This window comes from Eulemur rufifrons, chromosome 24 (genome assembly GCF_041146395.1).
Source record: "Eulemur rufifrons isolate Redbay chromosome 24, OSU_ERuf_1, whole genome shotgun sequence".
NCBI classification, from domain to species: domain Eukaryota; kingdom Metazoa; phylum Chordata; class Mammalia; order Primates; family Lemuridae; genus Eulemur; species Eulemur rufifrons.
This window is the reverse complement of record NC_091006.1, coordinates 3,255,470-3,537,123: the sequence shown is the minus strand read 5'-3', so window position 1 is coordinate 3,537,123 and position 281,654 is coordinate 3,255,470. Positions and strand designations below refer to the sequence as shown.

The following is a 281,654-nucleotide window of genomic DNA, read 5'->3' as shown; positions in this document are numbered from 1 at the left end:
ATCAGCAACATTTGAAATGTCATGAAAAGATAGCAGTTTTTTAAAAATGTATGGGATACGTCACTACCTAACTAGAAATTATTAATAACAAAAGAAAAAATGAAAAGCTTTAAAGTACCCTCCTGAATACTTCTCTTGTATCAAAGAGGAAATAAAAATAGCAATTTTAGACGATGAAAAGTTATGATAATGACCATTTATGCATACCAAAACGTATGGAATGTGGCCAGAACTGTACTCAGAGGGAACTTTATTAGTTTTAGTGTTTTATTCTTAAAGAGAAAAGATAATAAATGACCTGGACATTCAACTTTAAAAAATTGGAAGAATAGCAAGATTATAAACCTTAACAAGGTATTAAAGACACAGAAGGAAACACTGATTTTTAAAAGAGTTCAACAGTAGGATGAATAAATAAATTCAACAGTTGTTTCTTAGAAAAGGCCAAGAAAATAGACAAATCTCTGGTAAAGTCTCAGCAAGAAAAGAGAGAAAAACAACATTAACGAGAAAGAGATATAAGCAGAGATGCAAAAAAATTATTAAAACATAAGTACAGGCCGGGCGCGGTGGCTCACGCCTGTAATCCTAGCGCTCTGGGAAGCCGAGGCGGGAGGATTGCTCGAGGTCAGGAGTTCGAGACCAGCCTGAGCAAGAGCGAGACCCCGTCTCTACTAAAAATAGAAAGAAATTATATGGACAACTAAAAATATATATATATACAAAAAATTAGCCGGGCATAGTGGCGCATGCCTGTAGTCCCAGCTACTCGGGAGGCTGAGGCAGTAGGATCGCTTAAGCCGAGGAGTCTGAGGTTGCTGTGAGCTAAGCTGATGCCACGGCACTCACTCTAGCCTGGGCAACAAAGTGAGACTCTGTCTCAACAAAAAAAAAAAAAAAAAAAAAAAAAACAAAACCATAAGTATAGTGCATAGAACTCTATGCTAATAAATTTTAAAATTTTGATTAAATGTATAATAGTCTAGGGAAGCAAAAGTGATACAAACTGATTTACGAAGTTGAAAAGCTGAATAGAAAATAAGTGTGGAAAACAATCATCCCCACCCCCAAAGGCAGTATCTGCAGTTTCAAACCTCCAAGGAACGGAAATTTTCTCTGCTATTTAAAAATGTTCCAGAGGATAAGGAAAGGGAAAAAAAAAAACCTTCCTAATTAATTTTATGAATAACACATAACCCTGGTACCAAAACCTGCTAAAGACGAAACGAAAACAAAATCACAGACCAAATCTTGCTTGTCGCTATAGATGCAAAAATCCTAAATGAAAGATCATGGCAGACACGCCCAGCCCCCACCATCACCATGCCCAGCTCCAAACATACAGAAATGCTGGATAGAATATGGTATAAAAGAATTAAACGTATAGTTAAGCTTGAAGGAAAGAAAAGGAAATTCTCAGGTGCAAAAAATGAAGAGATGCAAGAACTGGCAGCCGGTGCCTGGAAGCCCTGAACAGCAGACAGCGGCCCCGCAGGCCAGGACCTGGGGCCTTGGTGCCACAGGGGAGTCAGCCTGTGCCCTCGGAAGATGAGGAATTGGAGCTGCGCTCTTGTGCAAAGCCAGGGCTCTATGAGGCTCTACCTCAGTGAAACAGAAGCCTAGAAAACTCAGCCCCTGTCTGTGGGAAAATACAAAAGCTCCCAGGGAAGGGGAAAGACCTCCAGAGAGAAGGGAAATCCCAAGCCTGCACCACAGCTGTGGAGCCCAAATTTACGCCACCTACTCAGTGCAGCTAGAAAACCCACGTATAGAAGTAATGGGAAAAATAGGTCCCAAACTGATGCATTCACAGGAGCCCCCAGCAGAAACAATTTTTGAAATGCTCTGAAGCAACACTTTTCCAATCAGGAAACACAGGACTACCATTAAAAAAAAAAAATCACCAATCTTATATTAGTTTGGATGATTTCTGCTTCCCCAGAATATTATATAGAAATTATAATCCACCAAAGGAAATGATTGACCATGAGGAAAAACCAGTGGATAAACAAGCAGAAAGACTAGAGCCTGAGATGATGGGAAAACCTGATGTATATTCATTTATTTATTATCTGTTAAGATTTGTGTTTTAAATTAAGTGAGCAAAAGAAAGAATAAAAGCAATAATGAAAGAACAGGAAACTACACAAATAAGCATGCAGACTTGAAAGATCTCCATAAAATTTCTAGAAATGCAAAATATAGTGGTTGAAATTAAAAACACATTACTGGTATAAGAGCAGATTAATGAACTAGGAGATGTTGTGCTCCAGATGAGTGTGACATGATCACCCGGAATGCACACAGGGAAAACACGAGCCTGAGGTTACAAGGAAGAGAATAGAATGAGAAGATGCAAAATCACACGAATAATGGAGCCTCTGGCAGAAATGCATCCCCAGGGACAGAAATGCAGTGAGGCACCTTCCATAACTTCCAGTAATGACCTTTAGGCAAACATGTTGGTGTCAGTGCAGGGTCTCTGAAGCATTCCAGGGAATACTAATTATGAGGTTATAGAGCTGACCATGTGCCAAGAGTTCTTTTAAGCACTTTACACATATTAGCTCATTTAATTCTCAGACTAACCTAAGAGTTTGGTAATATTATTATCCCCCATACAGATGAGTAAACTGAGGAACAGAGTGTAAGTAATTTTCCCCAGCTATTAAGTGTTGGAGTAGAAGTCAAATCCAAGCAGCCATCTCCTGAGTCCATGTTCTTAACCACCATGCTATACTGTCCTTCATACATGTGACTGGCATTTCAAAGGCTCATGCTGAGAACCGGGGAAAGGAATTATTTCAAGAGACCATGACTGAAAAAATTTTCAGAATTTAAGAAACCTATGAGTCCTAAGATTGAATAAGTGATTCAACTTCCAAGTAGGAAAAATAAAACTATATACCTAGATACATCTCAGTGAAGCTGGAGGAATATCCAAACTAAGAAAAAATCACAAAAACAGCCAGAGAGAAAGACATTATCCACAAAGGACTGACAGACTAACTCCTGTCTTCTCTGAGGAGCAGTGGGGACCAGAAAACAATGGAACAGGTCTTCAAAGGGCTAAAAGAGAAGACTCATCCTCCCAGAATTCTATACCCAGCTCAACTCTCAAGAGCAAAATCATAAATGAACAAGGGCCAAGAGAGTTGACACGGACCTTCCCTAAAGTAACTACTAAAGGGTATGTGAGGCAGTTGGAAATGAAATTCAGAAAGAAAGAGGAAGATACAACAACCAAGGATGAACAGAGAAACTGCGAAACGGCTGTAAATTGAAATAATCAACGGTAATAATGATTTTTTAAAATTGGGGAGTGTATCAACAACATGGCACTGAAATTAGACAACGAAAGATATGAGATGGGAATATGGTCAGAATAAAGTGTTCTAAGATCACTGCCCCCACTCCACACTTCAATCCCTCTTACCTCACCTGGCCTTTCAAAGCAGCTACCGTGTTCTAACACTACATGGTTTAATTGGAGCATATCCAGCATAGAAGTGCTCACTGTCTTGCTAGACTGTTGGCTCCAAAGAGGCCGGGATCTTCTTCTACTGTTTCCTGACGTGTCCCCCAATGCCTACAACAGTACCTGACACACGCTTCGTTCTCAATAAATATTTTTTGAGTAAATGATTCAGGTCAGAAGACTCCATATGGTAACATATAATAAATACAGTAAAGAAGTCAATTTATTTGTCAATTTATCCTAAATTTATCTCTAAATGAAAATCTATCCCAACACAAATCGCTATTGGATATCAGCTGAACCCGACTCTACTTCCCAAGGGCACCTAAAAGAATAACAATGTGATATCACACAAGGACGGTAACGAGAGGGCACTTGCCCACGAAGATATTAAAAACGTGTGGGTTCTGGTCCTAGAATAGACAGACTAGGACAGAAGAGTCCAGAGTAAATACAAGAATTAAGCAAATGATAAAGTTGGCATTGAAACACCAGCAAGCAAAGAGTGAAGTTTCGATAAACGATGCTGGTGCAACCGGCTGGCGGTTTCCTCCACAGTGCACGCTGTTGTGTAGACACACAAGAGGTGGTGCTGTAATGCTCGCTGGAGAAACAGCTTGAAGAGTCACAGGTAGCTGTCTCCGGGAAGCAGGCCCAAGAGAGGAGGGGAGGGAGGGAGCAGAGGCCGGCTGCCTTTGTCATAAGCCTTTTATTATTTATGCCTTTTGCAATTACCTATATATTACTTTGATACAAAATAAAATTTATGTTAAGAAAAGCAATAATCATGCCTCTCTCTAACCTATCAAATGGACAAGGATTTTTAAAAAACTGAAGATTCCCAGTGCTGGTGTGATTATGAGAAAAAATAGACACGTTCATGCACCAATAGGTCTTTCTGGAAGGTGATTTGTCGGGAAGTATTAAAAGTCTCAAAACCGTGCATACCCTCTGAGGCAACAATTCCACTTCTAGGAATTTATCCTGAAATGACACAAAGGTATACAGCAAGAACGTTCACTTCAACGTTCTTTAAAATTGGAAAAACAAAAACGAATACCACCAAAGTGTCCAACAGGGAACTGGTTCCATAAATTATGATAAATTCACGCGAAGGAATGCCGCACAGGTGTCAAAAGTGGGGTGGAAACAGATACATCACCACAGAAAGGCGTTCATGATATATAAAGTGATTAAACAGGTTGTGTGCAGGAGGCATAAAGATTATTGCATTTTTATAAAATGAATATGACTTACAAGGTTATGCAGATAAAGTGATATAAACATCAGATGCCCTGTCTCGGGGACAGTGTATGGGAACGCGGGTTCTGGAGGGATGCACTGGGTGGTAAGACTTGCATTTTCTTCTTTTTCCTCATGGGAAGGCATTTCTGCAGGGCACCTTTAGGGCTTGTGAAGGTAGAAGCCGGAGTGCTGGGGTGAGGTCCTTCAGAAGCGGAGTGGGGGTCTTTGGTAGGGCCCTCTGCCACCCACTCACACACAGAGCCCTGGGGGGAGTAGTGTAGCCAGCAGTGTCCAGCCACTAGTCCACAAGCCCACAGTCCCAGGGGCAAGGACTTTGATCCCCTTCCTGGAGTGGGGGACATCCTAGGACAGAGGTCATAGTCGGTCAGTGCCGAGCCCAACAGCTCTGCAGCCGTGGCCTGTGGTCTTGGAGGTTACTGTCCTTTTCTGGGGCTCTGGCCAGACACTAGGCACCAGGCCCCCTCCAGGCAGAGAATTATTCACCTTGACAATGAAGTTCTGGGCTCCAAATTCGTCAAGCCCAGAAACCAAATGCAATCCGCAGATATATTATTTTGTCGGTGTAGGACTTTGATTTTAAATTCTGAATTAGTCTCCAGACTTTAGAGGGGAAGAGACTTCATAGAAAAATCTACCTGTTCTTGAATATTTGAATACCCGGCCACCCTGGAGCCCCATTCTTTCCTGCAGTGACAGCTGGTGTCCTGCCGTCCTCTTCCAGAGGAGCAGGTGTCCCCTGGCAACCCAGGCCACACCACTCCCTTGCCCTGAAGCCTGGCCCCACCCTGAGCCATGCCAGCCCCCCAGTTTCTGGGCCCCCTGATGCGCCTTCTCCCCACTACACCAGGCCCCCTCTTCCCTTCCACCCTCAGCTGTGGGAACCAGTGCCAACACCCCGCCGCCCCCCAGCCCCTGCTCTGCCTTGGCCCTTTGAGACATGGAGGTTTTCTTTGCAGAAAATCCCTCTGAGTCCGCCCCTGACCTGGAGCCAGGGAGCCTGGCCCACTGCAGGGCGAGGTGTGGCAGCCCAGATCTGGGGGGCGTCCTTTGGCCCTGCTACTGCTCGAACCCTGCCCAGGGGTACCTGGGCTGAGGCTAAGCACGTGTGTCACCCAGCCCTGGGCTCAAGAAGGGGACCCAAAGCAGAAAGAATCCCGGTCCTTGGGCACTCCAATCCCAGCAGGAGAGGACGCCCCTGGCAGACCGTAAGGGCCAGGATCTTGGGGTGACAGTCCCTGGAGGCTCTGAGGTAGAGGTTGCAGCCAGGTTTATTGGGGAGAGGTCTCAGGACAGCCCCCTCTGAGGGACTGCAGCAGAGGGCAGGAGAGGGCCAAGGGAGACGCTGACCACAATGCCACGGGCACTCTGGGGCTGAGAGGGACCTTCAGAGCTGTCCCAGATGGGGGCGAGGGAGCCAGGCCTTTGTGCCTGACATCAGCCTGCCAGTGGACGAGGGCTGGGATGTGACCGCAGGCAAGGAGCGCCCAGCGGCCCAGGGCAGTTCTTGCTGGGGGAAGCTCCGGGAGCATCCAGCCGTGGATATTCCCAAAGCCCCCTCGGGGCCTCGGCCACAGAGGGTCCGGGCAGAGCAGCCCTGCGTCCGCCACCTGGGGTCAGCAGGGAAGCGTCCTAGAGGTGTGGTGCGGGCTGGAGTGCCACAGGGCCACCAGGGGGCCACCAGAAGGAGGAGGGACAGCCCCTTTTTAAGCAAGGCCACATGGGAAGGGCTGGAAAGGCGAGAAGAGAATGTGCCGAAAACTCAGTCACATCCCCGGCATTTATTTGAAACAGAACATTAATTCTGACTGTCATTAGAGTCCATTTCAATTTCGTAATAACATAAAAAGTTAAGAGTCTAATTTATTCATACAAATCTTGTTAGCATCCAATTTCCACATAATGTAACATATTCCTTAAAAAGCTGACAAAGCAGGAGAAATTAAAAACATTTTAAAAAGACATCCTCGGGCTCTCATTGCCACAGAGCCAAAGGTGAGGGGGTGGGGGGAGACCTGGGCAGCTCCGGAAAGGGCTGGAAGTTTAGAGCGACGGCGGCAGAGCTGGGGAGGCAGAATGGACCTGGCTCCCCCAGGAGCAGAGGAGCGTGGCTCCCGCTGCATCCCAGACAGCTCCTGCTCACCACCCCACGGTCCCAGGGCCCCAGCGGCTTGTCCCTGCCCCTGGGCTCCAGACAGCTCCTGGCACTCCCCTCGGCAAATTCACCCTGGAGAGCCTTAACTCCTCTTAATTACACGTCTGCAGTGTTTGCATTAGATAACTGTCACCCTGTAATTTACCCGTACATGGGTTTTAATTGTACATTAATCTTTCCTACATGCCACTCCCCTGCTAGAATCTGTAACGGCAGCAGTTTGGACCATTTTGTTTATTCCTCAACCAAAAATAGCTGATGAATGTAATTGCACGTCCTTCCTCCCCCTCCTTTTCCAGGATTACCTGCTGGGTGCTGGGGCTGGAGAGGGAGGCTCCTGTCACCTGCTTTAAATACAATATTTGACTATTTCCTGGCTGACAGCAATTTTAGAGGAAAGGTCAGCAGCAACAAGCAATCTTCCCATCACCTGCCACGTGCTCTGGGGCGCACCTGCTCACATCCTTGCTCTCCAGCTCCCGCCTGGTGGGTCTGGGAGCGCTCACCTGGGGAGCGATCGCACCAGAGGACTGAGGGCAGCTTGGAACCTAAGAAATCCGCCAGCGTGGAGGTTCCAAGGTCACTTGGAGAACCAGGAAGGAGAGTTATAAATTACAAAGCCCTGGCTGGCTGCCAGGGCCCCAGGAAGCTACATTTAGCATATCATTCTCCCAGCAGAAGGATAAAGCCTTAACTCCCTTTCCAATGGAATTTGAATGGAATTTGTTACAAGAACATTGTGATTGAAATATCACCAATTGGCTTTTCATGACAACTCAGCAATAGACTGCAATTGCTAAGGGGGTGGGTGGGGGCGGCGGGGGTGGCTGCTGTGTTCCCAGGCCGGCCAAGGTGGCAGCGAGGAAGCCCCATACAATATTTATGAAATCCAGATGAAGCCGTACACTGGCAATGAGCAGATATCATAACACAGATTTCAAAAACGCCTTGACATTTGCCCGAGATCAAATTTCCCCTCGCGAAAACCCACGGGGCTTCGTCTGCGCGCTTCGCCCCCACCCGCAGCCTCCTTCGTTTAAGCCCCGGTAATTAACACCGGGCTGGGAGGGGGCCGGAGGCTGGAGTCGTGGAGGGAGGGGAAGAACACCAGGCAAGTCCACTTCTCCTTGGAGGAAAACATCAGCAGTGGTTTCCGGTGGTGAAAGACAGGAGTTTTGATAATTTTTATTGTTAAACACTTTCCGACATGCAAAACAGAGCTCCGGTGATCTCCTTAAATGGATGAGGCTCTGACAGCGTATTTGGATGGGGAAAGGTATGCAGTGACAATCCATCACACAGTAGCCCAGGAAACACAAATGAAAACAAGAAATGCAGTTCCTCAGGGCCAAAGACCTCACTGAGGTGCAGCCTTTGATTTCTTTCAGGACAGCCTTGGAGACGGAGAAGGGGATGGGATGGGGATGGGAAGGGGATGGGATGGGGATGGGAAGGGGATGGGATGGGGATGGGAAGGGGATGGGAAGGGGATGGGACGGGGATGGGACGGGGATGGGACGGGGATGGGACGGGGATGGGAAGGGGATGGGAAGGGGATGGGAAGGGGATGGGATGGGGATGGGAAGGGGATGGGATGGGGATGGGGAGGGGATGGGGAGGGGATGGGGAGGGGAGGGGAAGGGGATGGGGAGGGGAGGGGGAGGGGAGGGGGAGGGGAGGGGAAGGGGATGGGGAGGGGATGGGAAGGGGATGGGAAGGGGATGGGAAGGGGATGGGGATGGGGATGGGAAGGGGATGGGGAGGGGATGGGGAGGGGATGGGGATGGGAAGGGGATGGGAAGGGGATAGGATGTGGATGGGAAGGGGATGGGATGGGGATGGGATGGGGAATGGAAGGGGATGGGAAGGGGATATTCAGACCCTCCTGGATGAGGGGCCGTGCTGCAGGTCCTGGCTTCTCCATGCCTGGGCTACAGGTGATTCAGCAGACGAAGGACAGCAACCTTTCCAAAGTGGACCTCTGCAGCACCTCACACCCACAGGGCTCCTTCTACCTCCAACTGTGGCTTTTGGAGACAAGGACTCCCTTCGCAGGCACCAGTTCCCGGAGTGGCGAGACGTGAAATATTGCATGGGGTCCAGGCCTGAAGTCCCTGGATTGTTTACGAGTCAAAGGCAAGGGCGATTTAGGTGGTTTTTGATAAACACTTCATATTCCACATCCTAAGAGAAGCAGAATACTTGTCAAGCATGCATCTTTATGAGCTGTCTGCCTATAAACCTTGCACGGAAGGTCCGCGCTTAATGTTGGCTTGGCAGTAAATTGGCGCGATGTGCGGGTCTGCAGCATCAAATTAGCATCGACCCGTAAAACGTTACTGAATGATTCCTCAAATCTGCCAAGTCTTCAAATCAATTCCGAAGAAAGCGTCAAGGGTTTTTTTTAAACTTTGATAAACCTTTCATATTAGTTATCACAGAAGAGCATAAACCTCTCTAATCTGTCTTCCCACAAAAAAAAAAAAAAGGTGTTGTTTTTCCCAAACTGCTTTTAGCTCTTCCATCTTTATGCACCCGCCTCCGAATCGCATAAACAAAGTGTGTATCGTGGATTCATTTGCTGCCCTATTTTAAAGTGACTGCTATTTCGCTCACACTGTCCATGCCTCGTGGTCCCAAAGCGTGGAGAGAATTCCTATCGCACCAGTATAAAGTTCTCACCCCTGGCCTTTGCGACATGCAGTCTCAAGCTTGCCTCCTCCAGGAAGCCTTCCATAGCTCTCCAATGGGCAGCCCTCCACCCTTGCAGGCCTTCGTTGTGTGGGTGCTTATGGGGCCCCACTTTGTGCAGGACTGTTTTGGGCACCGGGACACAGCAGTGAACTCAAGCCTCAGTGCTCACGGAATTTGCAAAGGGGAAGAAAGACGAGCCCAGGAGACAAATGCATCAAGAGTTCTCTGACGATTCCAAGGCCGGGCCCAGCATCTGCCTCTCTGACCAGCAACCCAGGTGTTTCCGGGGCAGGTGGCCAGTTCCCCAAACCCACCCAGAGAAACACCTGTCTACTGCATCCCTCAGCAGGGCAGATTCAAACGCACCCACCCAGCAGAAGAAATCACAAGCACCCCTACACATTTAAGAACTCTACAATTTGGGGATAGAAGTGAATTTTCAAATTTGTTAAATAGCGTTTTCAGGTTCAGAATATCCTTGGCAAAAAAAATAAACCGTATTAGTCATCTGAGAAATAAAATTAAAACCACAGTGCGATACCTCTATGTACTCACAAAATGGCTAAAATGAGAAAGACCAACAACGCAAAGCTCTGAACAGGACGTGGAGCAACTGCGACTCTCACATGTGACCGGTGGGGCGGGGGAATCAGCACAGGCACGTCAGGACACCGGCAGCACCTGCAAAAGAGCCACGTACTGGGACCCAGCGATTCTCCTCTAAGCACACACTCATCAAAAGTGTGCACACACGCCCAACAGACAGACGCAAGAACGTCCACAGCGGTACCGTGCCTAGCAGCCAAAAACTCCAAACAACCCAAACGTCGATCAACAAGGGAACGGAGAAATGAGGTAGATCCATGCAATGGGATCCTACGGAGTAACAGGAACGAACACACTACAGTGACTCACAATGTGAATGAATCTCACAAACGTGACACTGACGCGACCCCAGAGCACCAGGCCATGTGATTCTATTTCTATTAAGTTTAAAACAAGGAAAACCAGCCACACCGTTAAAGGTAAGGAGAGCACATACCGGTGGTGGAGGGAAGTGACTGCAAGAGGTCTGGGGGTGCTGGGGCGCCAGTCACGTTCTGGTCCCTGCGCTGGAGCCGGGGACACAGGCGTGCTGGGCTTGTGGATATTCACTGCACTGGACACCTGTGATCTATTCACTTCTCTGTATGCACGCCATGCTCGGAATGGCAGGTCTAAAAATGTGCTGTGGTGAATCCAGAACAGGGAAAAGGCGTCTTTGGGAACCTGCTTAGAAAAAGCAGGATTTGGGGAACACTGGCCAGTGGGGCCACACGCCCCCTAGGCCTCGGTCACACTACCAGGCAAGGCCCTTGACCAACACGATTCCTGGCACGCAAGCAGAAAAGGGCCGTGTGCACCTGGGGTGATGATAATGACAGGAGCAGCTGCCATGAATTGTGGGCTGGCCATCGGTCAGGCACAACGGCTCTAAGAGGCGGGTTCTACTGTCATCCCATTTTATAGATGAGGAAACCGAGTCTCTGGTCCACACAGTAAACACGTGGTACAGCTGGGATTTGAACCCAGGCGGTGTGACTCCAGGCGCTGGCTTCAGTCACAACCCAGGGGCGGCTGCGTGAGCGGAGGGCTGTAGGTGGTTGCCATGGCTGTCCATTGACACGTTAATCCACGGAAGAGGGAATTGAGAAGAGTTAAATAATAGGCGTAGATTGTGCTTTCACAGGGATGAATGGTCATGAAATTAAATTTGCAGATGAGGCCAAATCTCATGAGGTCCCAAATCTAAGCGGGAAACGGCAAGATGGACCCAACCAGGAGAGAAGCAATTTACCACGCACACCGAGGCGGTAATCCTCACTAAATGACTTGTGAGAAGAAGGCCCACGTGTGGCTGCCGTGGGGGATGGCAAGGCGGTGATAACCACCGATGGCAGGTGGCCCCTGCACGGGCAGCGGGCTCAGCCCCAAGCACAACAATGGGAGAGGCGACGGCCAGGCGAGATCACTCCCAGCCCTGAGCCAGCCTCTGCCAAAGGGATTAGAATACACACGGGAAAGCTCCTGGGAAGTAGGAATCAAACTGGACGGAGACATGCATGGGGAAGGGGTAGGAAAGAGTGTTCCCGGAACACAGAACCACATACAAAAAGGGGACGGTGTCAGAAGGAACCCAGAACACTGGCCTCAGCGAGCCAGACGCTGGCTGCATCACCCTCTGGCTCAACTCGTGCAGGTGGACTGCCTGAATCACAAGATAAGCCCCGCCAGTGTAGACAGAGTGCCTGTTTGAGCACTAGCTCAACCGGTTTAGACAGAATGGCTTGCATAATGCACTGGCTTGACCAGTGTAGACAGACTGTGTAGACAGGTGCTGAGCTCAACCAATGTTAACAGATGGCCTGCATCATGAACTGGGGCTCAACCAGTGTTGGACAGACTGCCTGCACCACACACGGGCTCGGCCAGTGTAGACAGACCGCGTGCACCACTGACTGGCTCCACCAGCGTAAACAGACCACCTGCGCCATGCACTGGCTCTACCAGTGTAGACGGACTGCACAGTTTAGCTCACCCAGCAAGCAGTCACTGGGTGCCTTCTCCATGCCGAGCTCCTCGTGGCCAACACAGCTGGAGAGAGCGGCATGTGCGCCAGCACGGTAGCCTGTGTGTTCCCCCGGCTTCTCAGAGCAGGTAAGAGGCTGCCCAGGAAGGACCGGGTCAGCTGGGGGCCTGGGTGCTCCCCTCAGGCACGGCCTTCCTATGGCACAGGAAACAGAGCCCCTCATCCCAAGGCTGGAGGAGGGTCCCCGTGCTCACAAGGCTGGGAAGATGAGACTTGTCCAGAGAGATGACTCAGCCCCCAAAAGAGGCAGCCCTGAAGGTGGGGACGACTCGTCTGCCAAGTGTGAGTCAATCTGTGCCCGGCCTAGGGGCGGCTGGCAGAGGGGCTCGCCTGCGTCACCTTCCCACTGATGAGCATCTGGGCACTTCGGGGGTCCGTGGTGGTGAAGGCAGCAGTCAGAAGAGGCGAGTGGCCAGGCCAGCCCAGGAGGGCCAGTCTGGAGCTGCCACCCTCTGGGCAAGAGTCCGGGGGGGCTGAGGAGAGGCCTAGGGGACCGGGGAGGGGATCTGTCACTCCTGCACCCTCGCTTGGCTCCCATCTCTCCCGTCCCTGAGTCTGGCCCAGCGAGGGAGGAGCTGGCTCAGGCCCACACAGCGAGGACAAGGTGACAGCGACCTGGGCTGTTGCCTGCAGCTCGGCAGCCACTTGGCTCAGGGCCTGCAGCCAGCAACGTGGGCACAACGGGAAACGGGGTGACTCACAGCCCTGCTCCCCCACCCCCAGCTCCAGAGCACAGAGCCTGGTGGACCCAGCAGTGTTTGCAGGGAAGCCGGGGCCTGGGCTGAGCTGCAGACATCAGAGCGGGTGGGCAGAGCCCCTCCCAGAGGGTGGGAGCAGACACAGACCGGCTCCCTCGGGGAGGAGGAGAAGGAGGGTCGAGAGTGAGGGAAAGCTGCAAGAGAGGGCTTCTTTCTGGGGCAGGCGCCGGCCGGCTGCCGGCTTACATCAAGCGGGCAGCTGAAGGACCTACTGGGGGAGCAGGATGTTAAGTGGACGAAACACAGGCCCAGGCCGCTGCTGGCCAGCAGGCCCACAGCCAGTCAACTCCAGAGGAAGGTGGGCGTCCATCAGCGCACGGGAGCGCCCAGCCCAGAGCAGCCGGCAACAGCTTCGCTCCCTTCCCCAGGGACCCAGCCCTGAACGAGCATGGCCCAGCTGGGACCAGAAGCTAAAGGTGAAGCAGGACCATGGTCTGGGCCTCAGGCAGCTTGTCCTCACCATGGAGCCCTGCACACTGGGCTGTCACTTACTGAGCATGCTGAGTGGTGAGCACACGGGTGCAGTGGGAGGCCCACGGGCTTGGAGGACAGCCGGAAGGAGGTGGGCGGGGGCGGGGCACAAAGGCAGGGCCACACAACCAGCTGCCCGGCCATTCCGTCCTGGGAGGCTCTACCAGCAAGAGTGGATGGGCACTTAGGACCCCAGGGGCGGCCCTGCCTCAGGGGACGCACAGCTCCTGACAGCGCCACGAGTCCCGGCCCCGACCACCCTTACACCTCCGCTCCCACACCTGACCCTGCCCCGGTTCCTGTAGGATTCACGCCCACCCACGGGTCAGGACCACAGTCATCTTTCTCTAGGGTTACTGCTGCCCCCTCCTCGCCGGTCTCCTACCCTGCAGCAGTTCCTGGGACGAAGTTCCAAATCCCTCCCGGGACTTGAAGGCCCTGCACAGGCAGGCCTCCAGCCCCTTCCTCGCTCTGCTGGCCACACGGGCTTCCCACAGCCCCTGCACGGGGCCCCATGTCCCCGTCACACGCTCCCTCCACAGGGGACCTCTGTGCACGCTGTCGCCTGCCCGGGTGCCCTCTCTCCGTCCTTTCCTCCCACCCCACCCTGCTTAGTCCCGGCTCCTCCTTCACACCTCGGCTGAAGGGCCACCTCGGAGGAGGAGTCCCTCAACCCCACCGCCTAGGTCGTCGGATTGCGCTCCCGCAGGTCTCACAACGACGCGGTGTGCCCTTGATATCGTTACCACAGATTCGAATCACACACGTGTTATTATTTTTATTAATGTCTTTGTCTGACAGAGAATGAATGAGTGAGGAATGAATGATGGGGCGTCTCTGTCCCACCAACCACAAACCCCACAAGGGCAGGGACCACCCTTAGTTTTGTCCAGTTTGTGTCCCCAGGGCCTGGCACAGCAACAGACACCTGACACGTCCTCAATAAACGTTCGTGGAGGGCGGAGTGAAGGACAGTGACGGCGGGCCTGGCACCAAGAGTGTGGGACCAGGAGTCATTGGCTCCAGGTTTCAAAGTTGACAGTTCCAATTTAGTTCAAATAAATGTCACTCACCGGGGCCAGCTCTGACCATGGCTTGGCAGGGAAAGGGCACCTTGCCCTCAGTCGCCAGCACCCAGAAGCACTGATCTCCCAGAAATTCATGGCCTTCCAGGTGGGGAATGGGAATGGGAGACAAGGGCCACCAGCCTGGGAGGACGGCTGTGTCTGCTGCCCCCAGCCCAGGCCTGACGCAGACACTCCCACTGCCCGAAAGGTGGCTTTGCACCCAGGGCCAGGGCTGCGTCTCGGGGTCAGCCCATATGGCTGCAGGTGTCCCCCGCCTCTCAGTGGCCCAGGCCGCATTTCTGAGTGTCTAACTGCCAGGAAGAAGGCCAGCAGGTGCAGGCCAGAGCACCACATCACAAACGACAGGCAGTTTTGTGCAGGATGAAAGTCACAACTTTTTTCCACGACCAATCTGTAAGTCTCATCTTCTGCCCATAGCGATGTACTGGCCACAGGGTCACACGTCCTTCGGCTGATGAGAAATGAGATGGCATTGCCTGCGTCCTCTACCACCTGAGCTAATGCAGCTCGGTCCCCGGGCTGAGCCTGTGGGTGTCCACTGCCTTTGGTCAGTCTTTTCCCAGGAGGGAGGGAACACAGCTGCTCTGGAGTCAGACCAGTCCTGGCTGTGATTCCAAAGACACCACCAAGGACCTACTGTCACCACGCTGTCACCATGGAGGCTGCCCACCCCCAGCAAAGTTCCTGAGGCCCCAGGACACTGACGCCACGTAGACATCCAGATGTCATCCTTGATTATTTAATTTTTTTGCTGTCCCATGGCAGGGCCACAATGATACCCTTGGGCCAGCATGATATAAATCTGTATATAACTCACTACCTTCTGATTAGCGGAAAGGCTGGCCACTTGGTTCACACAGTGTTGACCGACTCTAATTGCTCATTAAGAAGCTGCTGTAATCTTCTGTCCACTTTCCTGCCCATGGTTACCCCCTTGCCCACATTTCTCCAGTGTGACTGCCATGCACAGGTAAACTGGGGAGGTGACATCTTCCAAGCTGGGTGCAGCGGGGGCAGCTAAGACAAGGGTCTCAGACTCCAGGCCAGGCAGCGGGCAGGAGACGGGGAAGTCAGCAGTCAGCAGGGACCTCGGCTTGGGCCACACCTCCCCCGCCAGCCCCCACACACACTGCTGTGCCCACCACAGGTTCCTCCAACCAGATGCATCAGCAACCCACGAGCAAAGCTCTCAGCGCCCATCGTTTCTTCCATCAGCAAAACCACAAAAAGCCTACCAGGCTGCCGCCGGCATGAACTCAGAGCTCAGAGCGGGGCGGCAGCCTGCACGACGTCTCCAATCAGGAAAATCTGACTCTCTTTTCTTTTATGTGAATTGAAGGCAAATTCTGAGATGAGCCCGCCAGGCACACTTTCCCAACAACCATACGGCAAAAAAGTAGTTACTGAACTTTCCCAGACTTATTAGCTTACATAAACAGAGATTTGAATAAATGTTTAAAAAATGAAATTCCCTTGATACTCTGTAATCAGTAAATGTTCATTACGGAAACACAGCAAATATGCATGAAATTTCCCAAGTGATATTCTGGCTACAAGATTAAAAAGGCATCTCAAACAGCAGGCTGAGTTACAAAGCCTCCTCCGCCGGTCACAGTCCGGGAATGCTTTGCCAAGCCCAGGTCAGACGGGCCTGCTCTCCTGTCCCAGCCAGAGCCAAGGAAAGTCAGAAGATGTTCATTTTGCCCACTCAGGCAATTTAGCAATCAGCCCCCTCACTGCCTGATTGATGTCCATAAATAATTAATCCTTGACCTTGCTTTTAAGAAAGCCTTGACTTTTTAATTTGGGGTCTTTTAAAAAAATCAATACCTGGGGAACGTAATTCACTCTTGTGGAATCTGATTCCAGGTAAATAAATAACTACGTTGTGCCATTTGTGTGTCCCAGGGGGAACTGCGCCAGGTGATGGGATGGAGTCAGGCTTTGAGGTTTTGTGTGTTCAAATGCTACTGGATTATTGAGCGCCCACCCTATTGAGGCCCGGTCTCTTACAGGTCTAAATCTTATCCCTCCTGTGGGTCACTTCCCAGAGGAAGGTCTGCTGAAGGCTCACGAATATGCTTCCACGGCCCCCAAGAGGTCCCCAGACCCTGTCCTGCCTTATGTGCTGGGATGTCTTCATTAAAAGAGCATCTCCTCCTGGCGCCAGCGTCACTCCTTCCTGGGCCTGTCTGCCTTGCCTTCGGGCCAGGGACAGCAGGTGGGCAGCAGAGCCCAAGGCAGTGGGGACATTTTAAAGAGGGCTCTGGCACTCCTGCTGCTTAGGCTGCTCTGCCTTCCTTCCCCACCCACGGGCAAGGGTCAAGGGCAGAAGCGAGAAGTCACCCCCAAAAAGTGAGCTTGGTAGTGTCGCTCGTGAGCATGGCGGCGGGGTATGAGAAAGGAACTAATCTGCCCCTTACTCTTCCGTCCCCGCACCCGCACCCCTGCGCTCCAGAGCCACCGCTGTCCCTGCACTGGGCCGTCTCTCCCACGTGCTCTGCAGCCGGCCAGATCCTCGCTGAGGAGCTGCAGAGGGCCCGGGACGCGTGTTCTCCCAACAGAGCCAACCACTGCTCAGGGTCCAGCTGGGGGGGCGGCCCGGGGACGCGGGGTCCACTAGGATACCGGAGACGGCTGCGGGGCAGAGAGCCCCAGGATCGGCCTCTACTTCTCGGTTAGAACCAAGCGCCGAGCGGTGAGCTCCCACAGCCCAGGGCGCAGCGGCCGCGCCAGCTCTGGGTCGGGGTCGCAGGGCCTGGAGGCAGGATGTGCCGGGAAAGTTAGGGCCGCGGGAGTCCCGTGCCAGGCAAGTCAGGGGGTCACCTCTGACCCACGCGCCGGCGCTGGCTCTGCCAGGCCCGCGAACGCGCCTCCGGGAGGCCAGAGCTGGCGAGCAGAAGCAGCAGCCCGCAGCCGGAGGGCTCGGCTGGGTCCCGCGGCGAATTGGTCCTTTCCCCGCCCACCGGAGCCGCCGGGGCTCGGACTCCCGCACTCCCGGACACACGCACGCACACACCTTCACACGGTGGCTGACGCACACGCACTCGCCTCCGGCACAGAACAGGCCGGTGCCCTGGAGAGTCGCGAGGTGGGGATGCGCGCAAGTGGAGGGCGGGGGCACCTTCCGCCGCTCGGTGGGAAGCCGAGGCCACCGCTAAGTTCCCCCCTCGTCCCTGCCTGCCACCGCCCGCCCTAGTCCCGGCTCCGAGCGCGCGGGAAAGCCCCGGCGCCCTGGGAGCTCCGGCCCGGCCCTCTCGGCGCCCGACGCTGCCTCCCCACGCCCAGCGCCCAGGGCCGGGAGGAGGAGCGGGGTCTGGAGGGACCGAGTGAGCCCGAGGGGCGGCAGTTGACAGACGCGCGGCGGCGATGAGATCCAAGGAGAGAAAGTCTAATTAAAGTTCCCGCTACTAGGGCCGGTCCCCAAAGTACGGCCAGATCGGAGCCCCGCGCGCTCCACCTTCGCCCGCGGCTGCGGACTCCTGTCCGCGTCAGGTCTCGGGGTTGGCGCGCAGCGCTGTCCAGGGCCCGCGCCGGACCCCTCGGGGCGTCCCCGCAGGCCCGGAGGCTGCGCGGGGCAGCAGCAGGGGTGGGGCAGGACGTGGCCACTTACCTGGTGCGGCCGACGCTCTCGAGGCCGCAGGCGCCTCCGGTCGGGCGCGGCCCCCCGCCGCAAGCCCTCCGCTCGGGGCGCCAAGGCGGCAGGGAGGACCTCCGCCCCAGCCAGGGCCCGGTGCCTCCTCCCGCTCCGAGCGGAACCGAGCGGAACCCGGAGCGGTCGGTGGCGAGCGGCGGGGGCCGGCGGCCGCAGCGCGCGGGAGAGGGAGAGGGTGTGGTGGCGCGCTCCTCCTCGTCCCTGGCCCGGTCGGTCCCCCACCTCCGGCCGCCGCCGCCACCGCCGCCGCCTCGTCCTCTCTCCTCCCCGCAACGCTGCCGGATACGGCTCGCACGCCGGGAAGTCTCCCAGCGAAGTGCTAGCGAAGCCTCCGGCGAGGCTGGAAATAGCGCCGCGCCCGCCCGGCGCCCCGCCCCCGGCCCGTGCCCCGCCCCGCGGTGGTGGCGGCGACGGCGGTGGCCGGGCTGGGAGGGGATCACTCTTGCTATCCGCTTGGCTCTTCTGGGGGCCACGGGCGCCGCGCCCACGCGCGCTCTGCGATTCCCGGGCCCCGCTGGCCGCGCGCTCCGCAAGAGCCGATGCTGGGCGCGGTCCGGCGGCCGCGGGGGTTGGGGTGGCTGTGGCGGGGGCGGCCCGGGTCTCCTGGGTCCCTGACAGCCGGACTCCTGTCTGACGCTTGGCTCCGGACAGCGACCAGAATGCTGCCACTGCCCCAGTGGGTCGCACCCGGCGTTACTGGGGCGGGCCTTGACCACAGCTGGGCAGGGGCACTTACGCTGCGGAGGCTCGGGGCCCACGAAAGACAGAGGGTTGATCCCGAAGAAGATTCTGGGAAGTCCCAGGGCTACACCCTCGCGTGGAATTCGGTCAGGGCCTTGGGCGGCCCCAGACCCCAGTGTCTGCACCGATCCTCAAATTCCTGGAGCTCTGGATTCTGCCGAAAGTGCCCTATGACACAGGCTCTCCCTAAGGGCTTCATCCCTGTCTGGTCACCTGCATGAGGCCTGGGCCAACAGTCGCCTCCCTATACACACCCAGAATAACGGAGTGGCGATGTGACCCGTCCACAGCCACGCAGCACCTGGGCGGAGCATGGACATGAACACAGGCTCTCGGTCCCGCCTTGTTCTTCCTGAGAAGGGGCAGCGCGACCTGCAGGGGGCACACAGGCCTGGGGAGGAAGGGCAGTCACCTGGTAGTCTTGGAGGAAATCAGTCACCTCGTAGTCTTGGAGGCACACCAGTACTTTCCCAACCCTGCAGAGATGCCTTTAGTAAGCTAAAGTGAAGGAGGCTCACCCTTTCCCCCTGCTGGTATCTGCTGGTTGGATGGCCTGACTCCACCTGGCTGACCCAGTGTGAGTGACAGAATTGAGGAATAGGATGTACCAGTGGCCCTTGACTGACCAGAGTTGGGGGCAGGCCTGGCAGGGAGCAGAGCCACTCCTGCGGACAGCCAGGGAGCCCCCAGCACTAGGGCCCTGAGGCCTCCGTAGTGCCCCAGGTAAGCTCAGGGCATCCAAATATAGACCAGGACAGGTGAGAAGATAAACTGAAACATACCAACACCATCATGATCTCCTTTTAATTCTTGCAACAACAAAGCAGGCATTATTATGCCCATTTTACAGATGAGGAAACTGAGGTGCAAGAATGCCACCAAATTGCTGGAGTCCACATATCTGGAGGATGGCCCAGGTATGCTGATTTAAAAGGAGAATAGGTTCGGTTCTGGGGTTCCCTTTCCAGGACACTAAGCTCAGACTGTCCCCGCCCAGGGCAGTGCCGTGACCCAGCCCCAGTCCACTGGCTGTGCATGTTACTTGTGGGGGGGCGAGGGGTGGGGATAGAGTGTATCTATGTGGCTGACATCGCCCTACTCTACCTCAGTCAGGTGCAGATTGGAGAGGCCGAATGCAAGGAGCGAGTGCGTCAGGAAGAACAGGGCGTGGAATCCTTGTCCATCCCGCACCTAAGCACTGTCAGAGCTGAGCAGGAGGAGACAGTGCGGGAACAAAGGGGAGGGCGGCATGAGCAGGAAGCTACTTGCTGGACTAGCCCAGAGGACACTGACCCTGTCCCTGTCCCTGTGTCCCCCTTTTCCCTACACTTCCAACCCCCCTCACCACCCGGGGGCCTGGTTACAGCTCGTCTAGGCAGCTGCCAGGGAGCCCTGTCTGCAGCTGGGCCTGGAGCAGAGCACACAGCTTTGGCCAGAGAGGCCCGGTGGTCAAGGGAACCTCTTCAGTACCACGCACACTCCGCAAGGCAAACGCACCCACACTCACACTCGCACACGCACAGGTGGAGAGAGAGTGGGCGTTCGCATTCCACAGCCCGGCCTCGAAGCTGGGAGGAGGCTCTGCACAGTGAGTACTTCCATGGAACGAGTCTACGCAGGCTGTATCTCCACAGGACAAGTCTACACAGGCTTTACTGTGACCAGTGAGCCGGGCTAGCAGGTCAGCCCGGCTGCCCTGTGCATCTGTGTGCAGCCGTCCTCCTGGGAAGGGTGGTTTTTCCAGGAGCTTTTCCAACTGTACTTATTAGCACTTATTTGCATGGAATATTCAGGCAGGCACCACTAGGAATCAACAATGTTGCATTCCTTTGCCACATTTTCCATTTTTCACGCAGACTTCCTTCTTGTGTTGAGAAGCCCTCGGGGAAATTTGCAAAGGGGGCCTGAGGCCCCTGGCACCAACACGCAATGAGTTTTCCCCCCCGAGATTGGCCAAGGACTGCATGCCCTTTTTTGAAAGTCAGGCTGAGCCTCTGCAGCGAGGGAGGAGCGGGTAGGCTGCAATTCCCCGGCTTGGAGCCCTGTGTGCGCGCTTGCAGCTTTTGATATGTGTGTCTACACCGAAAGATTAGTGGCAAACTTGTCTCTTTGCATCCCAACTAAGGTAAAAAGATTCTTTTTAGTGGATGGCCTCATGAGTCCACAGCCTAGGCCCCAGAAGGGCTAAAGAGAAATTCAGAAGTCACTGTTTGCTGCAGCGGGGGCACGGGAAGGAGGAGGGGGCTGTGCAAATCCCCCTCCACTGGCTCTGCCCACCGCCCCCCACCGCCACTCCTGGGAGTGAAGACTCCTTGGCTGAAGCCAGCACGGCAGGAAAGCTGACACTGTCTCACATTGTGTTTGAAAAGGACACGTAAACCTATTGGCGAGGCTGAGTCTGGAGTCCCAGCCTGGCGTTCTGTTGCCATGAGAAGAGCAGAGCACTGTTCAGGGACATCTCTTCCGTGCCCCTGCTATCTCACAGGACAGAGAAGAGCATAAAGGGCTGGGCCAGGAGATCTCTTCCAGCTCTCCCAGGTGCCAGCCGGGAGTCCTAAGCTTATCTCCAAGCCCCTGGGAGCGTTTCCTGTTTGCAGGACAGCAGGCTGACCTGCAGAGGTAAGGGGAGGGGAGTGAAAGCAGCGGGGAAGTGGGGTCCTGTGGCCAGCCTGCCCTGAGCCACCCCCGGACCAGCCACCTCGGGGTATGGCCTGGCCTCCGTGTCAAGCATCTGGCCCTGTGATGGCCTCTGCAATACTGTGACCTCAGGATTTCCTGAAACCAGTTCAACATGCGAATGGCTCGGAGACAGAGCAGAGCGTTGTCCAGGTGGGAGACTCTTCCCGGGAACACAGGTGCTGCCCCAGCTGCCTCTGCGGGGGCCCCGTGTGGGCTCCTGGCCACGGCCTTCGCTTCCCTGGCCTCAGTCTTCCCACTTAACAGTGGGGGGCAGGGGAGGGCAGGCTCTTGAGTCCCCTTCCAGGCCTGAGCTGTGATTCCATGATTCCCAAAACTTCCTCACCTGGAAAGAAGGCTCAGAACCATTTCTGGCCACGGTGTCCCTTGGCCACCTCATTGGATGAATGTTCCTTCCTGGTCCTTTTCCTCCACTCCCCGTGATCTATGTCCTTTTCTGCCCCACGCCGGGTTTCTGAGGAGCTGGAGGGTCGCTTGGTTTCCTGACATTTCCTGGTGTCAGCATGCCTCCGGGAGAGTCCCCTGCATCAGCAATGCCACTGGGGGTTCCAGGCACCCCCACACCCCATACACCTGTTACAATTTCTGACATTCTGCCATCGTTCCTCGGGGCATGAGGATGGCTCCTCTTTAAAGGGCAGGTGTCCGGGGCAGGCTACGTCAGTCCTTAGCATAGACAAGAGTTCCTAAACAGATATGGTTTTCTTGGTCATGCACAATAGACACTGACCGTGACTAACCTGAGCAAAAAGCGGGGACCGTCTTGAAAAGACAGTGGGGATCTGGCAGAGCAGCGGGGACAGCCATCCAGGGAGGAGGGAGGCAGGAACCAGGGCAGAGGACTCAAGTACCCTGGGGACAATCCTTTGGGTCTCATGGAACGGTCGCCCTCCTAGAGCTGGCAGACCACCGCCATGTTGGCCTTGACACCCTCGCCCCAATCTAAGGTGGGCAGGCCTGCAGGGGGCCTTTGTTGACCCCGGAGCGCAGGAAAGAGCCATGCCCAAGCCAAGTCCTGCCCCTCCGTGCACGGGGCTCAGAGCCCGCCGGGCTCCTCTGTTGAGATCTTGCCAAGCTCAGGTTCATTTTGATGCTGCTTAATTGTAAGACACATCAGCACTGGACTGTCTGCTTCTGGTCACTCTTTCAGCACCCAAGGATCCTCGAGGCCAACCACCCTCTGGTGGCCTGGCAGGGATTCCTTCCCTAGGTGTGCCCATGGTAGGGAGAGAGGACCTGTCTATGGCGGCCATTAACTGCAGAAGGGGATCCAATAGACCCTGAACACGAATGCTGGAGATTTTTCATTTTACTTTGGAGTAAACAGCTTAAAATTCTAGAATATCTATACACCACTATTCAGTAAATGCTATTGAATTTGAACAAACTAATTCAGCATTCGTGTCACACAGGGCCAGGCTGAAGTTTACTTCTTCACTGTCAGTCAAAGACAGTGGGGACAGGCTTGCAGGGGGAGTGTCCTCCGTACTTGGTATAGTAAACGGATTTTGGCTTCTGTTAACCCTGGAGTGTGTGTGTGCATTTATCTACACCCAGATACGAACGATCTCACCATAAACAGTTCTACCAATCCAATCAAGTTGGCTTAGCTGCCCCTCTTTCTTGGCTTATATGTTGTTAGTCATTAACTGGGGTGACTATTAAAATGAGGAAATTACTGCATGACATAAATAAACAGCACTTCTTTTTAAATGCTCCGGAATTTGGAGAGCGCGCTAATTCTCTAGGACTCCTTCCAGCTTAGCCCAAACTGGCCAGACTCAGCCTCCTTGGGTGCACCCGCTGGGGACTCCCCAGAGCAGGGCAGCTTCATTCAGCTCCTGTGGGGACAGAGAGGGGCAGGGGGGCCTCTGAGGCCAGGACTGCCTCTCCAGAACCATCGGCCCAGCCTGCATTGTCAAAACTTCTCTGTCCTTATCTTTGGAGTCCCTGAGATAGCTAAACATGTTTTTTCAATGCAAATTTGAATGCTATTTTAAATTTAATGCTTAGTATTAAGAATCGGGTTTGCAGATTTTGAGAAGAAAGCATTGCTTTGAAATGAACAGAAATATATCCACAGGAACACTCCAGAAATGTTTGTCAGACCCCTGGAGGCATGCCAGGGGGTAAGGAGGTACACTCTGAGACGTCCCTGCCCAGGGAGGTTTATGATCAGATGGGTTTAGAAATGTGACATAAAGGTAGAGGACGCACGTGTGGCGGTGTCGTAGCCAGCCTGGAAGGACCTCATCCTGGAGGAGCCTCAGGTAGACACCCTCGGAGCTGGAAAGCAAAGGGGTCACCAAGCTCTGTGGTGATCATTGCCTGACCAAGGACAGACACTCTGAAAATCTCCCAAACACAGTCCCTGAGTCTCCAGGTCTTCTCAGACCCATTTAGCAACGGCAAGTTGTGCCATAAACCACGTGGGCGGCCACGGCAGAGATGGAGAAGCATTGGCAGGTACTGCCCGTCTTCTCCAGGTGGTCCTGAGCAAGTGGTATTTTCATAGCGCGCTGGAGCCCACACAACGCCTGGCGCTATGAATCTCTCCGCCGGGACTGAAAACAAAAGCCTCGTGATGACGCATCCGAGGAGACAGGATGAGGAGGGCTCATGCGTCGGGCAGAATGCCCCCAGAGGGGCGTCTGAGGCGGCACATCGGGAATGCCGCCCCTCATCCCGTACCCCCGCTGGGCCCCTCACTTGCAGCCTCTGCCGTCCACTCTCCTGTGGCAAGATGCCTCAGTAGAAAATGCCCAAGCTAGCCTTGGAGGAATGTACCCAAGCCCTATCCTGCAGGGCCACGGGGGTGAAGGACAAGCTGGAAAAGCCTGAGTGTGTTTGGTTCCTTAGGTGCTCAAAATGTTTTCCAACCTGGAAGTGGGTGATGCTACAACTTACTGCCAACCCCTCCTTGCTCCATGCCCAACACATGGCTGAGAGCCAGCCAGCCTCTGGGTGAACGCCCGCCCCCAGCTGTGCGGAGCCATCCCTAGCACAGAGAAGGTGCCGCGGTTGGCAGCCTTTGCTAGCCGATGGCATGACCTGGAGACGGTTTACCGGGGAGGGACATCTCCAGCTTCCCCAGATACCTGGGTGCCGGAGTGTTCTGAAGGGACACGCTTGGACACCTGGAAAAAATGAAACCCTCTCCCCAAAAATGGGAGGCAGTTGGGGCAGAAACTGAGACAAGCAGCTACACTTTGTCACTGAGGTCTCCCAGAGCTGGGAAACTCCATCCTGCAGGCAGAGTCCAGGATGCCCTGGAGTTGAGAGAACTGCCCAGTGGCGTCTTGTCTGTAGCTATGGAAACGGGGAGATAGTCGCCTTCCTGTTGGCTTTCGTGCCAGAGACATCTTGCTGTCGGTAGTGTTTAAAGTTAGCTTTAAAAAAAAAAAAAAAAAAAGACAACACAAATCTCCTCTTTTGACATCGTGCAAAGGGCCCTGTGGCACGCAGGCAGCCATGAGGATTCCAGCGTGGCAACTGTCACACTCTGTCCCTGATCCTTGTCCTCACACAGAGCTTCCTGTCCACTGCTTTTAGCAGTGATGTCTTGGGCTCAAATGAGTCCATCCTTCGTGCCTATTCCTGTATTGGCACTTTGTCCCAGGATCAGGGGACAGGACTGGGCCTGACTCAGCCCTGGTTACAGGTAAGCCTGGGGACCAGCTGGAGGCAAGTCCAAGGGCAAAGCTCAGCCCCTGTCTGGGTCACCTGCTTTCAGGCACAGACTGCCAGGCTAGCCCTTGTTGAGAAACTGCAAGGGTCAGGACGGGGGTGCAAAGGAACGAGCAGCCCACCATCAAGGAGCAAGGCAGGCAGGCAGGCAGACAGACAGAAAGACAGACAGGCTTCCAGCTAGAATGCAAGGCAGACTGTGTTAGAGCCATGAGGCGGGTAGCTGAGTTGTCTGCCCCGGGCACCAGGGCTCAGAGGGGACATTTGACCTGACCTAGTCTCACCTGGCCTGGCCTCCCTCATAAGAAGACTCACAGTCACAAAGAACCAGGGAAGCAATCATTCAATCTGTGTTTTGTTAAACACAAGGGATACCCTGGCACCTACAGATAAACGACTCTCACTTCCATACTTAGAAAAAGAATTGAACCCACAATTAGAAGGTAAGATTGCTGAATTCTGGAAAACAAACCTAGCATTTGGGAAAGACAATGTCTGGGGAAAGCCACTAATCAACCAGGGCCTTTTGGGGGAATAAAGAGGGTGCAGACAAGGAAAGATAAGCATCTCATTTGTGTAGACTAAACAGATTTCTCACTGGAGGCCATTAAAAATATGAAGCTAACGTTTTTCCATTTTTGAAAATCATAAACAAGTCACACTACATGAGAGATGCTTGAAACAGACAAAGCTACTGGAACACGGCTTGGTGTCTGTCTTGTGCTCCCCAACAAGGAGACCAGAGATGAGCGCTTGAGTTCAGGTAGCTTATTTGAGCGTGATCTCAGGAAGCACGAGGCAGCCTAGTAAGCTTTGGTAGTACCAAGGAAAGTCTTCGGGAGAGAAGAGAGCTGCAGGTGCGTGAGATTAGAATTGCCTTCTAGGGGTCAGCTGGGTGGGGGCACTGAGGGGACATGCATCCATAGCGTCTGCTACGGTGCAGTGACCAGCACAAGACCCTCTACACAAACTGCTCTTTACTTACTTTTTCTCCTCTAGTTTTGTTGTTATGAAGCATTCTTTAGGGATGTTAAAGTGTCAATATTCAAAGTTCTCCCTGGGGTGTTTTTGAGAAGATGTCAACAGAGCTAGGAGCATAATTTTTGAATATGCTGCTAATAAAAACAGGCAGACCAGCTAGACAGCACAACCAAAAACCCACAGGAAACTCTCACAATAAAACTAGTGGGCAATGCATCCCCTAAAACAACAAAATCTCAGCAGGTAGGGACGGCCAATTTTGTAACTAGGAGTTATAAAACCGGCACGGTATCAGTATCTGTGCAGAGGAAGCAAAGGGAAGAAACAAGGTGTTTGCCACACCTGAGGACAGGAGCACTATGGTCCGAATGTGCTTTGTCTCCACCAAAACTCACGTTCAAATTTGATCCACGTGGCAGTGTCGGTACTAAGGCCCAGTGGGAGGGGTATGGGGTGTGGGGGCGGATCGCACATAGTAGAGGGGTGAGTTCTCGCTCTTGAAGGAATGGGTTAGCTACCGTGAGAGCAGGTTGTTAAAAAGAGTACAGCTTCCTCGGTTTTCCTCACTCTTGCTCTTCTCTGGCCATGTGATTTCTTGGCACACACCCACCCCTCTTCCACGTTCTGCCAAGAGTTGAAGCAGTGTGAGGCCCTCGCAGATGCAGCTGCCCAATCTTGAATTTTTCAGCCACAAGCACTGTGAACCAAATAAACCTCCTTTCTTTATAAAGTATCTGGCCTCAAGGATTCTGTTATAGCAACACTAAGTGGACTAAGACAAGGAGTAACTGAAAAGAGACCACGTGTACCCACCGGAAAGCACAGAGAGCCCATTTGCGTACAGTAGCTGAAACAGGAGGGGTTTTGCTCACTCCAACAGTGTATGAGTGCAAAGGGCCTCAGGTAAAAAGATCTAAAGAGAATGGAGCAGTCCAGTCCCTGTGAATTCTGGAAGCTGACCAGCAGGTCTTCCTTCTGGGACAGGGCCCCACATGGAGGAGAAGCTGCTGAAAGAGAAATCAAAACTGAACAGAGCAGGAACAATAGAGGGGAAGGCAACAGAAGACCCCAATAAAAATGGAGAAATTCTTAGAAGAGCCAGGAATCTCAAAAAACAAGCTGCCATATTTTTTAGTACTGCATGAAAACAACAAAAGAGGGAGCTTTATGAAGGTAGAGAAGCTATCTGGAACTCTGCCCCATTTTTAAGTTCAGAAAAATTAATGTCACCTTTACAAAAATGAGCAACTGGGAAGGATCAAGCTCATACCCCAAACAAAGTCATTTAAGAAAGAAGAGAATACGGAGTAGAATAACACCTCCACAGACAACGAAAAACACACCGGCAGGACACGCCTATAAAACAAAGAACGCTCACCTACTATTTTGAAGCAAACTAAGAGAAATTAAGAAAACAAGATAAGCTAGGAACAAACAACATAAACCAGAAACAGAAAAACTCATAAATGAAATGACAAACTCAGGGAAGAATAGGTTTAAAAGAAAAAGAAAACATTTCAGAAATGAAGACCAAAAGAGAAAGAATATAAGAGTGAATGAACACACCAGATAAGCCATTAGAAGAAATAGAAGATGAAACAAATGGAAATTCTTAAAAAATCAAAGAAATGGGCATGATACAAAGGTCTCAAGAGAAAGTGACAAATCTCGGAGCTAGACAAAGAGGGTCCAACATACAGAGGATAGGATTCCCCGAGGAAAAAGACCAAAACAGGGGACAGAATAAATACTAAAAGCTATAGTTAAAAAAAAAAAAAAAACTTTCAAAAATAAAAGAGTTTTCAAGCGACATATTGAAAGCCACACCATGTTCCCAAGAATATTGATCTAGAAGGACCAACACCGAGGCATAATTTTAGTAAAACGATAGAACTTTAAAGAGAAAGAAAAATCTTTTGAGTATCTAAGCAAAAATAGCACATGATTTGTAAAGGGGTTGAAAATTGGATTATCATCAACTTTGTGACGCTAACACTTATACCAGAATGAGATACAGCAACATATTTAAGGAACTCGGGAAAATAAAATGTGAGCCAAGGATCTTATATCCAGGGAAACTGACTTTCAAGTATAAAGGGTACAGACTAACTGTTATCAATATGCAAGAATTCAGGAAATATTGTTCCTTCCCAAGGAGTTTACTAGGAAATGAACTTCAGAGAACCAAAGTGACCAGAGAGACGTCAACATAAGGTGGTGAACATTAAATATATAGTTATGTATACAATCAACAATAAATAAAAATTAGAAAGGAAAGAGTATAATGTCTATATGTTCTGACAATATAGATATAGTACAGCTATTTATGAATTGAGGGTAAGAGAATGAGGAAAGCACATGGAAAAATTTTAACTGTCTTCACTAATGACTTGGATGGAGGCAGCATTAGCGTTTTACGCTGAGACTTGTGTGTGTGACATGTGTGTGTGACATGGAGTAAAGGAAATGAATAATTATTCAATATTCTAATTCTGACATCTCCTGTGGCCTTGAGATTCTTGGGTAAGAAAAAGAAATTCAGGTGTGAGTGAAGAATTTAAGTAAATACCCAATAATTCTAAATTTGAATTAGAAAAATCAGTATATACTCATGAGGCATTATATCTTTATTAATTAATAGAATTTATTTCTTAAGAGCAGTTTTAGAGTCACAATAAAACTGAGCAGAAAGAACAGAGACTTGCACATGCCCCCTTCCCAAAGCGCACACAGCTCCCCAGCACCGGCACCCACGTCGGTGTGGTACGTCTGCCGCGACTGACGCACCAACATTGGCCAGCATCAAGCAAAGTGCAGGGTTCACATTAGGGTTCACTCTTTGGGGTGTGTATATCGTATGGATTTTGACAAATATGCAATGACACGTATCGACAATCACAGTATCTTACGGAATAGTTTCACCGCCCTAAATATCCTCCGTGCTCCGCCTGTCCGACCCTCCCTCCCCGCGAACCCCTGGCAACCACTGGTTTTTCTTATGGCCTCTGCAGTTTCGCTTTCTCCAGAATGTCATTTGGTTGGAATCACACAGTACGCAGCCTTTTCAGATTGGCTCCTTACACTTCGCAATACGCATTTAAGTTTCTTTTACGTCTTTTAGTGGCTTGATAGCTCATTTCTTTGTGTATTTTGGTTAACAGTCCTTAATCAGATACATCTTTTACAATATTGTCTCCCGGTCTGTGGCTTGTCTTCTCATTCTTTTGACATTTTATCTTTTGTAAAAATACAGATAGGTAGATAGATTCTCCACTAATAGAAACCAGGACTTCTTGGAGAAATGGCTGATTCCAGGTCTGGAACGGGAACTGTATAAGGTGAGTCGGAACATCTTGCCATACCTGATAGCAAGGGGGCCACCAGAGACTAAAACATCATGTCAAAAGGACACAGGAACCATCTGCAAGAGGCGCCCACTGGCCAAATGTAGAACCATTTGAACATCAATGAAGATTATAATTATGATGGGTTAAAACCCATCAAATATGTTTAAACCTTTAATTTGTAAAACTACTTAAAACATTGTCTCCTTCAGAGGACGAGGAACAAATTCATTCTCTCAAGAAATGACAAATAAAGGACAAGACTGAAGCATTTCTCCTGCCTTTGTTTAGCATGTGAACTGTGCCCCTGGGTAGCCAAATGGCAGAGGAGTGGGATATCTCTTCATAGAGGCACTCAAGTTAATATGCGAAAAAGAAACGATGGCATTAGAATAGCGGGGTTTCTAATCCCCCCATGAATTAACAGAGCTGGGCGTTGTGCAGCACCAGCTGTTAACGTCCCAGAAAGAGAGGCCACCAGACACTACGTGCCTCCTCGTGACCTCGCCAAAAGGACTGAACCTGAGTCTGATCCGACCTCTGGATCCAGCTGCCGATTTGCAGGAGACGCAGAGGATCGTCTCAAACTGCACGAGAGATATCCATCAGCGGAATCCAGGCAGGCGGAACTCAGAAGCCTCAGGTTCTTCAACAGAGACGTAAAGAAAAGAAAGGAGAGGGAAGCTGTAGATTAAAAGAGACTCAAAAGATAGATCGAGTTTTTTTAAACGGCAAGATCCCATCATATGTCTAGGAAGGCAGGCTTGTGTGATAGAATCACACAGCTAGGACATAGATTACTATAAAAGTCATGTCAGGGTCACTTTTGCAGGGAGGGAGGCAGTTGAGATTAGGAGGAAGAACGAGAGAGGCTTCTGGGCACGATGGCAAAGTGCTAGTCCTTGATCTGCGTGGTGGCTCTTATAATAACTCCAAAACTATACATTTGTCTGGCTTATTTTTTTCTGTTTTATTTCACAACAAAAATATTTCTTAAATAAAATGTCCCAATCTACAGTTTAATCCTCATTCTCTACGCGCCCAGAGGCAATGGTGGGGACTGTGTCTCTGGTTTCCCAACGTGAAGCCTCAGGACTCCAGCTCCAGAGCAAGGACATGGAGGGTCTCATTAGGAAAAGCCATGACCCACCCTAACGTAAGGGCAGAAACCACGCCTGCCACGTGCACGCCGTACTCCCAGCTGCAACTAGCAGGTAGGAGGTGCTCAGTAAGTATTTGTTGAATGAATATATGACAGGGCTTGACTCAGAGGACTCACTCTGTTGGGGGAAATGCACAGTGCCAGTCACACAACAGACCCCCTGACCCCACCACGAAGGCCTGACTCCCCCTATTTCTGGGCCAGTCATATCTGCATCTCCAAGGGCAACTCTCCACCGTCTGGACTAGGTGACTGAGGAGCTGTGGGAACCTCCTTGGTGACCACCGCCCATCTGCAAAGGATGCCTTGGTGCTTCCGAAGGAGGAAGAGAGAGAGACTGGCCAGGCTAGGAGAAGGACCGGGCTGTCATTTCACCTTTATTTTGAGCAGAAGTTTGGCAATGCTTCCAAGAAGCAGAGGCAATGCCCAGTCCCTGGTTCCCGCTGCCTGGGGAAAGCGTTTGCTGTGGCGTCTGCTCAGGGGGAGCAGTGACATGTGTGGGCTCTTGGGCTCCAGATGGTTTCGTCCTGCAAGCATCAGGCAGAGCCGAGCACAGGCTGGCGTGGGCAGGCCCTCTGCCACTTCCGCTTCTCATCCAGGCTCCCAGTTCCAGCCCCCAGGGGCCCTCAGTAACATGGGATTCCAGATGCACCTTCATACAAACACAAGGTGCCACCTTCACCCTCAGAGATGCAAATTCAGGGCATGTTTAGAAGGTAGCATCATATAAGGTGATTCAGATGAAATTCAGGTCTACACAAAATTGCCGAGAATTAACTGCTTCCGTAGCCTCCTCCATCCTGGTTTATGCCCATTTAACAGATAGGATAGCAGAGGCCAAGAGGGGTAGTCATTACCCCAGCTGGAGAAGAGTAAGGGCTCTTGAGGATGCTGCTCTGTTCTCCATTTAACAAATGTTTCCTGCGCCCTCCCTGGGCAGGGACGGTCCCACTCCCGACCCAGACCTCCTGGCTGGCCTTCGGGAGGGAGGGGCAGGTGGTGCATGGGGCAGGAAGCAGTCCTCCCTCACCTTGAATTTGTCTGCCAGTTCTCCTCCAAGGCCACAGGTGCTGCCCACCCCTCCACGCACACACCCACCTCCTTCCCAAAGGACAAGGCACAGAAACCCAAAGGACTCCAGTTCCCTACACCCCGAGCTCTGGGCCACCCCTTCCAGAGAGCCACTCACTGTGGTCTGTCCAGTGGCAGGGAGGTTGGCGTCCCAGTGAGCGTGGCGCAGAGGGAACAGGGCTTTCCGCCTGGCCAGCGGACTCTGCACCTCGTGATTTCCAGGAGGGGACAGGGCCTCCCTTGTTTACAAAAAAAAAAAAAAAAAGGAAGAAGAAAAGGATAAACGACATTTCTCTCAGGTGACCCTCTTCACCACCAGTTTAAGTACAGTAAACCCATTTTAAGAGCATCTCCCAGGAAGCATAAACTTCATTTCATTGCGCCGTATAATCCCCTGTAATGGAAAACCAGTAATGAGGATGCCAGCAGCAGGTGCAAAAGGCAGTTTTACATCAATAGAAAATTCAATTCTAATTAATCTCTTCACAGCCAACATAATTGAGTCTTCATGGGGACCACCGGACCCCCCCAGCCCCCACCCCACCGTTCCCTTAGACGGGCCGTCTTCCCACTGCCCGCTGGAATCCGCCAGGAAACAAAGAGGAGGCAGGGCCCGCACCATCGAGGGTGATGAGGGTGTGCGGGAGTCTCTTTATTTCCATCACCAAGTTATTACCAAGGCGCTGAGCACGGTCTCAAAGGCCTTCCCTTGGTATGTAAATAGCATCCTGCTCTGTTATTTATTTCCTTGCTCTCCTCTCTCCTCTCCTGCCCCCAGGGTGTTTTTTTTTTTTTTTTCTGAAACTATCACAAGGGCCGCATCTCTCTTTGCTATCGCAGCATAAGGAAGAATTATGAGACCGGCGAGCGCCAGTGCCCTGTGCGCGGGCGTCTGTCTGCTTGGCCTCCCCGTCCTCCCGGGTTGAGGCCATCATTCGTGCACGGGTGACAGCCAGTCTAGGAGCGATCACTGCGAAGCCGCAAGAAAACGCACAGACTTCATAAACTCCCAGTATTGCTCCCTCTGATCTATTTCCTTCATTGCTTTCTTCTTCCCACCTTAACCGGTGACCGTCCTCCGCGTTGAGCAAAGTCGCACCAGACCAGCTCCATTAATGACAACATCCCCTCTGTGCGGATTTGCAATAGGCGCTCCTCCCAGCAATGCGAGCACGCAGACACGGAGCCGAAACCGGACCCGGATTGGTCCTTCGTGCCAACCGTGAACCACAAGCCAAACAGAGGTCAGGGGAGGGGGGAGCCAGGGTCTGTCAGGGAAAGGGGCGGCTGCAACTTCAGAGCTCTCCCTGGAAGCAGGGCTCATAGACCCGGAATCAGAGCGAGTGGCTGGCCGGGGTGAGCAGCCTCCTACCTTACTCGAGGTCTGGGCTCTGCCTTGGCTGCCTGGGAAGACTTTGCTGCTTCTATTGCCAGAGGCAGATCTGGGTGTCCGCCCTGCCCAGGTGAGGCTTGAAAGCACGGCCAGGTGTGGGTAGAGCAGCCCGTCCACCCAGCAGCCTGTCACCCGCATCTCCACCAGACACCCCTGCGCCAGCTGCCACATCAAAGTCCCCAGCCAGGATCCCAGGGCTGGGCGTGGCAGAAAATCAGGCTCTATCTGCTGCCCACTGTCATTCTTGGACCTTGGTGTCCCAGAAGCCAGGCACACTCGCGGTGCTTTGAGGCTTCTGAGAATAAAAACCCAGCAGGACCAGAGTGATGCTTGGGAACAGGATCAAGATAGGTCCACCCCAGTGGGGCCCAGGGTCCTTGGTGGGGTCTGGGGTCACTCCCCTGGGTGTTGACTTCCCTGGAGCACTTCGAGGTGTCCCTGTTTACCTATCAAACTCCCATTTTTAAACACACCCCCCACTGCCCAAACCCCTTGCAGTACCCCTGCGGGCCCCGCCGGCCTGCTCCCCCTGCCCCGCGAGGGCTGCCCTTCTCTTCATGCCTGGGGGGAGCACAGGTGTCCCCTGATGCCTCAGGCCTGGAGCTGCCTTCTCCTCTCATCTTCCGGGTGGAGGGTCTTGCTCTCCTGCTGTGTTGGCTGGATCTGGAGGGCAGGGCAGACGTCTCACTGCTGCCAGGGGGGTGGGGGCTGCTCCCCATCCTATCGCCACACCCCTGAGGTCCAGCAACATCCACTGACCCGCTGAAGACCACTGAGGTCCCAGACCCACGTGGGGCTGCGGCAAGGAAGGCCAGGTGGTGGCGGGAGGGGAACCCTGACCACAGGAGAAAGTGGAGTCACCACCCGCGATCTGTGAGATGAGTTACTCTGAAGCCGGGGCCATCGCCCGTTGAGGGCTGAGAACATGCGTATTTACGGATCACTATTTATGTTACATCCAACAATCAACAGCAAAAACAAAATCCACAAAGCCCAGCTTGGAAGTATAACGGGCTCCTGGGTAAGACAGGAAAGGAGCACAGAGGCTGCCTAGGGCCAGCCGTCAGCACAGCCGGACATGACGTCGGAAAACAGCGTGGTCCCCACCTCGCCTGAACCGCTGCAGGAGGAAGCTTGAACCTCCGTTCCTGGACTTGCTGTCCACTCGCACCGGGCGGCAGGGGTTTAGGACCTAACTCTCGTCTCAACAGGAGACCTGGCGTCCTTCATCACACCCCCACGCAGCTCCTGTCCTCACCACCCCCCACTTGATGACTCGTAAGGATTTCGCTAGTCACCCTCTCTGAGTCCCACCTCCCTGGGGTCTGTCCTCCACCTCTGCCTGAGCAGTGCTTCTAAAATACGACCCGACCATGCCAGTCTGATGCTCAGACGCCACCAGCAACTGCCCACCCCTTGCCAACTCGAATGCACGGTCCTCACTCTGGGTTCAAAGACCAGCCTCTCCTTCCTCTGGACCATTCCCTAGGCGTGACCACCTTATACCATTCACACTGGTCCAGGGGGCACATACCCTGCCACCTACCAATACCCCTCCAATCCCCTCTTAGACTTGCCATTGCCTGGTATTCAATATTATCCTGAGAATCTTAGCCTGTGCAATAAGTCAAGAAAAAATATAGATAAAATGATGGAAAAAGAGAAAAGAAAGTAATTATTTGAAGAAGATATGATTTCACAAAAACAAATAAAAAATCAGAACATCAACAATAAAAAAAGGACTAAGATCCATAGTTTCTCTGTGTACAAATAATAACTAGTTAAAAATGATGGGGAAAAGAGCCTCGTTCACCATAGCAATGAAAACAAAATATCCAGGGATAAACCAAAAGAAACTTGCAACATCTGTATGAAAACAATCTATAAAACCATGCTGTGGGATATAAAATAAGAACTTAATAAATGAAGAGATGTGTTACGGCACAGGAAGACTCAGCCATAGAAAGACTTCAGTCCTTCCTAAATTCATCTATAAATGTAACTCCAATAAAAATCCCAGCAGGATTTAGGGAGAAGAATCTGATAAAATTCAATTGGAAGAATTCCAAATGACCAAAATGAGCTAAGAATTTAAAAAAAAAAAAAAAGAACAATGGAAGTAGACTTAGGATGCTCATTAAAAATAGAAATAGACAAAACAGCAGAACAGAAAAGAGCCCCAAATAACCCCCTGCGTATGTCGAAATCTCGGATTACTGGCAGTAATGGCAGACACTCCCTGGGCACTTCCCAGGTGTCAGGCCCTGTTCTAAGCATGTTACATACATCGATTAACTCATTTAATCCTGACAACAACCCTGTGAGGTAGGTTACTGTTACTGTCCCAAATTTATAGATGAGGAGACTGAGGCACAGAGAGGTTAAATAATTTGCCCGAGGACACAAACCGTTACACAAGGGTAGAAGGGAAAGTTAGTGTGAGAAGGAGGGCTTTTTTGTTAATGCAGTGCTAAAAAACAAAAGACAGAAATACGACAAATATGACTACATAAAAAAATTTCAAAACTTCTGTAAGGCAAAAACCACAAATAAAACGCTAACGGCCAGTGGTCCTCCTCCTGGGGTATAACAAAACTGCCTGGGGAGCTTTTTAATGGGAGCATCCCAGCCTCATCCCAAGGGACATTTTAGCCTCCCCCGGGTTTAGAATAAATACGTGTGGCGTTAGGTCACGGTCAGAACAAGGAGTCTGTAGCCAGTCAATGAGCTTGAATCCCAACTACTGCTGCGTGCCCTTGAGCAAGTTATGTAACCTCTCTGTGCCCAGGTCAGGGTTGTTGTCATAAGGATTAGAGGAATAGACAAACTAATACTGTGAAACAGTTAGAGCAGTACTTGGTATATAGTAAATATTTAATAAATCTAGCTAGCATGTCTATGTTGAAAAATTTTCAGGTGATTTCCATATACTGCCCATAAAGCCAAAAACAAACTTTGCCCCTGAGTATATATGTGGAGAGCGATTTGCAACACTCATTTTTTGTGTGTGTCTGCTCATTTTATGCCTGTATGTTTGCTCATATTATGATGAGCGAAAGGTTATTGATCTCAACGTATAAAGAGCTCTTAATAAACAACAAGAAAAAGATAAAAAGAATACAATGCAATTGATTCCAAAAGACATGCCATGGTCAATAACACATTAAAAGACATTCAACTTCAGTAATCATTAGAAATGTATATTAAAGCAATATGGGCCGGGTCCTGTGGCTCATGCCTGTAATCCTAGCGCTCTGGGAGGCCCAGGCGGGCGGATCCTTTGAGCTGAGGAGTTTGAGACCAGCCTGAGCAAGAGCGAGACCCCGTCTCTACTAAAAATAGAAAGAAATTAGCTGGACAACTAAAAATATATAGAAAAAATTAGCCGGGCATGGTGGCGCATGCCTGTAATCCCAGCTACTTGGGAGGCTGAGGCAGTAGAATTGCTTGAGCCCAGGAGTTTGAGGTTGCTGTGAGCTAGGCTGACACCACGGCCCTCTAGGGAACAGAGTGAGACTCTGTCTCAAAAAATAAATAAATAAATAAATAAAGCAATATGTTTCATATTTGATGTTTCAAGTATGATGTTTCCAATCATATTTACAAAGAGGGAAAAAGGATGATCACAAATGCTCACGAGCTGGTGGGAAAACAGGAACTTTCCTATCCTGTCGGGCAGACTCTGAATTGTTACCATTCTTCTGGGACCAGTGTGGCAATATGTGTGCACGATGATTGTAATGCGAGCCAATTCTTGGAATTTATCATAAGGAAATCAGCAAATGGGTGAAAAACAATACATGAATAAAAATGTTCCTTATAGCACTTTTTAGGATAGTCCCAAGTCATAACAACCAAGATGCCCATTAATGGAGAGTCATAAAGCGAAGTGTATTGATAAGGGAGAATACGTTGTGATCCATTTTTGCAGATAAACATGCAGGGGACTGTCACTAACCACTGTCCCGCTGGCGAGGAGGGGGCTGGCGGCGGAGTGTAATATTAGGAAGCTCAACAGGGCGGCAGGGGCTGCAGATCCTCCCCGCCTCATCAGCTCTGCCAATTTCATCTCCATCTGTCTGATTACTGTATTTTATTTTTCAATCAGGTTCAAAACTTGGTGGGGGAAGAAGGGTATTGTTTACTGCACACCTCAGATGCCAACAAACCCCTCGTCTTCTCTTGTTCTCTCACAATAGGCCTGATTTGATGAGCCCTTAGGCCCATCATTTAGTAACCAAAAACCTGGTTACCCCTTTGTCCTCAAGGGCAGGAAGGGCTTAGTATGCAACCTGGCTCCCAGGAGGTGAGACGAGATATTTGCATTTTGTCTTACTAAAGCAACAAAAAAGGAGAGGAAAGATCAAATCGTTTGGAGTCTCTAATAAAACAGGCTGAGCATTCACATTCTGCTACCACGTATATGTAAAATTTATTATAAAAACAGGAAAAACAAAGAGTGGAAGGATGGGTACCCAAGGACCAAGTGGAGGAGGGGTGGGGAGTTGAATTAAGGTGTTAATAGTAATTGTCTGAGCAGGTGGGATCAGGGGTGTTGCCTGTTATCTTGAAATTTATGATTTTTCTGTAATTTATATATATTTCTCTTGAAATAGGAAGAAGTCTTTACAGGCATGCCTTAGAGATATTACAGGTTCTGTTCCAGACCACTGCAAAAAGAGGAATATTACAACAAAACAAAAATCACAATAAAGTGAGTCACACAAGCTTTCTGGTTTCCCAGTGCATATTAACGTTATGTTTACGCTATATTGCAGTCTCTTAAGTGTGCAATAGCATTATATCTAAAAAAATTACATACACCTTAATTTAAAAACACTCTATTGCTAAAAAACGCTCATGATCGTCTGAGCTTTCAGTGAGTCATGATCTTTTTGCCGGTGGAGGCTCTTCCTTCAACGTGGACGGCTGCTGACTGATCAGGGTGGCGGTGGCTGAAGGTTGGGGTGGCCGTGACAATTTCTTAAAACATGACCACAATGAGGTTGGCCGCATTGAAGGACTCTTCCTTTCATGAAAGATTTTTCTGTAGCATGCAATGCAGTACGATAGCATTTTACCCACCGTAGAACTTCCTTAGAAATTGGAGTCAATTCTCTCAAACCCTACTGCTGCTTTATCAACTAAGTTTATGGAATATTCTAAATCCTTGGCCGGGCGCGGTGGCTCACGCCTGTAATCCTAGCACTCTGGGAGGCCGAGGTGGGCGGATCGTTTGAGCTCAGGAGTTCGAGACCAGCCTGAGCAAGAGCGAGACCCCATCTCTACTAAAAATAGAAAGAAATTATATGGACAGCTAAAAATATATATAGAAAAAAAATTAGCCGGGCATGGTGGTGCATGCCTGTAGTCCCAGCTACTCGGGAGGCTGAGACAGGAGGATCGCTTGAGCTTAGGAGTTTGAGGTTGCTGTGAGCTAGGCTGACGCCACGGCACTCACTCTAGCCTGGGCAACAGAGTGAGACTCTGTCTCAAAAAAAAAAAAAATAAAAAAAAAAAAATAAATCCTTTGGTGTCGTTTCAACAATGTTCACAGCATCTTCACCAGAAGTAGATTCAAGAAACCACTTTCTTCTCAAGTCACAAGAAACCACTTTCTTTGTTCATCCATAAGAAGTAAATCTGTTAAAAGTTTTATCATGAGATTACAGCAATTCAGTGATATCTTCAGGCTCCACTTCTATGAATAATTCTAGTTATCTTGCTATTAACATTTCTACCCCATCTGCAGTTACTTGTGCCACTGCAGTCTTGAGCCCGTCAAAGTCATCCATGAGGGTTGGTATCAATTTTTTTCAAACTCTCGTTAATGGTGAAAATTGCAGGCCGGGTGCGGTGGCTCACGCCTGTAATCCCAGCACTCTGGGAGGCCGAGGCGGGAGGATCACCTGAGCTCAGGAGTTTGAGACTAGCCTGAGCAAGAGTGAGACCGCCGTCTCTATTAAAAATAGAAAAAATTAGCCAGGCATGGTGGTGCATGCCTGTAGTCCCAGCTACTCGGGAGGCTGAGGCAATAGGATTGCTTGAGCTCAGGAGTTTGAGACCAGCCTCAGCAAGAGCGAGACCCACCCCCCCAGTCTCTACTAAAAATAGAAAGAATTAGCTGGACAACTAAAAATATATAGAAAAAATTAGCCAGGCATGGTGGCGCATGCCTGTAGTCCCAGCTACTCGGGAGGCTGAGACAGGAGGATCCCTTGAGCTCAGGAGTTTGAGGTTGCTGTGAGCTAGGCTGATGCCATGGCACTCTAGCCTGGGCAACAGAGTGAGACTCTGTCTCAAAAAAAAAAAAAAGAAAAGAAAAGAAAATTGCCATCTTACATAAGCGCTGTTTACAGCACTCCAAAACAATTATAACAGTAGCATCAAAGATCACAGATCATCATCAGATATAATAATGATGAAAATGTTTCATATACAGCAAGAATTACCAAAATGTGACACAGAGACACAAAGTGAGCCCATACTGTTGAAAAATGATGCCAATATACTTGCTCAACATAGGGTTGCCACAAATCTTCAATTCGTAAAAAAAAAAAAAAAAAGAAAAGAAAAGAAAACATCTGCAAAGCTCAATAAATTGAAGTGCAATAAAATGAGGTCTGTCTGTATAGCAGTAGGTTTTTGTTTACCTTTCGGAGGTGTCTCCTCAATGCAAAATAATCTCTAATCCCAGCCCCTTATTTGACAGTATTGTCGGATGCCTAGCAGCCATCGTGTACCATGTGATCCCACCAGCTCCCCAACCCCGCTCTGACCTCTTGTCTTGGCCTGAGGTGTTTGAACCAGGAGTGGGCATTAACCCATATGGGGCCAATTGAGATTCCCTGGCCAGGACTTTGCAATCAGGCTGGGAAAGTCAGTCCGTCCTGTGTTTAAACCTCACAGCCAGGAAGGGTGGGCAGCCGTGTTTTCAACCACGTGGCGATGGGAGTCCGTTGCCGTGGGTCACGGACCTCCCGGAGGCCTGGCCGTGTTCCTGTTCACAGGTTGTGCACACTTGGAAAAACCACGTTTTTGTCTGAGCCTGTTTGAGATGGATGATCGACTCAGAAGAATATTAACAAAGATCAACTTTGGTACCAGAAGTGGGGTTACAGGTAAGCGGTCCCTCCCCAAAAGACAGACGGAGACAGGACGGGAGTGAGGAAGGAAGTCGGTATTGATGGTTTCCCAGCCAACGCGGAGAAACCTCCCCACTGGGTCACATATCAGAGACATAGTTGATGAGGCTTGTTGGCTCTTGGCTCTAGGAGCAGGGCCACCAGGGAGTGAGGCTTCAGGAAAGCCCTGCCGTCAGAAGGCTCGCGTTTTCACAGGAGACGTACTGCCAGAAAAAGGTCTGGCCAAAAGAAGTTTGTGAATCTCAGACCCTCAGGAAATCCCCAGTTCTGAGCTAAGGCTGTAGCTGAGAATGAATCATCAAGGCTGTCAGCTCTGTCACGGGGATCCTCCCTGGCGCTCCTCTCTGGGCGTCCCCCACAGGACACTAGGTGGGGAATTCCCCGCCCCCACGACAAGCAGGGCTGGGGGTGGCTGCCGGCCAGGGAAGCCAGCCACCCAGGAGCTGTGGAAGGTGACAATCCATTGGTCCTATCACTGCCTTATGCTCTCCGGGCGAGAAGAAACGGTATCAGCTCTGGACTGGCAAGCAAGTGGGGTGTGGTTTTTTCTAGAAGGTTCTTAACATGTCCTGTCTTCTGAAAGAGATTTGTTACTGTCGACGATGGGATGTGTTGGGGAAGATTGCATTATCATTCAGGCTACAGGCGGCCCCCAGGAGCCAGGCACAGATGGAGTCGAGTGGCTTGTCTCCTTTAAAAAGGAAATGGCGCTCTGAGAAGAGGAGGCTCATCGCTGCCTGCTGGGGGTGGCCAAGACGGGTGGGTTTTAGGCACTTGCTGCCGGGAGAGAAGTCCCTGATGCAGCATGGGAACCACTGGATAGGCAAGAAGGGCTGTCCTGCAGGCATCCCCGGTCCTGGCTGCCCTCCTGGCTTCAGGCCCCGGGGTGAGCGCTGCAGCCTTCAAAATACGTGTCTCCTTATGCTTGAATTGGCTTCGGCTGTGCTTTGTGACTTACAACTTGGAGTCTTGAATTTTTAAAATTAACTTATTTGTTACTAAAAGATAATGACTGAACATGATAAAAAATTCAAATAGCTCAAAAATACCCAATGAAGAATAGGTCTCCCTTCCACCCCAGGCCCCTGTCCCTCTACCTAGAGACGACAACTGCTAACGGTCTCTATAAACCCTTTCGGAAACTGTGCATATAGGAGCCCTCGTACGTATTTTTTAGACAAATAAGAGCTAATTATATGCACTGCTCTGCACTTTGTTTTTCTTTTAGCTTAATAATATCTTGGAGATCATTTCATGTACTAATTCATTTTTAATTTAAAAACTACATAAATAAATAAATGGTGCCGTGATCATTAGTTAACTGTTTATGAAAAATATTAAATTGGTTTCCTTCCCTGCACCATGCACCAAAATAAATCCCAAGTAGTGAATTAAAGATTTAATCATAACAAATGAAGCTCTCAAAAATAATGAAAGAAAATGGGAGTGAGTGATTCTCACGTGGCAGATCCCCGGGTGCGACCTGACGGAGCCTCGGTAACTACAAAATCTGAGCCCCCTAGGCCTGACTGTGAGCTGCCGGTGCTGTCTGGAACCCGTCTTTGCTCTTGTTGGGAGAAGCGTCTTAGGGGGGCTTCTCCGGGGGAAGAGCCGGGGTGAGCACCCACAGGAAAGTGAGTCCCAAAGGAAGGGCTCCCAGGGAACGGCAGGGAGGGAGGGGGACTGGAGGTGGGGCGGGGAAGAAGCCAAGCCAGGTTGGGCTCTCAGCCAAAGTCCTGGCTGCCCCCCCCTTGAGGCGAAGGAGCCGGGCTTTCCTACCACCGCACCTGTCAGCCATCGATGGAGGGCTGGCCGGGGCACCAGATCCCAGCTCCCAGCACCCCGACTCTCCGTGCCTGCGGGCGGCGCAGCTCCCTGACCCAGGTGGGCCTTGCAGGAGTTGCAGGCGCAGCTCGTAGAATCCGGGGCACAGGCACCCGATGTGCTAAAGGTTGGTGCACCAGGGAAGGCCCACGAGAAGATCAGACCCGTGAGAAGTTACAACTCTGAGTTTGCAGGGAAAACTCCAAGAGGATGTGCCCCAGGCTCCTCACACCCACAGCCACCTGGCCCAGAACCCAGGCGCATCTGAGTGCTCCGGAAGCAGACGGAGGTGCAGTTTGGGGCAGGAGGTTTGTGCTGACGGCTGTGAGGAGAGACCCCATAAGGAGGCCAAGAGGCAGAGAGAGAAGCTGAGCCACAAGGGCAGTCACAGCCGGGGCGCCGGTCAGTCAACCCAGGGAAGTCGGAGCTGAGCACTTCTTCAGGAGTGACAGAGGCGTCCCCAGAGTGAGGTGAGGAGTGGATCATCCCGGACGGGGCATGACCTTGGGAGGGGAGCTTCCTGGCTGCCAGGGCAACTCCCAGCAGCTGGGGGTGGCGGCCGTGATGGTAGATTTCAGATGTCAGCTTGACCGGATTGCGGGAGACCTAAATAGCCGGCAAAGCGTCATTTTGGGGTACGTCTGTGGGGTGTCTGGGGAGGAGACTGGTGCAGGTGGACTGAGTGGGGAAGAGTCGCCCAGTGCCGGTGGGCACCGTCCGGTCGGCTGGGGGTCTGGGGGAAACCGAGAGGCAGAGGAAATTTGCTCTCTGTCCTGGAGCCGGGACGCCCGTCTTCTCCTGCCCTCGGACATCAGAGCTCCGGGCTCTCCCGCCTCTGGACTCTGGGACTTGCGCCAGCGGCCCTGCCCCAGGCCCTCAGCCTTCGGCCTTGAGCTGAGAGTGACACCATCGGCTTCCGTGGTTCTGAGTGAGGCCTTCAGACTGGGGCTGAACTGGCCTCCCTGGTGCTCCAGTTTGCAGACGGCTCATCTGGGACTGCTCAGCTTCCGTGATCACATGAGCGATTGCTCCAACACACTCCCTCTCGTCCCTCCTGCGACAGTCCTGACTAGCACAGCCACGCCAGCCCTGGAGAGGGACTCTGGGGGCGGGGAGGGGGCACTAGAAACCTGGCGAGGGGGAGCATGAAAGGTTGAAGGTGAAGCTGGTGGGGAGGGGCACTCCAGCCGGGGCCTGTCCCTGCACAGCTTTGCTGCAGGCAGGGAGGTGGTCTGACGGGTGGTCAGCAGGCCTGAGGGAGGGGCTGCAGTGGACGACCCTCACCGCTCTGGGCCGAGCGGGCGGTGGCAGCGTGCCGCTAGGGCCTGTCCAGCCCCCGCACCGGAGCAGAGAGAGGAGCCCAGGAATGACTGGGCCCGGCTGGGCTTGGAGAGAAGGGGCCTCGAGGGCAGGAGGTCTGCAGTTCCCCACGGCCCCCATCCCTCACCCCAGCTGCTGTGGCTTTTAAACAAATTGTCCAGAGAGGGAGAAGTGGCAGAGCTGTGTGGGCAGCTAGGAGGCCATGGGTCTGTGGGAGACAGCCGGAGGTACCGCATCACCCCCACCCATTTTACAGATGAGCAAACTGAGGCTGCAGGCGAGGAGTGCCCTGGGAGCCCACAGAGGCAGTGGTGGGAAACAGCACCTCTGCTCGCCCTGCAGGCCATGGTAGGGTGGGGAGGGCTGCGCAAGGGGGCGTGGACTCCGGCACAGTGCATAGTCCAGCGCGGACCTGTAGGGTTGGCGGAGGGGTGGGCTGTGCATGGGGGCAGCCGGACTGGCCATCCCGCTCTGCCCTGTCCTCATGGGAGGACATGGCTTTGGCTCTGGTTGCCAGGATACAGCACGGCCATGCCTAAGCATCCCTGGAAAGCCCGTCTCCCTGCAACACCCCCAGCCACAGCCGGAGCAGCAGGGCCACGCGTCATTATGGGCTGAGCAGACTGTTCTTAACAAATTGTCCTCGGCAAGCTCTGCAGACAGGGCTGTGTGGGCAGCTCAGCCGCCCAGGAGACCTGGGAGGGTCCAGGCACTGGAGCCGGGGTCAGGGGGCATGTGTGCCCCCACGCCTGCCCAGCTCCTGGCCGGGGGCCCTCACTGTTCTCCCAGCACTGCCCCCGAGGACGCCGTGCCTTCACCCTGACCAGACGCTGCTCTCCTCAGCACCCTCTGAGCCCCTGGGGAGCCAGGTGCCGGGAGCCGACGTTATGGATGACGCCCCAAACCAGGAAGGACAGCTCACAACTCAGGGTGAAGCTCTGTGTACACTGGTATCGATTCTGGGCCTGCAGTGACTCACAGGCCTCAGAGAGCCAGACGCGCTTGTGGAAGGTGAGAGAGTTAGTGACTGGCAGACACTAATGGCTTCAGGGGACGCAGAACGTTTCCTTATGGCGGCTTGTGTCCCCCCTGCCCTGCTGGTCGAGAGCGGCTGCTCAGCAGTCACAGCTGGTGCCTCTGGGTCCACGCTCGGGTCTCCGGCATGAGGGTTTGCATGGAGAGCTTGGGTCAAGGGAGGGGGTTCTCTGGGAAGTGGGAGAAGACAGCTCAGGGGGGCGTAGAGAGCCAGCCCAGGTGTGCCCCAGGCCGTCTGCCTCCTGCGGGAGGACAGGAGGGCGCGATACTGGCTGTGTGCCCCTGGTCTCTGACGACGGCTGCAGGGAGAGTATTTGAGATGTGGGTGCGATGGGGCTTTGGCATTCTGTCCCCTTCTTGTGGCCCGTGGCAGCTGAGTTTTCTAGAAGGGGGAATTGGTGAGGTGGAGAAGGTTGTTTCTGCCCAGGTGGGAGGTGGGCAGGTTCTGAGGAAGGCAGGAGCCCTGAGATGGGGCCTCCAGGTGACGAAGGCCGTGGAGCAGGGCCAGGAGCTGGGGGACAGGCCCACCAGGCCCAGAGAAAGAGTCCTGGCCGTCTGGGACCCGTGGCTTTGCCCCTCTGGATTGACCTGGACACTGTCTTCCGGAGCACTAAGGGAAGGGCCCTGTGTCCACACGCGACTGGGGGGCTGAGGTCGGGGCAATGCTCCACCCTGAATGCCACCCTCATTGCCAGGGCTGGACGTTTGTCCTTATCCCGGAGGCTGAGTGATCTGTTGCGCCCTCCAGGGCCTCCTCTTTGCAGCCCCCCAGGGCGGAGCCGAGAGCATCAGTTAAATGTCCTCCGCCTGACTACGCAGCCCAAAGCGGAGGGCCCGGCAGGGAGCACGGAGCCCTTTCCCCGCAGGCTGCCCTGTCCGTGGGGAGCCCTGCCAGCACCACACGGGACAAGTGAGTCCTGAGGCTTCAGCCTGTGCAGACAGTGCCACCCCAGCAGGAGGGAGTAGGCACCAGATCCCCCCCAGGTGTGATAAGTGTGGCAGGGGAGGGGAGGGGAGGGAGCAGAGGTGCTGCTCTCCGTGAGCTCGGGGTATCACCGCAGAGACAGCACAAGCTGTTTCAGACTGGGGTCCTCGGCTGGCCAGTACCGGAAAGGGACCCTCCTCAGGGGCCGCAAAGGGACCCAATGTTCTCCCTTCGCTATCTGGGCGAAGGAGGCACAACTCCTCGCCCCTAAAGACATTTGACCACAGGAGCCCACGCGGTGCGATCTTTGGGGTGGCTAGAACACAGGGCGGCACACCAGAGCCTCCTGCATCCATCTGAGGTTCCGCTGACGCCCATGGCGCCCAGCCCTGCTGCACGTGCAGACCACGGGGAGGCCGTCACCAGGAAGGAGCCTTGTTGTCACCACATCCCCGGACTGGCGTGTGGCATCACAGTGCACGGTCGCCAGGATTCCTGTGCTTGTCAACGTGTGGGGGAACACTGTGATGGGTGGAATTGCTACCTAAAACCACCACCCACCTGGGAGGATGGAGCCCGGTGGAGGCCAGACTGTCACTCCCGGGTATCTGCCACTTTTCTCAGAGGCTCTGCTTGTTGTTCTGCCCCCACTGTCTCTTGTGTGTGGCGGAGGAGGTAGGCTTGGAGCCAACTGGGGGGGTAAAGTCTGGATACTCCTGGGGCATCCATCTCTGGGAGAGGGGCAGGAGTGAGAGGACCCAGCCAGACCTGAGAGCCGAGATCTAATGTGGAGAGAACAGGTGCCTAACGAGCAGTCCCTCTGCAGCGGCCCCCGGACCCTCAGGCCTCAGCCAGGGGGTCTCAGCTGCTTCAGAGAGGCTGGGGCAGGAGGACCGTGACCAGTGAATCACACAGGCATGACACAGCACAGAGAACAGGACTTCAGCAGAGGCAGCAGCCGGGCCCGACGCGCTGTGAGAACATAATTCATCCCCCCACGCTCAGGCTCAGGTTTGCAGAAACCTCGAGAGAGCTACGAGACTTTCTGTTGCATGTGAAATGCTATTGTAAGGGGCAGTGGGGTTATGTTTGTTAGGTTTCAACATTGTTTGGTTTAATTTTTAAATGTGGTTATCAAAGTAACACATGCACATAGTTCAAAAAGTCAAATATTACCAAAGGACTTAGAATTAAGAGCGATCGTTCTACTTCCCTACACCCCAGTCTGGCTCCAGATTTTGCCTCTCACAGCTGCCGCCGCCGTATTTCCCTCTGCATTCCCCAGTCTCGTATTTACACTGCCCCTTCTTCATCCTTTGTTTCTGTCATTCTACCCTGCGACCCCACAGTGCGAGTGAGTCCCTAGCTGTCTTAGGGCGTCCCCTCCCTCCTTTTCCCACCAGCCCCCAGCCCACTTTTGCCTAAGTCTATGTTAGTGTTTATGTTATTGTGAGTCAGCTTTGGCAGGATAGATTCTGTGCCTCTAGGAATTGGTCCATTTCATCTAGGGTTTCCAATCTGCTAGTGTACAACTGTTGTCTTAGTCAGTTTGGGCTGCTGTAACCAAAATGGCATAGACTGGGTGGCTTAAACAACAAGCATTTGCTTCTCATGGTTCTGGAGACTGGGAAGTCCAAGATCAAGGTAGCAAAAGATTTGCTATCTAGTCAGGGTCCACTTCCTGGTTCCTAGAGGGCTGTCTTCTCACTGTGCCCTCGCATGGCAGAAGGGGTGAGAGAGCTCTCTGGGGTCTCTTTCTTAAGGGCACTAATCCCATTCACTAGGGCACCCCCCCTCATGACCTAATCACCTTCCAAAGGCCCCACTTCTTAATACCATCGTATTGAGGATAAAGATCTCGGCATATGAATTTGGGGGTGGGACACAAATATTCAGGCCATAACAGCTGTTTATAGTATTCTCCCGTAATCCTTTTTATTTCTGTAAAAAACCTGTGTCTGCTTTCAGTTTTGATTTTAGTAACTCAAGTCTTCTCTCTTTCTCTTAGTCAATTTGAGTTTCTTCTCTTTTGCTGCCTTCAGAATTCTCTCTTTGCCTTTGGATTTCAACAATTTGAGCATAATGTGTTTCAGTGTGGATCTCTGCATTTATCCTGCTGGGAGTTTGTTGAGATTCTTGTATGCTTATGTCTTTCATCGGATTTGGGAAGTTTTCAGCCATTATTTCAAATATTTTTTTCCTGCCTCTTTCTCTCTCTCCCCTTCTGTAATTCCTACGATGCGTATATTACTATAATTGATGATGCCCCATAGCTTCTCCAGTCTCTGTTTATTTTCCCTCATTCTTTTTTCTTTCTGTTCCTCGACTGAAAAATTTCAATTGTCTTATTTTTAATTATCTTATTTTCAAGTTCGTATTTTCTTCTGCCTACTCAAACCTAATGTTGAATGCATCCAGTGAGTTTTCATTTTGGTTATTATAACTTCCAGTCCAAAATTTCAGTTCGGTTCATTTTTATAATTTCCATTTATTAATATTCTCATTTTTACACATCATTTTACCAATGTTCTTTGGCTCTTTGTGCATGGCTTCTTTTAGCTCATTGAATGTAGTTAAGATAGTTAATGTCTTTGACTAATAATTTCTATGTCTTGTCTTCCTCAGGAATAGTTCTGTCAACATTTTTTTTTCCTGTGAATAGGCCGGACTTTTCTATTTCTTAGTATGTTTTATAATTTTTCTGTTGAGGACTGAACATTCTGGGTACTATGTGGTGGTAACTCTGGAAATGTGATTCTCCCACTTCTCAGGAATTGCTGATTTTTGCTTATGGAAGGCTGGGGCCATCCATTGGTAACTTTTCCAGACCATTTCTGCAAAGTGTGTATTCCTTATTGTGTGTGGTCATTGAAGTTCCTGTTCCATTGTCTCTGTGGTCAGTCAGTGACCTGACAAAGGTTCCCTGAAGTGTTTGGCTCCCAACGTGGTGCGTGTGGGGAGAGGCAGGAAGTGCTGGCTCTTTCAGTCCTGTCACAGTGGGGAAGCTGCTTTGGCCCTGGCAATGGGAAGCAGTGGCCACCTCCGTGCCAGACCCTCAGCAGTCAACTCTGATTTTGGGAGGACAAGGTCCTTATTGCCCACCGTGGCACCAGCAAGGCATACCAGGAACACAGGCCACTGTCCCTGCAGCTGCCTGCCAAGGGGCTGGTGGGTGAGGGATGGTAGCCATGATGCAAACATGGAAATTTATCTAAATTTACCAGCCTTTTCATCAGGCTTTCCTTTGAACACTAGAGGTGTTCACTAGACTGCAGAGTTACAAAATATTTGTTCCAGACAGCTCCTGCTAGCTCAGTTGTTGTTTGGGTGGAGGGACAGATTCCTTTAGCTACCAACTCTGCCATCAATTTCCCTGTTTTTTAATTTTTTTTTATTTTTATTTTTTGAGACAGAGTCTCACTCTGTTGCCCAGGCTAGAGTGAGTGCCGTGGCGTCAGCCTAGCTCACAGCAACCTCAAACTCCTGAGCTCAAGGGATCCTGCTGTCTCAGCCTCCCGAGTAGCTGGGACTACAGGCATGCACCACCATGCCCAGCTAATTTTTTCTATATATATTTTTAGCTGTCCATATAATTTCTTTCTATTTTTAGTAGGGATGGGGTCTCACTCTTACTCAGGCTGGTCTCGAACTCCTGAGCTCAAACGATCTGCCCACCTCGGCCTCTCAGAGTGCTAGGATTACAGGCGTGAGCCACCGCGCCCGGCCCAATTTCCCTGTTTTTAATCCCCCTAACCACCCACTCTCAGCCCCAGCTCCAGGACCCAGCCCCTAACTACGGACTGGGGGTCCGTGTTAATGGGCTCTTGCTCTCCTGTCCCCGCTGAAGCTCTCCAGATGTCACTTTCTCTGCTCTGCTCAGCCGGATTGTACTTCTCCCTCTGGGCTCTGCCTTCCAGGATTTGCTGAAATCTCTCACTGCCATTACCTCCTCCTCTGTCTTTGTCCTTGTTGGTTTATGCCTTTTAAATTGCTTCACATTGGCCAGGCACAGTGGCTCATGCCTGTAATCCTAGCACTATGGGAGGCTGAGGCAGGAGGATCGCTCGAGGTCAGGAATTCGAGACCAGCCTGAGCAAGAGCGAGACCCCGTCTCTACTAAAATAAAAATAAATTATCTGGACAACTAAAAATATATAGAAAAAATTAGCCGGGCATGATGGCACATGCCTGTAGTCCCAGCTACTTGGGAGGCTGAGGTAGGAGGATTGCTTGAGCCCAGGAGTTTGAGGTTGCTGTGAGCTAAGCTGACACCATGGCACTCTAGCCAGGGCAACAGAGTGAGACTCTGTCTCCAGAAAAATAAATAAATAAATAAATTGCTTCACTTTCATAGTAGCAGGATTGGGGTGGGGGACAAAATGCCTGGGGCCAAGCCACTGGCTTTTCATGGGAACTCCAGGTTTTACTACTGTCGAACACTTCGTTTCAGTGCAACTCAGCAGTTACCACAGACGGTCATTTTGTTCCTCTACGTATTGGCTGTCGCAGTCAGTAGAAACAGTCGGGCAGGACATTTGTAAGGGTTTTGCCTACCAGTGTGGCCAGGTAATGGCAAGAGGGTCAGCCAGCCCTAGGTGTGTTCAGGGCAGGATGCGTCAGAGTAGGATGTCTGGGGTTCCTGGGCATATCACAGGAGGGGACACTGGGTCCCCAGCAGGCCAGCGCCCAGTCCTGCTGAATTCCAAGGCAGCTTGCTACTGCAGCTTTGTTCTGCGTCCAGTGCAACGTGCCTTGAACCGAATGCACGAATAATGGCGTCTCTGATGCTGACAGTGTGCTCCAGCCACCTGCAGCCAGGGGTGGGTTAGCCTCTCCTCTGAGCAAGGCTCAGGCCGCCACGCACTTCCTGGTGTCTAATTGCAAATGGGTGTCAATAACTCTCCCAGGCTGAAGGCAGGCATCTCTTTTTTCTGTTCTTTGGTGTTTAATATTGAGTTTCAGCCCAGCTCAGGATCGCAGCTGTTGTCAAAGGACCTACAGGAAAATCCGTTTTTATTGAAACTGAAAAGGTCAGTTTTCTTGGACGTCTCCATGGTGAAAATAATAAATGCAGCACATTCATACCCTTCTGATATTTAGGCTCTCCAGCTGGAACGACCCTTGGGAAAAGGCGCCTGAGGTTTTAATTAGGTTTCTCAACCTTCCCACCACAACTGCTGCAGGAGAGACCGGCTGACAGGCCACCTCCCTCCCTGGGTCGCCAAGTAGATAGACGGTCAGGGGTTGGCAACCCCACCAGATGGCATCTGGCATAGCCTGGGTGAGCTCCCAGAGGGCCCACTAGGTCAGAAGAGCAGGTCCCCCACTTGGTCTAAAATGTGACCCATCAGTTATGTGGCTTCTGTTGTTCAGTGCTTGTTCCATCATTGACCTGAATTTGCAGAAAGGTGAGTCTCTCCCCTCTGCCTGTCCAAATCCCACCTGCGGACGGGGACACCCCTTGAGTAAAGCCTGAGCACCGAGCTTAGCTGGTGGCCACTGCCGGCCTCTGGTCCCTGCGGACCAGCCCACTTCCTGGGGCAGCTGAGCAGCTCTGGGTGGGGCCACTTGATGTACAAGCACATCCGACCTGGGGTTCCCTGATGATGCACTGGGGCGCAGGGAGGGGTGACCAGGAAGGCAGAGAAAGATGCTGCGAGGGCAGGTGAAGCCCGTTCCGAGGAGGACAGGGTGGTGGGGTTTGGGGAGAGAACGGGGACAGCCTGGTGTTGATGTCTTGGCAGGGACCCACTCTTCCTTAATCCAAGAGAGTAGGCTGTGCCACCAGGTGTCTTTTGATGTTTGTTAGTTGGCCTGGTACACGGCAAACGCTTTCAACCTGCAGATTAAGATGGGTCTTCGGTTCAGCAAAGTTTCCCTCTCTTTTATTTTTGCATGTTTTTTCTTTTCTGTTAATTATTTCTGTTCTTCATGAACAGCCCTTATCCTGTTTGCATTTCCAGCATCTTTTCTTCAAAGACATTGCCCTTTCTCTACTTCTAACTTCTCTTGTCCTCTTCCGAGGCATTCTGAAGAACCTCTCAGAACCACATTCCGTGTCACCTGCTCTGCTGTCCCCAGGCTGCTCCTGACCCTTGGCGCTGCTCGTGTCCCCAGGTGGTTTGCCGGGCTGCCTGCCCCGCTGTGACCACAGCTTGTCCTCATTTCTCTTCAACTCTCCGTTTACAGACTCAATATTTTCGTTTTTTGGGGAAAAAAGAAAAAACCTTACATCTGTTTCCCAGAGTAAATATTTTTAGAATTCTGTTTTTTCTCCTTCCTTGATATCATGACAATATGGTTTTGTGGTCCATCTGCCTTTCCCTCGGCAGCTGCCTGGCTGAGTTTGCTCTCACGCCCGGGTTTGTGCCTGTCACACCGGGGTGTGCCCGTCTGGCTGTGTGCGTGCCGGGCATCCCTCTGATTCAGGCCCCCGAGGGCAGGCGGAGCCCACCGCAGAGATGAAGGACGGTCGGACAAGCGCCGTGGCTGCGGAAGTCAGTCGCCTGCTGGGAGCACGGGGTCTTCCCAGGCCAACGTGGCTTCCTCGTGGCTGCTGGCCCCTGGGGGCAAAAGGTGCCCATGCATGGCCTGCTCTTGTGTTTAGCTCACCTCTGAGCATTCCAGGGGTTCAAGAAGGAGCTCTCCACCCCTGGAAATGCCCGGGTCAGAGAGACCTTCCAGCACCCTAAGGCTGCGTCTTGGTGCAGCCAGGAGTGTGCTCACGGCCCTGGGGCAGGGGCATCTGCAGGTGCTTGCGATGTGGTGTGCACTGGCCCCTCCCCAGGGGTGCCCCCGTGTGTGCCTCGCCTGGAGTGGAGGTGACCTGGGTGCCGTCCCGCTGGCACCGCACTGCCTCCCCGGGAAGGAGGGCCTCGAGCTACAACTTCATCCTGGTCTCGGCTGCCCAGGCCCTGGCAGAAGCCCCTGGAAGGCTGCAGAACACAGCTGGTGCTTCCTTTGAATTTCAGTAGGACTTCTTTGATTTCTCTTTTCTTTTTTTCCCCATTCTTCTCACTTCAGAGAGAGAGATCTGAGCGTTTTCCCTCCGCCGCCGTCTGCGCTCACGCGCGTCTGCCTGTTGGCTGTCACACTGTGTCGGCCGTGACCGGCCCCCGAGTACTCTTCACACACACGTCTACGGCTGAAGGACTTGGCGAGTGATTTTTCCCAGTGAAACTTTAATACGGGACAGAAATATTTGGCGTGTGTGACAAGGTCGGTGGCATGTCTCTAGGGAGTCTGGAGAAAGTGAAAGCTCAGTTTCTTCACCCGAAGATGGAGAAATAACAGCACCTATGTCCGGTTCTACAGCTGAAATTAATGGAGACCCCCAGCGCCTGCGAAGCCCTTAGAGCAGCGTCCGCACACGGGGAGGTGAGTAGGTGACGCTTAGGCGTTGCTTACTGGACTCGAAATTATTACTCTCATTCCTGGCTACGTTCCTGTGCTGGGATTAATTCACATCCTGTATTTACACCAACACAGCAAGTCTCTAAAATACAAAAGGCCTAAGATTGGGGCTATCCTCTTACCTCATAGTCACAGCCCTAAGAACTTTTACTTAAGAACGTCGGTGGGTAGGCGAACCACTTCCGAGGTGCGACAGAGACCACTGTGCTCTTGGGTTTACCCTGTGGAGTTAACCTGGCCCAGCCCCTCTAGGAATAACACGTGATGTGCACGTGTGTGCACCCAGGGGCAGGCTCCTCCCGGCAGGGCCCCTGCGTCCCAAATCGCAGCCTGACACCCCAGAGCCCACCTGCTCACCTCCTCAGGTGCCTTTTCCTAAAATTTAAAAAAGATTTTTTTTTTTTTTCTCGGAACACAATTGGCAAACAGAGATGACTCTGCAAACGGGGCTCTGTGGCCTGGGGCTGTGACCAAAGGGAACTTGTGCTTTTTCTGGCTGCCCAGCGTCTGTGCCAAGGATGGCCCCCATCTCTGGACCCCTGAGGTCCCTGCAGGTCCCTACTGTCTGGCTGAGCGGCCACAGGCAGCCACACAACCCATCTGGGCTGTGGTTTCCTGGCCTGTGAGACGGGCTCCCAGCGCGCTCCTGGGTAAGAGGGCGCCCGCGGCCGATGCCACGCAGATGGACCAACTCTGTCTGTCCCCCCCTGAGTCACCCCCGCCCCTCTGGCCCAGCGGCGGGACAGGCTGTCAGAGCTTACTCCCTCCCACACTGCTCAGGCCACCCAGGCAGGCTTCTGTGCCACAAACCAACTGCAGCCATCGGCAGAGTCCACCCACTCAGTCACCAAATGCCCCCGTGCCCCCCCTGGCCCCAGGTCCCTCCGCCCGTTTCAGCCTACAGAAGGGAAGAGGAAGCAGAGCTCAGCCGATTCTTTCTGCGGCCCAGGGAAGACTCTTTAACCCAATGGTGACCCCGTGACTGCAGGCCCTGCCACTGGCGAGCCCTCAGGCAAGGCGTGAGGAAGGGAACAGGCCCCTGGTGCTGACAGCAAATTCCAGTCCCACTGCGGCAGGAGGCACAGGGTGCCCCGGGCTACGTCCTGTGCTCACCGGCACCTCTCAAGCCGTTAGCACGGCCTCCACACTGGCCGGTCGGGGGCCATCTGCCCTGCCCCCCTGCCCCTGCCCCTCTGGGAAATTGTGGTCAAGAAATAGTTGTTCCCAGGTCGGGAAACATAGGTTTCCCTCCCTGCCCCCACACATGCAGGCAACAACATACCTATCTGCACACAAGCACACAGACACGCTTACACATGCCCACACGGATATGCATGCCTGCACATACGCAAAGCCACAGGCGAGTGGCCGCCATTCCCCTCATCAAGGCTCCCGAGGCTGCCCCAGGCCTGGCTGGTGCTCCCTTCCTCCTGCCTCTGTGTGGGCAGGAGGCAGGACCGGGCTGGCTGTCACTGGATGCCCTCTTGTCCCCACTGTCTGCTGTCTGGAGCTGGCCTGGGCTGTGCCAGGAGGCAGCCGCTGTTAGTTAGGTTTCCATTTTCTTCCCCTGACCAAGGAGACCTCAGAAACCTGAGCCACTCAAGCACATGAGCTGTGTTCTAGCTGTACGAGGTTCATTTTAGAATCTGCAGCGGTGATGTCAGACTGTGTCCATTCCAGAGAGTCAGACTTTGTTTTAAAAAAACTCAGTGTCTGGTCCAGGCATGGATCCTCCCGCGAGCACATGCACTCGCACATACATGTAAATGTAAGTCCGTAAATGCACACATGAGCACGCAGTCACACAAGCACACACCCTTGTGCTTAAGATACACACAGAGACACATGTACACGTGCTCACACAGACATGAGCACCCTACACACATTTTCACACACACAAGCACATACAGACACATGTATGCACAGCATACATACAGGTGTGTACAGGCATGCACACACAAAAGCACACACAAGGCACACACATATACAAACATACAGAGACATGCAGATTCCCTCATACAGAGACATGCACACATGTAAACGCATACACAGAAGGAAGCACACGTGTGCACACATGCTGAAGTGGCGTGCGATGCAGAGAGAGCCCTGCAGCGGGGTTGGACATCCTGTCATGTCTTCTGCACGCTTGTTCCAGGTGGGTTCTTTGTGGAATGTCGCGCATGGCTGACTCCGGAAGCAGGGAAGCAGGAAACACTGATTCCACCTTCTGTTTCTCACATCCCTGCGTGCCGGCCAGTCGCTCTTCAGCCTCCCTCCCTGCCCCCAGCATCCATCAGAGATCCAAGTCGCCTCCAGAGCGTTCTGAACCTCAGGAGGGAGTCCAGGCACCTTGGCCTGACGCCCCACCTCACCCCAGCTCCCCACCAACAGACCCTGCCCTGGGCTCCGGGCACACGAAGCACCTCCGCCTCCTGCGGAACTGCCCTGCCAAGCACGTGCCGGCTCCAAACGCCTGTGCACCCTTCAGGGCTGGCGTGGGCGGACCGTTCTGCCCTCCCCACCCCCAGGCACAGCCAGGGCCCCTACTCTGCTGTCCCCATGACCATCCTCGTCACACTGGTGTTCAGTGAGGCCCAGTTGTCTTGGCCTTGCCTGTTCAGTCACTCTTGGAGGGCGCAGACTTCATCCTCCTCATCTGACTGTGGCAGGAGCCCGGCTCCCAGTGAGCCCTGGATAAGCACCCGCTGGCAGGGGCTGAGTGCAAGTCGGCTCTGCTCTGTCTGGGGACGAGGACCAAGGCCAGCTGGAGAAGCCTCGCTCTCGCTCTCGGCTGTGTCCCCAGAGGGAGGGATCTGCAGAGAGCACTTGCCGAGGGGTACGCCACCTCGCCCCATTAATCAGGAAATGTCTGCTTTCTTCTGTGTACGAGGGGAAATGGAGTCAGGTGCTCTGTGTTCAAATCTGTGTGGACTTTAGATACCGGAATCTAAAGTTTGCATGATCGTCCAGCTGTGGCCCAGATGAGGTTTCTAGTTGCACAAAGCACAGATACATCACACCGAGGGAAACCCTCAGCCGCAGCAGGAGGAGAAATGTCCCTGTCATGGCGGCTTCAACGGGAGGATGTCACGTCCCCGTGTTCGTTTCCATGAGCTGAACCTGTGCCCAGCGGGCACGGCGGATGGCTGACCTCCACCAGGGCTGATGTTCGTCGTTTGTTCTCATCCCTTGAGCCTGGGTGATCGCGAACTCCCTTTTCTCCCCTCCCCACTAGGGTAACACATCCCAGTGTTGGCTTTTGCCTTTCAGAGACACTTCAGATATTTGGGTTCTAAGTTTCCACATTTGCCATTAAAGCAATTATCAGCTAAAAATGCTCTGCTCCCTGAAACAATGCAATCAGAGGGCAGGAGCAAATTTAAAGTTATAAATAATTTCCTTTCTCCCGCTACTTGTTTGCGGTGCTGTATAAATCTTTAGGTGTGCGAATTTCATCATGACCAACGTTCTTTAAAATGTAATAAAACTTTTCTCATTAAAATTAAGCCAGCCAATCAAAATAAGCACCCCACAGACCCTCCGACGTAAACCCGCAGTATTTGCATTGCAGAACAACTGTAATTTTATTCATGGGCTGGCATAGCCTCAGCCCATCAGTAATTAAACACGGAACAGCTGTCACTCTGCGGCATCTTGGGCTGACAGGATGGAATAATGAGCCCCTATCGGTGGGCGACGGGCTCGGCGGTAGGGGGCTGACGCAGAGGGGGACTGGCGCGGGCAGGAGCTGGTGTGGGTGTGGGATCGCTGGCCGGGCTCAGCGCTGTACCTGGCTCTCCCACGCCAGACGTTCCTCCTTGGTTCTGTGGGAAGAGGTCAAGGCGCTGCACAGAGAGATGGTGGAGGGATGAGGGGGGTGTTTGCTAGAATAAGTACCCACTTTCCAGAGGCCACATGGGACCCAGCGGAGGTGCACTTAGGAGGGTGGGGGTCACTTTGAGTTTCCACTTTGTACCCTTCTGTGCTGTTTGGAATATGTTAACAAGCCGGTGGATATTGCTTTTGTAATTCACAGAACTAATTTTAAGAAGAGGCTGGGCGCTGAGCAGTGGGGATAGAGGAAGGGAGGGGACTCTGGACCTGCCAGAGCTCCTGCTGGACTCCCAGGGACTTGGAGAGAGGGGTCCTAAATCTCTGGATAGTCCGGCCGGGAGGGGCAGTGACAATCTTCTGGCCCAAAGCCCCGCTTTGCGGATGAGAACGTTGAGGGCTGCAGAGGTGCCGTGGTTCGGGGCAGTCACTGGCTGGCATCTGGCACTGCCCAGAGGTCTGGGTTCTGGACTCCCATGGCCCAGACACATCTGCCTCTGAGCCTTGGTTTCCTCCTCCAAACAAGGTGTGGGGATGAGAGGTGTGTATGGGGTGGGGGGCTTAAGGCTGTCAGCACAGAGGCCTGGGAGCAGAGTCCATACCTTACACTGGCGACAGGCGTCCAGTGCTCCACAACGCCCCTAACGACAGCCGTGGCTGCCATTTACTGAGTGGTTCCTCTGAAGCAAGTGCGGTGCTGGGTGCTACCCACAGATAATCTCCCTGCACCGTCAGAACACGCCCTGGGGAGCTACGACTCCTTCCCTTTGCGGGGAGATGGGGGCTTGCAGACGTTATATTTAATATCCGTAGACTCTTTGGTCACAGGACAGAAGCCCAGTTCAAGCAGGCTCAAGCCAAAAAGGGATGTATTGGCTCAGATATCCAAAAACGCCAGGAGTAGCCGGAGCTCCAGGTTCACGTGTGCAAATGATTCCACCAAGGCCTTGTCTCGCCCACCTCTCTGCCGGGCTCCTCTGCACGGGTGGGCACGGTGGCGGCGGTGGCGGCACCAGGCTCCCATCCACGCAGGACTCATCCCGTGGGAAGAGCAGGCGCCCTGCCCTTCCTCCTACCCCTGAGCCAGTCACCATGGCTGGGGAGGCTCTGATTGGCCCACCCCGGAGCTTGTGGGAGCAAAAGGGCGAGGGGGCCAGGGGTCCCCAGAGAAGAAGGGGTTGAACAGAAGAATGACTTTGCTGGATGGCAAAGCACAGACGCCAACACGAAGGCCAGAGCTGAGCCAGGGTCTGGGCAGGCTCCGGAGCCCTCACCTCTTCCCCACCGTGCTCTGGGGTCACGGGGCTGGCACACCTGCCGCAGAATCTTTACGGCACGTGCCCTGGAATGCCCCTGACTGTGCCTCAGGCCTTGGGGACCTGTCTCTGTCAACGTCACCTCTGCTCGAGACTTTGAGGGGGCTGCTCCCCCGCAGGCCCTTCAAGTGGGGCCCCTGGGGAGCCCGATCGGATTGCCACTGCAGTTGTATAACTTAAATATATGGGACGTAATTATTTTTAAAACTATACCAATAAAATTGTCTCTGATTATTTTAGTCACAATACAAATAGCCTCAATTACAGCAGAAATAGGGCGCGGGTTTATGGCTCCCATGAATCTGAGAGTAACCTCAGCTCGGAGGCGGAGAAGCCTGCAGCTCCCTCCCCCCACCCCCCGCCACGAATCCTGGGGCAACGTGGCCCCGAGTCCAGTGAGGAGGCCGCATGCAGGGAGGAGCCAGCAGCGAAGGTCCCTGGGTCGCTTGTGCCGGGCGGTCTCCAGGCCCTAGGGAAGGCCCGAGGCAGGGCTGAGACCCTGACCCACTCCCAGGTCCGTGCCCCTCCCCGCAGCCCATTGTCTGTCTCTCCCTCTGAGGTGCAATGAGTGACCCGAGACCGCCAGGGCCCGGAAGAGCCACACTCAGGATGGGACCCCTTTCAGGCTCTCCGGAGTCTTCAGCTCTGGTCCAGCCCGCCCAGCCAGCTGGACATCCAGGTTCCTCTCTAAGAAACAACAGTCTCCACTTGCCAAGAAAGACAGCTCCCATTGAAGAGCCCTGAAATCCAGCCAACTCCCTGGGGAAACTGAGGCATCAAGGAGACACATGGTCCAGATCACACAACAAAGTAGTGGCAGAGCAGAGGGGACCCAAGGCTTTGCCTCTCAGCCCCAGGAAGCTGTAGGAGGGGGTCCGGAGAGAGGTCCAGCAGCCCCTCTGTGGCCGAGGGCCAGGTCCCCACAGCCCTCCCAGCCCTGCCCTGCCGTCTCCTGCTCCCCGAGCATCTGCCCAGTGCCGAGCCCCCCGAGAGTCCCACTGAGCCCCCTCTGCCCGGCCAGTGCCAAGGCGATCTCAGCAGACAGCCGCCTGTCCGTGAGTCGGACTCAGCCATTAGGTCCCGCTACGGTCTGAATGTTTGTGTCCCTTTCCAGATTCCCACGTCGGAACCTAATCATCGAGGCGACGGTGTTAGGAATTGGAGCCTTCGGGTGGTGAGTGGGATGGGTACCCTTAGAGAGGAGGCTCAAGAGCTGCCCTTGCTCCTTCTGTCACGTGAGGACACGGTTGAGGAGGCGCCACCCGTGAACTAGAAAGCAGGTCCTCGCCGGACACTGAATCTGCCAGTGCCTTGATCGTGGACGTCCCAGCCTCCAGGACTGTGGAAACTGAACTTCTGTTGTTTACACGCCACCCAGCGTGGGGTGTTTTGTTATAGCAGCCGGCAGGGACTGAGACAGGCCCTGGGCCTCTGCTTGCCGACGCTGCCCAGCCTGGGGTGTCGTGTTCCTGCGGGGAAACTCTCACCTTCCCACGTGACAGTTTCAGAACACACTGCAGACGACCCCGTCCCTCCCAGGCCACCACCCAGGGGGACAGCGCCAAACCCTGAGCTTCTCAGAGCCGGCACAGCAGGTGCCACACACTTCCCAGCCCGCGGTGACAGTGACGCTGAGGCTGTGCGCGGAGAGCTGGCCATGATGCTCCTCCAGGGCCAGGCGGGCAGGAGCTGGTGTGGGGCCACGCCCACCCCGTCCACAACTCACGGGCACACCGGTGGCCCGCAGCTCAGCCACACCTACTCTTTTTTGAGGATTGCATCAGCATTTTTCTGTCAAACACCAGTGAAAATGTTTTGGGGATTTTTTTTTTCCATTGGAATTGCAATAAAAACACAGATAAAATTCGGAGAGAACTTGAATCCTTAAGACAGCGAGTCTTCCCCTCTGGGAAAGGACCGTTCCTCTCTAACGAGGCGTATCTTTTTGTCCTTTTTAAGATTTTATAGTTTTCTTCGTATGGGTCCTGCCTGTTTCGTGTTAAGTTTGTATGGTTTACAGCTCTATCGACGTTAAGGATCAGGCCTTTCTGTTTCATTCTCTGATCGGCTGCTCGCCGGCACGTGGGCAGCTCCGCGCCTTTCCCCAGAGTCTCTTATGTCACCACTTTTCCAGGCTTTCTCGGTGGCTCTGATTGTTTTGCAATGAATTCTCTTGGACTTTCTAGGTAAATGGAAACATATCATCTGCCAAGAATGATAATATTGTCTCTTCTAATCTTGGTACTGCTTGCGTTTGTCTTTATTTCTAGTCTTACTGTGTTGGCCACTTACTTGTGGGTGGAGGGGTCACCTCCGGCTTCCCAGTGAGGCCCCAGCAATGGCCCCAGGAGCCCTGTGCACGGCTGCCAGCACCTGCGCTGCGTTCCCCAGCAGGCCAGGTGCTCCCGTCTTCAGCACACCTGTGATTCCAGGTGCGCTACACTTCCCAGGTCTCCCTCCCGTTCCGGCGGCCTCCAGGACCAGGCTATAGTCCAGGCTGGGAGGGATGAGGCAGCCAACTCTGTACGCTCTAAATCAGTGGTCCCCAACCTTTTTGGCACCAGAGACTGTTTTCATGGAAGACAATTTTTCCATGGACTGGGGAAGTGGGCCATGGTTTCCGGATGATTCAAGCGTTTTACATTCATTGTGCACTTTATTTCTATTATTACATTGCAATATGTAATGAAATAATTATGCAACTCACCATAGGTTGGGGACCTCTGCTCTCAATGGTCCCTCATGCTGAAGGCTCCAAGGGAGAGTTTCCTGGCCTTGTTTTCAAATTCCTCATGTCTCCCTTCTTGAGGGCCTCCAAACCCCGGGTGCTGCAGTGAGGACCACAGCGATGAACCCACTTCCTGACTTAAGGTGCTAACAAGGGCTGGCAGGACCCATGGTCCCACCTCCCAGTGGTGTCGTCTGACCCTCCGTTCAGTATGAGCTTCCTGAGCACCCACTGTCTGCCACACCCACCCGGGGCTCAAGGAAGACCAGACCATGGGGGCGATGACCCACCACAGTGCAGCAGGATCTGCAGGTGCATGGTGGAGGGACTGGGGGATGGGGGGCTGCGGGGCCCAGAGTTGAGAGTGGCTCCTCCTCCTCGTCTCCACGGTGGGGGACGCAATGTGATCCCCAGGAAGGGATCTCTGCTAGATAAGACAGGGAGAGCAGGGCAGGTGAACAGTGGCCCCGAAGTGTGGAGGAACACTGCCCAGGGCTTGGGGTCCGGGGAGGAGAGAACACAAGGCTGGCGGCAGGTGGGGGCTGCAGAGGGAGGACAGAGACAAAGGGCTCGCACTGGCGATCCTGGAGGGTCTCAGGCTGAGGGTGAGGGTCTTAGGCACGTGTGTAGGAAGCATCACTGCCACAACTGGGGGGTCCGGTGGGGACTGGAGCTGAGGACTCCCTGGGAGATTACCCACCACCCCTAAACTAACGATGTTTGTTCCTCCCGACCCCAGGGAAAGGAGAAAATGAACAATCCACTCCCCACACGCCCCATCCCCGCCGTGGCGCTGGCTATGCGCAGACTCCAGACCGGGGAGGACGCTGCAATTCAAGGGCAACTTTCTACGTGGACAAACCCTGGAATTGCGTCACATATGAGTGACATCAAAGGGAAAATTGCGCAATTTTTAATTTGGGGAAAAAAAGGTGGCCTGGGTTGCAATGTTAGCAACAGTCAAATTTTATTTATTTTTTGGAGACTGGGGCAGTGGTGTGATCACAGCTCACTGTACCTGGAACTCCTGGCCTCAAGCGATCCTCCCTCCTCAGCCTCCTGAGTAGTTGGGACTATAGGCAGGTGCCACCATGCCCGGCTAATTTTTCTAATTTTTATAGAAGCAGGATTCTTTGTTTTTTGGGATTTTTGTTTTGTTTTTCTAAAGAGCAGATGGCTATGTTACCTACGCTGGTCTCAAACTCCTGGCCTCAAGCCATCTTCCTGCCTCAGCCTCCCGAGGTCGGATTACAGACACAAGCATCGCACCCGGCTAACACTCACTCGCCAGCAGCTGGCAAGAGATCTCGCTCTGCTCTCTGCGCTCTTTCCCTCCTCTGGGAATGCCCAGCACCTGCCAGGCCCTGGCAGCCTTGCTGGTGACTCAGACCTGGCCGAGTAGATTTTCTCCCCAGGAACCAGAGGTGGTGAAGCTGGGTGCCCTATTCATGGCCAGCCCAGGCAAAGGAAAACCCCGGAACTTCAGCCTCCAGCCCTCCGAGCCACCCTGACTTTGTTCAGCTATCTCTTTGGGCAGCAGCATGGGGGCCCGGGGACTACGGCCATCAGAGCATTGCTCTCCTGTGGCCACAGTGCTTAGCCCTGGGTTGGGCATGTGACCCTGGGTGTAGTCCGGCCCCGTTAGAACTAACCCCTGGGCTTCTGCCTGAGCAACTTGGAAGAATTACCTGCCAGGTCCTAATGCACCTGCACCAGACAGGTGTGAGCAAATACTCTGCCACCACGAAGGGCCCGGAATGTCACTCTCAGAGTCAGCCACAGCCCAGAGACTGTGGTTGAGTCCAGCCTGCCTGGACGAGGTCTGCTCAGCCCAGCTTGGTTTGGGTATTCTGCCCTTTGCCACCCCCAGAGACCTCCCTACAAACAGCATCCTCCCAGTAAAGCCGCCCTCATTCTATTGGCGGAACTACCCAAAGCAGCTGCTGTTGCCCAGCAGAGGAGCCAGTCCCAGGGGCCAACGGGTGAGAACAGGGAGACCCAGCTCTAGGGGGGCCCTGGAGCTGGCTGCAGACCTGGGGTTCTGATCAGTGCGGTGACAGATAAACCCAGCGTTGGCCTTTTGCAGTAGGGACAAGGGGCGGGATCTCCTGAGGCAGATCCAGGGATAGGAGGTGCTGGGGCAAGGTGGCCCGAGCTGGGCCTTGGTGGCATTTACATGGAGGAGGGGATATGGTGGAGGTGTGGGAAACCAAGGCAGAACTAAGTGGAGTCCTGCGTCCTGAGGCCTGGACTGGGCAGAGGTGGGCATGGTCCCGCAAGCAGCCTGGGGCATTGGGGCGTGACGTCCAGGAAATAGGATGTCCTGCGACATGATTTACTCTGGACGGGTGATCGTTGATTTAGGGCCTCTGACAGTGAGCCGTTCTGAAACCTGACGGAGGGAAACATCAAGTGCAGGAGTCCCCATTTCGCATCCGGCAATCGCATTTCTCTCCGCCTGGGCAATTCCACAGCGAAGCACTTCTGTCCCCTGGAGGGTGTTAGGATGGATTTGAATTAACCAGGAAGTTCTTTGATTGCTATTTTAAAACTTCTCTCTGCTACCTGGCCTGACATAATGATTACCTGCCTGTGATTTATCTCTGGCAGATTATGAGTGATGATAGGGTTTGGGGTGATAATTGAGTGTGTCCAACACCTCACCTCCTCCCCAGTCGCTCAAGCTCAAGCTGAAGCAGCCCGTTCTCCCTCCGGGCCTCTCGTGCCGCCGCCGAGGAGAGGTGGTTATGGAATGAGATGGGCATTTTGCAACAAGCCCCTGCTGCGGCCAGCCCAGGGGGGATGTCTAGCTGGGCCTTGGCCCGGGCACCTGTGAGCCTTCCCTTAGGCAGACTCACAACCCAAGCGCTGGGCCTGACCTCTGCCTGTTCCCACCACGTGGTTACTGGGCTTCAAGCGTGTTGGAGAGGGCCCTGCCCTTGGTAGCCGCGGAGGGAGAGTGGAAGGGCAGGGTGTCCACAGCAAACACAGAGACAAGGTCCCTTCAGAGAGAGAGAGAGAGGCAGAGACAGACTACAAAGCAACTGCAACAGGGCAAGGGATGGGCATGGGGACTTCCTCAGTGGGGAGCTCAGGAGGCCCCTCTGAAAGGTGTCATTGGCAGTGAGAGCCCAGGGAGCCGGTGTGGAAAAGACTGGAAAGCCTTCCAAGCAAAGGGCACAGCAGCTGTGAGGCCCTCCCAGGTGCTGGGGAGGGGTGGGGGAGATGGGAGGAAGCCTCTGGGCTGCCGAGGGGAACGAGAGGTAAGTGGACTCAGAGTTCCGGGGCACGGGAGGGGGGGGTCCTCCACTCGGCCCCCTGTTAGAATCTCCTGCCATTGTGGGTTAGGTTGTCCCAGAGGAACCCACCTCCCGGGACACTTCTCCTTGCAGAGGGCCCAGTGCTGGCAGTATAGAGTCCTGGGTGTGAGTGCGGGAGGCTCAGGGAAGACAGGAGCAGGAGCACTGGCAGCCACCCCAGGGCAGCTGCACAGCTGGAAGCGCCCAGAACAAAACAAAAATACAAAATGCGGGGCTCCTTGTTCAAGAGCGGGACAGAACGCCTCCCTTTCTTCCAGTCCCTCCCTCCACCTGTCGTGCTGTTCATGGCCGTCCTCCTGCAGATGTGAGACACCTGTGGGGTGAAGCAGACCCTCAGTGGCTCCTGGGGCCCCACCCTGCTGCTCCGTGCATGGAGGGTGGGCGCCCAGCCCTGCCCCTCCCAGCACCTGTGCTCAGGCCCCCTGGGGGCAGGGTGCGTGGCACGTGGCAGGGGACAGCGGTTGCCTGGTGGAGGGGGAGGAGTGGGCGGCTGAGAGCTCATCCTGGGATGTGGGGAGGGGTTCGAGGTGGGAGCACCCAGCACACACTCCATTGTCCCAGGGATGTCCCTGACAAACTTGCTGACACCTTGATTTGGACTTCTGGCCTCCCAGGTTGTACGAGAACAAACCTTTCTTGTCTGAGGCACCCAGTGTGTGTCCCCTGCCACAGAGGCCTAGGATCTCAGTCCTCCTGGGAGTTCACCTAGGGGCGGGTCTCGCACCCCTTCCTCCTGCGTGAGGTCGGCCACAGGGCCTCAGAGCCCCCCTGGGGGGCGGGAACGAGGCCGTCCACACCCTGTCTGTCTTCCACACGGGTGTGCACTCACTCCTAGAGGGTGTCAAAGAGCCCCGAAGCTGGACGCTAGTTAAAGGTGGTAAAGATGGATTTTATTCAGTAACCTCCGTGGTAGGAGAAAGAGGCTTTGCTGTAGGACTGAGCTCGACTCGGATGCAAGGTGTGTGTGTAGGGGGGTGGCCGGGCGTTTCAAAGGCAGAATGGGGATGGGTGGAACAGCAGGGACCTGAGCAGGGTCAGGGAGGCGAAATGCTAGAAAACATTAGGAGAAGCAGGGAGAGCGGTCAGTGGGCTTATCAAACCCGTCTGGGTTTGCAAACCGGTGCTTATCGAAATTAGGCTCCGACCGTCTCGGAGAGGCCGGGAGACAGGGGCCCTATCTTCAAGTGTTGGCTGAAACAAACAGTGAATGTTCTTTTCACAGCCTTGAGGGGCTGGGTCATCCCAGGGACCCGGCCTTGAGCTGGCAGGAGCCGTGCTAGAGTTTGTCCAGGTGTCTGAGTGTGCGTCGGGGGCAGGGGCGATAGGTGAAGCTGTGTGTGCTGGGGCCTGGCAGAGGGCGGGCTCAGGGGAGCCTGGGCCCGGTCCGGGAGAGGGTCTGCGGAGGAGGCAGGGGCCGGGTGGGCCCTCCTGCTGCCGCTTCCTTCCGGTGGGAAGACAAGGACAGCCTGGGGTGGTGGGAGTGACTTGGTCCCGCCTGGTGAAGTCTGGGGGCGCTGTGGGCTGTGCAGAGATGGAGCCGTGGGAAGACTCTGACCTGCAGGTGACACTGCCGGGGTCACCTGCACTTGAACAGCAGTTGAAGAACGTACGGTCGGCGCTGGGGTCCCGTTATCTGAGGGAGGGGCTGAGGGATGTCTAGCTGGACGAAGACTGGCCAGAGGAGCAGAAGGAAGTCAGGATGCGGGGAGGGGGGGGGGAGAGGAGGTGAACAGCTGGGGGCAAAGGGAAAGAGAATTTCAAGGATGAGAAAGGGAAAGAGAATTTCAAGGATGAGGGTGTGGCCCCCGCACCCTAAGATGCCAAGGGGCCGAGTAGGACAAGGCCAAAAGGCGCCTGGTGGGTTCCAAGGGACAAAGAGCCCGGGGGTCTTCCCGCCCCGCCCCCCGCCGCTGCCCTGAAGCCCCCAGGCTGAGACTCCAGGTGTGGGGGTCCAGGGCCCCTCTGGGGCAGCAGAGGGGAGCACCCCCGCAGGATGCGGACCTTCAGCTGGCTTTAAACTGGAGCCTAACAGTTTAGGGTTTCTTCTCCTTTCCTGCCTTTGCAAGAGGGAATGCAAATGTTTCTCTCGACTAAGTACAGCACAGGGCGGAGAGTGCGCGGCTGCGGGCACAGGCTCCCTTGACCCCCTGGGTGGGTCAAACCCACGCTCCCCGCAGGCGTCTCTCCCGTGCACTCTTCGGGGGGGCCGCTATTCTACTTCCTGTCATCTGAGACTCGTTTTCCCCGTGTTCTCTTTAACTTTCAGTAAATGGAATCATACAACATGTGCGTTTGAGTGTCTGGCTGATTCAACTCAACATTGTGTTCCTGAGACTCATCTTCTTTGTTGTGTGGTTTCCCTGACATGAAAACACCACTTTATTTATCCAGTCTACCGCTGACGGGCATCTCAGTGGCCTCCAGTTTGGGGCTGTGCGGAACAGCGCGGCTACGCGCCGTGGAGCCCACGTCCGCCCGGGCGAGTGCTCACACTTCTGCTGAGCGCACACCCAGCAGTGGAGTTTCTGGGTCAAAGAAGAGCACTGTTTGGAGGTTGTAAAGCAACGGTTTCTTTTCTAGGTTTCGTGAGTCATCCTGGCTGACTGTGAAGGCTGAGACGGGATTTGGGGTGAGTGGTGAAGGGACAAAGAGGGTGGGGGCAGGGACCCACGGGCAGCCTTTAGGGGGCAGGAGCAGAGTGGAGGGATGGGGAGCCCGTGGGAGCTGGTCACACAGTTTGTCGGAAGAGGGGCGCCCATCCCAGGCACTAGCCCTGCCTTCCCTTCTGGGGGACCCTCCCCTCCTGTCCCCTTCCCCTAGAGCCCCCTGTCCCTGCCGACAGGGCTGGGGAGGTCCAGCTTCCAGGAGAATCAACCAGAAAGTTGTCAGAAATCCCAGGGGAATCCTGGTGCAGCGGGTCTGAGCGCAGCTTAGGCGCTAGTAGCCTTAAAGACTCCCCGGAGCCAGGGCAGAGGCCGGCTGGCCGCGCCAGTGCAGCGGTGGTCCTTCTCCATCACAGGTGGTCCCCAAGAACCCAGCTGCACAGCGAGGCCACCCGCCCACCGGCAAACGTTGTGCAGGCAGCGCTCTCCATGACAGTGGCTGTGGGCAAGTGTGGGCTAAAGGACCCCACTGGAAGGACGTCAGGCAGCTCTCAGAGCCCGCTGGGCCCCAGGCTGGGGAAGGAGCCGGCCTCTGCCGAGCTCCCGTAGGGCACTTGCTCTGCCACTGCAGCCGCTCAGCTGCCCTGGGCCCTGGCTGACTCTGGCTCTGCTGCGGCCACCGTGAGTCGCTGCTGGCTGAGCTGGACTCCGGGCGGGGGCACTGGCCTGGCCACGCTTGGGCCTGCGCACTGGCAGCCCCCAAAAGAGGAAGGTGTTGGGGTGCTGGGCAGGCAAGACGACAGCGCTCACACCTCTCCCCTCCCCACACATGCCCCAGGGGCCCGGCTCAGTGGGAGGAGGTGGTGAGCACCTGCACCGCTTCCAGCAGGAGCCAAACTGGGTGTGACGGCCACCCCCAAGTGGACGAGGGTCACTGACTCCCCACCGTAGACTGTTCTTGTCTCCGCTCCTGTGGCCAGGTCTGCAGCCAGCACTAGAGCCCAGAAGCACGGGGCTAGGGAGACCCACCTAGTGATGGCCTCAGCCCCTGGCCCGACTGTCCTCCTCACTGAATGTCAGAACTCAGAGCTTGGGTTCTGGGCCCAGGTTGTAGGATTTGGGACATTATTAGGGGTCCAGGTCAGGGGCCGAGGCAGTATTTGGGACAGCTCTTCTCACCAACGTGGTGACCCTTACCAGCTGTTTGGACAGTGTCCCCTTTTGCTGTGGTCAGTGTAGGCATGTTCTAGCCGGGGTGACAGTCTCAGTGAGCTTGCTTTGAGGCCATTCAGGACAGAGCATGTTTCCTCCAGGCACCCCGCCCCCCCCCCCCCCCCCGGCCACCCAGGAGGAGGATGAGACATGCCAGACCCCCCACAAGCCCCCAGCAAACCCCCTGGGAGCCCCTGGGAGCTGCCAACCTCTGGGGTCTCTGGGAGGGGGGCATCGGGTGGCCTGCAGGGGGGTGTTGGGGGGCAGCTTCCTCTCCACCCTCCCTTGGCTGGGGGGCCACCCCCCTCACTTCCCCCCACCTCACTTCCCTCCCCCTTGCTTTCAGGCTCAGGTGCTAGGAGCAAATCTCGGAATCCATGGAAACCACAGAGGAGGCTGGAAACCAGGAAGCAGGAGGGGCTGAGCGCAGTCTTACAAATCCTGGGTAAGGGGAGGGGGCTACTCCTCTTCTCAATGAGTAAAGTCCTAAAATACCATTTTCTTTCCCCCCGGTGGCCACCCCACCAAAGTCTTGGTCCCCATTTCTCTCTCTCCAGGGCTGTGGAAATGAGGGAGGAGGAGCTGGCAGGCCCTGGGACAGGGAAGGCGGAGAGCCAGGGGGGCTGGGGGTCAGAGTAGCGGTTGGTGTGGTGGATGTGGAGGTCAGGGGTCAGGGGTCGGCATTGGTGGAGCCAGGGTCGAGTGTGTGGGCTCTGCGGCTGGGAGGTGGAGGTTGGAAGATGGGTGCGGGGCACGGAGACGTAGGGTATAGGGGTGGGCTGGGGTGGGCTGGGCTGGGCAGGTGGGGTGGGGGTGCGTGTGCAGGGTCAGGACTCTCATCAGCTGGGGAGCCCCCCTCCCCTCGGGCCCCAGCTACCCTCTGGCACCAGCCCGGTAGAGCTCTGTGACCCGTATGAATAACAACCAGGACTCTTCCTTCAAAACACAAACCAACCAACTCCCGTCCCCGGACAGTCTGACCTGTGACTCTGGAGCTAGGAGCTGGGACAGTGACAGAGACGGCCAGGGTGGGGGTGGGGGGTGTCTGGGGGCAGCTCCCTCACATTCAAACAAGCCCCCCAGAGATCACAAAGGGGGCCCCACAGGCTGAGGAGCATTTCTGAGACAGAGATTTTCTTTTTAAAAGTCGTTTTATTTATTCTTAATGACACAAATGCATGACTATAATCTCCTTAAGAAGAAAAAAAACCAGACCATTCTGTGAAGTTAGAGCCCCTCCAAACTGCCTCTTAGGAGCTGGCCCCTCTCCCTGAGACCACCGCCTGGGTTTATTTTCTTTCAGACCTTTTAAGTGCTTTTACACCCATAAACACGTGTCTGCAGAGAATTTACAGAACGGTTTCTTCTTTTATGGGTTTTGCAAGCGAGCACGGTGTGACACGGCACACACCATTCTCCCGATTCTCTCACACAACACGCTGTTGAGAAGTCTCCGAGTTGACACCCACAGGTGGGACATTCCTTTGAACTGGTCTCCCAGCGCGTGAGTAGGTGAGAATTCACTTATCACGAAACACTCACATTGCTTCCAATTTTCCCCTATCTCAAACAACGCTGCAATGGGCCTTCTGGTTTATGTCTCCTCGTGCTCACGAGGCAGAGTTTCTCGAGGGGAGATCACGAGAATTTCAATGCTAGGGTCAGAAGGCTTCGTTTTCAGTTTTCTTGGTTTTAACAGGTGTTTCCGGAGTGCCCTCCCAAGTGGCCTTTCTGGTTTGTCTCCCCGTAGCCTCACAACGTTTGGTCTCAGCAAGCTTTTGCTCCGTTGCTGGTCTTGGGGTGGGAGGGGTGGGCGCCTGGGCTCTCTGGCCAGTGGGGGGCCCCACCGATCTCCCTGCCAGGCCAGTGAGCCTCCCTGCCTGGGCTGTGGGTCATGTTAAGAAGGACGCTTTTAGCACTTCATGAAAGCACCACAGACTGTGTCCGCTGCGGCCACCTGTCCTTCTGTGCATGCCACCGCCAAGACCGGATTCCCTGTTTCTCCTCCCTCTGTTTCTGCTGCAGTTACTCCTGACCTCAGCCCTGTCTGTTCTCCTCTGCTCCGGCCTGCCCCTCCCCATGGCTCTCTCGCCGCTCCCCTGCATGGCTGCCTGGCCGCCGTCTCTTCCTCTTCCGAGTCTCTGCGATCACCAGGGTTTTCGGTAGCAGACAGCCCCTGGGTCTGGGTACCTCGAGTAGAAGAGGGATGCCTTGGAGGGATGTTAGGTGGCACTGTGGAAGGAGAGGCAGGCTCAGAAAGCAGGCAGGAGCCGGTGGCCGGTTGTGAATGCCAGCAGAGACCCACTGTCCAGCCAGAGACATTGAGTGACTTGGAGCTGGGCAGAAGGACAGCCCATCCCCGCAGCGAGTTTCTCTCCAGGTCACAAGCTGCAGAACCAAATCACCCTACTTGGGGACTTTGCACTCATACTATTGAAATTAGAAATTTCATCTCATTTTTATCAAGAACTTGAAATGGGGTAGTAAAGTTATACCAATGAACGCCCAACACAACGTGGAAAATGTAATAGAAGTTGAGAGCAATAAAAGGTGGAACTTCCAGCCACTCCACACCGATACGGCTTGTGAGAAATAAAAGTAATTATCACCTGCCTAACCTGGCCAGCCCATTCCGAGCGCGTGGAAGAAAGCCATTCCAGAACTTTATTTCCTATATTGAACGTCGATAATTGGATGTATTTATAAGTCTCCCTGGAAGAAAACAGCTTGTGATTTCAAGATGAGAAAACAGTCTTCCAAACAGCGAAAAACAATATATTCCCCATTTTCACACACACAAAAAGAGCTTGTTTCCTTCAAGGTTTTTCAGGTGCTGTTGGAATGATGGGCCACTCCGAAGCCACCGTTCCATTTCTCATCTTGAATTGCCTCATAGACTCCGGCAAAGCACTCAGCAGGGACCACTTCATCGGAGGCGGTGACGGGGGTTTCCTTGGGAAGTCCCCGCGGCTCTGCCCACCTCTTTCCTGCGGGCAGGACGCCCAGGTGGGCTGGGCCAGGGGAGGAGGGGCAGGAGGAGTAGAGGGTGAGAGGTGGGTCCTCTGAGGGGCTGACAGATGGCGGTGATGGCTGGGGTGTGGCCTTGGAGGGAGGAGTGGGAGAGGTGTGGCTGTCGCTGCGGACCCGCAAAGGGTGAAGGCTGGGATCTGCCAGCCCCGGGATGGAGAGCCAACCTCCTGGACACCCCGTGAGCTTTACGATCCTTCCTTCCCCACTTGGGGAGAGGCTGCGTTGCAATGTGCCACTCTGCCCCGTCTCACCCCCTCTTTTTCTTTCTTTGCATTCTACTTGGTGCTGGTTTTCTGCACAAGTCTTCTCTTTTCAGCAAAAACAATCACAAAACCCAAATGCCATCCCGTGTGGGGTTCTGCCATCTGAGGCTGCTGGCCCCTCGTGGCTGGTACGGATCTTCAAGATGGCTCTTTCCAGTTCTCTCTGCCAACCCTCCTGAGCTCCTGCCTGAGGGATGGGCTCGGACCCACTGCTCCCTGCTCAAAATCCTTCAGTGTCCCCTGACTAGCAAGGAGAAGTAACAGCATGGAGCCCTGCTCTGCAGCCCTCCCAGGTGGTGGGCTCCTTGGGGACAATGCGAAGGCTCCTCTTCTTCGTCTGCACCCCCCCTCCCCCCGATTGCTGTCCGAAGTTCCTCCAGGACAGGGGCTGGGCTCCTAGCCCTCATAACATGGGTCACAGCTCAGCAGCTGGGGCAGAGCCAGTGTTTGGCCACCTCAAGCTTGCTCCCACAGAGCCTTCTGCCAGAGCAGGGTCCTTGATAACACTGTGGAAGACGGATAGGCCCATGCCACGGGTCTTCCAGGGGACACCCTGCGTGGCCCCAAGGGTGGCTCCTGAGTCAGAGCCTGGCAGGTCACCATGTCTGGGCCTGCCAGCTCCAGGCAGCCAGCCTTCAGCAGCGTCCTCAGTGGTGGCTAGACTGAGGCAGGTGAGCAGAGCAGGGAAACCTGGCCCCACACTGTCCCGGGGACAAAGGCGTAGTCTTCCCAGGACAGAGCTTCCTGTGCAGGTCTCTGGCTGGGGGGGATGGGGGGCACTTCTGCTGAGTGTGATGCTCTAGCGATGCAGCTGTCTGGGTACAGACACCTCCCAGCCACCTGTAGGGCATTACTACTGGGAGACTGTTTCTGCCAGGGGACTGTGACCTCGAAGGCAATGCCGCGTGAAGCCTGAGTGTGCCGCCTGGGGCGCTCTCCTGCGGCTGATTTACACACTCTCACTCCGACTCTCTAAATCAATCTTTCTCCAATTGCCTCCTGGCTCCCAGCGGCGTCCTGGGTCTGCCCTGCATGAGTAACTACGCAAGCTGCTCCCGCACCCTGGGCAGCTTCTCCTGGAGCCCCTGCTAGAGCCTCTGACCGGGGGGGGGGGGGGGGGGAAGGGTGCGGGGCAGCCCGCTGTGCCAGGCTTACAGAACTGCTGGCAGGGCAGGCCTGGGTGGGCAGCAGCCGTGGGCAATGCCTCTCTGTCACTGCCACAAACCAGCGCACTCCACTCGATTGGTGGGTGCCTTCCCCCACTACTATTTTGTGAATGTTTAGGATAATTACTTCTTTTTCATATTAATAAACAGAGCTGGCAGTTGGCTTAACTTTGACATATTTTATGTCAAAAGAAATGGTGGGAGCAGGTGCAGTTAGCTGGGGGACAGGTTTTCCTTCCACAAAGGAGCATGAAAAGCTCATTCTGTTCACCCTTTGTTATTTTTTAAAAGTGTCCCTTGTTAGGGATTTGAGTGTCTTCTGTTGAAGGTGGAGCTACTGCTTAAGAGGGGTCCAAGATCTCAGGACCCCCCTCCCGGGGCCAGGTAGTGGGGTGTGGCCCCTTGTGCCCCTGCTTTCCTCCCTGGAAACTGGCAAGAGGGCGGAGAGAGCCTCTTCAGTCTTGTCTTCACGTCAGGGTCCCCTGAGAAGTGCCTGTGTGTCGAGGGAAGGGGCAGAAGGAAGGAGGCCCCCCTTTTCCAACAACTCTCCTCCGCCTTAGCAGGGTCTGGGTGAGGGGTGGGAAGGGCTGTCTGGATGTGCCACCTTCCTCCTGACAGCTTTGGCTTCTCTGGCTGTGACACATTTGAGCATGAAATCCTACAGCAGCCCTGTGACACTAGTGGCCCCATTAGCTCCCTCCTGACAGAGGAGGACAGCAGGACGGCACTGGGATTCCCAGCAGCCGTGCCATGTGCCCTTCACCCCACCCCCACCCCGCTTATGTCTGGCTCCGCTCCACCCATTCAAGGGGCCTACGCTCCTCCCTGCTTTGTGGGGACAGACAGCAGCTCTTCTCCAGTCCTAGCCCCTGGTTCCCACCAGCCTGGCTGTCATGATGGTGTCCCACCATCCTTGTCTCAACAAAGAAACAAGAAGCAGCCCCCAACCCAAGCCCTTTTACCAGAAGCCACTTCCAGCTGCGGGACAGCTGGGGGCTGCGGTCAGGAGCCCTGTGGGCATGTGCTGGGCCCTAGCTCCTGTCCGTACACGTGTGTACACCTTCGTGTGACCCAGGATCCCAGAACCCCCTGCCCTCCCATAGTCAGTGTGGGTCACTCCTCAGGGGTGCGACTGCGTGAGCGTGGCCCCTGTGTGAGCTCTAGCTTGTTCTCCACCTCCCTGGGCCTCAGTGTCCTGTCTGTAAGATGGCATTAAGGATAGTCTCTGCCCTACAGGGCTGCTGTGAGATTTCTATGCGCTGACGTTTGCAGAGCATTCAGGCCAGTGCCCGTAAGTGCCCGGTACCTGTTGGCAGTAGGGAGGGCAGCCTATGCTTCCTGATCTCCTCCCGCCCCCTCTCTGTAGGACTCGGCGCCCAACACCAGTGCCCAGCTGGGCAGAGGGGCAAGCCCTGTGGGAGACCCTCCCTCCTGAACCCCTCTCCACTGTGCACCCTCCTCCCCGGCCCTCCTCCCTGGCCTCCCTCCAGGTTCTGCTCCATTCTGCCTTTGAGGGAACTTGGAAAAGGTCCTACCTAACTCAGCCACCCTGATGCAAGGCCCCACAGGGGCTGTCCTCTCTCCCCACACTCCCTCTCCTGGGCACTGAGCGTTTGGTTCCTCCAATGGCCCCAGCCTTTGTTCAAGCCCTTTCTCTTCTTCAGCAACAGTGGTCACCTCTGCCCCGCCCTGGCCTGGGTCAGTATCCTCCCCACCCCCCTCCCCACCCCCCTCCCCATTCCCCTCCCCATCCTCCTCCTCCACCGTTTCTTTATTCCCGAGAGTTCTCTCCCCGCGGGCTGGGCCTCCAGGTCCGGGTCTGAACCAGAACCAGCGGCCACTGCTTCAGATTCACACTCCTGCCCTGGAAAGGCCCCGGATGCTGCCCCCTTCCGCCCCACCGCACTGCTGCCGGAGGCCCCGGGTGGGTCCCGGCTCCTCCCCAGGACTCCGCCCCACCCGTCCGGCCAGACGGCCGCTGGAAGGGGCGGGGCAAGAATCCCCGCCCCCCGGCCCCGCCCCAGCCCCGCCCCCGGCCCGCAGGGGGACCCGGCCGCGTTCAGCTGATGCCTCAGTTCACGTGACCCTCGTACCGGGCGAACATGGCGGCGGCCGCCGGGTGAGTGCTGCTCCTGTCCCCGGCTCCCTCCGGCGCGCGGAGAGCGGCCCTGGGCGTCCCGGCGGACAGCGGGTGACAGCCCTCAGCCGGGCTCGCCGAGTGGCCGCGGGGCGCGAGCTCTTCGCTCCGAGCGGATCAGCGCTGGTGTCCGCGATCCTGTCCACCCGCCCGCTGCCCACTGGCCCTGGGGGCCGCCTTGGTGCTCGGGCCCCATCCACGCGCGCGTGCGGCCCCGCCGTGCGCGGCCGAGGTGGGGGATCGGGTCGACACGCGTGTTCACTGCCACGATCCTCAGAAGGGAGGGTGGCATTGCAGGGGCCCTGGGCATCCGGGCGCTTCCCAGAGGAGGCAGTGTTTGAGACGGGCTTGAAATCCTCTTTTCCCAGCAGGCACTTCCTCATTTCATTCAGGGGCCCGATGTCACCTTCTCAGAGAATCCTTTCCTAACCCTCTGTGACACTTTTTGTAGTCCTTATTTCCAGCTGATAAACTCTGTAGAGCATTCATACTTGTTGATTGTCTTCTCCCCGTGTAGAATGCAAGGGCGGGGCCCTTGTCTGGTTCACGCTGGGCCTCACGGGCCCCAGTACCTTGCGCACAGTAGGTGTTCCATCATTTGGCTGAAGGGAAGAAGGGTGAGTGGTCCTAGTGGGAGGAAGTGTGGACAGATGGGCTCACTGAAGCGTTGGGGAGAATGTGCCAGATGAGGGAGCATCTGAGCAAAGGTTAAGAGACAAAGGTTGAGAGTTCAGAGTGTTTTGGGGACAAAGAGTGAGGCTTGTAGCAGGGCTAGAGGGCGTGGTGCCTCAGGTGGCCTCTCCAGACTTTGTCCCGAGGGGCTGGAAGGGTTTTGATCTGTTTTTTGAAAGCTTGCTCCCCTGGGCTCTGTGTGAGTTCAGCTGGGGGCGGGGGTGTAGACCTGGTGGTGCAGCAGGCTGGGAGAAGCAGGGGTTGGAGGGGACAGTGGCCCACATGCCAGGTTGGGAACTGAGATCGGAATGGGGGAACTAGTGGACTGAATGCATCTCTCTTTTCCGGAGGTGGGGAGAATGGTGACGGAAAGTGGGTTCTTAGTCAGCCCCCAAGGTTGGAGGAACTTAAAACATATAAATCAAACATTGAGTGGGTACCTGCTATACTCCAGGATTGCAGGCATGGCACTGGACCTACCTTAGGTGCTCATAGCCACTGGGGCAGACAGACACATGGGACTCTTGTCACTCATCTGTCTGTGTCTGATCATGGTGTGTGCAAAGGAGGGGCATGGACTCTGAGCTCGGGGGAGAGTGTGGGAAGCCATCACTCTCTGGGTGACTTTTGTGCTAGTTCTTAAAGCAATGAGACACCCTTCAGGTAGAGAACTGTGCATATAGAGATGGGTATCAGGGAACTCAGGGTCAGAGCCTTGAACCTAGCCTGTGACCCTCGCAGAGTGAGCAGGCTGGTGCCCAGCCGTGGGTGTGCTGCATCTATGTCTGGGTGGGGCAGCTGGTCACAGGGAGTTCCAGGGGCTGTGTTTGGGTTCAGGGCTCCCAGCTGGCCTGAGGTCTGCTGCTCTCCTGAGGATACAGAGGAGCCCAGCTGGTGACTGGCTGGATCCTGGAGGGAGGGCTCTTCTAGAAGAGCTGATTTTCTGGGCCACGGTGCAGGGTGGCTCAGGGGGGTAAAACAGGTTTTAGAGAGGTGTGCTGTGGGAAGGGTGCAAGGAGCCTCCAGAGCTTGACAGGGCCTCCTTGAGAAGAGCCGTCCCCGTCTGGTATGGAGCTGCCTTGTGGACACTTTGAGCCTGAGGTTGAGCCCAGTGGCTTCCTCAAGGGGAGGAGGATTGAATGTATTTCCAGCAAATCCTGGCTTCCGACTTTACTCACAGGACAGATCAGAGTGTCAGGCGTAATGAGGCATCACACCAGCAAGTCATGGCCATGGGCTCCTTGGGAGGTGGATTTGGTTGCCTACAGAGTCCTACCAGACCCTCGCACAGGGGAGGCCCGTGAAAGTTCCAGGTGACTGGGGTATGGCCCATATGATTTGGGGAGCAGTGGAACCCCTAAGATAGCATCTCAGATTCAATTAGAAACTGGAAGATGCTCCTCTGGGGAGTGTTTCGGGGTTGATCCTGCTCTGCCCTGCCAGCCTGGACATGGGCTTCAGGTTGAGACAGAGTCACCTCCCATACCCCATGGAGAGGGCCCCCTATCCCATGGCACTTGGCGGGAGGTAGCCCTGTCTTCTCCTTGGCTCCAGCCAGACCTGTCTGCATGCCCCCTTGCCCCCACATGGCTTTTCCCATTCTCCTCTTCCCTTGCCTACTTACCTGCTGGCCCAGGAACGCCCTTCTCTTCTGACATGATTGTTCCCATGCTTGCAAGCCCAGCCAACATGGTTCCTTCTCCCGGAAGTTCCTGATCGCCCAGTGAAGGCTTCCTTCTCAGAACACCAGAGAATCCTGGTTTTCCCCCTGGGGAAACAGACACTTGTCCACGTCTGCCCATCGTGGTTGGGTGAGGGGCTGCTTCCCTTCACGCCTCTCCTGGCATCCTTGGAGCCCAGGGACCACTTCAGTTTGTATCCCCAGGGCAGTCTGTGGCGTCCCTGTGATTGGTGCTTAGTGAAATGAATGAAAGGGGGATTTATTCTAAGTTAGTCCTGCTTTCCTGGGAGACTCTCAGTGCTTGAGGAAAGGAATTGTGATTGGGAAGGGGGACAGAATTCTGAGGAGTAGGATGAAGAAATACCTTCAACTGAGTGGCTCCCAGGAGCCGTTGCAGAGCCAGCAAGAAGCAGCAGGTGAGCTGCCCTGGGTGTGCACCTCTGGGGTCATAGGCCACGCTGGAGTCAGCATTCTTCTGGAGAGAAAATGTCTGGAGGAGTCATGTTCTGGGTCAAAAGCCGATTCCCACCCTGATGTGAATCTTGTGCTCCTGGTGCAGAGGCCTCAGGCTGACCCTGGGGCCGGGGTAGGGTGGGTGGGGGGAGGGGGGCTGGCCACTGAGTGCACCTTTGCCTTCGTGGCTCTTCCCAGGCCTGGTCCTGACTGCACACAGCCCTCTCGTGGTCCCCACGTGTGCCTGCCCTCTTGACCCTCAGGAGCAAGAGAGGTGGGGTGGGGGATGCTGAGCAGCTGCCTCGAGGCCCTCTCCAGCCATGGTGACCCAGTGGGCTGCCTACGGGTCCTGGTCCCGTGCTGGAGGCGGGGGTGAGGGGGCCGGCGGGCCTTGGCTCGCCTCTGTGGCCAGGAGCTCAGCAGCACGGCCCCATCCGGAAGTGGCTCTGCCTTCTGGAGCAGGGATCTTGTCCTTGTCTGTGCCGTGGACTCCACGGGCATCGGTGAAATATAGGCACCATTCTCAGCGGAATAGACACAGAAGATTACAAAGAAAACCAATTATGTGGAAATATAGTTACACCAAAATGTTAAATTTGTGATACAGTCGTATATGCATCTTTATTAATGCATTAAGTAATAAAAGCTAGCAGATCTAACTGCCTTAATTGTGAAGTAGTGATGAGCAAAAGTGATAGTTTGAGATACTGCAACAGCAATAATATGATATGAAAATATCTTTGTTTTCTTTTTGGTGATAGATTCACATGCACTGTGAATGCTGAGTGGTTAGTTGCTTACATTAATAATTGAAAAAAATGTAGATTTGAATTAGAGGTTAGACAAAGTATAGGCATAACTTTTTCTCACCCAAGTAGATGGAGCCCCTGAATTCTATGTGTGAATCCCCAGGGGTCCGTGGGCCTAGGTGAGAGCCCTGCAGGTGGCCATTGAGGAGAAAGGAGAGGGAGGCTCAGTATGGATATGGGCACAGGTTGTGTGGACAGGGACATGTTGCAGCGATAGTGGCATCACACCCTTTCTGGGGGCCAGTCCCATTCTTGGTCACTCTGCTCTTGGCCCTGGGCTGCTTACTGGGCCTTGGTGGTTGCCTGGGGGAGGGCTGGCGCTGGGGGCCAGAGGCTTGTTCTGTGGGTCTCCTGGAGGCCTGGAGCTGCTGGTCCCCCAGCCCCTGCCGTTCCTCCCCAGGCATTGCCTGGGCCTCGTCTGCCTGCGGTAGAGCATGCCTTATGTGCCCTGGGACTTGAGGATGACATGGCTTTTGCCTTTAAAATTCCCGGTGCCAGTTAACAAAAGCTCTAGCAGAAGCCAGTTGGGGATGTTTTATTGGTGCTGCTTTTGCTGAATTTGCAGGAAGAAGTCATCCACGTTGGCTCTGGGCCTGACAGCCTCTCCGTGGGTTTGGTTTATGCCATTAGAAATCAAAGGGCATGTCTCTGTAAACTTGGATTCTGGGGCTGTCCCGCAGTAGTAAATGACTGTTGCAAGTTGCCCTGCCTGGCAGCTCAGGCTGAGCTGCCCTTCTCATGCTCGGAGCCCAGGACAGAGCGGGTTCTGTCGGGCGGAGCCCCACGAGGAGTAAGAATTGTGGTAGAGTTTCTTCACAGCTGCAGCTGATTGCTCAAGGAGAGGGCGGCTTGTCAAGTTTTCTGTCTTGATCTGAGCAGCCTAGCCCTGGGGCCGGGAGACCACAAACTGGGTGCCCTGAGAGAGTTAGGCCTCTCCGAAGGTTCTGGACAAGAGGAGGCCCAGCCCTTCTGAGAGCCGTACAGGTGGGGGTGGCGTCAGGCAGTGGGGAGCCAGGCAGAGGGAAAGGGGAGCAGGGGCAGATGTGGGCAGGGCTGGGCTCCGCAGACCAGTGGCCCAGGATGGGCATTTTCAGCGACTTCTGCGGGTGGGTGCCTGGCCGAGGCCGTCAGTAGCAGTGTCATTGCTGCTGTGCTGTTCGGAGGCTGTACAGACCAGTTGCACCCCGTGCCCTCCCCCCGTGCAGGGAAAGGGTGGGGGAGGCCGTGGGGGGACCCCCGTGCGTGGGTGCTGTGGCTGCACTTTCAGTTCCTGATGGTGCGGCCAGCTGGGATGCAGTCATGTTTACAAGCTGTCGCCGAGTTCCCTCTGCCCTTTTATCCTTGTGGCTGAGCGAGGCAGAAAAGCATCCCTGACTCAGAGGAAGCCCTGGCTGCTGGTGAACACCCAGCCCGCCATTCACCCTTCCGGCAGGGGGGCAAGGGCACGTGCGGGAGGGGAGCTCTCGTCCGGTCAGCACGTGTGGGCTGTTTCCGGCCCCTCCACCCTTCCTGGCCAGGCTGGGGCCCGGGGTCTGCTTCCTGCCCTGCGGGGCTGACGTGGCACCTTCTGGTCTGCACAGCTGCGTGCACGGCCCGTGTGTCAGCTGTGACGGGCGTTCATCCAGCAGATATTTACTGAGCGCTTGCTGCGTCTCAAGCAGGATGCTAGGGACAGCAGTGACCAGCACAGATCTGGAGCTCTGTCTCACGGAGTACACTCGGGCGGGGACCGGCAACAGTAACCAGCACCCGTGCACTTAGGCATGAGGCTGTTGCACTCGGGGCCAGGCCCCAAGCCAAGAGTTCACTCGAGGGGCCACTGAAGAGAGTTTAACACAGGGACGATTTGTGACCTGTGGGCAGGTTAAGGGGACCTGGGAAAGAAGAGGAGGGGAGCCGGTCAAGACCCAGTGAGGGCTGTGCTGTGGGGCAGGGTGGCCTGGCCGGAGCTGTGGCCCTGGGCAGAGGGACGCCAATAGCCGTTTAGTTCCATGGCCTGCCAGGGAGGGAGCCAGGGGAGTGGATTCTCTGTCTCCTCCCTGTCCTCCTGCCCCCTAATCTCTTGTGCCTCCCATTGGCTAAGCCCACCTGGAGGCCGGAAGTGGGGTTCAGCTGTGGAGGTCGGAGGTCGGGCAGGCCAGCCCTGGGCACGGAGCAGGGTGGGTGGATCTGGAGGGCAAGTGGGGGACCCACAGCCAGTGCCAGTGAGGGGTGGGCGGGTGGGGGAGTCGCAGGTTCAAAGAGGGAAGCGAGGAAAGACCATCTGGAGTGGGTGGCGTTGGAGCCAGGGTGTGCAGATGTCTCTGCTCCTGTGTCCCGGTGTGAGGGTCCCATGAGAGGTGAGTGGGAGGGACCTGAGGCCTCTTCACCCCCCAGGCAGAGCCCCAGCTCTGGGCTGTCCCTGTCCTCCTCGACCTCCAAGCCCACCTGCCTGCCCTGGCTGGAGAGCCTGGGGGGCTCCCTCCTGCACAGCCCGGCCCCACGCTCTGGCCACATTTGTGTCCAGCTGCTTGTGGGGACGCCCATTCAGCCCCCGCCCTGTGGAGCTTACGCTTTACCTGGAGACACCACAGCAGATAAGTTGGAGTGATGAGTGCTGGAGAGAGCGGTTAAGGGAGCCGGGGCATGAGGCTCGCAGGGGTGACTAGGAAAGCTGCCCTCGGAAGGGAGCACTTCTGCAGAGCCCGGATAAAGTGAGCATGTGGGCCGTGTGTGCGGCACCTGCCAGAGGCGCAGTCCCTGCAGGGCACAGCAGCGGCGGAGGTTGGAATGTTCTGGGGAGTTCTGGAGAGGTTGGGGTGTTTAGGGGAGAGTGAGGGTGCCTGTGCTGCAGCTGAGGGCACAGGGGTGACGTGGGCCGGGGTCCCTGGTCGCCGTGTGTTCCGGGACGGGGTCTGCACGCCGTGTGCTCAGGCACAGGAAGCCAGAGGGAGGGGCTGAGCAGGCGCCTGCGGGACGGCGGCGTTTCCAAAGTGCACGCCGGGCCTGCCGGGCTGTGGGGAGCTGGCACAGAGAGAACAGTTGAGAGTTGCCTGCAGATGTCCAGGCAGACGGGGGGATGCCCACACTGGGAGGGCGCCCTGGGGGTGGGATGTGCGTCGGTGGAGGTGGAATGAGAGAGGAGACAGAGATGGCCCGGGCAGCGTCAGGACAGCGGGGCCTTTCTGTGCGGGGGAGGCTGCGGAGGGGCAGGTTTTAGGCCTGAGTGGTGCCCACTGAGCTTGGGGTGGCTGATCTGAGGGCAGCACCCGGTGGCCAGTGGGATCGGAGAATCGGAGGGGATGTCATGGCCTGTGCGCACAGCCGGTACCGAAAGCCGGGGAGGGGGCGGGCTCAGCTGTGCTGACGGAGGGAGCCCGGCTGGGGGAGAGATCCCAGGACCCAGCTGAGCTGGGGCTTCAGCAAAGAGGTCGAGCCAGGCGTGGGGAGACTGGCTGTGGGGGACTGGGGGAGCTGGCGCCGGGCTGGGTTTCAGCAGACAGAGTAGCCCCCAGTGTCACAGGCGCCGAGCGGCCTGGCAGGGCCTGGGAACCCACTGCAGATTGAGGAGCGGGGGTCACTGTGGCCTGGCGGACTGGGCGGAGAGTGGAGGCCTGCTGGGGGTGGACTGAGGGGAGCATGGGTGGGCCGGTGGGGTTGGCGGGCTTGGGTGACCCTTTAAAAGACATTTACTGCAAAAGGGACAGAGAAATAGATTGCTGAGGGGATGGGGGTTGGGGAAGTGTTTTTCTTTTAAAGATGGGTGGGGTCCCCACGTGCCCAGATGCGGAGAATGATCCTGTAGAGGAGAAATTGATGCTGAACAGGTGTGGGGTAGGGCAGCCCCGCCCACCACACACAGGTAGAGGAGCGGCCTCAGGTGGGAGCAGCTGTGGAAGGGCCCAGGGGCCCATGGGGCTTCGGGGAGGGGGTGCTGGGAGGTGAGCTGTGTTCTCAGTGAGCCAGGAAGCCCCGCCAGGAGCAGGCAGCGGCTCTGTCCCTCGCCGGCCCCTCTGCCTGCCTCGGTCGAGGGCTGCTGCCCAGGGTGCGTCTCCACACGGCTCCCTCTCGGCCACCCAGCAGGTACTCCCTAGACTCGGCTTAGGGTGCTCTGTGTGGGTGCGGGACACCTGAGTTGGGCTGTGGGGTTGGTGGCTTGTGGGGTAGGTGGCGGATGCTGGGTCCAGAGGCAGGAGCTGTCAGCTCCTTGAGGCGGGAGTTGCGTGTGTTCCCACACCATTGCCAGCGTTCCCTCACGGCCTCACCTGCCCACCAGCGGCCCAGACCCAGCTGTCCCTTCTCCCCACGGGTGGGCCAGGTGCTCAGGGACAGCGGGGGCATGTGTGGCCGGCGAGCACCTGTGGTCCTCAGGAGCCCCAGGGAGGGGCTGTTTCTGGGTCACAGGTTGGGCTTGGGCTTGCCACGTGCTGACGGGGGTCCCCCAGCAGGCTTGGCCCTCCCGTGGGGGACACGCTCGGAGGTGCTGACGGAGGCCCGTGTGGCCGTGTGTGCTCATGTCTTTGCAGACCCTCATTCTGGCTGGGGAACGAGACCCTGAAGGTGCCGCTGGCGCTCTTTGCCCTGAACAGGCAGCGGCTGTGCGAGCGGCTGCGGAAGAGCCCGGCCGTGCAGGCCGGCTCGGTCGTGGTCCTGCAGGGCGGGGAGGACGCGCAGCGCTACTGCACCGACACCGGGATCCTCTTCCGCCAGGTGAGCCTGGCCCTGGCCGCAGCCTCTAGTGTGCAGCAGGCCCCCGCGGTTGGCGTTAGAAACCCATCATCTGACGACAAGCCTAGTGTCCTTTCCTCTCCCCTGCCACGCCCGGAGCTGGGGCCTGACCACGGTGCGGACTGCAGACCCCCCTGCGGGCAGGCAGGCTGGGGACGCGGCCATCCGGCGTCTAGGTCAGCGGGAGACGGGAAGGCCAGGGGAGCTGCGCGTGGAGGGGAGGTGTCTCGGCGTCGCCTTGCCAGGTCTGCCCCGGCGGGCACAGACGGGCTGCGGAATGTTTTTTACTGAAAGCACCTCCTGCCTGTGGGTCCCGTCCCCTGCCCTGTGGTTCTCGCAGCCGCAAGCCTGCAGTCCCTGGCTGCCAGAGACGTGGGGGTCTAAATAAGTCCCTTCTGACTAGTCCTGATGCTTCTTGAGGTTTAAATATTCTGTGGTTTAAAAACCGATTTCCTAAATTCAGCTGTTGGCTCCCTTACTGATGTTATGCACGGCTAATTTTAGCAGAGATCCTCCTCCACTTCATACCTTCATGACGTTATTTTAGCTCAGTGTTTATTGCTAAACACCGAAGTCATCAGCTGCCCCGGGGGTGGGAGAGGGAAGTAAGATGTCCCACGTGGAGGAATCCATTTCGGTGCAGATATCCGGCCTGGGCGTCGGAATTCAGGGGGTGTCCCGCCTGCCTGCGGGCGACGGAGAGGCGTGGGGCAGGGCCGAATTGGGCCCGTGGTGCTGCTGGGTCGCCGGGTGCCCTTTCGGGGGGGGGGGGGCTGGGGCGTGGCCAGCGAGGTGGGGACGTGGGAGGGCTGGGGCGCCTGTGTGAAACCCCCATCATCAGAGAGAACTCAAAGCACGGTCAGAGGAGCCCGCAGGCCTCGCCCTGCCAGACCACGGGGGGGATGGGAGGGGTGGCCTCAGCGGGAGTGGGGAGCAGGTGCTGAGGGGAAAGGGCTGTGGGGGCCTGGGGTGAGTTTCCAAGAGAAGGTGGCCCAAGACGGCCCTCCGGGTGCCAGGGAGCGGGTGCCCGGTGTGCCGCCTGCCTCCCTCCCGGTGCCTTGCGTTCGCCTGGGTAACGAGGGCCCTCGTTCCGCTGCAGGAGTCCTTCTTCCACTGGGCATTCGGTGTCACCGAGCCAGACTGCTACGGCGCCATCAGCGTTGACACCGGGAAGTCAACCTTGTTCGTGCCCAGGCTTCCTGCCAGCCACGCCACGTGGATGGGAAAGTAAGGAGCAGTCGGGGACGAGTCTGTGGCTTGCCACGGGCTGGGGGGGGCAGGGCGGGGGCAACACAGGGCTGGGCCCGTGGGTGACAAGGAGGGGAGGAATGGCAGGGGTGGGGGACAGTGGTCCCAGCGCCTCTGACAGCTGGCTCTGTGCCAGCACCCTGCACCCCGGGCTGGGGAGGTGTCAGAGCTGGAGCTACAGACTGGTGGGCCTTGTTTGGAGGTGTGGTTTGTTCCTCTGCAAATTCTGGGTTCCAGGCTTTGTTAAAACGCCGGTGGCTTTGGCCCCAGTGGGCCCTCGCTCCCGCATGGCATCGGGGGGTGTGGTGTGAGCCTGCGCGTGCCTGTGTGTGGTGGGTCCGGGTCGGGTCGGGTGGCCCCTCGCTGATGTGCAGGGGCATTATTTGCTGCCTGCCTCTCCACGCAGGTGCCGCTCTCCGCCAGCTCCTGCATGTGGCGGGTGGGGCCCTGGCAGCCGAGTGCCCTCCCCACCCTCTGTGGCACCTCCTGCTCCAGGGGTCCCCCCGGGAGCCGTTTCCTCCTCTCAGAGGTGCAGGGGCAGAAGCTGTACTTAACCAGGGAGGTTTTAGGTGATCAGAGGATCCCGCTAAATGCTGGTACCTTCCAGCGCGTCATTTCTGCCGGGAGAGTAATTATTCCAGCTAATGTGTAAATTGCAGCCTTCGCTGCCTGGTGCCCCTGCACGCTCATTACCTGGTGGGCTGGCGGGTCTGTGGCTGCTCTGAGTGACAGGGCACCTGCTGCTGCGGGGACTGGGCTCTGCACAGGGGGCCAGGGCCATAGCAGGGCCTCCCCAGACGCACTCTGCTTCAGGCACCAGCCCCCCGCGTCCCCGGCCCTTCAGTGCAAGCCCCACACCTCCTTTGTTGGCCCTGGGCGGTACCACTTCTGCTGTCTGGGGCCAGAGGTTCAGGTTCGCAAATTGCTGACCGTTCTGCTCCGAGGCCGCTTGGCGGGATCCCAGCTTGGCCCTGGGCCTCCGCCTTGCCGTGAAGACTTGGCTCTGAGCAGAGCTGGCAACAGAGGCGACGAGGGCTCTTTCTCCTAGAGGGTGGATTCCTGGCTTGGCCCTTGGGAGGAAGGATGGAGAATGGACACCCCCGATCCAGCTAGCCTTGGGGTGCGTGGCTGGGCTACCCCTGGGAGGCCCTCACCTGGCTCCGTCTTCCCATCCTGTCATGATCTCTGTTGTCGACCTTTTCCCCATTCTTGGCTGAATCCTTACAGCCGCCCTGTTGCGAAAGAGGAAACAGCTCACGTGCTGGTGTGACCCGTGCAGGCCTGGTGGCCCCGTCTGGTTGGAGCTGCCGGCTCAGCCTCGCCACAGAGGTCGTGGGGCTTGAGAGTGGGTCTGTCGCTGTTGGGGCTGTGATTCCTTTCCTGGGGGGCAGTGGTGCTGCTGCTCGCAGGGCACCCCCAGGCCGTGAGTACTGTGGTTGTTCCCTGTGGGGACAGTCACATCTGTGACACTGACACGAGGCAGTGACCATGCCAGGAGGCGGATTGTACTGTCCAGACGTGGCCACAGCAATGTTTCTGGCCATTCGCTGGCAGTAGGTGGACTCTTTCCCTCCTGCCCGACCCCACCGGACCTCACGGCCTCCTGTGTGCACAGATGCGGCAACGTCGCCGTGTGACTTCCCAGGCCAGGCTGGAAACCGCACCGTAGCTTCCGCCTGGTTCTCTCTGGGGTGGTCGCCCTGGGCACCCAGACTCACCCGTGCGGAGGGACCGAGCGCTCGTGCAAATGAGTCTCCAGGGAATTCCGAGCCCCAGCCTGCGACCTGCTGACGTCCTAGACATCTCGGGGCAGGGATTAGCCATCCTGTTTGGCTTTGTCCGAATTCCCAGCCGTGACAGTCCATGAACAATGACAAATGGCTTTTCACTCCACTGAGTGTCGGAGTAGGTGTCACCCACCCCTGGTAGCTAGAACGACCCTGACGAAGGGTCTAGATCTGGTCTCCACAAGAGGATTCTCCCAGCAGCCTTTCTCCACCTGAGGTGATCACAGGAGCAGAGTTGTGGCCTCAGCTCTTCCTGCGAGTGGCACGTCTTGGGAGGAGCTGGGGCCCCTGTGCCGAGTGGCCCTAGGCTCTGCGTAGCACCTGCAATTCTGACCTGTTTGCCGTCTCAGCCTCCCTGGGGCCCTGTGCCCAGCTCAGAGCCCACCGACACGTCCCACCGCCCAGAGAGCCAGCGCTGCAGATGGGACAGATGCCTCCCTCTGTGCCACGTGGGGCTGGGCAGTGATGGAGGAAGGCAGCTTCAGGCAGGGTCTGATCAGGGCCCCACCTGGAATTTCTGTGCTGGGAGAGGGAGGGGCTCTGAGTGCATCTCCTGTCAGTTTGCTGCTTTCTATGAAGAGCTGACTCTCGCAAGAAGTCTGGGGCTGCCCGTCCGTGGGTTGACGGTGGACATCCTTTGGGGCTGGGAGGAGGGGACTGGTCTTGCCTCGGGGACTCCACTGTCTGGTGCAAAACCTGAGCAGATCTCACCACGTCTCCCCACACCCACCATCTGGGGAGCCAAATGGCACTTGACTTGCTGGTTTAAAACCCAGGAGCTGATTGGGCAGGGAACAGCTGTTAGCGGTTGGCTTTTCTGGGGCGTAATCGTCAGTAATGCAGGAGTAATGTGCTGGGCCTTGGCCACAGCTGGGTTTCAGAGTGGCTGCTAAGAGTTCTTTAGTCTCTCCCCGCTCTGCCGGGCCAGCTGTTTGGTGCAGCACACAGGCTCGGGTGACCTTGAGGGTGCAAACGTGTCTGCGGGTTGGTCTCCCTGGTGGAGAAGGCTCGGCGTGCACACTGGGCAGTCAGACCGAGCAGCCTTGGTCCCGGGGGGATTCTGGCCCCACAGCTGAGAACCGGGTCCTTGGGTCCTGCAGACCTGGTCCCCCTGCTGTGGCCACCCACAGCAGGCCTCTCCCTCCTCTGCCCTGGGGTGAGTCCCCATGTCCCGTGCCTTCGGGAGAAAAGGCACAGCTGTAACAGGGCGGTGGTGAAGGTGCCGCTTGTTTGGAGCTGGACCTGGGGAGCGGCCAGATCTGATGGCCTGTGGCTGCGTCCAGACACTCCCGGAATCAATAGGGCGCCAGGAGTGAGGCTGATGGGATTACCTGGCCTTTGCAATCAAAGCCCACCAGACTGAACATTTGACCTTCAGCTCCTCAGCTTCCTTTTGAGTCTCTATCTGATGGCTTTTGAAAATCCGTCTGGCAGATACTACAGTCCAGGGTTGCCCAGGGAGACAACACGCCATCTGCGGGCCCTGCCACTTCCTGTGTAAATGGTTTGTCCTGGCAGCGTGGCAGACCCCGAGGGGCCGTGGGCAGCCTGGTGCCGGCCTGTTCCTCACCCAGGCCCTGTTTGGGACAGGTGGGTGGTAGCTGCTGATTCACTTTAATTTGGAGTCTTTGCTCACAAAAACGTGGTGCTTTTTGCCGGGAGAGTGTTTCCCGTCATTTCCTAGCGGAATGTGGCCCAGCTGATGGCAGCCGTGGCTGCGGTGGGTCTGGGGGTCCTCTGAGAAGGCAAGAGTTTGAGTCAGTGCCCCAAAGAGCCACAGAGCCCAGAGAGGGGGGACCCTCCCAGAACCTTTGCAGCTGGGCCGTGTTCTGTCCCTATCCCTGGCGGAACTCCGGGGTGGAAGGTGACAGTGTGTGGGGCCTGGGGTCTGTGCCGAGGCCATGCTCGTGCTGGGGGCCTGTGTGGGCCTCAGGCTGCCCAGGGAGTGGAGAGAGTGGGTTTCTCCGGGGACCTGCCTGCTGCTCCTTCTGGTATGAATGGATGTATGGTGTGTGGGTGTGGGTGTGGGGGGTTGTCTGTGGTGTGTGTGGAGTGTGTGGGGCGTATACGGTGTTTGTGGTGTGATGTGTATTTGGGGTGTATGTGATTGAGTGTGGCTTTTCATGGCCCTGCCCCCACCCCGTGCACAAATCTTGTGTCATGAGGACCCATCCCGGCTCCCTCTTTGGTCAGGGAGGGTGTGGGGGTCCTCTTTGAGTTCTTTTGGCTCCTGTCCCGGGCAGTTTGGGGGTGTCCAATCCCGGGCAGCCCCAGGCCTGGCTGGTGTTTGCCGGAGTCCAGTGGGCCCGTCTCTGTCTGCCGTTGCTGGGCGGCGCCCTCCCGTCTGCGGGCCTCTCCGAGGGGAGGCCACCTCAGGCGCCAGCGCCCTGCTCGCAGGAGTGGTCTCTGGGAGCAGCGGCGTGCGCCGCTGTGGAGAGGTCTGCTTTTCTCCTTGACAACCTAATAAAACCTTGAAACGGCTGCCGACTCGCACCGCGGAGCGAGTGCCGCTGCTGTGGGCAGTGAGCAGAGGGAGAGTGGGGCGGGGGCGTTGTTGGCAGCCCCGGCTGCGGGAAATTGATGGTGACTGCTGTAATTTGGCCCTATTACTTATTCATTAACCGCGTGCAGGTGGTCAGCCAGCCGGCAAGACCTGCGCTTTGAAATTTCATTTTCTAGAGGGCTCCCGTGTCTGCACCGTGAGGCATTAATTTACCGTTTCCTTCCCACTGAGGCCCCCGACGGGGTGTTGGCGGTCACTGCAGGGTGAGCGGGCGTCAGCTCTGACCCTAGGCTCTTGGAAAAGCCACCTCTCACTCGTGCCAGCGCCCAGCTGCTGGCAGAGCGGGCCTGCTCAGGCCAGAGTCCCAGGGCGCTGACTGCTCTGGAGGACAAGGGCCCCTTTGAGTGGGAAGAGTTCTCTGTCCTGCCAGACCGTCCTTACACTTGAAGGGAGAGTGTCTGGGAGTGGCATCAGCCTCCCTGCTGACCCACCCTCTCCGGTCTGGTGGTTTCTATTCGGATCTCCCATCTGGTGGGGCCAGGCGTGAGCCACCCTCTCTCACCGCCCTAGGGGACAGGTGGCGGGCCCTCTGAGTGGCGACCTTCGGACCCAGCCAGCCTGGTCCTCAGCGGCTCCCGAGCTGCCGGGGACCTCTCCAGCCCCCTTTGCAGGGAGTACGTAGAGATGCCACTTCTTTTCCCGTCAACCCTGCTATGTGGCTGCCGAGCCTTCGGTGGCTGGTTTGACGTGGCAGTCTGGCATGCATATCCCTTAGGGTAACATTTAAATGATTTTTACTATAATTAGCTCCAAAACATGGAAAATAAGTACCACCCAAACTTAATTATCTCTGCCCTTTGAAAAGGAATGAGCTGCACAGTACCAGGAAAGGTGCGTCCAGGTTTTATCCGTCAAACAGTTCTTCCTGTTGGGAACCAGGCCTGTGGCTAGGGAGGCATTTTTGGCAGGAAGGGCAGGAACATGTTTCCCGGTGGCTTCCCTCTGCCAGACAGTCGGGGTGAGCTGGGAGGTTTCGGGGGCCCCCGTGGGAGTGGCGGTGAGGTCAGGTGGCCACACTGGTGGCTGAGATGCCCTTCTGTAGGGAGGCCTGGACACGGCTCGAAAGCAGGTCCTTTGTGCTTCTCTGGTCTGCTGGAAGTTTGCTTTTTGTGCCTGTCACTGCTGGAGATGATGAAGTGACTTGGGCCAGAGGCAGGGTTGGGGACTGGCTGCGGATGCGGGGCCTTGTCGTGGAGCTGGGGCAGTCAGAGTAGATGTGATGATGCCAGTGACTCATTTCGCTGGTGGCCCTGTCTCTTGCTTTTCTGGCAGGTGCTTTTGTGCCCACCTGCAGGGTCACCTTGGTGCTGAGAGTGTCGTCGCTCGGTAGCAAAGGGCCTGCAAGGCCCCCTCGGGCTGGCTGCACAGCAAGTAAGCCCCGAGTCTGGGGACTGCACAGGCCGGGCAGGTGCTTGTCACCAGTTCCTGCCCGTGGCTGCTTGTGGCCCTGCTAATGGAGGTGTCAGACCTTGGCCATTTAGCTTTTGAGTCCTGCCTCAAACCTGGAAGCTGATGTGACTGAATTGTGCAGATTTAATTAACGGCAGGAGCCTGATACTCAGTGATCATTTCAGAGAAGCCGAAAGGGAGAAACAAAAGGGCGTCTGCTTGCCCTGAGCAGCCGGTCGTAGTGAGACGGAGTCTCCCGGCCAAGGTGGGTTCCTGTCGGCGCCTGCTCGCGCGTGTGGCTGTGAGCTCCCTGCTGCTGGTCCTGCAGCCCTCCCGTCCGTCCCGAGGTCCGAGCTTGCTGGCTTGGGTGGAGGGGAAGTGGCGGAGGGCTCAGGGCGTGGGGTGGGGGTCCGTTTCCTGGGCAGCGATGCTGGTCCTCGATGTCTCCGAGGCCCAGAGCGGCGCTCAGCATGCCAGCGCAGGACTCGCTTTCCAAGGGCGTCGTCTCTGGGTCCCATAGTTCTCTCCCTCCCCTCTGGGGATCCCCGGTGCGTTGTCCTCAGCACCCTCCACGCTCTCCTGTCATCGGCTCACCCCGAAGACCGCCTGCTGTTCCTTGTCCAGGGCTCGTTTGGGCACCAGCACCGGCGCCTGTGATGCCGTGAGGTCACAGGCGGTTTGGGGTGGGCAGGGTGGGGTGAGCCCTGGGACTACGTGGCGCTCAGGTGTGGGATGGTGCGCATGTCACTGGACGTGGCTCTGGAGCTCTCCCTGTGTCATTCATGTTCCTCCTCACGTGTGTTCTGCCACCAGCAATGACACTGACTCATCTCCAACCAAGAGCTGGGGGTGGCAGCTCTCTGGACCCAGAGCACAAGTCGCTGTGACCCAAGGGCCACTAGGAGGTGGGCAAGGGCTGCCCAGCCCCGTCCACTCTGTCTTGTCCCCACTAATTTTTCAGGGGTGATGAGTAAGCTTGGATTTTTCTCATCGCATAGAGTCATGCTGGTGCTGACGTCTTTAAAATGTTCATGTTTTAGCTCTCCATCACGGTCTGGAGACCACCAGAGGCAGCTTGTTTTCTGCCCCAAAGGGTGGGAGCACTGGCTGGCCTTCCCACGCGCTCTCTATGACAGTGACGGGGAGTGACCAGGGGTGTCTGCGGCTGCTTGCAGGGGCTAAAGGTCCTGGGTCACCAGGAATGGGGCCAGCTTGGGGCGGGGGTGGAGCCGGGTGCTGGCCGTGACGGGGACGGGCCCCAGGCGTCACTGCCTGGGCTTGGCGGGCAGGGTGATGGCCGAGCTGAGCCGCTGCCCAGGCCTGACCTCGGCGCTCCCTGTGCTTCCCTTCGAGGATCCACTCCAAGGAGCACTTCCAGCAGAAGTACGCCGTGGACGACGTCGAGTACACCGACGAGGTGAGTGGCTGACCCGCCGCGCTCGGCAGCTCCAGGCTTCTAGAAGCTCTTCTGCTGCTGCGTCCCCTCCCCTCCCACTGCCGCGGCCTGGCTGGACACCAGGACGCCACCGACTCGTTTGGAAAGAGCAAGTAGGAAACAGACCCCTCACATGTCTCTGAGGAAGCCATTTCTTGCCTGGGCAGTGCCCCCGACTCAGTGCGGAAGTGCCTGGTCGCTTGGGTTGTGGCCACTGGATGCACAAGCGAGGCCGTCTCTGAGATGCGTCCTGCCTGCAGTGCTGGCACGTCTGAGCTACGTCAGACCCGGACCCTTGTGTGGGCTCGGCCTGGGCCTTACCATGCTGGGAGGCCCCTCCCACGGGCCCTGGCCGCAGGTGCTGCTGCCACAAAAGCCCTGGGCTGCGGGAGGCTCGTGCATGGGGTGGAGCTGGCGGTCCCTTGGTTTTAATCCACTTCCCAGCGTGGTTTTCCAGTGCGCGTTGCATGGCCTGCATAAGTGTGTGACTGTCCCCTTGGGGTCTTTGAATCTGTCCTGAGTTCAGGCAGAAGGGGTTGGCCCTGACTTCCTCTGCTGACAGGGCCAGGCCGAGGCAGAGGTGAGAGCGCAGCTAGGAGCCCCCGTGGTGTGACAAGTGACCAAGGCCCGACACTGCACCCACTGCCTGGCACACAGGAGGCCTCTCTGCTCCATCCCTGGGCACTGTCACAACCCCGTGGTCTGTGCAGGTCCGTGCTGGGTGGAATGGAAACACCCGGAAGTCAGTGCCTGCCGCTCGGGGTCCAGCCCCGACCTGGCAGATCAGCTGGGTGGGGCCCTCCCCACTTCCCCTGGTCAGGACACAGCCAGGTTGGGGCGTGACAGCACTGGGCAAGAGGCAGGTTCCTAGGGAGCCCAGCCGGACAACCAGCGCTGGGAGGAACCGGTCTGTGTCCGCCTGCTGTGGGACAGCCAGCTCACCTTGGCCCCGAGCGGACCTGCCTCAGTACCACGCTGTATGCAGGCCCAGCCCTGCCTCTGGTTCTGCTGTTCCCACTTCTCAGACTCTGTGCCCTGCCCATCCCTCAGGGGCTTGCACCGGCCCCCTGCAACCCCGCCCACTCTGGTCTACACTGGCGCCCTGCCCGAACTCCCTGGACAGGTTGCAGATGCTGACCGTGTTCTGATCTGCACCTGCCTTTAACGTCTTGTATTTGTGTCGAAGGCCCAGTTCTTTCCCCCGAGACATTCCTCTTGCAGTCCCTCCCTGGCTGGTCCCAGGGACACGTGGGCAGCAGAGGCGGTTGAGACCCAGGGCTAAAGTCAGCCGGGGCACGGTCTAGCGTAGGAGGTAACCGCATGGGTGAACAGTCGCTGTAGGGTCCTGGTGCCTGGTCAGGGCTCCCCAGAGGCCCTCCGTGAAGGAGCCACCACTCACATCCACGGGGCCACCGGGGCCTGTTTCTGTAGCACCTTCTGCCTGGCTGGACCGTGGAGAGAAAGGGGGCTTTTGATGAATCTTGTTGTCATGTGATTTCGATACCAAGCTTTTGGGGGTGACTCAGCATCTCCTATGCTGATCGCTTTGGGTGTAGCATCTGAAACAGACTGAGCATTCATGTGCATCCCCTACCAAGGTCATTGCCACGTACCCTGTATGTCTCAGTGCCAGAGAGGGAGGGGCCTGCTCGCCCTTCATCTCACTTTGTTCCTGGCCCTCCCCTTCGGCAGGAGCGTCCCCCACTCCCGTGAATTGCGTTCATGTTATTGCCCTTTGTCTCCTTGGTGTGAGACCTGGAGGGTGCAGCCTGGGTGGGTCCCGGGGACCCAGAGGATGGGCACCCACCTCCGCCCAGGACTTGGTTGCTCACTCGGAGCCGTCCCTGTGCCGTGGCCTCCTCAGCCACTGTCTGACGTTTTTGTTTTTGTAACTGGGGGAAAGTTCAACTCCCTTTACACTGGGATTTCTGGGGAAGAGAAAGGAGAACTGGTCTCCAAACGCAGTAAAACAGAGGACGTCGTGGGTGTCAGAGCAAGGAAGTCCTCGATGGTGGTGTAGAATGACAGCCACACAGACCAGCTCATTCTTAGTCTGTGTTGGTAGAATTGGATCTTAACCGAAGGCGTCAATAGAGTTCAAAGGGCAGAGTCTCTTTAGGGTTCAGGACATTCTGCAGCGCCACCGCCATCATCATGTTTGGTCAGTTTGGTTGTTGCTGTGCTGTTTTCATCAGAAGTGAGGGCTCATGGTGACAGTGGGACAGGAGCTCAGTCTGGGGTGGCACCTGTGGGTTCGCTCGGGTCCCCTTGTCCCTCCTGCCCTGTCCCGTGGTGAGCCACAGCTTCCACGCCATTCACGGATGAGGGGCCTCGCCCAGGGGCCCACAGCTGGAGGTGGTGGCGTTGGGATGTGCCCCCCAGCCCTCACTTGCCTGTCGGAAATGAGGAGCTGCTGCAGACACTTCTGGAAAGGGAGCCTGCCAACCAGTGCGACCTGCTGGACTGAGCCCCCTGGCTGGGAGGTGCTTCCAGGTTGCTGTAGGGACCTGGGGCCGCCTCCATCGTGGGAGGTGACAGGAAGTCCCTTGTACGAGAGAGGGTGCCTCAGGCCAGTTCTATGGTGCCCAGCCCTGTCTTACTTGGGGACAACTTCAGCCATCTGTGACAAATCACAGCAGCTGGCACCTGTCTCCTCTGAAAGAAGGCAGGAACCCCCTCCCCATAGCCTGTCACTTGATACCGCAGGTGACGTGCAGGTGCCTGATGCAGCAGGCCCGGCTAGCCCCAGCTTCACCCCCCCCCCGCGGACGATCTGAGTTCCGTTACTGAGAAGGTGGTTCCCCTGAGAAGGGGCACTCAGGGGACCCTCAAGGGTGCTTTGAGGCACTGCTGCTGAGGCCCAGCGCGGCGAGGCTTCAGGGAATGAGGTGTCAACAAGGGACAGCTGCGCCGCGGGACTGCTGGCCCGGAACTGCTGGAATTCCGCCTTGTTCAGGAGCAGCTGGTGTGATGTGTTTCCTGATGTTTACATTTTAGAGACAAATTCAAAATTTTAAAAGCATTGCAGGCCAGCGGTTGCTGTGCTGTTGGAGGGGACTGCCACAAAAGACAGTTTATTTTCAAGAGCTTTGGTGTTTGCAGGGTGAAGCGCAGCTCTCGGGAGCCGTGCAGCTTTCTCAGTGTTGGTGACGGTGTGTCCAGCCCTTTGTCAGGATCGTGAAGGTGGCCCTGGGACCTGGTCCGGGCCCTGGTTAGGGGAGCATGGGAGGTGTCCATGGGAGGCCTCTGACTGTCCCCGGGGGAGGAGCCCCATCAGGGGCTCTGAGGAATTCTGTGTGTGCCCATCCTCCTCGACCTGCCAGAGAGGCCGGGCTGCCCAACAAATTGATGCTGGCCGTGGCACGAAGTGAGGCAGGGCCATTTAGCAGCACAGGTTTGCGAGAGCTCCCTAGTGGCCACCACTCCGTGGAAACAAGGCCCCGAGTTGACAGAGCCATGCTGTTCTGTGTGCCGGGGCTGCATTTGGAGCCAGCGAGACACAGCACTTCGTGTTCCCTTAATATCCGAGGCGCGGAACCCAGGCGTGCTGATGAGAGTGCAGCTCTAATGGGTCTCCGTGGGGAAGGGCAGATGCAGCTGCCAAACCGGGAGAGGCTTTGCAGCCTCAGAAGTAACCAGGGCCTACTCCAGCAGTTGTGATCAATAGAAGATGCTGCCCTGCCAGGACCAGCGGATGCAGCCTGCTGTCCGCGTCGGGCCTCGGTCCATCTGGGCACCGGGCAGCTCGGAGACGGCTGCGTTCTCCGTGATTCCTAACCGGCATGTCCCGAGAGTCATTACAGGGAGAAAAACCATCAGCCATTTGTTGTCCTGCGCCTCCCTCCCAAGGACAATAGCGGATACAATCCCCAAGTGCCTCCGCTCTCTGCTCTCGCTGCCGTAATTGATGGAATCGTTCCATGCTGATGAACGTGGCCCCTTCACGGCAACATGGCAACGCGCCCAGGGCCCAGCACTCGCCACTCTGTTCCTCTTAATGAGCCACCCCTCCTCCAGGAGGGCTGAGAGTGGGAGGGACTCGGCCAGGCCTTGCCCTTGGGAGACAGAGGCGGGGCCGCTGTCATGCTCAGGGCAGTTCCTGAGTAAGCGAGGTGCCTGTCTGCAGGGTCACCTGGTCCTGCACATCACAAACCTCGAGAAAAGTATGTGGCATTGACTCACCAGTTTAACTGGGTCAAATCTGATTTTTTTTTTAAAGAGAATATATTTTTTATGCAATTTCATTTTAAGGAAATAAAGCCTTATGTATAAGGATGTTCGTCACAGCATTATTTATGCCAATCAGAAGTGATTGAAGTGTCTGGTGCAGGAATTAACAAATCAATGATGCTATGTCCATTAAGAGAGTATTATGCAGCCGGAGCTTCAGATCTGAGCTTTGCTATTTTATACTGAACTCGGGGCAGGTTCTCCAACCTCAGAGGCTCCTCCCTGGTGAAACCTGCACATTCGTGCACCGTCTTCCGGGGGTGGTTAAATGAGGTGCTGTTGGAAGATAGTCATGGCACAGGCCTTAATCAGCGACTCACTGGATGTTGACAATCCCCAGTGGTAGTGACAATGGCATGTTTGGAGAATATTTAATGACAGGAAGTAAGTGAAGCATGTCATTTCATATGATCCAAATGTCATTACAGATCTTTGTTTTCATGTGCAAAGCTAAGAAGTCTCTGGGGATGGGATCGTACGTGCCTTTTATCTGTTATAATTTTCCGTACATTCCAGGTTTTCTCTGGGAGCATCTCAGTGTTAAAAAAGGTATATGTACATATGTCAGAACTTATCAAAATGTCCACTCGAAATGTGTGGAGGGTGTCAATGATCGCTCAGTCAGGCTATTAAAACAACAGCGCACCCTCCTCACTCCCCCCTGCTTCCAGGGTGTAAAGAGTTTAGGGTGGGGTGTGGGGAGGAGACTGATCTCTGCCCTGGGGGGCTCAGATGCACTGGGGTCTGCAGAAGCCAGGTGCAGGGCAGACCACAGGGAAGGGCTGGGCGAGGAAGATACTGCTCCCAGCAGGGTGGTTGGCACCCTTGGGTGCAGGGGAATGAGGACTGTCCCTGGGGCGTAGAGGTGGGAGTGAACCAGCCTGCCTGGGGGCCGGGGCCTTCGGTCCTGAGTGCGAATTGATGAAGCGGCTAAGATGGAAGAGGGCACTCCAGGCAGCACAAGAGCTTGGGTTTGGGTAGGAAGCAGCTGGCACGAGTGGACCGTGGTGGAGGGTTAGAGAGCGGGTGTGGGGTGGGGGCTGGAGGGAGGCGCTGGGGAAGGCCCCCTCCTCTTGGTCTAGGAGACAATGGGCAGGGGGGAAGGTGTCTGCCCTGGGGACAGGAGGCTGTAGAGCTAGTGCCTGAAGGCTTGCTGGGGACGGGTCTTTGAGGAAGGGTTTGGCAGATGGCAGAGGTGCTGGCCTTGGAGCGTGGGCAGGTCTGGCTGTTTGGAGCCGGGGACCTGTGTGGTGCCTGGAGGCAGGGTGGCATGGCGGGAAGCGAGCCAGGTTTAGGTTTTCCACTTTCTACCCCTCGATAGCTGTGTGGCTTCCAGAAGTCCTCCAGCTGTGCAAGCCTGGGTTTGCTCATCTGCAGGATGAGGCAACGGCAGCGTCGCCTGTTCTGGGCGTCTGCCCTGTGAGTGCTCGCTGTCGCTTAGTGAGTCGTGACGAGGCCAAGTCTCGTCTCCATCAGACTTCTTCGTGGTTGCTCTAAAGAGGGTTTTTCTTTCTGACCTTCCAGATTGCCAGTGTCCTGACGTCACGGCAGCCCTCTGTCCTCCTCACATTGGTAAGTGGCTGGGGTCCCGGGGCCAGGCAGTGTTTGGCATGGGGAGGGGTTTTAGGGAGCCACCTGCCCTTGCAGATGTGGGGACCGCAGGGGAGCATCACGAAGCCGGGAGAAACGGTCATCCCTGGTCAGTAGCAATGCACCTGCTCAGCCCAAATGGCCCAGCCGCGGGTCTCCCTGGGACGTGCTGTGTCCTGCCATGAGGCCGTGGTGGACCAGACACCGCGCCCACTTGGAGGGTGGAAACCGGGCTGGAAGCTGTGTGTTGGGCTGAGCTCCTGGGATTTGTGGACGTGGACTGTCAGGCCACTCCCACCCTGTTTCCTCTGTTAGTACGGTCTGCAACACCCTTGGCGTCTGTCCTCGAGGACGCTGGGCTGTGGACACAGTGATAGGCCAAGGGCCGGGGGTGGGTTGGGGTGCATGGGGGGCTCCTGGCGCCCAGGCTGTGGGATCCCTCAGGAGGAAACGTGCCTTCTTGCCCTTCTGGGACCTTGGGAGTCTCACACACGAAGCGTATCCACGGCCACTTTCTCCAGTGACCCTTCTCTCTTTTGCTAATCGATTCCTGCAGAAATAGTTTCTCTTGGTTATTTCTTTCAGCACTTGGTCTCTTTTTCCCCACTGTGCTGTTTAGATGGCTGAGAAGGAAGGTCACGTTAGATGATTGTGGTCAGAGGTGGTCTAGTGTGTTTTATCTGGGTGTACAATGAGACATCGACCCGAAGTTCTGGGGAAAGAAGTGTGATTTGAAATGCCTGGCCTCTCTGGGGATGGCACGTTTGCTGTGAGTCCCTTGTTTTGTTTCCATCCCTGTCCACTTGGAGTCTCCTTATAATTAGGAAAAGGAGAGGAGTGTGACCCAGTGTCACACCAGTCCTGCCTGCATCGGGTCCTGCCCTCCTTCCTGGAAGGGTGGGTCTGGCAGGACCCCTGGAGCTCATACGGTTAGTGGGGGGTGTGCAGGGGAGAGAAGGATGAGGCCGCCGAGGAGAGCAGGTTTGGAGTGAGGGTGGTCCCGGGTCTGTTCTCGCCTGGCCCCCGCCTGTGCCCGAGCAGCCTGGCTGGCGTCAGCACGGTGCTCTGCCCCACCCGTGGAGTAGGCCTCGTTGTGCCCGTGGGCCAGGTCTGTGGGGCCCACTCCCTGCCTGGCAAGCTGCCGCAGAGGAAGGAGGGCTGGGCGGGTCGCCTGTCAAGGGAAGGCAGGAGCGGGTGGGTTTGCAGGGCCGGGGTCGGGGGAGGGGCTCCCTATTCCAACCTGTCCCAGTCTTGGCTGGAGGAGGCCAGGCCTCCCGTGCAGGCTGTGGGATGCCACACGGCCCCGTGTGACACGTCTGTGTTCTCACTCTCCACAGCGCGGCGTCAACACGGACAGCGGCAGCATCTGCAGGGAGGCCTCCTTCGAGGGCATCAGCAAGTGAGTCCTGGGCCCTGGGGACTCCTCCTCCCCCACCACCTCCCCTCTGCCGGCACGCCGCTCCGGTCTGCCGACGGGACGTGCCATACACAGATAGGAGGACTCTAAAAAGGAGTTCGGGCATTTTGAGGAAATATTTAGAAAAATAATTAAAATAATTTGCCTAAGTTCACCTCCACTTTTACTCAAAGCGCAGCTTCTCTGTTGTGCTCTGTAGTGGAAGTGCTTTGGGAGCCCTGGCTGCACACGGGGACAGGGACCTGCTCCGAGCCCTTGTGGTCTTTGTCCCGCTCACGTCCTTTGCCATGTAGCCTCCTCCCCTTAGTCCCAGCCACTAACCCCTCCCAGCCCAGCTGTCAGCAACTCCTCTGTGTCCCATGCTGCCCCAGTCCCAGGTAGAGCCCCCCTACCTGCCCTCACCCCCCGCTGGGCTCTAGGCTTGGGAGTCAGTTCCCTTTTCTCAGCCTCTCTGGGCAGGACAGGTGTGGGTGTGGGCAAAGCAGCCCTTCCCCCTGCTTGTCACCCTCCCTCCAGGCCCTTGGAGAGTGCTGCCCGCCAGCGTGCGTGTGTCCCCAGGCTGGCTGGTGATGGGCCTGGGCCCCCACTTCTCGAGGCTCTGAGAGTGGACAGTGGGCGGCTCGGGCCGAGCTCCTGTGCCGGATCCCCGGCCCCTCCCCCACCGCATACTCTGCAGCCCTGGCATCCGTCCTCTGTTGTCCTTTGGTGGACCAAGGCGGTGACGGAGGAAGCGCCTTATAATTATGTATGAGCCCGAGCCGCTGGAGTCTGTGTGTGTGTGTGTGTGTGTGTGTGTGTGTGTGATGTAGGGGCGATTAGGGTGGATTACGAGCTCATAAATATGTATCGCTCCCCTTGCTGAGAGTGATGGGGCAGGGGGAGCCGTATCAGGCTTGCTTCTTTCACTGCGCAAATCTCCTTATCCTCTCGGGAGTTTCCCCAGAGCAGCCCTGCCTCCCTCTCCTGGCAGCGATTAGCCAGCGTGTTGAAATGCTGGCTGCGGAGCTGCCGTCTCTCCCCAGGCTTCGGAGGGGGTGTGGGCACAGCCGGCTGCTGCCTGTCCCGAGCCAGGGCTCCCTGGGTCCTCCCAGCACCGCCAGGTGCCAGCACTCCAACGCCTTGCTCACCTTCCTCCACCCACACCATGGGATGTCTCTGTGGCCTCTGCTTGGGTCTCTGCCTCATGGGAGGGCCCTGAGCTGGGAGGAGGGAGCCCTGGCGGCCGCCTCACTGACGGCTCTGTGACCTTGGCAGGGCTGAGCCTCAGCTCCCCGTTGGTGGGACCGGGTGCTACTTGGGCTTGCTGTGGGGCCCAAAGGAGGTCACACTCCCCCGGAGCCTGCCAGAGAGTTGGTGCTCAATGCACAGTTGGCCACAAGCAAATCCCCGTCGGCTGGTCGCGGTGGCTCATGCCTGCCATCCTAGCACTCTGGGAGGCCGAGGCCGGAGGATCGCTTGAGGTCAGGAGTTTGAGACCAGCCTGAGCAAGAGTGAGACCCTGTCTCTGCAAAAATCAGAAAAATTAGCCAGGCGTGGTGACACGCGCCTGTGGTCCCGGCTACTCGGGAGGCTGTCTCTCCAGCTATTCATGGTGTTCCCTCCTTGCCTCGTCCTCCGGGGCGCTTGTCCCCCCCATATCTCCTCCTTCTGGGCCTCAGATCTCTCTGTTTCATCCTTCATGTGACTCTACCCTTGGGGGTTGCTCCACTGGGGCAAAGGCCTTCGGCAGGTGCATGCCATGGGCTAACTGCCATGGGCACCGCCTAGGGCTGCAGCCTCTGCTGGCAGCCGCCTCCCGGCTCCTTCCCTGTGTGAAGTCGCGTCTGTACGTGTCTGTGTTCCTGGCGTCCCACCCACCCAGGCTGCCGGTACTTCTGTGCCAGGCTGGGCAGAGACCTCGCCCTCGAGGGCCCCTGCAGCTCGGCAACTGCATCCACCTGTCTGCCGAGCGCATCTCCAGCTGTTTGCTGGGGATAATAATAGCTGTTTCCTAAGCAAGATGGATCTTGCTGTCGTCCTACTTTCCAATACTCAACTGCTTCTGGCCCTGGTGCCTCTCGCTGCCCTAGTGAAGCTCCTTCTACCTGGAATTGTAATTTTTGATGCTTTTAAGTGTGTCTGGAACACCTCCCATCTTGCCTCTTTGGCCCCTGCTTTAATAGAAGTTCAGGTTTGGTGCCTTGGATTGTCCTGATGGGCCGCCCCAGGCCACCTTTATCCCTTGGTTGCAGGGGGGAAGGAGGTTGTGGTGCAGCAGTGGCTTCACCTGTTCACCTGTCCCGGACCCCCCAGGCCCTGGTCCAGCTGGCAGTCAGCCTGTGACCTCTCCAGGTTGCCTGCCCTGAGGTCTGTCCCTTGGGCTCAGCCTTGGTCTCAGACCTCCCTCTGCCTGCCCGTATCAGGCCCGGGCCCGGCCGCCTGCTCCCACGGCAGGAGTGCGCCGGGTCCCGGGCCGTGAGGACGGCAGAGGAGGGGGAGCAGCGGGAACAGGGAGTCGAAGACATGCACAAGGCCCGAGAGGCCAAGGGATCTTCCCGTGGCCTGGGGCCACTGGGTTCACCACGGGGCGTGGCTCGGGCGATTATAATAGGGTCAAAGGAGCAGGCAGGGAGTCTTTGGGTGCCTCATGCTGAGTTTGGGGTCTGTCCCTGGCCACATCTCCAGCTCTGTGGATGGCTTGATCCCGGCAGGGAAAGTCCCACGGAAGGTGTGGAAGGAGCGGGCCCCGCCGTGGGCTCTGGCAGGAGGCTGGGTTGTGTAGGTGGGGTTAGGCGCCCATTGGCAGATGCCAGCGAGGGCACGCAGCAGGCCTGGTCGGGGAGCTGGGATGGCGAGGGCATCCCTGCAGCAAAGAGGGTCTGAGACTCTTCCCGTGGTTGGTCTGTGGCTCCCTGGAGTGCTGGGATCCAGTAGGCTGCAAGCAAAGCCAGGCACGGTGGGTCTCTGGGCATCCGAGGGGGAGCAAAGCCAGGCACCATGGGTCTCTGGGCGTCTGAGGGGGAGCAAAGCCAGGCACGGTGGGTCTCTGGGCATCTGAGGGGGAGCAAAGCCAGGCACCATGAGTCTCTGGGCATCCGAGGGGGAGCAAAGCCAGGCACGGTGGGTCTCTGGGCATCCCAGGAGGGGGGACTGGACTACAGGCATCTTTCCCGGAGAGTGGGAGACTGTGAAGTGAGAGAGGGAGTCTGGGGGGGCAGGTGCCTGAGCCGAGGGCCTCGCCTCCATCAGGTTCACGGGGCTGCACGGGGCTGCCTTCCTGGTGTACGTCTCCCTCCCAGACCGGCAGGGTCTGCGTCCAGGAGCCCCGGGCTGGGGCAGTGAGTCACGGAGGACTCTGTTTCATGGCGTTGTCACAGGAAGAAAGATGGTCCATATTCCACATCAGCTGGTGATTCGGGATAAGCATATTTCTCATCTTTTGGCATTTGCTTAAATTGCCTGCATGTCTGAAGACAATTGGTTACAAATTAATTCCATTTAAATAAGCAGTTAAGGATGAAATACTGAATTGGGGGGCTGTTAATGTAGGAATATTAATATTCAAAGATGTGAATTTTAAAACCTAAGAAGTAGAGGGACATTATTAAAACTTGACAATTATAACAAAATGCCAATTTGTGGTTTGGGGACCACGGCTTTCTCGTTACTGTTAACTGGCATCTCAAGTTGATGTTTAGGATTGGGTTTCTAAGGTGGCCTGAGGAAATCTCCATGAGGGGGGGACCCTGAAGAGGCGAGAGCTTGACGCAGCCCCCTTGCAGGGGGGAGAGTCGGGGGGGGGGCTGCCTCTGTTGTTGGGTTAGAAACCACAGGGAGGACGGCAGAGGCCTGGGACAGGGGCTGGGCCCACGTGACTCACCCTTTCATGCCCCAGCCCACGTTTACAGCCACTAGAAAATTACCCTCTGCTTCCAGGACATTGCCACCCTCACGGGCACTTGGTGGGGTTTTGTCATTATTTTTATGTCATTAATGTGCATTGTAGAAAATGCTAACTAGCACAGAGGCTAAAACAAGGAATATCTGAATTTCATTACCTGGAGTTCAGTCCCTCAGCGCTGTCTTTTGGACTCTTCTGCGTGTGGCTGAGTGTGCTCTCTGAGTATGTTTTTGTGTCTGACTGTGGCTTGCGTGGGTCTGTCTGTGTATATACATCAGTCTGCATGTGTCTGTGTGTCTGTGTGTATCTGGGTGTGGATCTTTATGCATCTAAGTATACACCTGTGTGTGTAGATCTGTGTGTGTCTACACACCCCTAAATGAGTATGCCTTAGCGTGTATGTGTCTGTGCATAGACGTCGCTGTCCACCTGTGTGTTTGAGTGTGTATCGTTACACACCTGGGTGTGTCTGAGCGCTCCTCTTTTCTAAGTGTGTGCCTATCTCTGTGTCTGTGTGTGTGTGTCTGTCTGTGCACTGAGTCACTCTGTGCCAGGTCACTTTGCTGCTCGTGTGTACATGCACGTGTGTGCACACGCATCCGTCCTGTAAAGTGGAATTCTGCCGGTGTTTGGCTAGTGAGTATATAGGCCATTGTTCTTCCTAAGGTCAAAGTGACATCTGGTGAAATGGGAGGCAGAGTCCATTTGTCGTCTTGATTTATGTCATCTGCTGCTCTGCTCTTCACTCTGAACCACACTGGCTGCCTGTAGTCCTTTTGATATTTCACAAGTGGAGCTTTGATGCCACAACATTTAAGTTGACTTTGAAGCAAAGTAGTTCTGTCCGTGTAGTTAAAAATCCTGAAGGTTTCAGAGATCTGGTTTCAGCCTGCTAGTCCCCTCTTTTCTCCCCCCTGTCCCTGCCGCTTGTTCAGCCAGGAGCGAGGCTGCTGGTCTCACAACCATGCCAATAGATAGGTGTTTTGCAGCACCATCAGTGGAGCCGTGGAGAGCCCCTGCCTTGCCAGAGGACAGGAAGTCACAACCCTGCATGTACTTATGTGTGGTATCCTGACCCGTGGTGGAGCAGGTCTTGGAATCCAGAGAGCTGAAGCCTTGCCAGGGCTTCTCAGCTGAGGCCTGTACTTGTGCTGGGCCATGTTCTTTCCCAGCTGTCTCGCCAGTAGCTTGAGCTCTGGGTCACATGTGGCTCTCTTGTACCAGGGGTGTGCCCTGACCTGATCCTTTTGTCTCCTGGGGTTACCTTTTGATTATGTTTATCTTATCAAAGAGCAGCTTTGTAGATTTCTCTCTCTTGTATGTTTGCTTTTTAATATTTCATTGATTTCCACTCCTTTAAAGTTTCTTCTAATTCTCTAGGTTGTATTGGTTCTTTCTCTAGCTTCTTGAGAAGGAAGACAGGGCATTCTTAGGATGGAAACTTAGATCATTGATTTCTTTTCTAGTATGTACATTTAGAGCTACAAATTTTCCTCTAAGGACTGCTTTAGCTGCGTTTCACAGGTTGTGATATTTCATATTTTTATTTTCTAATTTTGTGATTTTTTGTCTTTGAAGACTGGGTATTTAGAAGTCTGTTGCTAAATTTCTAAATAATTTGAGATTTTATAGTTTCTGTTATTTATTGCTAGTTTAATTCTACTGTGATCAATGAATGGGTCTCTGTTTTTTAACTCTTAAAATTTTTTGAAACTTCCAGCATATGATCATTATGATAAACGTTTCCTGTACACTTAAAAAGCGTGTATCCTGCAGTTGTTTGCTGTAGTGTTCTATAAATGTCAAAACGTCAAGTTGGCTAATTGTGTTGTTCACATCTTCTATATCTTTCCCAATTTCTGCTATCACAAGAGGTATGTGAAAATCTCAAACTATGCTTGTGGATTATCCGTTTTTCCTTCCTGTTGTGTCAATTTTTATAAATCAGCTTTATTGAAATAAAATTTATATGCAATGAAATTCATCATGTGCATAATTTAGTAAGTTTTTAAAAACAGTTTTATTGGGATATAATTCACATACCTTATAATTTGCTTATTTTAAAGTTATGTTAATAATTAGTTTAGTTTTTTTTGTGAGACAGGATCTTGCTCCGTCGCCAAGGTTGGAGGAGAGTGGTGGGATTATAGCTCACTGCAGCCTGGAACTCCTGGGCTCAAGTGATCGTCCTCCCTCAGCCTCCCAAAGTGCTGGGATTACTGGCATGAGCCACTGTGCCCACCCTTAATTCTTCTTCATTTTTGAAGCATAACTTTGCTGGATATAGAATTCTTGGTTGATGGTTTTTTTTTTTTGTTGTTGTTGTTCAGCACTTTGATTATGTCATCCCACTGCCTTCTGTCCTCCCTCGTTTTTGATGGGAAATCAACCATTAATCTTAGTGAGATCCTTTGTATGTGATAAATTGCTTTTTTTTTTGTTGCTTTCAAGATACTCTTTGTCTTTTGACAGTTTGACTATGATGTGTCTAGGTGTGGACCTCTTTGAATTTATCCTACTTGGAGTTCATTGAGCTTTATGAATATGTAGCTGAATGTTTGCCATCAAATTGGCAAAATAGTCAGCCATTAATTTTTCAAATGTTCTTTTTGCTCCTTTCTCTCTCTCCTTTCCTTCTGGCACTCCTGGTCTGTGTATGTTAGTATACTTGACAGAAGAGGATATGCTGTCTACCTAGTGGGGCTGGGGGTGGGGTTTTGCAACCAAAAAGCTTTGCCATCCGACTGACTGTACTGGGAGGAGCCGGCCCAGGCTGCCAGGTCTGCTGCAGGAAGTGAGCAGCAGGTCAGGGATCAGGAAAGCAAAGTTTTGGACCCTCTCTTGGTTGTGGGATGTGTGTGTATGTCTCGAACGTCATGTCTTGCTGGAACGTGATAGACCATTGAACTAACAGGCTTGATTTATTTTTCCTCTGCAGGTTCAATGTCAACAACACCATTCTTCACCCAGAGATCGTTGAGTGGTGAGTATGGCCTGTGGCCACCTTGACTGTTGTACTCAGCTCATGGGGACAGGAGGCCCTGCTGTTCCTGCCCAGCCCATCTCAGTCCCTCAGAAAGCCAGTCTCCAGAACCTCCTTGTTAGCGTTTATTGTTCTGTTTGTTTTTTGTTGAGGCTGGCTGGTTTTTTCAAGAGGGCATGAGTCATTTAAATATCAATTAGATTTCTCTTATCACTTTCTTTATTTTCAGTCTTTTGAAAACTCCTGCATGAGTAGGCCAAATATGCATAGTTCAGATGGAAAGCAGGTAGTGAAAAGGGCAGAAATAAACACAACACATGATCCCATTGCCAGCAAGGTAAACAAGTCCTCACGTCACACTTGTATCTAGACAAGGGTCGCATCCTGTCATGGTCTTTTGTTACCTTCTTTCTTTGCTTGATACCAGCAGCCCGTACCTGCAGCATACCTGGTTCTGTTAGGGGGCTGCAGGTGAGCCTTCTCAGGTGGGGCATTGCCTCTGGGGGCCCTGCAAGTGGGCCTTCAACTCCGACGTGCCACCAGTTTTCTCCCTAAGCCATCAAGTTGCTCTTTGATAGCAGCAAAATGTTCTTCCTTTGTTGGATGACAGCACTCACTGTGACTGCAGATGGAGACGAGGCCGGGCCTCTGCCACGCGTCCCTCCACTGGGAGGTGCACAGATTTCTCACGCCCCGTCCTCAGTCTGGGTGATCACATTTTCCCGACTACCTGGGAGCACCAGCTCGCCTGGTCTGGAGTTGGGAGCACTGTGCCCCGAGGGCTGAGCAGGAGTTGACTGCGGGATGCAGGAGTGGGGGGAGGGAGAGAGGGATCCGGGCCAAGGGGACACTTGTTCTCAGAAACGAGAGAAAGGTCGGTGGCTTTGTGCGGCTGGTGCAGAGCCAGGGAAGTGGAGCCTGAGGGTGGTCGGAGAGACGGTCAGTGGCCGGGCAGGCCTTGGTGTCAGTTTTGACTTTTTCTTGGGAGAAATGGGAAACGGGGGGAAGCCTTGGCGGGTTTAAGCAACACAATGGTAGGATCGGGTTGGCATTTTGAAAAATCATTTGGCCTCAGGCCGGTGACCCAGCTGCAGCACAAGAATGGGAACAGGTGGCCAGTTAGGATGCTGTGGCAGGGGTCCAGGTGGCAGTGGAAGGTGGTGGCGTGGCAGATCTGAGAGGAAGCGGCAGTCGGAGGAGGCTCCTGGGGCAGCTGGCTGTGGTGCAGTTGAAGGTGACTCTGGGTTTTTGCCCCACATGGCTGGGTGGTACGTCATGGACACGGGGACGGTGGGAGGGGCAGGTGCCTTGGCAGATCTGGGACTTGTTTGGGGTGCGTTGGGTCCAAGGCAGGTGCCAGTGGCAGAGAGGGCCGGGCGGAGGTGGCATCCGAGGGCTGTCGAAGGCGTCGGTCCTGCCCTGGGAGAGTTAGACGCCAGGCGGGCTCTCCAGGCTCTGTCGGCAGCCCTGGCCCAGGGCCCCACGGCCACACACTCAGGGAGGATGAGGCCCTGTGTTGTCAAGTTCGCAGTCCCAGTTGGCAGAAGAATAAATCCTGGATGCTCAGAGTGGCCCCGTGTCCACTTACACTGCCTCACAGGTGACATTCCCTCATGGTCACTTACAGTGTGGGTGCTTTGAGGACCACGTCTGGGTCATGCACTCCAGCCTCTCCTGAGCAATAAGGCATTAGTTTGTCACTGTGAAACAAGCAGACTTTAGTTCTGGTGACATTTCCAAGGGTTTGAAGCAGAGTCTTCATTCGTAAGAATGCCTCCCGAGTTTATTAAAGCGAGCAGCAGCGAGGATTTATTTGGCATTTGATGGCAGTAGAACTATTTTAGAAATGTCACATTGTCCTCACTGCCTCAGGGGTCTGTTTTAATAGCCTGGGTCCCGGTCACTGTCGGTGGATCCATCGTCATGATCACTGCCCTCCCCGAGTGAGTGATGGGCGGATTCCGGGGGGAACGGTGAGGGGCAGGTCCCTTGTTCACCGGAGTGGGTGGGCTCTCCGTGATGCCAAATTGTGACTCGGTGATGCATCGTTGGGCCCCTGTGTCCTGAGTGCTGTCACCACCCTCTCTTTCTGGGCCCTGTGGAGAGAAGCTGCCTGCAGCTCGGAGGAGCACCCTTGGGGTTGGGGCCTGCCTGGGTGTCAGCTTTCTCTCAGGCCACAGGGTGCTCGGACCCTCGGAATGGACCTTGTGCCAAGGCAGGTGTAGCAGCGGGGGGACCGAGGGGTGTGCAGCTGAGCTTCCTGGGCACCCACACGCACCCCGGCTCCCGCTGTCTGATTGGAGGCGGGAAGCAGCCTCTGCTAGCGCAGGGAAGCTCACTTTCTCGTTTCTGTCTGGGTGTCATTCATTTCCTGCCCGTGACTGTTTTATTGTTTTCCATTCTCTCGAGCAGTGCGTTTTTGATTTCCTGTAAATTCCTGTATAATCATACTCTTCTCCACAAACGTGAGATCGTAACAGATAATTTCCTTTCTTGTGCTGGGTATTGCAGTTGGAATGGGAAGGTCAAAAGTTGAAACTTACAAAGAGCAGGCATCTCACTTCCATAATTTAGGCTGCGGTTCTACTTTACTGTCTTGCAGATGATTAAATTGATCTGAAGGTAGGATAGGAAATAAAAGGCGGTGCTTTCATGCTGTCTGATAGCTCAGCGCCTTGGGTTCAGTTAAGTACCTCTGGAAGCGTCACAGGAGAGCAAGCATGTCAGCAATTGCCGTGTGCCTTCTTGGGTTTTAAGTGAGACTGTGTTAAATTGAGTCATACGCCCGTTTTAGAGCTGTTAATTACACGGACTGGAAGTGTCCTGCATGCATTCATCAGGCAGTGGGTAACGGATCTATTTCTGCTCCCCGGCCTCTCTGTGTGCACGGGAGATGGGAAGCCGTGTGTGGCTTTGCAGGCAGCAGTGCCCCAGGATCCTACGTCCTGGGTGACACGTCCCAAATTAGAAGAGGTGCGTAGATGATGGCCTAGATTCGTGGTGTGTACGTGGAAAGTGTTCCAGGAGCGTGGCTCATCTCTGTCTCCTAATGAACAGGCATTTAACTCGACGCTAACAAGGAAGCCAGACGTGAGGAGGCAGGAGACGGATGTGGGAGCATCGCACGCAGGGAACGGCCCGGCCCAGCCCTGATCTGGCGAGGAGGTGGACCGCCCTCCGCCTGCCCGTCCCCGGGCAGGTTTCAGGCACACTCGGCTCACGGCCGAGCTAAACCATTTTCTTCCTGGCTCTGGTTTCTTTGAGAGGACTTACTGATCGAGCCTCCTGAGGATATGTAATTCCAACCCACTCTTTTCCTTCTGTTCCTCCTGTCGTGGGACTTTATCCCTTGCATCGCTGGGTCGCAGGGTGTGGACGGGGTGGCTGTGGGGTCCTGTGGCATTGAGTTCCCGCCCCCCTGGCTCCCACACAGCCATTGCCGCATATTCATCTCCGGGAGAGATGGAATTCCTGGCCCTTTAAATGGATTTTGTTCAACTCTGTGGCACTTTGATGCTTAGAGACGGATTTTCGAAATACTTCAACCTGTCTCAATACTATTTTAATCAGGGGAGCATTTAGACCTCAGTTAATTGATGTCTCAATCCTGAGTTTAATGCCCAGAGGCAGTTTTGTGACCTGTGAATATTTAAGGAGGGGAGAAAAGATTGCACAAATAAATCTCTGCCTGGTCCAGGTTCTGCCGTTTTAGGCCTGTAGCGGGATGCTGGGCCCTGGGGCGGGGACAGGGGTCTTTGCCTCCCAAGTGCCCCATGCTTCTTGCCACCTGTTTGAGCAGCCCCTGGGCATGGCCATGAGCTGCCTTCTGCCCAGACTTCTTATGTGGCATCCGTGTGTCCTGTCCTGAGCCATGGTCCTCTGCTGCTGCACTGGGGACGTGGTCTGTGTTCTCTCTTGGGGCTGTCACCCTTGTAGGTCATATTTCTAACAGCCACCTGACACACCCTCAGGCCAGACCAGGCTGGGACTGGGTGTGGCACTGAGCTGCTGTCACTCTAGGGGCCACAGGGCCTACAGAGGAGACTCCTTCCTCCTGGCCCTTCCGTGTTCAGGAGCAGCGGCAGTCACCTCGTCAGATTCAGGGTGCCGAGTTCCTCCTGAAGATGGGAGGAAGATGCAGTCTCTGGTGCTTGTGTCTTGGAGACATCTGGAGCCGGCTGGGACGCGGCCCTCCCTGCCTGGTGCCTGGGCAAGGCTTCAGCCCAGAGTACCCCGTGGATCCTGGGTTAAGCCAGCACACAGCAGGCGTTTATTTAAGCTTGGATTAAATTGGGCCGGGCCAAAGCCCAGTCGGGCTGGTTTCATCAGAGAGCTGCCTTTGCGGGATCATTTGCCCTGGTTCAGTTGGATTTTTTTTTTTAAGTGCAACTGAAAAAATACACCCTGAGTACACCAACTGGAGGCCCAGTTTGTCACTTTCCCCAAAGTAAAATTAGAAGAGAAAGCAGGACTCTGGGCCCCAGTGGCTGGAGTGCTGATGGCTTCTGATGGGAAGAGAACATGGTTGTTTCTCCTCCTGCGGGTTACACGCTCTTCCTGCTCGTCTCCAAGGAGGATGCTCAGGCTGCAGGGGCGAGGGGATGAGTGTGGGCTCCTGGGGGCTCAGACCCTGGGCCGCCTCCCCTGCCTGCGTGACTGGGGACGGGGCAGTGGCAGTGGGAGTTTGGGCGGCTGTGGCCCTGCGCAGGCTTTGTGACACCCCACGCTGCCCTGCAGGACTCCCCTGGGGTGGGGTGGGGAAGAGGCGGCCTCGTTTTCCTTTTGAAATGAGGTCATCAGCTCTCCCGTTAGAAATGAGGTGTGTCCTAGCTCCAGGGCCATGTCCAGGTAGCACTGACACCTCGCGGTTCCTGTGTGGCCGTTCTGGGCCAGACCCTGTTCTGGCGCTGGGACCCTGCCCTCCAGGGCTACGGTCTTTTGGAAGAGACTTAAATTAAAAGAAACTGCAAGTGTTGGAGCTTTCTGAGGATTGTATGAACTGTCCAGGGAGCACAGGAGGGATTTAGCCTGGGGGTGGCGAAAGGTGTGTTCCAGGTGGGAGCCGGAGGCCGCACAGTCCGGTGAGGGGCGGGAGTGAGTTCCGGACAGGGGAGGGAGGGGGCTGGGGGGCAGCGTGGGGGTGCGTGGCAGAGCCAGGCAGGGGCCTGGCCTCCGTGGACACACACGAGTCATGGTGTAGCATTTTAACTTCATCCTGAGGACACTGAGAGGCCACTGCGAGGCTTCAAACAAGGGAAAGCCTGGTGGGGTTTGCATTTCCCAAAGACCCCCAGATGCTGCAGGCCGGAGGCTGGCGTGGCTGGACGGAGAGACCGGGAGGGACTGAGCGAGGGGGGAGGGCACGGCAGCCCCTGGCCATGGTTGGACGTGGGGAGCGTAGACAGGTGGGAGGGAGCTGTCTGGGGTGATGCTGGGGTCTCTGCAGGGGGCAGCGGGAGGGTGGCAGGGCCATGCTGAGATGGGGACATGGTGGGGGTTCTCACATGCTTAGCTCCAGGTGCTCGGGGACCGCAGGTGGGTGCGGACAGGAAAGCAAGGGGGGAGGGCAGGGCTGGCAGCGTGATGGAGGCGGAAGGGAGAAGAGAGAGTGGGGAGGTGAGATGGAGAAGTTGGAAACCAGTGTGAGAGCTGCTTGCTGCTCCTCCCCTGGGGCGAGCAGTGAGGGGAGGATTCTTCACTGGTGGAGGAGCCTGTTCCGTGGAGCTTCTAGTAGGAGGGCAGGTGGGCGGAGAAGGTGAGGAACAGGACGAGCCTCCCTCGTAGGGGGAGGGAGAGAGGGCAGGATGAATGGGGGGAGGCGGGGAGAGGTGAGGGCCCATCTGCTGGCTTCTGAGTGGGAGGCCAGTTCATTCATCTGTGAGGAGGAGCCGTGGGGGGTGGAGGTGGGAGCAGAGATCTTAGGAAGATGAAGGAAGGCGGGAGTCGCCCTCCCCCATGCTCCCCTGCAGCGCTGGGGGAGTGGGGCCTTGCCGAGGCTGGTGACTGGGAGCTTTCTGGGCCGTCCGCCCAGCCACGTGGCTTCCCCGAGTGGACGGGTGGGCACAGGGCCTGGGAGTCTAAAGCGGTGGCAGGAGTGGCACTGGGGAAAGGACCAGGCATCTAAGCGGAACAGACGGCAGAGGGACGCTGTTCCCAGGAGGAAGTGGAGGGGTCTGGCAGGGTGGGTGTGGCTGGCCTGGTGCCCACCAGTGCTGCCACTCTGGTCCTCACTGCACTCAAGTACAGACAGGCCTGAGGCTGGCGCCCTGGAGGGTGGCAGTGCGGAACCACACCCCAGTGGCTGCGGGTGGATTTGGGCTCAAGGCCCGCCCGAGGCCCTGGTCCCTCACCCTGCCGGGAACAGCAGCAAGCGCTGTGGCCCGGGTGGGACTGGGTGGGACTGCCAGCGCACTGTGGAACCAGGGGCACCTTTGCGATGATGAACAGCGCACTGTCAGCTTCAGGACCGGCCTCCTCCAGCAAGGAAGGATGTTCCTTTCAAAAAGCCTCGCTGGGCTTGTGGGTTTGTTTTTTCCACCTTGCCTAGAAGACTTCATAGTCTCGGGAAGGTGACATTGTGCTGCAAGGCCCCGTCCTCATTTCCCAGTGACAAATGGCTGGCTGTCCCAGCTGTGTGGCGTCTTGGAGACCGTGTGAGTCAGCGGCTGGCTGGCTCGGGCTGCTCCTGTGAGGTCCCCAAGGGCTCGCTGCCTCGATGGAGGTGGATGGAGGTGGTTGGTGGCCAGCCGGAGGAGGAGGGGGAGGGGGACGGGGCCCTGTGGGCGGAGGGGCGGGCACTGATCTGCTGTTGCCAGACACTCCGGCTTTGCTGGTCTCCAGGGCGCTGGGTGTGTTCCCTTTGGGAAGGGGAAGGTGAGCCTGTGGGAGCTTTGGTGCAGGTAGGGGGGCTCTCCGGTGGGGGGCTCTCCGCCTTTGCAGAAGCCAGACCTTAAGCAGAGGGAGTCGGCTGGGGCTCCGCCTCCACCCCCAGACCCTCCTGGCTTCTCGGAATCTCCGTGTTACAGACACTCTGCCGGTCCCTCCCTAGCGACCCGACTGTCCTACCGCAGGCGTCTCCCACGTCGTGATGCGCATTTGCGATGCACATTTGCTCGCACGATGCTTGCCTCCTCCTCAGCCCCCAGGCTCCGTGAGGGAGGAGCGTGCCGTCCACTCCACCCCATCACCCGTGCCTGGCGTGTCCACCTGGCACTGACTTAGCAGTGGTGTGAAATGAATGGGTGGTATTTGCCGTCATGGGCAACATCTCATCAAAGTTTTGAAGGTGTTATCATGGCGCTCTGTGCACACGCTTGAAAACCTCCTAGCGCAGACTGGGCGCAGGAAAGCTGGCTCGGCATGAACTGCCGCCCCTGTCTGCTCCTCTCTGGCCCCCCACCCAAGGCAAACACGTCTGACTGCTTCCGTCGTCCCCACCGCACTTTTAATCCTAAGCTTATTTCTGGTTGTTTCCTTGGTTGCACGTGTCATTTGTCATACTCCTGGTCCTCTCTCTTGCCCGAGAACTCTCCCTGCAGCTTGCTCTCGCGCTGCACGGCCCTGCCCTTTCTGCCTCTCATCGCAGCCCCCACCGTCACCTCCCGACTCCTGTCGCCTTTTCCTTGTCAGGATTCATAATCCTACCACTGTGTTTGTGTGAGCAGCAAATCTTATGTGTTTGGGGGGGAAGTTAACTCTAAAAAGTGAAGAAAAAAAAAAAAGATATGGAATCCCCCTAAGTGCCCCTGAGTTCATGAGTGGATTGAGAAAATGCGGTGTATATATACCAAGTGCCACACCGCCATAATGAAATAGTGTCTTTTGCAGAACTTGGATGGAACTGGAGACCATCTTCCTAAGTGAAGTACCTTAGGAATGGAAAAACAAACACCACGTGTTCTGATTAATAGTAACAATTGGGAGCTAATCAGTGGACTCACATGGGTGTGGGGAAGAGGGGTGGAAACTGACCTATCAGGTACAATGAGCACTGGTTGACGGGCACACTAAAAGCCCTGACTGTGAAAGCATCATCATAGGTATCTGTATAACAAAAACATTTGTACGTCTTTTTTTTTTTTTTTTTTTTTGAGACAGAGTCTCCCTTTGTTGCCCGGGCTAAAGTGAGTGCCGTGGCATCAGCCTACCTCACAACAACCTCAAACTTCTGGGCTTAAGCAATCCTCCTGCCTCAGCGTCCCAGGTAGCTAGCTGGGACTACAGGCATGCACCACCATGCCCGGCTAATTTTTTTCTATATATATTTTAGTTGTCCAGATAATTTCTATTTTTTTTAGTAGAGATGGGGTCTCGCTCTTGCTCAGGCCGGTCTCAAACTTCTGACCTTGAGTGATCCACCCACCTCGGCCTCCCAGAGTGCTAGGATTACAGGCATGAGCCACCGCACCCAGCCTATATGTCTTTAATATTTAAAAAAACCCCATAAAACTGCATTTTCATTGTTATCACTGTAACTGGGGTCTGTGCAGCATTGAGGACATTCCAGGGTGGCACCTGCTGTGCTTTCAGTCCAGCGTCACAACCCCAGGGCCTCCCTCGAGGGGAAGCTCCTCATATCAAGAACACATTTTATAAGATGTGTATGTCTTGTTATGTAATCTTGTGATATAATAAAATCTTGTATGATATTATGTAAGATTTTTTCTTAATATAACCACCAGTTGTAGAAAATCACTCTGTATTTTAGTTTATTCTCTATTTAGAGCGTGGTTTTCTTTTTCTTTTTTGAATTAAGTAGGAAAAAAAAAAAAGCCTTTTCGTCATCACAAAAGCAGCCTATGGACATTGTTGAAAGTTGGGAAGTACACATAATTTTCCCAGGAAATTTCCCAGGAATTTCCCCTGTTGTCCTTAAAACATCCTTGGTGCATCGAGCAGTTTCCACATCTCACCTGGTCTTTGTGATGGTTTCTCCCATGGTGCTGACTTACTACTGAAAGGCCGGGCCAGTCACGCTGCCTCAGTGTTCTGCCCTCTGCGTGTGTGTGGTGTTCTCTCGCGGTGGTGGGGAGCTTGTTCCTCCGTCCCCATACTTCTTGCAATTGGAAGTTACATCTAAAGCCGTAAAGTTTAAAATATTTGCTGGAATACATCCAAGGTGATGTGTATTCGCTGTCCTGTATTATTTAGTCAACCACCATTAGGGATCGTAAGGTTGACCACCGGGTTACATTTTCCCCCTCGGGCTGGAAAGTATCTGCACGGTGTTACTCTGGTACCATATGAATAAATGTGACTTTCTTTTATATATATATATTTTATTTTTCCTGGAGTTTTTATCTGCCTTTCTTTTCTCCTATTGAGAGAAGGAACATTTATCTTCTAAACCACATCACCTGCTCCATGGGAACAAATCCATTGTGTTCTTCTCGTAGGTGTTCCATTCAGAGCCATGTATTTTGAGTTCTGATTTCTACTGATGTTTTTCTAGGCTTGCTACTCAGCATATCCTGAGATTTCTTTTAATTATACTTTTGAATCAATTCCACTTTTTAAAAATATGCCATTGCTTCGTCTCATTCTCTTTATTGGTTCTCTCTCGCTCTCTCTGCTGGAGCACATCCTTAAGTACTTTCCCCATTTCTGAGTTCTTGAATGTCTAAAAAGGATTTATTGTCCCTTTATATTTGATCAGCAGTATGTCTGCGTATACAGTTCTATTTTTGCATGGACTGCCAGGAAAAGGGAGTCATTGTGGCACAGCGGGTCACTCGAACTTTGATGTTGTTTTAGCTAAGTCTCTCAGTTTACGCATCTGTAAAATGGGGATGATAACACCTGTTCCAGGTGGGGTTCCCTGGGAAGCTGAGCCTCTGAGATAAGTGGGCAGGAAGCATGTTGAGGGGTGCTCTTGCGATCAACACGTGCAGCGGAGTGAAGGCTCGAGCTGCAGTGCAGTTATAGGGACGCCCTGGCTGATCCCATGGGGAACTTTGGAACTGGAGCCACCCAGCAGAGATGTCCCCAGATGAAGCAGGGGGGCTGGGCCTTTGTTCCCTCCATCAAGTGGAGACCAGGATGGGAGTGTGGCCTTGGGACCCTGCTGGAGAGGCCTGCCTGACTGCCACCACTCCCAGCGGCTGGGGGATGAGTGCTGTGGCCCTGCAGGGGACAAGTTGGCAGTGTAGCCGACATCTGCCACCGCTTTTGGGACCCAGCACAGAGCAGGTCCTAATAAAGGGCAATTTGAAAAGAAAGGAGGCAGTGTTTGCTTTCTTGGAGTTCTCCAGTTTCATCGGCCTGTTGCAAATACTGGGAAATACTGTCTTTTCACAAAAATCAAGACGTCCTGCCTAAGGACGTCAGAAGATTCTGTCCGCTTCAAGGCGGATAGCACGGATGAGGTAGTGTCTGCAGACTTTGCGTTTTAGTTCGTGTAACAAACTTACGGCACTTACTACGTGCCAAGCACTGTGCTTGGTACCTTAAAAATGCGAACTCTTGATCTCACAGCCAGCCTGCAAGGAAAATACTGTCTGCACTTCTCAGATGAGGGATCTCAGCCCCAAAGCTAGTTATCTGAAAGAAGTGGGTGGAGGTAGAAAACTGATATTTATTTAGCTCCTCTCTGTGAGTCTTACTTGGGGATGAGATTGATTGCAAGGACCAGAAGCCGAACAACATTGGGACAAATTAACATTGGTTTGCCATGGGACTCTGGGAGCCCCTGGGTCCAGCTGCAGGAGGTGCAGCCAGTCTGGAGAGGACAGCAGGTCTGGTCGCGGATCCCTGCCCCACGCAAACCTGCTCTCCCCCGATGCCGGCTCCCGGTCTCCTGCCTCGCGCAGCAGACCAGCTGCTCCCACATCTGTGCCTGCACACGTGGCTTGAGTCCCTCTGCCCGCCCCTGTCTCAGGCAGGGTCTGAGTCACGTGTGTTCCTGGGCTGCTCCGTGGCCAGGTGGTTGGGGGCAGGGAGGAAAGAAGAGGCCTCTTCAGCCAAGGGGACAGAGCCCTGGGAGGTGGCATGCTTAAGATTAAGGCCCAACAGTCTTGGCATGTAGCTATGATTCCCCTTCCATGCGTGGGGAAACTGAGGCTCAGGGAGGCAGGCTGTGTCTGGCCACAGAGGCGAGGCTTCTTCCACCACCCACAGCAGCTTCCAGTCCTTGTCCCTGGAAACAGCCTTCCCGGTGGCTGGTGTCAGGGGCTGGTGTCGGGGCAGGTGGGCGCAGCTCCACTCCCTCCCACCCAGGGTTTCCTCGGGACAGCCCAGTGCGGCTGGTCACTCCTGGGCCTCGACGGCTCCACTCTGGCCCTGGCAGCCTCGCACGGCGCCCCTTCCCGGGCTGTGCCGGGTGTGGCCGGCCCTGCGATCTCCCTGGGAGGGATCCAGCCAGCCCCTGCCAGAAGTCTCTGACGTGCCGCTTTGTTTTTCTCTCTCTGAAGCCGCGTGTTTAAGACGGACATGGAACTGGAGGTTTTGCGTTACACCAATAAAATCTCCAGTGAGGCCCACCGGGAGGTAAGTCGGGCACCGGACCCGGTCGGGTGACACAAGCGGCGTTGCCGTGTGGGGCGGGAGAAGCGCGTGGAGATGAGTGGTCCAGGGCGGGCTCCAGTCCCCGAGAGCCACGTGGGAGGCGGGATGTTTCACACGGTGGTGATTCTCTTTTCTGCTCCCAGTGGGCACAGGGCAGGGACGGGAGACAGTCTGTCTCAGTTTCTCGCTTTAAGGCAGCGCCCTTCCTGGGGGTGGTGGACGCTGATGCCCAGGGAGTCTCCCACACAGTCCTCACTTCCAAGAGGGTCGGGCTGTCCCTCCTGACAGGCAGGTCCAGTTCCGCAGTTCCCAGCTCATTTGAAAGCCTCTCTTGTCCTTAACTGTGATTCAGGGACACTGGTTACCGTCATCCATTTTCTGGAAACATCTTCAGGTGGTTTTTTCCAGCCCTCCCACTTCCCAGAGGGGAGGGGACAGGATAAGGGAGTGTGTGGCTTGAAAGACATTCAGGGACCCTGGGACAGCCCGTCGTCTGCTCGGGGACAGTCACGGCTTGTGTTGGGAACGCACGAGGGCGGTCTCGAGTGTGAGTTGCTGCTCTCTGTGTTTTATGAAAGTTAGACAAAGGACACCTGTAAGTGGTCATCATTGTAGCTTTCACAGCACTAAGTATTCGCCAAGCACATGTGGGTTAAATCTTCATGGTCCTCGGCCGCCTGCTTCCCGGAGCGTAGCCCGACGCCCGGCGTTTATCGGCTGCCCGTGGACGTCTCCATGGTGGTTTAAATAAACTGTGTGGAGCTTTAAAAAAAGTTCTGATTTGTCACATTTCTGTACCACTGTGTGCACAAATCATTCCTTTTTTTTTTTTTTTTAAAGAGGCTGTTTTGAAAAAGTGCTATACATTATTTATAAGGCCGTGTTACTTCTCTGCGTAATACAAATGTCTTTCCTTCATATTCGTTCTCCAGGTAATGAAGACCGTAAAAGTGGGAATGAAAGAATATGAGCTGGAAAGGTAAGCCGCCGTGATTCTCCGGGTAAAGATTAAAATGCAAAAAGCAGCAATTTACGTTCCCCGAGCGAGTAACAGATGAGGCGCGGCGGCGACACGCACACGTTGAGCGGGGTGGTGAGCGGGACTCCGGGGTCTCGGGCAGAGATTATCCTTCTTCTGACTGTGGCCGCCTGCTCGGCTCTCGGCGGCGTGTTTGATGGTGATGGTCGCGGATGGCTTCTCAGGCTGGTTTAGTGCCCATCACGCCGCCCTCGGACTTCGCTTCTGCAGTTTGAGGAGACTTTACCAAATAGCCGCTCTTGCGACTCTGAAAGCCGCTAGTAAAACAGCTTGCTGTTTTTATGTGTAAACACGGCCATTATGTCCGCTGTGCTTGGAAGACGGGGTCGAAGGGTGGTTAAACGGCTCATAAAACGCTCTAGAAGCTCCACGGGCCTTCGGCTCCGATTAGGTGGTGCCAGGGGAGCCTCCCAGGGCCGCCCGGCCGTCATGGGTGTGGCCTGGTCAGCTTGGCCCCGCTCCAGGCCCCAGGGGTCAGCATGCTGCCGCCCACGGTGTGAGAGAGCCCTGGGTCAGACCCAGACTGCTCCAGTGGCTGCCCTGTCACCCACGTCCTGGGGCAGCAGGCCCGCGTTCCAGAGTCTTCTCTCAGCAGTGGCACCATCTGGAAGCTCTGGGGAGAGGAGGCTGAAGAGGCTGCCATTCGCCCCTCCCTACCCTAGGCCTCCCTTTCCTGCCCGGCCCCCTCCCCACCTAGCAGGGCCAAAGTGCACCCGGGTGCCCCCAGGCTGCCCTCGGGGCCTGCTCTGTGTGGGGTTGGGGGGGGTCCTGGCTCTGGAGGGGGGTTGATGCCAGTTCCACGTTGCTCTCCCAGGCCCCAGCCGCCTGCTTTGTCCGCGCTGGTCAGGTCGGGCCGGCAGTGGTCAGCATGGATGCTTCCGGTCACCGTTGCTATGGCGTGGGGACAGGTGTCTTTTTCAAAGTCTACCCTGAAAGGAGTTCTGAACAGTGAGGCTCCATGTTCCTCTCTTCTTCCGCCAGGCAGGAAGGGGTTAAAATGGCCTTGACCTGGGTGCAGTGGCGTCCCAGGAGGGGAAGTCCCAGGAGGGGCACGTACCCTGTGTGCATCAAAGACCCAGCTCCGTGAAGCCGAGGAGGATGGGGCTGGGCGTGCAGAGCTGTCTCGTGTTTGTGTCCGTGGCTGCTGCTGCAGGCTGGCATGCGTGCTCTGGTCTCCCGGGGTCCCTGCCCCCCAGGACCTGGGATAGGCAGAGTGCTGTGGGGCCACCCCAGGGAGGTGGGCTGGACAGTGGGTCCCTCAGATTGGCCCTGCCCTAGAAACCTGCTCCCAACTGAGTTGAATCACAGTGACCCGTAGCTGGTGCCTCAAATAAAAATAACCAAGAAATGGGAGCAAGAATAGCCGTCCCGGCATGGAGCCCTGCTGTCTGCTGCACGCGGCGGCTGGTGCCCTGTGCTGCGGGGCGTCCAGCTCTGAAGGTGGGTCCTGGGGCAGGGGGTGTCCTGAGCCACCCTCCCCACGCGTCCCAGGGCCTGACGCTGCCCAGCCTGTGGACAGGGCTGCGTGCGCGCTGGGGCCGGGGCAGGGGCCCTGGAATACTCCCCCAGCTCTTTTGCCCCTCCAGGTAATGGAGGTCTTTTTTTTTTCTTTTAATGAGAAATTTCAGATATCAAAAATAATAGAATAGTATAATGAACCCCAAAGTCCCCATCAGGTTTTTTATTTAGTTTTGTTTACCAGGTTATTTTAATAGTGAATCCCAGACACCCTATCATTTCGCCTGTAAATACTGCGGTAGCTATCTCAGTTAACGAGGATATTTTTTGCCTTTTCCTAACCTCCATGCCATTATCACATCTACACAAAGGAACAACAATTCCTTAATATTATCAATATCTTCCCCATATTGGTCTAAAACTATCTTGTTAGAGTTGATTTGTTCAAGTCGGGATACAAGTGAAGTCCCGCGTTGCACTTGGCTGTTGGTAGGAGGAGAGTCTCCTGCCAGGCTGAGCTCTGGGAGATCTCACCTGTCTGCAGACTGCCGACCTCTCCCTCCAGACCCTTGCCCCACCTCGAAGACCCCCGGTTGGCCCAGCTGCCTCTGTGGACCAGGGCAGCTCCCAGAGCAACGGGCCTGGAGCCAGCGACCACGCTGGGTGCGCCCTGACACTGCGCCAGGAGCGGCCGCCTCCAGGGTGCTGAGTGGCGTCAAGCCAGCGTGCGGCCCGGCCCGTTGGCCCTCCTGGCACACCTGCCATGCGCCGCGCCCACCTTGCCTGGCCGGGGAAGATGCCCAGGGGAAACAGCGCCGGCCTTGGGGCTCAGAGCCTAAAGTGTGTGGGGGCTGGGGGGCAGGGACCAAGATGACAAGGGTGAGTGATGGAGCCGGTTCCTACAGGACGGGTGGGATTAGAGGGGTCGGTCCCCTGAAGGTGGCGGGAAGATGGACATCTGGGGAGCTGTCATGTTGTGGGTGTCCCTGGCCAGATTTGAGGAGGGCCCTGCCCTCCAAGTTGAAGCCCCTGTGGCCATCCGGAGCCCAGAGGTGGGTCAACTCCTCTTTTTGCCCCACTCCCTGCCACCCCCGCTCCCTCCCACGGGCACATTTCACCGTCACGTCCCGCGTCACTCTGTGACGCAGTTTTGTGGTCTGTGTCCTTGGGAGTCTGGAGGCGTCTTCTTGGGGGCCACGTCTCATCTGTCAGCACAGGGCTGACCCACGGCTGGTGTCAGGAAGTGTGTGTGGGCTGGTTCCATGGAGAGACGGAAGAGAGAAGAAAGGGTCTGCAGCTATTTTTCTGCTATCTGAACTTTAGAATTCTTTTCTTAACTAGCTGGGGAATAAAAATCTTCTAAAGCAGGTGGTGTTGGTTGCCCAGGGGTGTGGTGCTTTGAACACAGGCTGGATGCCGCCTGGGCAGGTCGGGCCGCCACCCTGCCGTGCGGATCGCCGGCTCGCTGGGCTGGGAGTGAGCGAGCTGCTCTCGTGTGTGCTGATGGGACCCTGCGACCTCGTGGGTGTCCCTAAAACCTGCCAGGAGCACGGCCAGCTCCAGCCCCACGCAGGGACCCAGGGTGAGGGCAGGGAGTCCTGCATGTCAGGACTTGGGGCAGAGGTGGAGGCAGGAGGCAGGGCTGATTGTCTTGGGGGAGGAGGGCTCCCCACTCCCCAGCACAGCTGTGCTCAGACTCAGGCGATGCCGGCCAGGGGACCTGGCCTCATCTGTTTTGTTTGTTTTATCGAAGATTTGTTAAAAAATCTTTGTTAAAAAAAAGGTAAGTGAGCTGATGGCATTGATGAAGATACATTTTCCTTCGCACTGTGCCTGTGAGCGAGGTTTCAGAGGAGATGAAAATCATTTCCCGCCATCGAGGAGCAGTAAGTTGTGTTAAAGCAGTAAGACGTGAGCGTGCGGGCGACCCGGCTCTCGCGGCATCCTCTGCAGGCCCGGTCGGGCGGCCGTCTCAGCGCCTCGTGGTGGTTCCTGTCGGTGGCGTAACCAGCTTGATGCCGGCTGGCGTGGGGCTGGCGGCCACGTCAGTTACCCGCAGACGCTAATGTAGAGCGTGCTCAGCTGGCTGTGTGAGCGGTCCCGGTTCACATTTGCCACAAGGAGATTGATAACCTGATGTTTTGACAGCCTGGGACCCTAACTGAAACTATGCCGTCTTCCTCTGCCGGCCGGCGATGGCGCATTCTGGGCCCTTTCGTGGCAGCTTCCGTGGGGGTCGGGAGAGCCATTTAAAGGGCAGAGGCTCTGTGCGGGCCGGTGGGGACAGCGTGGCGGCCTCCGCTGGCTGGGGTCCTTCTGTGAACACGCATGACTCCGTCTGGAGACCTCCACAAGGCCAGGACCTTTCTGGGCTCTGATGTCACCGGCAGCAGCCGACAGTAGTCCCTCCTGTTTCCTCTCAGTCCTTTGTCAGCGAGGGACTTGCCTAGTGTGCCGCTTTTCATTAAAGTCTCCTGCCTTTTCTGCCCCGCGGCCGACGGAGCCAGTCACGGTTCTGTGTGTGCAGCGGCCCCTGGGGACCAAGAGAGGGGACACAGCCTGAGGGTCTTCTCCCCCCCAACGCACATACACACCACATGCATACACATACCACCCCCCCACATCATACATATACACACCACACATACCGCAATACACACCACACACATACATACCACATCACACACATACCGCATACATACACATACCACACACCCCACATCATACATATACACACCACACATACCGCACACACCACACATACACATACACACACACACCACATTACACATACCACACACATACACAAACCACACACACATCATGTACCATACCACACATGCCACACATACTGTACACTCCACACATCATACACATACCACAATACACACCACACACATACATACCACATCACACACATACCGCATACATACACATACCACACACCCCACATCATACATATACACACCGCACACCCCACACATACACATACACACACACACCACATTACACATACCACACACATACACAAACCACACACACATCATGTACCATACCACACATGCCACACATACTGTACACTCCACACATCATACACATACCACAATACACACCACACACACATACATACATCACACACACACTATACATACACATACCACACATACCACATACGACACACATACACACACCACACACACACACACACACCCTGTACCACACCACACATACTGCACACCACGTACGCACCCCACACCACACCCTATATACATCACACACACACACACACACACACTGATCTTCCATCTCAGCCGTGGAGTCCTGGGTCAGGCTGATCTTCAGTGTATCTACCTGGGGGCAGGTGGCAAAGCTCTTGCCAAGTTCTTGTTAAACAGGATGAGTTTTTTTCATCTTTCTTTTTTAGGACTAGAAACTTTAGCTCCAGTGAGGACGACTGGGAGGCGGGAGAGTCTGCAGCAGCCCCAGCCCTGCCAGCCGGGGTGCTCGGCCTGCGGGGAGCGTGGCGGCCGCACACAGGCTGCCCCTCCCGGCGCTGCCCCCGCCCTTTGCTGCGCCCCCCGCCCCAGCACTGGCCTCTCGCGTCTGCAGGCTGCTCTTCTGGCTCCCTGGTGGCTACTGAGCCTTCTCATTTGGGCGCCCTCGTGTCCCTGTCCGTCCCCCGGTGCCTGTGCCTGCACTGTCCTCCCGCCCTGGTCTTGCCAGGGGTTGTCCTGCTGGGCATGTGGGGCCTGATCAGACGTGGCCCTGGGTGTCTCTGGCCAGGGTTGGACACCCCCAAACATGGGTCATGCAGAGGATCCAAGTTTCATTGGCACTGGCGGTCACCCAGAGGTCCCTATTGGCCTCCTTCCGGCTGGTCGTGGAGATGCGCAGCTTCCAGTCACCCGGACGTGGTCTGACCTAACCCCGTCTCAGCCTGGGCATCAGGAGGCTGCCCTCAGTTTTCCTACCCACTAAGGGGTGCTGGGGTTTTGTTTGAGGCACTTTTGGAGCAGGTCTGGGTCCAAGCAGCCTCTGAGGCCTGAGCCCCCAGGTAAGAACAGATGCGATGGGCCCTTCTTTTGGGCCTGGTCACTGTCCGAGGGCAGCTCACTGCACCTTCCATAGTGGACACGTCTCTCCGTTGACCACACTGAGGGATGAGAGCTGTGGCCCGGCCCACTGAGACCTTGGGTCTGGGTGTGGACAAGCCCCCTCTTGGCCTCGGAAGTCTGGGAGTGGGTTTGCTGCCAGCACGTCCTTGGCTGTCGGAGACGGGACACAGCCTACCACGAGAGAGGCCAGGAAATCCCCGCTGTAGGTGCCCTCCCCAGGAAGGCAGCCCCTGGGTCTTGCCCCCTGGCTGGCCACACCTTGGGGCATTTGAGCCATACCAGGGCTGCCTTGGGTGGAGAATTCCTCAGAGTCCAGAGCCGGCCTTGTGCTTACCCACCGCTCTCTGTGCACACTGCCCAGCATCAGGGAGGGGCACACTGGGGGCCGTCCCTCTGTCCGTGAGATTCAGCAGAGCCTGGTGTCCGAGCGTGGAGCTGGGGGCTCTTGGGGGTGGAGGGGCTGTAGGACTTGGGGCTTACGGCAGGGATGGCGCCTTCTGCCTCTGAGAGTAACTGGAAATGGGCACATTCAGGGCACAGACCGGCTTGGTGTCCGGCCAGGACAAAGAACCAGGGGCCGGGCTTTCTGCAAACACACGGCCTGGTCGATGCAGGCCTAATTAGAGCTTCTGGGGGCACAGCCAGCAGAGATAGGCTTGGTCTTTTCAAATGCCGGGGGACTCGCCTCTGGAGAACCACATTAAGGAACCGTGGTGCCAGGAGGCGTCTTTATGGATTTGCCTCTAGTGTTGCACCATTAAAACTGATACTGACTATCGATTTCAGATAAATATTTATCGTGAGTTTAAGGAAGTAGTGTTTTCTTCCTGGCCTACCAGGAGATTTTATCAGGGAAGGATGTCAAATTTTATAAGCTGCTTTTTCGGCATCTCCCATGGCCTTTGTGTGCGTGTGTTGTTTTAAGCAATTAATAAGTTTTTTTTATTTTAGAACAGTTTTAGATCACAGGAAAGTTACTGGACTATTAGAGAGTTCCCACATACCTTGGACCTATCTTCCCTGTTTTTAACATTATTAGGAAAATTTGTCCCAACTCACAACGACATTGATGCGTCATTGTCATCTGAAATCCATACGTCATTCCAGCCGCCCCAGCTGTTGTGTAATGTCCTTCTCCTCTCCCAGGGTCCCCTGCGGGAGACCACATTACATTTAGTTGTCCCTTAGGCTCCTCTGGACTGTGACGATTGCTCAGACTTTCCGTGGTTTTGATGGCCTTGATAGTTTCGAGGAGGACCAATGGTAATTTGAAGAATAACTTTCAATTTTAGTTTTTCTCAGGGTTGGACTGGGGTTCTGGGTTATTGGGAGGAAGATCACAGAAGGGCCATGTCCTCACGTCATATCAAGGGCACATGCTACCCACATGACTTACCACCGCTGATGCTGGCCTTGGTCCCCTGGTAGCGTGGTGTTTGTCAGGTGTCTCCATGGTGGGGTTCCTGCCCCCTTTTCTACACTGTGCTCTTTGGAAGGAAGTCACTACGCACGGCCCACACTTACGGGGTGGGGCGTTGTGCTGTGGCTCCTTGAAGGAGAGTGTCTGCGGACGTCATTTGTAATCCTCTGTGCAAAGTTGTCTCCTCTCTTTCATTTATTTATTCGTTCAACCATTTCCTTTACTTATATCTGTATAGAGTCGTGGATGTTTATTTTATACTTTGGGTTATACTCGAGTATGACGTTATTTATTTTCTTGCCCAGCTTATTCCAGCTTTGGGCCTTGAGAGCTTTTGTTTGGCTCCGGTGTCCCTCTGAGACACCCCTATTGTCTCGCATTTTGAGCACTTCCTTACTTCACTGTGAGGTGCTCCAGGCTCATGTTGTGTGTCTGTTGCACCCCTAGAATCGGCCGTTTCTCCAAGGAGCCCTGGTGCCTTTTATTGGAGAATGGAATTGGAAAACACGACTGGGCGCTAGGTGTGCCTGAGATGGGTCGTGTGACCTGCCTTCCTCCTGTGGGGCCAGCGAGGCCCTCCGGGCACGCACCCTGCCGTGTGGGGGGAGATGACTATTTTCGTAAGCCCACATGGGCGGCAGCACAGTCCAGAGATCAGAGCGGGGTCTCTAGAGACTGGTGTCCTTGATTTGGGTCTTAGCTCTGCCACTTACCAGCCCTGTGACCTCGGGCAAATAGATAACACTGTTCCTCAATTCCCTTATCTGGAAAAAGGAATAATAATAGCACTTCATAGGATGGTTAAGAGGATTTGAGGAATTAATATACGAGCATACCTTGGAGATATTGCTTGTTCTGTTCCAGACCACTGCAATAAAGTGAGTCACACGAATTCTTTGGTTTCCCAGAACGAATAAAAGTTATATTTACGCTATACTGTAGTCTAGTAAGGGCAATAGCATTATGTCTAAAAAATGTACAGGCCTTCATGAAAAAGCGCCTTCTTGCTAAAAAACACTGTCACAGAGACACCAAGTGAGCACGGGCTGTTGGAAAAATGGTGCCAGTTGACTTGCTGGGTGCAAGGTTGCCAGAGACCTTCAGTTTGTGAGAAAACGCAGTATCTGTGAAGCACGACAAAGCAAGCTGCAGTGAGATGGTGTGTGCCTGCGTGTGCAGCACACGGAACAGATGGAGCAGGCCTGACATCTCCCAAGCGTCATGTTTGTGTTGTTGTTATGCTTTAACTAGCATTTTATGCAGACTCGAAGTAGGAGACTGAGCTATAATCCTTTTTTTTTTTTTTTTTGTATTCTCTTAGCCATGTTTTGAGATCAGGGTTTTTGAGATCATGTTTTGGGACGCTCCCCCCCACCCCCACCCCAACATTTTTCTGTTTTCTGGAATAATTTAGGACACATAGGGCCTGGCTGTTCCTTGAAGGCATAAAGAAGTCCTTTGAATCTATGAGAACCTGTTGTTTCTCTGGGGAGAGTTTCTTTGGTAACTTTTCAGGTTTTGCTATGGGTTTGCTTTATTTTGACTTTATCTTGCTTAAAAGTCAATACAATGTATTTTACTGGAAAGTCTTTTTTTTTCATCAAGGATTTCAAATTAGAACCAAGTTACCAATTTTATTCTCTTAAGTTTTTAAAGTATCTCCTCTGTATCTGCAGTTTGCAGTTCTCTTTCCTTTCTCATTCCCAACATTATGCATGCATGTTATTTCTCTATGGATAGGCATTGCTAGAATTTTATCTGTTTTATTGGTCTTTTCATAAAATCAGTTCTTTATTTTTTGGTTCTGCTGTTTGTCTAACCCATTGATTAGCAATTTTATCATTAAATCCTTTCTCCCCTCTTTCTGAAGCTTATTTTGAATATCCATCTTTTAACTTGTTTCATCGAATATTAGTTCGTTTTTATCTTTTTCTCCTTTATTCATAAATGGATTTGAAAAATCTGTATTTCTGTTTTCTACCTATGTTAAAAAGTTAAACAATATTGATTCCTCACTTAAAAAAATAAGTTTAGCACAGTTTTACTTTTTAATGTCCTTTCCCCACCTCCAGTTTATTATATAACTTCTCTTTCCTTCAATTATGTTCACATTTGCATTGTTTTATACTCATTTTAATAACAATGATTTAGACTTAGCACCGTCTCTCTAAATCCAATGTGGACCCTATTTTGTACGCTGTTTAGTCATGTGCTCGTACTTTCAGTTTTGGCTCGATACTCCGAGTGCCCTGAGTGTTGGAGAGACCTTTTGTCGCCTTCACAGAGAACGATGGTTTAAATGGGTATGGAATTTTTGTTCCATAAATCCATTTCCTCCATTGTTGCCAGAGATCTTAGGCAAATCATAGCCCTTCTCCTTTGCAGGGAACTTCCTATTTCTTGCCTGGACGCTCATAGAATTCTTCATTCTGGAGAGCAGCAGTACTTTCCGGGGGCCTGTCTCTGTGCCATTCTGGGCTGGGACTGCACTTTAGGAGCAAGAATCCCTCCAGCCCCCGCCGGTTGAGAGGACCAGGTGGAGGCAGGTTCTGCAGGTGAGGTCCGAGCCGGACTTTGGTTAGCTGAACCTCTGAGTTCTTCAGCTGGTGGGTGGCACGGGTGGGTACGGAGGCCAGACATCCAGTGGCAAGATTCACACAGGGTGTGTTCTGACAACGCCAGTGGGAGGTGGACAAGGAAGTCATCACATCATCATAGAGACCCTATGGTGCGTACGACAGGTCCGTGGGGGCCGGGACAGCTTGGCCACCAGTGAGGTCGGTCTGCCCACAGGCCAGCAGCAGTGACCGCTCACACACCCAAGCAGACGTGTCACATGCCCTGTGTTTCCTGTCTGTTATCACTGGTCACTCCCGGCGTGACATTCATCCCCTTGGGTCGTGTTATCTGAGGCCTGTGACGTAACTGTTTATCGTGTCACCTTGGACAGACCTCACTGCCAGCTCTCTCTGTGGCTTCCGTCTCAGTTACAGAAGGTCATGTGGTGCTCACTGGGGTCCGTGTACACAGGCCCGGGGCTGTCCCTGTGAGCGTCCGTGTGGGTCTGGGCTCTGCTGCCTTCATCTGAGCAGGGAAGCTTTCTGCGCCGCAGAGCCCGTTTTGGACTTTCCACTCCTCGTGTGTGATCTCCCTGGTGTGCTCTGGGCTGTCTGTGCTCTCGTCGTTTCCACTTCCGCACCAGTAGAGGAGTTCCCGAGCCTGTCTCCTGGTCACTGTGTACCCCTCACACCTGTCCTGCCGCCTGTTAACTGTGGGCGCTTTGCAACTTGGTCCCTTCCCACTCTTGCTGCTGCTCCTCAGATGCGCTGTCCTCGTGGGTGCCAAGAAGACGTGGGCCGGGGGCTCTCTCTGAGCTTCCTCTGCTTTCCCACGGGGAGACCTGCTCCAGTTCCTTCTGCACAGCTGACCAAGAGTCGTCTGATTGACCCCGGATGTGGGGCTCTGTTGAAACTGCTCAGGCCCAGAAGGGAGGGGAGGAAAGTTTGGTTGCTGGTAGATTTGTGGTGCAGAGGAGCTGAGGAGAGGGGTGCGAGCTGTAGCAGGTGGTCCGGGCAGAGACGGGTGTCTCCATGGAAGTAGGAGGCACCTTCTCCACGACAGGCTGGTGGCCTGGAGTTGCCTGGCTGCCCCCCCATTATTAGCTGCCTGCCTTCCCTCAGGCACCTGTGAGAGTGCACTGCAGCCCCTGTGGCCCTCCAGGGGCCTCTGTCAGATCAGAGTCTTGGATAGGGGAGGAGGGGATGGGAGGGACCCCTGGGATCCCCACCTGTCATTCCCCAGGAGGAATTTTCTAGCAAGACAAAGGCCGGAGTTTGTAAACTGGTAGCTTTGGGCTGGACCCAGTGCATAGGCAGTTTCAGTTTGGTCTGTGCAATGGGTTTTTTTGTTTTGGTTCATTTCAGTCAACAGTTAAAAATCAGGAGACTTTTCTGGCTTTTCCTGGAAAATCAGAATAGCTAGTAATCTCGGAATGGGATTTCCATGGAGCGGCAACCTGGTGGTGGCTAAGCAGCCTTTGGGGTGCACAGCGCAGGCGCCCCTGCCCCGCCCCTGTGGCCAGCCCTGCACTGAGCTGGCCTTTCTCATACTCTCCGCCATTCGCCCTTTCATAGTTGAGAAGGATTTCTCACGTCGTGTAGCTGTTAGAAAGGGGAAGATAAAAGGTGGTTGGAAGGGTCTTGTATTTCAAGAAAAATGGGAGAGCTATGGGGGAGGGGGGAGATGGTTTTTCCTGTTTTGTAGCTGCCTGGCCAGCTTCAGTCCTGCCAGGTGTCCCCAGACCTCTGAGCTGATCCTGGTCCTCACCGCTTCCCCAGAGGGACCCTGTCCTTCCTCCTTATGTGCCCCCACAGAGCCCTGTGGGAGGTGGGAGGGCTGGGACTAGGCGTGTGGCCCCGTCTCCGAGGGTCGTCCTGTCTGGTTCTGCCATCGCAAGGCACCGCCCGAGACTCGCTGTCGGCCGAGCAGTCGCCCCGCAGGACTGGTTATTTCAGTTTGGCTGCAAGAGCAGGCAGACGGGGCCGGTTTGGTGCCGGTTTTTAGAAAATCCTCCTCCAGACCTATTACGTGCTGGTGCAGAAAGACACTCCCTGTGGGAGCAATTATTCTGGGCCGCGAGTTTTTCTCCTCCTAGCTCTGACTTCTGTGGATGTCATGAAGGGTTTAATCCAGGGGCTCTGAAAGGCTGCTTCCGCAGGCCCGTCTGCTCTTGAAACCTGGAGGTAATTTATGATAAAACCGCAGAGGGGGCTACCCACTTAGAGGCTCCACGTCCTGGGGCCACGAAGCCGAGTGTGTGTCCACACGAGCCGCCCGGCCACGCCAGCTCACAGTGTGTGTTTGGCTTTCTTCTGCACAGGGCACAGACACGGGGCCTTTGTGCTCCCCCGAGCAGCTGTCCAGGGCACGCTGCAGTCCGGCTGCTGTCTCCTCAGAGCAGGCTGAGGAAGAGTGCACCGGCGGTCCCCTTGCAGACAGCACCGTGGCCTGCTCAGGTGACTCTCCTGGGTGTCTGGGCAGGACCGGGTGCACCATAGCTGCCTCTCCAGCCTGGGGTGCCTGGAGCTTGTTGCTGGAGGGCTCTGGCAGTCTAGTCCCCCATGGAACAGATGCCGGGGTGGCTGGTTAGGACAGAACCTGGCTGGGCTTGGCTTTTGCTGTTTTGCTTTCTTGCTGTTGAGCCAAGCACGAGAAGTGAGGTGTGGTGCCCTTCCTAGGGCCAGCTGCTGGCTGTGGAGTGACAATGGGGGGCACATCTGGAAGCTGGGGTCCCAGGACTGTACTGAGGCGGGTGGAAGCACAGCCTCGCCGCCCTGCGTGGTGGAGGCTGATGTCTCTGGGCTCTGGCGAGCGGCCGTGGCCATGAACGCGCTCTTTTGGTGAGGCAAGGGGCCTTCGGAATAGTGCCACCAGCTTCAGGGCTGGGCAGGGAGGTTCCTCCTGGATGCACAGTGTGCAGACGGGCACCTCCTCACTCCTGGTCACAGCTGGCTGGCACGTGCCTGCGGGGCCCTCGGGGACATGTGGTGAGAGGTAGGAGGGCCTGGCCATGCACGCGCCCCTGGTGCTGTGGGCAGCTGGACAGGTATCGTCGTCCCACAGGTGCAAAGACTCCAGAGGGTGTCCAGGTGCCGGGTGAGCCGGGGGCCGGCAGCCCCCAGGACCCTGCCGTGAGAACATGGTCAGGGCGTTTCCCCCAACCCCGGCTCCGGGTTATTCAGAACAGGCCCTGAGCAGTCCATATATTTTCAGCACGAGCTGGAGTCTCTGAATCATTTATCTTGGCAGCTCTTCTTGAAGCTGGAGAAAGGTAGAAATTCATCTAGGTACCGAGAAAGGAGCCTGGAAGACAAAAGTGTCTGGTGGCTGCCGTGATGGGTGGTGTGCCTGGAGAGCGTGCTGGTGGCTCAGAGATCAAACGGATGAGAAATGGCTTCCCAGGAAGAACTCGGGGAATTCTAAGTAGGTAATGAGTAGTGACTGTCTTTTGATTTACGGCGAGACTTGGCAATCAATCTGTAATGCTTTGAAGAGGAAAGAAATGAATCTCTATGGGGCTGCAGGGCCTGGACAGTTGGGACTGGCAGCCCTTCCTCGGGGTAGGGGGCTGGGCAGGACCCCAGCCGGGGGCAAGCAGGTTGGGGGGCTCCTCCCCTCTTCTGCCGCAGGAGCCCAGGGCCCTCCTGCTAAGCAGCAGGCTGTGGCCGGGGCTGACTTGAGGGAAGAGCTCTTTGTTCTCTGCCGGGGTCTTGGCTTTGACCCTGGTGCGACCTTCAGAGTTCAGGTCATGGGGGACACAGACCCCACTTGGGGTTTGTGGCCACAGCCTCCGTGATAGATCTAGGGACATTTCTCTCACCCCTCTGGCCCGAAGGTGCCAGTATTAGTGCCTTAGGGCTGCCTGTAACAAAATACTGAGGCTCGGATGCCTTAAACAGCAGAAATACATCTTCTCACGGTTCTGGGGCCGGCAGCCCAGGATCATGGTGCTGGCAGGGTGGTGTTTTCTGAGGGCCTCTCTCCCTGGCTTGCTGATAGCCGCCTTCTCCCTGTGTCCCCATGCGGCCTCTCCTGTGCGTTCAGATTTCCTTTAACAAGGGCACCAGGCTAATGGCCTATGTTTCCAAACACTGTCACCTTCTGAAGGACTGGAGTTTGGGGCTTCAGTGTATGAGTCTGGGTGGGGATAGCGTTCACCGCCCTGCGGTGTCTTGCTCTCTGGAGAAAGCAGGTGGCTCCCTGTCTGCTGGTCATGCCGTTGGCTCAGCAGCCCCTGCCAGCTGAAGGGCTGACGTTCCAGAGGTGAAGACGGAAAGTCGGGGAATTCGCGTGGTGATAAGTTGTCCAGGAGAATGGGGCGGCCCTCAGCTGAGGCCCAGAGGGGGCATGGAGCCAGCCTGGCACTTGCCACGAGGCGAGGGCACGAGGGAGAGGGCATGGCGGGTGGGGCCCCACAGGTAAGAGAGGAGTATGCAGCAGAGTCGGGTCTCAGTGGGACACCTGGGAGGTTTCTGGGAGCTGGGAAGTGGCGCGACCTACTGAGGCTGTGGCTTTGGGTGGCGAGAGGATGGAGCTGCTTCGGGGACCTGGCTGCTGGGCTTGGATGTGGGGGTGTCGGAGGGTGGGTTTGGAGGCGGAGCTGGCAGGACTCACCGGATGGGATGTTGGGGTGAGGGAAGAGGAGGGACGGCGGTGGTGTGGTGTTGGGCCACGCTGCGTAGACCGAGTTCGGCTTCACCTGCATGGGTCAGTGCCCGTCCCCTTCTGGGGAGGGTGGTCCTGCAGCCTGGGCGCTGCGTTCTCATCGTCACTTCTTTGTCTCCTGCCTCACGGTCACTGCGTTTCCTGCTTACGCCCCAGAGGCTCTGCCCGCGGGCTCTGCTTTTATGAAGCCCATGAATTTGGACGGAGAGAGACCCCCGGGGCTGGCGCTGCACTTGCAGTCGGGGCCAGGCTGTATTTCACGTCCGGCCTCGGGAGAGAGTGAGCGTGTGTGTGTGTGTGTGTGTGTGTGTGTGTGAGAGAGAGTGTGTGTGCGCGAGTATGTCTCTGTGTGTGTGTGGCGTGCACACCCATTACACACTCCCCCTTGCCCTGCTCACCTGACTCTCAGTCAAACCACTCCTCTTTCAGCCCGTTCATCTGTTCAGCAAACATTAGGCACCTGCTGTTTGCCAGGCAGAGTTCTGAGCCCCGGGCGGGCAGCAGCGAGGGGAAAAGCCTCTGCTCCCGCGGAGCGCGGCTGTGGGGAACAGAGGCGGCGGGAGCCCAGGGACACTCCTGAGGCCTGACCGCTGCTGCCTCTGGTCCGGGCCCTCTGCCCTCCTGTGAGTAAACGCAGGGTGAGAGCCATTTAGCCCTGGAAGCAGCGCTCTGAGCACGGGGAGCACTGTGCAGCCCCTTTTAGGGATGAGGAGCACAGAGGCTCCGTCACTCCTCCAAGCGCACGCTGAGGGCTACCTGGAGAGCCGGGATTCGAGCCCTGCCATGGGCCGCAGAGCCCGCCATGCCTCGGCGGCCTCCGCCAGGCAAGGGGGCTGCTTCTCCCACCCGGCAGCTGGCATAGTGCAGGGAAGGATGCTGGAAAAGCATAGTTGTCTCTCAGGGAAGTTCTAGTTTTAAGAATACCCACAAAAAACGGCCAGTGCCTGTCCCATTGTGCATCACGATGACAGATCGCACGTCGCCAGGGTCGGCAGAAGCCGGCTGGCTCCCGGTACGGAAGAAGGCTCTGTTTTCTCCAGTGGGACGAGGTTGCTGAGGGAGGGGCAGGGGCTCAGCTCCCCACCAGCCCCTGGGTCGCGGCTTGCGCTCTCTGTGGCCCTTCAGAGACAACAGGTCCAGAGCAGAGGGCTGGGCAGGGGGGGGTGGGGGATGGGAAGGGGGCAGAGGTCACCGGCAGGGATGCTCAGTGGCCCTGGAGCCCAGTCCCAGCTGGTTCCAGGCTGTAGGTGGGGCAAAGAGAGAACAAGTCTTGCCACACAGCAGGCACTCAGGGAATGTTCTGGAATGAGGGAAGGAACAGGGCTGCGCCTCCCCTGGTTGGGGGGAAGGAGGACCCAGCAGGCTCCTCACGCAGCACTTGGGGATTCAGCCCGGCAGGGAGCAGAGATGTGCACATCAGAGCAAGGTGGCAGCCCCTGGGGCTGCGCACTCTTCCCGGTGGCAGCGTTTCCTGGGGATGTGGTCACCAGCCTCGGGGAACCCGACTGCCCAGTGGTTATCGAGGCATCAGGACCCCGATGCTGGGCTGGCAGATAAGGGGGCCGGTGGTGTTGCAATGAGGGGTGTGTGGCAATCGTCCAGGTGGGCCCAGGACCAAAGGGGCCAGCCTCGCCGGAGAGATGTCAAATGCCAGCGCGTGTTTCTGAAGATGCCGTCTCGGGAGGCCTTGGGAGTCTGGGCTCGGTGGGAACAGCAGAAACCAGGCTTATGGTCCCCTCAATACCAGGATTGTCCAACATCATTTCCAGATGTCACAGCTGTGGCCACAGCCGTCTGAGAATTACATCTGGGGCTGTCCCTTTCAGAGAGCTCCGGTCTGACCATTCCGAGGGTTTGCCTGCAGTTCCGCAGCCGTCTCCAGGCCCCTCCCTGCTCTTGGCCATGCAGGCTGAGGGGCACCCGCCGTCCTGGGCAAGCAGCCCCCCCCCCCGCCCCCGGGCCTGCCCTGCCGTCCGTCCAGCAGTGTGGCCCGTTCCGGCCTGCCGGTGCCGGCGTTGGGTGACCCGTGCGTGCTGAGTCGCGGCAGGTGCCACACTCTCTTCTAGGAGCCGGGAGGCAAAACAGAAAAAAATCTGTCTGGGAAACTCTAATGGGGGAGAGAAACCAAATAAACAAAATACAGAGTATGTGACGGTGACGAAATACTGTGGAAAAACAAAGCAGGAAAGACGGTGGGGGGAGTCCTGGGGTGGTTGGCAGTTTTGAATAGGGTGACATCAGGGCCTTGCGGAGGGGTGAGGGCCGAGCCCCGGGGTGTCAGGGACTCGGAGCGGCGAGGAGGCCCGGGGGGCTGAGAGGAGGGGGCCGTGCGGGTCTTGCATGGAGGAGCCTGTCAGCTGCTGTGCGGAGCAGGGACAGGGCCCAGGTCTGGGCAGTCGGGGGGCTCTGCAGCCGCAGAGGAGACCTCTGGGCGGGGTTGGGGAGGAGCAGGTGGGTTCTGGGTCTGTGACGGAGGCAGAGTGAATCTGGAGGCAGAGCTGCAGGATTCGCCGTCAGACTGGGGGGCTGTGTGAGGGGACAGTCAAGGACGACCCCTGGGGTTCCAACTCGAGCCGCTGGAAGGACGAGTTGCTATTAAGTGAGGTGGGGAGACTGGGAGACAATGAGTCTGACCGCCTGCGCCTGGGGAAACTGAGGCAGCAGAGTGGAGAACAGAGGAGTGTGGGGGGAGATGTTTATTTCCAGGTTCTGCCGTCCTGTGGCAGGTCCCGTGCATGCCCCTTAGAAGTTTTATAAATGCTGAGGAAAAGCCGGTGTAAAATCGTTATTTAAGGACCTTTCTTGGAACCCTGTCTTGGGAAGTTTGGCATCTGCTCCAGGCAGCCTATGAAACAGCGGCAGCACCTTGGAGGTCGTGTTGTGCTTCAGTCACGGCCAGGTGGCAGTGGGGGTGGGGGAGCTCTGCTGGGCTGCGTGGCCCACAAGGACTAGAGGAGCCGTCTGTGGGGGTCACCTCTCAGCGGACCTTCCCACCGGGGCAGCCCGCTCTGCTGAGAGCCTCCAGGAAGCTGGACAAACGGCAGGGGCCCGAGAGACCTTGCCAGCGAGCCCTGGTAGACGGGGCGGCCGGGGCAGGCGTGACGGGCGCTGCAGCCAGTGCTCACCGTGCCAGGCGGGTTGCAGCCCCCGCCTGCGTGCACAGAGGGAGGAGGTCTGCACGCTGGCCGGCCTGCGCTTGGGGTCTGGCCCCTCCAGGAGAGGATCTGGAGGGTCTGGTGCTGTTCCCCAGTTTCGGCCAGAAGTCATGGCCACCAACACCCAGGACCCCCAGCTTGGGTGCCTGTCACAGAGGGAGGCAGAGGGCCGGGAGGCACACAACCCAGGTGCCGTGGGTGTGCTCTCAGGGCCGTGGGCGCGTGCGAGATGTGCCCAGGTGGCGGGAGCCCCGGCCACGTCACATTTTTCCCTCCACGGGGGAAGCACATGGAGTAAACAGGCTGTGACGTCTCAAGCAGACCTCTACCCTTGACTCCAGGTCTTGTCCGGGAACAGCTGTTCTGCACTGCCAGCGGGGGAGGACCGTGCCACCGGCCGCCCTTCAGCTCAGGCCCCATCTGACTAGAAAACGTTCCACTGTTCCTGACGTTTCTGTGAACGAATGGGAGGGACCACTCCTTTGTTACTGGGGTGTCACGGTTCTGCTCCGAGGAGGACAACCACATGGGGAGAATGTTTCCCCCAGGGCTGGGCTGTCGCCACCTCTCCCTCCATCACCCAGGGGCCACCCCAGGCCTGGACAGCGGAAGAGCTCTCCCTCAGTGGGGCTGGGGACGCAGAGAGCCCTGGCGTGGGTCTCGGCCTTGTCCCTTATCAGGCTGAGGGTGAGGGGGGCCCTTGGAGCTGCTCCGTCACTTGCCATTTCCTGGCGGCCACGAAGAGTCGGGCCGGTAGGAAGCCGCCCCGCTGTGTTGGTCTGGGGTCCCTGAGCTGGGCGGGGCTGTGAGACAGGCCTTGCTTCTGCTGCTGAGGGGGGCACAGTGCGGACCCGGAGAGCGGGTGGTCTCTTCACTCTGTGCCCGGCTGAGGGGCTGTGCCAGAACCCAGCACCCTGGGCCCGCCCGCTGAGATCCCTCCCTGGCTCCTGGTCACCGCTGGGGCTGGCGTGTGGGCAGTGGGCCAGCCCGCGGATCGAGGGTTACTGCCAGCTGTCCAGAGCATCACCGGTTGCCTTCCCGCACCTTGGTCTCCTATTTCTCAGTCAGACGCCTCACTGTATTACTCTTTCTGTCCCTTTCTTTGGCTCTGCTGTGACTTGGTTGTTTCGGGGGGAATCCTGGGTGTCCAGCCCTACGTGTTACGGAGGGTTGGGAACCCCGCTTCTTCCAACAGTGAGGGTGTGAGACAGGACATGGCCCCAGAGTCGGGCCCCAAACTGCACGGGCCCCACCCCTTCGGGAGTTGCTGCCTGTGGGTTTCCGACACCCCCCACCCCCCAGAGGTTCTCTCCCCCGTGCCGCCACCTGCTTCCCCGTAGCGGGCAGTCTGGTTGGATTTATTCCAGTGGGCTCTCTGCACCTAGTAGCTGAGAAAGATATTTGTCACTTTGCTATGAAACATCCAACACATCGTGACCTAAACCATTGTGACAGCGGAGAGTTCAACCACAGTCTGAAATTTTAGCATTATTTACGATGCTTGGAGGTCTGGTGCCTACGGTGGCTCCTTAATCCAGTCTAAATCTGGAGCGCTGTCTCCTGGGCCTGGCATGCGTCCCCCGGCTGTTAATAACGGCTCCTGCAGCGCCCTGTCTGCCCACGGAAAATCCATCTGACCCTTCGCATCTCGTGTGGCTGTTAAAAATTGACATTTCTTTATTGATGCAACTGGTTCCTGCCAAATACTTGGGGACAAATAAAAGTGGCTGAACTCAGAGACAAGCTGAGAGCCATTTGTTCGTGGAATTGCCGGCCAACTGATGCCGGTAGTTAAACAAGCTGTCATTTAAAAAACTCTTGAAAGGAAAAAGTCGACATTAGCATTCAGAGCAATGGTTTGCCGGGACTGGGTGGTGTGGCCTTTGGGAGGGTCAGAGCCCGGTGGTCAGGGCTGCGCCTCTTCTCCAGGCCCCTTGGCCACGTTCTCAGAGAGCCCAGCTCCCCTCAGTGACCGTGCCCCGCCGTCTCGTGACCAACTTCTCTCCATGCCCGGATTTCTCACTTGCTCCTTCCTCTGTTCAAGACTCCTCCTCCAGGAAGTCTTCCCTCAAACCTCACTGCTTCTGCCTTGTTGAACTTAATGCTGTCACAGTCAACCAGGGCCCTTTCCTCTCTGTGGACTGGGGGCCTGGGTCTGCCCTGCTCGTCTGTGATCACGGTGCTGCGTGGCTGGCATACAAGCGTGCAGTAGTGCTGCCCACCCTGATGAACAAGTCACAGCCCCCCTCACTCTCCAGCGCTCAGAGAGCTGGGCGTGATGTCACTCTATGACAGGTTCTCTTCCTGGCCCTCCTGGCGTGCAGGGGCGGGGCAGGCGGCCGACCCAGGAGCACTGGCCCAGTTCTGGCCTGTTGCCCGTGGAGTGATTGCTTTAGATCAGCAACAAGCGTGGGAAGATCAAGGAGGCAATAACATTGATTTTCCCATAAAGGCGCGATTTGCAGTGAGAGAACCTTCCTGGTAGTACCTCACCCATCTTCCCCAACCAGCCCTTGTGCCCCCTGTGGGGCCGGGGGGAGGGTCTTGGCTCGTGGCCCATGGCCGTGCCTCCTCCGCCTTGGCAGGACTGGAGCCCTCAGCCTGCCCGCCTTGGGGATGCCAGCACCCCGTGCTGGGCCCGAGGGGAAGGCTGCCCACTGAGTGCCCACCCGCCTGCCCCACTTCTCCCCGTCCCTCCCTTTCTCCTCCTCCTCCGCCTGCCCCTTCTCTTCCCTCCTCCTGCCCTTCCTCCTCCTCTTCCATCTCCCTTCCCACCCCTCTCCTCCGTCTTCCTCCTCCCTCTCTTCTTCATATTCCTCCTCCTCCTCTGGGCCTGTCCTCAGGCCTGTCCTCTCCCCCGGAGCCCCCGTCCCAGTGTCTGAGCCTGGGGGGTACACCTAGCAGACAGGAGCACCCTGGGAGCTAGTGCCCGAGACCAAACCCACCGTGGGTTCGGGACATGCAGCCCTCTGCCTGCCGGCCTTGGAGATTCTGCTCCCCAGGTGCGGCCGTGGGAGCTGAGGGTCATGATATTAACAGATATTCTCACAGCACCTGCGTGACAATATCTGAAGTGTGATTGTCGTTCCCGGTTTACAGGCGAGGAAGTGGGGGCCAGAGCTCTTGCTGCAGGGTCCAGGGACCTCACCACCACGGCAGGCCCCGCTGACTCAGCGGGGGGGGGGGGGGGGGGGGGGGTTGGTTCTGGGGGATCTTGTCTGCCGGCCAGGCCTGGCCCCCTCACCTCCCGACCGCCTGCCCATCTAGAGGCCTGGGCGGCCGGAGGTGGCAGAGGCAGCAACCCGATGAGTTACTCACCCCGGGGTTCTAGCTCAGCTTCCAGATTTTGTTTTCCATCATGTTAATTACATTTATTATTCGCAGACTGCTAATACTGGCTTCTGGGGCCCTGATTTCCCAAGCGCCCCCCACCCCCACCCCAGGCTGTTACAGCTGAGCCTCCTCTGTTGGGCTCAAAACCCCAAGTCCCCTGTGGCTTTCAGCAGAGATCAGACACTGGCTCAGCTGAGGGGCCTGTGAGTTTGGAAATGTAAACAAAGCAGGCCCCGGGGTGGGGTGGGGGCTGGTCTTTACTCTCCTGTGCCTGGAATGCCAAGGACAGCCAGCCCCAGCCGCAGCCTCACTTGGCCCCCGGGTCCCCAGACGCTGGCTCTGCCTCCTTCCTCCCTCCTGCCCCTCCGCACCCTATTTGGCTGGAGGCTGGAGGCTTTGATCTTTCTGAGTCCATGGACCCTGGGGCTTCCTTCTGTCTGTCTGTAGCCACAGTGTTTGTGACGCCCTGAGTGCTCTGTCTCAGTCCTTCCCTCTCAGGGCCGAGAGGGCCCAGGCCCTGGAACGAGTGACATGCTGGGCTTCCTGCTGCTCCACCTGCCTCGTTTCTGAGCCTGTTCCCGAGGCCCAGTGGCCACCCAAAGGGCATGACCCTTCCCAGCCACTTTTGGATGCCCCCGGGTGAATGGGGTTATGTGTCACACCCCCTCCCTTGTCCTAATAAAGTTTCCATTTCTGTGAAGTCTCTGTTTATAGAACTTCTCATGTTCCTGCCCGTGGCCAGGGCAGGCCAGGTGTGCTGTCCTCCCCGGGGTGGGTGTGACTTTTGAAGGCCATTTCTACCTGCTCCGCCCCCTGGCCTGGTGGGTCACTCGGATGCCCCACACTAGGGTTCGAGCCTCTGGGTTCGCAAAGTGATGGGCTTGGAAGTTTCTTCCCTGCCAGGGGAAAAGCAAACAGAAGCACTCACTGTGGATGACGGGCAGGGCGCTGGCGCCTGCAGTCCCACTCCGCCTGCCGCAGGTGTGGCAAAGGACAGGCGCGAGAGGCTCTGAGCGTGGACGGGAGGCGCCCGGAGCTGGGGGAGGCCCAGTCCGTTCACGGTGGGTGGGTACTTCGTGTGTCCGCACGGTGAGCACCGCTGGGCCGTGAGCGCGAACAGTTGGTGCTTCACGCGGAGCCTTGGACGGCCGCTCTCGTGAGGGCGACGCGGCGTGGGAGAAGCCAGCCTCAGAAGGGCACATGCCGAACGGTCCCGTTGACGTGAAGTTCCCAGACAGACAGAACTTTGGGGACAGGGGTAGGGGTGGCGGTGGAGCCCGCTGTGGGACTGGAAATATTCTGGATCTTTGCGCAGGGGGTACGTTTGTGAGGTGTGATCTGGGGACACCTGAGATGCTGAGATGCGTGTGCTTTGCTGGGTGTGTGTCGTATGTCAGTGAACAGGTGACACACAGGACAGCAGGGCCACTGCAGAAGGGTCTAGGCACAAAGGCTGCCACACCCCTCGTCCTGAGTGTCCCTCCTGACTTCCGGATTTACAGGCATCGCAGGAGCTGCAGGCCGACGCGGGGAAACGGCCATTCGCCTGCTTTCGGAATTATTCCGCTGGCCGATGACAGAAAGAAAATGAAAAGTTAAATGCAATTTAGGGAAGTACCGCCTGGGCTGTCTGTTCCAGGCCAGGACCTGAATATTGAGTCTATTAGAAGCAATTATAAAAGGGACAGCACTTCTTAATGTTTCTCATTTGACAAGAAGGTTTTTAAATATGGAGCATTAGTTAATAAAAAGTCCCCAGAAGCCCATTGTAATATATTACCTAATTCCTAACAGTCCATAGCCGCTGAAATAGGTAAAAAGGGGATGTAAAATTAATATATAGTTATTATTAAAATTGCCTTATAAATTAGTTAAGTCCCCCGAAGGTGCGGCGTGGGCATCATTATTCTAAGAGCGTCTCAGGGCTTTGGTGCACCCTGCGAGTGTGTGGAGTGTGGATGCCCCCTTGGCGGGAAGGGGCGCTCTGGCGGTGGGGCTTAAGGAGAAAACACTTGCACTAAAAGCAGCGAGAACTAGCAACCAGACTACAGAGATTTCATAAAGAAACCTCCTCCTTGGTGACTGCAGCTTCTGGGGAGGCTGGGGCTGTGGGGCATCACTGAGAATGTTCTGTGTCCAAGAGGATGAAGGCCGGAGGACATGGGTTGGGATTGGTTGGTAGGGGGGTGGCATGCAATCGTTTGTGTAGCTCCTGAGCCCCTGGGGACCACTGGCTTGTCCTAGGACTGGAGGGTTAGAAATAATTCCCATAAAATGTTTTCACCCAAGAACACCCAGCTGCAGGAGGGATGGGGGGGGGGGGCCTGTCGCCAAGGCCAGCCACACCTGCAGGCTGGCACAGCTGAGGGGGCCGAGGTACCTCTGGAAGACGTGTGCGTGTGACTCAGGCGCTGGGAGGGCCACCATCTGCAGGTGCTGGGAGCCCAGGAACCCCAAACTTCCCACCTTTGCCATGAGGCCGTGCCTTTAATTGGGGGGTTTAGAAGCTATGAAAGGAAATCCGTTCAGATCTGAGCTGTTTGCTGAAGCCGAGATTTCTGTCTGGGGGGATTTGGGGAATGTAATGTTTTATACATTCTAGGTGATGTGCCCATACCTGCTGGATTTGCTAACAGTGGCAAGCTGGTTTCCAAGGAGCAGCACAGTCTCCCTGGGCAGAGAAGCTTCCTCCTGCTCCCAGGGGGGAGAGAGAGAGAGAGAGAGAGAGAGAGAGCGCGCGAGCGCGCTCTCTCCAGCGACAGCACCAGAGGCAAATTTGCTTTTTAATTCAGCCCTTCAGAGCTGCAGGTTCTGCCCCATCCTGTCTGGCTCCCTCCACTGTGGTGTTTCCCTGGGGCGTGGGCCCCTTTGCGTGGGTGGGTGGTCCCCGGAACGCGGCGTGTGCGGAGTGGGCAGCCAGAGCAAGCAGGCGCCGCTGTTTCCCAGCCAGTCTCCGACTTGGCCAGCTCACGCTGCAGAGGGGATACCTCCTTGTGCAGACAGAATTTGCCAAAGAATCTGATTCCAGGGAAAAGAGATAAGGGCACTTTGGAAGCAGGACCGAGCAGACATTCCTGGGGCTTGGATTCTTCAAACCCGGTGCTGAAGATGCTCTTACAGTGGAAGAGGTTCGGGAGCCCTGGGAAGAGGGAGGGCTGGGTCCCCACTGTTCTCCAAGAGTGGCCGTTACCTGGAAAGACTCTTCTTGGCCTCGCCTGTAAAGGGCTCCCAGGCTGGTGATGGCCACTTTGGGTTGAATCTTCCAATTCTGATGATGAAGCAGGAAGAGTGGTCTCAGCCCTGGAGTTTGATCCCTGTCGTCTGGCAGAGATTCTCCCGGATAGGTGACAAGAAAGGCGAGGACGCGTGAGCCGTCCTGCGGCACGTGAAGGTACAGCGTAGGAGGTGATCAAGGAAACACCGATAGGAATTTTGGGCACCTTGTCGTGGGAGGATCAGGAGGAGAAAGCTCTGCTCTGTTGTCTGTTCCCTTTTCTGGGGGAAATTCCCCGCGTGAGTCCTGGGATTACCAGTGCAGGACCCCAGCCCTGGCCCCCAGCAGGGAGCTGGGACATTCAGGCTTCACGTGATCTCAGCCCACTGTGGGGGTTCCTGATGAGTCAAGCGGCAGCTGGGCTTGGGTTGCCTGTTTTTAAATTTGTCCAGGTGCTACAGAAAACAGATAACAGTTGTGGTCAGGCTGCAGGTTTTCCAAGGTGCTCGGGGCGGGAGGCACGCGGTGTGCACGTGCGACCCCTTGTGGCAGTCTCGTGGGTTGCGGCCGAGCTAACGCGGTGTGGGTGGCGTCTGCGGGACACAGCTCGGCGTCGGGGAAGAGGCCGGCGGGGCCAGGCTAGGTCGAGGGGAGCTGATCTCCGACAGGCAGCTTTCATTTCTTCCAAAAAGTATTTTCAAAATGAAAATAGATTTATTCTGATAAAAAGATAATACATATGCCAGTAGGAAATTCAGTCAGTACAGAACATTATAAACAAGATATGAAAAAAGTCCTCTGATCAGAGGCGCACAAGCCCAGATCGCATTGGCAAACAGGCTTCCAGATCTCTCCAGGGGCACAGACGGGCTTTGATCTGCAGGGCTCACACCGTGCGGAGTTTGTTCCTCCTCCTCTGTGCAGTGGAAACCTCTTCCTGCCAGTGAAGTGGGGCGCACAGTGGGGCCCCACGTAATCCACTTACCCGGCCGCCTGCTGGGACAGCCAGGTTGTCCCAGCGTGAGGGACACTGGGCCAGCTGCCTCATCTAGCATCTCTGGGGGGGGTGGTTAACCGATCGATCCTCTCTTTGGGGTGAATTCCTGCAAATGGAATTACTGCAGAAAATTTTGATGCATAAAGCCAAGCTACCTTCCAGAGAGCTATTTTCCCCTCACAGCTGTGGCTGATGTTAATGGCAGGTGAACAAGTCTGACATGCTTCCCGGGGCTTTAATCTTGTGAGCTCCTCTCCGTGTTATAGGACACAGGCCCGGAGGGCTCTAAGGAACTAGCCCAAGACCCCGCAGCGGACAGGTGGGTCACGGAAGAGCAGGTGGCATCTCTCCAGATGCCACAGTCTCAGCCATGTGCTGGACACCTCACCCGGGCCGCAGGGTTAGTTGTATTATTTTTATTATCATATCTGTGCCGGTCTGGTAAGGAAACAGCAATACCCCATCTTTATTTGTACGCCTTTGAGAACTGGCTGGGTTAAACCTCTCGTAGGCATTTTCTGGGCATTAATCTTTGTGGCTTGTCTGACCTTTGCCCCATTTGCGATGGTGACATTTGTGGTTGACTTCCTGGTCTACAAGAGTGCTTTATACTACGGGCTTTTCACGTTATTCTGTAGGCTGAAGGTATTTTCCCCAATTTGATAAACAGAAATCTTAAATACGAGTACGCATACGGATCTTTTCCCATACGGTTTATGTCTTTGCGTCATTGCTTTTGCATAATTGTCTTTTCTACCTCAATATGATTCAGCTGTTTGCATGTTTTCTTCTATCTTTATGATTTTTTAAAAAAGATATTTTCGGTATAATTATGAAATACTTCAAACATTCGTATAATAGGTATCCATGTATCCACATGGTTTCACTTTTATATTTAACTCTTTACCGAAAATGCGTTTAAGAATAATATGTAAACAAGGATTCTGGCTTTTCTGCCCCTACAAAATGACAAGTTAACCCATTGTCTTTGGAATAAAGTCTTTGCCCCATTGATTTAAAATTCCGCCTTTACCATATTCTAAATTGCCACGTGCGTTAGTCAGCACAGGGCAGCCTTTGCCGCAAGAACAATGGAAACCCAAATCTCGGTGGCGTTCGTAGCACAGTGAAGGCTGATTTCCTATTCGTGCTGCAGTCTAAGGCTGGCCCAGGGGCTGTGCTCCAGCAGTGACCCAGGGCTGCTGCCGTTGCCCCACTCTGTCCCCTCAGGGAAGGGGGAAGAGAACTCGGAGAACTCGCTCCCAGGGCCTGGAGGCAGCACACGTCCCTTCATACTCCTCTTGCGGGGAGTCGGCCTCACGGCCCCAGCCCACCTGCAGAGAGGCCGAGGAGTGTGCCCAGGAAGTGGAGTGTGAGCCCGTGGCAGGCTCTCTGCTTGCGGCCACTCCCCCACTGACGGGGTTTAGGCTGTGTGGGGGGCGGGGCAGACCCTCATGGTGTAACTGCTGTTCTGGCCTCGCAGTGGGACTCGCAGGAGGCCTCCGGCCAGGAGAGCACTGCCCGAGGCGGGCAGGGTCCCGTGGCCCCTGGCAGGACGGGGGCGTGGATCACCGAGAGGAGGTTCCACACACGGGAGGACTCCTGCTAGCTGTCTGCTGGCTGCAGTGAGCGGTGCTAGTACCATAAAGAAAACATATTTAACTTTGCATTGATAGGCAAAGAATAATTAAAATATAATTAAAAGCATGAATTCTTCTAATTATTGGCTTTGTATAATGTGTATTTAAAAACAAGACATCTGTTAAGGCTTCCTTTTGAATATACCCAGAAACCAAAAGAGGGTCGCATTTTAATTAAAAATGGATTATTTCAAAAACAGTTTAATCATCCTGTCATGAAAAGATTTAGACCTTATTAATTAGCTATTGATAAATAGGTTTAAGCTACCAAAAATTTAAATTCACAGGGGTTATTTCTTGCCATCTTCCCTGTAGAGTAGGAGTTTTCAGAACCTGCCCTGTGTGTCTCGGATGCCAGCAGGAGAACGTCCCCTCAGTTAGTTCTTAGATTGCCTCCCCCACCCTCTGTGCACCCAGAGGGGACACTCTGCCGCAGGTGGAAGACAGGCAACGCCTGTGGCCGTCCCACCTGCCCCTCTGCCACCTCTGTGCTCCGGGCTGCGAGGGTGCCGAGGCCCTGGAAGGGGGTGCGTCCCCTCTCCATTCCGAGCTGCGACTCAGGCCCCACTGGCGGTTCCTCAGGGGAGCACAGGTGCAGAAGGTGCTGGAAGAGCCACTAGCCAGGACACCCCGCCTCCTGCTCTGTGCTTGAGTGTGGTCCCTGGCCGTGGTACCTCCCTTCTCAGGGCCGATCCTTCTGGAGGGGCAGCGTGAGCACAGTCGCATTTATCATCTTAAGTGGATAAAGACTTTCAAAGTGATAAATAGCTTTCCCGTGGAGTGTGACTAAAATAACGTTCGTTTGGAGTCGTGAGTGGGGATGGAAAGGCTCTTTAGAAGAGGGGTTTGCAGCAGTTCTGAACGGCCACCGCGGGGTGGGAGGGCCCTTCCCACAAGGACGCACCTGGGCTGGCCCTGCCACGTGGCGTCGGGGCCTCCCTCCGCTGTAGACTGGGCTCAGTCCTGGGCCTTGCGGTGCCTGGAGGCTTAGAGGAACCTTCCCAGAGAGGAGATGTCCTCCTATGTGGGGGGTCACGCCCTCCTGGCCGGGTGCCCATGTCCTTGCTTCCTGCAGGAGGCTGGGCATCCTGGGCACCGGTGACCCGGCTCCTCCTGGGTCCCTCCAGCCCAGGGGCAGCCCCAGCCTCCTGCTGCAAGCTGCCCACTGGCCTGCTACTCCCTTTTGGGTCACCAGGTCCCCGTACCCAGTGGCCTGTGCTAGCAATGCCTCGAATGGCGCCTCTCCTCCTCCCAGAGCCTTCAGCGGAGGGCAGTTGGGAGGGGAACTGAGGATGTGAGACCCCCAGGACGAATCAGAGTGAGCTGCGGGGGCTGCAGAGGGCTGTCCAGAGCCAGGACTCAGGATGAGGGGTGGGACGGGGACTGCCACATCAGAAGGGCATCAATAGAAAATGGCACTTTCTGGAGAAAGTTATATCTGAAGTGACACATTTGTGGAATATTTTAAGACGGTAAGGCTGAAAAGGGAATTTGATGTTTAGCATAAAGTAGGACTGGGCTCTTTCAAAACCAAACACCCCGGCGGGATTCAGAGAGCAAAGCGCTCTCTTTCTCTAGAGGGGACAGTGTGGGGACTCTGTCCTGACTGTCCAAGGGGGTCTGGGGCCCCTTGTCTCGTGCCGTTCAGTATTTGGGGAGCATCTGTTTGGTGGAGGGTCTCGGGTGCCGTTTCTTCCGTCCCGGGGCAAGTTCATGGAGTGGGGGGGACGCCAAGGCTGGTGGTGCCTCCGAGGACAACCCCAACCCCCACCCACCGCCCCGGGGGCGTGGGAGCCACCAGGCACGAGTGCTGCTCCACTTGCATGGTCCCGCGTCCCGGTGTACCGAGAGAGACGGTGCCCTGACCAGCCTTGGTCCCGTGACCCAACCTCAACATCAGCCGCTAAATAAAGAGGGTGGAAGCATTGCCAAGCGAGGCTCCTGCCGGGAGTCGGAGCTGCAGGAAAGCGCCTACTCCGCGCCTGCTCTGTAGCAGAGCACGGCGTCCTCGTACGGGCTCGGCACCTGCTTGCCCGGGGCCCTCAGTGGCCGGGTTTGCCAGAGGTGGCCCCATTCCTGGAGACTTTCTGGCACCCAGGTGCTAAGGACAGAGGGGCTTGTTTGGTCTTTTGTCCCCGAGGTCCCAGACCACCAAGCTGGGGAAGCAGCAGGTGTGGACACGGGAAAGAACTCGGGCTGTGTTTGGGGTCGTCCCTCCAGCTGCCGCCTGCAGCTTGGGAGCTTCTGGGTCAAAGTCCTCCCCCTGCCCAAACTGGGCCCCAGGGCTGCCCAGTGTCGGTCACTCCACACAACACTGCGAGGTCCCAGCCAACTCCTTGTCCCACCTCTGCTGTTACCTGCTTAGTTGTTTTCTCTTAAGTTGACTCTTATTTTCCATTACGTAGATGTTTTTAAAAAGCTTTTTATCCCTGTCATGAGTGAAACCTGGTATCATTTGCCATCGATGGAGGTTAACACTTTAATACCTGCTGCGTGGAGTAGACGTGTTTAGTGGCGCCACACCGTGTCCTCTCGGGGACTCTGACCACGCTCTGGGGAATGTTGGCTCAGAGGAAAGGACGCCCCCGATGCCTAGTCGCGCCTCCAGGGAGCCCCCCGTGTGCCTGGTCCTCTCCTGCACCTTCTGGGCGGGGAGGAGGGGGTGCCGGGGTCCCGTAGAGAGAGAGCGGCCTCTGGACCGCGTTGGGCCGGGATCGTCTCCCTCCACCGCGGAGAACCGTTTTGCTTCCCAGTCCCGCGATTCCAGCCTCTCTGGATGATTCGTGGGGTGGCCTGGTCCATTTTAAAAAGGAGAGATTTTGTATTTAGGGCCAGGGAGAGTGTTACTGCCGCAGTTGGCGTGCCAGTGAGGTTGGGTCAGAGGAAAGCTGATGTCAGCCTCAGAATAAGTCAGAGAACACTTGGCAAATTGTCCTTGTGTTTGCGCAGCTCTTCCGGGGCCTTCCAGAGCGGGGGCTCCCCCTCTGCTCAAGGATGCCAGTTCCCAGAAGGGTCTGGAGCCACAGACTGGGAATTTCCCACGTGCGCCACACGCTGCGGGCTCCGAGTTCCTTTCTCCTGTGTGTCGTCACCCTCCCAGGCACCGCCGGGTCCTGCCCTGGGCTTCGTCAGAGAGGCACTGGGAAGCGTGAGAATGGGGCCCGCTGCCTGGGGGAGGGTGGCAGGGAGTGAAGGAGCGTCAAGTGGAGCCCTGCCTGTGACTCCCGTCACGGTAAATCCAGCACCGATTAATGATACAAATGTGAAAACAGAAAGCCCACAAAAGATGATGGAGTTTATAGAATCATAGCAGTAGGGAATGACTTCTTAAAGGAAGAAACCATAAAGCAACAGATCTAACCAATAAAAATGTAAATTATCTGTGCAGAAATGCCATAAAGGAAATTAAAGAGCAAAGAGGAAACTTGTTCCTAGTCAGATCCACCACCTGGTGTCCTTCCTATATAAATCCCTGAAGGATCAATAAGAAAAAGATGAACGTTCACATTTTTTTTTAAAAAGGAGCAAGCTGTTCAGAAAAGAAGAAATATGAGGAAATAGACATATAAGCATGCTCAAACTTGCCAGTTCATCAGGGAACCGGCGAAACGCTTTTGTGTTTTGCCTCCCAGATTCCCAGTCCCGCGGGCAGACGCAGATCCTATGCGCGTCTGGCATCCTTTTTGCAGACTCCAGAACGTGTATGTGCTCGGTATTCCGCTGCTAGGAATGTAGCCTGAAGACAGTGAAAAGGCAGTGGCCATGGATGTCCATTGTCACACAGAGGGGCAGTAACCTAGACGTCTGACGGCCGGCGAAGTGGATTAGAGGCCGTGGTACTGCGCACGCAACTGTGTCCTTAGTCACCCAGCAGAAAGGTACGGCAGACCTTGCGTGCCAGGCAGTGTGCTGGGTTCCAGGGAGAGTACAGCAAATGGGACAGACCAAACCCTGGCAGCACGGGAGGCTGGAGAGGGTGGCCGGCTGGAGGCGTGGACGGTGGGCAGGTAGACAGGTAGACAGCTGTGGTGAGGGAGGTGGGATAGCGAGGGCTGCAGGGGGAGGGAGCTACCCTTTATCCGCGGCTGGGGATGCCTCCCTGAGAAGGAGACGCTGGAGAGGGAGAGCAAGCCGTGGATCTCTGGGAGGACACTCGTGGCAGAGATGATGGGGCCCAGCAGGCCCCATGGTGGCAGCTCACCTGGCGGTTCCAGGAGCGGCAGAGAGGTGGGCTGAGAAGGCAAGACGGGACCAGAGTGTGAGAGGGAGGTGGGCTGCCGGTGGGAGGCCAAGGTAGGGTTTGAGCAGATGAGTCTGTGATCCCACTTAAGTTGTGAAAAGGTCCCTTTGTGGTGCACACTCTCTTGGGGACAAGGACTGAGCAGGGAGGCCAGCCAGACCAGCATTGCCACTGACCGGACGAGAGAGGACAGTGGCCCGCACCAGAGGGGAGCAGTGGCTGTGGGGAGAAGCCATCAGATTCTGGGCATGGTGACGGCAGTGACAATATCTCCAGCGGAAGATGGGGGGACACGCTGGGGCGCCTCACCAGTGGGACCCACCTCGGTGAGAAGGAAACGGTGACCGCGGCTCCCACCCCGGCAGGTCTCACCAATGTGATGTTGGGCAGCGGGAGAAGCCAGACGCCAAAGACACCGAATTGTCTGGTCCCGTTTACGTAAAGGTCACAAATGGGCAACACTGTCCTGCGGGGTTAGGAGTCGGGCTCCGCTCAGGGAAGGGAGGCCGGGAGGGGTGCCAGGTGCAGGGGTGCCCCGTTTGCACCCGGTCATTGTGCTGTGTCCTTAGGATTTGGACCCTTTTCTGTATGTGTCATGCTTCAGTAAAAATGTGGCTTTTTAAAAAAAAGTTTACAGCTAATTATTTTTAAAAATCTGTGTTTATGTGTAAAAAAAAAAAAAAAAGTCTGGGCCGGGCGCAGTGTCTCATGCCTGTAATCCTAGCACTCTGGGAGGCCGAGGCGGGTGGATCGCTCGAGGTCAGGAGTTCGAGACCAGCCTGAGCAAGAGTGAGAACCCCGTCTCTACTAAAAATAGAAATGATTTGGACAGCTAAAAAAATATATATAGAAAAATTAGCCAGGCGTGGTGGCATGTGTCTGTAGTCCCAGCTACTCGGGAGGCTGAGGCAGGAGGATCACTTAAGCCCAGGAGTTTGAGGTTGCTGTGAGCTAGGCTGATGCCACAGCACTCTAGCCTGGGCAAAAGAGTGAAACTCTGTCTCAAAAAAAAAAAAAAAAAAAAATAGTCTGGAAGGATGTTTGACAAAATGTTTGCTAGAGATTATTTCTAAGTGATAAGACTGGCTGATTTTTTTTCTTGGTATAGAGAATTTCTAAGATCTCTTCCATATATAAAATTTAAATGTATCAGCAGCCAGGGCTTTGCCAGCGAAGAAGGAGAATACCATGTTTTATCCAGTAACTGATACTGGGGAACTCGGAAACTCAACCCAATCAAGCATGTCAAGAATAAAGGGGAAGATTTGTTAATTGAATGTCACGTTATGTCCTCAGTTGTGCTTAATACAAGATAGGCAATTTAGAATTCCCAATTATCCAATTAAAATGCTAATTATCTCATACCTTGATAAGGCTGCTCTTGGAGAGAGGGTGAGATGCTTCTCTGTGGCTTCTCTCTTCCCATCGCGGCGGCCACCGTCTTTGCCGCTGCCCTTGCCTCCGATTGGTGGGTCCTCCCCTGCCGGGGCCTCTGCGTCCCAGCCTGTCCCCTAGCACGAGCTCCCGCATCCCGCCAGCCAGCCCGGGGCACCTTGGCCCGGGCCTGGGTGGGCACATTCGTCCTTGCAGACCTGTGTAGGCTCAGGCTGGGCCCCGTGCACAGGCGTGAGGTCCAAACCCTGGGGCGTTGGCCATGGCCTCCCCCACCGCCAGTGCCTACAGAGCCGGAAGCTTCTGCCCACGTGGTCTTGGTCCTCAGAGCACCCACCATCCCAGCCCCGCACCTGCTGACAGACAGAGGCTTGGGAGCCATCCGGGTCGGGACAGTGAGCTTTGCAGCCCCAAGCCCCGCGCGGACTCCAGGCCCAGACACGGACTCAGTGGGTCCCTGACCACAGCACGTCCTCGCTCAGAGCTGCAGTTTCCTCATCTGCGAAGTGAGAAAACCGCTCGTCCCGGAAAGGATTGTTGTAAATGCTAAGTGCTGCAGGTGGCGGTTGGATTTTTCTTACTGGAGTGTCTGCAACCTGCCCAGAGTCTCAGACCGAGCGGGCAGCAGGGCCTGGCTTGCGTCAATGTGCGGGGGTCCCATGCCCTTGCCCCCTCCCCTCCAGGTGTCCCTCAGATCACAGGTGCTCGTGAGGATCACCCCGGCAGGAGCTGAGGAGTCAGGGACAGTGGCCAGGGGAGGGGGCAGTAGGGCTCAAGGAGTCTGTCCTCATCCGACTGGCCACATGGAGATGGTCCACACAGGCCCCAAACGCCCAGCCCCGTGTACACCGTGATGAGCCGGCCGGGCCTTTGGGAAGTCCCCGTGGGAGGGCTTGCCCCTGGTCAGGCAGTCTTGGGCTGAGGGCCGGGACCAAGGTGGGGTGACGGGAGGAGGCTCGGGAGCCCCGGGCAGCAAAGAAAGCTGCGGAGGGGGGAGGCCCGCTGCGAGCAGGTTTCTTATAACAATAATAACGCATTTCTGGTTTCAGTCAAGGCTTTAAGTCAGTCAGTCCCTTCTTGGTGACATACTGTGTGAATGCCACTTATTTGAAACACACTCTGAGCCTCTGTGTCCGTCCTCGCCCTGGGGCCCGAGGAAAGGGAGGTGCAGGGCGGTCCCCAGTTCGCTGCCAGCCCTTCAGGGGAGCCACGGAGAACTCGTGCCAGAGGAGCTGGGGGTAGGGCAGAGCCCCGGACAGGCGCTGGGACCACCCAGGCAGCAGTGGCCACCGGGGCCCCTGCCAAGTGTCCCCTGGCGGCCTGCAGGTCACTGCAGGGGCGAGGTACGGAGCAGCTCCGACCTCCCCCCGGGAAGTCGAGGGGATTTGATGTGTGCTTCCGGAGCCACGGGGAAGAAGTTCTGCCCACACCAGGCACAGAGAGCTGCTTCGGGCTCCAGTCCTCCGTGGCTGCGTCTTCCGCTGCGGGCCCCGGAGAGGCTCCTCCGCCTCGGCGGCCCCAGGGCCCCCCCGCGGGACCGCGTGTTCTCTCCCTCGGAATCTCCCTCAGTGAGTGGGGACATCTTCAAAAGGCGTATCATATTAATTACGTGATTATGAGCATTTATACCCAGAAAATATCATAATTAATTAAAATTAATGTTAATTAAAAGCAACTCAGTGCTGAGATAACGAGACACAGCACAGTCGTTTGGCTCCCAACAGCACTCGGCACCCCCTCCCATCCCCTTCGTACGTGCTCAGGCCCTGGGCCGAGCCCAGGAGGCGAGACCCCCGGGTCAGCCCTCCGGCGGGCAGGAGGACAGCGTGGGGGGGCGGCTGAGGCGCCCTTTGTCCAGCAGGAAGCCTGTCCTGTGCTTGTGTCCTGGGAACTAGTGCAGGGGACACGCCTTTGTGTTTTTTCTGGAGATGCCAGGTGTGTCCCCTGCAGAGGGGGCTGGTGGACCCCAGAGAGGACTTGGCTTCCCTGGAAGATGTGGGAGTGGACGTCTGGGCTGTGGATCTACACAGGCTCCATTTGGTTTTGAAGGAATAGCCTGGCACTAGGTGCCCACGGCCTCCTCTCCTGCTGCCTTCAGGATGAATTCCTGTTCCTTGGACTCCCTTCCAGGCCTCTGGCAGTGGCAGCGTGGTGGCTCACGTGTCCTGTACGCAGTGCCCGCTGGTGCCAAGCATTGGGACTCCATGCACATTAAGTTATCTAACCTGCTTAGCAGCCCTGGGAGGGAGATGCTATTATCATCCCCATTTTACAGATGAGGAAACTGAGGCACGGAGAGGTCATACAGCCGGCAAGTGGCAGAGCTTGGGTTTGGCCTGAGTCAGTGTTGAGTGGTGGCCAGGAGGCTGGGCGTGTGGGGCTGGAGCAAGGTGCACAGGATGGGCTGGGGGGCACCCTCAGCCTCCACGCCCCAGCCCTGCCCACTTTGCAGCCCTCGGCCTGCTCTCCTGAGCCACCACCCCTGCCCGCGGCCCCGTGTGTTCCTGGCCCTGGCCAGTGTACCGAGGCCCCGCCTGGTAGATGGAGGGAGGTTGATGCTGCTTTTTCACGCCACCCCCACTGGCCTCCTGGGCCCATCCAGCCCTGCTCACAGCCTGCGCTGAGCTCGGCCAACACGTGCTGCGGGGCAGCCCTTCTGTTGTGATCTCAGGCAGCTAATGCGTTTTTACATGACTGCGGCTTATCTTCACATCGGATGGTAAACTTCGTAGAGCAGGAGCTAGGCCGGGTGCCCAGGGTCGCCCCACGGGCTGGATTTGTAGGTCCCCGGGGCAGGCCCTGCCGTGCTGTCCCCAGAGACACCATTCCTGCAGATGTGGGCCTGGGAATCTGCTGTCTCCGCCCCGTGTGTCGTCCCCAGGCACTGACAAGCGGCCTGCCCCCCATGCACTGCAGTAACCCCAGCCACCCTGTGACTCACAGCGCAGACTCCCGGGTGACCTAAGGGTTCTCATTTATGCCTGGGTGCAAAGCGTCTTCTACCCGGGTCCCGCTCAGAAATGTATAGGCAAGGGTGTCAGAGGAATGGCCACTCGGGGGGCGCGTCAGGGCCCCCAGCGCACGGGGACGGCGGGAGGCTGGTTGCTGGGACCGGGCAGACCCTGGCCCTCCCTCTGCCCATCAGGAAGCCCTTCCCTGCTGCGGGGGGAGGAGGCTGCGCTGACCCAGGACCCTCCCTGGGGCGCACCCACCCCCGTCCTGCCAGGTGAGCGGCAGGGAGCGGGCGGGAGGCGCAGCGGATGCTCGTGCTGACCTGCGAGTCGTGGTTACCGGAGGAGCAGGTGGAGGTGGTCGCTGGGGACGGCGGCACCCCTGCCTGTCTCGCTGCCTGCTGTCCTCTGACGGGTGCCCGTTCATTTCTAGAAGCTCGTTTCAGTTCTTTATAAAGTCTGCCTGGTCTTTTTTCATACTGTCCTTTTAGGTGTTAGTTACTTTATTATTTTGTATGTGTTTAAAGTTGCTATCTGGTAATTCTGTTACCGGAAGTCCTTGGGGGTCGCAGCCTGCTGTGTGTTGTATCTGACAACTCTTGTGAACTGTTTCCTCTTGTGTTTTGTGATTTTTTGGATTGTGAGTTCATTTCGGCTGTGTGTATGGGGGTGTGTGGTGTAGTGTGTTTGCGTGTGGGGGTTGTGTGCGTGCACACGGATCCCGGCTGGCCCGGGTTGAGGGTACGGCGTCCAGTTTGGCTCTGTGTCGGCTCCCACGGTGCTCCAGGTATCACGGGCAGGGACCAAGCTTTTTGCGAATTCCCTGGCTTGGGCATTTCCACACCATGCAGGTACGTTTGCATTTGAACTTGAAGCACGTGGAGGGCAGACCTGTGCCTGTGGACTCTGAGTCGATGTTTTGACTTTCACCCGGAGCCCAGGCCAGCTTCCCGGTGGCCTCTTTGTTGCTGGTCCCCCCCGCCCAGTCCACCCTGTGGCTGTGGGCGAGTCACTGCCCAGAGTCAGCTTTATAAACGTGGGGGTGGGATCTCCATTCCTGCCCCTGCCTCTCACGTGCCCAAGGCCTGTCACTGTCACGTGGCAGGTAAAGCCAAGGCTTCTGCGTCCCGAGACGCAGCTCTCTGGCCTCACTTTCCTTCCTCCCTTGTGAACTCGGCTCTGCTTGTTGCAGTTTCTGTGTCATCTCTGAGCGCTGGCAGTGGGAAGGTTTCTGGCTACCTACTCTGCCACCGTCTTGTGTATCGCGGTTCCAGAAGGGCGAGTGGTGGCCTCTGGGGGAACCTGGCCACAGACTTGGGTGAGTTAGCAGCCAGCCAGCTCTGGGGTGAGTCACCCAGACCCCTCCTGTCTCCAGGCTGGCCCTACCTTCCATGAGCGCCGAGTAACCTGCCGTTGCTGCCTTGGCGAGTGAGCCGCCGGGGGGAAGTCAGCCGGCCCACTGTGGTGGCCTGTCCCCCTGGTCTGTGCCCATCCCTGGTCACCCAGCCCTGCCTGCGCAGCTCTGCCGAGCAGTCTGGGGCCTCACGCTGCCTGCGTATGAGCACGTGGCCCCAGTGTGGGTGTCCACAGTCCTCACCCACTGACAATCAAAAACGTGTCAGACTCACACGTGTCCACAGACCCCATGAGCCTCCACACTTGCCCCAGAACTCGGGAACCTTTGTGCGTTCACAGCCCAAGCCCGAAGTCTGCAGAAGACACGGGCCCGTCGCGTCCACCTGTGACTGCCACCAAAGCACCTATGTGTCCTCAAATCATGTCAGAAAAGATAGTTGAAAACCAAATTCAGTGCTGAAGTCCAGCATGAAGAACTTCAGACTTCCAGAGTGAACCTTGGGCATGTGGTGGGTGTTTGTCCTCATCTTCTCAACTCTGTGAGGGACTTGCGTGTGGAAGTGTCCGGGAGACGGTCAACGGTGACCGGCGTCGGGCCACAGCCTGCAGGGGTCAGCCTCGCCTCCGCGCGCTGCGTGTGTGAGCTGCGCCTGTCTCGGAATTACCGTCTTTTCTTAAACGGAGGCCAGGGCGGTTGCTGTGCTGCGTGAACTGTGCCGTCGAGAAACTTGCTGCAGGTGAGGGACCAAGCCCCTGCTGTCCCCAGGCCGCGGCCTCCCCTTTCTCGTAGAACATGCGTGTTCACCTGCACGTGCGGATGGCACCGCGTCCCTCCGCCTGTCCTTTCTGAAGCTGGCCGGTCCTGGTGCAGCCTGTGGTTGTCTGCATGTCACCTGCTTCAGCACAGGCCCACTGTCCCTGTCACCTCGAGGATGGCCATGTGGCCCCTGAGGTGTGCTCCTGTCCGGGCAGGGCCACATCTCCCAAAGCTAAGGGGGCGCCTCGGCTCCATGGCGTGGCTCGGACCCCTCCCCAGGCCGTGCGGGAGTTCTGCGCGTCTGGGCCGTGGGTGCGGGAGGTGTGCGGTCGGCTTCCAGGGCTGCGGCGTGTGGCCTCCCTCGTGCACAAGGTTCGCTGCGTGGGGCACTGGCCTTCGCCTTGTCTCAGTGGGATCGTGTCTTGGCTGTGGCCACGCTTGGTGCTGCGACTTGGGTCTCAGCCTCCTCGTGGCCTCTCGGGACCGGGGTGGAAGCTGCTGGCGGCTGCCCGAGTGCTCCCACCGGGAATACGGGGGCGGCGGAGGCCTCCCAGGCGGTTCCTGAATTCCCGTGTGTTGAGGAAACACTCGCTTGCAGATACCCCACAGGCCGGAAGGCTTGTCAGGCGGGTCTGGAAGCCGATGGGACGGAGCAGAGCCCGTCCTGCGTGGCAGCTGCCCCATGCCCAGTTGTAACAATTCCACGTAATTTGTGCTTACGGCGCCTGGAAGGTTAACTCCTCCGTACAGGCATCTCCACAACAGGCCCGGGGCATGCAGGGCAGGGCTGCCTCTCGGCGTGCCCGTGGGGGTGCCCTTTGGTGTCCTGAGGGCGGCTGTTGGTGGCGGGCAGGCCTCGGGGAGGGGCGAGGGCAGCTCCCCAGCGTTGCCCCCGCGACCACTGGGCCGTGCGGAGGCCGAGCGCCGGCCGTGCCTGGAGGACCGGGCAGAAGCTGGGGAGCAGCTCGGTCCTTGGGGGTTCAAAGCCGGGTGCAGACATGCGGCCTCCCAGGGTCCCGGGCACGTGGTCGGGAAGGGGCAGGGTCCGAGCCGCCCCACAGCTCTGGGCAGCACGAGGCCCTGCTGACGCCATGGAGGGGGCTGGTCCGGTCCACCGCCCCCACAGCCACCTCCGGGTCTGCCCTGGGGGCCCAGCGTGGAGGAGACAGCTCGCCGCCCCCATAGACAGTAGACGTTGCACTTGTTCTTTGTCAGGGCTGGGTTGTCCTCGCACCTCGTCCCACTCCCGGGTTTGCAGGACTCTGCTGACGTCCCGCTCTCCTGTCACTGCTCCGGGCTCAGTCTGGGGGCCGGGGTCCTGTCTTCCCTGCAGACCTGCTGCCTGTCCCAGGTGGGGAGAAGCAGGGCCTGTCCCGCTCCCTGGAGCTGGCCCTGCCTGCCCACCGACGGGGGCCTGTCCCCACCCCATCTGCCCAGCAGCTCCCGCTCCCCTTTGGGTGAGCGCAGGATGGCACGGGGGCCGGAGGGGCCTGTGTTCCCCTGGCTGTGTGTCCAGCCTCTCCAGGCAGGGTGGCTGGTGGCCACGGGACACGGAGTCACAGGAGACACTTCCTCCAGCCCTGCAAAAACGTTTGTGGCCCCTGCCAGAGCCAGGGCTCCCGCAGGCCTTCTGTCCTCAGCATGAGCCTGGGAGACAGGCCAGTGCCCCGGCAGCGGCAGCCGGAGAGCTCCTGCGGCAGGTAGCTTGGGCCCTCCTTGACCCCAGCTTCCTCCTCAGTCCACACTGACCCCTGAGGCCTGTGCCCGAGCCCAGCCCCAGCTCCAGCCTCGCAGACTCACACTGCGGGTCTCGGCCCTGCCTGGAGGATTTTCACTTGGGGTTCCTGGGGCTCGAGGGATGGGGGAGGTGCGTGTGCCCTGGTGACCCCGTCCTGACGAGTCTCTCCTCTGCAGCCTCTTCGAGCACTACTGCTACTCCCGGGGCGGCATGCGCCACAGCTCCTACACCTGCATCTGCGGCAGGTAAGCCGGGGAGGCTGGGCACGGGGGAGGCTGGGCACCTAGTGAGTGGGGCCTCCGCCTTCCCCCGGCCTAGACACTCCCTTCTGTCCCCAGCGGGGTGGAGGGCGGAGGGGCTGTGTCGGCGCAGGAGGCAGCGTTTGTGTGTCCGTGTGTGGGTGTGTGTGCAGCTGTCGGGTGGCTGTATGGAGACCAGCGTGGCGTGGGTGGGGGTGTCACTATCGGTGTGTCTTCACGTGGCGCATTGAGGCAGGGGCAGGGAGCTCTGTGTGTGCGCATGTGGCTCCGTGTGTCTTCTGCACGTGGCTGGGTGTGCTTGGAGACACACACGGTAAACATGCCCATGACACGGGGGCGGCTCGGGGGCCGTGCGTACGCGTGGCCGTGCCCTCCGGGGCGTGCACAGCGTGTGTGTCTGCACAGCACACGTCCTGGCTGCGGGCGGCCCCCGTCTCCTGGACTCAGCCCGGCTGGTCTCCCACTCGCGGCCCAGGCTCCGCCCCGGGTTCCGGCACCTGCCCGTCCAGGACGGAGCCGGGCAGCTCTGCTGGTCGCACGTCCTGGGCACGTGAATAATACACGTGAACATCGCGGTCCTCGGAAACGTCCTCCCTGGGGGATGAAGGAAAACCGTTATTTCTGCTTTTATGATTCCCGAGACTCCCGAGTGGGGCCATAAGTATCACACCCACGTGGGGTTTTCTCCCCTTTCGACAGACTGAAAAGTCCTTTTTTTCTTAAAGGTGCCACTCGTTAGGGAAGTCCTCTGGGGCAGGGCCACTGCCCAGACAGTGAGGCCCCTCCCGCAAGCCCCTCGCCCTCAGCCGCCGGGAGGGGCTTCCGAGGGTCCCTCCCCAGCCCACCAGCCACGGCGCCCACCTCTGTCCTTTGCGTGTGCTGCCCACACCCCCAACCGGGGCGGTGCCTCGGTGGCACTCTCAGCCGGGAGCCCTGCAGGTGGCATTGCCGCCGGGCATGTGGCTGTGGGGTGCCCGGGCCACGCCGTCCCCTGGGCCCCTGCTGGAGCGTGGGCTGTGCTGCCTGTGGGCAGGGGAGGGGCCCGGCCCCGGCCTGCCGTGAGGACGGGCTGTGAGGACCCTTCCCCTCCTTGCAGTGGCGAGAACTCGGCTGTGCTGCACTATGGACACGCCGGGGCCCCCAACGACCGGACGATCGAGGACGGAGACATGTGGTGAGTGGGGCTGGCCGCGTGCTGCCCGGCCTGGCTCTGCCTGAGGACAGCCGGGCCAGGGCTGGACTCAACCTCCGCGTCAGCCAGGGCAGCCAGTCCCTGTCCTGAGAGGGATGACCGCAGCAAGGTCCCCAGGCCTGCTCCTGGCCCAGACTTCTCTGCCCACGCGGTGTCTTTTCCAGGGCCAAAAGCCTGTCCTCCATGGGAAGCACCAAGGGGGGGCAGGACAGGGCCCCTCATGGTTTCCTGTGGGGCCAAGCCATGGTGGGCTCTCTGTGGAGGGCCTCAGCTGTCCCCCAGCGCCTGCCCCAGTGTCCTCCCCACTCAGGGGCACCAGTCACAGCTGTGTCTCAGCTCCAGGAGGGTGGGACCCCCCCAGTCTGACACGTCCTCTGGGCAGTGGGCTCAGTCCCGCTGTGGGTGGCCCCGCAGTGCCCAGGGCTTGGCGGGTCAGAGAGGCTCAGCTGCCCAGGGGGTCCAGGGCGGGCAACAGCCTTGACAGGCCCCCCCCGGTATCTCACCCCCCTTACTCTGGTCCTACGAGGGGTGCCTGCCTCCAGTGTGTGGGCAGCTGAGACGCAAGGAGGGGCCCAGGCCAGGTGAGGAGCCAGAGGGCTTCGGGGAGGGGACTGGCAAACGGACTTGGCTCGGCTGAGACCAGGGCAGGAGGGTGGGAGCTCTCGGCTCCTGAAACCTGTTAATGCTCTAACCCTGCAGCCTGTTCTGGCTGAGCCAGAGGACAGGACACGGGCACCCCGTCCCAGGGCAGCAGCAGAGACCCAGCCACGCCAGCGGGTCGCCAGCGGGAAGCTCTGGCTGGCTGGAGGGCCCTGTGCCAGAACCATGGGGCCCTGAGTCTTTCTCCTCTGTGTGCTCGGCACACCCAGGGGAGGGGACTGCTTCTCCACCTGCCCCAGGGAGGGTCCTCCCCCGAGAGGAGCTGGTTCCCCTGCATCGTAGGTGTGGACCCTATCGGGGTGGGCTCCTTCCGGTGCCACACACGTGGCCCGAGGCTGTGGCCTCAGCCCTCCTGGGCCGCACGTGGCACCTGCATCTCTCTGTGGCAGCTGTAGAGACAGGAGTGATTCGAGGAAGCCCACGGATGTTAATGCCAAGTCCAAATTGGTGATTTTATTTTCCTAGTGCTAACTTTGAAATGTAGCCAGTAGAATAATTATGAGTTTATTATAGTCAATTTATTATGCAGCATTTAGAACAACATGTTTTGTTGATTACTGCTACTGCCAGATTGCTGGCGGCATTTATAATCCATTGTTTTATTGAAATTGATCTGCCGAGCACCTACCGCGTTCAGTAAATAATAAATCATTGTGTTATCCCAGCATAAAAGCCACAATACTTCAGTGTAACGTATGAAACCAAACTATGAGCCTAGTGCAGAGTTTTTCCTGAAGCTGGGTGCTTCCCAGGGCTGCGCGTGCGTCCCAGGCACCAGTTACAGGGCTGTACTCCGGGTCCTGGTCCTTTGGCCTTGGGTAAAAATGCCCCAGGGATACTTTAGCTTTTAGTAATGGGTGGTTTGGGGCATTGGAGCTGGTCCTGAGCAGCTGGGGGTACTGGGTAGGCCAGCCCTTTCTGTCCCTCTCTCCACAGATGTGAGCACCACCCTGCTGCACACACACGCACACACATCCACGCATACGTGCGTGCACACACATGTACACACGCACGTACACATACGCCCACATGCATGCACACACGGGGACCCTGAGCGAGGCTGTCCCACATGATGATGAGCACAGTTTAAGTCCTTGCGCCCTCTCCCTAGTGGAGCGGCCGCCTCTTGAAGCCTCTGATTTTTCATCCGTCAGTGAGGGCGACACGGCACCCAGCTCTGGGAGGATTCAGGGATCATATGTGCAAGGCGCTGGGCGTGGCACCCAGCTCAGTGTGGGCGCTGGGCGGGTGAGAACGGCAGCGGCAGTGCCATCACCGAGCCAGGCAGTGCCATCACCGAGCCAGGCAGTGCCATCACCGAGCCAGGCAGTGCCATCACCGAGCCAGGCAGTGCCATCACCGAGCCAGGCAGTGCCATCACCGAGCCTCATCCTCCCGCACTGCGGGCCCCTGGGCCCCCCTTCCAGCAGCGGGTACCGTGGCAGAGGCTCGAGCCAAGCCTGTCCTGTTCACAGATGCTCTTGAGTTGCATGGCCTTCCTGTGCCCTTTTGCAGCCCCAAAATTGTTCTCTGTGACATGTGTGCCAGGTGGGGCTTGAAGTCGGCCAGGCCCTCCTTCCACTCCTTTGTCTCTGCAATGCCAGGGGTGTTCCTGGAGCTGGGCCTCAGCCACCGTCAGCCTGGTCAGAGCCGCGAGGGCCTGTGCATCGGTTCTTGCTTTGGGTCTAGCTTGTCAGCCAGGAACTGAGAAGAGCAGCCCGAGGGCCCTTCCTCGTACCTTGGGCCCCTTCCCGTCCCTCTGGGCCAGCTCCTGCCCCACCCGCCCTGCACGGATCCTGGGGTGGGGAACAGATCCCGGGGCAGGGAACGGATCCCGGGGTGGGGAATAGAACTGTGATGTGGCTTCAAACCCCTGAGTCCAGCTTGGTTCAGAGCCACGAAGCCTATGTGGGGCCTGTGGCCGTGAAGCCTCTTGGGGCCTTGCTGTTGGCCCTCAGAGCCTTCCCTGCCGTGCCCTGGGGTTCACGAACTCCCCTGGTCCAGAGGAGCCATAGTTATGTTTATTTTCCTTCTTAAGGCAAGTAGGCAGCCCGTCCAGAGCAGGGTTACAGCAGTGTGGCACACCTGCTAATCAACGCTGCGAACATGTGCACACAAAGGGTGGTGTCTAAGGTCACTGGAGACCCTTCCTAAGTAGGAGGCCCCAGGAGACCCCTCCCCACTAAACTCAGGCCCTGCGCACTGCCCCATCCTCCCATAGCCAGCCCGGGCTGTGGACGCCAGAGCCCCCAATGTGGGTGGAGGCACCGAGGGCAACCAGGGAGCGCCCTGCCGTCACCCACGGTCGAATCTGCCGGGCAGCGGAGCACCCAGAGGTGGACCCACCCTGTGCTGGACCCTGGCCTGAGGCCGGCCGTGCGGCAGCCCCTGCCTCCTCTCTGCAGGAGGCAGAAGGGGAAGGCGGCTGGGACATCCTCACCTGCCGCCTCCTCCCTCTCCCACCTCTGGATCAGGTGGGGGCGGTGCCTGTGGCCCGTCTCAGAGCCTTCTAGAGCCTGGGTTCAAGGATGCCCCAAGGCCTGGAATGTCCGACTGCAGGCAGGAGGTGGCCGGTGGGCGGCGAGCTGGTCCTTCCAGCACTGGCCAGAAGAGGGCAGCGTTGTCTCAGGACAGGGGGACAGGCCTCGCCCCTGCCGGGTGTGGGAGGCTGGCGGCCAGCCCAGCCCAGCCCAGCCCAGCCCCCGGTGTCCTCTTCCCCTCCTTCCCTGCCATGAGCCTGGGGCCCCTCTGTCTCCCGGCCCTGATACGGCCATCCTGAACCCGGCTGACCAGCAGGGGTGGGGACACAGCTCACAGTCACCGAGGCCAGCTTCTCTCTGCCCAGAGAAACAGGGCTACGATTCCATCCCACACAGGCTCTGGACACCCCGAGGTGGCCGGCATGCAGCTGGCGCACACTGCAGTCCCTGCTGCCCGCGTCACACCCCTGAGCCGGGGAGGTGGCAGAACCTCCTCCGAGCACTGTCTCGTCACAGACGGGCCAGCCCTGCCCCCACGGGCTGCAGGTGCCCCCTCACCCCGGGTCTCAGCGGCTGCCCGGGCATCTCCTGGGCCCCGCGGCCTGGGAGGCAGCGATTCTGCCCGTTGCTGCTGGCCGCTAGCCTGAGTCTGTCTGGCATCTGTGCCTTGTGGCCCCAGCGGTGGCGAGTCTGTGCCTGGGGGCTGTTCCCCAGCTGGCAGAGGGGCTGGGCGTCCGAGAGGGCCTCAGGCCCCCCTCTGCCTGGCACCTGAGGCCTTGGCAAACTTCACAAGTGTCACCCCCAGGGCTGCTCCCTGCTGCTGGGCCCAGCCAGACACCCCCACACACAGGCCTCTTGCTGTTGCCTCAGGGGGACACTTGACTGTCACCAGCCTCAGCCCCATCCTGAGCTCTTCGTGGTCTCAAGGACATGCCCCTGGGGCGAGAGAACACTCTCAGGAGGGCACAGGCCCTGGCAGAGAAGGAGAGAAGAGGACACTGGGGGCTCCAGCCGCCCGTCCACACCTTCCGTCACGGTTAGTAGCACCTTATGCTCTAACCCAGCTCGAACCCCGTCCTCACGCGCGTAGACAGGCCCTGTCACCAGACGCCCCTCCCACGCCTTTTCCGTCTGTGTGTGTGTGTTTACGCTCCGTGGCTGCACCCCACTCAGTTGATGTCATGACCCCCAGTTTGCACGGCGCTAGCCCAGACAGCGGGTGCTCACAGCCATCATGAGACAGTGGTCACTGAAGAACCCAAACGCAGCATGTGCTGTGCGCGTGACCCTGGCTCCCTCCCTCCCCCGCCGAGGCCGCTGCCCTGACGCCGGCCCTTGCCCGTGTGCTTCAGTGGCTGCGAGCCCTCCGCGCGGGGCGCCCTGGGGTGCTCTTCCTGGGGCCCTGCCTGTCCACCTCTTCCGAAACGGTAACATCTGTTCCCTCCAAACACCCGGGGCCACAGCGTGCAGCCACTCCTGTCACTGTATGCACCAGGGGTTGTGGGGCTGGGGACCTGGAAGCTGCTGCCGTGGTGGCCTGGCTGCACCCACGCCTTCCTATCTGCCGGCCCGCGGGAGCGGCTGTCCCGTGGCTGAGTTGGGTGGGGCAGAGAGTCCAGGAAGGCCCTGGAGAGGGGCCCGCTCGTGGGTCAGCCTGTGGCCCTGGGGAGCCCCAGGACTCTGAGTGGTGGCCCTTGGCCCTGCTGGCCACACCTGGAGCTTGTGCCTCCACGGAGGCCGGGCGGGAGCAGGCAGCTGCCCGCGCACCTGGGGGGCCAGAGCGCAGCGCCTCATCTGCAGGGGCCGCCCGCTGTGGCAGACAAACGGAAAAGTGACCCGAATGTCTTCCTTTCCGTCTCACGCTGAGGTCTGAAGGGAAGTGAGAGCTTCCTGCCCCTCAGAAATCCCCCTCGCCGGGCCTGGGACACGGTAGGCTGGGGCCACTGCGCGCAGGGTCTGAGTTCGCACACCTGGGCAGCGTGGTCTCGCGTGAGGGCCGCTAGGGGCTGTGCCAGCGCTCAGGAGCTTACAGTGAAGCCGCGAACCAAGTTCAAAGTGGCCTCCCGTAAACACTGCAGCGTTTCCCCAAAGCTGTTCCCAAGCCTCTGTCATGGCTGGACCATCTCGGAGGCCTTCTGCCTGTGGGCTGTGGCCAGTCCCTGCAGTGGGGCTCAGGGAGTTGAGGGGGCCTGGGAGGGTCCGGGGAGCCAGCGGTGGCAGGTGGCCCGGGCCCGAAGCTGCCCCGGGAAGAGCCAGCGGAAGACAGAACCTCCCGTCCCAGCCAGAAGCGGCGGTCGGAGACATGTGAGGAGTGCGACGCCAGCGTCGGCTCGGAGCTGTGCAACATCTGCCCAGATGTCTCAGATTATCACCCAGTCACTCAACCAAGGACGGCAGCGTCTCTGGTGGGTGTCCCCAGGCAGCCAGGAAGGACAGATCCTGCTTTCTCAGCTGAGCCAAAGTATGACCGAATTCCCCGCTGTCGGTTTGCGTTCGGAGGACGGATGAAGTCGGAGGGGGATGATTTATGCGAGAGGCGGCTCTGGTCCCTGCGTTCCAGAACGGCTTGCCTCTGGATAACTGATGTGTGCAGAAACCCTGAGGGGGTTTGTTTTTTGTTTTTTGTTTTTTTTAAAGGCAGAAAAAGATAGGGAACTGAGAAGAGCACGAAAATAGCCCTCAGCCCCGGGCCCGAGCGCCGCTGGGCAGGATGGAGCTGGCTGGCTGGGTGTATACTTCCTTCTCCAGAAAGCAGATGATTAACACACACACACACACACACACACGCACGCAGTTGGAGTCTTCTAGAATCTGGAAGATAAAGCCAGGCTGGCTGAGGCCATCCAAGCACCCACCGTCCCATGTTCTTGCTGTTTTATTGACGAGGGTTTGGAGAACGTGGTCAAGAGACTGGATTGCACGAGAGGAGAGTCTTGTTTTTACTGTTCTGGATGATTCCAGCATTTGGTGTATTCTTGTGGGCTTCCTGGTTTTTTTTAAATAGTTCAATTTCTGCTTTTCTTTTACATCAGCACAGTCCAGTGACGCTTTCTGCCCGGGGGGCGCTGCTGCAGGTCACCCTCTGAGTTGGCCCCTCCCAGGAGTCTGTGTCCCCTGTGCTCCTGGCTCTGTCCTGCCTGCCCAGGCCATCCCTGGATGTCTTCAACCGACAAACCACAAACCGTTTTCCTTCGTTGGCTGTGGGGAGCCCAAACGAAAGCGCCCTGCTTTCCTGGGCAAGACTGGGCCGTGTCCCCGCCGTGTGCATGCTGGCCCCAGGGGACACAGACCTGCAGCAATGGTGGTGTCCCCATTTCACAGGTGGGAAAACTGAGGCCCTGAAGACTGAGTGCTGGAACCAGGGCAGGAGAGCCCATCCCTGGGCTCCGAGTTGTTTCCCCCCAACTCAAGGCTTTGCTGGGCCAGTGTTCAGAGCCTCCGTTCCCTTCCGTTCACAGCTTAGGTGCACTCTGCCCTCCCGGCCAGCTCGGAGGGGAGTGTGCCCCGTGCAGGAGTAGACTGTGGGCCAGACAGCCCCGGCTTCCGGAGCCTCCCGGGGCAGACGCTGCGGGGAGGCTGCTCAGGGCCTCTCGCTGTACACTGGGCTTGGGCTGGTCCCCCGCAAGAGAGGCCCAGCTTCCCCCTCCGCCTGCTCTGGGGGCCAGAGTGACTTTGACCCAGCCTGACGTTCCCTCTCATGCTGCTGGGGCTCCCCCCACCCCGAGAATCACCCGAGCGTTATCTGCCGCTTTGCGCACTGTTGACATTGTTCACGGCGTTTTGCAATCAGAAGAGACAGGAGATTACAAAGCACCCGGCTGGGGACTTTGGATTCCAGCAAAGCATCTGGGGACCCTGAACATTCCAGTTGTCCCTTTGGGCATCTGTGTCGGGGAGGTGGCAAGTACCACCTGTCAGGCCATGTGGCCAGCTCCGGGCTTACGCAGGGCCAGGGTCCCCCGGCCCCCTGCTGTCCCACAGGATAGGGGCCCCAAAGGCAGGTGCACAGGCAGCTTCTGGAGTGTTTGCTGAGCGGCTGTTTTTACGGAGTTTGGATTTGGGCGAGAGGCCTTGTGGACCACGGCTGTGCCCCGGGGTGTCGACCGGCCGGGATTTGGCGGCTACAGGTGGACCCCACAGGAGTTGAGGGTGGAGCAGACCCGAGCAGAGCCGGCTCCAGCCAGGCCAGGAGGGCAGCTTGCACCTCCCTGGCACCACCTGGCTCTGTGGTCACCTGGCCCTGAACATGCAGTGGGATCTCGGGCCTGGGGCTGGATCAATGACCCTCAGCCAGTTTTGTCACCATCAGCGTCGTGACTTGGCCATGACCCCGTGAAGGGGCTGGGCAGGCTGTGTGCTGCAGCAGCCTCCCGAGGTGCCAAAGTGGGACAGGACAGAGGGGGCTCCTGTGCACTGTCGCACCTCTCATCGGGCCCCACCCTCGTCCGCCTGGTCGACCCGTGTTGGGGGTGGGGGCTGGGCCTGCACCCAGCAGCCCTTCCCGTATCCCATCTCGTTCCACTCCGGGGGTGAGCAGGGCACCCTCCTTATCTGCCTTCGACCGGAGAGGGCCCCGAGGCCTCAGCACAGCAAGGGCTGGCCCTGCTCCTTCCGCCGCTGCCCCAGGGGCCCCTCTCACAGGGTTTCAGAGGGGCAGGCCCAGCCGCCATCCTCCTGACTCAGCAGGCCTGCCCCTGCCTCTCCACTCGGGCCCCGTCCTCCACACCCTGTCTGTGCCCTGCTGGTCCCTGCCTGCCACCTGGGGACGCAGGGGCACCAGCAGACAGGGAGAGGGGAGTCAGGCAGCAGCACCACCCTGGCTCCTGGTGGCAGAGGTTGTCCCTTGGCCCCGGGAAGGCCCTGCTGGACCCAAGGCCGTCCTCTGGCGTTCCCTCCCTGCCAGGGCCCCCCCGCCACCAGCCACCCAGGTGCTCCAGGGCCATGAGAGGGGGCAGTGTGGCTTGGACCCCCTTCTCTGCTGAGCAGCGCGTCTGTCCTGAGGCCCCTGCCCAGCTCCCGCCGCCTCTGCTCCCATGGGCATTGCTCCGGCCAGTGCTGGGTGCAAGCAGACCTGGGGGGGTCTGTGGGCACGCCTGACAAAGGCCAGGTGGCGAGGGGGGCCCTGGGGACATTGCTGCCTCTGCCTAGTTCTCCAAGTGAGTCCCCACAGCTGGGCCTGTGGAGGCCAGGCCGCGGAGGGCAGGGGTCATCTGCAGAGGGCAGCCCCCTCCCCTCTGCCTCCCTGTGCAGGCTGAGCTGCACCCCTTTAGTGCGGGGGACAGAGGGCTCCCGGATGGCTCTAGTTTCTCTGCTGTTCGTGCACTGTGGCGACACCAGGGTAGGAGCTGCCCACCGTGGTTACGTCGTGAGGGGGGTGGCCTCAGCACCCTGTGGCATCCAGGGCCGAGCGACCTTCCCCCGAGTCCTGGGCGGGAGGGGTCGGGGGGCCGTGGCGTCCGGGTGCCCCTGCCCACACCCTGCTCTCCCCGCAGCCTGTTCGACATGGGTGGGGAGTATTACTGCTTCGCTTCCGACATCACCTGCTCCTTTCCCGCCAACGGCAAGTTCACCGCAGACCAGAAGGCCATCTACGAGGCGGTGCTGCGCAGCTGCCGGGCCGTCATGGGCGCCATGAAGCCAGGTGAGCGCCGGGGCGGGTGGGGCCTGCGGGGGAGGACGCACCTGGGTGGGGGGGGGCGGTGAGGGGCTGCGTCGTGGCAGGTCCTGCCCTCTGTGACTTGAAACTATCCGCCGCTTACTGGGCCAATAGGAGGGCGTCAGGCCCCTGGGGTCACTGCTAGGCCACCAAACAGGGACAGAGCCAGCAAGGAGCTCAGCCCAAGGTCACCCCACGTCCCATCTGGCCGCTTCCACCTGCACATCCCTACCCCTGCTGGCCACTGGGACGTCACATGTCCTTGTCCTGAAGCAGAGTCCCCTCCAGGGAGGGCTCCTGGTTAGACGTTGGAGCAGGTTCAAGCCCCGCTCGGCACTCGTGACCTTGGACAGGAAGCTCTTCCTCTGGGCGGCTGTTTCCTCATCTGTGAGTGGGGGCAGCGCTTGTGGGGGCCGAGTTGGGCTGCACGGACCTGCCGCATCCCCGGCACGTGGCGGCACTCTGCCGCGGCCACGGCTGCTGCCGTGATGCTGGTGTTGGGCCAAGGCCCGGGCCTGGGGCTTCCGTCCCCCTGAAGCCAGCCTTGGCCACGTGCCCTGCCCCCCACCCCCAGTGTGTGCCCTCCCTGGGACTGCCCCCTCCCCACCCAGGCAGCCTGCAAAAGCCCCTTAACGTCCACGACATGGTCGTCGAGATCCAGCAGGGTGGACAGAGGTCCTCGGGAGGGAACCCGTGTCCCCCAGCAAGGCTAGCTCCGGTGTGCCTCCTGGGAGCCTCTCACTGTCCCCGTTCGAGGCAGCCACGCTCCTCCCAGTGAGCCCGGGGCCCTGGGTACCCTGGGAGGGTGGAATCCAGCACCTGCAGGTCAAACCCCAGCTCTGTGTTTGGCCCCTTCTGCCCTGCAGTGACAGGAGTTCCCTGACTTGTCACCTTCTCCTGGAGGGGAGAATTTAGGGTCGTGGCCTTGTTGTGTCCTTGCTTCAAGCCCTCCAGGGCTTCAGCACAGCCTGCCCTGCGGTCCTGGGACTCCCCTGAGCCTGGGCAGGGTCCAGTGGGGCTGCCATGTGCCAGTTGCCCGCAGGCCTGGCCCCCACGGCCCTCCATGGCCACGTGGCTCCTGGGCCATCACTGCGGTCTGTTCGCTGGCAGGCTGTGACCTGGAGTGCGATGGGCCCTCCCTGCCTCCTGCTGCATCTTGACCTGCTGAGTCACCCACAGCACCCAGGCACAGCCATCCCACCATGCACCTGGGTCTGCATCTTTGGTTGCAGGCAACAGGGTGGTCCCCAGCCAGGTCATTTGGTGCCATCACAAATTCGTAGAGGCGAGAAAAGCAGGTCTGGGATGGGGCCAGAGCTGAGGCAGCACAGAGCTGTGGCAGTGAGTGCCAGCCACCCTCTCAGCCTGGGGTCCCTCCATGAGGGTCAAGGTCAGAGAGTGCTGACCAAGCTCCGGTCACAGCCCAGCCGCAGGCGCCTGCGTCCTCCCACCCCCGCTCTGTAGGCATCAGAGAGGAAGGTGCCCCCAGGCAGCCCCCTCCTGACCTTCCCGGGTAGGGGGAGCTCAGATGTCTTCCAGCAGCTGCATATGTGGGCCCGCCGTGGGCAGTAGAGCCCCTGTGGGGGCTTCAGGGTGCAGCGTGCAGGCCCCGGCCCCGCCCAGCTCCTCCCTGCCCGTGTGCCTGACTCCAGCCCTCAGTCTCCTGCGCCGCCAGCTCTGGACGCTGGCATCTGGCCAGACGCGGGAGCTCCGCCTGTTAAGGGCCTGCAGAGAGCCGACGGCAGCCGAGTGTCTCCTTGGCGTTCAGGGGAAGGAGAAGAAAAAAGATCCCGAGCCCCAGAAGTGTGATGGCGCCAGGATGTGGCCTCTTGCGGACCCAGAACTTGATGGCTCAGCGATTGACCAAGCCGTCCCTTGTGGCCCCACGGCCAGTGTTGGGATGAGTTACAGCCGTGGTCGCCGGGCCAAGTGTGGCTTCGGAGGAGTCCTCGGCAACTGTCGCCTTCCGAGGGGGCAAATAAATGGTGGGCAGGCGTCGCAGATGGCCCCTGTCCAGCCCTGAGACCCCCCGCTGGAGGCTGAGGCCCCTTGGTGGGATGCTCACAGCAACACCGGCCCGGCCCCACGGCCGCACTGCGGGACCAGAGCTTGACAGCAGATGAGCCCGGGCACGGGGAACTCAGGCCCCAGAAGGAGGATGGAAAAGGAAAATGGGAAAGTAAATAAGCTCCTGATGGGCTGACAACATGGACTGGGCTCGCCTGGCTCCGTGGCCCAGAAGGAAACAGCTTTTTATGCTGTGTTGTTGGCTTAAAAAGCAGCCGCCGCCTCCAAGTATTCACGCCGGGGACCTCCAGGACCGACTGCGCGAGGACAGAAAAGCGCCCTCTGTGCAGCGGGGAGGGGGCAGGAGCGTGGGCTCCCGGTGCTTGTGAGAGCCACGGAGGAGGGGCACGGGGAGAGGGCTCACCCTGTCGCCTGTGTTCTCTCTGACCTTCAAAACCCGGCGTGCATCACCTGGTAGCTGTTAAATCCAGCGTCCGTTACGCCATCGCCCGAGGGGTGTGTCTCCTCCCCCTTTACACTGCGGGTGAGAGTTTCCTGCTCAGTTTTGAATACGTCTGACACGTAAATGGTCAGCGTGTCGGATCCTGCAGGTTTGGGCTGGTGACCGTGTCTGTAGGCGCAGCTCCTCTGCCGGGGGCCTCCAGGGCACAGCCTCTGAGGGGGGCCGGGGCCTCGCTGACACCCCCGTGCACGGGCCACCCTCACCACGCTCCCTGTCACGTGCCTCTCTGTGGCAGTGCCAGGAGTGGGCTTTGTCACCTGCATGACTGGAGCAGGCTGTCCCCTTTACCTTAAGCGATATCTTTGAGCATCCACAGGCAGTTGTGAAATACAGATGTCCAAGGAGTCAAAGCCCCAGGCTGGACGGGGCTGGTGCTGCCAGCAGTCGAAGCAGAGCTCAGCCGCCTGCGAGGGGCCCGGGCCCAGCCTGAGCCCGGTGGCCCCTGTGTCCCCGAACATCGTGCCGAGGAGCGCAGCAGTGCAGCGTGCAGTGGCCGGCTCTAGCCGGGAGCGTGGAGTGGACCCACCAGGCCCTGAGCCCGCCTTCGGGCCATGGGAGAGGATGGAGGATGGGCTGCCCCACTCCACACTGGACACGGGGCGGCAGGGCCGGGACGTTCGGCAGGTGGAGTTCTGGAAAGACGTCGTCCCACCGCTTGCCCTGTGCTGAGACTGGGGTGGCTGAGCCTGCTGGGGCCTGGGTGGCACCACCACAGTTGATGTCCTGGCCAGAAAGTGGCCATGTCCTGGCCAGAAAGTGGCCAGGCCCAGAGCACCACGTGGCAGGGAGAAGGAGCAGGGCCAGGGCCCAGCACTCTCCTGGTCTCCCGTCCTGTGGGGCAGGCGCAAGGCCTGAGCCCTCCCAGGCCGAGCCCTGCTGAGCTGGTCTCCGCAGACCCTGTGAAGCGGGTCCTCCCCCAGCCCCACGGCCACCCACGTCCGGGATTTTCCACCCAGCACAGACGGAGCCCACGCTGGGGTCCTGAGGAGCCCTTGTGTGAGGGGGTGGGGCAGAGCCCCCAGCAAGAACACCCCCCACCCTGCCATACTGTGCGACTGCGGCACTGGTGGTCCCCAAAGGCAGAGCCGGACCCCCTCTGGGTCACGCAGAGGGGCCCAGGTCACCCCCTGCCGTGTCCCGGCAGAAATGCCCCCGGTTTGTGGGTTCAGCTCCTGGGCCAAGACAAACACCCCACTGAGACTGCCGGACTGCTTCCTGTGACCTTCCAGGGAGGAAAAAGGACAAACAGGAAGTCACACAGTGATGCCCAGAGGAGAGGCAGGCGGTGACTATCGGAATATACACACCGTCCCAGTGGAGATGACCCCAGGGGGTTGAGGAATGTGGGCCGAGCCGGGCATGGAGCCGGAGGAGGAGCATCCTGCGGTCACTCAGACCTGCTGTCACTCAGAGACTGCGGAGAACCCCGCTAGTGTCTCCTGGGGACCTGTGGCCGGAGGGTGCCTTTGCTGGCTCTGCTTCCCTCCCAGCCGGGCCAGGGGCCGAGTCTCAGAGATGGCATGGGATGCAGGGGTGGAGCAGACGAAGGTGCAGCGACCGCATGTCAGCCCAGGCCGGGGTGCCTTCCGCAGGGCCGGGACAGGGAGGGCTGTCTGGCATGGGCACCGCACCCTCCCCCTGCGGGCTGCAGGATGGGGGGCTAGTTCCCCGGGGCGCTGGGCCAGGGCGTCGGGAGGCAGCCGCGCTTGCCTCGGCATCGAGGTGCCTGCAGCTCAGGCCGACGCTGCCCTGTCCTCATGCAGGGTGAGTGGGTCCCCAGAGGTTCTGGCAGCAGACAGGGTCTGCCCACCCCCGTGTAGGGTGGGGCGAGCTGGAGGCCCTCAGCCCCGGGCCAGCGCCGCCTGCCAGGCAGCCCGGGGGCCTGCCCTGGGACCCCAGCCCTGCGCTTCCCCCGTGCTTCCCCCCTGCACCCCCAGGGCCTGGCTTGCACAGCGTGAAGTGAGCTCTTTGTCTGGAAGTGGCCCTGAGGATGCAGCACGTGGGGCCCTCTGCTGCCTTCCCCGCTGGCTCCGGCCTGGGACCCCCCTGGGGCTGTCACACTCTGGGCAGGAGGCCTCGAGGTTGTGACGGCCGCTGGGGAGGCTCCAAGGAGCCCTGGATGCTGGGCTAGCAGGCCCCAGGCCTGTCGGGACAGGGCGCCACTGGAGGGGGCCAGGTGGGCACAGGAGACGTGCCGGTAACCAGGGGCTGCTCTGGGCGCATCCTGGGGCCTGGGCACTCTGAGCCCAGCAGTTTCCGTGGCAGACGAGGCGGCACTAACCCAGGGGCTCCCCTGCCCCTCTGGGGTCTGGGGACGCAGCGATGGCTGCAAGAGCGCTCCTGCTCACGCCAAGCACCTGCCACCTGCCAGGCGCGGGGCAGGGCACAGGCTCCGCCCTCTCAGGGGCCAGAGGCCACAGCCAGGCTGCGCCAGCTGGCTCTGCCGTGGAGGAGGAGCTCGCGGCAGGGGAAGGGAAGTCAGAGGAGGAGCCTCAGCTCAGGCCCACAGGAGGAACAGGAGGGGTGGCCCAGCTAAGGGGACAGAGATGCGTGCACGGGGAGCACCGGCTCTCAGCCTGAGAACCTGGGCTTTTTCCTCAGCTGGAACCGCCTGGTCTGCCCTGCTCTGAAGAGTTGGCCCCAGCTGTGTGCAGGATCCGGTGCAGGGGAGACTGAGCAGGGCCCTAGGAGAGAGCCTTCAGGGGAGCCAGGACGAGATTTGGGGCTTGCTGGAGGTGGGAGGGAGTGCAGGGCAGCTGATGCCGGCCCCTGCCACGTGCGTCCCGGTGTGGGCAGGCTCTGGGGGGGTGGTGCCTTCTGGGGGGACGGAGGGCTCTCCTGCGACTACAGGCTGCCCGGGTGGGAGGAGCCTGGCAGTTAGAGGGTGGGCCCAGGTTGTTGGGAGCCCCCAGGCGTATGCCCACCCCACCGTCCTAGCCCAAGGACAGTAACCTTCACACACTCCAGGGGCCCCCGCCCAGGCCGTGGGTGTCGTAACCACCATCCGGGCCAGACACTGGGGCCAAGTTGCTGGAGGTTTAATCACTGTCACAACCCTAACCACACACAGGCAGAAACTCCCGCTCCCAGCCAAGAGAGCTGTGCGCAAGGCCTTCCCCGAGGGTGCACAGGCGAGGAAGACCAGCGGCGCCATGGGGGCCGCCGGGGCCCACACGTCCGGGCAGGCGCCTGGCCGGCCCCCATGAGGGGCCACCACGGAGTGTGATTTATACCTGATTCCCACCCTCCGCTGAGGCCAGGCCAAGACCGCAGCTCCACGACTGAAATGAGCCAGGTTGGAAGGCAGGCTGCGCTTCCCGGGGCTCCCCTTGGCAGCCGGAAAAGGCCCGGTCCAAGAGAAGTGAGCTGGGCGGGGTGGGGGTCCGAGCCATGGCATGGGAGGTCCCCGGCTCTGTGCACCAGGCTGCTGGTGGTCGATTCTGCAGGCTGTTTGGGGGCGTTTGAGACACGAGCCTCGGGCGAGAGTGGACCCGAGGGGCACTCACCCTGTGCCAGGCCGGCGGGCGCCCTCGGGAAGTTGCCATTCTAGTGGGGAGATATGCTGAGAGCCGATCCGTCCGGGGGACAGCTTCGGGCCAAAAAGTGCAAGGAAAGAAACAATCTGGACAGTGGGGAGTGACGGGAAGGTGTCTCCCGGGAGGCGACGACTTATCTGTGCTAAGACCCCAGATGCGGCGTCACAGGCCAAGGCTGGCACAGGCAGCCGTGGACAGTTGGCACAGGGAGCCCCCGGTGTGCCTGGGGGACGCTGTGGAGGGAGGGCAGGTGGCCTGGGTCTGAGAGGAGGGTGGGAGTGGGGGCGGGGGCAGGCTGGCCTTCAGCCCTTTCTTTAAACACGAAGTTAGAAACCAGGCTCTGGCTGGTCCTAAGTGCCAGAGGAAGAGCGGCTGATGCCACCGTTGGGGGTGCTGCCCCCAGGAGGTGCTGGGGAGACGGCAGCCAGCTTGCTAGGGACAGCGTTGTGGCCGTTTGACAGAGGTGGCATCTGCCATGTGACTTGCCCAGGTCACATGGCAGGCGAGCGGGATTCCGGTTCCCCAGGTCTGCAATTCGGGGATGCCACCCCATCAGAGGAAACTCCCCACCCTGGCTCCGTCCCCGGGGGTGGGACTGGGCCAGCCAAGGGTGCTGTGTGTGCCCAGGACTGCCCCAGGCCTGCCCGGGCTCTCCCCCCAGACTGTGTTCTAGCCAGATGCCTGGGGAGCTGGGATCTGGGGAGACTCTCTCCCCCTCACCCCACCTCCCTCCCTCTCTCCACCCTCTACCTGTGTGTCTGTCTCGCTCTGTAGGTGGCTCTGTAGGTGTGTGTGCGACAGGTCTGGTGTTTCCCACCTCCCCTGCCTCCCTGAGGCCCTGGGTGGGGCACTGCCCTGTGACCCGGCCAGGTTACAGCCCCGCCGCCTGCTCAACGCCCTGCACCTCCAGCCAGCCCAAGGCCTCAACTGTGGGACGTGCATCTCTGGCAGGGGAGGGGCCCCAACGTTGGGGACTGGTGCCCAGTGCGTGTGTGAGGGACGATGGTCACTCCAGCGAGCCCATCATCCACTCTGTGCCAGCCACAGAGGCCCAGCGCCCCGAGCTTCAGGCTCCTAACTGGCTCTCACGACGCGGAGCCCCCCGGGCTCCCGTCTTGCAGCAGCGATTGCCAGTCACAGGGCCAGGTGCAGGCGGGTTCTAGCTCTGAGCCCAGGCGGGACATGGCAGGGAGGCCCTTGGGGCCAAGGTTGCTCCACCCCTTGGGAGTTCAGTGGGGCTGAATTGTGCCAGAAGGGTTGCAGGGCACCAGCTACTTCTCTGGCCGGAGCACTGCCAGTGCTAAGTGATAAGGGCCCTCACCCCACCCACCTGTCCAAGGGTCCCGGGGCCACAGGCCTTGGCCAGGACATGGCCCGTGCAGATACAGTGGGGTCAGGATGCTTCACCACCCTGGGGTCCTTTCTGGCGCTCAGGTGCTGAGTCCAGCGGTGGGGCTGGACGTGCTTGAGAGGGGCTGGAGCCCAGGGGCGGGCAGGGCACTCCCTGGTGCCAGCCAAGGCTCTGAGGGTAGCTCTCTCCACGTGTCCTATGTCACAGCCCCCAAGGCCCCACAGAGCCTTTGTGGGCCCCGGAAGCTCTGTGCTTGGGAGGCCCTCAACAGTGACCTTTGCCCCAGAAACGTGGGGCAAAGATGAGTGTGATTAGCAACTGGGCTCCCATGGGGACGGCTGTCGCTGTCGTGCTGTTAGCAGGCGGGGCCCCCAGACCCCTGCCAGCCGGCCAGCAAGGCTGTGCCAGCTGCACCTTTAGCACAGAAACCTTTGCTCCCACGGCGGCTCCAAGGGTGATTCACCCCCATTGTGGATGTGCAGGGACGCCCCTCCCCCAGCCAGAGCCTTCCCCCTGCCCCGGGGCAGCACACCCAGGCCAGAAGCTCTGAAGCAGGGTTTGGGCCCACCGAGGCCGCCCCACGTCTGCTCCTGGGGAGATTCGTGCTTCTCTCCTCCCGACACCCAGCGATCTGGGGCGGCTGTCCCGGCCCCAGCAGCACAGGCCACTCAGGGGTAGACGTACGGTGGGCTCGAGTAGACAGCGGACAGGAGCCTGCCCCTGAGGGCAGAATGAAAACACAGGAAGGGTCCCAGGTCCTGAGCCTGGGCTGGGAAAGCCCAGCACAGACGGCTGCCCTGGCCCCTCCTCTCAGGCCCTCCCGCCTCAGCCCGTGTGGGGCTTCATGTCCTCCCTGCCCTGGTCCTGTGGGCCCCAGCCGGGCTGGTGGCCTCCACGGCTCACTGCAGTCTCCCTTTGAGCCACAGGAGTCTGGTGGCCTGACATGCACCGACTGGCCGACCGCATCCACCTGGAGGAGCTGGCCCACATCGGCATCCTGAGCGGCAGCGTGGACGCCATGGTCCAAGCCCACCTGGGAGCAGTGTTCATGCCTCACGGGCTCGGCCACTTCCTGGGCATCGATGTGCACGACGTGGGAGGCTACCCACAGGTCAGTGTGGACGTGGCAGCCAGCGTGGCCTGCCTGTGGACTGTCTCCGAGCCTGGCCACCCCAGGGCACGGTGGGGCTCTGGGAGGCAGCTGGGGGTAGTGGGACAGGAGGGACGGGGTCCCCTGGCTCCCCGTGGCCTGAACAAGGCAAGGGTGGAGCCATGAGCTCTCCTCCTCTAGTGGCCGCCTCCACGGGACGTGGGCACAGAGGCGGGTGCCGTCTGCATGCAGGGCCCGGCTGTGGAGCCTGCCCAGAGGGCGGTAGAGGGTCAGTGCACAGCGCAGGGTGGGGGTCCCTGCAGGACGACAGAGCTGAAGCCACGTCTTCGTGACGGCGCCGCGCTGCACCCGCACGTCCTCCTGCCTCCGGCTTCGTTCTGACGGGTGGGGAGGCTCCCCAGGTGGCGACTGGCCCTGGCCGCTCACAAGCCTGGCAGCAGGCCCTCTCCCACGCTGCTGCGCCCGCTTCCTGCCAGGCCCCCGGCAGCACACCTGCGGCGCTGCAGCCTCCCCATCTCCAGGCACTGCTGGGACCCCTGGCAGGGGAGGGAGGCTCGGGGGGCATCTCCAGACAAGGCCCGCCCTGTCCTACCACCGGCCCTCAGAGGACCACCCAGCGGGTGCCGCAGGACCTGTGGGCAGCCCTACTGGGCAGGTGGCTGCGGCCTCCTGGGCCGGGCTGGTGGGGCGAGCCCGTCCCCGCCGCCTGGCCTGCTGCCCGCGTGCAGGGGGCCGATTGTGCAATCGGTGCACACCCTGGGGCCCCCCAGCCACTCAGCCAAGACGAGGCCTGGCCTCTCGGCTGCAGGGTATTTTGAAAGCACTCAGGACGATTGGGGGGGGGATTGCTCAAGAGAAGCATTATTATTCAATTATTTTTTCCTCAAGTGTAAACAGTTAAATTTGGAGAAACAAAATCAGTTTTAATTTCCTAATTTCTATTCATCCCATTGTGTGCAGGGAGCCAAGAGCAGGGCTTCCAGACATTGTTAGCTGAGGCTCGTTATTCATTAGTCGCCAAAGCACTTTTTTTTCACCAGAGAAAATTGGCAGCAAACTATTTTCATCTTTTCCAGTAAGCAGCCCTTTGTACTCAGAGTCTATTCTTCTGACAGATAAACATTGTAGAAAAAATATGGCTTTTCCTATAAAAGTCATTTGTTTTATTTGAGGCCTACAGACACATCTGGGTCTCCTCTGCTCACAGCCCAGTAAAAATCGAGGCCTTGTGCAGCCCTGTGCCCAGGCAGGGGTGGGTGAGGCTGGTGAGGGGAGACCCCCACCCCCAGCGAGGCTGCAGCTCCCGGGCCAGAGGGGCTCGGGGCTCCCGCTCTGCTCGGCCCAGCCCTCCGCCCCTCTCTCGGCCCTGCTCCCTGCCTGTCCCTGTCCTTGGTGGGACCCCAAGAGCTAACGCTCTGAAGGAGTAACTGCAGTCAGCGGGCAGGGGCAGGCATATCCTCTGTGCCCCCCAGGCTCCCTTCCAGTCTCCCCACCCCCAGTGTGAGCGGCCGTCCTGCCTCCCTGCCGCACACCAGCGAGTAGCTCGGCTGGGCCACAGTGACGGAGGTGTGACTGCAAAAGGAGAGACATGACTTTATCAGACCTTTGCTTTCACCAGGCGCCTGGCTTTGAGAGCCGTGGGGTGAAGAGAAGGGATGGGCATGTAGTATGAGAGAGGCGGGCAGAGAGAGGTCCCAGGAGCAGGGACATCCTGGAGCAAGGACCCTGGGACCCCCAGCTCCAACGAGCAGCACCTGGGCAGGAGACGGGCCCTGTGTTGCCCCAATAGCATCTCTCACCTGAGCTCAGGGACGGTCACTGCAGGTAAGGCCCTCGGCTGGGGCACCTTGCCTTCTCGCATCCCCTGCCCGCCTGCCTAGCCTCTAGATCGGTGGCCCAGATGAAAGTGTGGTGGGGGCAGGACCCCACTAGGCAGGTGTCTGTGCCCAGAGCATGACCCCGCGGGGGTCATGGTGCCTTGGCATCTCCTCGTCACCTCTCCCAGCTTGCTCACACCAGGTCAGGCTGGCTGTCCCTGCCCTGGTAGACTCACAGTCACAGCCCTTCCTGCTGTGCCCAGCCTTGGAGGCTGAGCCAGCCTGTTTTGGTTACCTTACTTGAACCACTAATTGAAGTCTGATGTTCTTGGCCCCCAAACAGTCAGAAATGACAGCTCCGTCTCCAACAGCTGGGCTTCCTGGGGGGAGCTGCCAGCAGGGAGGGCGAGCTCAGATCCTGACCAGAAAGGCTGCCTGCTGCCCACTCGCTCACAGGCCCCGGCCGCGGGCCACATGGGTGCCCAGGGCAGGCAGGGACTCTTCTGCCACTGTCCCAGCACCACCTGCCCTCAGCCCAGGCTGAGGCGCTGTCAGCTGTGCCTGTGTGAGTGGGCAGGCCCAGGCTGGCGAGCATGGCAGGGCGGGTGGGGGCAGCTGCCACTGTCGCTCATTCCTCCCCAGAGACGGGGGGCTGTTTCCCAGGGCTCAGCTGCAGGGCCAGGAGCCTCCTCTGGGAGCCACACTGCTAGGCCACGCACACAGAGGTACGTGTGCATTTGTGCAGTGCACACTGGTGCCAGCAGGCCCATCCTGACGACAGCACCTGTCCCTCTCCTTGGACAGTCACATGGAAAACCTGGGACTTGGCCTGGGGGAGCTGGGACCAGCACTTCTGGGCCTAGTTTCCACTTGAGCTGCCTGGAATGGGCTGGAAGGAAAGATGCAGCCCCCAAGTGGCCCACGGCCTCCTTAAGAGCTTTTTTGGCTTCAGTGGTTTGGCTTCTACCACCCCCTGGCCGGGAGAGGGGCCTGGGCGAGAGCGGCCACACTCGGCCAGCCCCACAGGCCTGTCTGGCCGCTTGCCCTGGGCGTGTGCACACGGGTGTCCACAGGGCTCCTGGAGGCAGCTCCAAGGGTAAGGCATGGCCAGGGACGCCCACAATCTGGGTATGTGCAGAGAGGAGCGCCTCATCTCATCGGAAGTGCCCGTGGCCCGGCACAGTGGGGCAGTGGGCTGGGAGCCCAGGGGGCTGCAGCTGCCCACACTGCCCACACTGCCCACCCGTGCCTGGAGCCTCAGTCAGGTCCCCGAGCTCTCCTCTCGTCCCAGGGCGTGGAGCGCATCGACGAGCCTGGCCTGCGCAGCCTGCGCACCGCGCGGCACCTGGCGCCGGGCATGGTGCTCACCGTGGAGCCCGGCATCTACTTCATCCACCACCTCCTGGACGAGGCCCTGGCCGACCCCGCCCGCGCCTGCTTCTTTAACCGCGAAGTCCTGCAGCGCTTCCGTGGCTTTGGCGGGGTGAGTGCCCCTGGGCCCCATGCTCTTGCTCCCGGAACATCTGCCACCCCACTGCAGCTGCTTGTCACCTTTGTCCCAGGACGGGGGGTGGGACAGTGGAAGGAGGGACAGTCTTGACCGCCTCACTAGAGAAGGGCCTGGCCTGCCCCTCCCACGATTGCCACCCGACAAGTGTCTCCCCCCCCAGTGGAAGTCATAGATTCTGCAAAACCCCTGCCCACCCTAGGGCTCCCGTCCACCTGGCAAGGACAGAGCGATCACGTGACAGGAGCAGATGGCCCTTCTATCCCAGGGAGCACGGTCCATTCCTCAGGAAGAGCTGCTCCCCCTCAGCGTTGGGGTCAGCCTGGAGCAGGTCTGCCCCTCTGTCCTCCTTGCACACGAGGCCAGTTCCGTAGTGGTGAGTGTCTCTCCGCCCGACCCAGGTGCGCATCGAGGAGGACGTCGTGGTGACCGACAGTGGCATGGAGCTGCTGACCTGCGTGCCCCGCACCGTGGATGAGATTGAAGCGTGCATGGCAGGCCGCGAGAAGGCCTCTACGCCCCTCTCTGGTCCCCAGTAGAGCCAGCTGGGAAGGCCCAGCGGGCCTGGGGCCTGGCCTTGCAGCCTCTCCTCACTGTGATTAGCCTGCGGACGGGCCTTCCGCCGGGGGAGACGGTGCTCAGAAATCAGATCCAGCATCCACATCTGATCACACCAAATACTGCTGTTTCCTAGGGAGGAAACACTCTTTTTTTAAAATTAACGTCCTGTAAGATCACACCCTTAATCTGTTGTGTACCTTGCTCAAATGACCATGACTTAAAATGCTGATCGAATATAACCCTGTTCTTTAGTAGCAACTAACATGTGTCTTGCTGTCATTTACATTCCTTTTCTCAGGAAAGATGCATTTCCAGTGTTTTCTCTCAAAAATCAATATGCAGAATGGAATTTACAATAAACAGTTTCCTAAAATGGCCCTTTGTGCTTGGTTCCCTCTTTCTTCCTCTTTTTCAGAGATGGGGTCTTACTATGTTGCCCAGGCTGGTCTCAAACTCCTGGCCTCAAGCAATCCTCCTGCCTCAGAGTGCTGAGATTTCGGGCGTGAGCCACCACACTTGGCCCCTCCTTATTGTTTCTCCCTTTCCAGATGACCCCTTGGGACCCGAGGACCCGGAAAGGATGGCTCACCTAGTGTTAGCTCCAAGAGTCCATTCCCACCAAACCTCTGCTGCTGCCTCAGACTGGCCTGGCGGAACAAGGGCAGAGTCCTTTCCCAGGAGCCCTGAGACTCCGCTGGGCTCCAATGTTACCCTGTCACTTGCTACAAGGCTTCCCAAGTGCAACAGGCATCAGAGCCACTGGGGCACTTGATAAAAGATTCCTGGAACACACTCTCAGACCTTCCGAATCAGAATCTCCAGGGTGATGCCCTGGGAATTGTGACTTGAACAAGCAGCCCTGAGATGCTCCTGACGCGCGAGTTTGAGAACCGCTCTCAGGCAGCACGGTTGTCCAGGGCCGTGCCGAGCTGCACCCCCAGTACCCGTGCAGCCAGAGGTCCGGGCTGGGGAGGGGGGGAGGCCCTGCAGAAAGATCTCAGGCACTCACACTGGCAGAGGTACCCTACACCAGGCCTTTGCACAGGTTAAAAGGCTAACCAGCAATGTAACAAGTCTCTTTGATACAGTTACTTAAAATTAGAGACTTGCAGAGATCCCTTGTCCTGGATTTCTTTTTCATGTGGGACAGCTAGCAAAGCTAGCATCCATCAGGTGACACTTCCAACCAAGCACCACGGCAAAGGAGAGCTTGCTCGCTCCTTCCATGTTTGTGGAGCCCCTTTGTGCTCCCAAAGTGCGAGCTCACCGACCAAACTCAACTCAGGCAGGAAGCCATCAGGGTCCAGCTATGCCTGTCCTTACCTCTGCTCGTCCCACAGTCCCCCAGAACTGCCCCATCCCTGGAGCTGGCTTCTAGAACTCTGTACACCTTCCAGGTTAACTCCTCACAGTGCTCTCAGCCAGGAGTTGCTGAGCCAAGGTGAAGAAAGGATGTCAGAGATGAAACCATGACAGGGTGGAAAACTCTGTAGCCCAAGCTAGACATTTTGAGAAGTCACTGAAGAATTTAGTACAAATTGTTTTTTTCCTATGGAAATAACACAAAAGTGCTTATGATGTGGTCACATTAAAATAAAAGCCAAATTCAGTTCCAAATCATTTATCTTATTTGCTTCTTAGATGTATAACATCCATTCTTTAAGGTTTTCTGCTGGCACAGATACATTTCCTAAGTTACCCATTTGCGGCACTGACCAGCATGACCGCCGAGTGTGGGGGAAGCTCGCCAAGCACTTCTCCACCTGCTGCCCCGTGACGGGCACATTCTGATGAACAGCGTTTGCATTTCCCCCACTTATGGGATAAAACCAAACTGAGCTTGAGACTCTGAATGGACAGTTTAATTTTGTTAATTAAGAAACACAGATGAGTATACCAGACATCTTTCTCCTTTCTCCTCTTCAGATGCTCTGTACCAAAGCAGCCCGTTTCACATGAACGTCTTCTCTGATTATCGAGCAAGGAGAAATCTCAGCAGCTGAACAACTCTGTCCGGGAGGCACACCAGGACACAGACGTAGCACATCTAGCCTGGGCCAGCAGGTCAAACGCACAGGTTTCAGGTGGCCAGCAGTGGCTACCTACTCTACCCTGTGTTCCTGAGCATGTGTCCAACTGTCTCCTCCAGCCTCTGCAGAAATTTGTGTTGCTTGAAAAATGCATCAGAGACCCTCCCAGAAAGCTGTAGTTCTAAAACCCTTCCCAAAACTCTGGGAGGCTCTAGGTATTCATTCAATACCTAACTGAGCATCTACTCTGTGCCAGTGCAGTATAAAACCACGAAGCCTCCTCTCAGAGCCCGCAGCCTCTTAAGAGAGGCTTCACCTTAAGCAAACACGCACAAATACCGTCTCCAACACTGAAAAGTGCCACGATGCAAAGAGGACCGGCCCCGTGTAGAAAGCCAGAGGCTAAGACAGGAAGGGCTGAGTGAGAAGCTAGAGGAGATGGTGCTGTGTTCCAGACACTAAGAAGCTGGGAAGAGCCCTGGCGCCAAAGCAGAGTAATGCAGGAGAATGGAGGGAATGCAGATGACACGACGAATCGGAGCCATGTCACCGGGACACTGGGTTTCCCCGAGCGCAATGGAGACCAACAGAATGGTCTGGGGCACATGCAACTGCCCAGGAAGCCCAGCGCGGAGCCAGTCACCGAGTACAGATGAGAGAGGAGGAAGGCTCGGCGCAGGGGGTGATGAGGGCAGGTGAAGCAGCCAGGTTCCAGATACATTTAGGAAGCAGAACTGAAAGGTGGTGACGTGGAAAAGCAGCAGGCTCTCACAGCTACGTCCAAGGGAGTGGCAGCGCTGGTGTTCCGGCCGCGAAGCGTGTAACGCGTGACCGCCTCACTGACAGCTCCATTCTTTTCCAAGTCCAATTCTACAACCCCAGTTTTTCTCAATGCCGCTACGTAACTTTCAGGCCTAGAGCTCTGTGAGGAGTCTGGATGTTGCAGTAAAAGAATTTCCAGGCGTTGGTGTCCTCCTCTGAGTGCATGTAAAATGCTCTGAACTCTTCGGGTACACACATGCAGTGAAACAGCAGTCGTCTAAAACTGCTTTCATTAAAAAAGACCTGGCGCCTTCACAAAGAAATACTCTCTCTGTAAAATTCCCCAAGGCAAGTTACCGGATTCTAAATTATAACTAATTCATAAAAACGAAATGGGATATACTAACCATAGAAATAACCACTATACTACAATTTTCATTAGGATGCCACAAGTAGACATTTACTTCCCAAGACATGAAAATAACTGAAGGATCATAGAAGAAAAATATCTAAATGGCATCTTCTCCTGAAACACTTCAAATCAGCTTACTGGACCCACGATCTTTACGAAATCGGCAAAGTCACTTCTACAATATACGGCGTCACGTAAATGACAATGATGAACACACGTACTACAAAACTGCAGTTAGGGGCAAGGCCTTACTTTACATTCTTGACTGTCCGTCTCAAAACCTAACACTTTCTCACCACTCTGTAAACGGAAACCAGGCTCTGAGACACTGAGTGACCAAGCAGACCCTATTTGTCACTGTCCCTATCCTAGCACACATTTTTAGATTAGACCAAGTGACTGAACTATAACTAAAGATGTATCCCATGTTCAGAGAAAACTATTTCTCGATCCACTAAGGGAAATTGGGGAAATCTAAACTTGGACAAAAGTACCTCTTCTCATACCTCCCCCCCCACCCCCCCCACGCACCCCTGCGCCCCAGACTGGGAACAGGACAACAGCGTGGCACCTGCCTGCTCCTCAGAGCTGTTTACCATTTGGATGGCTTTTTGGTATCTAATATAAAGAAACCCACAGTGAAATACAGTCATTGTTCCAAAGGTTTTATTTTAAATTCATTGAAAGAAATAAAATTATATTTAAAAAAATAGAGTAATCTCACAAACTGAGGAAAGCCAGGAACAAAAAGAACAAGTTAGTACTTTTTCCTGAGAGGCAGATCTAAACAGCTGTAGAATGGACTTTCTCCTTCCTAGCTGTTGTCAAACAAAAAAAACTTCCTATTTCTAAGGCATCAAAAAGCACTGTGAGTGCTAAATGGGTCTTCAGGTACAAAGTTACAAGCCCTCTAATGAGGATTAAGAAACATCAAAAGCTGCTACAACTTCCTTTCTTTTAAATATCAAATATTAAATTGTACATACTTCTACTTTTTCATGTAAATTTGAGAATTTCACACTCATGACCTGAACTTCAAAACTCTGGTCAAATTTTATGAAAATCTTACTATTGCTTAGTAAGAACGTCCAAAGCATCCCAGTAACCGACAGGGACCAGCAGCAGGAAGAACTGCTTTGCTTTCGCCATCTGCAGCCAAACCAGCCCAAAGCACCCATCCCAGGAGACTCAGATGCAGCTAGAAATTTATATTAAAGCCTAATTCCTAAACCACTGAGTCTGCCTGCAAAGGCAGATCAAATCCTAATAGTTCATAGGTAACACACAGAACAAAACACAACAGTCACTTCACAATTCCCAAAGCCCTAAACTTACTCATTCCCCATACTTGGTTTCCCCTCAATTTTATACTGATAAAAATCTATAAAACTAAAAACTTTCATTCCCAACCACTTCAGTAAGATAGTCAAGACAATGGTTAACATTTTTGTTCTATGCATGATTGCTTGCTTGTGCTAAAAGTTTTGATTTGCATAGGTAATAGGAAAAGCTTTAATCGATTTTTCCAGAAGTTCTTGTGTTCTGATTTGAAATAGAGTGCACACCCCTGATGATTCCCAAAAGCTTCTTTTTCAAGATACTTAAGTGAATTCATATAATTGGTAACCATAAATTCCATGGGGACTTCAATTTCTGAAAAATATTTTTTAATAAATAAGAGATTAAAATGTCTGTCGCACCTACTATAGGTGCTTAAAGATTCAAGGGACCTGACTGTATCTCCAATTCAGTTAATTACATAACATCAATCAGCTGTTAAAGATCAGCAGGATTCTGTGGGTATGTCCTAGTTAGTTATTCAAAACATCTAGCGATCCTTATGAGTAGATCAATATTCCAACCAAAGTAAACTGGTGTTGGACCCTAATAAAAACCTCCATCCTGTTTCTCGGCTCTACAGGGAGTTACATTCAGAAGGGCCTTGGGACCCTAACAATGGCTTGGCTGAGTTGCAGGGCACTATGATGTCTTCCCCTGCCCAGGAGAGAACAGCACAGTCGGCGCTCTTCCACTAGCCCAAGGGTGCAACTTGAGTTACATTCTGGTTACATTATCTCAAGTCCTACTATAGAACAGCAATGTGGCCCAAAATGACCAAATGAGATACCTGGTAACACAAACTTTTTAATCAGATACGATTCAAGTCTCCTCACCAGCCTAGGCACAAAGAAATACACAAAAGCCAACAAATTTGAACTAGAATTGTGCCACAAAAAGGGGGAAAAGTTGACAATCTAAACTACCAACATTAATATAAGCCAGACTCTAGAGATCCCCTACGTTAGTGACTGCCATGTTCTAGTCTCGACAAAAATGTCAAAATCCTGAGTTTTATCAGCATTTTCTTTCTAAAATAATTTACAGACATAAAAGCATACAAATGAATAAGCAGAAGCAGTGGTATATAAAGTCTAGAAGAACAGTCCACTAACCAGAAAAAGAAATGTAACAAAAACAATATAAAAAGATGTATTTAAGTGAAATAAATTAAAGGTTAAAACCTTACACTTTCAAGTTTTCTTAGACAATAATTTTGGGAGATGGCATGGAGTTGATACATTTTTCTAATAATCGCTTGCCTAAGATCAAACACCAAAATGATCCTTCACAAGAAATTTTTGCCTTTAAAGCTCACAGCCCCATGGCAGTTATTTTGAACACAAGAGAAACTACATGCTGAATTGATATTCCAAATCCTAATAAGTAGCATGTGTCATCAAACTGTTAAGACATTTTGTTTACTAAATTGACTGTCAAAATGTTATTCAAAAAAATGCTTATTTTACTACCATCTGCAGAAACTCAAATTCTGGTACACAAGTTTCTCTAAATCACTGAGTTTTTTTAGGACAGAATGATGCCAATCTAATAACCTAAATACATAATTCTAATATGCTTACTTTTATTTTTTAATAAAACCTATTTTCTTCCTAAATGTTATTTGTATTTTTAAATCAATTGGTTGCACCCTGCCTTTAAGATGCGATGGGGTTTAACTGCCATCACAATTCAAAAACGTGTACTTGTTGGGGAAAACAGTCCTAATTATGCCAAAACAAAGTTTATGCTATACATAAAATCACTCCAAATTGCAAAGTGATTGGTTTCTATAGCTCTAAGGATTTATAATACATAATTTAGAATGAAATCACAAATCAATTAACACAGATGGCATTCTTTAATCCAATTGACCATATCCGCTGAAGCCAAGAACCTTCTGTACAACCTGCCAGTTTCCCATTCCTTTTTGCCAACTTAAAAAAGAAGAATTTCTTGGGAAGTCAAGATTTATTACGAACATCAACAAGGTGCCAGGATATTTTTTGTTTACCATATACCTTTAAAATGTTTGTTTTTTTGATCCCCACAAAAATCCCTATCATTTAAAACCAGGTATTTGAATTACACGGCTAACATTTTTAGCTAATCAACTCTTCAGCGCTGACCCTAGAAAATAACCTCCAATGGATCTTTGAGTAATGGAACAAGACAACTGTCAGCCGCTGATGCAAGTGTGTAGGGGTCACACCTTCAACGTTCCAGCCACAAGCTGCGAAGTCTGGAAAGGGTAAGGTCTACTGGCCTGCACTATCAGAATCTGTTGTATTCTCAGTGCTAATGGGCTGCACGTTGTCTGCAAGGTTGTGTGCGTGCTCAAGAAACAAATCTTTTAATACACTTAATTCCTTAGTCAGCAACTTAATTTTTGCTTCCAACCGTTCATTCTCTTCTTTGAGCTGATTCACTCTTTGCAGTGTATCCTGTGCTTTCTGCTTGCTTTTCAAGCGGCTCTTTTTCACAGCCATGTTGTTCCTCTCTCGGCGCTGCCGATACTCATCACTGTTCCGATCCATGGGCGAACTCTTTTTGCTTTGCTTGCTGGGAGCCGCGGCTTTGCCTCCTCCCCCAGGGCCAGCAGGCACCAGCTGAGGGACCTGCTGTAGGCCACTGGCATGTGCCTGGGTATGAATAACACTTATTCCATTCACTCCTGGAGCACTGTTCTGCTGTGATATCTTGCTCATTTGGGCACTCTCCCTTGCCAACACAGAACACGTAGAAATGAGGACAAGGTGATCAATGGTTTCCACGCTAAACTGCCAAAAAATCTTCACATGTACCTAGTTAAAAAATAAATTGTATTAAGATATTTGAAATGACAGGATCAAATAAAATTAAACTTGCATGTACCTAACAGCAGACCAACACTAATTGATTATGCTGAGAAAAGTTTACAGCAACTGCCAACTGTTCCAATGTTTCAGAAGTCTAAAGCATTTATTGTAGAAAGGTAAGTTAGTACAGAAGCACCATAAGGCTAAACTCAGCCCACCTGAATCCCTAAGGGTACTACCCACCTGCGATTGTTATCAAAAAAGGGAGGAAAAACAAAAGACTACCACTAATTAGGTAGCAGTTAGAACTAACAGCACCTGACGATCTGCCAGGAAGAAATTTGAGATGTTTGGGTTACACATGGAAAAGCTGAATTCAATTGTGACAGAAAAGACACCTGCATTCATGAAGAGGGGGAGCTGGGGGAGTGTCACTTTTGGTCCAAGTCAAAACAGAATGCTGGCGTGGCATGGAGTGCCCAGTCTCCAATATTTACGAGGAATAGCACACTACCGTCTCCGCAGGTTTCTTTTCCAATACACGGAGGGGGTCATCAAGAACTTGAGTTTTCTCCCAGAGCTTTCTTTATGGGATTATTTTGAAAAGGTGGTTTTCACTTATTTTTATTTTTTAAATGACCTCAAATGATAGTACCATAGTTTACTGAAATTTACTTTATTGTTTCTTGGATTTAGGAGCTCTGAGACCCAATTTGCTCCCCCATCCCACCATGCTTCCAATAGTGTTTTTTTCTTCTTGACATAATAAAGCATCTAAACACTCAACCTGAAACCACAAGGAAGGAAACAAAAAGGCATCCCAGTAATTAAGTGCTAGGACTCGGGCTGGACAAAGGGACGGAGCAGCTGCAGCGCTTCACACTGCAGAATGAGCTCAGAAGATACGCCAGCGCTGAAGATCACTGTGCCGCTGCCTGCGGAAGTGAGGTCACAGTGTCAAGAACTAGTCACATTTGGGTTGCGATGAATCCAACCAAGTCCCCACAGCTGCCCACACTGTAAGAAGTGTAAACGCATACCTTGCCTATCACGTGGCCACCTCAAGACAAGCTGGTCAAGCTGACTGAACCGTGTCCACCGAGAAGTCATAGCGCTCTTGGAAATTTAGAAAGCAGTGTTATGAATCATAAATCTATCCTGTTCTCTTGTCACAAAACTGTTAAAACTACATCAGTGGGAAAAATCTGGAGTCAAAATTATGAAATGCCCCAATTGAGTAAATCTCACAGTTATTAAGAAAAGCTGTTAATAAACACCAGTAGCTTCACCCAAACCTTAGCCAGGCAATTCTGTACAAACACTGTTTATTGGTCTGCTTTGTAAAAAATCTTTACTTTAAAAAGTCCATGTACCATTACTTTTAATTGCTTTAAAAGCCACACAGCCAGCCCTGAGCGTGTGGGTCCTCTGTTCTCACTCCAGTACTGAGACAGAAAGCTCCTGTCCAAACCAAGAGTATCTACTTCAAGCCTATCTTCAGTAATGGACATTTCACAATTTCCCTTGATAATTATGCTGCCTAATTTTTCTTCTAGTTAAAAAGTGGCTGTTCAGTATGAACACCCTTACTGCCACCTAACACTAGTGCTTATCTATTTGGTGTAAAGTAAATATAAGTGTTTTACTCAATATTTAAGAACTTGTTTAACACCTCTCCTGGGACTGTCTTAACAATCCTAGCACTCTGGGAGGCCGAGGTGGGCGGATCGTTTGAGCTCAGGAGTTCGAGACCAGCCTGAGCAAGAGCGAGACCCCACCTCTACTAAAAATAGAAAGAAATTATATGGACAGCTAAAAATATATATAGAAAAAATTAGCCGGGCATGGTGGCGCATGCCTGTAGTCCCAGCTACTCGGGAGGCTGAGGCAGAAGGATCGCTTGAGCCCAGGAGTTTGAGGTTGCTGTGAGCTAGGCTGACGCCACGGCACTCACTCTAGCCTGGGCAACAGAGTGAGACTCTGTCTCAAAAAAAAAAAAAAAAAAAACAATCATGATCATGCTCATCTTATTTATCTATTTTTTTATTTTTCATACGTCAATTGTAATTTTAGTCTCTAAAGCTAATTTCTATACTCAACTATGGTCATGCTCAGAGACAGCAGTGATCAAAGCAGCACAGACTTGGAACCAGGTCAACTCCTGGGCTCTGGCTGCTCCTATTTCAGTTTGGACAAACCCCTTGACTTCCGTGGGCTTGATTTCCCCATCTGCAAATGAAGGATGTGGAATGGCAAGAGACCTTCCAACTGACAGTGACCATGACCTTCAGTCACTAAGAACTCTAATTCATCACAGGCTCCAAGTTCAGGGATGTACAATGCCTGTTTCTGTACCCAAAGATACAGGAATAGGGAAGGGCTCTTTGACCTCAGTCTGACTCACCTTGCCAAGGTACTAGGCTGAACATCGTAGGCAAGGTTTTGAAAGTGAGCCCTTTGGCTTAAAAACCAAGAGTATATTCACTGAACCTACAACTGGTAAAAATTTAAGACAAACTTAGAGATAGTAAAAATAAGTCCAAGAACATTAAAAAAAAAAAAAGTTCTTCAACCATATACAAGCCAAAAAAATAGCTCTTAAAGTGAAAATTAACCAAGTTATGGGACTCAAAGAGCTAAGTGGTCTAAAAGACTTAACTTCAAACAGATTATCTATTTTGTTTTTAAACTAGAAAAGACACTCTCATTTATGCTTTTGTTCCTTCCACAAACATTTATTGAGCACCTACAACAGGCAAAAAATAAGTTTCTTTCAAATGTGGATACTCAACCGTAAATGAAAGTCTGGCTCCTATGTGGACAAACACTATTCCAAAGTTCAGTCTGCAGGAAGCAGGGCGGCGCCTCGTTTCCTCGCATGTGAATCATTCAAGTAGGAAAGGGTAGGAAAACTGCAGAGCAGTAGTTCTCAAAGTGTGGTCCCTGGAGGCGCATCACCATCATTTGGCAACTTTGTAGAAGTGCAAATTCTCAGGTTGCCCCAGACCCAAATCATCTAGGAACCGGACTGAGCAATGCTGTTTTAGGGACCTCCAAGTCATTTTGACACTGAAATCTGACAGTCACTGCTGTCGATTAACAATGGATCTTAAAAACACTGGACTAAATGGGTAACAGGTTTTTTAAAATTCAAACTTTCAATTCAAGTAATGTCCATTCAAAACACTGAAAGCTCAGAATGTTAGGATGAGTAAAACAAAATCGAATTTTTCTCAAGTTTCACTTGGGAAAATAAACCTGACAAGAATTATCCTAACCCTTTTGTCACTTTTTTCCCACATACCTAGAACCAGATAGTCCTCCCCTTGCCCTTCAAAATAAATTTTTCACTCGATTTCCTCAGTGAAGGTCAACACTTAAAAATATTCGTAGATGTTTCTCCCTTGCCCCAAATCTGTCCAGTCACTGGGATCTGACAATTCTACCTAAAACCACAAAAAAAAAAAAAAAAAAAAAAAAAAGAAGAAAAAACATCTCACATCTACCATTCCTCTCCATCCCGATGCCACAGAAATCACCTGAGGCCACCATCTCTCAGGGTACTAGTCTCTGGGTTAGCAGCCTTCCTCCAACCACGGTCTCCAGAGCAAAGTAACACTCAAACCTGAGTGTCACACCCTCCACCTCTGGCACCAGTCAGTCTACAGGATCAAATCCAAGGTCCTGACCTCTCCAGCGCCTGCTCCCTCACCCTCCACACCTCAGCAACAATAAACCACTATTAGACTCCTCAATGGTCTGTGCTTTCTCTTCAGTACAATTTGTTCCCCCAGTTTCTCAACTTCAGCTCTACAGTGTGGCTCCCTGTAGACTAAGCCAGAGGCAGGACTCTGTTCATCTTCACACGCCCAGCATCTAGTGCAGGGTCCCTGAAGCGGGATGTACCCACCTTCAGGGAGTGGCACACAAGGGGTCCACTGAGGTATGAGAAGAAAATGTATGTTTGTCTTTTTTAATGTCATCTTTCTAATCTACTTTGGTGTGATTTACAACAAACACACAAAACGAACAGATTGTAAATATACATCTATTAGGAGCTCAGGCTCATTTGTTCTTCTTTTTACTGATAGGGCCAGGAAGCCAGTAAGGCAGGAGACCAGTGTACCTACCAATATAAGAACCCACTGAACCACCCTCCCAAGAATACACAATCAACCTGGAACTGTGGCCACCTGTATTTACCAATACTGTTTGCAGGTGAGGCAATCGCAGCCGGTAAGCCCCATGAGGTCCTACTTGTCTTTACCAGGGGCTCACCATGGGATGTTTAATTCCCCAGGGATGAAACCACTTCTCCAAGATCAGAACACCTTGCAGACAGCCATGATGTGCTCTTGAGAATTTAAAGGATACTCTGAAAAAAAAATGAAGTTTTGTTTCCACCTAATTTTTTAAGGCAGGTATTATTAATTAAAAATAATTGAACCAGCCAAGTGTGCCCACCAGAAGCAGGAATCAAGAAATTAAAACATGCTTCAGCTCACTAGCATCCTGTAATTATTTAAACTTGTTTACAGTTTTTCCAGAAACAAAATCAACCTTATGAATAGTTTATCTCAAATACTACTCAAGTGGTAATAGCAGACCAGACCTTAACTTAGAACACCAAGAACTTTTGGATGCAGAATTTCTTAGTAAAGCAAACCCTTACAGTATTTTATTTCAAAATTTGCCCTGGGAGTCACATTTCTTTGGCAGAGAGGTCTCTGCGTTAAATGACAATCTATTCAAATAAGAATTCAACCGAGTGTAGGTTCGGAGGCAGAACTACCAATTTTTGTGTCACCCACCAATGTTAAAACCTTTCTAAAACTGACACATTCAAAGATGCCAGTTTACAGTATAAACCTCAAACAAAAGGAAAACCAAACGCTTAATTAAACCTTCCAAACAACAGCCACATGTTCGCTCGCGTGGAAGAACACACTCTCCTTCCCCTCAACATGCATTTCCATCCTCTGCACCCGGACACCTCTACAGGCTGTTTTCCTTGCTTCCTTCCCTCCAACCATGCTAACCAAGTGCTTCATTTCTTGCACTTCTCTTTCTGTTCGACTTGTGGCTGTTGCACGTTCACCTAAACTATGTTGAACAGTGAACTGCAGGATATTCAAATATCCCCGTAAATAAGCAAAAGATTCTTTGGTAGAGTTATGCATTTAAAAATCAACTGCTTTCCCTGACTACTCTGTCGCTTTACTGGCTTCTGGACAGAATTCTAGACCACCGCAGACTGAGCCGTCTGAGAAAGACAGGAAATACCTTCTGTGGCACTAAAGATACCGTCCACCTTCTCCTATTCTGGGGACACCCTCATCCCCAGGGGCCAATACGAGCCTGCCTTGTCACACTGCTCGTTTCGCAAACAGAGCACCGGGCTCTGCACGGGGCACGCCTCGCCCCCCAGCCCGGCCCCCCGTCCGCCGCGCTCCGGGCCGGCAGCCAGGGCCGCCGCGGGGAGCGGGGGTCGGCGGGCGGCGCCGCGACGCTGGGCCGCGGCCAGGGATGAGCTCAGCGGCCCCGCCGGGTGTTGCCGGCAGGTTGCATCAGACGCCGCGCGGGGCCGCCGCCTGCGCTTGGAGGGGCCTTCCCAGCCGGCCGGCCGCCTCGGACCGGGCCGAGTCTCCTCACGCCGGGCCCGCGCCCACGCGAGCGGCCGGCTCTGCCGCGGCCTCCTTCTCCTTCCCAGCGCCCGCCCGTGGCCTCCTCACCTGCGCCTCCGGCCCGCCCGCCCCCAGGCGGCCTCCACTCCGAGCAGCCCCGCGCGGCGCGGCCCGACCCGACACAGGCCTCGCAGCCCGCGAGCCAGCGAGGAGGAGCGATGGTTACGAAACCGACAGCCTCCGCCCGTTCCGCCGCCGCGGCCACCGGCTTCCCCTCCTTGCCGGGACCGCGCGCGCCGCCGCCGCCGCCGCCACGACCAATGGGAGCGCTGGGATATGGGCGACGCAGCTTCCCCTCGTGACGGGCAGCCCCGCTGGCCAATCGCGAGCCGTCTGGCTGTGGGGGGCGGGCGCGCGGCGGGGGCGTTGGCCATGGCGCGGCGGGGCTGGCGGGCGTGGCGGGCGTGGCGGGCGCTGGCGGCGGCTTGTTGCACCGCCCGGCCCGAGCTCCTTCGGCTGCCCCCGCGGGGCCGCCGGGTGCTGCGGGCGGCTCGTGGCGAGAAAAATTTGGTCCGAGTCGGAGGCTGAAAGAACCATCACTTTGTGAAGGCCGCACCTGCCTTTGGAAAACGGCATTTTCTGAGGTGGTTTCGAATCACCGGCTACTGTTCTGGCTCCACCCCGTCCTCGGCGGCCGGGAAGGCCATTGCAGATGTTGTCACTGAAAACGAACGAAGCCAAATTTGTCCAACGTAGGATTTAGCATCGGTGTCACGTTTGCGAAGGCTGCAGACGGTGGCTCGTTTTTGGGTGAAATGACTTGAATTTCCCAAATCGATTCCCTGTGGCGTCTTCCAGGTGCAGAGGCCATGCCTGAAAAGTGAATAGCAACCCGGGGTGACTTACCTAAGACAGCTCACCCAGGACCCGAACCGGGAAGCAGCGCTGGGTGGAGGGCAGAGGACGCCTGGGAGGTTTGATGGCTTCCTCCTGGGCAGTTCTTACCGTTCAAAAAATAGAGCCTTTAAAAGAGGAAACGTTTCTTCATCGCTGGTGGAACCAGCTCTCCCCATTAAGACTGTTTCTAAGACTATTTCGAGGAATCAGTAAAAGGTGATAAAGCAAGAAATAAAAATTAAAGTAAAAGGAGCTACAGCTAAAAGTGAACAATGATAACCACAGATGCACACTTGAGAAAATGACATGTCATCAAAACCTGTTGTCCTTGACTTTGTCAGTATTCTGAGCTGAAATTTCTTTGATCAAGATTTTAGCACTGTCAAAATTGGATTACGTTTTGTTGCTCACAAAATCATAATTTTACCCTAAATATTCCCTAATCACTTAAAAATTTTAGGAAAAAAACCACATACAGGTATATTCGGTTATCCTCTGGTTTGCTAACTGCTCTTCCAAGGTGCTTCAGCGTTCTGTGTGTCTGGGCAGGCTTTCCACACCCAGCAGGTCTAGTCATAAATGCCCAAGAGATGGGTGTTTAGTTCCACCTCAGCTACCAGCTGGTAATTCTTTCTTCTACTCAGTTTACAAATATATATTTGTGCCAACTATGTGCCAAGCTGTGGGCTAAGTGCTGGGTATTCAGCAATGAACAGGAAAAATACAGTCCCTGGCCATGTGGAGTTTACACTTAGAGCCAGGGAGGCAGACATTCAGTAATTACCCCATTTTTTCAGTTGCCATTTTCATAGATAGTACAAGAAGGAAATACAAGATGCCATGAGAGATTATAAGAAGGGAACCAGACCTAGTGTACTGAGTCAGGGAAGACCTGAAAGATGGGTAGGAGTTGACTAGGCAGCACAGAGAAGTGGATGCCAGTCAGAGGGAATGTCTTGTCAAAAGGTCCTGTGATAGTAGAAATTTAAGGCCAAGGTGGCTGAAGTAGGAGGCCCCAGTGGAGACCAATAAGATTGGCAGGGCCATATGGGCCCAAGAAGGGTTCAGATTTTCACCCTAAGTGATGGGAACCTTCAGAAAGGTTTGCTCTCACTGTAAGGAAATGAGAGCTTGGGAAGGCTCAGAAGTCCACTGTGTTCCTTTCTTGCAAGGCACAGGGACCCAAGCTGTCACAGTAAAAGACTGCATGTTGACCCTATGTTGCATCCCAAAGGTGTTTTATAGAGTAGTTTACTTAGTTGCCACATCTCATCATTTCATTTGTTTCCATAGAGTGGAGGAAAAATTTAGTAACTTGAAATCTTTTGTCATTTGAAAGCCAGACCAATATAAGTCTACTATGCAAACTTAACATAAATAAATTAATGTGTATTTGAGAAGTTTCTGGAAAATCAATATACCAAATTAACCATGCTTGACAGGAGATCTGGACCATATCTGTAATGTTTTGAGAACTGGGAAAATGTCTATGACAGGTCTGAGTCTCAGATATTTATTGTAATATATTCATTGTAATAACATGATCACCAGTCATTCTGCATTGGTTAGGGCTCTTTTGATTGGAAGTAAACAAAAACCATCCCTGACTAGCCTTAGCTTTAAAAAAAGACTTGGTGGAAGATGTAACAGCACTCCATGAAATACCCAGGTCCTGTCAGAACCAAGAACTCAAACGTCTTTATATCTGTGTGTGTCTGTCTGCCTGTTGATGTAATTATTCTTTCTGCTTGGGCACAAACTTTCTTCACATGGCCACTGACAACTTCAGTGTTCACAGCTTCAGTCACTAAAGAAAGGCCAACTTTCTTTCTAAGTTCCTGTTCTAAAAGTCCCAGTCAAAGACTCTAGGATTGAGCTGGGGCAAGTGCTCATCCTGGAGTGATCAAATGGCCAGGAGCAGGTCACAATGTCCTACCATGGCTGCTCTGGAGGAGTTGGCATTGGCAACCCCTTTCTCAGAGGACAAAGGAGTGCTGAGCAGACGAACCCATCGACACCCACTTCAAATGGCAGACCATGGTGTGGTCACTCTGATGGAAGCTTTTGTCACTCTGGCTGACTGATTTGGTCTTTGTCATGTGTTACGATCTCCATCCTTGGAGGCAAAATTTAAACTTCCAACTTTACCTTCGGAAGCACTATTTGGAATTGTAACAGCGAAGATGCTAAATGGTTGAATTAGGCTATCCCCGCATTTCATAAGTGAGTCCTATGCATGAAAGAGAAAAATCTGACATAGTCCAAATTTGAACAATTGGCAAATGCTGTAAATGTCCGTTATGATGCACTTTTTAGCCTGTCAGATTTCATTACGCTATGAGTTAAGACATGTCATTTGTGCACTTAAGGACAAGTACATGTCATCTGTGCACACAAAGATAGGTATGTGCCATGTGAGCATGTGAAGATAGGTACGTATCATCTGCACACAGGAGAGCTACACGTGTCTGTGCACATGAAGATAGTTGCCTGTCATCTTTGCACATACGGACAGGTGTACGCCATCTGTACACATAAGGAGAGGTGCATGACATCTGTGCACATTGAGAACGGTAATCTGTATTTTTGTGGGCCCGGGACGGTCTTATATCTTTGCTCCATTGAATAAGCACAATTACCCATTACATAATGATTGGAATGCAAATTATTCTAGTACCTATGAAGTATAGGAGCACAAAACTGGAGATAAAGGGATATTTATTTATTTGTGATGTATGTGACACCAGTCTCCATCACGGCAGTGTGATGGGCTTTGGAGACAGAACTGGACGATGATGTCTAGTTTAACCTAACTAAGCTTCCGTCCCTCATCTGTAGAGAGGGTTGACAGCAAATACTTCAGAGAGGTGTTCTAAGGATTAAGTAAACTGACATGAAAAGGAGCTAGCATAGTGTCTGGCACATAGTGGGTACAAAATAAGTGGATACCGAAATATTTGCTTCCTCATTTCTAATATCATGAAAGCAAAATAAAGATATTCCCAGATAAACAAAACCGGAGACCATTTGCTGATAGCACACCTGTTTGACAAGAGACATTCAGGCAGAAAGCAAGTGACTCCAGACAGTAACATGAGTACACGCTCACACAGACACACGTACACAAAGCATTAGTAGAGGTAGAAATTACATAGAAATTACAAAACACAGTATAATTGTATATTTTTCTCTGTTATCTCTTAACTGATTTAAAAGGTTGTTTCATAAAACAATGTTTATATAACTGTATTGTTGGATCTATAATATGTAGAAATACAATATGTTTGACACTAATACCACATGGAAGGTGGGAGCAAAGCTATATTGGCAGGAGGAAAGACCCAGATGGTATCGCAAATCTACAGTCATAAATAAAGAGAACCAGAAAGGGTACATGAAAAGGTAATATAAAAAACTCTGTGTGTATATACTTTCTTTCCTTTCTTCTCTCAGTTTTTGTAAAAGACTGGTGTCTACACAATGCATTAATTATACTAAAGTATCTTGGTTTTTTTAACATATAGAGATATAATGTGTAACAATAAATAATGGCATACAAACGGGCTGGAATGGAGCCATTCAAGAGTAAAACTTCTATATTTCACTAGAACTAAGTCATAAATCTGCAGATGTCGGCAAATTAGGCTAAATTAGAAGTACAATGATTGTTGCCCAACCCTGTGAATATGCCAAAAAAATTAAATTTTATACCTTAAATCAGTGAATTGTAGGGTATATGAATTTTATTTCAATAAATCTGTTTTTTTAAAAAAAGACAAGGAAGACCTGAATAACAGCATATACCTGTGATTTAATAGATAAAATATATCAATGCTGGATAGGTCAAAGAATACACATTCTTCTCAACTATCCATGGAACTGTCACCAAAAAAGAAAAAAAAAAGGATTTTACATCAGGCAATAAAGGAAATGTGAATATATTCCCCCAAAGCAGAACTTTGTCCATAATACAATAAAAGTAGATATTAAATAAAAAGGATCAAGAAAATAACCAAGCGGGGAGGAGGGGATGGGTATATACACACCTAACGGGTGCAGTGCACACTGTCTCAGGAATGGACATGCTAGAAGCTCTGACTCGGGTGGGGCAAAGGCAATATATGTAACCTAAACATTTCTACCCCAGTAATATGCTGAAATAAAAAAAAATTAAAAAAACAAAATAACCAAATAACTTAAAAGAAAATCAGTCTTTCAAAATCTTTTTTGGTATAATAAATTTTTGGATATAATACAAAGGGCAATTTCAGTTATGTTTAGAAAACGATGATGAGAACAATATATATTTTTAACTTGGGGGTTACAGTCAAAACTTTTTTTACTCCTGATCCAATAGGGAGCCATTTTGCCACTCGTGTGACCATTCTGAGGGGTCGGGCTGTTCCTGGCAGTGGAGGGGGACACAGGACGCACACAATAGGTCCACCATGAGTGAAAGTGCCCAAGAAGCCAGATGTCACACAGTCTGTGACAGTCACATTGATTGCTTGTGTCACAAGCAAAGCCATTGACAGGCGTGGATGAGTGAGATTCAGATGGCTAACGACTGCAGAAGGGAAATCCACGGGTACAGGCCACTGATATGAAAGACAGTAAATTCAACAGCGAAGGACTGGGAGGCTCTTGGGAAAATGAACCAATGCCCCTCTTTGCGATCGCACTGCAACCATCCAAAGGGAAATCCGTAGAGTCGCAGCACACACCGTAATCGACACCTCCCCACCAACACTCCACCCATTCTTTGCTCATTTTAAGAATTGTGCTTGGCCAGGCGTGGTGGCTCACGCCTGTAATCCTAGCACTCTGGGAGGCCAAGCGGTGGGAGGATCGTTTGAGCTCAGGAGTTCGAGACCAGCCTGAGCAAGAGCTAGACCCCCGTCTCTACTACAAAAATAGAAAGAAATTAGCTGGACAACTAAAAATATATAGAAAAAATTAGCCGGGCATGGTGGCACATGCCTGTAGTCCCAGCTACTCGGGAGGCTGAGGCAGGAGGATCGCTTCAGCCCAGGAGTTTGAGGTTGCTGTGAGCTAGGCTGACGCCACGGCACTCTAGCCCGGGCAACAGAGTGAGACTCTATCTAAAAAAAAAAAAAAAGAATTGTGCTTAATTGCAATTGTAACCTAATTTTCTGAAATAAATTAAAACTGTCTGTGCTACTTTTTATTTTCAAGGCAAAGCTCCAATCAACATCCCTTTTTTCACTATATATGCAATCTGGGTCCCTGTTTTAAGTGGATTCACTCCAATTCCTTTTGTGTGTGTGTGTGTGTGTGTGTGTGAGCTATTTATGCTAGGATGATAAGGATGTTCTGCAAATTAACCTTTCATCAGTAATTGGTTTCATCATGTGGCTTTCTTTTTCTGATTGCTGAAAAGGTGAAGGCAAAAGGCTGGAGCTAGTGAAGCAACTCAGAGATGCAGTAAGCTGCTGCCCTGTGCCCCATGCCCCCGTCAGAAGGACGGGTGCTATTGGAGTCCTCAGAGTAGAAGGCACACACTGTCAACCTCAGTTTTGTCTGGCCCACTGTGCACTGGAAAATGGAAGATCGGCTCTAGCCAAGTGGCAGGCCCTGTTGACAGTTCTGCACTTACCCTCAGACATTCGGATGCAAACACCGCTTTTCCCCCCACATCAACAAAGATAATCAAAGTGGAACCCAATCTTTCGACCCACTGCGTCCAGCTTTTCTGTTCAGCTGCTCACCTCTCTCTTACCTCACACAGGGCGTCCTCCAAAGAAACCCGATTCTCCTGACCACAGCTGAAACCTGTGGGAAGCAGGGCTGGAGGATGCCCCGCTGGTGACCATACCAATGCCTCACAGGGCCGGCTCTCTTGCCTTTGAGTCACACATGAAAATCATCACTGAGCTAGCCACCAGTCTCAGCAGCCAAGGTTTGGATTGACAAGCTGTTGTTTCCTTGGAGTGATGAATTCCAAAAACCTGTGCCAAAGAAAAGATGCGTTTGATGGTGCACGGGCGTGTCATGACCTGCTTGAACACTTATTTTTGCATTTGTACTCCAGACCTGCATACCACCACTCAACTGTGACTCTGATAAGGCTTATGGCCGTTTATAAAACCTGGCATAGTATGTCTTTTTCTGGAGTAAATAGAAAGGATTTGGCTCTCAACAAGGATTGACGTGCTACATTCTATGCTTTGCTGTATACAGGTGATCTAAGTAGCTTTTCCAAGAGGGGTTTCCAGGTCAAGCATTTTGTCTCACATTCTATTTTTAAAGTTTACCAATGCCTGGAAAAATAAAGATTTTTAAAAAGTTAAATGCATGTTTGAGTTAAATTAGGAGCTCACTTTTTAATGCACACTCTAATATGGTAAATCAACCCCAAGTGAGTGCCACTAGGCACGGGATCTCTCCAACGGTCAAAGGTGACCGGCCTGAGGTTCCTGTTGATCTCAGACTGAAATAAACCCACCATCCACCCTCATCAAGATCGCTCACCAGTGGTTTTCTGACCCACACTATTTCCTGGGATCTTTTTGCCATTGCTTTTCCCAGCTGTGGGATTGCTAATCTAATTTACGGTACAAAATATTAATGTGATTGGTTAACCCAACCTGTGTGCTTTTGCTTCAAGGTACCACCTTAGGATTTTAAATCTTTTACATCAGATATCGAATATTGAATGCATGACTAAATCAATGAGTCACTAACAAACAAACAGAACTTGATTTCCCTCTGGGGGTGTGCCTTCGGTTCTTCTGACTCACCCAGTACATATATCTGTCATGGCCCCAAAGGGTGTGTGCAATTATTTCAGTGTGGGAGAATCTCAGATGATTAGCTATAACCTCAATGTTTTGAAGGTGTGACTGTTGTGGGCATAGCCAGATAATTAATTAGACTTGAACAGTCTGTGTACACAATGTCTGTCCTTGAATTAATTGAAGCCTTTCCAAAAAGAAAAGAGAGAGAGAGAGAGAGAGAGAAAGAAAAAGAAAAAAGGATTACTTATCTCCTTTAGAACTTTAATCAAAAAACTTTAAAATGTTTTCATAATTCTTAAAATGTCAGTAATTGTCCTAGTTCCCCATGCTTAAAGGGATTTATTACGGGTTATTTTCCCATGACAACTTAAAATGAAAATCTCCAAGTTGAAAAAAAGAAACTGGGCCGGGCGCGGTGGCTCACGCCTGTAATCCTAGCTCTCTGGGAGGCCGAGGCGGGTGGATCGCTCGAGGTCAGGAGTTCGAGACCATCCTGAGCAAGAGCGAGACCCCGTCTCTACTAAAAATAGAAAGAAATTATATGGACAACTAAAAATCTATATAGAAAAAATTAGCCGGGCATAGTGGCGCATGCCTGTAGTCCCAGCTACTCGGGAGGCTGAGGCAGTAGGATCGCTTAAGCCGAGGAGTCTGAGGTTGCTGTGAGCTAAGCTGATGCCACGGCACTCACTCTAGCCTGGGCAACAAAGTGAGACTCTGTCTCAACAACAAAAAAAAAAGAAAAAAAGAAAAAAAGAAACTGGAATAGTTGGCTTTGATGAATTCCAGTGACTCTTCCACGTTGTAACTACGGGTGCAGGGAGTTGAAAGTGGCAGGTGCGCTCTGAAAATACAGTCAGTGAATTAACACATCACCCTGTGGAAGGAAACGAACAGTCTTGGAGCTGTGCAGCATCTCCCAGTAACTGGGTCATCCCAGGCTTAATTCTTTCATGGTTTCGGGATCAGGCGCAGTGCTGTGGTTTTGCAGATAAGATCTTGTGCTCCGAGCCAAAATGCAGGAGAGCCTCTCCCCTGCATCAGTCCCACAGAGCAAACCCGGCCAGAGCACAGGGCCCCAGCAGCACCCTCCCCTCCACGCCTGAATCAGAGCTTCCGCCCCACCTGGAGGGCCTGGGGTCTCCCAGGACAAATTGATGGGCTTTCTCTCTTATCCTGGTGACACCTTGTGAGATTCCCAGGCTTCAGAGGACTGAAGAAAACACTGAAGTGCCCCAGCTTTGTTGAGTAAGAATCAGACAGTGATCTCCTAAAAGCAGATTTCGCCTTCTGTTTCCATGATGCTCCCCGGGACGTTTTCCCATGGACTCCGAGGGCTGTCCGGAAAGTATCCAGCACGTCACCACTCTCGGTACGTTAACAATGGCTGGATACTTTCCAGACAGCCCTGGTATATCCATCATTGTTAAATGTAGGATAAAGGGGAAAGGAAAAGGCATGCTTTTCCAGTAAAGACCAGACAACAGATTTAGGATTGTGTTCACTCAGAAGGAGTTTATGGGAAGCTATCACGGGCTCACAGACTTGACTTGGTGGGAGCTGGGAGATGACCCTGCTCTCAGGGAACTCGGTCGCTGCCTCAGATCAGGAACAGCCCATTCAAGATGTGGCCACCTCGGTTCTGGCCTCTGCCCGCCATGGTCATTGCTGCCTGCTCCCGCTCCGCCATCCCTGTGTCATTTCCTCAAGATCCAGGTCTGCGACTCCCAGCATCCAAGAGAGGAAGCATTTGCCTATCCAATTTCCTCAGAGGCTGCAGGGGAGCAGGGGAAGTGGGAGGCAGTGATCCTTCTGCCAAGACCACACCGCAGGGGAAAGGTCACCACTCCAAGGATCGAGGTGCCACTGGGAGGGGAGACAGCAGCTGGGCCGCCAAACCCAACCAATGGCCCCTGCCTGGCGGAGAAGGCCAAGGTACTTGGGCTCCAGGAGCCCAGCCCACGAGGGCCTCCCTCTTCAGAGCCCCCTGCCCCCCACCCCCAGCATCTACAGTGGACCCCACTCACTTGTCACATCACATAGTCTGCCCAGGTGCACAAGTACCTCCCAGCGAGCGGCCGAGCTTCCTGCAGGGGTCTCCAAGGAAGCTTGCACAGTGCTAGGAACATAATACTTACTCAAAACATATGTGTTGACCCAGACTATGAAACGAACAACACGTGTGAAATTGTGTTGCACTGTATTCCAGAAAACCTACGCAGCGTCTGAGGTTGGTCAAACCCACGTTCTCATCTGAGGTCAGTGTGACCTTGGGCCAGTTATCTCTTCTTTCTGGGCCTCAGTTTCCTCATCTATAGATGTGGATGATAATATAACTGCCTTGAAGAATTGTTGGGGAAATTAGCAATAATGTAGGCAAAAATGCCTGGCACATAGCAAGCATTCAATGCTCAGTTTAATAATTATAATCAGACGTGGACTTTTTCATATCATGTTCCCCAAACAGACACTTCATGCCATGATTAAAGACAAATGTGTTGTGTCTTTAATTTCTTTAGGGAAACTTTTGGTTAGCCCCAAATTCGCTTTACATCATAGAGTATGTAACATAATTTTTAAAAAATTCCCATAGTTTTTATACCTTCATATTAGAAGATTAACACTTCTTAATAATTTTTTTTAAATGGTATTATGGAAAAGGAATAGCACAACCTAACCCCATGTCTGGGAAATCTGTGATAATATCATTTTGGATAATAGCAAAGGCTTTTTAATCAAAGTTTTTAGTTCAATTTGAGGCAAAAGGCTTGGTACTTGGTTAATTAAACTACAGAATTTTCAAATTACAAACAAGTATTTATTGAGTCCTCACTATACACAAAGCATGGTCCTAAGCATTTAGTATGCACCAAGGGACAAAACAGAGAAAGCTCCCCACTTTCCCGGGTCTCATTCTAGTGGGGGAGACAGACCACACATAACAGAAAACAGGTATAGGGAACACCATGTATTTTTTATTTTTTGTTTTAATTGACATATAATCATTGTACATATGTATGGGGTACAGTGTGATGTTTCAGTACGTGTATACATTGTGTAATAATCAAATCAGGATATTTAGCATATCCATCCTCTTATACAATTACCATTTCTTTGTGGTGGACACATTCGAAATCTTCTCTTCTAGCTACTTTGAAATATACAATATAGTATTGTTGACCATAGTCACCTACCGTGCGACGGAACACCAGGACGTGCTTCTTCTAACTCACTGAAACTTTGTACCTACTGACCTATTTCTCCCTGTCGCCCTCTCCCCTCCCCGTCGCCCTCTCCCCTCCCCAGCCTCTGGTAACCACCATTCTACTCTCCACTTCTAGGAGGTCAACTTTTTAAAATTCTACGTACGAGTCAATCGTACACTGTTTGTCTTTCTCTGCCTGGCTTATTTCACTTCAGCTAATGTCCTCGAGGTTCATCCATGTTGCCAAAAATGACAGGATTCCCTTCTTTTTATGGCTGAACAGTATTCCATTGTGAGCATGTACCTCATTTCCTTTATCCACTCATCTGCAGATGGACACGTAGGTTGATTCCGTATCTTGGCCATTGTGAACAGAGCTGTGATAAACACGGGAGAGCAGACATCTCTTTGACATGCTGGTTTCATTCCCTTTGGAGACATACCCAATAGTGAGACTGTTGTATCATACGGCAGTGCTATTTTTAATTTTTCAAGGAAACTCCATACTGTTTTCCATAACGGCTGCACTGGTTTACATTCCCCCAATGCCGAACTCTGTGTCACAAGGTGGAGAGTGGGGTGCGGGGAAACATGGGGAGGGCTGAGAAGGAACCAGCACGGGCTGGGGTACGTTTCTGACAGCACAGTCAGGGTGGGCCACAGTGAGAGGCCCAGCAGGGACAAAGACTTATAGAGTCCAGCCAAGAGAATCAGAACCCCTAAAACGTGTCATGAGATCGGAATATCCAGAATGGCTTCCTATGGATGTCCTATTGCTCTAAAAAGATTAACTTTTTCTCTTGGTACATTTTATTGAGATACAATTATAGTCATTCTTTTGGGAAATGTCTCCTCCCCTCCTCTCCGCCTCCTTTGCAAGGATGATATATAGGACACATACTGACAAAGGCACCCAGACTCCTACTAAGAGAAAAAGTAAGTCCTTTTCTCTTAATAAGAAATCGGTTCCTATGGGGAGAATTTTATTTTAATTTGAAATTTAAGTAAAATGTACCCAAACTACATACTTAGTGAAGTATTTTTTTTTTTTTAAGAGGCCTATCGATCCAAAACACGTTCCAACAAGAGCAAGTGGGACCCACCCGGGAATAGAGTGTGTTCTCTTGTACATGGATTTAGTAACGACCACACCTATTTCTAAAAACCCGCATGAGATCTGCCAGGGTTTTGCTCTCCTTAGAGGGAAGAGCAAAAGAGGCACCAGAGTAGGAGGGAAAAGCCCTACCTGTGATTACTGGGATATTCATAAAACCGAGATTGTCATGAAGAAAAACCCAACTTTTTGATACAGAATTCTCCCAGAATCACATGAGGTACACAGATGCCAAGTCTTGTTACAAGTTGCAAAGGTAAGTCTCCAGTTAGCTCAGTTTTTTTGCTGTTACATCTAAAGCTGCAGCTCTGAGTGCTCCGCTGTGCCCCGTGGGATAAGAAATGGAGCTGTAGGTGTTGCTTTTGATTAAGCGTTGCCATGGTATCTGGGAACAGAGAAGGGAAGAAAGGAGTTTGGGAACAGCAACTGCAAACCCAGCTAGCCTTGGGACACCCAATGCCCAAATTCAGCTAAATAATCAGTTGGGAATTAGGAAACTATATCCTTAAGAAGGATCTATGCTGAAAATTAGTTTTGGATTCCTAAGGGATCAAGACCACACAGGGGTATATCTGTTAGGTCTATTCCTGTCTTGTTTACTCAAGTTGTTTTCTCTCCTGAATCCTTTCTTCTCAATTCCATAATAAAAAGTAGTCACTTATCTAAGCGCCTCTTTCTAAGAATGATCAATTTAATGTTCCTTTGACCATGGAAAGTGTAGTCTTTTGGGGGAAACTTTCCAAACTGTTGATTGAGGAGCAGCCAGGAGAGAATCGTGCTGATTTGACCCCTTGACTTGATCTAACAACCTTCCTTAGATTTACATATGAATTCTAATAGCTTGCCTGCAATTCTTTCATACTTCCTACGTATACAATCGTGCTGTCTGTGAATAATGAGGTTTTTTTTTATTTTTTACTTTCTATATTTGCACCTTTAATTTCTTTTTCTTGCCTTATTGTTCTAGGTAGGAACTCAATCAGATATTTTAAAGTCTATTTCTGGTGATCACGATATGTGGGTCACATGAGGGTCTCTTTCTATTGTCTATTTTTCTTTTCATTTTGGTTATTTCATCCTATCTCCTTATAGCCCTGGAAATTTTTGATTAAACTCAAGTCATTATGTGTGACAAATTATGCAGATAATTTGACACTCTATTTGATGTTATCTTCCTCCGAAGAAGACTTAGCTTTGTTTCCTGGCAGGCAAATAGAGTAAGAGCTAATCACTTTAATTTAGTTTGGAATCGAAAGGGACCTGAACTTCTATTCAGTCTTTTAAGAGGAGTGTCTGTTTCCAGTTTATCCTTAGTAGAATGTAGCGCTTCCTCGGCTTTAAATGAAAATGTAAGTTTTTCCAAAAGCTCTGCTTGGTTTCCCAGCTTCCTAACCACTGCTTTCTGCTTGGCGTCTTACCTCCATACGATCTATAATCAGGTGATGCTTCCAGGAGAAAAGCACCACAGAATGCTGGACTTATCTCAGTTTACTTCTCTCGTCTCTGGGACTCTGGCCCCTTAAATCCTTGCTACCTTGGTAGCTTTCCGCTGTATTCAGTTATATGTTTCCCATATATGTTTCCATCTTCTCTAGTTGTTCTTAGTGGTGAGGTTGGTCTGAATCATTGCCAGAAATGGAAATGACTAAAGTGATTTATCTTTTCTAGTTATGTGCTCAGTATGCTTACTACAAACCGGGAACAACAGCAAAGAATATCAAATAAGATGGTAGTCAGATACTCGCAAATTAAAACAATCTTTTTTATATATAAATTTAAGGGGTACAAGTGCAATTTTGTTACATGGATATATTGCGTAGTGATGAAGTCTGGGCTTTTAGTGTAACCATCACCTCAATAGTGTATTTATGCCCATTAAGTAATTTTTCATCCCTTATTCCCCTCCCACCTTCCCGCTCTTCTGAGTCTCCAATGTCTGTTGTTCCACACTCTATGTCCATCTGTACTCATTGTTTAGTTCCCATTTTTAAGTGAGAACACGTGGTATTTGACTTTCTGTTTCTGAGTTATTTCACTTAACATAACGGCCTCCAGTTTCATCCCTGTTGCTGCCAAAGACATGATTTCATTCTTTTTTATGGCTGAATAGTATTCCATTGTGTGTACACACCACATTTGCTTTATCTAATCATCCATTGATGGACACTTAGGTTGATTCCATATCTTTGCTATTATGAATAGTGCTGCAATAAACATACAAGTGCAGGTATCTTTTTGATAAACTGATTATATTTCTTTTGGGTATAATCCCAGTAGTAGGATTGCTAGATTGAATGAAAGTTCTATTTTTAGTCCTTTGAGAAATCTCCATACTGTTTTCCATAGGAATTGCACTAATTTATATTTCCACCAACAGTGTATAAGCATTCTCTTTTCTCCACATCCTCACCAACCTCTGTCATTTTTTGACGTTTTCATAGTAGCCATTCTGACTGGTGTAAGATGATATCTTATTGTGGTTTTAATTTGCATTTGTCTCATGATTAGTGATGTTGAGCATTTTTTCATATGTTTGTTGGCCATTTGTATGTCTTCTTTTGAAAAAAGTCTATTCTTGTCCTTTACCCACTTTTTAATAAAGTTATTTGGTTTTTGTTGTGGTTGAGTTGTTTGAGTTCGTTGTAAATTCTGCATATTAGTCCCTTGTTGGATGCACAGTTTGCAAATATTTTCTCCCATCTGGGCAGGGGTGGGGTGGAGGGAGTGGTGCCTTCAATGTGCATGTAAGGAACCCATTGCTAAGCTGCGTGGGCAAGGGAATGAGCCCTCCAAGGGGCATGCTCTGGCAACAGTGGGTAACAGATAAACTGCCTTCTAATGTGTCTGGGTCCTGTAGCCTGTAGCAGGACTAACATAGCCTGCTGTCAAAGGCAGGCACTGTCATCAGATGATGTGGATTTGGATCCTAGTTCTACAACTTCTTTTCTTCTTTTTTTAATTAAAATTTTTTTTTAATTCTGGTAAAATATACATAACATAAAATTTACCATCTTAACTATTTATTTTTTTTTTTGAGACAGAGTCTTGCTCTGTTGCCCAAGCTATGGTGCAGTGGCATCATCATAGCTCACTGCAACCTCAAACTCCTGGGCTCAAGCAATCATCCTGCCTCAGCCTCCCAAGCAGCTGGGACTATCGGCGCACACCATTACACCCGAGGAATTTTTTCCATTTTTAGTAGGGATGGGGTCTCACTCTTCTCAGGCTGGTCTCAAACTCCTGAGCTCAAGCAATCCTCCCGCCTCGGGCTCCCAGAGTGCTAGGATTACAGGCATGAGCCACCGTGTCTGACCCTCATCTTAACCATTTTTAAGAGTATGGTTTAATAGTATTAAGTACATTCATATTGTTGTGCAACCAATCTCCAGAACTCTTTTCATCTTGCAAAACTGAAACTGTACCCACTGAACAAGAACTCCTCACTCCCTGCTCCCCCAGCCCCTGGCAATCACCATTGCACTTTCTGTCTCTGAAGTTTGACTACTCTACCACCTCTTATCGGTGGAATATACAGTATTTGTGTTTTTGTCATCGGCTTATTTCATTTAGCATACTGTCCTCAGGTTCATCCATACTGTAGCGTGTGCCAGAATTCCCTTCCTTTTTAAGGCTGAATAATATTCCATTGCATGGATGTACCACATTTCATTCATTCGTCTGTCCATTGCTGTACACATTGCTTTCAACTTTTGGCTATTGTGAATAATGCTACTCTGAACAAGGTTGCACAAATACCTTTTTGAGACTCTGCTTCCAACTCTTTCGGGTATATGCTCAGAAGCGAAATAGCTGGATCATATGAGAACTCTATTTTTAATGTTTTGAGGAACTGCCATGCTGTTTTCCGCAGTGGCCGCATCGTTTTACATTTCCACCAGCAATAGACGAGTGTTCCAGTTTCTCCACATCTTCCCCAGCGCTTGTTATTTTCCTTTTTAAAATTAAAATAGGTATCCTAGTAGATGAGCTTGGATATTTTAACACTCCCATGGGATTTGGAAAATGGACATCTCTGCAATGCAATCTGTAAGTGGCAGAGAATGCTGGAAGGAGCCATCGCCGGTGGTAGCACAGCCACAGAGACGTTCAAGAGGTCCCTGTGGGGAAGGTCACAGGCCAGCTAGTGCCAGAGAGCCCAAAAGAGCCAGTGAGAGCCACGGGTGCCCAGATGGGGGAAGTACAGTCCAGCCACACCCAGAAAACCATGCTTAGCGGGCCGCTTTCTACCACAAGGATGTAGAAAAGGCTGGCAGGGCACAAAGAGGAACCGAAGCTATTAAAAGAATGGAGGAATCGGTCCATAGCAAAAGACTGAAGCTCCACGGGGTAGTTTGGGTCATCTGTGTCTACTGATTACAAGTATATCATGGACAAAACCAGTGAGGAATTATTTTTTAAAGAAAGACTATCTTAAGCAGGGAAAAGATACTAGCAAGATCACAAAGACTTTAAAAAAAGAAACATCTGGGTTCACTATTAGACCAAAAAATATTAGTGTAAAGCTATGCAAAATGAGGAATAGTTTTACCAGAAAGTGAGGAAGTACTATTTTTAAAATCTGTGCTGAAAGTGTTTCATCTTATTGCAGGGAAAGTTCAATCTTTCTACAGATCAATCAAGGAAGAGAAGAATGTTCAGTCTCTGACTTCTTTGAATTAAAAAAAAAAAATTGTCATTCAAAGTGAACATTTCCCTCTTCCCAACTGATTTCAGAAAACTATCAAAATCAAACTCAGCATGTCTGAAAACAAATTCATATTCCGCCCCCCTAATCCCACAACACCTCTTTAAAAAGTCCCACTGACCCCATGGCCTTTGGAATCACCCTCAATTCCTGCCCCTCTCCTCACTTACCGGTCTGGTGGTTTCTTCCCAAGGGCTCTTTAAAATTTGATACATAATAATTGTATGTATTTGGGGGGGTACATGTGATATTTTAATACATGTATACAATGTGTAATGATCAAATTGGGGTATTTAGCATATCTGTAACCTCAAACATTTATCATTTCTTTGGGTGGCGGAATATTTTACATCTTCTCTTCTAGGTGTTTTGAAACACATAATAAATTATTGTTAACTACAATCCCCTTACTATGCTGTTGAACACTAGAACTTCTTCCTTCCATCTAACTGTGAGTTTGTACCAATTATCCAACCTCTCTTCACCCCCCACCCCACCTTCCCTGTCTCTGGTAACCAACCGACTCTCTGCCCGCGTGAGATCAGCTTTTTTAGCTCCCACACATGGATGAGAACATGTGATATTTGTCTTTCTGTTCCTGGCTTACTTCATGTAGCATAATGACCTCCAGTCCCATCCATGTTCCTGCAAATGACAAGATTTCATTCTTTTTCGTGGCTGAATAGTATTCCCTTGTGTATGTGTACTTGCTTCAGTGTCCTGAAGCCTTCTCCCTGGGTTTCCTTCTAATGGTTTTATAGTTTCCAGACTTACTTAAGTCCTTAATCCATTTTGAGTCGATTTTCGGATTTGGCGAGAGATAGGGGTCTAGTTTCTTTCTCTTGCCTGTGGCTATCTGAGTTGTGTTTTGAGACTGCCTGTCCCTACATTCTCTACAGATTCCAGCCTTATCTGTGGTGTGGCAGCAAGTCCCTAAGGCACAGAGACTCACCTCCAGTCCCCATCCTCACCTCCAGTCCCCATCCTCACCTCCAGTCCCCATCCTCACCTCCAGTCTCCATCCTCACCCCTCCTCTTCTGCACCCCGTCTCCAGTCCTCCCAACACCCCCCTCCACTGCTCTACAACTGATCTGGCCCCAAACACACGCACAACCCCCAGTTTTCTGAAGAGTAGCCTGGAAAACCTTAAAATGACCTTCAGAGTAAATTGACCCCAACCCCACAAGTACCACGGCTTCCAGGACTTACCATGCAAGCTTTTACAAAGTTACATTCTTGGCAAAACAATAGTACAATTCAAGGCAAAAATTCCCTACAGCCTGGGTGACAGAGCGACAACCTGTCTTTGAAAAAAAAAAAGAAAGAAAGAAAGAAAAATTTTGGAATGCCAAAGATAAAGAGAAAATCCTTCAAAACAGAGACAGAGAAAACCAGGTTCTGCACGAGGGTATGAGAATCGCATTAGCATCCTCGCTGGCAATGCTGGATGCTACGAGACAGTGGGTCACCATATAGGGAGTTTCCTGAAAAATTTACTAGAAGACAAATTCAAGCAAGTCAGAAAATGAATCCATGAGAAAGATAAATGAAACTAAAAACAGAGACAAGCCAAAAAAAAAAAAAAAATGGGTCAGAGGTGAGCACTTATGATTAAGTATTAATCATTGTTGGATGTTTTTTCAAGGTAATCTGAAACTAAAGTTCAGATGATGTAAACATGAGAGATCAAGAAGAGTTGGAGGAGAGAAGTGAAATCTTACTAAGTTGTCTGTCTTGTTCAGGGGAGGAAACAGACACTGAGTACTTCTAGATATTGAGAGAAAAATGTGTGTTAAAAATGTAATCATGGCCGGGTACGGTGGCTCACGCCTGTAATCCTAGCACTCTAGGAGACCGAGGTGGGAGCATCGCTTGAGGCCAGGAGTTTGAGGTTGCTGTGAGCTATGCTGATGCCACTGCACTGTATGAAATGTAATCATAATCTTAGAAGAATAGAAGATGTATAAATTCCATACACTCTAATTCCCAGAGGGAAACAAATAGAACAAAGAAAATCTTATTCATTCAAAGAAAGTAAAAGATTTTTTAAATGAAAAAAAGACAAAAAAGAAGTATTTCTATTTAGAAATAAAAATAGAAAACCTAAAACAGGATGGTATGAACCGTTTCAAACATATCTCATTGAGGGGAGTGGAAGAGTGAGTTACTAGAAAAGCATAATAAAATTTCTGCACAAAATTGTCTTTTTTCACCCCAATTGGAAAGTATTGAGGAACACCTCTCAAGTTCTCTGTATTAATAAATATACCAGTTACTATGGCTGCATAATAAATTACCCCAAAACATAGTGGCATTAAACTACCATTTATTTTGCTCATGGATACTATGGATCAGGAATTGAGACAGAGTACAAGGGAGATGTCCTGCTTTAGCCCCACGATGTTTGAGGCCTTAGTTGGAAGACTCAAAAGCCGGGAGTTGGAATCATCTGCGGGCTGGTTCATTCATGCGTCTGGTAGCCAATGTTGGCTGCTGGCCGGGGCCTCATTTCCTCCCCATGTGGACTGAGGCTGGGCCTCTCCGTGTGGCCTGGGCTTCCTCACAACATGGTGGCTGGGTTCCAAGGGCCAGTGTTCCAATAAACACGCGCCAGCTGGAAGCTGAAAGTCCCACAGCATCAGAGCCACGTTCTGTTTGTTAGAAGTGAGTCACTAAAGCCAGCTTGTAATCAAGGGGAGGGGAATCAGACTCCAGCTTTTGTGAGTGAAGTGGCAAAGAACTCGTGGACGTATTTTAAAGCCATCATAATAACAAAGTGGAATCCTTTTTGGTAAAACGTAAAATGTACTACATAAACAAATTTTAAAGCTTTAATTCTACAACAGAACATGATGATACACTAAACAAAGATGATACATGGTTAAGACTGACATTTAAACAGTATCAGTCTTAGTGATGTGTCATCAGCACACTCTTTGTTAATTTCCTCAAGATCCCTTTATTTTGGCTCTCAGATCAGGTAAATACATCAGAACTACAATCAAGAAAATCAGCTATTTGCTGTTTACAAGAGATGGGCAAAACAAAATAAAAATAAAGCCTCTGAAATAAACGCACATAAAAAATATACCAGGTATCCTAAGAAAGTCATTTAGGGAATTTCATATTCATTAACCTTACAGGTAACCAGGAAAACAGAAGCTAAAACAATGAGATACCAAACAAACAAGATTTAACAGTGTTAATAATGTCTATTGTTTGCACGGGTGTAGGGAAAGGTGTCCACAGTCACTATTGGTGGGTGTGTAAAATTGTATAAACCCTTTCTTCAGGACAATTTGCAGTATCTGCTAAATTTTAAACCCCATAACCTCTGACCCAACAATTTTACTACTAGGTATTCAGCCTACATACACCTTTGCTATACAATACTATGCAGTATTTTTAAAACAGAGGAAGATCTGTATATATTTAATAATATGGAAGGATCTTGAAAACACAATGTTAAGCGAAAAAAGCAAGCAACAGAACAAAACCTATAGCGCAAACCCTTTTATTTTTAAAGTTGCAACACTAAATCATGTATCTACATCTTGTTTACTTATGTTCGTACCTATACATCACAAAAAAATGTGAAAATTTGCATTAAACTAATGATTAAACTAACTTCCTCTCAGGACCACAGAAGGATTAGAAGTTTGGGATGAGGAGGTAATTAAACATTTTTTTCCTCTACACCCTGCTATAATACTTTAAATTTCTTAAAAATAATATATATATATTAGCTTATAATTTAAAAATTAAAAATAAAATGAACTTCCTTTTCTTGTTTTATAATTATTTTGGTAACATCTTTATTGAGATATAATTCCCATACCATGCAGTTCACCCATGTAAAGTGTACAGTGTAATGATTTTTAGTATATTCACAGAGTTGTGCAGCCATGACCATAATCAATTTGAAAACATTTTCTTCACTCTCACGAAAAGCCCTGCGCCCTTTAGCTATCACCGGCCCCCACAATCTTTGTCTTCTCCCAGCCCTAATCACTAACCCACTTACCGTCTCTGCAGATTGGCCTATTCAGGACATTTCATATAAATACACATAGAATATGTCATCTTCTGTTACTGGCTTTTGTTCCTTTGCATAACATTTTCAAGGTCCATTAGTGTGGTAGCATCTGTCAGTATTTTATTCCTTCTTATGGCCAAGGAATATTCCATTGTGTGGATAAACCACATTTGGTTTATTCATTCAGCAGTTGGTGAGCGTTCAGTTTGGTTCCGCCTTTTGGCTATTGTAAACAATGCTACCATAAACATTTGTGTACAAAGTCTTATGTGGACATGTTTTCATGTCTCTTGCATATACGTAGGCATGAATCACTGGGTCAAACGATAGCCCTGTTTAACTTTTTGAGAAACTTCCAGCCTGTTCTCCAAAGTGGCTGTGCCATTTTACATTCCCGGCTTTTTTTATTGTAGCCATCATAGTGGGTGTGAAGTGAGTACCTCATCATATTTATTTCCCTGATGATTAATGATGTCGAGCATCTTTTCGTGTGTTTATTGGTCATTTGTATAACTTCTTTGGAAAAATGTTTATTCACATCCTTTGCCCATTTTTTAATTGGGTTAATTTTATTGTTGAGTTGTATGAGTTCGTTATATACTCTGGATACCAGTCCCTTATCAGATACATGATGTGCACATATTTTCTCCCACTGAGTCTTTTCGCTTTCATTTGAAAGTGTCGTTTGAAGCACAAACATTTTCCATTCTGATGAAGTCCAATTCTATTGCTTGGGCTTTTGGTGTCATCTCTAAGAAACCATTTTGCCTAGTCCAAGGTCATGAAGATTTACCCCTATGTTTTTTTCTAAGAATTTTGTAGTTTTTGCTGTTACTTTTAGGTCTTTGATCCATTTTGAGTTAATTTTTGTATATGGTGCAAAGTAGAGGTTCAATTTCATTGTTTTGCATATACACATCCAGTTGTCCCAGCACCATTTGTTGAAGAGACGATGCTTTCCCCTTGGTACCTTGTTGAAAATCAATTTACCATCAATATAGGGATTTATGTCTGGACTCTAAATTCTATTCTACTGATGTCTAACTTCATGCCAGTCCTGCACTGTCTTGATTACTTTTGCTTTGTAGTAAGTTTTGAAATCAGGAAGTGTAAGTCTTCCAAACATTGTTCTTCTTTTTGAGATTGTTTTGGCTAGTCTGAGTCCCTTGAGCTTCATATAAATTTTAGGATCAGCAGTGTGCCAATTTTTATAAAGAAGCCAATTGAATTTCTGATATGGATTGCATTGAATAAAATGAACTTTAAGATGGTAGATATTATGTTATTATTTTATGGGAAATGGGAGTAAACTATCATTTCACTAAGTGATTTCATGAGACTGAACTTGTGGGAGTTAATAGATGTCAGCGTCTGTCATCATCTATATCCAGAATTGCAAAATTCTCAATTTGCTTCCTATGTACCTTTCAAAACCACATTTCCTTCTTCTCCATCTCTGCTCTACTTTCCTGGTTTAGGTCCCCAGCACTTCAAGGAGAAGTCAATGCCTGGCTACACAGCTTCAAAGGACAGGCTGACTCTCTTGTTAGGGGCTAATGCAGCTGTTGACATTAAGTTGAAGCCACTGCTCATTTACCATGCTGAAAATTTTAGAGCCCTTAAGAATTATGCTAAATCTACTCTCCTTGCTCTATAAATGGAACAACAAAGCCTGGATGACAGCACATCTGTTTTCATCATGGTTTACTGAATATTTTAAGTCCACTGTTGAGACCTACTGCTCAGAAAAAGATCCCTTTGAAAATATTACTCCCCACTGACAACTCATCTAGTCACCTAAGAGCTCTGATGGAGATGTACAAGGACATTGATGTTGTTTTCATGTCTGCTAACACAACCACCATTCTGCAGTCCACAGATCAAGGAGTAACTAAGTCTTATTATTTAAGAAATACGTTTCATAGGGCTATAGCTGCCATACATAGTGATCTCTCTGATGGATCTAGACAAAATCAATTGAAAACCTCCAGAAGGATCCACCATTCTAGATACCATTAAGAAACTCATAATTCATGGGAGGAGGCCAAAATATCAATATTAACGGAAGTTTGGCAGAAGTTGATTCCACTTCTCATGGATGACTTTGAGTGGTTCAAGACTTCAGTGGAGGAAGTAACTGCAGATGTGGTGGAAATGGCAAGAGAAATAGAATTAGAAGTGGAACCTGAAGTTGTGACTGAATTGCTGCAACCTCATGATCAAACTTGAACAGATGAGAACAAACTTCTCTAGATGAGGAAAAAAATGGTTAAAAGTAAATAGAATCTACTCCTGGTGAAGATGCTATGAACATTGTTGAAATGACAGCAAAGGATTTAAAATATATAAACATAGTTGATAAAACAGTAGCAGGGTCTAAGAGGAGCGACTTCAATTTTCAAAGTTTTACTGTGGTTAAAGTGCTATTCAACAGCGTTGCATGTTACAGAGAAATCTTTCACGCAAGCAAGAGTCCATTGATGCAGCAGACTTCATGGTTATCTTAAGAAATTGCCACAGCCACCCCAACCAGGAGCCATTAACATCGAGGCAAGACCCTCCACCAACAAAAAAGATTATAACTTGCTGAAGACTCAGATGATTGTTAGCATTTTTTAGCAATAAAGTATTTTTTAATTAAGTTATGTACATTATTTTTAAGACATATGCTATTGCACACTTAATAGACTACAGCATAAATATAACTTTTATATGCACTAGGAAACCCAATAATTCATGTGACTCCTTTTATTGTGCTATTCACTTTACTTTAGTTGTCTGGAACCAAACCCACACTATCTGCGGGGTATTCCTATAGTTGGTTTTTAGATTTTTTCTAGAGTTGATAGTTGGATATATCGTTGGAATTTTCTTGGTTGATTCTAAAGGTGTGTGTGGCCAGAAAAATAAATGGCCAAGAATCTCTCATCTAGTTGCTAAAGGGATTTTGATTTTTATCTCATTTAATAAGGGTTTTTTTTTAATTCCCCATATTGGTCTTCTTTTGTTTCCTTGCTGGGAGAGCTAATCCTCAACATTTATCTAAGTGCTATTAGTGGGTTATTTTATTTAATCCTCACAACAATTCTAGGGGGAAGAAGGCTGTATTATCACCATTTTACAGATGAGGAAACTGGGCAAGAGAGGCCAAGCCACTCTCCAAAGTCACAGTGCACGAGTGGCATTCAGACTGGCCGCTAACCCCACAGTCTGTTTTCTTTCTTAACCTGGTTATGAGAAATGGCTTGTAAAGAGGGCCAGGTGTGAAGACCAAGGCCATAGTTGGGGGGAGGAGGTAGCAGGAGTCATCTGCGACTTTGAACTTGGCCAGATGCTTGTTAGTTAGTCATCCACGTCAGAGGCTTCTCCCAGCTGGGCATAAACAACAGAATCCAGTCCAATTAAACAGAAAAGAAAAGTAATAGAGAATGTTAGGAAGTTGGCAGCGTCTTGAGGAAGGCCAGAGAATCTGGTGTGGAGACTGCGCAGCCAGTGACAGTGGCCACAGTGCCCCAGACCCTGGCTGTCTCTTGGCTGTCCTCGCCAAAATAGAATCCAGTGGTGCCTGCTCCTTCATGTCCTTTTCTCGTGTCCTGATGGCTCTCACTCGTGTGTGTGTGTGTGTGTGTGTGTGTGTGTTCTCAGAGCCTTTACTACAGTCCTCATCCCCGCTGTGAAGGAGGCTACGTGAGAGCCTCTCTGCCTTCCAGTGGGGACATGGGACTCCTAAGGTAGGACATCCCCACACACTGGAAGGTGCTTAAATGGCTCAGTCAATGTCCACTCAGGGTGCACACTCCCTGTCAGTGAGCTGTTGGGCAGATTCCACGGGGCCAGCTCGTCTTCTAATAATTGCCCCCAGAAAAGTAAGCGGCCAGAACAACCTCTTTCCATGCGACTGACTGGCAGTTTCCCTTGTTCGGAGACATGCTGAACTCTGTAAGGGGACACTTTTATAGGAGCATGAGTCATGCTGGTTTTCGTTTAACCGTTATTGCACCTTGACTAAGATAAAAAAAAAAAAAAATGACTGCATTTGGAATGTAAGCTGGATTTTCTAACCAATTATAATAAAAATTAGGTTCTAAAGATATGTTTGTGGAAACTCATTTTGTTTAGTGTCACCTCTACTTGTTGGTCAAGTAGGCAAAGATTCGTATCGGAGTTCCCCTGGTCCCCAGGAATCCGCGCTGGGATCTGGGCCGTGGGGGGTTATCTAACCGAAAGGGAGTGCCTGGGGTGTGTGCTTTCCAAGTGACCTTTGGAATTTTGGCTGAAAATGGTAGAGACAGAGATGGACAAGACCAACAGGAGAGGTGGCATGGGACGCTCCTGCCCTGCCCACAGTCCCTCAACTGCTAAATCAACACAGGAAACTCAATTCCCTGTTTGGGAAAAATGGGCTCATGTTGTATGAAAGATCTTTACTGTCACTGACTGGTTTATATATTTTCTTGGGGCAACCAGTGAAAATAAAGTCCTTTTTAGGTTTTTATGGTCCATTGAGTTCCGTTCAACTCTATAAAGCTAAACCCTCTTCTCATTATCCTAAGGCTAGTGTTTTCAGGGTATATACAGCAATCATATGCTTTGGAATTTTAGGAGCACTCCCAATTCATTATTACTTAATTATTGTTTAATTCTGTTATATATGTTAATGTGCGGTAAAAATTCATTACCCATTTGCAAGTCTCCCTGCTTAAGTTCCCTTCCTGAGCTATTCTAGACATGGATAAGCATATATGTAGAACCTCTCATTTTTACATAAATCAAGCATATGTATACGCATTTTCTGCACTGCGTATCTGTATATTCCAATTTTCTTTGGGATTGTGATTTCTTTTCATGCAGATTTGCAGAAGTTCTTTATGTATTAATAAATGAGCTTTTTACTTTTAAAATAAAGCTGACTTATTACATGTAGAATTGAATGTGAATTAATGCCTATAACTATGTATGATTCTTCATATGAGAAATCTCACAAATCATTCTTACAGCATGTTTCTAGATTGTTTATTTGGAAAATATGGTCATTGAAAAGCATTTTGAAGTTATTACAAAACAATGCAATCCATTAGTTTATTACACATTTGTAGAGCAAATTAAGTGACTCAAAAACATTTCACAGTTTATAAAACTATAGAAAATTATAAAACTATAAAGTTAAAGTATTTTATAGTTTATAAAACTATGAAGATGAGTACGTATAAAACTATAAAATAAGACATACTCATCTGTTTAAAATGTCCAGTACACATAAATACATAAATTAAAAAGTACAAGGGGGCTTCCTGCAAAGGCAGAACCACTGTTAACAGTTTGGTGTGTAGTCCTCCTAACTTCTTTCTATACACACACAAATACACATTTAAAGTCCTTTTCTCCTGGAAAAGCGGAAGCTAACGCTGTTCTGCAGGTTGCCTTTGTTTCAGTTAGGATTTATCCTGATGTCAATCTGGTTTTTTAACCTGTAAGTTGGCGGTGTGTTGCTACAAACCTTGGCAAGATCTGATACTGGCTTCCGCTGGGAAAAAAATCTAGCCCCAACTATGTGCTACCATAGATCTGGCCTTTGGAAATCCGTCGCTTCAATGCCTCCACTTGGGAGACATTTTACACAGTGCTGAGGGGCTGAGACTTGGGGGAGTTGAGGGTGATCACAGGACAAGGGAGCTGGATTAGGGCCTTCATGCAGCCATCCCCTAAACACTCTTATTTTGATTTTTCAGAAGATTTGGTTTCCTCTTTCTTAGATTTTTTTAAGAGATGCAACCTTGAGGCATAAGTCCTTGGATCAGCAAGGAGGAGAAGTGGTGGGTGCACAGGAGCGGGCTCTTGGAGCAGTGGGGTCTGCAAGTCCACAGGCCTGCTGGGAGGCCGGGCCATTTTCCCAGGTGGAGCTGACATCCAGCCATGTCCAAGGACTAAGTCTGCCTCTCCTGAGCACCTTCCCAGCAGTGCCCTACAGATAGGGGGTGCTCTGGAGTCACGGTGGAGGGAGTCTCTACTCACCTTGTGTCCTGGCTGGACTGCATCTCCCCAGAGAAAGGAGCGCTTTTTCTTCCACGTGTTGTGCTCAGCCAAGCTCCTGGGGGCCACATCTGCCCGCAGGGGGCCTCTTTCAATTTAGCCCATTAGTGCCGGGCAGACTCTCCAGGCCCTGGCAGTCTTGCCTGGAACAGCTTGCATAGGCTGGGGATTGGGTCTGCCCTAGGGACCGCTGGCCCAGGGGGTCAGTTGAGTCTTCTCGTGTTATCTTTGGGGCCACCTCTGAGCAACTTCTGGGCTTTGGAACAAGCTCAGTTCTAGGAGGGTGGTTGGGTAGCAGTTTTCTTCAGTAGAATCCATTTTGCGTTCATTCAACAAATATTTGAGGCTCTCCCATAGGCCAAGGCCTGTAGCTCTGGAAATAGGCAGAACAGGACAGACAAGGTCCCTGCCTTTGCGGAGCTGGCATTCTAGCGGGGGAAGCCAGATAAGGAACAAGCGAAATGAGTAAACAAGACCATTTTTCAGAGAGTGCTACGAGGAAAACAGAGTAACAGAGTACGCCATGGCCCGAGGAGCCAAGGGAGGGGGCGGGAAGCGCGCAGCGCGTCCCGGGGAGGAACCTCTTTGCGAAGGTGAGACTCAAATGTCAGCAAGGAAGGAGTCGTGCCAACCTGGGAAGAACATTCCAGGGAGCGAGGAGAGCAAAGTGCAATGCCCCGTGGCTGGGACGCTGTGCTGGCAGAGCGTGGGGGGGGAGCCGTGGGGAGGCGTGGGAGAGCGGAGGGCTGCTGGAGGCGGGGCCTGTGGCCAGGTGGATCCACTGGGGTTTTCTTTCATAGGCAACAAGTGGTCACAGGAGGGTTTGAGTGGGCAGGTGGCGTGATCTGAATGCATGTTTAAAGGATAACTCAGGCCACTTCGTGGAGAGAGCTGGCGGGTTCAGGAAGTCTGCAGGGAGGCCAGTCAGAGGCTGTGGCTGGAAGCAGGGTGTGGATGGTGGCATGGACAGAGGGGATGAATCCGGGACACCCATGTGGGGTTATTGCCAACTGCCATGTCCTTCAACAGAGGCAGGGCCAGGAGCCACTAACAAGGCCAGGACCAGGGGGTCACCACTCTCCTGCTTGCACTGAGTGCTGGCCCGCTCAGGGCACTGGGGCCCTGCCTGGGGTAGCCGCCCTGCCACGCTTAGACTCAGGCAGGAGGGCCGGGGTGCTGGACCCCCACAGTAGAGGCCCCCGCTCATGCCCTCTGGATACTCTTCCCCACCCCGCTCAGGCCAAGGAATTTCCTGCTCCAACAGCCCAGAACCAGCTGTCTGGGCCTACATGGGCCACTTCACTAGGGTGCACAAGGCCCAACGGTGACAAGCAGGAGGGTGTGGCAATTTTCACAGGGTATAGGCAGCATTTGAGCCCCGTGCTGGGAGTCTGTCTACACCTGCTGGCCTAAGGAGCCTGCGGGCGGGAGGAGGACCCACGGGAAGGGAAGGGGGGTGGCCGGCTCTCCCCACCCCACCACGTTTCAGAGTCAAATTCTAAATTTAAATCTGGTCTTCTAGGACATTATGAAGATATATTTGTTAAGGCAGGAAGGTAAAACATATTTTATCTAACAGTATCTTAGTTTGATTGGTAACTTTTAATTGTCTTGTCTTTTTTCCTATCTTTCAGTGGCTTTTAATATTTAAACAGACGGTCTGGGGGCTGCCTTTTGTATTCTTGTCCTGGGTCCCACGGAAGCGAGGGCCGGGCTTGCCACCTCCACTGCTCACTTGCTGTGTGTTCCCCAAATGCTGGACGGGGACTCTGGGGGCCCCATCATTTATCAAAGGAGTGTCCCACCAAAATAGAATAGAAGGTTTTTCCCAATTTGCTAAAATAATAATAACAATAAGATAACAGAATTTTCTGAAATTTAAATTTTGACTCAATATTCTTTTTCTAGAATCTTTGGTGTTCGCTACTGCTTGTCTGCTAGCAGAGGCACGCAAATAAAATAAAGAAAAACAAGTGAAATCACACACATATTATATTCATAGTAGATGAGTATTAGAGAAAACTGGAAATGGCTGATTCTTGTGAATTCGACGGTGTGGATTTTGTATAGGCCTGAGTACCCACGCTTGTGAGTTTACATGGCATACAACCAATATAGTCATGTTTCCTAACGGTCAAGTGATTTCCAGCTTATGATGACAGACTTAATTATGCCTTGGAATGTTCTGCAGAGAGTACCATAATTTCTAGGTGCTTTCCCCTAGAAAACACTGAGAACCCTGGTCTAATATAATATCAGCCATTCCATAAGTATATGTTGAAATGAGTTGCTTAATATTAAAGTTTCTGGGGAAAATAAAACCTCAAAAGTGTGCTTATATAGAGGCCAGAAGAGCCATGAATACAAGAAGCTCTTATTTACCAAGCAAGCATCTACACCCTGCCAGGAACCGGCCTTGGCACATATAATTCTCCCTAATCCTTCCAGCATCCCTACGATTCTGTAAATTGTACCCAGTTCACAGAAAAGAAACCAGAGGTCCAGAGACATTCAGTAACTTGCCCAAGGTCACTCAGCTATCATAAGATGAGGTAGGTATGTCAAGGGTCTGAAGAGTCCCCATACCACTGGGCCTCCTGCTGAGATAGGATGTATGATCTCATGGGTGATAATGGCTTCTCCAAGAGCTGGGAGTCCGTTGATAAGAAACTTTTGGTTAGACTTTGGTTAATTATCCATCAGGTTCCTATGCTGAACCTGTCAATACTAAAAGCGTAAAATGAATTAGTACAAAACTCATTCATGAATACATTTGTAATAAAAAGGAACTAGTTGTTTTTGTTTTGTCTAATTTAAGGAAGGTCTTTCAGAGTATTTTATTGAATCATTGAAACATTATTAGAGCTACTATATTAGATACTCACCCTCCCGCCCCCCGCCCCCAGCCAGAGCTCAGCTGTACCGGAAAATCCTAGTTCTCGTCTTTTATCTTATCTTAGTCGGTCCTGCCTTGGGATGACCAATCTTACATCCACACTTCAGCTTTAGATAAAGTTAGAAAACTAAATCAGAAGAGTTAGTTCCGTTTTTGCTCTTCAGACTTCGGTTGATTTTCAAGCTTGTGCGTGCATTCTCTCGTGTGCATTGCACTAGAAGGGCTGAACCGAAGTCAAATGCCGTTCCTAGGGCTCTGTCTTCTCAAAATGGTCAGAGCTGCAAATGACTCTGGAACCAGGCTTCACCCTGGCTTATCCAAACGTCAGGACAACACTTCCGGAGGCCTCCTGCCCACCCTCTCCCCACCTGGCCTGCTCACAGCCTGGCCTGCCCTCCCCTCTCCATGGCCTCTGTTCTGAGCCGTGGGAATACCTATGAGCATATTTCCAGTCCTGTTGCTGCTTTTCTCCCTCATCAGAACATGCCTCTTCTCTCCCCGGTGGCAAAAGTCGGGCCCCAGGGAGCTGGCCACGTGGCAGAGCCTGGGTCCTTGCCCCATGGCTCCAGTTGCCGGCTCAGCACCTTGAGCGGGGGGCGGACTTGAGGACCTCCCTTGTTCCTCACTGCAGGGACCGCTGAGCTGCCCTCAATTAAGAAGGAAGAAGGATCTTAAGGGTAGTCAGAGAGGATTTACAAGCTTCTCTTATTACCAGCTTCGTATCACTTGCACATCAACCACAGAGCCACCTCTCTCCCAGGTGATTCCTCCAGCCGGGTGCTGAGCGCCCACTCAGGCTATCAGGCTATGGGGCTGCACCTCCCTTACTCCTCGGCACCTCCCACGGAAAGTGGCTCCCCCAGCCCTGGGGTCCCACCCTGACTCCTCAGCCAGTTGCTGCTCCAGGGCTTGGGCAGCTCCAGGGCACTTCTGCCTCCGGCTCCTAGATCCCCCCTCACCTCTCAGCATCCGGCCAGCCCATCCAGAGCCCCACTGCCTGCCCTGCAAACCGCTTCCTCCTCATCTCAAGCTACGCTCTCAGGCTGCAGAGGAAAAGCTGGAATATGGTAGGTGGATCTTGGCAGCTGCTCCAAGGTTCTCCCCTCTAGCACCACAAAGCAAGCAGGCAAGTGTCCTGGGGTGAGTCCCCTGTGGCCTCCAAGGGTCTTGGAGAGGGGCCTCCATTTTTCTGGGCATTACCTATGTCAGGGGACAGTAACTCCAGCCAGAAGCCAGGCTTTCAGCCCTCAAGTCCTGATATCTTTTTTTTTTTTTTTTTTTTTTTTGAGACAGAGTCTCGCTCTGTTGCCCAGGCTAGAGTGAGTGCCGTGGCGTCAGTCTAGCTCACAGCAACCTCAAACTCCTGGGCTTAAGCGATCCTACTGCCTCAGCCTCCCGAGTAGCTGGGACTACAGGCATGCGCCACCATGCCCGGCTAATTTTTTGTATATATATATTTTAGTTGTCCATATAATTTCTTTCTATTTTTAGTAGAGACGGGGTCTCGCTCTTGCTCAGGCTGGTCTCGAACTCCTGACCTCGAGCGATCCACCCGCCTCGGCCTCCCAGAGTGCTAGGATTACAGGCGTGAGCCACCGCGCCCGGCCCAAGTCCTGATATCTTGTTCAAAACTATCCTGCCCTCTCCCTTCACTCTGGGGCCTTAGGTCTCCATTGTTTCCCACCTGGTCAACAGCCCCTCTCTACCCCTCCTAGAGTAGCCTCTCAGGAAACCATATCGGACAAGAAAGCTCTCCTGCTAAAAACTGGAGGTCAAAAGCCTGGGAGATAAGGGCTACTTCTTCACCTGGAGTAGCCTTGGCCATCAACCCAGCCCCGTCTGCGGGCCCAGCCTTATCTAGAGCCCTCCCCAGCTTGGCCCACACCCCAGCCGGTCAAACATCTCGTCCTTAGTTATTAGAGCACACCATGTGCGCACAGCCTCGTCACCTTTGCACCTGCTGTTCCCTCCCCCTGGAAGGCTTTCCTCCCTTGTCGTCCCAGCAAACTCCTGCTCGCTCAAGGCACAGCTCAAAGGTCCACTCCTGCGTGAAGCCCTCTCTCTCCCCCTGCTTTTGTCTGCTCAGGCTGCCAGGACAGAGTGCCACAGACTGGGGGCTTAAAGAATACACATTCATTTTTTGCAGTTCTGGAGGCTGGAAGTCTGAGGTCAAGGTGCCAGCACCGTCAGGTTCGGCTGAGGGCTGTCTTCCTGGCTTGCAGACAGCCACCTTCTCACCGTGCGCTCACATGGCCTTCCTCCCTTATGACCTCATTTAACCTTAATTTTTTCCTAAAAGCCCTGTCTCCAAATACAGTCACATGGGGGTTGGGGTTTCAACATAGGAATTTTGGAGGAACACAATTCAGTCCATTGCACCTCCCCGAATCTGATCTCTACCTCCTCCAGAGCCCCAGGCCCCACCTCGTTCAGGGCAGGACGCCCCTTTATCACAGCATAGCCGTCCTCTATCATCATTGTGTCTCCTACACATTTGATGAATGAATGGATGAAGTCCCACCCACCCCCCTTTCTGCATCCCCCCCTCTGGGAGGAGGCCCTTCCTCCCAGCAGACTGTGTGATGACTTCTCTGTCTCCCGCACTGTGCTCGAGCTCCAAGAGGCAGGGGCCACTTGTCACTCATCCCCGAGCACTCAGTCCCTTGCACAGGGCAAGCCTGGGTGGGTGGAGTGCAGCTCTGCAGAAAGAAGACCTGTGCCTCTGGGGTGAGAGCCCCCTGGGCTGGGAGCCCCACTCTCCCCGCCTCTCTGGCTCATCAGGCCCTTCCTGGGCAAGGCCTTGTTTCCACGCTGCAGTTCCTTCCACCCCTAAGAGGCCAAGTTCCTCTCCCTGCACAGGCCAACAGCAACTCTGCGGATGAAGCCACCCATCACCTTCCTCCCTGCCTCAGCACCTGCCAGGAACAGGGCATTTTCAATAGCATTTCTTTGTTCCTACACTGGGAAAAACCATCATGTTTAGCACTGCAGAAAAAATGAAAATCCCTCTGGGTGTTTCTGGATTTCTCTCCAGGTCTCCTGCCACAGGTGCGTGGTGCATTAATGGGTCCCGCATCTGAATCCGGGAGCAGCTCCTGGGCCCACGTCAGGGTATTTATTTAACGTATCTGCTTTTCACTCCCTCAGTCCAAAAGCATCAAGCTAAAAATATCTTGTTTATGAGCTCTGGACTGAAAATGAAGCAGTTGGGCTATTAATCATTGGGAATATGTTGAATAGGAACCTGATTAAAGCACAGTACGCATTCTCCAGATGAAGCTGCTGCTCTGCCGCGACCGCAGTGGAAGCTCGGGCCTCCCCCGCGGTATTTTTAGCTGCTCCTCCATGAGGGTTCCTGGGAGGGTCGTGGCGCCTTGCCAGGCTTAGGAAGGCCGCTGTCGGTGTGGGGGTCTTGACCTGCGCGGCCCAGGGATCCTCGCAGGCGAGTGCACACCAGCTAGCACCGGGGGGTAGAGGGGGGAGCGACTTACGAGCCCACGAGGCCTCATGGGGCCCCGTTGCCATCCTTCGCCACCCCCCACCCCCACTCCACCTCCGCCGCCAGGATTTCGGTGGAGAACGCGAGGGACGCCACGTGGCTGGGAGACGCTCCGTAGCAAGCTCCTTCCACCCGCAGCGGTGGGAGCATATGCCGTGCTGCGCCCCGCGGGCACCCGGGTCTGGCCGCCCCTGCCCCCAGGATCCCGGAGACCTGGCGCCCCGCGAACCGCCCGGCAGAGTGCTCCCCCTGGACGCCCGGACCTGGAGCCCCGGCACCGGGGCCCCTCGACACTGTCGCTCCCGCCGGCGAAGCCCACCTGAATGGGGAGTCGGGGAAGAAAGCGGCAGCTTCAGGCTTCGTGGACTGCGGCCCCCACTGCAGGATCCCGGTCCGGAGTCAAGTTCGCCTGCGCCCTCCGCGCGCCCTCCCGTGAGCGCCCCTGTGTCCCGCGCAGCTGGTCCCGGGAGCCCGCCAGTCCCGCGGGGAGACAGTGGCGGCTCCGCGCGGGGTGGCAGCGCTGGCCCCACGCGCCAGGCAACCCTCGCGCTCTAGCCGGAGAAGTAATTAAAAAGAAAGTTTCCAGCCCGGGCGGATCAACCGGGTCCTCCAGACTCCCAGACTGCGGCCACCTCCCCGCGGGGTCCTAGCGCCCTGCTGCGGGGAAGCCTGGGGGACTCTGGAGGACCCCGAGGCAGAGCGGGCAGAGGTGCTTCTGCACGGAATCAGGGGGGCGCCTGGAGATCGCAGAGAGAAGACACAGAGTCATCGCGCTCCAGGCCTGTCCACGCGCGGTGTGCGCGGGGTCACGCGTGGCAAACAGTCCCCTCCCCCCACCCTAGACTGACCGCCGCTCTGCGCCGCAGCCATCCAGAGCCGCGGGGCCCGGGCAGGCCCGGTTCTCGCTTTTAAAGCGAGTCCGGGCCACTGTAGCTCAACACCGAGACTCGCCCTCCACCACCCCTGCGCGGCCTCTGGATGCTCCCGGGCTCCCTAGCCGTTGGCTGGAAGTGGGTGGTTTGAGGAGGGGGCCCCGCCACCGACCACGTGTGCGCGGGGGCGACAGCCTGGCCGAGGGAGGAGCTCTGAGCGACCGCCACGGCCCGGCCTGCCGCGCAGGAGGCAGCGGGCGTTCCCCGCGGCCTGCCAGGCTAGCGCTGCGCTCCGGCCCCGCTTGCCACCCCCCTGCAGAGGCGGGCGCTAAGACCCGGGAGGCGCCGCCCGCCGTCGCCGGTGGTCAGAGCGGGTTCGGGCTCTAGGGGGCGACGGCCGCTCGGTATAAAAGCGGAGCCCGCGCGGGCCCGGCCATTCGCGACCCGGAGCTGCGCGGGCGCGAGCGACCCGGGCTCCGGCGGGCGGTGGCAGCAGCGGCCCCGCGCAGGCTGGAGGCCGCCGAGGCTCGCCATGCCGGGAGGGCTCTAGCTCCCCATGGAGTCGGCCGACTTCTACGAGGCGGAGCCGCGGCCCCCGATGAGCAGCCACCTCCCGAGCGCCTCGCACGCGCCCGGCAGCGCCGCCTTCGGCTTTCCGCGGGGCGCGGGCTCCGCGCACCCTCCCGCGCCACCTGCCGCCCCGGAGCCGCTGGGCGGCATCTGCGAACACGAGACGTCCATTGACATCAGCGCCTACATCGACCCGGCCGCCTTCAACGACGAGTTCCTGGCCGACCTGTTCCAGCACAGCCGACAGCAGGAGAAGGCCAAGGTGGCCGCGGGCCCCGCGGGCGGCAGCGGCGGCGACTTCGACTATCCGGGCGCCCCCGCGGGCCCCGGCGGCGCCGTCATGCCCGGGGGGGCGCACGGCCCGGCTCCCGGCTACGGCTGCGCGGCGGCCGGCTACCTGGACGGCAGGCTGGAGCCGCTGTACGAGCGCGTCGGGGCGCCGGCGCTGCGGCCGCTGGTGATCAAGCAGGAGCCCCGCGAGGACGACGAAGCCAAGCAGCTGGCGCTGGCCGGCCTCTTCCCCTACCAGCCGCCGCCGCCGCCGCCGCCGTCGCACGCGCACCCGCCGCCCGCGCACCTGGCCGCCCCTCACCTGCAGTTCCAGATTGCGCACTGCGGCCAGACCACCATGCACCTGCAGCCCGGCCACCCTACGCCGCCGCCCACGCCCGTGCCCAGCCCGCACCCAGCGCCCGCGCTCGGCGCCGCCGGCCTGCCCGGCCCGGGCGGCGCGCTCAAGGGGCTGGCCCCGGCGCACCCCGACCTGCGCGCGGGCGGCGGCGGAGCCGGCAAGGCCAAGAAGTCGGTGGATAAGAACAGCAACGAGTACCGGGTGCGGCGCGAGCGCAACAACATCGCGGTGCGCAAGAGCCGCGACAAGGCCAAGCAGCGCAACGTGGAGACGCAGCAGAAGGTGCTGGAGCTGACCAGTGACAATGACCGCCTGCGCAAGCGGGTGGAACAGCTGAGCCGCGAACTGGACACGCTGAGGGGCATCTTCCGTCAGCTGCCAGAGAGCTCCTTGGTCAAGGCCATGGGCAACTGCGCGTGAGGCGCGCGGCTGCGGGACCGCCCTCGGCCAGCCCCTGGCGTGGACCCGGGGAGTGGTTTCGGGTCGCCGGATCCCGAGGCTGCCCGGGCCGTGCAAAGCCAGGACTAGGAGATTCCGGTGCCGCCTGAAACCCTGGCCTGCTCCGCGAGTCCCCTCCCTTCCTCCGCGCCAGACTCGGTGCGTCTAAGATGAGGGGGTCCAGCAGGGGTTTCTCCCGAGCTGGGGGAAACTGGGAAACCGGGGCTGAGCTTGGGAGCCCAGCGACTCTAGTATTACAGAATAACCTTGTGCCTTGGAAATGCAAACTCACTGCTCTGATTCCTACCGAGTAGGGGGAGCAAATATGTGCCTTGTCATTTTATCTGGAGGTTTCCTGCCTCTTTCTCAAGGCCTCAGCAGGCCCCCAGGAGAGAAGGAGGGGTGCGGGCCCAGGGCAGGAGGGAGGTTCAGGGAGCTGAGATCTGGGTGAGCCAGCTGCTCCTCGGCCCCCATTTTTAGAGGGGCTGAAAGGTAAGAACTTGGGGCTTCAAACGTAAGGTTGTCCCCCTAGTTTGCATGAAGGCTCCCTAGTTCCTTGCCTCTCCCACCTCCTCCCTGCCTCCAGCCTGCAACAGAGGAGGCTTCTCTGGGCAGAACTCAGCGAATGGGGGTCACCAGGTGACCAGTGGGAGCTCCTCACCCCCAGTCAGACCAGAAAGCTAGGTCATGGGTTAGCTCTACGGACCGGTGTTCTAGGGGACGGTGGCGCCCAGTGGGAGAGGGGAACCCAGAGATCCGGTCTTGGGGCAAAGCGGGGTGAAGGGACACAGCCATCCGCCTTGTCTGTACTGTATGTCCCCCAGCATGGCCATACAAACATGGAGCACAATCAGTCCATCCCGGAGGGACCGGAGTTATGACAAGCTTTCCAAATATTTTGCTTTATCAGCCGATATCAACACTTGTATCTGCCCTCTCTGTGTCCCAGCGGTGCCTTGTGCAATGTGAATGTGCACTCTATGCTAAACCACCATTTTATTTGGTTTTTGTTTTGTTTTGGTTTTGCTCAGATACTTGCCAAAGTGAGACTCGTTGCCAGCAGCTGGGGGAAGGGGCTGAGGCTCTCTTGCCCTCTGGTTCTGGGATTGCTTTTGATCCCGGGGGGACCAAGGAGGTGAGGTGGGCTTCCTCCTTCCCCTCCGCTTTCCCCGGCCGCGGCTGTGGGCCTGAACTCCCTCCAGCCCAGGCTGCCCACAGGCTTGTCCCCCCGGAGAGGCCCTGGCTCCTGGTCTGGAAGGGAGGTGGCCTCCGGCCAACGCATCACTGGGGCTGGGAACAGGGAAGGATGGCTTGGTTCTCTTCATCTGGGGAGAACGTAGAGTCTCATGCTAGATATTTTATGTATTATATCTATAATATAAACATATCAAAGTAAATGTTGGTGTCTTTTTAAAACCAGAAAGAAGCTACTTCCAAGATTTTCTGCGGGCCAGGTCACATTTGTAAATAATCGCAGCATTTTCCCTGGCCGGGATCCTGACTTTCATTAGCGCTCCATGCATCCTGAGCCCCTGTTCACTTTAGGGGGTTACTTACTTCCCCCGGCAAGACAAATAAATAGCAGGAGGACCAGGCTCCAAGCCCAAAAGGCCCAGAGCCTGAAGAGGAATCTCCTGGTCGGGGGAGGGGGATTTGGAGGGGTCTGGGAGCCGCAGCCCAGCCCATGGTGTGTCCGCTCATCTGCCCCAGGGAGCCCTCTGCCCAGCAGCCCCAGGCTCAAGAGGCCCTTTGGCCACACTTGCTCACAAACTACTCACAACTCCAGCCCCCGAGCAGGCTCACTCACACCCGCCTTTGCCCGGGGACCCCAGGCCGACAGGAAGAAGCCTCCAGTGGTGGGACCCTCCACCCCTCCCAGCTTTCACTGGGCCATGTGCCTGCAGTCTACCCCGTGATGCCCAGAGAGCAATCTGAAGGCCGGGGCCCCTTCTCCACACCTGCCCTGCCCCAGCCCACCCAGGGAGAGGGGCCTCGGCAGGCCTGCAGCAGGGGCCTGGCCGGCCCCAGCATCTACCCTCCCCACCGTGTTCATCCTGCACCAAACAGGAGGCTGAGTCCTGATGTGTCCCCCTCCAACGACTGCCCCGTGAGGACAGGGCACCCCTGAACCCCTTAGCAGCAGTGACAGCCAGCCACGGGAGGGTGGCCCCTCATCCCTGGATTAACAGGGACTGGGAGGAAGTAGCCCAGGAGGCTGACGGCGCCTTTCAGATTTTACCCGCTTAGAGGGTAAAACACTTTTTACCTCTTTCACAAGTGTTTGCTGAGCAGCCTACATGTGTGCCAATGTGGATGGGGGCATTTGCGAGAAATTACACATTCTTCTTACATTCTGAAAGCTTCAGGTTTACTTGCTTGCGTGGTTAACTCCCCCTGCCTTCCAACCCACCACCCCTGCCCTCGCTGTCCCGTGTCTTGCCACCTCCTCACCCATGGCCGCTGCTGGCACAGGAAAGGCCGCCTGCCCAGTGAGGAGGCGGTGGCCCGCCCCGCCGCCCTGGGAACCGAGGAGGCAGAGCCCCGCCACCTGCCTAGAGGCCTGGGGCAGGCCCCGGCTTGCTCAGCCCCAGCAAACCCTCTCTGAGTTCAGTGCGAATTCCAGTTTTTCTTGTTTGAGGGGCTGATCCTTGGATTCCCCTTTGCCCCCAGAACGGGTCCCAGGATGATGAGGGGGGAGGGGCGACCCCCTGCCCTCACTGCCCCCACTGTGCCCCACTCTGCCATCCCTCGGGAGCTGCCTCTTTCACAGCTGCCGGCTCGTGGAAGGGCACCCCTCCTGCTGCGTATCCTGAGGTCCAGGGTGGGCTTTGCTGGGGACAAGACAGATCCAATCACAGCCAGCCCCAAGAAAGGGACAGGAAGAGTGAGGCCCCCAGTGTGGCCCAAAGCAGACGGAGCAGCCTGCTGGGGGAAAGAGGGCCCTCCAGGTGTGGGGTGAACCTGCCCCGCATGTCACCCGGCCACCCACTGCTTCCTGCAGGGTTCCCCACATCCCCTCCTGACTGTAGCCTTCAGGAAAAACCACTCCAAGGGCCTGGCACTGAGTGCACCCTGAGTGTTTATTGGATGCCTACTGTGTGCCAAGGCCTGTGCCAAGCATGGGGCACTCAGCTGGGAACAAGCGCAGCCTTGTGGCCCCAAGCTGTGGTTTAAGGGCAACAAGTACAATATGGGGGAGATCAAAGTGTGAAGCGGGTCCATCAGGGAAGGCTTCCTGGAGGCAGCAGCTTTGACTCAAGACTGGTGAGGACAGCCCCACCTGGACCCAGTGCCAGGATGCGTGGGCTGTGCGTGCTCTGCCCAGGACAGGCAGTGCCACTGGCGGCACTGTCAGGGGAGCCGCCTCCAAGGAAGGAGCAGGGGCAGGAGGGAGGGAGAGAGGTGGCTCCCTTTCCACCAGATGGTCCTGCCAGTTTAGCTGTCACGGATGTTACCCTTATCTCCCGGATCTCCTGGGAATCTGTGAACTTGGGGCTTGGCCCTGACACCTGCAGTGAGCCTCTGGGACTGGTGCGCAGTGTCTGCCCCTCCCAGCTCTCCCGCCCCCTCCTTCCCAGGCAGAACCTGCCAGGCCTCCTCCAGGAGCTGCTGGTTCCACAGAAGGGGACAGGGTCACTCAATGGTGATGGTCAAGACAGAGGGGAAACCGTCCCTGCAGGACACCGCAGGCCCTCTGTGGACTCGGGGCAGGGAGGGAAGTGGTGGTGTGTGGGGACCATGTTGATATCCCAGCCGCTTCTTTCCTCTGCTGGTCAGGTAGAGGAAGGCTTTTCTCTTCTATTCCCTTTTTCTATTCTTTGCTTTAAATAAAACAAAACTGCCAGCACCCTTGAAAGATCTTCCTTGATTCTGTGAAAGACAGGTGCTATCTCTTCTCTCCGGACACCCTCCCCTCTCCCCATCCCCCATCCCCCTCTCTGTGGATGGAGCGTTTGACGTCAGCCAAGACACAGGAAAGATACGGATTCACTATCAAAGCATCCTAGCCCCATCCCGTAGCAATTAAAAAGCCAGATGGAATCTCTGGGAAAACGGCATTAATAACGCAAACAATCTGTGTTGGCCGCAGCGGCCCAGGAGCCCCAGGCGGGGGTGGGATGGGGGGAGGCCGGGGTGCCGGGCTGTGAGCTCTCAGCCGCGCTGTGGCCAGCCGGGGATGGGGCCATCGTAAGGGTATGCTGGGTCTGGCCGCAGCCGGGCTGTCCCCTCCGGCCCTCGCAAGGCCCACTAGGCACCCTGGATCCTGGTGGCTGTAGACGGAGCCAGGCAAATGTGGAACCCATTACTCAGACAGCTGCGGCCTCGGCCAGCCCCATTCTGGCACCCAGGAGCTTTGCTTCCCTTCATTTGTTTGTATTTATTATTTTTCTGGCTTTCTGGCCCCACCCACAAGGAACAGGCCTCCCTGGGTGTGTGGCGTCCATCAATGCCCTATCTCTTCGTTTGCTGTGCCCAAGTCCACCACCGGTGCCTGGCAACAGCAGAAGATGGTGCTGGGGGACCCCAGTGGTGCCTGAACCCCAGGGGCTGCCCTTAGAATGCGAAGTGTCGGGCACTTTGGGCAAGACCAGCTGAGCTCGTGGAAGCTGGCATGATTGCTCAGGGAGCAGGGCACAGGGTCCACACTTCCCGGCTGCCTTGAGGGGCCCAGAAGGGGCCCAGGCCGGGGCCACAGGAAAAGAGTCCTCTGCTGTTCCAGAACCTTTTCTAGGCAGGGCTGAGAAGCCAGACTCTTCCACAGTTGCCCCATTTTTCAGACCGTGGTTTGGAGGCCCACCTGCCGCGGACTTAAAGATGTAGTTTCCTACGGCCATCAGGTTGGGTTGGGAACGGGCTTGTTTAGGAAACATGCTTTGAGACTCTCATGTACCCAGAGTCATTTTCTGACCCTCATCTTCACTGTCTCCCCAACCTTGTCCTTCACTCTCATCCTCCTGGAAACTGTTCCCCACCCCCAGGTCACTGCTAGGCCCTAGAGCCAATCAGATGAACTCTCCGGGGGTCCTTCCTGTCTCTCAGTGCCTGGCCCACACAGCTCTTCCACACATGTGTTTGATTGCAAGGATCTCTCTCCAACTCATCTTTCTCCTTCTAAAAAACATCCTCACCATCTCCGTTCCATGCAAGCATCCACTGGGGTAGCCAGAGGCCCACCACGTAGGGGGCTCGAGGAACCAGGACCTGCCACTGTCAGAGGTGACAAGGGCAGGAGAAATAAGGCTCCACCATCGTGGCCCACTCCAGGTGAATTCCTGCTTCTACAAAGCTACTTTGAAAATGCACGAATCCTGGCCAGGCACGGTGGCTTCCCCCTGTAAGCCCGGCACTTTGGAAGGCAGAGTCAAGAGGATCACTTGAGGCCAGGAGGTCGAGACCAGCCTGGGCAACATAGCGAGACCTCATCTCTAAAAAAAAATAATAATAATATTAATTAGGCAGGGGCAGTGTCATGCTCCCGTAGTCCCACCTACTCAGGAGGCTGAGGCAGGAGGATGGTTTGAGCCCAGGAGTTCAAGGCTGCAGTAAGCTATGATCGTGCCACTGCATGATCCAGCCTGGGTGACAGAGTGAGACTCTGTCTCTAAAATAAACAAATAAAATAAAATAAAATGCAACGATCCTAAGAAAGTTAGCCCATTCCATCCTGAACAATCCTCCACACCTCCATGTGATCAGTTTATCACCAGAATCGGAGGGCTTTCTGCTTTAAAAGGTATTTCAGGCCTTCATGTCGCCCCTCTTATTCCCGCTCTAGGATGACTGGCAAGGTCGCTATTGAGGGACTATGGCCTGAGGGTGGGGACACCTGTGGCCAAATGTGGTGGCTTAGAGCCAGGGCATGTCACCAGTGCCCCAGACAGGGCCTGAGAGAACCATCAAAGCCTGTCTCAAGCCCTCGTGCATATGAAGGTATTTCTGCTCCGTGGCAAGTGGCAGCCCAACCTTTCACCAGAAGCAAAGCCTTTCCTCCCCGGGGGGCCACTGTCCCTTCCCTGCTTCAGCCATAGAGGCCCCAGAGACCCCCTGCCTCCCTCAAGCCAACCAGAGCGCTCTCCCCGCCACCCCCCGGGAACACTGCGCCCTCTCGCTAACAAGGAAATGCTGCTAACTTATGTTGGCCTTTCCTGTGCACATCTTGGGCAACGGCCTCAGCTGGACGTGGTGGCACAGCCCCTGCCCAGAGAACGGGGGTGCAGGTGGGGCCGGGGGTGTCAGGCCTGGGTGCCTGCTCCGGAGGGAGCCGCCGTGACCTTCAGCATCAGGTTAGGACCCGTCTGAAGTAGCCTCCTTGAGTGATTTACAATTTGCAAACACGTTTTATTTGATTCCCGAGTTTTGCTAGAGCAATTACAGTGACTAAGCATGACAAATCACTCCCAACACAGTGTCTACTCGCTGTTAGGAAATGTGTTTGCCTCACTATTTTGCCTGGTGCGGCAACATTTTAAAAATAGACTCATTCACTGTACTTGAAGGCAATTTGTTCCAAATTTTCCCACTAATTTGATTTTAATCTGATATTTAAAATTTGTGTGACCACATTCCCACTGATTTATAGGAAGAAGCCCTACCTGGCGGCACTTTAATTGGCACTACCCCAGGAGTCCACAGGACAAAGGATTTATGCCAGAACAGTTGGAAGGCCCTGACGCCTGTAACCCTTGAATATGCGTCCAATTCACAATTGCAAGTGCTGCCGCCTGGGCCGGCACCAGTGACTGCGGAGCTGGGGGCTGCAGAGCCCGGGCACGTAGTAGGCCTTCAGTCTCATGTTGGACACACGAGTCGAGCCTGGAGGCTCTACCATGGTACACACTTTAAGTGTGTGCTAAGTTGGTTTCTGGCAAAAAGCAATTTGTTCGCAGGCGACAAGCAGGCATTTCCTACTTCTCCCATCCCATGATGAGGACGGCCGTGGGAGGCGGGCCGTGCAGCCCTGGCCTTCCCTCCTGATGACTGGGCGGCCCTCACTGAGTCTCTTAATTTCGCTCCGCTTCAATTTCCTTTTATGCAAAATGTATGCAAAACTAGGAACACGTCATTGAGTTGTGAAAGGTAAACAGGCAAAGCTTGTGGGACACTCATAGTTAGCTCCAGCTAACCATGCCCACGTGGGGCAGAAGGCGGAGCTGGAGGGCTAGGGAGGGGGAGGGCACACCTAGGTCCTTGAAAGACTCCAGTGGAAGGAGACAGTCCTCTGAATAATTAAGGGCAAAATCCTTGTACCCAAATAACCAAAGAACTGAAAAAGTCATTTTAAAGTTGCTTAAACGCCCCCCGCCAAAGGAAGCCCTTCGTTTGCTTAGAAAGCATTTAGTGGGCTCCTCCTGGGCGCAGAGCCCCCTTGCCAGTGACCTTGAAGGGAGAGCACAGCGGTCAGGCCGTCCGCGGCTGCCAGCAGAGCAGGGGAGGTGCCCCGTGTGCTTGTCGCAGTCAAAGTTGCTTCATACAAGTGCAGGATCCCAGGTGATGACTTCCGGTCAGTGAGAACAAGTATTCTCTCGGGGTGGCAGCCCCCCAGCATCCTGAGTGAGCCCTCAGCCCCTTGGGCCTCCCCATTAACTTGGCTCTGTTTGCAAAGCTGTGACCTCAGTGGGCAGGGCGGCCCTGCCTTCCCCTCGCTGGTGGGAGGGGAGCAGGAGGCACGTGCTGCGTGTGTTGGGGTCAGGGGACACCTCCTTCTCCCCTGCCTCCCTCAGTGTCCCCCTGGGTCATCTCAGCGCTTGGCGGAACAGCTGGTTCCCATTTGCCCACCCAGCTCTGGTGCAGGGGGTGAGGGTGGAGGCTGCCCTGCCCTGCGGGAAGCTGCCTGGGCAGAGCCTCAGATGACCGGGGACGCTCCTGAGGTCCTAGGGTCCTGGAGGAGGGGCACAAAGGCAGGTGGGAGGAGGCCTCGGCCAAGCTTGCCGGCAGCTGGGGCCTCCAACAGGAAAGGGTTCTGGAACCTACCCTGCTCTTCTCTCCTCTGCCAGGAATGCTGCCACGAGAGCAATTCAAGTTAATGAGCAAACTCCTCGGGCGAGGCAGGAAGGCAGCTCTCGGGCACCTCCACCGCCCTGCTCAAGCACAGGAAGCGGTTGGAGTCCTCTTGCCGAGCCGGTGGGGGCCAGCAAGTGTTAAGTGGGGCCAGGAGGCCCTAAACCTCCGGCTTCTGCACACCCGGGTCAGCCGGGCTCCGTGCAGGGCCGGGGCAGTGTGGCGCTGTGTGCGTGCCACCTGCACACACGCTTGGGGCAGATGCCAAGGCCTGGGCTGGAGGAGTGTCAGACCCGGGGAGAGTGGCGGAGGGTCCCCCTAAGAGCAAGTCCACGTTCACGAAGGCCCAACCTCCTCTGTTGGGGGAGCAGTCCCGGCTGGGAGAGGTGGAGGCATGTGACTCACAGGCCGGGCCCCTGAGCCGAGGGGAGGTGGGGATGACGGCTCCGAGCCCGAAATGTGTCAGAGGGGAGATGTGCATCTCGAGAGAGGCGGGCTGTGGAGCTGTGTGGACATCGCTGCCTGGGGGTTGTGAGCCGCTGCTGTCCTCGCCGGGCTTCTCAGCCTCCCTGGGCCACACCGGGCTCATGGGGGCCCATCTCACCAGAGCCAGCGATGGGACCGGGCTGGGCAGGGCAGGAGCAGCACCTGGGCTCCCCGACTTGCGTCCCTGCGGCAGCTTAGCCCTCTGTACCCCCAAATCCACCCAGGGGGGTGAAACACTCCTGTTTCCCTAACGCTTGCATCGTTGGCCTAATTCCATGACGCCTCCCCCCACCTCGCCTCCACTCGACATTCCTCGACTGAATTTACTTTCGTTTTTAATATGAAAAATTAAATCAACTGCATGTTTTTTGTGACATCTTTGAGAATTTCAAAATTGGAATGACATGTCCAAGACATTGCAGAGCCAGGTTTGGGGGCAGATGACGCCCCCATCTTCACTCATCATAGCCTGGGAGATCAATTAACACCCCTTTCTGCTGCCCCCCACCCCCCGAGACTGGTGTCTCCCACGGCACAGTGGCCTGGAGGGACCTGCTGCTGGGGGTGGGGGAGTCTGGCACACGCCCGAGGGCCAGGGTGGGACCAGGGCCTCCGTGAGTCTCCACCACGGAGCTGCTGGCGGCACCCAGGCCCTGACGCTGGTGACACAAGGGCTGGGCCTGCATTCCCGCCCACCGGGGGCGTGAGATGGAGTGTGCCCTGGCCTGGCCGCACACCTGCTGTGTGACCAGACACAGGTTTGGCAGCCTCTCTGTTTGAGCATGTCTGAGACATGTGCCAGGATCCCCAGGGGCAGATGATGAATGGTGTCCCTCCAGAAGAAAGCAACCACAAGAACCTGATCCCAGGACGAGTCACAGCGAGGAGGACAAGGACCAGGTCACCTGGCTGCCAAGAGGGGAGCATGAGTCAGAAACAAGCTACCCATCTGCCAGCCCAATTGCCCGCCCATCCAAGAAATCTCAGGGCTGGGAGGAGGAGGGCTGAGGACCCAGGTAGCTGGGTCCAAGGTAACTGTCTCTGGAGCCTACCTCCTAGACCCTCACCAGCCAGGTGCTAGGTGATGCGGGCAGGCTGGGAAATGAAGGGACATTAGTGCTTCTTGGCCCATGTTGGGGCCGGGGTTGGAGGACCCTAAGGTGGTGCTGGCATCATCAGGCCTTCTTTGGCTACGGCAAACAGACACTTCAGCACCACCTCCTTTTCCAGATCTCCCCACCAACCACCCCTAAGGGCCCAGACCGGAGCCCTGACACAGAACAGGAGACAGAGGTCAGAGGACAGAAGGGGAACAGGCTAGGAGGAGGACATCAGCATCAGTACCGAATCAGGGCGGGAGAGAGGCCTTCCTCACCTCGCCCCTCCGTGCCAGTGGGCCCCAACTGACTGTGGAATGTTGTCCTGCTATCACCCAGTGATGGTCGGCCCATGGGAAGGAAGAAGGAACAGGAGGATGCAGCTGTGGTCATCTGAGGGTTGTCCAAAGAGTTCCTAAGTAGGCAGGGGTGAACTGCAGAGTCAGGAGACAGGCGAGAGTTGATTTTCACTCCTTGATCTTGTTTTCATGTGTCCTCTGCTACATTTTATTTGGTATATACAATATCCTGGCCTCTGTCCAAGACTCAACTGGGTCCAGAATCTCCCATTAGTATGTTTTGAGCTCTGGGTTATCTGAAACATGGAGCTGAATAGATTGTCACCAAGGCGCAGCTAACCATGAAATGGCTCAGACCTTTCCCTCATGCAGTCATTGATCAGTTCCAGAAAATTCTTACCCATTAATCCTTAAAACCACATCTCTGCTCCATTTTTTCTCTCCTCATCTTCAAGGATAATGTTAACTATATGTTATATTTTCTCTCCTCTTTATCTCATATCTTCTCTTCTGTGTTTTCTTTTTGTCTTTATGTGCTACATTTGTGATAATTTCTTCTGACCTATGTTCTAGTTTGCTAATTCTCTTCTCAGCCATGTTTAATCTGCTATCAAACTTGTCCACTGAGTTCTTGATTTTGTGTTGTAGTTTTCATTTCTAGAGATTCTACTTGATTCTTTTTCAGGTCTGGTATTTCACTTTTTGTAGATCACCATCCCTGCAGTGATTTTTAAGCATGTCTTATTTCTTTAAACATGATAGGCACAGTTATTTTATAGTCGATAATTTGAAGTCTTTGTATTGTTTCTTCCAGTTTTCACTCCTAGTGTCTTATTTCTGTGTGTGTCTGATTATCTTTGACTATGTGTTGGTCATTATTTTTTCAAAAAAATTATTTGCAAGAAAATTTTGGGATTTAGGACAAAGGTCCCTTCCACTGGAGAATATTTTCATTTTCTCCTGCCAAACATCTACTGCTAGTCCAGGACCACCTAAATCGACTTTTAAGGTTTGGAATCCCTAGCCCACCCCAGAGGTGAGAACTTAGATTGCAAGACCATATAAGGGCTGGTTTAGGTCTGGTTCACCCTTATGCTGAGGGTGTAGCCCTTTGGAGTTCCACATCCGTATGGGCCGGTGTCCTATTATACGCCCCACCTAGTGTGAGCCCTGAGGTTTGATTTCTGTCTCTCTCTTTCCATGAGGCTATCAAAATAAGACTCAAATTTCTTGGGATTGGAAAATGCCTTAGGGAAACAGTGGCTTCTCCTCTTGCTTCCCTTATTGGGTTCCTTTTCCCCTCAGTTTTGGCCTGGCAGTTCTCTTCGTTGTTCTTAATGTATTTCAACAATCTTAACCCAGCACTGTGAGTTATTTTCAGTGAGAGGACAGACCCAAATACTCCAGTTTGCCCATGCTGGAGACTGGAAGTCCCCCTTTCATTCATTCATCCATTCAGTATTTGTGCAGCGCCTACTGTGTGCCAGGCACTGCGGGGGGCACGGCAGTAACCCCGGCAGAACAGAGCAGGCTCTTGTGGAGCGCACGGTCTCTCGGGGAGACAGAGAGACTAATAAACAGAGAGTTACACAATTGATCAGTTAATTGCAGTTGTGACATATCTTGTGCAGTAAAGACATTCGGGGTGGTGAGAGCGTCTGGCTGGGAGTCCTCACCTGCTTCGCGGACTCAGGGAAGTGCTCTCGAGGATGTGGTTTGTAAGCTGAGATCTGAAGGACCAGCGGGATTTATAAAATAGTTGGGGTTTGGAGCAAGAGAATCCAGGCAGGGGACCAGCATATGCAAAACCCAGAAGCGGGAAGGAGCGTGACATTCCTGGGTCCTGAAAGGCGTCCAGTGGACCCAGGGGATGCTCGGCCTCGGACAGGATGGGTTTCCACCAAGCCTGGGCATAGAATTGACCCAGAACGCCTCACCCGGGCCTGCTGGTTCTTTGCCTGCCCTCGGGTCCCCTCCCCATCCTGCTCTTGGCCCTGGGGGTCTGGCCTGTGTGGGCCACACCAAGGGCCCCCCGTGCCTTCTGGCTTCCTGTTGGGTTTGGCCAGTGGGTGGCACAAGCAGGAAATCGGAGGGGTTGGGGTGTTTCTTCCCTGCTTCTGGGGCCCCCCACTGCACCTTCCCCAAGACTGCGGCTCCTGGCAGGTGTCCTGTCCTCTGTCCTCCCTCTGGCAGGTGTCCTGTCCTGTGTACTCCACCTGGCAGGTGTCCTGTCCTCTGTCCTCCACCTGGCAGGTGTCCTGTCCTCTGTCCTCCACGGCTCCTGTTTTCACCAGCCCCGGGTCGCACTAATTCCTGCCCTCATCCCTTTAGCCTTAAGGTGGTGACAACGGCTGCTATGGCTAATTTCTGGGGGCCTCGACATCCCTTCTTAATGCCTTTAACCCGGGTCACGCCTTCATAAATGGTCCTTTTGTTAACATCCCTTTATTGGAACCATCAGGGCGAGTTTGGTTTTTTGCCAGGACCCTGCATGATCACCCATATTCGCGGTTTTTTGCTTTAAAGAAGCCAGAGAGGCAAATCCGTCTGGGCATCCTGGGTGGGGGGACAGGGCAGGTGGCAGTCCCTCCCGGAAGCCAAGGGGCTGGTGTCAGAGCCCACATGAAGGCCCTGATGCAGTCTGCATTCTGTAAACAAACGCCCGTGTGTGCGTGAGCCCACCTGAAGGCCCTGATGCAGTCTGCATTCTGTAAACAAACGCCCGTGTGTGCGTGAGCCCACCTGAAGGCCCTGATGCAGTCTGCATTCTATAAACAAACACCCGTGCGTGTGTGGTGGCAAGCCGGGGCCAAATGACAAACAAACATGGCAGTGACAAATTTATGGTGCTCCAGTATCGGCAAGGACAGAGGAAATTGGGAAAATTAGGAACATATCTGGTGTCTTCTGTCTGGCTGCGCAATCCCTGTGTGTGTCTGCTGGGAATTCCGGGCGTGGGGCGGGAGGAGGGGGTGCTTTACGATCTGCATTCAAACGCAGGTTCCAAACACGGCTAAAAGCAGCTCCAGGAGTGACTGAGGCCAAAGTGCATCTGATTTCGGGGTGGGGGGGTGGACTTGCTGGGTCCAATGCTGTGCACAGTTCGGGGAAGAATCTCACTCAGCTCGCCTGCCACGCGCTGTGTCTTCTCCCCTTTCCTTTGTTCTCCCCACTCTGCCCCCTAAAACCCCACACACCACACGCGCTGAAACTGGCCTCGCCTCCCTTCCCCTTTGGAGACGTGTGCTGGGTGCAGGAGCACCCACACAGAGGTTGGCAGACCTTGGGAGCTGTGTGGGGAAACTCAGCGTTTCACTCCCTGCACGCGCAGAGCAGGCGAGCGCAGGGAGGGACAGGAACCGCCACCTCTTGGTAAAGTTGCTTGGGCGGGAATGAGTGGCCAGGGAAGAGCTCTTCTCGGAGGACGCGGTATGTTTGGTGGAGATGAGGTGACAAGAAAGACCCAGCCCCTCAGAGGACTTCTCCAGGTCGAGAAATAGGCAGTGCAAAGTTCCTTTGGAAGGTCAGTGTGGCTCGATGAGGGGGAGGGGCAGAAAATGGGGAGGGAGTGGGGGAGGGGTGGGGGGGCGGAGGAAGGCAGAGACCAGCCTCCTGGGGCCTTGGAGGTGGGGCAGGCACACAGCCAGGGTGGCCTGGGACAATTCTACCTTACTCCCTTTTTTCCAGCCTACTCATTTGTGGTGTTCCCTTTGAACCCCCCAAAAGTCCCTGCTTGTTCAATAAATGACACAGTCACTCAACTTACAGGGCAGAGCAAGAAGTCTAGATTTGATATATTTTAGCTGTAATGGGAAGCCACACGAAGGTTTTGAGAAAGAGAATGACAAGATGGAGACTTTTACTTCACTCTCCAAATATCTGCTGAGCGCCAGGCGCTCCCCCTCGCTCCAGGGACACAGGGACCGGTGCCCTGCGGGAGCTCGCCTTCCAGCGTTGAGGCTACTTCTGCAAAAATCGACCAATTCTCCACAACTCCCGGTTCCCTGGACGTGTCGAGGTACCCCCCGGACAGATAGAAAGATGAATGTCCTCCTTGTTCTTTTTCTAAGTTTAATAATTGGAAAATCATGAGTTACTTCCCACGAAGTCTGCTCCCAAATTCGCTTCCGAGGGGAGGTCTTGGCGGGGCGCTACGTGCGGCGCGGCTTGTGCCTTACTCCCGTTCTCACACACACGCAGCCTTCTGTGGTCCTGAGCCCCTCACTCGGCCCCTCACTCCACGCAGGTTTTAGCTCTAGATAACTGGCTCACAAATGCTCGCAGAATCCCAGCTTGAGTGGAGGCCTAAGAAGAAAGGGGCACATGACATTGACACATCTCACCCAAAATCCTGCCTCTGTGATGGAGACTTAGGCATTGAGCCCAGCACAGTGAGGAAAACAAAACCCAACAGGATGTGCCTTCAGGCACGGCTGGATCCAGTGGCCCAGACTGTGCCATTGGGAGTCCTCCCTCTTACCTGGTTTTGCCATCCTTTGTGCTGGCTTCAGTCTCCTGCTGGGGGTTCCCAGTAGTTCAAAGCCAACAAACAGATACCCAGCAACCCCAAACAGAGCTTTAATTTCTGAATAATTCCATCAAAAATCCCAGGATTGGCTTCTGTTGAACCATAGGCTCATCACTGAACCAGCCACTGCAACCCGGAGGGTGGAAGATGCTGATTGGCCAATCCTGAGTTGCGTCCTCACCCGCAAACACACACACAGTTTGGGGGGTCAGCCCCACCCAGAAGCATGGAATGGGCGTGTGGGAAGGGAGGTTCTCAGAGGAAAATCCACGTGGTGGCGGGCAGGAGAGAAATGGATACAGACACAGGCAAAACAAGTGGTGTCCGCCATGCCTGCCCTTTGTCCCAAGAAGAACTGGAGCCCATGGAGAGTGAGGGTGACCCAGGGGACTCTCACCACGGCTTCAGAAGAACAAGCGCACTCACAGCCCTGGCGGAGAGGGCGGTGCGTTTCTGGCATCAGCCAGGGTGCTTTGGGCCCCAGATCTGTGCCTGATTTCTGCCCGGCCTCAGGCTTCCAGGGGGCTCTCCCCACAGGCAGCACGGGGTTTTCAGGGGCCTGCGACTCCAGCGCATGGAGGCAGGGCTTTGGGGGGGCACACGTGGCAAGAAACAGCAGCCCCCAAAGAGGCCGTCTCTGCACGGAGACTGGAGAGTGCGCCCAGGCGGGCTCCCCCCCCCCCCCCCCCCCCCCGCCCCCGGTCCTGCTCCCTGGGACACCTGCCCTGGGGAGGGAGGGCTTGGGAGCTGTGACCTGAGGCCTCTGAAGCCTCGGGGTCCTGTCCCCATGGGCACCTGCAATCCTTGACCTGAGCCCTTCTGAGGCCTCCAGTCCCTGCAGTGAGGATTCAGCTTCCTGTTCCCTGGGACCAGAGCTGGGTGGGCTGGCTCAGGGCAAGGATGCCGGCCCCAGGGCTCGGGGAGGACCCCTGCCCTGCTGGCTCTGGGAAGTACCTCCAGAGAAACCAGTCTCCCCTCGTGCCCCTCATTCAGCAACACGAGGCTGCTCTGTGACGGGAAGGAAACCCATTTCCCGAGCGCCCACGGCAGGCAGGTGAGTTCTCAAATCTCGTCTCACCCTGTCGGCTGCTCAGCCTGCCCATCGGTGAGGCCTGGGGGCCCCACGGCCGCGGGACGCTAGCGGGATTCTCAGCCTGCACGTGGCAAAGTAGGACCAGGCCCACCACGCGGCCGCCCACGTTCAGCGTTTCTTGCTGAAAAGAATGGGATGAGCTCGGGGCGGGGTGGGGCGTGCCTGGGGCGGCCAGAAGGGGCCCCAGCACCCGTGTGCTCTGGACGGACAGGAGCCCCCCGCTCAGGAGGGGAGGGAGCCGTGAGGCCCGGCCCAGCCGAGCGGAGCCCCCCAGGGACCGAGAGGAGGGCTTCCTCTCCGTGTCTTCATGCCACAAGATGTAAAATAATCCCCTCAGCTCAGAAAAACACATTTTATGGCTGTCTGACTCATTTCCCACAAAGCTAGGTTCACCCCCCCCCCAACGTTTAGAGCTTTTGTTTTGAAAAATAAAAAATATGTTGAAAATTTCAAGATGACTTTTAGACATAAATTGTTCTCTTCCTCACCCTCGTCCCAGGCCCCCCTCACCTAATTTCCCAAACATTGGCCGCCGGAGCCTCGGGAGGACCCAGTCCAAGTGGGTATGGGAGGACTCCGGGCTCTCCGGGCAACGCGGCCCGAGGGCCAGGCCGGCAGACGCCTGCTGGGTGCCGGCCTGGGCCGGAGGGGCCCTCCAGGGCGTGGGTTCCTGGCGTCTGCGGCAGTGCCTCGATCCTTCTGGTCTGGGGTCCCACGTGGGCCCCTGCAGCGCCTGGCAGAACCCGTCCACTGGCCCCTGTCCACCCTCCACACTGGAGCTCTGCGGGGCGGCCTCCTTCATTGAGCCAGGACGTGCCCTGGACTGAGCCATTGACTGTCCCTCCCCAGCAAACGGCAGCACCGAGTCTCATCACCCGGAGACCCCACCAGCGAAGCATGAGGGACCCCTGACCCCCAACCCTCAGGGCTTTCCATTATGCCCCACGCACCCTGAGACGTGGTGTCCTGGTTGCCCTGGACTCTCCCACCACTTCAATTTCCCCAGCAGCCCTGGGTCGCGGCCACCCAGGGTTCCCCATCGCTGAGGCAGGAAACAGAGCCCCGGGGGCACGTGACCCACGTCAGCCCCGGGGAGCCTGAGCTCAGCCAGTGGCCCGCCTGTCATCGCCTGCTGACACCGGGGCTTGGACGGAGAGCCCATCCCAAGAGCCCTCAGGGTCCTGGCACATGTCGGGGCCACTCCTGGAGGGTCCAGGCCCACAGAGGCCAGGGTCCTGGCCTCCCCTCCTGCCAGGCAACGCTGCCACTTGGCACATTCCAGGCCTTCTGCACGGTGCTCAGGCGGCCAGTGCCTGTCATCTCTCTGTCTTCCCAGAGCACACCCTGGCAGCTTCCTCAGGGTCTCCCAGGGAGATGTGGCAGCCTGCGGGCAGGCAGGGGCTCCACTGGAACCAGCCGCCACCAGCTGCCATTGAGCCAGGAGCCCCGTCCGGGCAGGAACCTGCTGTGCCTGGGCCAGCCCATGGGCTCAGGCTCCTGGGATCCAAGATGAGACCGCAGTCCCCTCCTCAGCTGCCGTGAGCCCCACTGGGAGGGCCAGGGCCCTGCCCCCTTTGCTGAGCCACCCTCCGGGGCCTCACCCTGGGCTGGCAGCTCCTTGTGGCATCTCTGAGCCACTGAGTACTGAGGGACTCGGTTCCTGGTATCTGCTACATGCTAAGAACTTCCCAAGCTGAGGACACAGGGGCACAGTGTCAATCCACAGGGGGCCCCAATAGGAGGTTCGGGCAGGCCCCAGCCCCTACAGGAGCTGCCCAGGCCACCGGTCTGCCCCCATTCTCCACGCTGGCCCACAAGTCAGCTCCTGGTTCTCCGGGGCTCCGGACGCCTACCTGGGAGCAGAGGCCGCGTCAGAAGCAGCCTGGAGGGCTGGGGAGTCTCACAGTCAAGGCTCTGCTTCGAGTGCTGGGGGTCAGCTGGGCAGCCATGCCCCGCTGCCAGTGCGGACTGGGGTCCCCTGGGCTGGCTGGGCCACGGGCATCGGGGAAGGGCCAGAGGTGACCTGGACTTCCTTAACCACAAGAAAATGACTCAGCTAAACTGAGGAAGACTTCCGTTTCAGCAGAATATTTTTTCCACTATGGTAAGAGATTTTCACCCACAGGCTCCAGAGGAGCTGAGTACCCCAGAGAGGGCTCTGGGGAGTTTCGGTTTGAATAGTCAACGCCAATTCTTAATCATTATTTTGAAAAGGCAGCTCTTGGTTTTCCAACAGGTGGCTGGGTCCCAAAGAGTCAAACCCAGGTGTGCGAGCATGCGTGTGTGCATGTGCCTGCGTGTGCATTTGTGCCTTGGTGACGCTGGGGGCCAGGAAGGGGGACATTTAATCCTGAGCATTTCCTTTGGCCGGCAGTGGACCCTGCCCAGGTCTGCAGAAATGACCTGCATTCTCCAGCCCTCACGACCCTGCCAGCCTGAGCAGGGCGACAGCTACGCTGGTTGAGGTTAAGCGTGTCAGGCAGCAGGCTGGGCACTTCCCGGCATCACCTCACGGGAATGCTCACAACCCTGAGAGGTGGGTCCCCTCCCAGGTGGCAGCTGAGGCTCCCCGAGAGGAAGGCACCAGTCGCACGCTCCACCAAACGCACACTCAGGCCGCCTGACTCCCTTGGAGACCTCCTGATCACTGCCCCACCTGCCCATTCCCCAGTCCCCGCCATCTCCTGACATTGCCCATGGTCGCCTGCTGTAGCAACTGGCAGCTCTGGGCCCAGCAAGGTCTCAGGGCTTCTTTCCGGAGGCCTTGCTCGAACATCAGCCCTTCAGTGATCAGAAGCTGAGGATATGTGGCCAGGACATCTGTAGCGCAGCCCTGAGCCCCAGGCAGGCTAGGGGGACAGTGGGGGTTTCCCACGAGTGGGAAGCCTGACCCTGTCCCTGTGACTTCCGCCCTAACGAGCCTGGTCCCAGGGACCGCCCCGATGGGGGAGACGGCTGGCTGCTTCAGCCTCCTCCCTCTCTGCTCCAGCCCAGGTGGGCTCCCTGGAGGCAGGCGCCAGCAGGCTCTGGCCTGGCAGGCAGCAGAGAGCACCGTGAGAGTGTGGGAAGCACTGTCCCAGGCAGGATGGGGCTGCTGCCTGCCCCTCAGCGGGGGCCGAGTCTGCTCCCCCCGGCCTGCTCCACACTGGGAAACAGCTCTGTTTCTTGCCCGCCTTCCAGGGGAGGCTGTTCCCTGAGCCCCGACCTTGCGAGGGGTGACAGGGTGCAGGGTCTTTCCCACTTCACAGCTGGCTAGACCTCAGTTCTGCCAGGGGGCCTCCAAATCCTGCTCCACCCTGCCTCCTGCCCGGGCTGGGGTCAGTTTCCCCAACCTGGAGTGGGGTGGGAGTCCGAGGCTGCCCAGTGGAGGAGGCCTTGCCCAGGTCTGCAGGGACTTCAGAGCACAGAGTTGGCCTGGCCCGTGTGGCTCTGTGGCCTGGGGCCATGGCTCTGTGGCCTCCCCAAGGCCCAACTTGCCGGCCAGACTCCAGGGGAGGAGCAGGGACTGTGGGGCGGGTGGGGGTAGAGGTGAGGCCAGCGCCCCCTCCCGGGGTGCTGGCAGCTCCAGGGCAAAGGGCAAGTGGGCTCCCGCCAGCCAGAGCAAGCAGGGCAGGGGCAGCACAGAGAGGGCCGGGCCGCTCCTGCTGCCGCTTAGGGAGGCAGAAAGTGGCAGCAGCTGAGCCAGGAGGGAGCTGAGCGTCCGGCACGGGAGGGGCTGAGACAGGCCGAGGCCGAAGGCGAGGCAGGGAGAGAGGAGCAGCTAGGGAGGACGAGGCACACACAGCAGCACCCAGGGTCTTCCCCAGACACCCGGCCCAGCTGGGGCCACTGCCGGCACAGAGCCTTCCCCCGTGTGGGGCCGCCTCCGGCCCTGCCTGTTCGCTGCCCTCACTCACCCTCTGCCCACACGGAGGCCCCCACCTGCCCCACCCACCCCACCCCCAGGGCTCACACAGGACAGCTGCGTCTGCGAGTGACATGTCTATATGTGTGTGTGCGTATCCACGTGTGCATGTGGTGTGTGCCGTGTGTCTGAAGCCATCTGCCCCTGGGACCCTCGACTGCCCGGAGTCGGCAAGGCAGCCTGGGCGCCCGAACCAGGCCCCTCCCCGAGCCCAGCCCCGTGAGGCCAGCCCCCCACCTCAGCCTGGGCCGTCCCAGCTGGTCCTTGGGCCCCCAGGGACCACACAGACACCAGTGGCAGGAGGGCCTGACTGACCAGAGGCCCCTGACCACTTACTTGCCGTGGGAGGGGACTCCACGTGCTCCCCGAGTGGGCCACAGAGTGGTTCTTACATGTGGAGCTCAGTGCGTGAGAGTGTGCACACGTGCAAACGTGAACATTCACGCCCATCCCCTGCCAGTGAGCCTCAGCCTGTCCCCACCCACGTTCCCCCGTCATCCCACATCCAGAGCCCTCGGTGGCTCCTCAGGGCCCAGGGTGCCGAGATGGGGGAGGGAGGCTGGGACCACGAGGGCAGGAGAGGTCAAGGGGCGGCGAGGCTGCGAGGGGCCCAGCGGCTCCAGCAGGCTGCGGACGCTTGGCCAGCAAGGCCTGTTTACTCGCAGGCCCGCGAGGTCAAGGCCCAGGCCCTTGGTTGATTATTAACGGCCCGGCTGGTGGCTGCCCAGTGTGTTGTGGGCCAGAGCCCGAGCCCAGGCACCGCCCCCCACTGCCACTCTGCACAAGGGGGGCCCTGGAGTGCTTCAGAAGGCGCCGGCTCTGCAGCCCCTGGGGACTCACAGCCCCCAAACTCGGGGCAGGCCTATGCCAGGACCCTGAGGGCACCAAGACAAGCAGGACAGGGGTCTCCTGCAGCCCAGCTTCTGGGATGTCACACGGGCAGGGTGGGGGTAGGGCAGCAGTGGCAGTGGCGACAGGAGGGTCCTGGTGGGTGGAGGCCGCAGGAGATGCCTGTGTCACTGGCAGGGGCAGGTTTGGTGGCAGCGTGCAGGGCTGGGGTGGCACCTGCAGGGGCAGCATCCCAGGCCCGTGCTCGGGGCATCTTGGTCTACAGGTTCCCTGGGGACCTCCCTGGGGGCCGCTGCATGCGCTGGCCCCGCTCCAGCTGAGCTCCGGGCACCCCCTCCGCCTCCCGCAGCAGCCAGGACGGGCGGCTGCCCACGCCCCGGAGGTCTTCCCTCTCCCAGGAGCCACGATGACATTGGAGCTGCAGCTCATTAGCAGCTTTTAGGCCACAAATCCCTGCTCTGTCCTGAAGATTAGGCTCTCACCGCCAGGCTGGGCGGCAAGGATCTGGTGGCAGTGCTGGCCGCCCGCCCTGTCCAGAGTCAGCCCCACCCCTCCTGCCCTCCCACCTCGCCAAATGCACAGCAAGTGGCTGCTATCCCTGGGCCCCAGGTGACAGTGGTGGCTGGGGGACCTTGTTACAGTGCACATGTTGACTCAGCAGGTCCGAGTCGCCCAGGACTCTGCATCTATCATGAGCTTCCAGGGAGGTCAATGCTCCTGCCCCCCACCCGGACAGTCCCCCTGCGTGGCAGAGCCCCCCGGGGACTTTCACCTACCCTTAATTTAATAGACCATTAGCCTCGAGGAGTTTCACTTTAATTTATTACTCCTTAGGGGGATACAGCTGGTGAAGGGGTAAAGCTGCCTGGTGGGGAAGGGACCTGGGGCAGCCAGCGCCTGGGGGGCGTTTGTGTGCCCCTCTCCCCCGTGCTCATGGAGTAATCTGGGGGTGCTGTCCCTGCCTCCGCAGTAGTAAAAGGGGTGTCCAGGTCCAGAGCCCCCCCCCCTCACCTGTGCGGCTGGTTGGGGAGCATCAGGAAAGGCCTCAGGGCGTGTCCTGCAGGCCACCTTGGGAGCAAAGGCTTTCTGGGACCCCCCGTGAAAGCCCAGCCGAGGCAGGCGCGTGGCCTCTCAGCCTTGGGCGCCGCACCACGGAGCTCTGCACGGTCCAGGCCTTCAGCATCCACTTCAGGACACAACTGTCCCCTTCCCAAGGCAGCACTTCTGCCTGACGAGGAAATCCTGAACCGACCGCCTGTCCCTCCCTGAGTCAACACCTGCTGAGAGGAGGGTGGCGGAGCAGGAACACAGACCCAGCAGCGCAGGCCAGAGAGAGCTGCGTCCTCCCACACGCACAGAAACACACACACGTGTGCACACAGAAACTCGATCACATTCGCTTGTAGTCGAGTGTGTACACACAGACACTCCTGATCACACACGCACTCTCTCAGGTGTGCACACACCTGGGCAGACACACAGGCAGACCAAGAGTGCACACACGTGCATATACTTCGAGTCACACAGGCGCACACACAGACACACACACACAGGCCTTCTTGCTCCCAGACACCTTCATGAAGCCCAGGCCTGCGTAAGCCATGCCCCCCCCCCCACAAACACACACAGAGACTCGTGTACACACGGAGACACACACACAAACCCGCCCACACACGCACTCTGCTCTGCTTTCCTGCCCGGTGGCCCCACGTGTTTGCTGGCCTCCCTTGAGGACACCAGCCACACAGCCCCCAAGAGCCTACCCTCTGGCTCCCCCAAGAAGTCAGAGCAGGACTGAGCGCTTGAACCTCACCCCAGGTTCTGTCTTTGGTGTCCTGGCACCACTGGAGGAGAGGCAGCATTGGACACCCCTCCGAGCCTGGCCCGGACTGGGCTGGGGCTGGAGGGGGCCCAGGACCCTGCCGTGGGAGGGGCCCCCGTCTCAGGGTTGGCCCTGGCCCAGACGTCCATGCGTGTTTCCCCCTGGAAACGTGGACCCTGGAACCTGGGGCCGTGTCTGGCTCACGGCTGGCCGCTCCTCGGCAGCTGGATGAAGGCCTGGCTCGGGAGCCCTCTGTCCTCTAGGCTGGCTGCAGGGCCCAGTAGGCCCCTGCCACCCTGCGACCTGCCTCTTCCTCCTGGCTTGCGTCCACCGCGTGTGAGCTGGGCCAGGTGAGCCAGGCTGCCGTGGCTCCCGTCTCTGGGGCGGCGGGCTGGCAGCAGCAGGACATGCCCACACATGGCTCCCCATGGCCGCACGCCAAGCCAACGCCAGAGCCAGGCCAAGAGCAGCAGTCTCGGGGCCTGCCCACCACCCACGTCCTGCCCAGCCTTCCCTGCCTGCTCCGGCAGGAGGCCCAGCCCTCAGCACCTGCCCACCACAGCAGGACCCCGGCTCCTGCCACAGCGGGCAGCCTCCCATGCCACCCCCGGCTCCTCACACAGCGGCCAGGGATCTTTGCAAACGTCAGGCAGACCGTGTTCCTGGCCCGGCCCCCAAAGCCTTGCCAGGCCCTTATACCTGCTGCCGCCCCTGCATCCCGCAAGGTCCTGCGTGGCCTGGCCGCCCTCCCCACACCTCCATTCTGTCCCTCAGGCAGCTGCTCTTGCCTCTGGGACTTTGCCTGAGCTCCCTCTGGGTCTTCACTGGGCTGGCCCTTTTCCTCCTGGAGGTTCTCTTTGGTTCTTCTGCCACCTCCCCTGGCAGGCCCTCCTGGATTGCCAGCTCCATAAGGGCAAGGACCAAGTCTGTCTCATTCTCAGCCTGGAAGGGGCCTGTCTGGCGGGTCGTTGGAGGTCTACCAGTGTTTGTTGAGTGACTGAATGACCAAGAGAGGACAATGCCAAACCCAAACACATGAGTCTGAAATAGGAACGGCCATGTGCCAGGCCTGGGGCAGACTAATGAGGGGAATGTGGGGCCTCTTGGGGTCCTCCCAGCCCAGGCCACACAGGCAGTCCCACCCCCTTTGCTTCTGCCGGGTTAGGCTCTGCCCTGGCTGCTCCTAGCCCTGTATCGGGTCTCCTGGATTTATGGGGCCCCGCACTCTGCCAAGCTCCTGCCTCTGCCCCTGTGTCTAGGACGTTCCACTGCTTGGAACGTCTCCTCTGTCTGCCTGAACGATCCCTCCCCGTGCCCAGGGCACAGCCAGGTCCCTTCTCAGTCATGAGTGGCCATTCGCAGCTTCCGGGCACTCAGTGGTCTTCTCCCGAGGTTCTCACCACCCTGGGCAGACTGAGGGGCTGATGCCAGGCCTGGCCGGGGTCCACGGGCTAGGTCAGAGGACAAGGGCTCGGCCAGGTCTGAAGAAACCCAGAGATGGGAAAGGGGAAGCTCTGAACCTAGGAGACAAGGTTAGTTAACTGGCTAGTTTGTTAGACAGTAGGCCAGTTAGTTCACTCATCTGTTTGCTCCCTTCATTTTCGAACCTGCACCACGTTTGCGGTAGCACGAGTCTGCTTCCCTGGCTCCGTGCAGCCACCGGGGCCCTTACTGAGGGCCGAGCGGGCTGGGAGAAGGCGTACCCGGTTCTCACCCTGCACCAGGGCTTAGCCAACTGCAGCCCCCAGCCAAATCTGGCCTGCTGCCCAGGTCGGAAACAGTTTAAAGAGGAAGAATATCTCATGACACATGAAAATGATATGAAATTCACATTTCAGTGTCCATGAATAAAGTTTTATTGGAACACGACCATGTTCGTTCACTCACTGTCTATGGCTGACTTTGCCTGCAATGGAGGTTGAATAACTGCCGTGGTAACCACGGCACTTTCCAGAGCGTGTGTGCTACCCTCTGCCCTAGACCTTCCACCCACCATCCACCTGGCCGTGGGCAAGTCACCTCTCCTCCCGAGCTGTGTCCCCTGAGTGCTGCAGGGCGAACGCCACTACCCTCGGAGAATGGCAGTGAGGACTCCGGGTTTACTGTCTGCAGTGGGGTGACATGGCCGTCCCCTGCTCACGCTTCCTTAACGCCAGCAAATAGGGACTGAGCACTTCCTTACTCTGTGCCTCATACCCAAGTCCTGCCCTTGAGGGACACGCAGCCGGGGCACGGAGGGGCACAGAGGAGGGACAGGGAACCTGACCAGAATGCACAGACGGCCCACAGAGAGAGTGATGCCCAAGCGAGGTCTTAAAATATAAGTCGAAATTTGCCAGGGGAAGCGTTGTGGGTGGAGGGAACGGCTTCAGCAAGGCGCAGAGGCTGAGGGAGTGTCAGGCCAAAACCTGGAGGGGGGGCCAGGTAATGGGGGCTTTGGGCAATTAGAAGTCACCCTTCATCACCAGCCCCACCCGGCTTGGCTCCAGCTGGCACTGGTGCCCGCCAACAGCAAATGCCAGCATCTGGCAGGGTGAGGCGGGGCACCGAGGGCAGGGGAGGGGGCACCCTCAGGACCCGCTCCTGGGGCCCTGCCCACAGCCGGCAGTGCAGCCAGAATCGGAGGGGCCAGCTGGTGCTGGGGGGAGCTGGGGACTCAGCCCAGCAGGGTGGGGGTGCCAGGGCTGGGGCCGTCTGGTCCTGCCCCTGGCCCCAGGCAGCCGCCGGTCCAGAGGCAAGGCAGGCTGCCACAGGCGCAGAGCTGGCAACAAAAGCCTATTCTTTAAAAAGTCTTCAAACCTGTCCAACTTTCCTTCCTTAGATGCTCCAGGATGTTTCCCCTTCGGAGGCTGCTCAAGATACCTGGCTGATAAGGGCTGGTTAGGGGAGGCTTAATCATGGCCCCAAGACCTTGGTGTAAACAGTTGGAGTGTTTGTTTCAGCACCTCTCCTCGGTGCTAATGGGGGCATGAGCTCAACCCCATGCCAGGTGCTGGGACCAGGTGACCCCAGGCTTTGTGGGTTCCCCACGCTGTCTCCTTGGGAGGCAGACCCTGGGGAGGGAGGCAGACGGGCCCAGAGTCAGGCATGTGTCCCTGCAGTGTAGCCACTGGGCTTTGGGTCCTGGGTCCACAACCTCCTGACCACTGGCCACCTGGTACTCACCGTAAGTGACAGTAACAGTCGCTGGCAGGAACAGAGGCCGTCGGTGCCAAGTGCCCGGCACGTAGTGGGTGCTCAGTAAGTCTGGTCGCCAACAGTGGGCGCTCAGAAAGTCTGGTCACGCGCAGTGGGCACTCAGTAAGTCTGGTCGCACGCAGTGGGCGCTCAGTAAGTCCTGGACAGCAGCATCAGCGGGTGGCAGGGGTTTCCCAGGCACTGTCCTGACCTTGACCCAGGCCCCAGCCCCTGGGAGGAAGCATCCGGTTCCCCAGCTCCATCCCAGGCCGGCTGGACGAGCAGAAAGGGGGGCCAGGGATTTGCTCTCAGCAGCCCTCCTGCCTGCACCCCCACACTCCACTCGGGGCGCCCAGGGTGCTCGGGCCATGCTGGGGCTGCCCCTCCTATGGGCATCACGACTCCAGCGGATCAAAGTTGCCACCGAGGTGGCAGCTTGAGAACTGCCCCGTGTGCCCTCCCTGGGCCACACCTGCCCCCCACGCCCTCACCTGGTGCCCCCTGAGGGCCCAGGAACCTGCCTCGGCTCGACTCAGCTTTATTGAGGGAAGAGCTCTGCTGGGGGAGGGTGGGAGAAGGGGGCCGGCTGGGGCCGGGAGGAGACAGACGGTGCCCTCCCAGACGTGCACAGATGCACACTTGCCCAGAGAGACACACACTCACACACGTATGCAGAACCCACACAATCCCACACTCACAAACACACACACTCACCGAGGCCTGCATTCCCCAGGCCAGGCAAGGCCTCTGCGGCCTCGGCGTCCAGGAAGCTGCAGCTCTGCTCCCAGGGTGGGGCAGCCAGGCATCCACAGCCTCAGGGTGTGTGTGTGTGTGTGTGTGTGTGTCTGTGTGTGTGTGTCTGTGTATGACACACACGCAGGCTGACATGGTGCAGGCCACGAATGCCTGTGCCTGTGCCACGTGCCAGTGCACTTGGGAGGAAGCAGGAAGAAGGGGAGGGCACGCGGTCCTTTGGGTCCCCTCTGTGAGGCAGGAAGGGGACACAGTGACTGCTCAAGGTCACTCCAGCAGGACCCAGGCCCACCGTGGCCTTGGGCAGGTGCTCACACTGGAGGCTCCCTCCGAGGGGGTGGGGGGGAGCCTCCTTGGGCAGGGAGACAGCTCACTCTTCAGCAGATGCCACCAACCCCCCGGCTCAGAGCCCCTTCCCCTGTGGATGTCCCTTGGGCTGGGGTGACAAGCCCGCACTGGGCCTCCAGCTGAGACCAAGAAGCCATTTTGATCCGTGATGAGAAGAGGAAGTTCCTGCGGCCCCAAAACAGAAACAGGAAGCTGGGAGGGGGTGTATGGATAGGGAACGGGAAGGGGGACACAGGCGCACAGCAGATGCACCCCAAACACCCCAGCCTTCCTGGGCCCCACACCAGCGGCCGCATCTGGCATCTCTGCCCAGCGCCATGCTGTGGGCTTTATCTGGGCCCAGCTCTGCCCACCTGAAGGGCAGACTCAGACGCCGGCTAACCGTCCCCCAGGTGTGTTCAATTGTCCAGGCTTAGCTGGTTCTCACCGGGAGGGCTCCGTGGGTCTGCTCGAACCTTCCTGCCCACCGAAGCTTCTTGCCCACCGGCGTGTCTGTGTCTGGCCACGCCCCTCTCCCTGTCCCCCGAGTGCTGCCCTGTAGGACTCTCTGCAGGGCTGGCTGGACTCTCCTCGACCCGCCATTTCCAGCTTCCTGGCGGGGCGGCTGTGTGGCCGCCTGTTGGATGTTGGCATCCCAGGCTGTTTGCCCAGCGGCCCTGCAGGACCTGGGGGTCCCCAGCCCCCACCCTCACTTGGTAACTGCACTCAGGACTGCCTGCCCCTCAACAGAGGCCAGACTTCGTCCCACAGGCCCCACTGCCTCGCTCTGTCCTCGGCCAGGAATGTCCCCAGCTGGTGCCTGAGCCCCCTCCCGCCACGTGGGATGAGAGATGGAGTGTCTGAGAAACGCGCTGGGGCCCCAGCCTGTCGTGTCCCTGAAGAGAGGGACGTTGAGGCCCGGAATGCTGCACCCGCCACCGGACATGGGGAGGCTGCCAGCTCACAGGCCGGGCGGGGCCGGGCCGGGTGCGGAAGGCACGCAAGCAGCTCCCACTCGCGGCGAGCGTCTGCCTGCTCTTCCTCCCTGGGCTTGGGGGCTCCTGCAGGAAGACTCTGGGGGTGAGTGGGCGGGAGCCAGGGGCCGGAGAGGCACATGTCACCAATTTCAGTTCTGCCCCAGCTGGCCCGAGACTGCTTGGGACTTCCCAGGGTGGAAGGACAGGCCGGGGGGCCAGGCCACTCGGGGGGCAGGGCTGGGTCCTGAGGACCCCCTCCCCGGCACAGCTGTCTGCAGGGGGAGCAGCTCTGGGGACCCAGGGTGGGCCGGGTGTGCAAGGTGTGTGCCTCCTGGGGTCCCTCCTCTCTCGCTGAGCCCCCAGCGCTCGTCCCTCCAGGACTTCCCGCTAGTCAGGCCCAGCCCAAGGTTATGGCACCAACAGACTCCCTTCTTTGTCCCCCAAAATGAAGGTTTTTCAGGGTACAGCTACCCCAGAGGCATCTGAGCAAGCTTTCCAGGATGGAAGCAAGGGCTGCCAGCTGGTCAACCTTCCCCAGGCTGAAGGATGAGGGGGAAACCACGAGAACCCCCAGATGGCTCCATCTTCTCAGCCTCTCAAGGCTCCCCCAAAGAAGGAAAGCGGGGAGCAGGGTGGGGCAGGTGAGCGCAGCCCCTGCCGGGCCCGCAGGCCGGCGGTCAGCGCCGCAGTCAGCAGGGAAGCGGCCCCTGGCCGGGGAGCGCGTCTGACCGGACCGTGTTCTTGGGAGATCAGTTGTGAAACTTGCATCAAACCCCCAAACCACAAAAACGGCCGATTTTCCCAGCTCTGTTCTCGTGTTTCTCACACCAGCCGAGGAGTATTCAGTATTTCCATCCGAGATTAGCCAGGCCAGCTGCCAGCCCCCCGAGGGACAAGAAAACCCCAAGTGCCCGGACCCTCAGGTGCTGCAGACCCCCTCCTGTGCCTGCCTCCAGCACCCGGCTCCCTTGGGTGCCTTGGAGAAGGGGTGAGGCCCGAGCCTTACTAAGAAAGCTGGAAATCACGAGAGAGCGACCGGGAACCTACCGGGGCCACCGCAGAGGGAGAATTCTGGGCCCCCCTTGCGGGGGGAAGATGGCGTCGGCTGATGGAGGGTCGGAAGGAGGGTTACCATGGAAACGTCCCTCTGTTTGTACAAAAGAAGGTCACAGAGGCATCACCTGGTGTGGCCCCACCACGTTGGGTGCACAGCACACGTGACATTAGTTCTCTCTGGGCCGGGGCGGGTCACAGCAGGAAGGCAGGCTCTCTCGGCTTGTGCAGAGGCTCGGAGGTGAGCACGCCGGGAGGAGGGACTGTTGCTTTTCTCAGCTGCACGGCAAGCGATGGTTAAAGCCACGTGAGAGAGACAGAAGCCGCCCATAGCTGTTCTGGACGAGTGGCCGCTAAGCCTCAAGCCCACTCCCCGTTCCCGCAGCACTCTCCCTGCGGGCTGTCCTGCAGCCCCCCTCTGGCTCCTCCCGTCCTGCCCTGCCCCGCCCCGCCCCCCACACGAAGCCAGGTGAGGACCCTCTGTGCCCCTGGCCTCTGGGCCCTGCCCCGAAGGGCTGCCCTCTCCCAGGCCCCGCTGCCCGTCGCCAGCTGGAGCTTCCTGCGGCCTGAGAGAGAAACCCTGACCTGAATTAACTTTAGTGGTTGTTCCAAAAGCAAAACGTTCCTGAAAAAAATACCAAGCTGTAGCTTCATGTCAGCCCTTCCCAGCCTTTCTCTGAGCTGGAATTTTTCTTTACGAAGCCACGTCAGAGGTGATTCATACTGTGCTTCCTATGCTAACTGTGGTACTGGCCGGTATCAGACATGATGTTACACGTTGGTGTGAAAGCCACTTGGAAGTAGTAACACTGCAGGACCACGCTGGGGCCCAGAGAAGCCTGCCTGGGGGGCCTGTCACCTAGGAATGGTCCCCTAAGCCAAAGCCAGGGCAGCAGCATCCAGGAGGCCCACACGGATGGGGGGATCTCACTGGGGGTGCAGGTTTGGGGTCCCACACCCACCAATGAGATGCAATGGGCCTAGAGTGTATGTAGAAAACAGGGGGCACGTGTGTGTCTCAGTCATTATGCGCCTCTCTTGGCCAGGCACGGTGGCTCACACCTGTAATCCCAGCACTTTGGGAGGCCGAGGCGGGAGGACTGCTTGAGGCCAGGAATTTGAGACCATCCTGAGCAACACAGCAAGACCCCATCTCTACGAAAACTAGAAACATTAGCCAGGTGTGGTGGTGAGTGGCTATAGTCCCAGCTACTCGGGAGGCTGAGGCAGGAGGATCGCTTGAGCCGGGGCATTTGAGGTTGCAGTGAGCTATGATGACATCACTGCACTCTACTCTGGGCAACAGAGTGAGACCATGTCTCAAAAAAATAAAAATAAATAAAAATTTTTAAAAAAATGATGTGCTTCTCTGGCACTTTGGTTCACATGCTCACGTTGGTGAGGCTGAGTGTCCGTCAACGTCAGTGTCTGTGCATCATCGGAGGGTGCTGAGGGTGCGTTTGCGTGTTTGTGTGTGTGCGCCTGGGCCTGGGCACGCACCTCTGGGTGACATATACATATCTGTTCAGGCAGCCACTGTCTGGTGTGGCCAGGCCCTGGCAGAACGGCCGGACAGTGGAGGACCTGGTCCCTGCCCATCTTGCCCACGGTCTGGCGGGAGGTGGGCAGGAAGCAGGAATTGCACTTGTAACAGTGTAGGCATGATGGTGACAGGGGACCCCGTGCCTTGAGGGCAGAGCCCCGAGACAAGGGACCTGATGTGGATTGGCACTTGGGTTCCCTGGACGCTTTGGAGAAATGACTCCAAAGCCGAGTGGCCTGATGCACGGGGGTCGGCCAGGTGGGGGTGGTGGGCGGGGGGAGGACGTTCTCCCGGCAGAGGGAGGGCGTGCAAAGGCCGGGGCTGCCTGGGTGGCGGGAGCTAAGACAGCCAAGGAGCATGGCGGGAAGGGTGGGGGGGAAGGGGCTGGACACACAGGCCTGGAGGCCACGGTGACGATGGTGGCTTATTCCTAGAACAGTGGGACGGTTACATTAGGAAAGTGACACAGCCATGTGGCCTCCATTGCACCTGCTAAGAGGACTGTGGAGGCCCTGGACAAGGCCAGAGCAGCCATCCAGGGAGGAGCAACGGTGGCTGGGGTGTGGCGGGGCACGGGGAGCCGTGGACAGGCACGGGCTTGCAAAGGCAGGGGAAGAATGGGGTGCCACGCGTGGTGATGGCCGAGGTGTGCGAGGGCCGAGGAGGCTCTCTGCGTGCATGTGTGTACTGCGAGGGGGTGCACACAGGTGCACGCGTGTGTGTGTGTGCTCGCGGGGCTGTGCACACGCCCGCAGGGGGCTCGGGCCAGCCCTCCGCCCTCTCCGCCTCCTCTCCAGCCTCCTGCCCGTGTCCTCCACAGCCTCGCTGCGGACATGACAGTGACGGTAAGAAGGGCTCGGTGTTGCAACTGCACTTCCTCTCGAACCCGGGGCCGCCAGAGATTAGCGGAGAGACCCATGTGCACTGGGTGATAACGCCCCACCTGCCCCCCGTTTCCTAATCTCTGATTCATTTCCAACTGATAACAGCACGAGGGCCCATGGGCGACCGAGAAATGCCCCGGCGGGTCCCAACCGGGCTGCAGCCACGTTGCTCGGGGGGCTCAGACAGCAGGGGCCGAGGGGCCGGGGATCAGGGCAGAGTGCGGCGGGGGGGAAAGAGAGAGGGAGGGAGGGAAGACAGAATGTGAAAGGAAGAATGAGGATGAGACAGGAAGACCCACGACTGCTGAGGCCAGGGCAGGGCACAGAGAGCCCAGGAAGCCGCAGGGACAGACTGACAGATGCTTAAATATATACAGAGTGGGGCTGGGGGGTTATTAAAGAGAGAAAAAAACAGACAAACTGAGAGAAGAGACGGAGAGAGAAAGAGAGAGAGAAGTGACAACAGATCAAGAGGGAGGCAGAGCCCGAGGGCGGGGGCAGCCGGCCTGGCCCTCCCCGGCACGGCCCCTGCGGCAGGGACGCAGTGGGTCAGGGCAGGGTGATGATCTTGCAGACTCGACCCCTCACAGGCACAGACCCCCGATGAGACGAGGGGTCCGGGCAGTGGCCTCAGTGCCCCACCCACACACACCCTGGCCGGCCTCAGGGGGAGCAGGCTGGGGCTGGGGGCTGCGCACGGCGGGGAGGGTCTGCTGGAGCTTCCTGTCCATGGGGCTGGCCAGGCGGAGGGCTCAGCTGGGACAGAGCAGCCACCAGGCCTACGTGTATCCTGGTGGGGTCTGGTGAGGCAGGACAGCCGAGGTGGGTGGGAGCCATCTGTGCGTTACCAGTTTACAGGGGGTGGGGGTGAGGGATGGGGCGGGGAGGACGCCCCACAGTGAGCAAGGAGCCAGGCCCCTCCGTTCCCTCACAGGCCCAGCACTCCCCAGGTGAGAGTCTGGGTCACGCTGGTGACGCTCAGAGTTTAATCAGGGATGGAAAGGGGGCTCCAGGAACTGCAGGGCCCTGGCCGCCTCCCGTGCCCCTGGGCCCTGCACCAGTCCCCCCACCAGCAACAGACAGGGGCGCTTGGGGGTGGTGGCACGGCCTGCCCGGGGGGCATCAGGAGCAGGGAAGCCTCTGCTGGCACAGGCCCCTGGCTCAGCCCTTTCCTCAAGGAGGAAGAGGGTTCCCCAGCAGCCAGGCCAGGGGCTCCGGGCTTTCCAGAGGGGCAGGGCAGGGGCATGGGCCCCTGGGGAGGGAACTTGGTGAGCAGGTGCCCAGGAGACAGGGCCCAAGGAGCAGCTCACAAAGCCCACGGGGAGGGCTTCACTCTGAAGGCCCCCAAGAGGGGCTCTGCCATCCCGCTGGCATTTTAGCAAGTCCCCCCGTCCCTCAGGGCCCCGGCCGAGCCAGCAAAGGTCAACAGCGGCCTGTGCCTCGCCAGGCCCCCGCCCCAGGCCTGCGGACCAGCAAGGCTCCCCTCGCCCGCTCCGGGAGGACAGCCACCCCTCTGATTCGCTGTGCCCGCCCCGATGCCCTGCCTGCCGCGACCACAGGAAGCGCTGCCCCAGCTCAGCACTTCCCTTTTCTGAAATCTGCCCCCAGCAGCCCGGTGGCCAGCGAAGGCAGACTTCCCGCTGCCCCCGCCCCGGGCTCTTCCCACCGGTCACAAGTGGTTTGTTCCTGAGCTTCCCTGGGCAGAGGTGACCTTCTTGCCTCAACCACAGATCAGTTATTTATCAGAACAGGAAAGATGGCACCAGAGATATGTCCTCACCCCCACACCAGGGGGGTCCGGCTCTCTCCAACGACCACACGCCCGTTCCCCACATCATACGGGGCCTGCTCACCGCATCACACGGGCGTGTGGCCGGCGCGTGCCTGCGGGGCCGCGCTGGGGACGGGGTGAGCAGGAGGCTCGTGGGCAGGTAGGGAGGCGTGTGGAATGCAACCTGTGCGCAGATGGGGCTCTGTGTGCCAGCTAGGAGCAGTCCGGACACCTCGAGTCCTTCGGGTCCGATGACAGTCACCCTTCCTCCAGACATGCTCTCCGCCTGGGACAGGTCCTGGGGTCCTGTCCCTCCAGGAAGGAACACCCTGAGATCAGGGCCTCAGCCTCCTCTACGCCCCCACCCAGAGCAGACACAGGGCTCGGCCCCCGGCAATTCCGGACCCCTTGCATGAAGGGGAAGAAGAAGCTACCAGGGCTCCTCTACAGCCCTAGCACTGACTTTGGGGCTAGAAAATTCTGCGTTGTTCGGACTGATCCCTGGCCTATATCTGCTAGATGCCAGTCCCATTCTTCCCATTGCCAGTCACGGCAATCAAAACCGTCTCCAGGCTGGCCGCGGTGGCTCACGCCTGTAATCCCAGCACTCTGGGAGGCCAAGGCGGGAGGATCATTTGAGCTCAGGAGTTCAAGACCAGCCTGAGCAAGGCGAGACCCCATCTCTCATCTCTACTAAAAATAGAAAAGTTAGCTGGGTGTTATGCCATGCACCTGTAGTCCCAGCTACTCAGGAGGCTGAGGCAGGAGGATTGCTTGAGCCCACAAGTTTGAGGCTACGGTGAGCTATGATGGCACCACAGCACTCTACCCAGGGTGACAGAGTGAGATTCTGTCACAAAAAAATAAAAAATGTCCCCAGACATTCCCAGATGTCCCCTGGGAGGACCGGACTGTCCTAGGTCAAGAACCACTGATCTAGGTGTATCAAAAAGCCTAGCCAGGCTTCCATGCCTAGAAAGCTCCAGGGGTCGAAGGGCCTGTTGTACAATTCTGTGCTAAAAGTCATGCACTTAAGAGACTAACTGGCCTGAATCTGGGGTTCTCGGGGCTCCGAGGGTGTGCCTGTCTGAAGGGTCTGTGCCATCGGGCCCCCTCCGCGGCTCTGAGCACAGCTATGTCACAGAGCCTGGAGCCAGAGAGGGGACCCCCTGAGACCGACTGGGAGGGGTGGTGAAGCCGAGAGGTCTCATTCGAGGGAAGATCGAGGAGCTGTACTGTGTGTAGCATAACCGAGTCACCGTGGGGCCGCAGGGCACTCAGGGCCTTGGGCCAGAAAGACCAGGAAAGGCTTCAGAATCAGGCAGAACACGGGGCCCGGAGACGTGTCCTGGATTCCCCGTGGCGGTGAGCCCCTTCCGTAAGGCACAGGGCGGGAAGCGCTGCTCCATAAAGCTGACCCAAGAAGGTAGCAAGGAGGCTTTCGATCCTCCTAGGGCAACGGCGGGCAAAAGTCACCTTCGAGAAACCAAAACCCTAGCCTGAGCCATAAAGAGAGGTGGGTCTACGTTCACACAGGCCAGTGGTTCTAGTATCCAAATCTAGAAATACACATAGACATTGATACAGCACCATAGAGGAAACTTACTTCCAGCCCCTCTGTGTGGAAACTTTCACAGCCCAGACACTTATCACAGAAAAAAACAGCCCCTGAGGAAGATGAGCTCACAATGAAAAGTAATTATGAGTGACTCAAAAAAGCAAGCCGCTACGTCAGCAGGAGGCCTCAGATCTTGAGATACTAGAATAATGTGAAAAGGACCACATGATAAGCGTACTTAAAATTGTTAAGAAGATAGAAAAAGGAGAGGGAGATATAATGAAAATGTTGTTTAAAAATAACAGGTGTGGCCGGGCGAGGTGGCTCACGCCTGTAATCCTAGCACTCTGGGAGGCTGAGGCGGGTGGATCGTTTGAGCTCAGGAGTTTGAGACCAGCCTGAGCAAGAGCGAGACCCCCATCTGTACTAAAAAAATAAATAAAAAGAAATTAGCTGGATAACTAAAAATATATAGAAAAAATTAGCTGGGCATGGTGGTGCACGCCTGTAGTGCCAGCTACTCGGGAGGCTGAGGCAGGAGGATCACTTGAGCTCAGGAGTCTGAAGTTGCTGTGAGCTAGGCTGATGCCACAGCACTCTAGCTCAAGCAACAGAGTAAGACTCTGTCTCAAAAAAAAAATAAATAAAAATAAAAATAACAGGTAGATTTCAAAAGAAATCAAATAGTCCTTCAAAAGCAGTCATTGGAGTATAAAATAAAAAGCTCAGAGGATGGATTATGTAGCAAATGAGTCGTGGCTGGAAGGGGAATTAGAAAACTGGAAAACACATCTGAGGAGATTCCATGAAATGCAGCACAGAGATACAGAAACATGGAATATATGAGAGTCTGAGACTCTTGGAAATTAGAATGAGAAGGGCCAATACACATACAACAGAAATTCCAGAAAGTGAAAACTAGAAAAATTCTAGACCTAATGGCTGAGAAATTTCCAGAACCAGGAAATGAGTCCTAAGAAAGATAAATTAAAAGCAAATGCTCACCACAGTAAAACTAAAGAGCATTAAAGACAAAAATACCATCTCTAAAGTACCAGGAAGAAGCGAGTACCACAAAGGAATGACAATTTGCCTGACGGCAGACTTCTCGCCAATGGACGTCAGAAGACAATATCTTCTGATAGTGCCTTCTAGGTGCTGAGGAAAATCGTTTTCCATCAAGAATCCCATACTGAACTGAAATACAGTGAAATAAAGAACTGGGGTGCAGAGACGTGTGCCGAAACCGGGTCTGCGGTGAGAACACAGCACTGACCGTCTCACGACAGGTCGCGGTGGCAGGCAGCTGGGGGTGCCCCAGTCTGGCGCTTGGTGGGGTGGCTTCATTTCGGACGGGCATTTTGACAGGAAAGGGGTGAAAGCCAAGGTGGGAAACCGAGATATGTTCCTGAGGGCAGTGAGGTGGAGTGGCAGGAGAACCCACGCAAGCCAGTTTTATGTCCGGTCCTGACCAGGTCATGCAGGTGGGTCAGGGGCCACGAGCAACCCCTTCAGCCTTGGAGCCACTTGGCTGCTGGGTACAGCCACAGTGTCCCTACATGTCCACCTGACCCGTTGTTTGCACTCAACTCAGATGTTACCACTTCTGTGTGTTTCCCTGAGCCCTCCGCAGGTGCAAGCTCTTAGGTTGTGTACGTGTGGGCCTCTACCTTCCCTTCCCCTCGGGACCCCACCCCTGGATCAGTGGAACTCACCTGTGCTTTCCCACGCAAACGTTCTACGGCTCCCTTTCCCTGGTGGGTGGCCAGGAAGGGCTGACTGCTCAGTCATCGTCAGCTCAGCTGCACCCCAGCTGCCCTTGGACAGGCAGGGCTGCAACGGGGCAGGAGAGCCCCCGTGCCTACCACAGCCCCAGGACCACTCTGAGACGCTCTTACCTTAGTGCTTGAGACACGGGGCCAGGAGCCCCCGTGGGTCGGCCTGGAGCTCAGGGTGCAGTGGGTGAGCCATCTGCTATGGTCCAGTCAAGTTGCTGTCACTTGATGTGGTCCCCAGCCTGTCCTCCCAGAAAGAGGTGGGAAAAGTCACAGGCCTCCACCTCTCAGTTCCCGGAAGCAGGAACTCTCCACATACTGCGAGATCCAGGGCACCTTCTTTGACCAGAGCTGGACAGACACCCACCCACTCAGAGCAGTGGTAAGATTCAGGCCATCCATGTGAGGGTGTGGCCTGCATCTCAGAACCACTGTCACTTGGCTCCTGTCTGTTCTTAAAACACTTCAAAACTGTTCCTGCCACAGGGCCTTTGCACTGGCTGTCCCTCTGCCTGGTACCCTCTTCCCCCTTATAGTCACTTGGTCAGCTTTTTCTTGTTACTTAAGACTTGGCTTGAGTATCACCCCCCCCCCCCCAGGGAGCCTTCACTGACCCTCTTAGCTAAAGCCCCCACCCCCATGGTCACTGTCATCGCCCTTGGCACTCTGATTTACAGCCTTCAGGACCCGTATCAAAAGCTGAAATTCCCCCATTTCGTGATTCGCTTGCTATTTGGTTGTCTCCTCACAGAACGTCAGGGACGAGCCTGTCTTACTTACCACTGTGTTCCCAAGGCCTGGCACCACACAGCACACAGCAAGTACCCAGTAGACACCAGAGCACCCTGGGTGGGCCAAGCCTCAGGTGCCCACCCCAAGGAACCCCTGCCCCACAGGGCTCCCTTGGCCTCACCCCCCAACCAAGTTCTCCCTGGGCCAGACATCGGAGAGCCAGGCCTCACTCTCTTTGCACTCTGACCCTGGGTTCAGACAGACTCAAGCTCAAGTCCCAATGCCACCAGTTACTGGCCATGGGCCCCGAGTCTTATCCCTGGGCCTTAGCTTCCTCATCTGTGACATGGGCCTGCCTTGCGGGGGTCCCAGGGAGATTAACTGGAATAATGAGCATATGCCTTCTGCTCAGTGTCAGCTCCTAATGGATGTCCAAGAAAGGCTGAGGGCCAGAAGGCTGCTGAGGACTGAGCTGGGACCCTGGCAGTCGAGGCCTCACGAGCTCAGCACGCTGTGTCTGTGGGCAGGGCACTTAGCAGGGGATGGAGAAATGGCAGGGCAGGGAACCCAGAGCACAGTCCCAGCATGCCTCTGCTCTTTCGTTCTTGGGGCCTCAGTTTCCCCATCTGTGATATGGGATACTTGATGCCTGCCTGGCCTGGCAGCTGCATCCTGTGGTGTGTGGCCCGGTATGAGTGCTATCTGCGTCCCTTACAGGGTCAGAGGAGGGTAATCCCTCTGTGCTGGGCAGCTGGGAGCCACAGCCCAACCTGGGAGTGGGGAGGGTGTCAGGCTCTGGCCTGAGCTTGTCCTCACACACAGAGCTGTGGCTCCTCATGGGGCTGAGCCTGGGTACCCTGCCTTCATGGTTGTGACTGCAAAAGAAGGGGCTGAGCCCACCCCAGCCCACCCGGAGCTTCAAACGAGCAGCAGAGCAGGGCTCACCCCAGTCCTGAGTCCAGCCTCTCCCCACTCCCACAGACCAACCCGGTCTGTTTTCTTGGGGCCCGGCCACTCCCTCACGCCAACTCCTGCTACAACCAAGTGGCCCCCACCCAGCCCTTGAGCTGCCTCTGGAAGTTCTGCCTCCCGTGTCCACCCTTGCCAGGCTTCACTGGGCAGATCCTCTGCAGTGAGGGTCTGCACGGGCCTCGCTGGGGGCCAAGGTCAGGGAACAGAGCTGGATACCTTGGCAGGGGGAGTGGGACTCCGGTGTCAGACACACGGGCCTCTGGCTGCAGGTCCATCCAGCTGAGAGGGCAGCCGGGAGAGGGTACAGGGCCTCCAGCTGTGCAGCAGTGGGCAGCATCACCAGAAATGCCCCTCAGTGAGGGTGCCTGGCCTCATGGGGAAGTTGGCACAAATGGACCCCTGCCCCAGCCACAGCTGCTGGACAGGGAAGAGCAATGAGACAAAGATGGTATTGGGCTAGACCAAAGCAGTAGCGATAACAATACTTATTGAGCACCTGCTGTTTACCAGGCACTGTTCCAGGCCCTTTGCACATGCGCTTGTTTATTAAATAGCTGCTATACGGTGTGTGCACTCTTGCAGGCCCCAGTGTGCTCCAGAGCACGAAAGGGCAACACGGGGAGGTTGTGTGACCTGCTGGGAGCAGATGAGCTGGGAATTGAAGCCAGGTAATCCGGCTGCAGGCCTGGCGCCTTACCCACCCTGGGGGGAGCAGCCTTGGCCGTGGGAGCACCTTCAGAGGGATGGCAGGCCCTAGAGCTGTGGGAAGGGGACTCCCACCAGCCTGGGCTTTGGGGAGCCCCCAGTTCTCGGTGGATGCAGGACTGGACAGGAGGTTTGTGATCTTGCAGGGAGTGCCCCTACCCCCCAATGCGGGGCTGCACCGCTCCCAGCTGGTTGAGGCCAGCTGCGGAGATAGGACACCCACAGGGCCCGTGTTCAGGGCCTGTGGGCTGGGGTAGGGGTGACTGGGCTGGCCCTGTGGAGGTCTCAGGTGCAGCACAGAGGGAGGATGTCTAGGGCCAGCTTGGCTGGGGTGGGGGTCAGGAAGGGGGGAGAAGATCACAGAGGGGTTGGCAGCAGGGAGGCCCCCAAAAGCCCCAAGTGTCAGGCCTTTTCCTGGGTCCAGTGGGAGCTCAGAGGGCGCTTGAGCCAGGGCACTGCAGGTCGAAGCTCTGTGTTCCACATCTGGGAGTCTGCAAGGAAGCCAAGGCCAGGAGGGGTGGAGGCAGCTTGACAGTCAGCCGGGGGGCAGCAGGAGCACTGGAGGGACAAGCCTGACCATCTCCAGCAGGGACCGAGAGTGTGGTTCCTGGGGCCAGCCCCCGGGATGCAGCTGGGGAGGCTGGTGGTGCTTCCCAGAGACTGGGCGCAGGGTTCCCGGCAGCTGTTGGCGGGTGACTAAGGCCCTTCCCAGGAGCAGCCGCCCCCACACCCGGGAAGCATGGCAGGCAGGCACCCGCCTGGCACTGGGGGCCACTTCCTATTTTCATCCCATCCCAGCCGTGAGCATGACTTCTGCCCAGACAGGCCAGCCCACTATCCTCCAGAAGGGCCCAGGAGTGGGGACAGTGGCCTGCAGCTGACCAGGGGGAGGGGCCAAGGTCCACCCAGAACCAACTAAGGGCACTGTGTCCTCAGCCAGACCCAGGCATGGGGCCCCCTGAGGGAAGGTGCCATCCCCCAGGTGCCGCATCCTCCCCCAGGCCCTGCACTGGGCAGGGGGTCCTCTCAGGGGTCTGGGGTCTTTTGCCATCTTTGTCCAGGTCATTACTCCAAAGACTAGTGGCTGCTACCATTGCCAAGGCTGGCCTTCTGCTGGCAGTGATGCCCAGTGGGCAGTGATGGTGCGGACAGGTGTGACTCTCAGTGGGCAGGGATACCTGTCAACAGTGATGGTCACTGATGGTGGTGACCTTGGTGGGCAGTGATGCCAGTAGGCGGTGACTGCTCTGCTCTGCCTAGGAGGGCAGGGAGGCTGCCCCAGAAACACTACAGGGGCCGGAGCCCAGCACCTGCCCCACCATTTGCAATCCTGCCGCTGCCATTCTGGGCCACCACCAGGGAGGGGACAGCAGCCTTGACATTTCTGAATCCCACTGCCCACCCTCCCTGACCTCTGGGAAGAGCCCCCCAGGACTAGCGCGAACCAACTCCTCCTTGGAGCCCAAACGCACAACAGCCCGCTGCCCTTACTGCCCCACCCCCAACACCTCCCCGAGTAGCCGGGAGGCATTGGCCTTTTCCTGAGGCCTTGGGCACTTTACAGCAGAAGCATCTGGCCCCAGTGGTGGAATGTCAGGCAGAGGCAGTGGGTCAAGGGTCCCCAGGGCCCTGATCTCCAAGATGGGACTTCTGCCCCGACCAGCTCAGAATCAGAGAACTGAGTGTGACCTGGCCGAATGCTCTGAGAAAGGCCTTCTGCATGGCCTGGAGCAGATGGCAGGGCTTGGCCAGGGGTGTCCCCTGTGGGCCAGGCCCTTGTTCTGGACACAAGATCTGGGAAGCCCTCGACCTGAACTCCTGTGTTCCAAGCCAGGAGGTCAGCAGGGTGGGGTCCCTGCGGGCCACCCTAGGTCAGCCCTGAAATGGTACGTGGGGATCCAAGACCAGGGTCTCTGCTGTGCCCACCCAGAACCCAGGCAGGAAAAGAGAGGTCCTTCATTCTGCAGGGGGCAAAGCGTCCCTCAAGGCAGTTCCAAGAAGGTGACAACCCCACCCTGAGGGCTGCAGGGGTGTGAAGAGGTCCCAGGCTCCAGGTCTCAGCATTCAGCTCCCACCCACACAGCACACCCGAGCCCTGCGCCCCAACAAGGCCCCCTTGGCAGCTCCTGCCTCCCCTCTGACCTCCTCCCCCGGGCACTCAGCCCAGGCGGCCGCCGCCCAGACGCCCAGACTCCCGGTCTGATACTGCAGGCTGAGGGCTTCGGGGAGGGCGAGGGCTGTGCGGCCCCAGGGCGCCTAGTGACTTGCTCTGTGAGTCCCTGGGCTCCCACGTGCAGCAAGTGAGGGGAGGGTGTCTGTGTGTGTGCGTGTGTCTGTGGGCTGTGTCAGTGAGGGTGTGTGTGTCTGTGGGCTGTGTCAGTGAGGGTGTGTGTGTCTGTGGGCTGTGTCAGTGAGGGGTGTGTGTCTGTGGGCTGTGTCAGTGAGGGGTGTGTGTGTGTGTGTCTGTGGGCTGTGTCAGTGAGGGGTGTGTGTGTGTGTCTGTGGGCTGTGTCAGTGAGGGGGGATGTGTGTGTGTGTCTGTGGGCTGTGTCAGTGAGGGGTGTGTGCGTGTGTCTGTGGGCTGTGTCAGTGAGGGATGTGTGTGTGTGTCTGTGGGCTGTGTCAGTGAGGGGTGTGTGTGTGTGTGTGTCTGTGGGCTGTGTCAGTGAGGGGGGATGTGTGTGTGTGTCTGTGGGCTGTGTCAGTGAGGGGTGTGTGTGTGTGTCTGTGGGCTGTGTCAGTGAGGGGGGTGTGTGTGTGTGTCTGTGGGCTGTGTCAGTGAGGGGGGATGTGTGTGTGTGTGTCTGTGGGCTGTGTCAGTGAGGGGGTGTGTATGTGTGTGTGTGTGTGTGTCTGTGGGCCGTGTCAGTGAGGGTGTGTGTGTGTGTGTCTGTGGGCTGTGTCAGTGAGGGTGTGTGTGTGTGTGTGTGTGTCTGTGGGCTGTGTCAGTGAGGGTGTGTGTGTGTGTGTGTCTGTGGGCCGTGTCAGTGAGTGGTGTGTGTGTCTGTGGGCTGTGTCAGTGAGGGGTGTGTGTGTGTGTCTGTGGGTTGTGTCAGTGAGGGTGTGTGTGGTGTGTGTCTGTTGGCTGTTTTAGTGAAGGGTGTGTGTGTGTATGTGTGTGTGTCTGTGGGCTGTGTCAGTGAGGGGTGTGTGTGTGTGTGTGTGTCTGTGGGCTCTGTCAGTGAGTGGTGTGTGTGTCTGTGGGCTGTGTCAGTGAGTGGTGTGTCTGTGGGCTGTGTCAGTGAGGGTGTGTGTGTATCTGTGTCTGTGGGCTGTGTCAGTGAGTGGTGTGTGTGTCTGTGGGCTGTGTCAGTGAGGGTGTGTGTGTGTGTGTCTGTGGGCTCTGTCAGTGAGTGGTGTGTGTGTCTGTGGGCTGTGTCAGTGAGGGAGGGTGTGTGTGTGTGTGTCTGTGGGCCGTGTCAGTGAGGGGTGTGTGTGTGTGTGTCTGTGGGCTGTGTCAGTGAGGGGGAATGTGTGTGTGTCTGTGGGCTGTGTCAGTGAGGGGTGTGTGTGTGTGTCTGTGGGCTGTGTCAGTGAGGGGGGATGTGTGTGTGTGTGTCTGTGGGCTGTGTCAGTGAGGGTGTGTGTGTGTGTGTGTGTGTGTCTGTGGGCTGTGTCAGTGAGGGTGTGTGTGTGTGTCTGTGGGCCGTGTCAGTGAGGGGTGTGTGTGCGTGTGTGTCTGTGGGCTGTGTCAGTGAGGGTGTGTGTGTGTGTGTGTGTCTGTGGGCCGTGTCAGTGAGGGGGTGTGTGTGTGTGTGTGTGTGTCTGTGGGCCGTGTCAGTGAGGGGGTGTGTGTGTGTGTGTGTGTCTGTGGGCCGTGTCAGTGAGGGTGTGTGTGGTGTGTGTCTGTTGGCTGTTTTAGTGAAGGGTGTGTGTGTGTATGTGTGTGTGTCTGTGGGCTGTGTCAGTGAGTGGTGTGTCTGTGGGCTGTGTCAGTGAGGGTGTGTGTGTATCTGTGTCTGTGGGCTGTGTCAGTGAGGGTGTGTGTGTATCTGTGTCTGTGGGCTGTGTCAGTGAGGGTGTGTGTGTATCTGTGTCTGTGGGCTGTGTCAGTGAGGGTGTGTGTGTATCTGTGTCTGTGGGCTGTGTCAGTGAGGGGTGTGTGTGTGTGTGTGTCTGTGGGCTGTGTCAGTGAGTGGTGTGTCTGTGGGCTGTGTCAGTGAGTGGTATGTCTGTGGGCTGTGTCAGTGAGGGTGTGTGTGTATCTGTGTCTGTGGGCTGTGTCAGTGAGTGGTGTGTGTGTCTGTGGGCTGTGTCAGTGAGGGGTGTGTGTGTCTGTGGGCTGTGTCAGTGAGGAGTGTGTGTGTGTGTGTGTCTGTGGGCTGTGTCAGTGAGGGGGTGTGTGTGTGTGTGTCTGTGGGCTGTGTCAGTGAGGAGTGTGTGTGTGTGTGTGTCTGTGGGCTGTGTCAGTGAGGAGTGTGTGTGTGTGTGTCTGTGGGCTGTGTCAGTGAGGGTGTGTGTGTATCTGTGTCTGTGGGCTGTGTCAGTGAGGGTGCGTGTGTGTGTGCGTGTGTCTGTGGGCTGTGTCAGTGAGGGTGTGTGTGTGTGTCTGTGGGCTGTCAGTGAGGGGGGTGTGTGTGTGTGTGTGTCTGTGGGCTGTCAGTGAGGGGTGTGTGTGTGAGTCTGTGGGCTGTGTTAGTGAGGGGTGTGTGTGTCTGTGGGCTGTGTTAGTGAGGGGTGTGTGTGTCTGTGGGCTGTGTCAGTGAGGAGTGTGTGTGTGTGTGTGTGTCTGTGGGCTGTGTCAGTGAGGAGTGTGTGTGTGTGTGTGTGTGTCTGTGGGCTGTGTCAGTGAGGGGTGTGTGTGTGAGTCTGTGGGCTGTGTCAGTGAGGGTGCGTGTGTGTGCGCATGTGTGTGTGCGTGTGCGTGGTGTGTGTCTCTACAGCATCAGAGCGCGGGTCCCACCGGAGTCCCCGCTGGGGCGGGTGCCACGGTGCATGGTGCTGAGCTGGGCTCCGTGGGCGCAGCGGGAGCCCCGTGTGGCTGGTGGGCGTGGGAAGAGCGGGGTCCCTGGCGGGTGCGGGCAGGGCCGGCCATCCCAGGACCGGGGCTCCGGCGCTCTCTGCCCCTCGCCTCCTCCTTCCCTGTGGCTGTTGCCCAACAGCCCCCGCCAGCCTGGGGCACACTTCCCCTCTCGGGGCGGGCAGGGCCTGGGCACCGGTGCGGAGGAGGCCGGCGCAGACCCACGCGCGGCTGGGCGCCTTCCCGTTGGCTCTCGCAGCGGGAGTCCCACTGCGCGGCCTGGACCTCGCAGCCTGGGCTCCAAGTCCAGCTCCGGCTCCCGGGTCAGCTGTGAGTCACCTCCCCTCTGAGGCTCCTTTTCCTGGTCAGCAGAATGGGTGTCACATAGGCCTGGGCGGCGTCACCGGGCGCAAGGCTTGGCCCAAGGCAGGCAAAGAGAGGTCTGCCAGCACGTGCCAGCCCTGGTTTTGCCCACACCTCTCAGCCAGGACCCCCATGGCAAGTTTTTCCCACCTGACTGGCCCAGGTCCCAGGTAGAGAAGAAACCGAAGCTCCCAGACAGCCCAGAGGACTGCGGGGGGCAGAGGGGTGGCCAGGGCATGGCCGAGGCCAGTGTGGGCCATGGGCTCCAAAGGACGCATTGTCTCCTGGGCCCCGCCCCACCCGCTGACCTGGGGCCTGAGCCCGCACCCACCTGGCCTGGGCGGGGCCCTCCTGGCTCCTGAGAAAGGTGCAGGGAGGCAGACAGGCAGGACCCGAGGGGTCCCTGTGTGGGTCAGGACTGCGCCTGGGGCCAGCACACACGGGGTCAAGGTGGATGGAGTCAGGAGAGAGATGAGACCTCCTTCCTACCTCCCTCTCTGAGCCTCAGTTTCCAGAGTGTTCCTCCGGCTCCAAGCGCTCCTCACCTGCCTCTCCCATGCCGGTGTGCGGCCCCTGCCCAGTATTCCTCTCCCCGTCTCCCTCCTCCTGGCAGGGGCAGGTGTCCCATGGCTGGAGTCTCTGGGCCACCGCCCCGCCCCTGCCACAGACCCAGCTGGCCCTGGGAGAGCTGCTGGCCCTGCGGCCCTCAGAACACCCCATGGGGGAGCAGAGGGGTCTCCTCTTAGGAGAAGAGCAAAGCAAGGTGGCCAGGTAAGGGTCACATGAAGAGCAGACCTGCACACCACAGGGGCAGGTCCCGTTGTCCTGGCCAGACCCTCAGCAGGCGCGGTCCCGGGTCAGCCATGTCCACCAGGGATCCCAGCACTCCCCAAATGCTCCCAGGGTGGTTCAGAAGACGGGGCTCCCAGCACCACCACCAGGGTCCCCTGGGATTTCAGCAGGACAATGGGCTAAACCTGCAGATGGGGAAGGATGGGTGGGCAGGACAGGGGTGGCCAGAGCAGTGACCCTCCCAGCTGAGCCACCAGGGGCAGGACCCAGGGCGCATGCTCGGGGCTTCTGAGCAGCCCTTCCTCCTGCCCGGGCCAGGGCTGCACGGCTGCTGGTCCCGCTCGGTCCCAACTCACTGCGGGGCACGTGGGCACCTCTGTGGGCCTTGGAGAGAAGACGGGAGGCCCAGGGTCTCTTCCCTGGTGGCCAGAGCTCCCAGGGCCCTCCCAAATCCTTCCTTTGCAGCCTGCCAGGGAGGGGTCTGCCCGAGCAGCCCGCCACCCGCCTGCTCAGCTCGTGTGATGCTGACTAGGTGGGCGTCCGGCCGCATTGCTGAGTGCAGGGAGAAGGGAAGGGCTGGGCTCGTGGGGACCGATGGCCTCCTGCTGTCCTTCCCCTCCCAGCTGGCACCAGAGCCAGGGGTCAGCCCCTCACCTGCCCCCCACACAAGGATTGGTGGAAAGACCAATAGGTAGGTTCAGGGGTCACATTGTGTGGCCAGGTCAGAGATCAAAGATTTGCTGACAGCAGCCTTGGAGGTATTGATTCAGTGGGGGAGGTGACAGAACTCTGTCCCCTGCCAAGGACTGTGGGCATGGGCTGGTGGTCGGCAAGCTGGACCCAGCAGAGCCCACTGGAGCAGGCTCCCACCTGCCACACCCCAAGTGAGTCCAGTGTCACCCTTGGGCTGCTGCCCCTGTGTGCCTGGGCCTGTGTGGCCAGGGGACAAGGGCGAGGAGGCCATGTGCTCCACGTGTGCCTCCGAGGCTCTCCCAAGTCTGAGATGACTGAGGAGGTCCGGGCTCCAGAAGCCCCAACCTGCAAAAAGAAGGGACCAAGGCCAGACGGAGCGTCTTCAAGAGGACGGCAGGCTGGGGGCTGGGCTGGCTTCCTGGGGGAGGTGACAGCTGCAGCCAACCTCAAAGGCCCCTCCCAGTCTTACCTGCTCCAGGGACGACCTCAGGTCCTTCCAACACCTGACGGTGACCATAGTACCCCACCTCGCCCTCTGCCCAGCTTGCAGCTATGGGGTGCAGGGACAATGCCAGCTCCCACCACCCCAGAAAGACGCCATGAGTGAGTCCAGGGAAGGCTCCTGTCCTCTGCCTCTGCCCAGAGCAGCTCCCGGGGTGCTCGGACACTCCAGGTGCCCCTTACTGCCCCCACGCACCCACCAGTGAGGACAGAAGAGAAGCCTGGCCCAGAGGGGAGAAGCTGCCATGACCGGGGAGGGTGGGGAAGAGACCCCCTCCCCCAGCTGAACTCACCCCAAACAGACTGCACCCACCCAAAGGCGTTTCTCCACCCATCCTCCAGCCTTCCTGGGGGGAGAGAGAGCGGGGAGTGTGTATGTGTGAGTGTGTGCACACATGTATGTTTGCATACATGTGCATGTGCATTTGCATGTGTGTACATTCATGCGCTTGCTAGTGCATGTATTTGTGTGTGCACGTTATTTGTGTATGCGTGCTTGTGTTCACGTGCATTGAGTACACGTGTGAGCATGTTTGTGTGCATTCGTGTGTGTGCATGTGTGTATTTGTGTGCACATGTGGGGCGTGTGTGTGTGTGTGTGTGTGTGTGTTTGCATGTACTTGCATGTGTTTGGTCCCAGGTCTGAGGCGGGGCTGGCACCCTGCCAGGCGCTAACTGGAGAGACATTGCGGCTGTCCCTTGGAATGGCTTGGCCCGGACTTAGCCAGAAACCCCCTCCAGTCCCTGCGGCCCCTCCCTGGCAGCTGCCCTGAAGTCGAAGGCTGCCGGACGGCCTTAGCCAGCTGGCGGCATGGCCAGAGGGCAGCTCCGTCCACTGGGAGGCCACGTGGCAGCCCTGGCTCCAAGCAGACCCAGGCTCGGGTCACTGGCAGGGAGCAAAGGCATATGGGCCCACTCTGGTCTGGACTCTCCTTCATTCCACCAGGGACTGGCTGGGGCTGGCTACTAGCAGGGACCCCCACTGGGGACATCGGGTACTGCAGACTGGCTCTACGAGCCACTGTCATGAAAAGAGGGCTTCTGGAATGAGGTTCCTCCCTACGGGAGCAATAGCTTGCGTTGGTTCTGTGCTTTCCAAACTGGACTCCAGGGAATCCCTGAGGCCCCTACAGTCCCTTCAAAGGCTCTCAAAAGTTAAGGCTCCCAGTTCCCACCTCCCTCCTCAAACAAAAGCATTAATTTTACATACTGGGCATTTTTAAGACATTTCTCTAAAAATATTTTTAGATCTCTAGGCTAGATTTTGACCTTTCAGCTCTACGGGAATCTCAGTGAGGCCTTTTTGTTGAATGGTTCATTGGGCTTTAGTGCAGTAGTGACCCCACCTTCTCCGAAAGGCAAACAAAACTGCTTTCGGGGAACTGGAGATGCCAAAGGCAGTGGAGTTCTCATTTAAATACTTTTTGGAACCCAGAAGAGGCAATGATAAAAGGCAGTGTCCACCTTAGAGCTGGGCAGCGCTGGGGGCCCGCCGAGGCCAGCCCGGGGCCAACTCCACGCCCGCTAGTGACCGGGCACGAGTGTGCGTGTGAGGCCCCAGGGAGGCTCCGCCTGGCAACAGGGCACCTCCGCCCAGCAGCCCGCTGGCGCCTCCCTCCAGAGGGGCAGGTCAGTGAAGGCCTGTCCTTCCCAGGGCACCACCTCCTCCCTGCCACATGTGTTCCTGCATCCTCCTGTGTGTCCCCACTTCCTCCGTGTAACACGTGTGGCATGCCACCATGCCTGCACGCCACCGCACCTGCACTTCACGCTTGCAGTGTTTACCTGAGGCCATAAAAGCAGACGAAATGTGTGTGTGTGGTCAGTGGCTCTGCTACCCTGGCCCCGGCCTGGCCCCCTACTTCCAGCTTAGACTGGCCCTAGGAAGCTCCCCACGGGGCCACCCCCCACGCCTGGCATAGCGGGAGCCACGGCACACCACGCAGAGCATGACAAAGCCTGGACCTCTGGGGGCAGACAGCAGCTTGCCCGGGCCTTTGGCTCTGCGGGAGATGGATGTTGAGGCCCCGACTCCGGTCCTACTGTGACCAGACAAGGTCAGAAGGCTGGGGAGCCTTGTCCCCACTGTCCCATCCATTCAGTCAAGTACTTGCTGCCATGCGCTGGCACAGTGCTGGGTGGCGTGGAGCCCCAGTCAACTAATCAGACCGCTCAGCTTGCAGACTGGTGTGGGCAGTGGGCAGGGATGGGCAAGAAAAATAAGTGTCAGGTCTAGAATGTCAAATGGTGATCAGGGGAAAAGCGGACAAAAAGGACAGAAAGTGCCGAGGTGGGGGATGCGGGTTCAACGGAATGGTCAGAGGAAGCTTCCTGAGAGGGGGACGTGTGAGCAGAGTCCTGCAGGGGTGGGATGAACCGTGAGGATGTCTGGGGGAAGAGCACTCTAGGCACAGAGAACAGCGAGTGCAAAGGCCCTGGGGCAGGAGTGTCCCTACTTAAGAAGAATGTGGCCAGTGCCAAGTGGTGGCAGTTAGAGCGGCTGGTGAGGTGAGCAAGGTCACGGGGGCTGCGTGTAAGGTCATTGCTATGGTGAGGTCTTGGCTTTACTCTGGAGGGCTACAGTGTGGTGAGCAGTGGAGGGACTCAGGGACAGGAACTCTGCCACCTGTCCCTCTAGCCTACCCCAGCCAAACTTGCCCTCCCCCCCCACCAAGAGACCCTATCTAGGAGCCGGGGAGCTGAGACAGCCCAGCCCTGCCCTGCCTCGGGGAGCCCTTGGATGGTGGGGGAAGGGCCCCCTGTGGGCTTTTATCTGCACCTCAGCCTACAGGGATGTGAGGATGGGGTCCTGTTTGACCCCCTGAGCTGTGACATCTCATTGCCACAACCAGCCCCAGGGAGGACAGGACCTTTAGTCACATGCTAGCCAGAAGGCTCCACCGCCCTGTGGAGGGAATGGCCCCCGAGGACCTGGGAAGAAGAAGGCAGCGTGGCCCAAGGCCCTCTGTCTCCTCCCACCTCCAACCTCCCAGCGCACCACGTCCACACAGGCCTTGGCGTTCTACCAACGGGTTTGGTCTGTTCCTGCCTCAGGGCCTTTGCACGTACTGTTCCAGCTGCCCTGAATGCTCTTCCCTCAGGTATTCACCTGACTGTTCCTCTTCTTCACCTGCTCACAAGGCCCTCCCTGGAGACCCACTCCCCGCCCGCCACCACCAAAGCAGCTCCCAGTTCCTCCGTGATTATTTTCGGGTGACACTGTCTCCACCACAGATCTCTGGCTTATTTATCTGGTGACTGGCATTCTGCGGCACGAGAGCTCTGTGGGGCAGGGCCGCCCAGTGCACAGGAGGGGCCTGCCGAGCGCAGGATGCGTGAACGCAGGGCAGGAGGAGAAGGCGCACGGTGGCCTGGGCGGGGCTCCGGGAGCCCACCTGCCGAGCTGGCCCTAGGGGAGGATGGGGTGCGAGTGGGGACCCTGCCCGCCCACATCCGAGGCAGCAGGCACAGGAGGCGCAGGGCCAAGGTGCTCGCCCGGGCAGGGGAGGGGACGGGTGGGCTGGGAGGGGTGCAGCTTCCCCACCCCGTCCTGGGCCTGGGTCTGCGTGGGCGGGAGGGGGCCGAGGCAATGCCAGCTCACCGGCTCACCGCTGCTCGGGGACTCTCAGACGCCTTGGCGCAGGCAGCACCCCGCCCGCGGGGGTGGGCACGCCTGGGAGCAGGGGCTCTGCCGCCCCGCCTGAGAGCCCTTCTTCCGTCCCACGGGCTCCTGCTGACACCTAGTGGTCAGGACTTCCTGTTGCACGGTCTGCCCGTCCCCCCCACCCTGCTGTTCCCCAAACCTCTCCCTGCAGGTCCCAGAAAGCGAGGGCAGCCCCTGGCCTCCGTCTCCGCCCACAGACTCGTTCTCACGGCCGCCCTCCAACGCGGGCTCTCCGGGGCCGCACCCGCACTGTCACTCTCATACCCTCTGTCCCGGCTCGTCCCTCCCACACACGGTGACGGAGCCACGTGGGGCACGGCGGGGTGGGGGTGTCCTCGGGCCCTGCAGGCCAGCTGCACCCCCCGGGGAGCAGCCCGTGACCAGCCAGTCCCCCCGGGGAGGGAGGCCCACGGCGGAGGTCACACTGCCCCCTGGGCCCTTCTGCCCACGTCCTCCCGGCCAGGCCTCACCGCTGCTGCTGGCGAAAACAAACCCGGTGGGCAGAGGACCCCAAGAACCGGCAAGAACCGGGTGGGAAGGAAGTCACCACCCTGACCAGACGCCCAGGAGTAACCAGTCCCAGGCAAGGCCTGTGTGGGGACCCAGGCATGGGAGGGGCCCAGGAGCCAGGATGTCCACACTGGCCAAGAGCAGCCTCCTCTGGGCCAGGGCCACTGCCTGCGTCACTGACGGAAGCCTGAGGGACTGGGGGAGAGGCCAGCAGGCGGGGGTGCCATGGCCTGCCAGCTGAGGCACGGGGCACATGTGACCAGCAGCACAGGGCGGTGCCGGGGGCCTGAGACCCTGGACCCAGCTGGCCTGAAAGAGCTGATTTCTGTCAGTGGCCACCAGGAGAGGAGGATGAAGGTGACTTGCCCCATTTCCCATTTGGAGACACTGAGGCCCAGCGGGAACTGACAGAGACAGAAGACGTTGGGTACTTTGTTTCCCAGGCTTGGGGTGAACCCTGGAGTGTACGAGGGTCTTCATCTCCTGTGCCCTCCCAGGACCCAGGCGTCCCTCCCCACTGTGCACCCGGCCCTGCCAGCTTGGAGGTGGCCTCATCCACCAGGCACCCCTCCCCACAGCCCCCTGCTGACCCCTAGTCCCCACGTCATGAAGAGGAGGTGTTCCAGAAGCCGGGCACCCACAGGGCAGGGCAAAGCAGGACAGGGCAGGCTGGGGCTTCTGCCAAGGTTGGGCCAGGGGCCAAGTGGGCTGAGGAATGGCCAGGTGGGTGGTGCTGCAGCCTTGGCCCTCGCCTGCCTGCTTGGCATGAACCTTGGCCAGCGATGGGGGCCTAGGGGTAGACGAAGAGTGAGTGGACACCCCAGGGTGTCCACCGCTGCTGCCCCCGCCCAGTGCTCAGGGCCCCAGGGACACACCTCAGGAGCTGCAGGCTCAGGCTCCACAAGCTGCATGTGCCAGGGAGCTGGCCCGGAAGCCTAGCCCCTGAAACCGGTCCCACAAATGGGAATCAGGGCACCCCGGCCACCCCCAGGCTCTCCCTCAGCCCACGGCCCATCTGGATGGGAGCAGCTCTTCCCCAGTGGCACTGTCAGATGGAGACATTCCTACGTCCCCCCCACTCCTGTGGGAGAAGGGGCAGGCGCTTTGGGCAGGGGGATGAGATGTCAGGTTGCTCACAGGTGGGTCCCCTGCAGCACTGTGACCCTGTCCACCCCCACCCCGCTGCTCCAGCGGGTTTATCTCTGAGCCCACACCCACTTATTTGGGGGAGGGGCATGGGAGGCCTCCATGAATGAAGACTGAACTGAGTCACAGCCTCAACTTTGCCACCCACATTTATGGTGCCTTTCAGGGGCCAGGACTGGGACGCTGCAAAGAGGAAAGACCCTGGTTGGGTTAAGGGTCAGTATGGCCAGGGGGCTGGGGGACAGTGGGGGCCGATGAGAAACACATAATGAGTATGCTGCCCCCGGGGCTGAAGCAGCTGTGCAGAGGAGAGGGCAGCTCCGGAGGGCTCCCTGGAGGAGGAGGCCAGACCAAGGACTCCTCTGGATTTCCAGGGTAGCTGCAGAGAAGGCCCTAAGGAAAGTCCACACTCCAAGCAGCTGGAAAGGGGGAGGCAGAAAGGCCAGGCATACGGGGCAATGGCAGCCATGGCACAGATGTCACAAGTTCCCACGGGGCCCGTGAGGAAGCAGCTGTTGCAAAGTGACCGGGCCGAGGGAGAAATGAGACAGTGGGTCTCACAGTGTGTGGCCGGGAGGGGCCGGGCGTCTTGGTGCCGCTGCCCCCTCCCCACCCCCAGGATTACAGAATCGGGCCAGAGGCTCTGACTGCGGTGTGCTTCTCCCGTGGGCTGGTTTAGAAGCGTGAGGGAAGTGTGGGTGCTTGTGGTCTTGGGGTGCTGTCGGCACTGAGTTGGCAGGGGGGTCTGGGAGGGGAGGGGCAGCCTGCCCAGCAGCAGGTTGTCTTGTTGAATTTTCCACCAGGTACTCGCCTAGGCCAGGGGTTCCCAACTAGAGGCCATTTGCCCCTCAGGGGACTTTTGGCTGTCACTTCTGATTGTCACGACCTTGGTGGGGGGGGCGCTATTGGCATTTGGCGGGTAGAGGCCGGGGCCCCTCAATGCACAACTCAGCCCGTGTCAACAGTGCCGCGGGTGAGAAACCCTGGCGTCAGTGACAGCCCCGCTGGCAACGGTCAGAGTCCGAAGCCTGCTCCTGTCACACGTGGTCTCCAAAGACAGAATTTCCTAGGGGTGCAAGGCAGGAAGACCAAGGGGACATGCAGCCTTGTTTTGTTTGGAAATCTACCAACAACTTGCAGTTTTGGAGACACACACCCTGGAAGGGCACAGCGGCTCCAGCGGGTCCCCGAGCCTGGGGGATGCACTCCTCCTGTCTGTGACAGCCGCGTCACAGCCCCCACAGTTCGGGGAACCAGCCACTGAGTCCTCCGTGAGTCATGCCCAAGCATCTTCTAAATCGAATACGTATAATGAAATGATAAACTCCTTTCATTTCTTCCTTATCTTAAAGTTAGGACATAAGATGGATTGTTTTAAATTATGATATTAAAAATATGGCTATAGGTTAAATTATCTATGAATAATATATGGGAACATGGCAGTGCCCAGATCCCCGTGGACCTAGGGAGGGGGAGCCCCTCAAGATCAAAGGCAGCTCTGAGAAGAAGCCACCAGGCCCCACGAGGCCCCACGAGGCTGGCCACGCCTGGCCACTGGCAGGCCTGGGGCTCTGCCCATCCAACGGACCGGGCCGGGATGCAGCCCATGCCTGCCCCGGGTTACAGGTTCAGGGCTGGCTACCCCAGCTCCCCAACTTGTCACCCGAGTGGCCTGGGGCCTGCTATTCCCTCTTTGAAACGGGGAGGTAACACAGTGCCGGCCCCCCTTCCCTCTCCCTCAGACCACGCCCAGACCCCATCCTGTGGCCTGGCCAAGCCCACACCCCGATCCCGGCAGGACCCAGCCTTGGCCATGTGGCCCAGAGTCCCCACCCATTGGCAGAGGGAGCTGGCTGGCCAACCTCGACAACTCGCACCTCACGTGTCTCCCTCCCTGTGACCTGGCCTGAGACCACACGCCATCTTCCTCGGGAAAGTGGCCAACAGGAGCTGGTCCCCAGGGCCCTTGGCCACCGCGTTGGGTGGGCCCCCCCGTGACTCACGTGAGCACGGGAAGGGGGACCGGCTTCAGACCCTCCCCAGGTGGAGGGCTCAGTCCACCCAGAGCTGCTGGAGCTTTGTGCTCAGAGGCACAGTCTGCAGGGAGGTGGCTGGGCGGGGTGGGGCCCTCTTCTGACGCTGAGACTGCACCCCCTCTGGCCCTTCTGCAAACACCCAGGACCTTCCTTATTTTAAAGTTAGAACATTAGGTTGATATTTAACATTACGGCTATAGGTTAAATTATCTACAAACAGTGCGCAGGAACACAGCAGTGCCCAGACACCTCCTGAGCCGGGGGCGTCCACCCAGGATCAAAGGCAGCTCTGGACAGGGTTCCCCGAGAAGTACCCTGTGGGCCTCTGTTTCCCCAGAGGGGCTCACCTGCCCCCACATCCCAGGCAAGTCAAATCCACAGGGCTCCCCACTAGATGGGGCTCTAGGTGTGGGTGGGTGGTGGGGACACTCCAGAAAGCCACCCCGTGGTCAGACCTTCTCTGTGGTCTCCCACCGACCTTCCTTCCACACAGTCCCCA

At 55.6% G+C, this 281,654-nt stretch overlaps 3 protein-coding genes and 1 long non-coding RNA gene across 8 annotated transcripts; 2 read left to right on the top strand and 2 right to left on the bottom strand.

Moving 5' to 3' along the window:
- The first annotated feature begins 74,469 nt into the window (after positions 1 to 74,469).
- Positions 74,470 to 179,947, top strand: PEPD (peptidase D). 3 transcript variants are annotated; one of them, XM_069458222.1, is made up of 15 exons: positions 74,470 to 74,517; positions 82,656 to 82,839; positions 83,957 to 84,084; positions 91,198 to 91,261; positions 97,034 to 97,081; positions 98,437 to 98,498; positions 105,335 to 105,379; positions 116,788 to 116,863; positions 117,814 to 117,860; positions 157,087 to 157,155; positions 158,267 to 158,344; positions 166,995 to 167,143; positions 175,502 to 175,686; positions 178,795 to 178,986; positions 179,412 to 179,947. In XM_069458222.1, exons 1-15 carry the CDS (start codon positions 74,501 to 74,503, stop codon positions 179,547 to 179,549), a joined length of 1,482 nt encoding a protein of 493 aa, XP_069314323.1. In that variant the 5' UTR covers positions 74,470 to 74,500; the 3' UTR covers positions 179,550 to 179,947. The 3 variants fall into 3 exon arrangements, with proteins under 3 accessions (XP_069314323.1, XP_069314325.1, XP_069314324.1); XM_069458224.1 differs by lacking the exons at positions 83,957 to 84,084; positions 91,198 to 91,261; XM_069458223.1 differs by lacking the exons at positions 116,788 to 116,863; positions 117,814 to 117,860.
- Positions 179,948 to 183,484: 3,537 nt separating this feature from the next.
- On the bottom strand, positions 183,485 to 192,822 carry CEBPG (CCAAT enhancer binding protein gamma). Of its 3 annotated transcripts, XM_069458556.1 has the most exons (3): positions 192,644 to 192,822; positions 191,190 to 191,286; positions 183,485 to 186,917 (listed from the first exon to the last, which is right to left on the bottom strand). In XM_069458556.1, the coding sequence occupies exons 2-3, from the start codon at positions 191,190 to 191,192 to the stop codon at positions 186,372 to 186,374; spliced, it is 549 nt and encodes a 182-aa protein (XP_069314657.1). In that variant the 5' UTR covers positions 191,193 to 191,286; positions 192,644 to 192,822; the 3' UTR covers positions 183,485 to 186,371. The 3 variants fall into 3 exon arrangements, with proteins under 3 accessions (XP_069314657.1, XP_069314656.1, XP_069314655.1); XM_069458555.1 differs by lacking the exons at positions 191,190 to 191,286; positions 192,644 to 192,822 and adding an exon at positions 192,195 to 192,237; XM_069458554.1 differs by lacking the exons at positions 191,190 to 191,286; positions 192,644 to 192,822 and adding an exon at positions 187,952 to 188,037.
- A 28,472-nt stretch (positions 192,823 to 221,294) lies between these two features.
- Positions 221,295 to 223,438, bottom strand: LOC138375018 (uncharacterized). The gene is made up of 2 exons (XR_011231411.1): positions 222,612 to 223,438; positions 221,295 to 222,008 (listed from the first exon to the last, which is right to left on the bottom strand). It is a non-coding gene; the product is annotated as an uncharacterized lncRNA (long non-coding RNA).
- A 3,545-nt stretch (positions 223,439 to 226,983) lies between these two features.
- CEBPA (CCAAT enhancer binding protein alpha) lies at positions 226,984 to 229,027 on the top strand. The gene has a single exon (XM_069458291.1). It carries the CDS (start codon positions 227,105 to 227,107, stop codon positions 228,167 to 228,169), a length of 1,065 nt encoding a protein of 354 aa, XP_069314392.1. The 5' UTR covers positions 226,984 to 227,104; the 3' UTR covers positions 228,170 to 229,027.
- Positions 229,028 to 281,654: the final 52,627 nt, after the last annotated feature.

Excerpts from the sequence above, each read along its gene's own strand:
- PEPD (XM_069458222.1), top strand. Across the intron at positions 98,499-105,334 it reads TCCTTCGAGGGCATCAGCAA|GTTCAATGTCAACAACACCA; the intron begins GTGAGTCCTGGG and ends TTTCCTCTGCAG. Across the intron at positions 105,380-116,787 it reads CACCCAGAGATCGTTGAGTG|CCGCGTGTTTAAGACGGACA; the intron begins GTGAGTATGGCC and ends CTCTCTCTGAAG.
- CEBPA (XM_069458291.1), top strand. The coding sequence starts at position 227,105 with ATGGAGTCGGCCGACTTCTACGAGGCGGAGCCGCGGCCCCCGATGAGC.